Source organism: Neopsephotus bourkii, unplaced genomic scaffold (genome assembly GCF_033783945.1).
Source record: "Neopsephotus bourkii isolate Nb327-2 ecotype Australia unplaced genomic scaffold, CSIRO-AGI_Nbou_v1 NB_372, whole genome shotgun sequence".
Lineage (NCBI taxonomy): Eukaryota > Metazoa > Chordata > Aves > Psittaciformes > Psittacidae > Neopsephotus > Neopsephotus bourkii.
Window position 1 is genome coordinate 865,767 of NW_026900878.1, and position 288,358 is coordinate 1,154,124.

Sequence of the window (288,358 nt, forward strand, 5' to 3'; positions counted from 1 at the left end):
TCCTGACTGCTACTTAAGGCTTACCACTGGGACTGATGCCCAGCCTGACTGGAGCAGCAATCAGATTCTTCTGGGTAACTCCCCCAGTTTATATACTGGACACGACATGCTGTGGTTTGGAATACCCCTTTGACTAGTTTGGGTCAGGTGTCCTGTGTCTGCTCCCTCCTGCCTTCTTGTGACCCTCCCCACTGGCAGAGCATGAGAGACTGAAAAGTCCTTGACTAAGGCAAGCACTACTTAGCAGCAACTAAAACATTGGTGGGTTTTCAATGCTGTTCTCAGTCTAAAGCCAAAACACAGCTCTGTACCAGCTACTGGGAAGAAAATCAACTCTAACTCAGCTGAAAACAGGACACATAGCCTCGTTTAAAAATGGTGTTATCAAATCCAAGTGTCATGCACCTGTCTCAAAATAAATAGCTACATCTTTTCTGTTTGTCTCCAGTTTTGTCACTTTTGAAGTTAAAGTCGTAAAATATGGCCTAGATATAATCTGTCTGTTTTTTTCTCTATGAAATTTGAGATGTGCATGTTTTCCTCTTATTTGTAGTACCTGAGGCCTTCAGGAAAACAATAGTAATCATGAAACTAGTGAAAAAGTTTTCAACACCACAACAGTTTTGTGTTTTTCCATTCCTGTCAGGTTAATTCCTGTAGTAGTTGGACAACTACTCTGCATCCTCCCACCCTTTGCATTTGCAGAACAGAAAAAGCTAATTCAACCTTACACTAAACTGTTTTGTTATTTGTTGCTCTTTATGTAGAGATCCACTTTTGTACACGTGTTTCTACTAACTGCACAAGAAGTAGGTGTTAAATGAAGGAACGAAGAAATGCCTTAGGTTCTTTGGGATGGAGACATCAAATATTCCAGGTGCTGTGGCACTTAGATGTCCCTCAAGAACAAGACATAACTACAGATACACTATGAGGATAACCAAGAAGTGACTGAAGTCTGTTGATCTCCATCTCAAGGAGGGCAGTGGAAAGAATTTGCCAGCAGGCAGACTGCACTTACCAGCTTCTAAAGAGGCCACAAATTCTGCTCTCAGTTGAAGAGAGACTTCAGAGTGCAGGTCTTATTTCTAAAGTGATGATGGAATTTGTCAAGAAAACCTTGATAACTGGGCAGGCAAAATGACCCAAGACAGAAAATGACAAAACCTAGCTTATACAACAGCATTAGGAAAAATAAGGTAAATTTATAAATGGATTTTTTTTTTCTAACGGAACATTTTTAGCTTGTGTAAAATACTTGCCTCCAGGTGGAACTGGAAAATAGAATCAGTCTGGAAATGTCACTAAAAATTTTTCTTTAGTCCCTTTACATTTATGGGGAAGTTTAATGCAAGTTTATTTTCCTTTCCTCTGTCAGAAACAGAACTTGTGGAAGGCAGCATATGTCTGCCACAAGAACAGATAATAAAATACAAATACGTATTTATATTAAGTAATTTGTTCCCCCCATTTCACTGTTACTTTTTGATACAGATTCTCTTTCAGCTGTTTTCCTGTCACTTCCCTCAGCAAGTAAACCAGAGGGAACTCAGCACCTGGCTTGCATTTGGCAACCATGCAATTCCACCTCCTCTAGTGAGAGTATCTACTGTTAAAATACACACATTGAAAATGGGAACAGTACCCAAGACAAGCATGGCCCCTATGGGGACAAGCATTGGCCCCTATGGGGACAAAAAAAAAACATGCAAAAAAACCCCAGTAGCTGTATTCATTTAAAAGGATGTGGCAGTGAGACTCCTGTTTTTTCTGTAGAACCACATAGGAGAGAGTTAAAAATTGCCTGCCATTTGAACTACTAAAATCTAACTGCAAACAGGGAGAAAACTGAAGCAGCTAAAACTGTGGCAACAGCACTCATTAATTTAAATGCAGTTTTACCTCTCCCCTTTTCCTTGGCTTACTAAGCAGTTTCCTCAAGGACCTGCCTTGGGAGAGACATCTTCCAGTTAGGGGACAGAGCTATAAGGGCAAGGCAGCCATTCACAGCCCTTGAGCTGTCATTGGCATCGCCTTTGCACTGCCTCAGCACAAGCACAACTGCCCCAAGGCAGCAATCACATCTAACCGCTGCTATGTCTATTTATTGAATGAGAAGGTACTACTGCTGCATTGCTTTAGCTTTAAATCATCAGATCCTTTTTAGTTGTTAGATAATTTCTACTTTTACCTGTATCCGTTAGCCAACTGACATGTCAGATAATCACATTCAACTCTAAGCTGTGTTACAGATGGCTTTTATAGACTTGGGCAGATTTCCTAATTGAAGTTTTTTCCCTCCCTTACCTGCAAAATCCAAACAGTAAGAGTTTTCTACCAAGTTTTGCCTGCCCAGTTTGTGTGGATTATAAACCCTCTGAACATGTATCATAAAAAAATGAACATACTTATGATAAAATTCTTCTAAATTCTACTGTCCCTAAATGCTACCAGAGTGAAATAAGAATATTACAAGTCTTATTCCTGATAAAGGAACATTAGCAAAGTGACATGGTGTCTTAAACTCACGGTTTTTGTATAGCAACCACTATTCTATGCATTAGAAATCCAAGGCAAGCTTTAGTGTCTACGGGTGGGCTCACACATTTCATTACTATACACTGTCAATATATCTCCAAAGACAGGAATTTATACATTAGTGTTTTTAACTGTCTACAGGTGTATGACACAATAGCACTTCTACTTGTGACACAGCTTTAAGTACACAAACTGTTTCAGTCACGAAGCAGCTAATTACATCTCCTTACAACCCATCTATCTTGTGTTTACCCTATAATACACAAATAATAATTTCTGAGATAAATGTTTTGATACAACTGAGTGTCTCAGAGTTTTAGTCTGGGAAGCAACAGCTGTGGGACAGAATTTACTGCTTTAGCTTGTTAGAGTTTGCAATTACTAGCATGGAGGTCAGATGTAAAAACCCAAACGATGAAACCCATGTTTGAAAAGCACAGAACACAAGCAATTAACATGGGTACTATTGCAGATTTCATTTGCAATTTTAATTAAGAACACGTCACTGGATTACATTCCAACCTGTATTACATATGCCTGTGTTGGATATGTCTCATTCTACAGGGACGGGACCACCCTTTGGTTTCTTATGATCCCTTTCATTTTCTTCAGCGCGATATGTCCACATCAGTCCAGTTTTTCCCAAATGCAAAACTGGCAGGTATACTAGCTCCTTAGCTGAAGACGTATACAGTGCAAATTTTAAGGGAGACCATAAAAATGCATTTCTGAAAAAATTATTCACCAAAACAAAAGGAGATTTAATAATTTAATGGACTTCCGATAATCATGTTTTATACTTTGAGACCCTAAACTGCCTTTCATAAAGGGAAAGATGCAAGTGAATTGATAAAAAGCTCTTTTCCTACCATCGTGTTTCAGGCCTTTGATGAACATAACAATTACTGTAGCAGAGCACTCCCAGCAAGGTCATCATTGATTTACTAATATCCAGTTCCTCAACTGGAACTGAGAAAAGCCATGGCACTTCAGCCAAGAACATACAAGAGAAACTGGGCTAAAATTGTCCAAAATATATGTCACGTGGAAGTTGCTTGTTCCATTCAAAACATGGATGATCCTATTAGTATTAATGTTGTTACAACTGGCACATCTGGTGTTTGAGACTGCATCAACAGTAGACCTGTGTAAGAAGTCACTGCCTGTTTTCCTTTTGGTGTGATCATCAATGGGTGACAGAGTGCTGTTGTCTGCCTCTATCTTCCTAAAAATTGGAAAAGCTAAAGTTAAATAAGCATCTGACCACAGTGAATTATCCAGTAGTCAGTACATTATTAATACAGTCTTTTTTACTGACAGCTTTAAGAGGGTTACCAATAACTAACAACTTCTCTCTTTCCAGGTATTGAAGCAAAGGATTTAAAGAGGGAGGGAACTACAGAAAATTGTATCACCTGGGTATCAAAAGCAATGCATCCTTCAAATAATACCTGCAGATACAACATGCAGGACTAGCACATAAACCCATCTTGCAAAATTTCTAGCAGACAGAGCACCATCTGACTCACCCCTTTTTCTACAATATCCTCCAGCCCATAAATTTGTCTCTCTACATGGAAGATTGATGCATAACAAAGTAACTTCAATTAGCAGAAAAACTCTTAATGACATATTGAATTCCTTTCAATAATTCATTATACTTTATTGGGTTGGGTCTGTTTGGTTTTTTTTAAAAGTTGATTTTCATATCACTAAGCAGATTTCTGTCCTCCTTTCTGGGACACAGATCACAATAGCTCAGCCATAAGCTGCAATATCTTACAGCTTTGATATTATAATTCTCTCAGTTGTAAGTACCCTTACTTACGAGTAATTAGTTGTTTGTCCTGTAATACACATGTAATAATTTCAGGACTCTTTTTTCTTGCAACTGCTTTTTTTTTTTTTATATGTATATTTAAAAAAAAGGGGAGGGGGGCACCATATAAGTCCATTTTCACTCCTGTAAATCAGAACAAAAAAAAAACCCACGTTGCGCTGCTGAAATAAAGGTGACAAGACATTTTGAAATATTGACATGACATCACCCAGGCTTACAATGGCCAGAATATCAAAAGATTATTATTAACTTAGCATTTTGTTATCCTGTTTGTTATTCCCTGAAGCAGAACATGCCATTGCTTTGCCACAGAGAAATATATTTAGAACACTAAATTAAATTTTAACTTAATAACGATAGTTGAGGTGGAATATTCCACTCAATGTTTTCCACAGTAATTTTGATTCAAATCAAAATGGAGTTGTCCCAAGATTATGTTTAAAAGACACATTCAACTCACTTTGAAGATGCCTGCCATGACACTTCTCTGATATTGGTGCTTTGTGAATTCATACCCATTATTATATTTTTCACCAAATATTTTGCAACAGCAGTTCACATCACTGAACTGCTCCTTAGGTTGAATATGTGCACAACTTATTTGTATTGACAGGGAAGGCAACAATTTGGGAAAATTAACAAGGTTACTCCATTAGCTCTCTGCCTGTGCTGCACACCTATGAGCTAATCAGTTATCAGACACTCAGCCTTTATAGCCCCAGGTTGCCAGAAAAAGCCATCACTGATATTGGTTTGCTTACCTCTGGAGCTGTGAGCTGCAGCAGCTCCAGCTTAGGTGCCCATATCCAGCTAATACAACTGTTCTTAGTTATAAGAGGAGCTGATGTCTATGGCTTTCAAATTCACCATGGCCTTACCTAAGGCAAAGTCTACCAATTGTTGTGAAGACCTAGAACAATTTTTTGCAAACTACCTGGGGGAAAGAGTAAACCAAGAAGATCAACTGGGTAAATTCATTCAATCCCACCTTTCTGTTGCTACAGAAGAGGAACACAACCATCTCTCTCAAATGCACTCACAGAGTCATGAACTTCAAATGAAGTTCAGCTAAGCTGCTCTCTACTTCTCTAGACTTGTTTCCTTTCAAAAGGCTTTTCAAAGCAAATAATGAAATTATTTCACATAAGTGTATGCATCAGCTATTACAGTATTTTGCTGTTGAATTATTATATCCATCTTAAAATACATTTTTCTCTCAAGATTTAAAAGCATCTGTGCAACAGTGAGAAAGGCACACTTTTCAATCTCATGGGAAAGGTACAGGCAGAGCAGATGGTACAAGCACCTTGTGATGGATAAATACATGTCTTCTCAGCCCTGTATGTCTTCAGTTAAAAGTAAGTTATATAACAGTGCTTTCTTTCATACATCAGATTGCTGGTGCAAGGCAGGAGGAAGGAAGCATCCTTATGAAGCACCCATATAATGACCTGCATTTTATTTGTCACTAAGCAGAAGTTATTTTTCAGACGTTATTTGTCTCCCACTAATTAACATTCAAAAGTAGGAGGGTAAGTTAACTGTGGCAGAACTGATTACTACAGATATTTTCATTTGAACTGCAGCCACCTTTTGAACATCTCAGTCATAGCAGATGTTAATCTGAAATGTGTTTCTGACTAGTTGGCTGTAGTCTACAGCCAATGTATACTTGTAAACTAGCTTTCTGTCCCTTATTAATCATTCCCCCAAAGATAACTGGGCACACAATCGAGTAGATTTTTCTTTGCCATTGCCAACAGGCATTTATGTTACCAGCAAAGCCAAGCCTACACCTTCTGTCACTCTTTATGCGTCTAGGGGACATTTCTAAACTAATTCACAACATTTTACCCGTGTTAAATCCACAATCTTTTTAGAAACCGCAGCAACATTTAGAATGTTACAACAGGGAGGGGGGGGAAAAAAAAAGAAGAAATACCAAAATGTAAGAGGTTTAATGAATGTCTTGTAAGACCTGGAGTAGATTCAGAGAAGATCCCAGATTATCAGTGCAGTGCTTTAGCCTACCAAAAGGCCTTCTTTCTGGGAGATATTGTCCCTTTTTCTTGAACAATGGTGCTGTGGTTAGAAGAAATAAAAGAGGAGCAAGGGTGTTTCCCCCACATTTGTGAGGAGCCCATGCATTTGAGAACCTTCTGGGCCACCTCAGCACGTTTTCACTGAGAGATCATCAGTGGTGCAGCTCTTTCATGCCTGACAGTAGCACACATGGTCTCAGAGACTTTTAAAGTTCATCACGGCTGCCAAAGCAACCTGGGGATCCTAAGGTTCAAGTGAATGCAGAAGGAGAATCATAATAGTGTTCAGACAAATATCTTCATCTAGAAAATGAACTACTGTACACTCTGTTTTCAGAGCCCTCTCCCCTGCTGTTCAGTTTCACCTGTCTTGCACAGCAGAAGACACAAAAGCTATCAGCAACATATCACGAAAACCTTTATTAAAAAATAAGTGCATGACGATAATCATTAGGGTGGAAAAAAACCAAGATCACAGATACCAAAGTGGTGGGTGCAACGTAAGAGAACCCTACTACCCCCTACAGGAAACAAACTTCCTTTAACAATGCAGGATCAGGCTTGCGCAGTGCTCTTCCAGCAGCAAGTCCACCCCCCAGAGCTGACTTTTATTTGATTTTGTAGTTTATTTCTCTGCAGGGATTCTTACACCCTCTAAGGATACGAATGATTGCTGCAAAGAATTCAGGTCTCCAATTTGAGTAGAAAAGATTCCTTATTTCTTAAATAAGGGGGGGGGGGGGGGGGGGTAGACATCCAGACAAATGACATCAGTGTTCTAGGAAAGAATGGCGACACTTTAAAACATTACTTCTAAAGGCTTTTCTTACCTCTGCTGAAATGCTGATACTCTGATTAACATCTACCACTCATATTCAGGTCCTTTCCATGGCTTCCAAAAAGGCTTCCAGATACCTGTCATATATATTTTTGTCTAAATGTTTGTGTTTCCCTCAACACCTGGTACAAGTTATATTTTATTTTTGTCTTATAGAGAAGTCATTGTGCAAGATGACAAAATCTGAGTAGTTAGAGGAGATACTCATATTTTAATGATACCAAAAGGTCCTTGAAAAAGAGAATATTGCAGCCTTAGCAATTGTCAGGCCACATCTCTGTCATAGCTCCAAGCCTGGTAGAACAGACAGGAGCTAAAGTGGGAAATGCAGTATCTCAGAATACACTTATTTTCTACTTGAAAAAGAATGCTGAACAATTCACTTACAATACCTGTTACTCTGCATATTATAACAGAAATATGGATTTTTTTATTATTACCATTTTTTGTTTGTTTGTTTTTTGTTGTAAGCCAAGAGTGTAATTAAGCTAGTGAATACTCCACACTTTCCTCCTGGCATCTCAAACAATGAAACACGTGCTTTAGTACCACTGCCCTTAATTCCAGCATCATAAGCTAATGGAGGCACAGAACTCTAGAATCAGCTAAAAGTGTTTATAGGATGATTCATGATTTTAGATCAAATAGCCTACATCCTCTTCGTTGTTATAAAACTGAAAATATACCAAATGCCTTTGAAAGAGTCATGAATGCAGGACTGCAGGGGACATCCAAAGACCATCTAGGTCATCTTCTTTCCTCACAACCAACAACACATAGCTTTTCCTAAAAAGATGAAGACTTCCTATGAAAAATACATCAGTGTTTCACTCTCCTCAGTATTAGGATTTTTATAACATCCCATCTGGATTTTCCATGTTGTAATCTACGTCCATGATTTATTGATAGCTCAAAACTGGGAGAATCTCCCATGATTTCTTGTAACACCCTTTACATACCTAAGAGGCTTCTTTTCCTGGAACCAAAGAACTCAAATTCTTTCATTTCTCCTGTATAGGCCATTTCTTGTAGATCTCTCATTGTCCCTACGCTTGCCAGTTATTCTTTTGATCCACAATTTTCTTGAAATGAAGCACCCATCTTGACATTAGTCTGCTTTAAGATTTACCCCTCCCTGAATGATGAATAATTCTTTTGTATACGTCTTGCTAGATACATTTTCCTTAACAAAAAAATCCCAGGATATTCACGTGTTTTCATGCAATGTGGCTGTCTTATTTTTCTCTTGCGAATCACTATACTCTCTGCCTTCTATTTTTTCACATGGAGCTGGTTAGCTGGATGGGAATAGTTGGCTGACCAGCTGTAGCTCCCTATTATTGTCCTTGCTGAAGTGAAAAGGTGTGCTGCAATTCAGTTTTCATAAGGTGATTTGCTCCTTTCTTCCAACATGCTGAGTGGCCCTTTCCTATTCTGAAACAGGTTTTTTTTGTTGTTGTTTGGATTTAGTTGGTTTTGGTGTTTTTTTTTAAGGAAAATCCCACCCTCCACAGAGATGCCATATAGCATTGCACTCAGTGCTTTAGTAGCAGCTACACGTAGTAGTCCTGTATCCACTTACAATCCACCCCTTCAGAGCTGAAGTCCCTTTATTATCAGATGAAAGAAAAAGGAATAGACCCATACCCTGCCCTCATACAGACATGAGGCAAAGCAGGGAAGGAGTATACATATTAGCGTGCAGCAGGACCAACCCGAGAGAGACTCCAATTGGCATAATTATTCCTTCTAAGGGTACATTTCATACTACAGTTAAAAGGCCTCAAATTTTGAGGTCTGTAAAAATCCTAGAACAAATTACATCAAACAGCTTGGGCAGTTTTTGTTCCAATGAGATTTGTAAAGGAAATGTATAAAAAGACAAAATCATCTCCCCATTCATATCCTTCAAAATATCAGCAACATAATTCTGCAGTCACCTGGTCTTTATACAATTTGATTATAATTTTCTTGAACATATTTAAGTTTGCACATATTTGTCTCTTTGTAACTGTACCAAGATAATATACCTTATTTCTTAAATCAGGGAGGAGTGATCAAAAAGAAACTGGTGGAAGTAATGCAAAGTTGATAATCAATTTTTTTAAAGTGCAAAAAGTGAGCTTGATTTTTAAAAATACCAGATTTTTCACTTAGCAATTCATATGGATTAAATCCTGAGCAAAAGAGAACTTTATTTTTAAAACACAGTTACATGTTTTCCAAGGATGCGTTTGTATTTCTTCTCCAAGGGCATTTCCACTTAAAAATCTAATTTGGCAGAAAGTATGTAACATTTCAGTTTACACTGAATGAATGCTGCTGAATATCAAATTTACTGCTGTATACTGCCTTGTGTAAATATCAGAATTCTTTCCACAGCCCTCAAAAAAATCACTCGTTGATTGTAGAGGATGCCCTAGAGCTAAGCTGGGAAAGAGGAGAAAATGTTAGCATAGGATAGAAAAAGATGCTGTGGCTACTTTTCCCACTGAACTTTAGAAAGTTCTATCTGTTCTGGCTTGTGTCAACATCCTCAAGGAAGTGTAGATTACTCGGTTTCTCTGAAGTCTGTCTTGGAAAGAAAATGGCAGCTTTTAACAACAGGATTTCCAGCTCATCAGCATGGAAGTACCTGCCTAAAAATAATGAAAGACCTAATTTTCACTGATAATCTTTATCAGCACAGGTTTATGGAAAACTGATCTTTCTAAAAGAAGAGGCTTGGGAGGGAGGGTGCAAGTTTCTGGAAGGAACCCAAAAGCAGAGTTCTAGAAACTATTTAACCTGAGCAAGAACAGAGCAAGGATTAAATGTGACATGAAACAATAGGACAAAATTAAGACATAAAACCAGTAAACACTGAAGAATGCATTGCTCATACCAAGATTATGGCAGAGATGACTCACTAGTTGAAGGCTTTTGCTCTGGCAGCAGGGGGGTCTCAACAAGTTTATAGCCCAGTGCCAATCCTCTTCCTGCAGTTCAAACAAGAATACACTCTGTAGCCAAAAGCTGACCAAAACAAGAAAACAAAACAGGTGGACACTTCCACTGAGGTTTCTGAAGGGTAAAGCAATAGAACTCCAAAGTAAAAGGTCATTCACTACAACTATTGACTGTTACAGGTATAAAAACACAAGTTCAAAAAAACAATTATCATGGTCAGTTAGAATGAACCCGGATGATGCAGCAGAGGTTTAGTATCCAGCATTCATCGTCCCCCATGTCATACACAAGTAATCCTAATCAGACTTCTCTAGGAGTTCAAGAATATGAAAGTGTCACCTTACCCAGAAATAAAAATAACCTTCCCCTTCTCTGGTCTCACACAGTTTTGTTACAACCCAGCGGTCTTGTGTCCCTTTCCAGACCCTCAGCTAGAAGACAATAAATGCTTAGAATGAAGTCAGCCATGCTATTACAGGGACTATTATTACACACTGAGAAATCACAGGCATTCAGAAAAAGCAGAAAATGACTCACATATATTTCCAGTTGTAGCAGGAATTAACCTCTGCCAGTAACTTGTCTCTGTAAAATGTTAGAAAAAATTACATGTTTCTCATGTTCAAACTTTAGAGCTGGCTGGAGCTGCTATTGAATGTAGTTACTATGATCATCAAACCTTTGCTTTTCATGTCTTTAAAATGAGATTATTTGGATTTTGCTAAATTATGGTGGCCACATCTGTTTAATTTTCATTGCATTATTAACACATTGACTCAGAAAAGGTCTAAAGCATTTGTTCCTATGTTCCCTGCATACCAGACCAGCTTGTGTTTCAAGCTCTTGAGCCACTTGTCACCACCTTGCTGCCAAAAGCAAACTCCCTTTTCACTTTTCTGGTTCAAAATGTGCCCAGTCAAAGCTTCCATTTTGAACACTTGATTTCTGCACAAACCAGCAATATACTTGCAGGAGAGCGCTTTTGAATCCATTTTTAAATCCTCTACTGAATTGAAAGTGTTATAAAAGTCAAACCCATCCCTTCCCCTATAATTTGTGGTTTGTAGTAACACTTAGTAGGTGTGTGGATAAACTCAACATAATTAGCATGCATCACTTTGTGGGAAGTTGCATGGGGAAGAACCCCAATAGCACATTTGGTTCTGTAAATTCTCTCCATATGGAAAAGTTTTTCCTTTTACAAAAGGAAGTTGATAGGGTCACGAGTTATCATTTTCCCAGTAAGAGGCAACATGCTGTTTAAAGTAATATTAAAATAAAAAATTAAGTAGTTCACACTCAAAATCCCAAAGAAACTTACTCAGAGGCTAACCGTAATAGCTCCTGTGTGTAGTCAGTTTGTCTGGAACTGTAGCACTACTTAACATTTCAGCTCTTGATCGTGCCATTTAGATGCAGCTCTTAAGAAAGAGACAGTAAGAAAGAGGAGCTGCGTCCTTTCATCTCCGATAGATCAGTGCATGGCACTGCAGAGAAGTTCAGTAGATTGCACTGATCAGGAGTCAAATAGCATTACATTGTCCGCTTGTCAGCTTTCAGCATGCCTTCTAAGCCTCAGGAAAGAATAAATACTTTAATGCTAAGTAGCTTTTCCTCTTCCTCCAGAGGAAACATTAAATAGTTAAAAGCATTAACTATTGCATTTTGTAGCTGTTGCAGTGCTATTTAATTCTATGTAGTTGCAACAATTTCTGCTGATAGAAAATATGCTACCAAGAAAGTGGCAGAAAAATGCTATAAGGAGACAACAGTATATGCATACTGACCAGAGCAAAACAAAACAATCAAAATAAAGACATGTGGAAAGTTTTACAAAAGCAAGTTGCCAGCTATTTCACAGCGTATGCTACAAACCTATCAACAGCCATCAAAGTGCAGATAAACTTTTGCTGTCATATTTATTCCTAAACCTTCATTTCCCTTAAGTAAAGCATATACGGACCAGAATATCTGTAAAGACTGACTTGGGCATCTGCATGATCTTACACATCCATTGGACTGACTATGTGTCTAATGTCACTGTCCTCGAACAGGCAGGGGTCACCAGCATCGAGGCCATATTGCTGAAATTGCAGCTGCGCTGGGCAGGGCACGTCTCTAGAATGAAGGATCACCGCCTCCCCAAGATCGTGTTTTACGGTGAACTTGCCACCGGTAGCCGCAAGAGAGGTGCCCCAAAGAAGAGATATAAGGACTCCCTGAAACAATACCTTAGCCTTGGCCATACTGACTACCATCAGTGGTCCACCTTGGCCTCCAATCGGGAGACTTGGAGGCACACCATACATAATGCCGCTGACTCCTTTGAGAGTTCACGAAGAACTAGTCTCGAGGAGAAAAGACAACGCAGGAAGAATCGTGCCCCACCTGTTCCACCCAAGGAGACCTTCTGCTGTGCTTTTTGTAGCTGGATTTGCCTATCCCACATTGGCCTTCTTAGTCATCAGCGCACTTGTAGTAAGCGTGGGTAAAAGCCCTTCCCAAATCTTCGTTTGTGAAGTCAAGCCATGATGATGAATGGTAAATTTAACACACTGACTTGTTTCTGGAAGATTGCAGCTATTCTAAGTCCTTAAGTAACCTGGGAGCAATGATCATTGTTAGAACAGTCAAAAAGCTAAGCTATAGTTCACCATATCTAAGTCAGTAGGGCTTTCATATAAATTATACAAGACCAAGACTTAAAGAGAATATATTGATCCTGATGTATATGGCTGATTTTCACTGAAAATCCATTAGCTTTTTAAAATAAAAATAATAAAGAGAATGCAAAGGGTCCAATCACCACGGCACCCCAACTGGAATCACAGCAGTCTCTTTTGGCAGATTTTCACAGAAAACAGAAGGGAGTTTTGAGTTTGGGCAGGACTTGATCCACACTGACATTTAAGCATATGAAAAAAAAGACTCATCCTGCTACCTGAAGGGAAGTCATGCTATAAGACTCATAGGGGATGCAACTCTCTTCTCATCCTTCCCCTACAAAATTGCCAAATTCAGTGATGCTCCCTCCTGTGCCATGTTACCTCACCGTTACCCCAGTAATAGCCCAGCAAAGAGCACATCACACAGCTACCCTTTCTACCCTTGTATAGCACCTAATAATCAGTGCTATTGGCACAAACATTCTCACAGGTACAATCCTCATTAGCTATACATGGCTACTGTTGCACTTCATACTCATGCATCAAACAGACGATAGTTCCTGCATTTGTTTAATTATGTAATTAAGATGCAATGCGTTTGCATTACATCTCTTTTAGTAGAAATCGATCAATTAGTTAAAAAAAAAAAAAAAGACTAAAAATGAACCAACTGGCAACATTTCACCTGATAAACTCAGGAAGAGAACAGAATGCACTGGCAATTTTTAGCAAAGCTCAGTGCAACTGAGGCACATGGAGATTAAAAATATTCTTACTCTCCCATTGAAACTTATATAGTGTTGAACTACAACAGTTAATTTGGGGGTGTTCAATCCAAAGGCTATTATAAAAAGGAAATATGCTTAGCTGATGCAACATACATCTTAAGTCGTACACTTGCAGAGTTGGATACAGACAGCAGCACACATCCTTTGTGAAGTTATCTCAGTATACAGAGGAACTCATAAATCTTAGAACTTCCAATAAGAGCAAAAAAAGAATCTGATGATTTCAATGAGGAGCAGAAGCAAGTTTCCTTCCTGAATGGAGGAGCTTAATTTGTGGCACATCTGTAACACTGTTTACAGGAAGATTTCAGTAACTGTGAAGATAGGTGCACTGTCCAGTGCAGTTTGGATTTTTTGTTGTTTGGTTTTGGATTTTGTTTCATTTTGGTTTTTTAAATCTTTTCCCTTATGCCAGGTGCTTACAGTCAATCCTATTACAGTCAATACCAAGGGAAAAGGGGAAAAGTTTGATGCAAAACAGCAGAAAAGCAGCAACCTAAACCATAACAGACTGCAGCGCTGTATGTCAGAGCAGACAGTGGCACCCTCATGAAAGGCTTGATTAGACAGAGCTGTTTGAGAAGAAGGAAAGACGTGCATTCCTAATACTGTTGGGAAATACAGTGAAAAGCTGTAGAGTTGCCACTGAGTAGCAGAGATATGCCAAGCATTACCATGGGGATAAATCTAAATGGGATTACACTTCCAGCTCCTTGTGGAGGTTATAATCCCCTTCTTGGAGGTGTGGCCAAATTGTGATTAAAACTAGAGAAAGAAGGGCCAAGAGTTGCAGCCACAGTGACACTCCCTCCAATACTTTTGGAAGCACAGGTAAAAGTCACTACTTCCCTATTATACAGATTAACATTTTTTCATCCCAATAACACTGCCTGCTGCAGCATGAGCTGACCTATCACAGGTACAGAAAAGCAGAGTCCCTTGCTTGTTTTGTTCATTCCTTGGTCAGTAATCAGTGTCATGTCATCCAGTGTCATTTCCTTAGTCTCATCCAGTGCATATTCAACTTCTGGCTACCCAGTTGATGATAGCTTTACTGCTAAAAGAGCATCACAGTATCCAATGCTCACTGTGGTTTTCTGTGTGTACTTTCAAACAGATGGCTTGAGATTCACTCTGATACTTCCAAAGATGAATCTTGCCTGTTTCACAAAACTGACTGCATACCTCTATACCATGCATAAAGGATCCAGTTTTCAAACAAAAGGGGTTTTCCTCTGCTAAGTAAGCTGCAAATATTTCCATCAGCACTGTCTTTGCTTCTCTGTTGTTGTTCTGTGCATCTGTAGTCAACATTTTACTCTTTATAAGGCCTTTAAGAACTAAACCCATTATACAGTCCTTCAGTAGCTCATACACATTCTAAATTCTGATGAATTCAACACCCCCTTACAATAAGAAAAAGAAAATCCTAAAATTATTTAGTTGTAGGAAGGAAAACACATCTTTATGGATTATAGAAATAAGATTTTTAAATAAATGCAATTGATGTTGTTTTGAATGGCCAGAAACATGTGGAAGAAAAAATACTTTCTCATTCCAGAAAAAATCTGACCAAAATTGATAGTTGTTTAAACTAAAATACATGCCAAGCAGCTGAAGCTCAGTGATGATACAAAAACCTCACAGCTGATAGAAAACTATCCACATACAATTTATTTAGGAGGATCAGATTCAGTACAGAGCAAGGAAAAGAAAAATAATTAGTATCCTAGATAAAGTATCCCAGTTTCTTCAGTCACTGAATGTAATCAGTGAACTTTGGGAAAACACTGAGTTTCCAGGGGAAGTAGATACACAGACTTAGCTGCAAGAAAAGCTTCTTTTAGGAGCCTGACCAGCATGCACATACAAACAGACATACCTTAATAGTTGTTCTTCATCTGAGCATAGCTGCTTTCAGTTGCATGGTCAATAGTCTAAGCCACCCATTTACACAGGGACTCCTGCTCAAACAACTAATGCTCAGAATTGTAGATCACTGTCAAAAAGCCAAGGACTACTACCCTCTTCCAAACCTGGAAATGCAAAGACAGCTATAGCTTTGGCACTAGGGTGGGAAAGGGCAAGAAATTCTCAGAAAATGTGAGCAATTTATCAGTAAAATCATGGGGTAAGATTTTTTTCCCCCCAGAAAGTGCTAGAAACAACCCTGAGCAACTACCAAGGCAACGAATTATCCCATTATATTTAATTTTTACTCACTGTCTGTTGTCTTGAATAAATAGAGTCCAATCTTTATTTCCTAGAGCAGGAATGTTCTCATATAACCCAGTTCAAAGTGATTACAGCTTTCACAATTACAGGTAATGACTCTCAGCTGCAGGATCTTGCAGCCATCCAGACATGGTGAGATTATTGCCCTAAAACTATAAATGAAGAACCAATGGAGAGCAAAAGCCAAATATTTTCCATGCTCATGAGCAATCCTGGAAGCTGTTGTGTAAACACATGACTGTTTTATACACATAGTATGGCACATCAATATTTTAACTGGATTTGTGTTGTTTATCTCCCATATTCAAGTACCAGCAGTCTCAATACTGCATACGGTAGAAAAACGTTGCTTTTAAAATATAGTATGGGAGAAAATCCAGGAGCATGATGTCATTAACAGAGGGATGAGTCTGTTCTGTTCAGGGAGGGGCAGAAAACCAGAAGTTAGACTCATTCATACAACAGAGGGAGCTTGGCTGTTCCTGAAGACGTGTTGCACTGCAGTTACTTGTATCTGCTCAGTGGTGAATTTGCAGTCAAGGTATGTTTCTGCTTCTCTTTATTATGAAAAGGTCTCATTATTTAAATTCAGTATGCTTTCTTGCTTCTTGGAAATCACTTCTTAAATTCTTAATGTTTCTGGTTTAGTGACAAAAGAGCTGATGTTGTTAGTATTCCAGGGACACAGAGGAGTTAAATAATTACAGCTAATGGGGTTTTGTAACTTGCCAGGTTTTATAGAGCAGTAGCATTTACAGAAAAGTGCTTTATTTCAAAGTTCCCAACATATCAAAGCCACTGAGCTTTTCACCTGCCACAGGTGCTATCTGGTGTACGGACTACTGAAAGGTAATGATTCCTTCTGTTCAGAAGACATTTCATGGGCACATATTCTATCATCTCTTAAGAAAAAACAGAAAGTGTAAGCAGCTAACTTTGTTTTCAGCTGAGAAATTACCTATAAAATAGTGATAAGAAACCAGAGGCACTACTTTTCTGTACATACTGATAATTTTCTCGCTGTTTATTATTTTGATTATAAACTTTGTGTGGCAGGAACTGTGTATGTATGTGTACCTTACACTGCTTACCTGTTCGGTCTGAGCTGATTAAGTGACAAAGAATAAACATTTGAAGCTTTTTCTTACATTACAAAGAAGAAAAGTTTGGATGACTTTTAAACAGCATCATCAGTTCCTTTCTAACATTTGTATCCAAACAAAAAAATGCAGGAGGAGCATGATTTATAGAATGCTGATAAAAAGAAAGAAAACCTTAGAACTGAGGTTGTAATTAGGATCATACAATAAAAAGAACAAAGGTTGAAATGTATGCTATAAGTTTAGCTATTCCTATTCCATTACTCAAGATCCTAAGCAGCCATCTTAATCTAAAATAACAAAATAGTCATAAAGCTGAAAAAGTTCAAATAGTTTTTCCATTAGCATCCTAGTTTTATACACTGTACATACTCTTACTGGTACTCTTAAGGTAAGAGTATGCTTTCATCTTGAACAGCTGTATATATTTTCTTAAGGAAGCTAGAAGACAGCTAGGAAAAAAATCAGTTTTTACATCAAAGCCTCTAAGACTGAAGTATCAGGATATTGGGTAATATCAGTCATGTGTTTTATATCTTGTCTGCTGTTCTTTGAGAATGTGCAATCATTAAGAAGATAATTAAGAGAAGCACCTTTGCACTTCAGAATCATTCACAGACTTCTTGTTTTCAGCGTAAATAGTGAAAACACAAAGAGAAGAGGTAAATGTACCAAATTTAATAAAGATTTCAGAATAGTCAGAGCAGAGATAACTCCAGAAAATCTTTTTCAGGTTTTCCACTAGGTCCCATACATGCTAGAACAAGATTGAGTTAGTCAGAGTTACCTGAATATTTTGTACTGACAATCCAACAAAAAAACTGCCTTTCCTGCTTATTAGAGCTTCCTGAAATAAGGATCTCATTACTGCACTGGAACACAGTTTGAAATTCTCACGGCTATGTAATATTTTATATCTTTTCTCAGACAGAAAACAAGAGGAATTTGGGACAATTTTAGCACATGCATTATGAAGACCTTAAAATTCATTGCTTAAGAATACCCAGTGTTGTATAGTCTGCTTTTCATGGAAAGAAGGGAGTAAAAAGCTTTTAGAAACCCAAATCCCACTGTTTTGAAAGTCACAGTAGGAAAAAAAAAATCATATTGCAGGTCCAGGGTAATTCATCAGAGAACAGAGCTTTGCTTTCAAAATGAATTCCTTCCCAGTAACTACGTCAACAGCAAAGGCACACCTGCACTCATTAGCAATGCTAATCAATATAAAGTTTAAAAAAAACCCAACCCTGAGAATAAATGCCATTCAGCTAAAAAATCTGTTTTTCTTTAAAAATCACATAAGCCAGGCTTATTCTACTGTTACTCATGGGTTTTCTGAACTCTCTCTCAGAACTCCATGTACTTGAGTTTCCTCTACCTTATCTAAAGGTTTCTTTTCCTTCCTTCTTGCATTTAGCATACTTCATGCATCCAGCTATCTTTGTGCCTCTGCCTGGCCAACATGCAGCTGTAAAAAAACATAGTACTTTAACTGGAGTAACTCTGAGTGAATAGGTAGCTACTAAAGAATAACACCCTTTGTGAGCACCCTGTGGGTGCTGACTCACAAGCCCAGCCAGTGGCAGGCAGATGGCTGAGCCAGCTTCTCCCCTCTGGGTGCCCCTGACCAGGGATGGAGTCAGGAGAGGACACCCCTGTACCATGACAGCCCTGAGGTAGGTAGGCTTAACCACATTGGGAAAGAACAGAGGGTAAGAGCTCCACAGCAACATTAAATTTGGACTTTGCAGACTGCTGTCTTCATCTTCGCACAAAATTGAACCTCCTAATGATCACCACAGCGGTGATACATTTACTTAGAAGAGATGCTAGTGCACTGGGAGTGAGGAACCCTGGTCAAGGTCCAATGGCCCACTAAGTTAAATACTGGATAACAGGCACAAATTGGATACAGATCACCAAAAAACACAAGGACCAAAGTTGCCTGCTGAAAGCATGCTCACTTCAGTCTGATGATAATTAAGTCCAAAGCGTTCAGACGTTGTGGCAAAGCTGCTACATCAAACTTCAACAAAATGCCTCAGGACTCTTGATGCTCCCTGAAGGGGTGGATTTGGCTTACTTTTGCTGCCGTGCTAAGTTTACCTCCTCTACATGTTAACTCCTCAACAAAATTCAGCAAGATTGGGCTGGTTTCTGTGATCACTGCAAACAAATCTGATCATCCAGGTATGCAGATCTGGCATACTGAGGTATGCCAGAGTAATGACAGTGTTGCAAAAAAAGGCACACTTCAGCCTATGGCAAATTTGCATACAAAGGAGCTGTCAAAATGCAGAAATCTCTCTCTCCCATTCATGTTATCTGAGATTACAGGTAAACTCCACAGAAAAAGAAAGTGAGCTATGGTTAGAGGTCCAGGTCTTTTTAACATTAACAGGATTTATACATGTGTGCCTAGAGGCAAAATTGGCCGTAGAAGACTTTCCTTCTGCAGTGGTCCTTCTTTGGCAGAAGGGAGTATGCTGCAGGCATTCTCTTCAGGACCTGCACCCCTGTGTCTCCAGAGGTGCTCAGCCCCTTTGCCATGGTTATATAATTTCCTATCAGCTGTGTGACTGAAAGGCAGCTACTACGGAGTATGAAACAAAGGCACCAGGTTCCCCTCAAGAAGGGTGATGTGAGCCCTCTGCCCACACACACGGAGCAAAGCAATAACCCAGGCCACTATTCTGATAAGAAGGGTAAATGACCTGCAGACAGTGGGCAGGCCAGTAAACTGGAAGTGTACCAGCAGGTCACTTGAGTGTTTTCACAAGAAACAACTGTAAAGCCTTCCTAATTCGAAGGTGGGACCTGATCCTTGAACAAGTAAGTAGGAAGACAGAAATATTGCAGTATGTGTCACTAGGTTTTATGTTCACTAGATTTTATGTCACTAGGGTTAGTGCATCTCTCATCTCCTCCTCCAGCAGTCTTTCCATATAACAAACTATATTCTACATTATCTGTATTATATTTGGCTTCTGCTTAGATTATAAGATCCTCAAGGCAAAGCCTGTCCCTGTGTTTGCATGGCTATTGCACATTGATTATCATCGAAGCCTCCAGTCATAAGTATTACACAAGACAGTATGACAATATCTGCAGAGCTGTGCTCTGGGTCCTACCTGCTAGATCAGGACAAACAGCACACCAAGTAAACGAACAGATAAAAGGACATAAAAAGTGATACAATTAAGCACACAGGCTAGATCCTCAGCTGTACTGAATGCTCACAGTGCCATCCCCATCAGCAGAGTAATGACAGGTTGTAACAAATGATGTCTTAGATCTATTAGCAGAGATGAGCGATTTCTTCACCAGTAACCTGCTTACTAAACATGATAGCATAGCCACATCATTTTTCTGCCTTCTTTTTCCAGAACGAAAGATCTGTGCAAGGCTTTTTTTCCTAGCTGTTAAGTCAGGAGACAAGAAAAGAGAAGAAACTATGCAGTGGGTGTTCCCTTAACTACCACAACAGTTAAACTTTGCTATGGGACACAAAATATGCTCCAAGTCAAATTTCAGCCTTTGTAATTGTGCAGCTTCAGCTCAGTGCTGAACTTCAGCCAACGAATCTTACAACCAGTCTCGTGTCATCAGTTTATTTATTGCGATGGTTTCATCTCAGTCTGTGGTATCTCAGCTTAAGTATAGATCTCTTATTTCTTTATTTCATTTCTTTATTTCTTTAGACTGAGCCACCTAAATCAAACCTTCCAGACACTGTTTGCACTCTGCAGAGCCCACCCACATGCTCCTCGTACAGGAACTCGCTTTACCTGCCCAAGACCAGCTCACAGATGGCTGTTCTCCTTGGCATCACCCAGAAAGGTTTGCTGTGCCTGGTCCTTCCAGCACCAGGTGCTGGAAACCTACAAACCACTTTCTCCAAGAGAAAAGAGCAAAACAGCAGGCAAATGTTTGTGGCACTAAAGGTGACTAGGAAACGTTTGCTTTGTGGAAATTCTGTCTCCTCTGTATACAACACGTAGACATGTGCAGACACACACATATATACACCTACATATGGACAAACATAGAGATTTATTATCACCTTGTCAGAGAAATAAAACACGTGTTCCTCTGCATAATCATGTTATCCATGTCCTACCCTTTCCTAGGGAACAATCCTACAAGGAACCACTACCACTTTCTTCCTCATTCGCGGATTTTTACTTTGTACAAAATGATCAACAAATATTTTAATCAGATATTTCTGATGTGTCCCTCTATTAGGATCAAGACCATTGCATTTGTTTATTTCATCTTCTTTGCTTGGCCAAGATCTTTTGGGTTTCTCTAGTTAGTGCTAAAATTTCTAGGTCACAGTGATCTGGAACCATCCCTCATAGGCAGATCAAACAAGCAAAAGCAGTTATCTTCTCACAAGCCTTCATTCTGTGCAGACATTTACAGTAGGTAACAAAGTCAAATAATGAAGAATATGGGCTACCTTTTTACAAGACCAAGGGCACTTCATTTAAAACTTAAGAGCTTTCTCAAGAGCTCTGCTGTTTTTCATTTACCTCTGTGAGTTGCAAGTTAATTTTCAAAATGATACTATTCCAACCTGGTTAAAGCAGTCATAATGAATCAGACATTAATGCAATTCATGAATGGCTGGGATATTGTTCACAGAAGTTTCAATTTATATCATACTTCTTTAAGAGCACCATATACAGGCACGTCGCATAAGACAGGTGTGGGATCTGCCCTTCTTGCTTACACCATTCCTCTAAGAAACATCATTATCTTTTTTTATTAAGAGTCACCTTAGGCAAGAAATTCCAGCCAGCTGGCTCAGCAAAGGGACGTTTCCCAGAAGTAGAAGGAAGTAGAAGTAACAAAGCAGAGTCAGTTCTGTGTAGGTGTTTCCTGCAACATTCTGGAAACATTATTCTTGTTTGGAAATATAAAAAGACAGTAATTTGTTTCCTTCCACAGTAGGTGTAGTCTACAAATTGGCATTTGAATCATGATTACAGCTCTTAATTGTACATTATGAGACATCTGGAATTTCATTCTGCTACACTTTGCATCATGTATCACTATAAACAAGTTCACTGTGTAAGTAGTTTTCACTGCATATTTGTATGTTTTTTTAAAAAGGGTTAAATTGAACATATTAATAAAGTTTGACATAGGATAAATGGACTCTCATCAAACAACTTTAAAAAATCAAAATAAAAATGGACTTATACACAAGAATCAAACAATTCCAAATTTTGGAGTATTTTGCAATTAGGTAAAATAAGAATCCAGACTGTGTAAACTACCTAGGTTTTATAAGATTTTTAAACAAAAATCCCAGATAAAACTCTCTTAACTTTGGTATACACCTGACTCAGGCAGCAATCTTTATTCACTGTTTGCTTTGGAAACCTTTTCCCTCTTGAGAAATTAAATCCCAAGATTTAAATAATCCCCAAGATTAAATCTTTTTCTCCTTCCCTCCCTCCCTCCCTCTGGTCCTTCTGTCCTTCCTTTCTTCCTTCCCAGCAGCATCATTTCTCCTCTGCTTGTTTTCTATAACACCATTATGTTCTCTCCCAGAACTCATATCTGCTAATTTCCTCTTCACTTGTTCCTGCCCTGACATCCTGCCACGACACTTGCTGCCTGCTGCAGAAAACTGTCATGTGCAATTCTACGCAATACTTTATGTTCTGCAGCGACTGCAAAAGTGATGGTACACAAATTCAAATATGACATGATTAACTTAAATCAGAACATTTTTCAAAATTAACAAAGCTTGTCAGAATACAAAATTTATGTTTCACAGAAAAATTGGGAAGGACAGAAGGAAGAAGTGAAATTCCCATCTAGAATTAAAGAATCTTGTCTTTTTTTACAAAACCAAAGCACTGGGAATGGTTAGCATAGATTAGGGATTTTGAACAAGGCATGGACCTTCTTGAGCAAGTGCCTGGGTGATAGAATGTAGTTAGTTCACCTCTTTCATTGTCTCTTCTTCTAGAGCTGCTCCATTTTGTAAAGATAATAAAATCTAGTTGGCCAGACAGAGCAATGGTGAACCTGGATCTCCTTCTAAGCTGTTAGCAGTCAGTATGTCTCCTACTATGTTTAAGATGAGAAATGGCATCTTTAAAATATTTTATGTTAAATTCCCCAAATATGTTGTGAAAAATCTTTCTTTTAAAATCAGTTTCTCTAAAAACTGTCTGGTTTGATAGTCACTTTAATAGGAAAAGGTAATTCCCTTCCTCAAACATTTATTACATAGCTATAGCAGTACATGAATGTGAGGTGCCAGAAAGTGTGATCCATTAACTGTTGCCACTGTCCAGGCAGAAAAAGTTCTCCAAATTCGTGTCAGACTGCAGAGCCACCCTATGACAACCCGACACCATGCGACTGCCCAATCTCTGAAGGATATTTGGGTTTGTTAGTTTTAGGTACAATAGTTCTTTGAAGGAGCTGTGGAATCTGCTAAGATTTCATTAAAGTAATCTTTCTAATTAAATTCTCATCATGTATGTTTATGTCAGCTCTGACATTCTCGAAAGGGCAGATAGACATATCTTCTTGGTAACCAGGAGTGCCCAAACCCCATGTACACAGACTGAAAAACAAATTGTCTGCACCAGATTGCAGCAAGGCTCTGACATCTCCTGTTGCCGTCGAAGCGATGACAGTGAGGTGATACACAGTTTAATTCCAGAACACTGGCAAAGCATGAAAAGGCAAAAAAAAAAAACCAAAAAACCACCAAAAACAGACAAACAAAAAAAAAAAACCACCACCAAAAAAACTGTAATCCAAACACTGGCTCTTGTAAATCAGGGCTGCAAATCACAATGCTTCTCAGCTGGTGGAATGTCCTGAACCTTCCAGATCTCTTAGTGTTGAAAGCCACAGGCACGCTTGTGCAGTTTAATCACCACGTTGCTATCAACATGTATTTGAACACTTCTTTCTTGCTACAGAAATGCAGTGTACTCCCACTTAAGAATTGTTGTTATTAGAGTTTCCCTGGGTTTTCAGCAGAAAAACAGACAACATTTGGATGTATATCAAATTTTTATCTGCTGTGACTATTGAGGTAATCGCAGTACAGTCCGTAATTCACTATAGTTATTCTCTCACACACACCATTACCAATATGTACATCTGTTTTGAGCTTTTCTCTGTGATATACCAGCTGTGGTGATTTTTAACCATGATACCTGAAAACTGACCTCTTTCCAATTGCAAATGTTTTACGTAATGGCTATGTCAGGAGCAGATGCATGAAAATAATATGAAATGATTGTCGCAGCTGCTCAAGCAACAGCCTAGCAGGACATGTTTGACCTAGGAAGGACAAGGCAAAATGTCTTTCTGAAGTTTATCATTTAAGAAGTGAATCATGTTCCAGGCTAGACTTCTCCTTGAGAAGGGAATTCAGCAGTGCTAGCACTGCTGCACTCTGCTTTTAGGAGTTAAAAGAGTATGGGGAAAACAAAAGAAAGTAAAACAAAACAAAACAAAACAGAAACCCTACCTTTCTTTTAGTAAATACAACCTGCCATTTAGGCAGTTATATCATGTCATGCTTGTATTGCCCTCCATGACAGAAATCAGTGATGCTGGGGATCCTTCACTGGGATAGTCCATAAGAAAAGTTTTTCAGAATGTTGAAATCTAAGTTCATATTTTAATGTAGGTTTTGGGATAGCTCTGCAGCTGTTGTCAGAGGTTCTAAATTAAAGGGAGGCCTTCAGAAGGCCACATGATAGACACGCTAACTTGAACAACCTGAAGAAGTATCATACCCTCTGTGTTCTACCTGCTTGAAATTAAAGCTGTAATTTCATTTGAACATTATACAGTTAATCAAACTTTCTATCCCATTATGTTGTCAGAGCCCAACATGCTGTTTACTTAGCAAAGCCACCTCTGGTGGCATTAAGGGAACACAAGGTGCACTACATAAAGGACAGATTCTGCTTGCAATGTCCTCTGCACTAAGGACTCCTCTGCTTGCACAGTTCGCAGTGTATGGCTTAGCAACACAAAAAGTAGTAGTGACTGAAACATTTCCAGCTGTTTGTGGGGATGATTTTGTAGTTGCAGATGTGGTTTGAAGACATAATATGGCATTTTAGAACATTTACATTTTTGCAAAATGCAACAGAGATCTAATTAACTCCAGAGTAAAATAATCAGTTACCTGTATGATAAGAAATGAAGCAGGCAGCAGCTGTCAAAGAAATAGTTATTGGACTTTGGGACAGCAACCTTCTAATCTTTGCTATCAGAGACAGGCTTTTGTCAAAGGCTGTACTTGTGAAAGAATAATGAAATGTGCAAGAAATGCTGCATTATTGAAATATCCTTAACATTGTAAGCATGATAGAGATTGGAGGCACTGGAGGTGTCAAATCTTTGTCTTTTTTTTTTAATGGCTGTTACAATGTTCTTAAGGTGCTAAAAGCAAAGTGCTTTCAGGGTACAGAGCCAGTTCATCTGAAAGGCAAACCTCTCCATTAAGTATTTAGTGCACAAAGGGAGCAATATCTGCAAATATTTGGCCATTAGACCTTCACATTTTGTCTAGTCATCAGAACTTAGAGGAGCTACCCAGGGAAAACAGCATTTATTTTTCAAAAGAGCATTTTGGAAAAAAAAGCATTTTTTTTTCCAAAAGAGAGAAAATTCACCTATTTCTTTTCCAGCTTAGTGTTTTTGGCATGGTACTTGCAGTAGTTTTGATCTGTCTGGGTTTCAGGACAGTTTGTTTTCTAAAGCAGGAAATTCTTACTTTAACAAAGAAATATAATCTAGTTGTTCAAACTGCTTTTGATGAACTCAGTAGTATTTTATTTCATCATCACTGGATACAGGTTACCTTTGCTGTTCGCTGGGCTCGAGGTACATCTGCAACTTCATAGATGCATTTTACTGTTAGATACCATCAGACCTGCCATTTCACATGACATCCAACTCCTGCAATGGTTATTAAATTGGTTTCACAACATTAGTGCATTAAGGTCTTTGAATTTTGTAGCGGTGATGGGGTACAGCAATCTCTTACATAAAACGGAGAATTCCTGTGGTGCCTGCAGTGCTCAAAGGAGGGGATACAATCCCTTTGACCCTATTACAACCTGAGAAATTTACATATCGTATCATAAAACTCAGGAAGTTTATAGTTTCCTATCTGTCTTCATACTTCACTGAAACTGCATAAGTTGAGATCATTTAGCTTTGTAGACAAACACCATGCATACAGGAGGGTCAAGGGCCATGCAAGCTTTCAGTCCTGGGACAAGGATTAGGCTTTCCCAAGCAGCCACTCCCACCTGACAGGAAACCCAGTGTGGTTCCTGGTGCCAAAACATGTTACCCACGCTCCAAACAGCACCTTTGCTGTTTCTCTCCCTGTACAAATGTGCAGTTCAGTTTGCTCCCATCCATCACTATCTGCAAGTGCAACAGGGAAAATCAAGTTGGACAGTGAGCCAGCTAAGAACAGGGATAAATTATGTTAATAGATAGTCATCTTCCTAGCAACAGATCCAGTGCTAAGTGCAAACTCTACAGAGATGAAAACTGTGAGCAAAACATGATCTGATCATTGCCTCTATTGGCAGGAGGCTCTCAGCTAATGACAGAAACCAGTGAGGTTTGTGAGTCTAGGCAAATCAGACCACGCTTTGGGTTTATTTCACTCATACTACAAACCAAGTGTATTGCCCTTCTTTACTTATTTCTATATAGCAATAACCAGGGCTCCAGACAGCACTGTCTCCATCAGGTACATTTCTCTTCCCTTCCTCCTGTGTGTCTTGCAAATTTGCAAGAGCCTCTGACCTACATCTGCCACCTTCATCTCTCCATTTTCCTCAGCACCTCCTCTGCCTGTGCTTTGAGAAATGGAGCCACTCAGCCTGAAAGCTGAACTGAGAATCTTAAACCAGTGCATTTGGGGATGTGTCTTACCCTGGCATTATTCAAAATGCCTGCCTAGTGAAGTAGCAGTGTTCCTGCTCATGTTATTCATGTAAGGCAGTGCTTGCCCTCAAAGACACCAAAGAACTTAAGAGAAGGAATGGAAAATTTGATGCTACATGCAAAGTTTAACCCTCTACCCCCTACCTTCCTAAGAACAAAATACAAAACATCATTTTGCACACTGAGGGAATCTAAACAGGGGAAGTTTAGATTGGACATAAGGAGGAAGTTCTTTACTGTTAGGGCGGTGAGGCACTGGAATGGGTTGCCCAGGGAAGTTGTGAATGCTCCATCCCTGGCAGCATTCAAGGCCAAATTGGACAGAACCTTGGGTGACATGGTTTAGTGTGAGGTGTCCCTGGCCATGGCAGGGGGGTTGGAACTAGATGATCTTAAGGTCCTTTCCAACCCTAACTATTCTATGATTCTATGATTTTAGACCAATATGAAGATCAAATAAACAAAACCCAAAAGAATGAAAGTCAGACATGGCAGCATATGGACCCTAACCTCACATTTTATGTTTTCCTAAGGTGAAAGAATAAGATTCATGTCCCCACTTCAACAGTTATTTAAGTATTTATACTCATTTGAAATAGCTTCATAAAAAGAAAGAGTGTTATTCAATAAGCTTGTTGCCTCTTAGTATACAGGCATGTGTACCACCTGAGTTCTAGGTTTTGTTCCAAGCTAAACAGAATGGAGACTTGAAAATAGGTTTCATCTGTCCAATGACTAGAGACAAACGAATTATGCTTGGTCAACACTTAGATTTAAGAGCCTCATATACTTCATTTCTTTGTAGGCATGTTCTAAAAGCTGAGGATGAAGAAAAATTAACTCAGTAAATCAGAATAACTTAAAATTTCTTAGAAGTGTTTGAACAGCAGAAATTGAAGTGTGTACTGAGAAGGGGAGAAAGGCATTGGTTGTCTCCATTTTCAGAGTAATTTGATAGTATTTTTAATTCATCTCCTTTCTCCTCTTGTGAAATATAATGGTAAAAGTTGGTCAATAAGCACAGAAGTTTCTACTGTGTTTACCAATCCATTATGTAGAAAAGGGAAGGAAAAAGCTGCAGAACGTTAACATAGAAATCCCCAGGAAAACAAAAAGTTAAACCAGTTATTCAAGTTTGAATTTAACTTAGAGAATGACTGCTATGAGCACATCACTATGTACAGGTCTTGCATGTATAAAACTTTCAGTTCCTGATGGCCCCACAGTTGCAGACATCATTTACTCTTATTGCCAAACTCCTTCGAATATTGGCAGAAAGTGAAAAAAAAAACCAAACCAGCTGAGAAATTTGCCCTCATATTTCATTCATTTGTCTAAACTGCACATTGCTGTGATATGTCACAAAACAACCCTAGAATGGTATTCATGGGATTTGGCATTTTCTATTACTTATTTGTTTATATCTTTCACCTTTTAATTTATTGAAGCTGATGCAGTCTTTCTCTGTAAGACGAATGTTGTCACCCAGTGTATCACCAATATCAGTGCTTTACTGGGATACATTCTGAAATCCAGTATCTATGAAAGGATTCTGTACAAAACAAATTACACAGGTTACAAAGGTTGGTCTCTAGTCCAACCTCTTGCTCAAAGCTGGATCAGCAATGAGATCAAATCATGCAACTCTGGGCTTTATCCAGCTGGGCCTTCAACATTTCTGAGGCTGACAAGGTTGAAATTGAATAATTCACTGGGTGGAGAAACTTGAAGATCCTACTGTTATGATCCTGAAACAGCCTCCAATGTTAAAACAATTATTTCTTGTTTAAGATTAAATAGAGTTATTGTACTAAACCTGCTCTTTCAGAATTGTTGCAACATCAAGATGTGGTGACGTATGCAACATTTTGGGAAACACTGCTAGTAGAAAAGTTTCTAAAATATTGACAGCATTAAGTCAGAGGTCAAACATGGACAGTGACTCAAATACCATCACCAAATCTGGACTAAATCAAAACAGTGTTCATAATGAGATTGGACCTTTTCCATATACAAATGTCTTGTGTTCAGTACTTCAAACCAGTTCAGATTTTCCTCCTACTACCAGTTCTTACAGCATTCCAGCCATTCTGTTCTTCCCCAATTCAGTTATAATAATTATAGACACAGATAATACATTTTGTCAGAATCATCACAGTCACTGAATAGGGTACAGCACTGAAAAAAATAACATTTCAACTTATTTGGGGATAAAAAGTATGAGATTTTTTAGGACAAGTATAACACTGGAGAGTCTAAAGTGAGGACATTCAAGATTTCCCCCTGGAAAAAAAACCATGTTACACAAAATGCTTCATTGTACTTGATTGGGCTTGTGCTCTTTCCGCACCTTCCTTTAGTTGACTGTGATAGACAATATTGGAATTGAGTGGCTTCACCTCCCACCCAGGGGGGGAAGTGAATAGCCTCTTCTCACCTTAGATTCATTGTTATTAAAATTTAGCAGAACAAGTTTGGGGGTTTTTTTCCATTTTTCTTAACATAATTGATGTAAATGTCTTTAACAACAGCTGCAGAGTTGTTGGCTGTCCTGCTGTGTGCTTCAAGTTTACATGCCAAAGGGTCTCTAAAAATTCACTTTTTGGAGGTAGCTCCTCTGTATCTTTCCTTTATTGCCTTCATTTTCTGACAAAGTTACATTTTCTGCCAAGTTACTCAATCTGGCTTAACTCGAAGCCTCATGAACTGCAGGGGCAGCCATACCATGGAAAGGGACAGTGAAGGGTGAATAAAAAACAGGAAATGTTTAAGCTAACATTGCCATGAAAAGCTTCCACTGATTTATAACCTCAAATGTTCTAAAGCCCATTACCATTTCATTATAGGAAGGTTGAAAATTAAAAATTCAAGTCACAGGGTCAGTAAAAGCAGAATATTTTTGGAATGTTTCTGACACTTCCTCTATCTCTCCAAAACAACAAATGCCCCCTCAGTAAAAGAATTAAAGCATATTCTGTGTAACTTCCTGATCACATTTCAGAGATGTCACAAGAACCACATAATGCTACCTTTTGATATTCAGTCAAAGATGCAAATCAAACCTCTTCTAAGGTCAAAGAAAGGAGTACAAGCAGTCACACTGGACTTGCATTAGATGGAAACAAGAGACTCAGTGAAGTTGGGATAGATGACAAAGATTGTTTTTTGCAGTAGTACAGGTTTAAAGAAGAGCAGGTTGAAATAGAGTATTTGAAAATAAGCCTTATACATGAGGTATAGAATTTATAAGGAGGAGGTCTTGACTGCATTTGTGTAGGTAAGAGTTCATTACAGAAGATGACTTCAATCTCCCAGAACACCTTGGGTTCTTGCTGAGCAACTTATCTGCTTATGCTACCCCATATGTGTTTCAGGCCTGGTAGACCTGTAGGTGTAGAGCTAAAGGAGAAAATATGCTTTAAGATTATTTTGTTATAACCTCTTAACAAATAAAACCCCTTTTTGCCTCATAAACAAACATTGTCCTGGAACCAAATCCTCCAAAGTCGCTAAAATGAGACCCACCTCTCCTGTGATCATACCTGTCGGATGGTCACAAATGAGGCAGTTTAGGAGAAGTCTGAAAGCTTTTTAACAATGTTTGAGCCAATCAGGTTTACACTCCAGGCTTCTGAGAAAGCAGTAGCAGTACTTACATAGATTTAGCAGGACACAAGCTTCCTTGCATGCACCTCATGGTGGAGGACTGCCCTTACTATGGCAGCTTTTAAACTCCTGATATTTCTCATTTCAGTCCAGCAGGTCTGTCAGGCAGATACGTTTTTACTTCTCATGCCTCTGACAGCTCCTCTGTCACATTTGCTGTAGCTCTTGCACTAGCATGAAGCAGCAAGGCTGCCAGACTAACAGGCACCACCAGAGAACACTTGGCTGCCCAGGCCAGGCTCAGGAATGACCAGGACAAACCAACACACAAAAAAAATACATAGCATCAAAGCAGGCTTGGCTCTGACAGGAATAGCGGTTTGGAGGAGAGGATGTAGCAGACCTTGGGTGTTTTGCTGTTTCTTGCTGTGGCTGACTTGCCTTCTAGAAAAGGACCCTGTCAGAAGTGAGCCACTGCCCTTCTCAGTTTGCAGCTGCTCAGAACTGTGTTTGTCCTCCCAGCTTTTCCACCCCTCTGTGCCATTGAGACCTGGGTCTGTATGTATGGCATGTTGTATGCTTGTATGCGTGTATGTCTGTATGGTAAGCCAGCTATATGTATCTGACAAAACTGTTGGCCACTAGTAACACTTAAAACCAGGTAATTATAAAACACTCTTAAGGATGCTACAGACTGGGTGTCATACCTGTCCTTCACAAGGCACATCCCTTGTTAATACCCAAAATAAATAGAAAACTAAGCTGCTTTCTAGGCAGCCTTCATCATGAATGATCATAGGTCACAGAAACACCCCATTTTGAGTAGAAAACTAGGGAGAGCTCGGATCTGCAGTCCTTTATCTTTGCAGATTAGACTGTACAGCTTAACATTATGACAGTGTACCTACATTTTTTTAAAAATTCACTGTTTGCTCCACCAAACCACATTATAGGGGTTAACATTATAACAGCCTGAACATTTATTTCTTATAGGCTCCACCTCTTGTCCCTGAGGACTAAATTAGCAAGGTTAACATTCTGACAGCCTTGGTATATATTAATTACAGATTTCACACCTTGTTTCTGCATATAACCAAACATATAGCCAAAGTCACAACAGCTTAAGATATGCATTAAAAAGTCCCTCCCTTGCTTCCAGGGAGAAGATTGCTGGAGTTAACATTGCAATAATCTGAACACTTTACTACACATTTCAGGCCTTGTCCTTGGAAAACACCTAACTGATACCATTGTAACAGTTTTTCACTACATCTAAGCATACAAGCAAATGTTTAGCATAGTATGGGCAAAGATTAACACCACTAGTGATTATACTAATAGATTCATGAGTCCGGTAGCTGTAGGGGTGCATCCAGATTCAAAATGGGTTGTGAAAAATGTTCACTTGATGCAGCGTGGGCATTTCCCCATTTGGAAAGTAAAGCAATGAATGCATCAAATGGTTAGGTGTCCTGGAGCCAGCTCACATCCATTAGCAGCATTAACTGAGCTCTGACCTGGCTTTTTCCTCTGCCCTTCTATTCCTTAGCTCACAGCTTTTGATCCTTAAAGGGCTTTTTGTCCCTCTTCATCATATATAAGGAAGAAGTTATTTACTATGAGGGTGGTGAGGCACTGGAACAGGTTGCCCAAAAAAGTGGTGAATGCTCCATCCCTGGCAATATCGAAGGCCAGGTTGGATAGACTCTTAGGTGACATGGTGTAGTGTGAGGTGTCCCTGCCCATGGCAGGGATGTTGGAACTAGGTGATCTTAAAGTCCTTTCCAACCCAAACCATTCTAAGATTCTACAACATCCTGCTTCTTTTCTTCCAAGACAATTCATAGGCCACAGCAAGTATGGCTGTTGCATAGGGATTTTCCCTCCACACGACACTTATTCCAAGATTAACTACACCAATGGACTCTAGGCATTATCTTCAGCTTGCTGATAATCTCACATGTATTTTAAGGCACCCCATAGCCTCCCAATCTCTAAACCTTGCCATTTGTGCCCAATGCTATTAGCAAAAAATATTCTAGAACAATATGAGACAAAGACGGGCAATGTTTTTAGTGACTGTCAAGGAGGAGGTAACTGACAGTAGGATATGAACTGCAGCAGGGACAAATTCAGCCCCTACAGGAGTCCCTCATAATCAGTAATGATAGATAGCTTCAGCTGCGCAGTGTTTCAGTCAAAACTGTCAGATAAAAGTTTTTTGAAAGGTGTAGCTGAGACATTAGGCCTGTCTTGCATTGCACAGAAAGTATTTGTAGACAGTGTATGAAGATGTCACATCACATTTATTTTCACTGAACTGTGACAAGCAAATGGCAAATCATGCCCTTTTCAAAACTGTGGCTGTGTCGATCATAATTTATTCAAAAAGCACATATTTTTAATGAGTTACCTGTGCTATAGAAAATAGTACCAAGCACATCATTTTAATAGCATTTGTAAATAGACCATTAGCACATTTCACCTTATTCACTCCCACATTTCTACTAATGCCTTATGGAAGGGCTTGGACCAAGAACTAAGGACCAAGAAGGCAGGTCGGACCTGGTCACATCCTAACTAGCCTTTGCACACTGTTCCTAGACAATAGTAATGTGATTTAACTTATTTATTTTAGTATTATAGAGTTTTCTATCAGAGAATAGTTGTAGGGAAAACACTATAAATCAGTAGGAAGGTTTTGAGCTGCTACTTGCTGTAAACTAATTCATGTTTATTGTTTTTCTATTAGACATATAATGAGGTAAAGGCACAGAAATTGCCAACATAGCCTCTATGACCACTCTCTGAATTACTAATGAATATCTTTTAAAATATATGCATACAGATATGTATGCCTCAAAGCATATATAAAAATAATACACTTAGAATTCCTTTTACTGGTTCACAACCTGCTATTAGCAGAAGAAACAGCTTCTGCTAATTGCATCACCAAAATAGCTTCCCTGTTCTCAGATGACCTTTTGTTGATCATCCATTAGTATTTCAGTTCCCATGAGTTTTTACAGTGTAAAGTGCCAGCATATGCAGAAAGGGAGACTTGAAACCTCTGTCTGCAATTTGTTAGTGGCACCTTTCACAAAAGTTGGGCTTTGGGATATTTAAGTGTTTATAAATACCAGCACCTTGATGACAGGCTTCACTATAGGGAGATAAATTAGGTAACAGTATGGCTATCTAAGGTATCATTTAAGAACTCAGAACATCAAAAATACCAAAAATATCAGGACAAAAATTATTTGCAGTTAATAGGGGACATAAGCAACAGAAAATGTATCTATAAATACATCAAATGTAAAAGGATAATGGAGGAATGTTTATGCCTGTTACCAAAAGGAAAATTGAACCAGTAACTCAGAGAATGATGAAAAGTTCAATGAAGACTGTTTCAGTGCTCTCAGAAATAAAGATCATGATCTGATATGTAAGATGATTGATTAGAACAATTGGATTTGTGTGAATTAGGAAATAAAAAATTAAAAAATATATACAAAGTGGCAGGATTGTATATAACCCACCCTGTCATGGTTCAGGAATTTGGAGAGGAAATCTTTCTATCAGTTTTCATGTCTGTGAAACCAAGAATGGGGACATTTCAGAAGCCCACAGAGGGGAAAAGCGCAATACCTAACTTTAAAAGGCACAACTAGCAGCGATTTATGAACCTGCCACTTTCATTTAAATACCTAGAAAGCATTACAGCAAAACAGTAAATAGTCAGTATATTCACATATAGAGAACAAAAAGCTATAATGAAGTGAAAAAGAACTGCCAATGTAAATTTGCCAAGAATAGAATCGTGTTGCATTAATCCAATCTGGCCTAATGGATAAAGCACATGCAATAGATCAAGCACATCTGGATTTCAGTGAGGCTTTTGGTATTGTCCTATATTCCATTGTGCTTAAATATGAATAAAGTCACAAAGAAATGCACTATAGATGCAGGTGCTCTGCTATGCCAGGAAGCGTTCAAACAAAAATAATATTTCTAACCAAAGCATTTGCAACCTACAGTAGCTGCTTGCAGCTGGAAGATTAAAAGAGGACATAATCAGAATATTGGTAATGTTGCATAGCATGCACTGCAGATGGTGTTTGCTTTCAGTACAGAATAAATAAATCCATATCCACTACACATAAAAGCTCCAGATAACCAGTGTCACTAAAAGCATAGGTCACTGGATGGTTGTCTGCTACATTTAATGCTAAACAATAAAGAGGCTCCATCAACCCATTCTCCAAATGCTGGTTGAAAACAATCAGAAATCAGAAGGATACAGATGACTTAAGATCAAGGTTGATCTAATGATCAGGGCTAACAAAGAGGCCAAGGATAGAGGATGGAGATATGTTCCTGCAGTTAGCTATGGGCTTGAAAAGTTGAGATTTCAGAAGGATGAACTTGGAGGATGAGAATTTTTATGTTTTTACCCAGTTTCTGTAAATACTGTCCTTAGCTCAAGTTATGAAGGGCTGGAGGATTAGAAATATATGTTGTTGACATTTTAGTTTGTGCTCATTAGTCCAGTTTAGGTTGCCTGTCTTCCAAGGTTCTCAGTGCCACTTGCCTGTTTTATTCAGGTAACCTATCCTGCATGATGCCCCTGTTACAGGTTTTACAGGACAGTGAAAGTCTCCTCTGTTACTGTCTTTATAAAAATATGGTATTCTCTTTCCTCTTGATTCTTAAGTACTACAGTGCTTAATTAAAAGTAAGTACACAAAATATGACCACCATTTTTCAGTAATTCTGCATCCAACAGCCAAATGTCTATATGCATATTAAGCACTGACACTTAGAAATCTAGTAACCAGAGCACAAATGAGAATCCCATCCTTTCAGGAATTACAAATGTGCCCCCTTTTTACTTCAAAGTTACCAGCTGAACCAGACAAATGCCTTAATGAAAAATACCTCTGAAAATCTTCCAGTCAACCCAAATATAAACAGTGGTATTTTAAACACCTGGAAAAAGACAAACAGTATTTCTGTCACCTAGTCCAGAGAATTATATATACAGCTCTGGGAAGCCAATCTTGCATTTGAATACCTCCACATTCATTATCTGAGTACACAACAATAAAGCCACTGTTAACATTTTAACAGTACTGAGTGTTTGCTGCATGCTCAACTTCCATTTGGTTTCAGTAACATTTAAATACACATCTGATATTTATGCGCTTCCTTACAGGAAGCTATATTTAATAGTTTCCTCTCATACCCTGAGCTTTTTGACCTGTAGCATATTTACAGTACAGCACTTGGCTTTCAGATGGTTGTCTTGGACCCAAATTGGCTCAGTGAAGCCTGATTGCAGGCAGGTCCTGGCTTACATGATGACCACCGTCTTTGCCAAACTGCAGACCTATTAAAATCAAGGTCTCTTACAAAAGTGGTGCCATTTCTCTCTTCTGTGGCTTACTTGCAGAAAGAGAATGTAGCACAGAGACATGAATACATGGATGGGTGAATCCAGTGCGAAGTTGGGAAAGGCACAGTGCTTGCAAACACTGATCTTGCTCCTCGAGCTTTCAAAGTGCAAACTAAAGCTGCAAACTAAATGTGTGCTGTGACAGTCGTAACATTTGGGAAAAAATATGGTGTTGTCCGAGGAAGAAGCACCATTGGATTCCACCCAATTCTTGCTTTACAGGAGAGGGTGTAAAATGTTGAGGTACATGCCACAGAGCTAGCAGCTTAACAATGAGCAATAGGAGATTCACAAGGTACCATCTGTCCTTTAGGAGACTGGATACCGATACCCAAAGATAAGAAGAGAAAGTAATGCTGAACCTACCCGAAGAATTAAAAAAGACTTGCTACAGCTTGGTTCTAGTGAACAAAGGCTGGCAGATGTTCTTTTCAGTTAAAAAGTTGGTTACAATGTATGCTGTTTATCCCCTCTGTTTCGGTCACTTCAAGTGACTTCAGTCTATAGCAGTTTAGTATGTGAGACCCTCTGCAAGTATGTATGAGAAAGCAACACAGGGAATTGTAAGCCTGTTCAAAGCCATGCTTTTTAGGACAGTAATGAAAGCAGCGTCAGCTTTTCTTACTGTGACTTTTCCAGCAATGAGCTAGGTACAGCAATCTCATGTCACCTTTTTTCTCTTTCTCTGCACAGAAATGGTTTCCATCACAAATGAAAACACTACGGAACTTTACAACATCGTGGCCACTCAGGAGCTCACAGTCAGTCCAACAAATTGCAACAATAATTCAGGAGTTCATCAGCTGAATGAATACAAATGTATTGATTCATATGTATGGCAATGGCTACAGGACTTTCAGCCTGGCTTCCTCTGGTTTATATTTATTCTTGGAGCATTGGAAAATTCCTTTGTCCTCATCGTCCTGTGTTTCCACAAGAGTCGCTGCACAGTGGCTGAAATTTACCTAGCAAACATGGCACTTGCTGACTTAATGTTGGTCTGTGCTTTACCTTTCTGGGCCATTAATATTTCTAATGGGTTCCAATGGCCTTTTGGCCTGTTCCTCTGTAAAGCTGTCAATGTAATGAGTAACATGAACTTTTACTCTAGCATTTATTTCCTGACACTTGTGAGCATCGACCGCTACCTAGCCTTGGTGAAAACCATGTCTCTTGGACGGATGCGACGAACTGTCTGTGCCAAATGGAATAGCTTTGTCATCTGGACATGTGCATTGCTCATATGTTCACCTACAATGGTGTTCCGAAATTTACACTATTATGCAGAATACAACATCACAGCCTGCACTCTTGTTTACCCAGCCAGCTACTGGGAGCCTGCGAACAACTGCTTGTTGAATATTGTGGGCTTTGTGATCCCACTCTGTGTAATTACCTACTGTACAATGCAAATCATCAAAGCCTTACGAAGTAATGAGCTACAAAAAATTAAGTTAGTCCAGACAGAGAGGAAAGCCACCATGCTGGTCCTTGCTGTGCTTTTGCTGTTCATCATTTGCTGGCTTCCATTCCAAATCAGCACGTTCATTGACACAATCCGTTACCTTGCACCCACTCTTAAATGCCTGGAAGAAATCAACGACATAGTGACCCAGATAGGTACATACTGTGCCTTTTGCAACAGCTGCCTGAACCCAATCTTGTACGTAGTTGTAGGGAAACACTTCCAGAAGAAAGCTGTGGAATTCTACAAGGACTTGTTCCCCAAAAGGTGCAGAAAATCACAGTCTGTACAGATGGAAAACTCCCTGGACACTTTAAGAACTTCCATTTCGAATGAATATCCAAGGAAAAAGTCTGTTTTCCCATCACAGTGATAGCACAATTTGTTCACTACAGGAAAAAAAAGCCTTCTAACTTATCAGTCTCCACTAATATCCAACTACTACTAGTCAACAGAGTAAATGTGGTAGTATTCATCATTTGTGAGAAAGAAAGGGTTTGATCTTGATGGAAACTCCATACAGGGACCTGCTTCTAATGCTATTGAATACTTTTCATTATCAAATCGTCCTTTGTGGCATACTCACATATTCACAGCTGACTAATATTTGACACATTTAATATTTGCATTTCTAAAGTGTACATACATGTACAGACAGTACATACATGTACAGACAGTTGCCTGAATAGAGACCACTGTTCTGCCAGGATTGTGCAACTCCTTATGGTACCTATACAGTTTGTTGGACTAGACTTTTGATAGAAGGGGCTTGTAGTTGAGTAAGTTCTGGTAAATGAATCCTGTAGGATTATTATTCAAATGGGTTTTTAGGTGCAGCCATTTTTTTCAGTGTTCAGTAATCCAAAGCTCTTTTGATTATTTGATCGGCAAGCTCTGCCTTTTTGCGACTGCTCTGCCCCTTCTAGTTACAGGTTTACATCATCTTGTATGTATGGAAAGTAGCTCTAAAAAAAAGGCAAAGCAATACTTGAAGGAAGGCTGTAGCCAGCTGCATGAAGCTAGATGAGTTTTTTTTGTAGCAGGAGACTATTTTACCCCTTTTGCACTGGGTAAAGGCATTCACTTACTCCTTTTGAATGAGTGAATATTATTTATCCATACCTACACTTCAGCTCAGAGACTTAGTTTTCAATATTCACAAAGGATAATTAATATTGGTAATGTTAATTAATAGACATATAAAAGTTTAGCAGCATAAATGATGAAGTAGAAGAAACTGAGAACATGAAGGAGAACATTGCTTAACAGCCTTAGAAATCTAACTAAAGCTAACAGGAGTCTAGAAAGTTCAGAATATTCAGGAATGGCCTTTTCAGAGTCTAACAGTACCTACATTTTATTTGTAGAGTTAATCTGAGAGATATTAATATGAGGTATCTTTTCCCTAACTGGACTCAATTAACTAAAGGAGAGAGAATTCAGGCTGGACATGAGGAAAAAATGTTTACAATAAGGGTGGTAAAATACCAGAACAGGTTGCTCAAAGAGGTGGTGGATGTGCCATCTCTGGAGGCATTATATTCTTTGGAGCTTGAATGGCATTATAAAGTTACATTTAAGATGAGAAATATGTATTAAACCTTCAAATAATTAACCCCAAAAGTGCTTTAAAAGTGTGTGGATGTACTGTAAAAACTATAGGATTTAGATCACCTCAGATGACTTATAGACAATTTCTATAGGTTTTCTTTAACAATCCAATATAATCCTATCACAAATATTTCTATTGTTCGTTCCTTATACTGTCCAAGACACCTATGAGGAAACACTTCAAGGCTTTCTCTTATTTCCACTGTTGTCAATACTGTCTCATTCACAAGCATGCTGTTCACACAGTCATTAAATAAAAGGAAGTCCATACAGAGATTATTCATGCAATAGAGGAGATTTTTGAGTATTTGGTACTGAGAAATAAAATATAAATATGTTATTATATTAATATGACATTAATTTAAATCATGTAAATATATAGATGTTATTTTACTATGCAGTAAGCATGTATACCAGAAAATAAACTAAGAAAGAAGATTTGCTGGCATTTTATTCTCTAGCTCTTATCCTGTTAGTCAGCAGTGACTTGTCAGAAGTGCAACTGTTGCAGGTACTTTCTTTCACTTCCCGTTTTACCAAAGGAAAATGAGCTAAAACCGCAAAATTCTAGCTGCTTTCGAAGTTTTGGGTCAGCTTTCTTTTCAGGGCTCATTTCTGAGTGGTGCAGACCACCCTCGGACCCTTTGAAAACTAAAATATGAATCAAGGCAGCTAAGGATACCAAAATCTTTTCAGTAGTTTTTCTCTGCCTATGAAACTGCAGATACTGCTTTCCTTTGTGAGGACTTAGGGTACACAAAAGCCTACAGGTGCTGTTTGCAGGATGGACCTTCACCCTAAAGCTTTTACTCTTCCATCAAAGCACACAGACACCAACAGCAATGGAAAGCCCCTGTACCAGCTTCTGCAGACTGCACAATGTGAGCTCACAGACATTTGCGTTCTTGCCCACTTTCCAGCACAGTCACACATTATGCAGTAATGGCATGTACCACTTGTGCCAATAACCAAACTCCTAAAATGAAAAAGTGCTATGTCCAAGTCTTACATACTGGCAGTTTACAATCACATTCAGATGCCTGGCTCTGTCCTCACAGAAACAAGTCAAAGTTATAGACAGACAGGTACAGCCTCACGCTTGCAGGCCCTTGTTCTCGTGGGGCACTTCAACCACCCTGACATCTGTTGGAGTGATGGCATGGCCCAGCACAAGCAATCCAGGAGGTTCCTCGATTGTGTGGAAGACAACTTCCTTCTGCAAGTAATAGAGGAGCTGACAAGGAGAGGTGCCATGCTTGACCTCATGCTCACCATGACCATGCTCATTTCATTGGAAATGTGATGCTCCAGGGCAGCCTTGGATGCAGCAACCACGAGATGGTCGATTTAGAGATCCTCAGGGCAGTGAGAAGAGCATGCAGCAAGCTCACTGCCCTGGACTTCAACAGAGCAGACTTTGGCCTCTTCAGGAACCTGCTTAGTAAGGTTCCATGGGATATAGCCCTAGAGGGCAGGGGAGCCCAAGACTCTTGGTTGACATTCAAGGATCACCTGCTACAAGCTCAGGAGTGTTGTATCCCAGTTAGAAGGAAGTGCAGCAGGAGGGCTAGGAGACCTCATTGGATCGATAAGGAGCTGCAGAGGAAACTTCAAAGGAAAAAAGAGGCTTATAAAAGGTGGAAGCAAGGACACTAGGCCTGGGAAGAATACAGGGATGTTGTCCGGGAAGCTACGGACCAAGTTAGGAAAGTTAAGGCCCAGTTAGAATTAAACTTGGCTAAGGATGTTAAGGATAATAGGAAGGGATTCCGTAAGTACGCAGTGAATAAAAGACAGACTAGGGACAACGTAGGCCCCCCCTGGAAGCTATCAGGAGAACTGGCTACCCTGGATTTGGAGAAGGCTGAGGTTCTTAATGAATTCTTTGCCTCGGTCTTCACTGGCAAAGGCTCTGACCACACCACCCAAGTCTTGGAAGGCAGACACAGGGACTGTGAGAATAAGACCCTAGGACCACTGGAGGAGACGATCTGGTTTGAGACTGTCTTAAGAACCTCAACGTACACAATTCCATGGGACCTGATGAAATCCATCCGCGGGTCCTGAAGGAGCTGGCAAATGAAATTGCTAAGCCACTGTTCATCATATTTAAAAAATCATGGCAATCAGGTGAAGTTCCCAATGACTGAAAATAGGGAAATATAATCCCCATTTTCAAGAATGGGAAAATGGATGACCCAGGGAATTACAGACCAGTCAGTCTCACCTCTGTGCCTGGCAAAATCTTGGAGCAGATTCTCCTAGAAAGCATGCTAAGGCCCATGAAAAACAACAAGGTGCTTGGTGACAGCCAGCATGGCTTCACTAAGGGGAAATCCTGCCTGACCAATTTGGTGGCATGGTGACATGGACAGTGGAATTGCGTGCGTCCTCAGCAAGTTTGCCGATGACACCAAGCTGTGTGGTTTGGTTGGTACACATAAAAAAGACATGGAACTGTTGGAACAAGTCCAGAGGATGTCCACGACGATGATCAAGGGACAGGAGCACCTCCTGTATGAAAATAGTCTGAGAAAGTTGGGGCTGTTCAGCTTGGAGAAAAGAAGGCTGCGTGGAGACCTCATAGCAGCCTTCCGGTATCTTGAAGGGAGCCTATAGGGGTGCTGGGGACGGACTCTTCATTAGGGACTGTAGTGCCAGGACAAGGGGTAATGAGTTAAAACTTAAACAGGGGAAGTTTAGTTTGGATATAAGGAAGAAATTCTTTACTGTTAGGGTGGTGAGGCACTGGAATAGGTTGTCCAGGAAAGCTGTGAATGCTCCATCCCTGACAGTGTTCAAGGCCAGGTTGTAAAGAGCCTTCGGTGACATGGTTTAGTGGGAGGTGTCCCTGCCCATGGCAGGGGGATTGGAACTTGATGATCTTAAGGTCTTTTCCAACCCTAACTATTCTATGATTCTATGAGAATGGTTCTTGGTAAAATGAAGGGAGACTACCCTGAGCATTGCAGAGCTGCAGATGTCAAACTGTAATCACAACACCTTTTTATTCCTCTTTACCCCTCCCTTTTTCCCTTTTACCCAAGGCTGCCACTTCTTTCATAAATGCTTTGGCCTTGCAAATCTTGGACTCTGCATTCAGTCAGATGGAGGTGGCGAGGGACCACCGCCAGAGGAACCATCGCCAGAGGAAGGGCAAGGATATCAACAGACAGTTGATATTTCTGGCCTGCAAGTAGGTGCTGGCAGGAATAATTCTCATATTTTCACTGTCTGTTTTTTTTTTTTAGGTTGATTATTGGCCTCACTTGAAATGCAAAATTAATGATCTTAATAGCTTTTAGCAAAAACAGCTGGCATTTCTTGTGGATTGGACAAGGTTTCTCTTTTCTAGGCAGGGTTTATGTGGAGAAGTCAGGATCTCAGTTCAGGTCTTCCAAATCCCCAAACAGTACTTTGGCCATTGAATTGTCCTTTGACTCCAGTCTTCCGTCAGTACATTGTGGGGTTTCAGCCTATATTGGCTCCTTCTGTATTGTGCTGTTTCAGCCACTACAAACTGTAGTTAGTAGGGCTTGATTATTACTGTACTATGATGCTACCAGAATCACATATTAAGAACTGTAAATCACTGCATGAGAGTTTAAGCTCTCCTTAGTAATCACTGTCTATAGTATAGGTGCTTGAGTAAAGAAATCCAGCCAAGCTGAATGAAGAATTTTACATCACAAGGTCACATCAAAAACATTTCTCCTGTTCCAGAATAGATGAACAGCAACAGCAGCAGCAAACTGTGTTTATTTGCAGACATTTCAATAAAGAAAATCAAACCATAAATCATACTGTTCAAAAACATTAATTAGTTCAGATCATAAGTGCTCCAGCTATGTTAAGAGGAAGATTTTAATGGCTGAACTGTTGGACCAAGAGCCACAACTCTGGAGACCTTTTGGATTTCTGCCATTTGTCTACCACATAATTTGTGCAATAATTGAGAGGTCTCACCCCTGCCTTCATCAAGATACCTGTTTAGTCTTTCTGATCATAGCGGCCCAGTTAGCATTTGTAAATTCCTATGCAACTCTAGAGAATGTGTACTTTTTGCAGGAAAGTCAACATAGACAGAGTGGCTGAATATCATAGCAGAAACTAATGTGCTGTGAGTATCCCAAGTAGAAGACACCAATAGACAGTTAAGTTTTAATTATGTATACACCGCAAAAACCTTTGAACTGTTGACTCCTATATAAGCTGTTTTTAACTAACCCTTAAAATCCCTTTGATTTGTGGTGCATTACATCTGTGCAAACTGTAAAATGTTAACGAATTATTTATGCTTTCTACAGGTTGAAATGAAAACCCTAGTTGCAAAGAAATAATAAATTAAATCCCTTTTTTTATAAAGCTATAGCTTCTTACGTGAAGTTGTTCTAAGTTGTTTAGGGGCTGGAGCAACAGCAGTGCCTATCCCTTTCATTGTTTGCAGCAAATACGTAGACTCCCAGTTCTGAATCTCCCTCCACTACTAAAAAAAGTTCTAAAGATGACAATGAAAAACAACTGAAAATAAAAAACTTAAGTTTACAAAGAGAAGCTGGATTTGCAAATCAACAATTTGATCCCATTTTGAAGTGACGAGTTTTGTAAAACTGAGATGCAGCTGCAATTTTCATTCAGAGATCTGAGTAAATGTGGATGTTGGCAGCTCTTAGAGACTGATGTCCAAGCAAGGATGATTTCCAGACTCCTCATTATTGCTCAAATGTTCTTCTTTATGGAAAAAATAATTTAAACTCAGAAATGCAGTGGCGTAAGCAGAGAGGAAGTTTTGGAAAGTGTTTGATGAAGATCTCCTGTTGCATTGCACTTACCTTCATGAGTCAGCATGGGATGTGTTGTTTCAAGACTGATCTCCTGTAGGTTATTAGGGTTCCCTAGGCAACACGTAATTCAAAAGATGTCTTTCAGGTCTTCACCAAAATAAAAGTTTGGATCAAGATATTAAAAAATATCATTTTGTCAAAAATGAAGCAGATAGTTTTATTTGAGAGGTGTTTTTTTACAATGTTACAGTTGTTTAATAAAATAAGTAAATACTTAAGTAGGACGCTGTTTACAAAAAGTTATTTACACATTGCAACTTTTAAAATTAAATGTTGGATTCTTTACAGTTTTCTCCAGTGTGCTGCTGTTAAACAGAACAGCTTTTTTGTCAGTTTTACCAGTGTTTGCATAACTCTTTGTATCTTTTTAACAAATAAAAAGTTAGAACAAAACTATTTATCATGATGATAGGGGAGTTCATATTAAGATATCACTGTGCAGCCTCATATGGCTTTTCATTTTAACTCACTTACCAAACAAAGACACAGTTGAGTAAGAATTCATAGAGATGGCGCATGTGTTCAGTGGGTAGCCAATAGAATGTTTTCATATAAGTAAATTACATTCCATTCCCTTGCTAATTTGTCACTGTTATTTTAAAAGAAGTTGAAACCCCCACTGTTCATACAGATCTACTGGAGAGATTTGTATTTAAAATGAGGTGCATCATAGAATAATAGAATCATAGAATAGTTAGGGTTGGAAAGGACCCCAAGATCACCCAGTTCCAACCCCCCTGCCATGGGCAGGGACACCTCGCTCTAAACCATATTACCCAAGGCCTCGTCCAGCCTGGCCTTGAACACTGCCAGGGATAGAGCATTCACAACCTCCCTGGAAAACCTATTCCAGTGCCTCTCCACCCTAACAGGAAAGAATTTCCTCCTTATATCCAATCTAAACTTCCCCTGTTTAAGTTTTAACCCATTACTCCTTGTCCTACCACTACAGTCCCTAATGAAGAGTCCCTCCCCAGCATATGCCCCCTTCAGATACTGGAAGGCTGCTATGAGGTCTCCACGCAGCCTTCTCTTCTCCAGTCTGAACAGTCCCAACTTGCTCAGCCTATCTTCATTCGGGAGGTGCTCCAGTCCCCAGATCATCCTCGTGGCCCTCCTCTGGACTTGTTCCAACAGATCCATGTCCTTTTTATGTTGAGGACACCAGAACTGTACACAATACTCCAAGTGAGGTCTCACGAGAGCAGAATAAAGGGGCAGGATCACCTCCTTCGACCTGCTGGTCACGCTCCTTTTGATGCAGCCCAGGATACGGTTGGCTTTCTGGGCTGCAAGCGCACACTGAAGCCAGCTCATGTTCATTTCCTCATCGACCAGCACCCCCAAGTCCTTCTTCGCAGGGCTGCTCTGAATCCCTTCTCTGCCCAACCTGTAGCTGTGTCTGGGATCGCTCCGACCCAGGTGTAGGACCTTGCACTTGGCATGGCTAAACTTCATGAGGTTGGCATCAGCCTACCTCACAAGCGTGTGAAGGTCCCTCTGGATGGCATTCCTTCCCTCCAGCGTATCAACCGAATCACACAGCTTGGTGTCATCGGCAAACTTGCTGAGGGCACACTCAATCCCACTGTCCATGTCAGCTACGAAGATGTTAAACAAGACCGGTCCCAACACCGATCCCTGAGGGACACCACTCGTTAAAGGTCTCCAGCTGGACATTGAGCCATTGACCACAACTCTTTGCGTTCAGCCATCCAGCCAGTTCTTTATCCACCGAGTGGTCCATTCATCAAATTGATGTCTCTCCAATTTAAAGACAAGAATGTCGTGTGGGACAGGGTCGAACGCTTTACACAAATACAAATAGATGAGATCAACTGCTCTACCGCTGTCCATCAGTTCTGTAGCCCCATCATAGAAGGCCACCAAATTGGTCAGGTGTGAACTTTTTTAAAAAATTGCTCTAATCAGCAGACAGTCAAAATGAAAAAGATAAGAATAATTTATAAACAAGCAGCCTTAGCCTACAAGGTCCCAGCAGGGAATCACATAAAAAGATTATTTATGGGTGCAAGCCTGAGAAAATACAGCAGTTACCATGTGCTACTGAGAAGTGATGTTCACAGAGATTCATGCCCTAGACACCTACAGTGGGGTGCAAAAGACATTGCTTTTCAGAAACAGTGGAAACAGGATGTAGTGGGTCCATGTTTCAGCAGCCCTTCCCATATACCTCTTGTGCTCTAAACCCAGCTCCTTGGCGTCTTGCTCCCCCAGGCTGGCAGAGAAAGGAGCTCCCACCACAACAAAAACCTAGTTAAAAGTTTGTCTTTGGACGCGTCGGTACTGAGAGAGCTGTTCATGAGATTGTTTTTATTACAGACATAGTTAATCATACAAAGGAACTTTTATTTGACAAGGACCTGTACTTGAGAACCTTATTTAGTGGTCACAGGAGAACAGGCAACGCAGTATATGGCTTTTAAGATTTCACAATGAGAATGATATTTCACATGCCTTGGAAATTACTACAGCCAACATTTGGAGAAGTGAAAAAAAAGTTATATCCTGGGGCTTTCTTCCAAAATGTAACATCACACACACTGTACGTGGCCAGCAAACCACACAGACAACACCTCAGTCGTGCCTCAGGATGGATCTTTGAATTCTCTCAGTAACCTCTTCACTGTTCTTTACCAACTGCTCCTGAATTTAAAACTTTACTTAAATCACCAGGAAGCACAAGGATTAGGGGTGCCTATCTGGTTTTTATCTTACCTTTATTACAATCATTTTGTACACTTTTTATGTATAAAAAAATCTTTCATGCTCTCAGTTCTGATCTGTGCAGTCTACTAAGAGTTTCCCTTTCTTTTTTACTGTGAAACTAACTCTGAGAGTAAGGATTAGTTCTCTTTATACACAAAACCATGATCCATTTTATAAAATTTCTTTCCAGCCAAACATACTGATCTCTTTTCCTGGATTTTCACTTTCAGTGTAATCTACATTTAAGATTGTTCCCTAAGCTCAAACTGTATTTGTTTAGTGTTTCCAGAACACATGATCCTAGCTGGTTACTATGTATTAATAATAATAATGGTCATAGGTTCACTGTGTATTGAAATTAATCAGAAATGTGTTCAAAGCAATAAAATACATCATTATTCAAATAAAAGGTGACTGAAATGTGTTAAGTACATAAATTAGGAATTGTTCATGTGGCTAATTGCCTGTTAGCACTACATACTTAAAAATACCTACAGAAGAAAATTCCCTTTGAAGAGGAAATGAAATTATACAACTGAATACGAATCACATTTTCTGCCAAGAGGACATCTGGACCTCCAAGTTTATAAAAGGCATGTGGTAGTGCTCAGACACTAGCTAGCAGGCTCTGGAGAAATTTTTCCAGTGACTAACTCTACAGACGCTTCATGCACAATTGCTACCTGACCAGGAGGTCATAGTTAGCTGCAGCTAAAATCCAAGTTGCACTGGAAAGTAAATGTTCCTGAGGTTTTTTTTTAGTTTAGCTCATCATGAATGAGTCCATGGCTCCAGCCCAGAGATCATAAGCAAGGAAAATAAACCCTTCTTTTTCCTCTGTATTTAGTAAAAGCAATGATTCTGTTTACAAAAGGAAATATTTAACTGTTATATATCTTCTCCATTATTTTTTACATAGAACATTACAGATTTTCTTTCATTGCTCTTATATCTTAGCCAGAAACCTGCTACAAAAGGGTTAGATTCCTGCTGTCTTTTTGGTTTTAGATCCTCTCAAGTTGTCTTAGTTTGCACGAGACTCAGTGAAAGAGATAACATTCAGACTGTTGTGAGGGAAGATGTTCAAATTCAGAGAGCTGTGTTAACTTGAGTTGTAGCCCAGCTCCCTGACAAGACTGCCAGCTTGGGTGAGTTTATGAACTCAGCTAAAACTTTGCTGCTCTCTTAATTCCACAATGATAGAAAATGCTCTGTGCATTAGGTACCAAATTGTCTGATGTGGAATATTAGTACTTAACTAATGCCTAGAGGTATTACAGACAGAAATATTGCAAGTGGCTGAGGTACAGACATCACTAGGGTTGTACATATATGTAAGAGATGAATGATGCTTTCCTCAGAAACTCCATCCTTAGTTATCTCTGGGTGTAAAAATACAGAAACAGAGAGCAGAGTGAAATAGCTGTAGCAGAAAATTAACATTCAGGATGACTGCCTGCAAAATACTGATTTATTTTTTTTTTAATGCATTCTTCTTTATGACTGACATGCTCCACTTAAACATTCATTAAATACTGAAATGTTTGATGTTATCATAGTCTCAGCAATGTCTTGTCTACAATAATGGCTCTGAGACCAAATGCCTGAAAAAAACAAGATGCAGGCACTATTATTAAGCACACCACCACCAGGAGAACAGTCACCAGAGGAGGCAGCTCTGGCAACCCAGCAGATTTTCAATTGAAAATGACATTTTACGTACGTTCTCATTCCTGCACTACTTCACACAGACTTACCAGAGAGAAATAAAGGCACTACACTACTAATGCTACAAAAGACTAAATGCTTTGGAGGCTGCGGCTGCCTCCCTCCACCTGCACTCAAATGAAATTTTGAACTGGAGAGGAGTGTTGTGAATTTGGACCTGTAGAGACCCTCTCTCCAGCCAAGATCTTTAGCATAAGATCTTGGAGGAGTCAATGCTTTATTATTATAATTGCTGACATTTGAGGGTAATAAGCTGTCTAATCTAACAGCAATGCTGTTAACCCAAAGTTCAGGATGGGAGGAACTGAGAAGGGAGGAAAAGAATGAAAAGTTAAACAAATGAGTGATGCACACAGAGAGTAAGTAGCATTCCTGGTGTGGGGGAAATGGGTATCATCCTGCTAAATTTATACATAATACGGAAAATAAGAGTAAGAGAAAGGGCAGGGAAGGGAAGGGTGCACAGCTAGCTTTGTCACCAGTGTGATTCCTGCTGCTCTCAGGGAGCTGGAATTTGGCTATCTCTTTCTGCCATCAGTCTGGAGGAGACACAGAACTACTTACACTAAATCGGCATTTTTGTTCCTTTGTGTCACTTTAAACAATGGCAGCAAAAAGAGGAAATTTCGTAGGATTTAGAAGAAACTCAAAGCTTGCCAATATGCGAACATTTCTCACCATTGCACATACGAAGCATGGATTGATGTAGCCTGTAATAATCAGTGGACACTTCCAGAAGTTAAATGTTAGTTATACCACTGATGGAAGACCTTTAAATGTTATGCTTCTTTTTTTGAGGTCCCTTCCTCTCATTTCAAAGACATCTCCCATTCACTTCAGAAATTTTTTTAAAATGCCTGAAACTTCTCTACTGAGTGTTCCCTCCTCAAACCACAGTGCAACCAAGAGCAACTCAACTATTTGCCTGGACTTGAATGACTTGTGGGAAATAGTGTATTATATAGTACCCAAATATATCAAGACTATTATTGGAATGCTTGGAAATGCATTTGTTCTATTCACTTATTCACTGCACAAGGGTCCCCTGAAGATAGATGAAATCTACCTTATGAACCTAGCTGCTGCTGATTTTATCTTCCTCCCATGTCTCCCTTTCTGGGCAGAAAACATCAGGAATTAATTTAACTGGCCATTTGGCAGTTTCCTTTGCTGCAGCACCAACACATCCATCAGCCTGAACATGTACCCCAGCATCTACTTGCTGGTGGCAGTCAGTGTGGATCGCTATTTGACTTTTGTTCACACCTTGGACAACAGAGCGATACAGAGCAAAACTACAGCCAAAGGGATCTGCTTGCTTGCCTGGTTCTTTGGCAGCCTTCTCAGCATCCCAACCTTTATGTTTCCGACTGTGAACACTTTCCCCTGTGGAATATTTCAGCATGCACTTTAGACTTCCCTGCCCCATTGTGGGTAACAACTGAAAGGCTCATATTCAACATAGTGGGGTCTGTGTTGACATCTACAGCAGTTATCTCCTTTAATTTCTCTACCATACACTTCCTTAAAAAAAAGGCAAGGGAACGCAGAGCACTCGGAACAAAGAGTTGCAAGGAGAACAAAGGCACAAAGGTTACCAGGCTGATCTTCACAATGGTACTGATGTTTCTTCTGTGCTGGACTCCTTACCATTTTTTTGTATTCCTTGATACATTATACCAGACAGAAGTGCTCAAAGGGTGATTCTGGGGGGAAACTGCTCAACTTTGGTGAGCAGTTTGGTTACACCCTGGCTATCACCAACAGCTGAATTAACCCTGTGATTTATGTCTTTGCTGGGAAATACTTCAGGCAAAAGGCGTCAGTTTTTTCACAGTTTATTCCTTGTGGATTTCCTTTGAGTTTGGTATCATTCAAAGTCTTCATATTTCAACATGTTTCCAATCAGGCGTAATTTAACCTAATGGTTGTCAGTTTCATTTTCATTTTGCTATTACAACTTATTTCAAGTGGGATTAAAAATTATTATGAATTGCACTGGTCTTGCATTTACAGAGTAAGCTAATTATTTATTAAAGTAAATCACTTGGCTGCTTATTTGTCCTCAGTTTGATTTTCTTTTTCTATGATGTCCATCCAAATGTATAACAATATATAATTGGAATTTTATACCAAATGATCTGTCATCAGCTTTCAGTGACCTGAAAAAAAACCTCTTTGACAGACATCAGAACTCTCGTTTCTTTACAGAAAGCCATAAGCTGGCTAAACTTTTACTGCATTGATCTGTGATGACAAATACAATCCCACCGCTAATGTTATACATAAAATTATAATGTGCATTAAATAGAACATATGAGTTTAACCTTCAGCTGATAGCTGCATTTGAGCAATTATAGAATAGCTTCAATTATTTTTAACAATTTTTTAAGAAGCTTACACTTAAGTAACACATGGAAAATTGGAACAATTTTGTGTTTCTCAGATATATTGAGTACATAATACTGTACAAGACAATGTACCACAAAGAAAGTGTACATAAGCTGCAAAAAAGGGAAAGAAACCCAGCATCCTCTTTAAAATCTGACTTTTCCTTGATCCAAAAAACGTTACACAATTACTCATGAAATACCTAGGGATTCTTTTTATCTTTTATACGTGGAAATACCAGTGATGGCCATTAACACTGTATTATTTTGGAATATCTCTCAAATCCTTGGCTATGTATTTATATTTTTATGGAACAAAATGAACAAACTGCATAACATCCGATTTTACACCACCCTCTTGTTCATTCCTATATTTATTTTGTCTCTTTCCACGTTCCTTTGGGGAAGAGAAAAACTGTAATTGAAAATCAGCATATAAACTCTGGTGGCAGCAGTAGTGATAATGACATAAAAAGAATACACCAGACAGGAGATAAGGAAAAAGAAACTTCTTTTCCATCATGGCCACAACTGCAGAATAGACTCAAAACAACCGAGATATCTATTCCCATAACTCTAAAGGTATGTGTACATACAGACATGGAAGAAAACAGGAGATACACTTGTCGTGCAGCCTATTCAGCCAGAAAAATGTTGAGTGCAGAAAAGGGCATACAAGCACATCATTTGTAAACAGTTTATTTAATTTGTTACTATAAAGCCTGTTTGATCTTGTACTCACTGTAACAGTGCAGCATTTTCTGCAGTTCTTCTTAGGGTCACCATTTGAATATGGAACTAATCTCTTATTAATCATAGAAATCTGCCCACTCACCTTCACTGCAATAATTTTTGTGTTAATTTTTAATGATTCCCCCAAACCTTTTGAACCTAAACAGTGGAAGACTTCTGAAGAGTTAAAAGTCTATCTATCTTCCTGCAGTAATGGTTTAAGAATTAAGGGTGGATTAAGGGATGAGGGAGGAAGAATCATTCAGAGGTTTAATAGTTTCACTCCTCTAGGCTTTTTTTAAATAAATGTCAGGGTTAGACATTAGCAGTAACAACAGAATGGGAAGTCCACTGACTCATCCAAGATCAAAACCTTCATTCCAGTCTATTGTATACTGTTGCACACTGCTTTTATTTAGCACATCCCCTTTTGAATCCTTAAAAAAATTCTGAGCAGAGATATTTTCTGGGAAGAAAAGAAAAACAAAGCTGAAATAATGAAAACATTTCCCACTATAAAGAAGGACATTAAAAGGGAAAAAATATCTTGTCTTCTCTGACTAATGCTTGTCCATGTTATGCAATGTATACAAATAAAGGAAAAAACACACTTGAGTACTGGCGCATGTTTAGGGTATGAGCTAATAGATTTAAGATGAGTCTTTAATCTGAAATCAGTGGAAAGCCTCGCATTTACTTCAATGGGCAAGTGATAAAGGCTTTCCTGAAAATGCTGCTTCTATTTTACATGTGCACAGCTGTCAGGAAAAGCATCTGTAGCTTAAATACTACTTTAAACCACTTAATAGGGTCTTGAAAGTCAATGAATCAATGGATTACTCTCCAATGCATATGTATGTAAATAAAAGTATTTTTTATCCATTAAGTAAAAATTATCAGCTTCTCTCATTACTGATTCTGTGAGAAAAAGATGAAGAATACATGCAAACTACTCCATAGCAAATGCAAAATTCTATATGTAATCAGATATAATCCACTGCACAGATATAGGGTGAAGAGTGAGAGACTAACAGCAGTTCAGCAGAAAAGGATTCATAAATCAAAAGCTGAACATGACCTAGAAGTCCCATGCTGGTTTTGCCCTGAAGGTGTGTATGACAGCAGGTAATGAACTTAAACTGTAGCAGGGGAGGCTCAGAATAATCATTAATAAAAACCTTTTACTGGTAAAGCTTGTGATAGGCTGCTTTGGAAAGAACTCAGCATCATGGCAATGGAAGCCTCTGAGACTACTTTGGACAGCTGCTGTTGGGAATGATACATGCACAGTTCTGCCCCTGCACAGCGGAGCATTTTTGATGATGTACATCCCTCCACTGATTCTTTCTGTTGTGGTCAATAAGTAAAGTTTCCTTGTTTGCACTCTCAGGGCTTTTCATGTATCACCTTTCAATCAATACTGAATTCATAGAATGCCAAGTTGGAAGGGACCTCAAGTTTCATCTGGTCCAACCTTTATGTCAGCCCTGATTGATAGACACTCAACAAATACTTCCAGACTCCACTGCCCATGGGTTATTCTTTTGAATAAACACCCCTTTTACCTTCTCTCACATTACTTCTCATACTCCCAATAAACAATGCAAGGATTACTCATTAAAAAAATTCTGTGCTTCAATACCAGTCTTTTATAGACAAGATCCTAGCAGCCTAAGAGCTTGCAAGTATAATTTAACTTGTTCTCCTTATCCATCTACAGTGAATTAGCATATTTTATATTTTAATCATAATTTCTCTAGGTCAAGGACTACATTTTTGTTATCTGCTCAGGGCATGTTTCATGCCCAGTTTAGTCTTAATTTAAAACACAGACTGCTAGCACTACTGCAATGAAGTGACATTTAGGATTCACTGAAACCCATCTCAAGGAATACAGCTGATTCATTTCTAAAACTGAAGCTAGAAGAAAAGACATGGGTCACTAAAAATAAAGGCAGAAGTATTTTCAGAGATCAGTGGCCACATGGGCCTCTAGCCTGTCAGGAGTAATCTTCCTATAAAGAAAGCTGTTAGTTATCCCTGTGGAAATCATACCAAATCAAGTAAAAATGTTGACTCTTCCATGGAAGAAAGCTATATGCACATAGCACAGATGTGCTGGAACTTTTAGCAGCCAGATCCCATTCACACAGAGATGCTTAAAGCCTACACAGTTGCCTGTGACAGGATTTCACAAGACCTGGTGACAGAGCAATAGGACCCACTTCACTGCCTGTGGGTGGCTGTGGGCCAAGGGTGGAGGACATGAAGAAAGCTGCTTTCTCATGGCCCTAGTGAGCTTGTTGGTGCACTCCCAGCAGAAGGAAAGGAACAAGAAACAAAAGCTCTGCCAGACCACAGAACCAGAATCACACTGGGGAAACAGGGCTGTGGCTGGAGGTTAACAGTGAACAGAGGCATATCTGACCAGAGACTGGGAGTCAAGAAACAGAGGATCAGACTAGGGGGAAAGAAGAAAGCAACTACCGGTGTGTCTGTCAACCACTTCCCTATGCAGGAGTGTGTGGAGGAGCAGGTAGCTCACACTGGCTAAATGAAAGCATTGAGGGAGAAGATGAGAGGGGAACTGGCTGTACTAGGAGACATGGCAGGAATCAGTATGCCCATGAAGGGGAAATAGCTTTGACAAGGAACTGGGAAAGAGTTGGGACCAGCTGGGCCAAGAGGCCAGAGCAAAATATAAAACAAGGAAGAAGAGGCAGATGCAAAAAAACCCCAAAAAAATCAATCAATCAATCAATCAATCAATCAAACAAACAAAACCCCAACCCCAAATCCTGTCAAAATTAAAAACATTAGAAGAACATTGAGTTTACAAAATCAAGAATTAAGGGGCCAGGAAACATTTGACCTAAGGCTGCCCCTGGAATTTCAGTGTGGCTTCTCTCAGTGCACAAGTTCTAATACAGTCCTAGATGACTAAGCTTTGAATTTCCAGCATTGCAACTTAACCACTTCTGATTTAGCTATGTGTCACCCTGCCTTATGTGGGATAGAAACACACTTATATAAACCAAACAGTGTCCTCAAGAAACTAAATTATCCATACTGTGTATTAAAGAAAACCAGCAGTATTGATAATACACATCCTGCCTTGAATTTTACAGAAAGAAATCTTTGAAACAACATATAATTAAACTGAAAAAATTTGCTGCAGTGAGATGTTATAAAGACAAATGAGTCTAATGATATTATATAATAATAACTTAAATGTTTAGAAGAAATTCTGAAAGAAGAGCAATTAGAATACTCTCATCAGCACAGATGTAGGAGGGAACATCCCCTGTTCCTTGCAGTACGGTAGGATTCCTGACAAACAATACACACCACCCTTGGTCACTGGAAAGAAGGAGTGAAAACAACCTTATTACAGGAGAGTAAACAGGGCTTTGGGTCCAGCAAGAGGGAAGGAGGAGGGCAGAACTGGAGATTCAAAAAAATCCTGTTAACTCAGGGAACACGGACATTAGCTGGAAACACAGATCCCCTGGGCTGGACCATGCAAATGTAGCCCTACTTTAATTCTCCAGAACACACTGCATTTCAAATACCCATAATGCTGAGCAAGAGAAAGTATTAGCAAAGCTCTTTCCCAAAGGATAAGTGAACACCTTCTCCTCTCTTTCCTTTTTTGTTGCTGTTTCAAAAACCAGACAATCTTGCTGGATAAGTACACTCTGCAGGTGCTCACAAAGAACCAGGATTTGACCCATTCTCAAGTTTCACTTTGGTTATTAAGCATGGTTTGAACAGATCCAATTGCCTCTCAGGATCAATCCATAGGCAGCAATGCATCATACTACCTTGTGTGAATACCGAATAAGCCCGCTTTAGCACTGTGCTCCTCAGTTTCTGGCTGGAGAACCTTGTCCCAACAACCTACTTCTGCCATGCTGCTACCACAAGTACAGTAACTCTCTTGTGCCATCAAGCACTGGTCATGGAGAGTTATTAAATTACATGACACAGCAAAAAGTGATCAATGAATTCCAAACTTCCTACTTTTAAAGCATATGTGTGGCTACTTGAAGTGAATTCTACAGGAAAACATCTTAGGAAGAAAGATCTCTTCTGCCATCTTAATCTTGTACACTGCAGGTTTGTTCCAGCAAAATCTTCACTCTCTGCTAGTGATATTTTCTTTCAGGAGCCAAAACTTATTCTCCATCATAAGTCTAATCTACAGCTATAGCTGGGAGCGAGGTTCTCCTCTGCGAAGTAATTCACACACAGAAAATTTCACAATTGGTTTCCTGCATTGCTATTTCTCTATTTCAATTGGACAGCAAATCCTTAGCCACACATTAGGAATGAAAACAGGCACCATCATTTCCCTCAGGAAGAGATGGAGTAAGTCTCACATCCATCACACAAGACTAACTCAACAGATAACCTGCAAGGTCCAAATCCTAGAAAAACCTTTTAAATTGTACTAGTACCTTTATGATGTATGAACTAATGTACATGGCAGGTAAGTATGGAGTGAGAAATGCTCATCGTTCAGCACTGGGAGGGGAATAAGTAGAAATATTTTATTTGCAGCCTCAAATATTTCCTTATCTAAGCAACAGAACTTTTCAATGAATAACAAGTTAGAGCCCAAAACCTCACTTCATCTACTCCACAGTAAACTGAAATTAGTGGAGCTATACCTATTTGTACCACCCAAAGGGCTAATCCTAAACAGATAGTGACTTTGACTGCCTACCATTACACCATTTAAAAATTCCTATATTTTTTTTCAAAATTAAAAGAATTATATCAGTGTAAAAAACAAAGTCTCCTCTATTTTTCTCTAAGCTATGCCTCTTACCTATGAAGTTTCTGATAAAAGAATCTTTCACGGGACAAAACTGCTGGTGTGTACCCTGGAAGTTATTGGGGGATGGTGGGGCTTTGCCCTTTTGCAGGACAAAACATGAAGAGACATAACTTTCGATCAAACACTAATGACAAAGTGAAACTCTCATTAAGCTCAGTTTTGAAAAAGGTAAGTTGCAAAATAATGCCAAGACTTGATACTAAATTTAATAAATAAAAATGCAGCTAAAACATTTTCAGAAAGGGAAAAAGCCCAAGGCAATTTAAGGATCAGGCTGACTATTCTGCAAAACTTTAGTCAGTCTCTCAAGAATCACAAGAAGCACTGAGCCTCTGAGTGAGGCCTCTTGCCAATATTGCTTAACCCTTATCTGCTGTTTGCATGCCAGCTTCCTGGCGTGGATGCCGGTAATTCATAAGGCAAATCACACACAGCCAGAACACAAAGTCTCTCTGACGTGGCAAGTGGTACTCAGACAATGGGTGACTATATGTCTGATGGGATTTAACACCCTATAAATATCCTTATGGTTTAGGCATTATTCCAGATAAACAGAAATCTACCAGACTGGCCAAAATTATTTGTAAGAAGGTGTTATGACATTTAACACAGTTTTGTCTCCTGTCTTGCCTCAGACATTTGGATGTGAAGGGCTGCAAAGCTCCACTGGGTCAACTAAATAAAGGGTTCTCCAACTCTAAGAAAACTGCTTTGTGCAGCATCATCAAATACATACCCAGGCAAACTTACTTCTTCCCAGAGTATGGGCGAAAAGGAATACTCTACTTTGTTTAGAATCTATTTCAGAGCTGTTAAATAATAACTCATCATCACCGCGCTATCATTGAAATGTTATCATTGCCCTATTAACAGAAAAAGGAATTAATGATAGCAGAAGATTGGTGCAACAAACTGAATTAGACTCATGGAATCATAGAATAGTTAGGGTTGGAAAGGACCTTAAGATCATCTAGTTCCAATCCCCCTGCCATGGGCAGGGACACCTCCCACTAAACCATGTCACCCAAGGCTCTTTCCAACCTGGCCTTGAACACTGTCAGGGATGGAGCACTCACAACTTCCCTGGACAGCCTATTCCAGCGCCTCACCACTCTTACAGTAAAGAACTTCCTTATACCCAATCTAAACTTCCCCTGTGTAAGTTTTAACCCATTACCCCTTGTCCTACCACTGGACAGTCCCTAATGAAGAGTCCCTCCCCAGCATCGCTATAGACCTCCTTCAGATACTGGAAGGCTGCTATGAGGTCTCCATGCAGCCTTCTCTTCTCCAGGCTGAACAGCCCCAACTTTCTCAGCCTATCATCATACGGGAGGTGCTCCAGTCCCCTGGTCATCCTCGTGGCCCTCCTCTGGACTTGTTCCAACAGTTCCATGTCCTTTTTATGTGTATCAACCAAACCACACAGCTTGGAGTCATCGGCAAACTTGCTGAGGGCGCACTCAATCCCACTGTGCATGTCAGCGACAAAGATGTTAAACAAGATCGGTCCCAACACCAATCCCTGAGGAATACCACTTGTTACTGATCTCCAGCTGGACATTGAGCCATTGACCACAACTCTTTGCGTTCAGCCATCCAGCTAGTTCTTCATCCACTGAGTGGTCCACCTATCAAATTGATGTCTCTTCAATTTAGAGACAAGGATGTCGTGTGGGACAGGGTCGAACACTTTGCACAAATCCAGGTAGATGAGATCAACTGCTCTACCCCTGTCCATCAGTTCTGTAGCCCCATCATAGAAGGCCACCAAATTGGTCAGGCAGGATTTCCCCTTAGTGAAGCCATGCTGGCTGTCACCCGGCACCTTGTTGTTTTTCATGTGCCTTAGCATGCCTTCCAGGAGAATCTGCTCCAAGATTTTGCCAGGCACAGAGGTGGGACTGACTGGTCTGTAATTGCCTGGGTCATCCATTTTCCCCTTCTTGAAAATGGGGGAATGTAGGTGTACGGGAACATACGCAGACTGCCATTTGTCAGTCGTATCAAAATCTCTACAGCAAGGCCTGGGCTACTCTTAATGACTTGATAATAGAGGAGTAAATTCAAGCTAATGGAAAAATACCTACCAGAAGCAAGTTCCAGAAAAGAAAAAAAAGTATCAAAAGGCTTTTAGGTGTGCATACTACTGCAGCTTCACACATCCTAAATTTCAAGGCAATTCTTTGCTAAATTGTCACTGTAGATGAAGAGTAACATTCAGGGTCTCATGATGCATCAAAGACATAAACTTTCCTTCCAGATGTGGCCTTGTTCACACCAAGATTTAGTACCCTTTTTTAGGCCTACCCAATACATGCATTTTAATAGCCCAAGGGGAGAGGATAGCTGTCTAACTACCAATTTTACAAGTACCTCAACTTCCCAAAACCACGCAGCACAAGCTCTGACACCAGCTATATCTACTCAGCCCTTTGGATTTCTGCAGCAGCTGTATTAGCATCACTGAGCTGACCTTGAAGGCTTCCCTAGAGCAGTAAGACTGTGTCCGAAGATATTACAATGACTAAGGCACAAGTGTGTTTTCTGAGTAACAGTTTCAGTTCTCACCTCTGTTTTTTTCAATTTTTTTTTGTTTAATCTTGGAGAAATCCTTAATTTCCATTATTATTTCTGTAATAGCCTTCTAATCTGAACATCTAATTGCTCTGGTTTACAGAGATGTCAATAACTCATCTTACCTGCTGACGGCATGCTGCATTCATGCTGCTTAGAAATCCTATGTGCCCTGAGGCTCAGTGGGGCCAGAAGGTCTTCAAGGAGCCTGCAAGGAACAGCATCAGGCAGACAGTAAAGCCAAGCACTCACTGTGGGGACAGAAGGGGTAGATTGATAGCTGGGGATCTAATTGCAGCCTTGTAGGCTGCTGGAAGTAATACATGCAGCCGGGGTTTGCTCCTAAAATGTCACCTAAGGAATGAAACTCCTAGACTAAACAGTACAGCCAGAAATGTACTTGTGTGTTGAGGCTGCTGTGATCAGCCCTATACACAACAAGGTCAATGCCAGCAATGTGTTTCACGCTACCATCAACAGAATGAGGCTTACAGGTTTCACAGATGTCTTGTAACACCTAAAAATTTTATTTATATGATATTCAGATATTCTAATAACACAGGTTCTCAAGTACTTCATCTAGACTATAAAAGCCAAAACTCTACCTACTGTCTATGGTCATATAGCATTTACTGCTCTTGCCCAAAGCTTCCCCGTAATACGTCCTGCTGGTTGTTGCATCCTCAGAGGTGGCTGCACTGCTGTTTCCTCCCTATATGCAGGATGCAGAGTATTTTTAGGTTGATATTTACTAGTAAAATATAAGAAGAATTTTTATGTTTGAATGTGAAAATAACTAATTACTTGGAATAGCTGGACAAAAAACCTAGATCTGTTAGAGTTAATCATAACTCATTTTCCATGCTATAGTAAAATTCAAATATCCTTCAAGTATATGGCATGTTATCCAAATAATAAGTCTTCTAAACAGCACATGTCCATGAGAAACTACACAAAAGTACCATTTATTGATCACTTTATATGTATTAGCCCATAGAAAAATCACATAAACCAAGGGCGTAGTTTCAGTACTAAAAAAAAGTTGTGTGATGCTAGACCTCTATTGTTCTTCCTGCCCTGCTCAGCTTCACTTCCAGGCATTCTACACAATTCATCCTGTTTACTTGTGTGAGCTGTGAAGGGTCTGGCAGAGTTATTTTGGGAGACTGTGCCAGAATTTTGGGATACTGATGTGAAACACAATTCCCTTTATGCACTGGATTCTTTGTATCCTCTTTTTTCAAATTCTAGTTGATCAGACTAATATTAGTGAGTTACCTCCTGCCCTGACTTTAGTAAAACACTTCTTTATCCAGTTCATTATATGATTTTCTCATGCATTGCACAATACCAGTCCAGCCATATTGTAGGAGATGTTTGTGAAGTCCCTGGTCACTAGGGGAGACAGTGTGCAGAAGTAGATAATAGGAGATGACACCCTTCAGGACAGCTCCCAGTCCAGCCCCACAGACTCTCTCCCACCCCATCGCCAGGAACATCACACAAAGCCAGCCATGCTTAGCACATGCCATACTGGAGCAGGAGAGCCCCTGTAACTCTGCAATAAGGTACTGTCCAGTGGCAGAGAACTAGGGGACAGAAGCCAACAGTACAAGACAAATCTGATGAACTAATCAAACCACCTTCCCTTTCAGAAAGATCAGCAGTATCTTCCTAGATTTGCAAAGCATCTTCTTTCTCTCACACAAACCAATTGGGAAATACCTTTGTTTGCCCAAGGTTATTGCTATGTAAAGTGACATTTTCTGTACAACTTTCAGACGCAAACAAGACAGCAAGATGCACTCAGCTGTCTGAACTGAGATGCACTCAGTCCCTTGAATGTTCTCCTATGGTAGGAGAAAGACTCATACCATAGTATTATTTGGACTAATAGCTCTGATGTTATTTGTCCAACTTAGAGTAAGGTTAATACCACTTACTGAACATTAGTAACAAATTCATTCCATAAAACTGTGTTACAGGCAAAATATAAGCTATTTTGAGAAACAAGCGTATGTTATCAGAAGCCGTTAGCAAAAAAAAAAAACAAAAACACACACACACAAAAAAAAAACCAAAACAGTTCACCTTAGAAAAAGAGCATTAAAAATATGAGAACATCTTAGTCACTCCAGAGTGACTAAGTTTAATGAGTTTTGTACTCATTAAAAATTGTGGTGTGCCAATTCTAAAGTATAGATGCATATTCTGGTTTCACAGAATCATAATTTCTTACTGTCTTCTGCTGTTACTACTGAGTTACATGCTACACCTTAATAATGCACACTCTTAAGAGTTAGATAATGGCATTCCTTTCCTAGATGTTCTTTTATTTGTACAATTTTAAGTATTATTAATGTGAAGGCTATTTCTGAGAGATATATTTTAGTATTCAGCTTATCCAAGTTCATTTCACTTTCTTAGGTGACAGAAAATGCTATGTCATGAGAAAAAGTGGTACAAAGAGGAAATTAGACAACCAGCTACATCCAAAAATAAAGCAACAGTAAAGATACAGACATGTTAATGAAATTATCACATGCTACCAAAATCTGGGGATCTTATAAGCAAAGCACTTAGAAAGGTCGTATTTGGGAATAGAAACAAATATGGAGGACAATGAAACAGTTCAATGTTTGGTGTGTGTATCATGGAAGAGAAGGTTAAATGAGCCATAGCCTGGTTGCAAGAGTGGGGGCTGGTAGAGGTGGGCAAATCACTCCTGTCAATATGGGCTATTCCATCTGGCATTGGATGAGCAACTTTGTGTCCTTGGTGGAAGAAGCTAGGGAAGCAAACAGAAGAGTCGGAAAACTTTTCCCATCTCATAAGTCTAGGCACTGAAAGAGACAACAGAAAAAAGACTGTGTGGCAATAGTTAAGTACAGTCATGTAATCAGAAATTATCCTAACACAACACAAACCAGTTAAGGGGAGAGTAAATGAAGGTGGGGCAGACAATGGAGGTTGCTTTATTTGATTCCTTCCTGCCATCTGGCTTCTCAGTGTTATTTTCCATGTCATTTCTGTATGTATGCATGCATATGGAACTAAGACTACAATACTTTTTAGTTTTTAAGAACCCATTTTTTCTTCTGAAGGAAATATTGAGTGCTCTGCAAGGCAAATATTTTCTAATATATGAAGTCTAGAAAGTATCAGATTACTGTTTGCAATATTCTAGGACATTAACTCTTCGTCCCTCCACATACATATTACAATAAATACACTAAATTTCACTTTCAGTAAATTTGGTTTTAGTAACTTCTAACATAAGTGGCTGCAATTACCATCTGATGCTGTTATAGCAAGATTGACCAGTTTGATTAGAGATGGTGAACTGTTCCTAAACAGGAATTTTATTTGAAAAGTACAGTTACTTTTTTTCCTCACCAAATATTTACAGAATGAATGTCCTTTACATGTTTTAAATGCTTATTGTTTAAAGTTACGCAGCGGATGGTACATACTGCATCCTACTGAAGAATAATTAACCCTTTAATTTTGTTGCCAGTGGTTTCAGCTGCTGATTTTCAGTTCAGACAGCCATGCAAGGTGCTTACCTTAACTTATCCTGCATCCCCTGGAATATTTTCCAACCCACCAAGAGCTTCATGCACTTGATTGATAGGGGCACACTCCCACAGGAGTAATTGATTCACTCCATTCAAACAGGTTTGTGAACATAGTTTTGTTGCCAGAAATATTGGGGAGTTTGGGGAGGAATATGGGAAAGAAAAGGTGGCTCCTTCACTGAAGGCCAGGCTGCTCTGTCTCCGTTGTTCAGATGGACACTTCTGCTGGAACCTAGCCAGGTGTCTTCTGCTCAGACTCTTTGAAGGAACTTCTTTATCTCCACTGGGTCTACAGGCATGGACACAAAGTCATAGTTTAAGTCTGGTTTTGCAGCAGCACTTACCGAGCTGGAGGACAGCTTCCCAACAGACTAATGAAAAAAGTGTCAAGCTGCACAGTGCTGCGTTGTGCCCCAAAGCAACTTCACCGTAGTTTTACCGGGAGCTGCTAGCCTGAGCTATTAAAATATTGATATTGATTAGGGCTTTTGCTGAAAAGCTTCTCTCTTCGGTCTCAAGGAAAGGCCATATTTCATATTTTGCTTGCTGATATGCAGCTTACAGTGCTGTTTGCCAAGTGTCTCAAAAAGACTAATGACATTTATAGTGCTTCATACATATTTGGACACAATATTTTCATGGTAATCACATCTAGAATTCAGACCATCCTGTGAGATGGCCTTCTTTGTGCAGAAAAAGAAGTATATACTAGTGAAAATGATTGGTAAAGCAATATGGAGCTTCACAAATGGCTAATTTCTCTACACCTTTTAAAGTTGCAGTTGTAAGTTACAATTTCAATTTATGATACTTATAATAGAATTTCAAAATATGTCACAGCAGGTCTCTTGTTTTGGAGCCTAGACTATTGCTGCAGACCTCTGTGCAAGGAGCATTGACTCATGTCAGATTTTGACCTATATGAAATTACAAGCTAGAGACCTACTGCGTGCACAGCCACAGTGTGCATGCTCTTACTGTGAAGTCTGTGTGAGCTGTATCATGCCTCTCACTCCTGTCCTGTCCTCATAAACATTAGAACTGCCCAGCGCAGCATGTGTTCACTGAATTAGAGGGTGCTCACATAGCCTCATTGTCTGATCCCGATTCTTCTGCACACCTTCATATATATCACAATACACACTCTCACTGCAGCAACTCTGCCAGTTTAGATTAGATGCTACTAGTATAACACACAATAATGTCACAGGGCAAGCCAGGTCCCCAGCTACATATGCACTAAGGAAACCACCACCAGAACTGCCTATCTCAGCAGTGAAGACACCAAGAGATTGTATATGGAATATACCATTTAAGTTAATGCACCTGAAAGAAAAATAAAAGGAAGTCGCTCTTAAACAGCAAAATGGAGTGACCAGAAATGGGATTCAGTAATGGCCAGATGAAGCTGAAACTCTCTGACCCGTTATAAACATTAAACTACTTCACTCTCCTTGATGATCTGTGTTAGGTAAAAACACTGAAGAGTCATACAGCTCCCAGCATGACCTGCTTGGTTAGAAGGTCCTTGTCTCAGAGCTCCACTGACCTGTTTGGGGGGGGGGCCCCCCCCCCCCCATCTCATTTTGCTTGAAGGAGGACTGAAGGGCAAGGCAAAGAAGCTTTCCTGAAAGGTAAGAGTTAGAATTACAGAGACAGTTGCTGGGGACATGTATAAGCATGCTGGCAAAGTACGAAATCCCTAATTTTTTTTAAGAGTAATTGAAAATCCTTACTGCTCCTTCTCTTGGCTGTTACAATCCCTTTCTATTTATAATCTATTTTTGTTGCTTCAATTGTTCTGGAAGACTTGACCTAGTAGCCAGGCAGTAAACACCTGCACTCCACCTCTATCCTCTGAGAACACCAGTATTGCCCCCTTTAACTCTCTACTTCCTGAGAAACTTGTGGCTTGGTTACTTAGGCCCACAAATTCAGAGCTCTGTTAAAACACAGAAATTAAAATTCAAAGCAGAAGCTTGTGATTCAAAGCAAGGTATGCTATCTCACAGGTACTTATCAACCCTAGCCCTTTCAAAGACATGATAATGCTTTTACCTATCACATACTGTCTAGTAAACACTGACCTAAGGCTTGCGGAAATCAGGAGATCCTCAATATGCCTATTTCTTTCCACCAATTCCACAGTCAATGTAATATTGTTCTGTGTCACATGGTACTGGAATTCAAATAACCAGTGCAAGGTGGCTTGAGTGAACTCCAAGTGACTGAGGATATTGTTGCCTTCCCAAGGGAAAGCGACAAGTTGTCTCCTCAGAAAGGGAGGAATATGTATCATTCATCAGCAACATTTGAACTACTTCAGGGACAACATCAGTGTACCAAAAACAGCAGAGAAAAGTCTATATTTCATATGAAATGTCTCATGTGAAAGGTCTGAGATCTCATGAGGTGGACAGAGGAAAGTAGAAAGACTGAGCACATTAATGTACATGTGAGAGGAGCAGGGGGGTTAAGAACTATTAAGGATACATGCTAGTTCACGTGGTAACAGGAAAGGATTAATGTCCTTCCTGCACAAACACATTCAGAAACGCTGTTGCCAAGAGAGGTAGGAAGGTCTGTAAACAGCTGAAGAAGCTCCTAAGGACACTTAAGCAGAATTTTGTGGTAACCTAAACTGCTCTGCATAACTTCTGCTAAGTACATATTTTGTATGAGACACATACTTCAAATTGTTTGCTTTAACTGTTTTGAAGAATTTTCTCCCTGTTCACAGATAAAGATGAAGAAAGCATACTGCCAAATGCAATGCAATCTTCTGAGATCTCAGGATCCTGCTTTATAAATATTCTGTAACCAAAGACAAGCTGCTTCCAAGCAGCCTGCACCTAGGGCTGAAGTTGCCATGGCAGAATCATAAAATCATTTACCAGGAGGTCCATTCTGATGTCATCACCTACTCTGATCCCCCAGCACAACCAAGTCAGGTACCACAATCTGCTCAGGGCCCTGTAATCAGTTTTTTTATTTCCAGAGGAGGAGACACCACAATCCCTCTGGGCAATCTGTGCCAGTCTTGACCACCCTCACAGCAATAAAATGTTTTCTTGCATTCAGACGGAATTTCTTGCATCCTAATTTGTGCCCATTGCCTCTTGTCCTGTCAGCGGGCACCACTGAGAAGAATCTGGTGCTCTCTGCTTCATTTCCTCCTGTGGGCGCTTATAGATGTTAATAAGATCCCCCTTGAGCCTGCTGTTCTTCAGTTAAACAGTCCCAGACACCTCAGTCTTTCCTTATAAAAGAGACTCTCCTGTCCCTTAATCATCTTAGCAAACCTTCATCGGTCTCACTCCAGTAAGTCCATATTAAACATAACAGGAAGGGATTCTACAGGTACGTAGCAAATAAAAAACAGATTAGGGAGGACGTAGGGCACCTAAGGAAGCTCTCGTGTGAACTGGCTACCCTGGATTTGGAGAGGGGTGAAGTTCTGAATGACTTCTTTGCCTCAGTCTTCACTGGCAAATGCTCTGACCACACCACCCAGCTCTTGGAAGGCAGACACAGGGACTGTGAGAATGAAGACCTTGGGCCCACTGTAGGGGAGGAACTGGTTCGAGACCATCTTAAAAATCTGAACGTGCACAAGTCCATGGGACCTGATGAAATCCATCCGTGGGTCCTGAAGGAGCTGGCAAATGAAGTTGCTAAGACGCTGGCCATCATATTTAAAAAATCATGGCAGTCAGGTGAAGTTCCCAATGACTGGAAATAGGGAAATATAACCCCCATTTTCAAGAAGGGGAAAATGGAGGACCCAGGCAATTACAGACCAGTCAGTCTCACCTCTGTGCCTGGCAAAATCTTGGAGCAGATTCTCCTAGGAGGCATGCTAAGGCACATGAAAAACAACAAGGTGCTTGGTGACAGCCAGCATGGCTTCACTAGGGGGAAATCCTGCCAGACCAATTCGGTGGCCTTCTATGATGGGGCTATGGAATAGATGGACAGGGGTAGAGCAGTTGATCTCATCTATTTGTATTTGTGTAAAGCGTTCGACATTGTCCCACATGACATCCTTGTCTCTAAATTGGAGAGACATTAATTTGATGGATGGACCACTCGGTGGATAAAGAACTGGCTGGATGGCTGCACGGAAAGTGTTGTGGTCAATGGCTCAATGTCCAGCTGGAGACCTGTAACGAGTGGTGTCCCTCAGGGACTGGTGTTGGGACCGGTCTTGTTTAACATCTTTGTCAGCGACATGGACAGTGGGATTGAGTGCTTCCTCAGCAAGTTTGCTGATGACACCAAGCTGTGTGGTTTGGTTGATACGCCACTGGAGGGAAGGAATGCCATCCAGAGGGACCTTCACACGCTTGTGAGGTGGGCTGATGCCAACCTCATGAAGTTTAGCCATGCCAAGTGCAAGGTCCTACACCTGGGTCAGAGCAATCCCAGGCACAGCTACAGGTTGAGCAGAGAAGAGATTCAGAGCAGCCCTGCGGAGAAGGACTTGGGGGTTCTGGTCGATGAGAAAATGAACATGAGCCAGCAGTGTGCGCTTGCAGCCCAGAAAGCCAACGGTATCCTGGGCTGTATCAAAATGAGCGTGACCAGCAGGTCTAAGGAGGTGATCCTGCCCATTTATTCTGCTCTTGTGAGGCCTCCCTTGGAGTATTGTGTGCAATTCTGGTGTCTTCAACATAAAAAGGACATGGATCTGTTGGAACAAGTCCAGAGGAGGGCCACGAGGGTGATCAGATGATATATGAAGATAGGCTGAGCAAGTTGGGACTGTTCAGTCTGGAGAAGAGAAGGCTGCGTGGAGACCTCATAGCAGACTTCCAGTATGTGAAGGGGGCTTATAGGGATGCTGAGGAGGGACTCTTCATTACGGACTACAGTGATAGGACAAGGGGTAATGGGTTAAAACTTAAACAGGGGAAGTTTAGATTGGATATAAGGAGGAAATTCTTTCCTGTTAGGGTGGTGAGGCACTGAAATAGCCTGCCCAAGGAGGTTGTGAATGCTCCATCCTTGGTATTGTTCAAGGACAGGTTGGACGAGGCCTTGGGTGATATGGTTTAGTGTGAGGTGTCCCTGTCCATGGCAGGGGGTTTGGAACTCAATGATCTTAAGGTCCTTTCCAACCCTAACTATTCTATGATTCTATTATTCTATGATTTTCTTCCACTAGGGAGCCCAGAACTGTCTGCAGCACTCCAGATGCGATCTTGCCAGTTTTGAGAAGAAAGGGAGGATCACTTCCTTCAACCTAAGAATTTAAACAATCCTTATACATGTGTGGAGTCTCAAACGCAGAAGAGGTGAAAGAGGTAACTATAAAGGAACACATATGGCCTCATAACAAGGGGGCTGAGAGTCAGGAGTCCTTAGGGATTTCAGTTATAATGCAAAAAACCCAATAGTTTCAAGGCTGAGAAAGCCGCACTGCCAAACTCGAGTACAGGTTTTTGTTAGGGCGCTCTCCTGTAACCTGAACTGTGCTTAGGTCTCCACTCTATCTCAGGTGAAGGAGAAGACGTGAACGTTTGCCACATCTAACCCAAGAGCTAACTCTTAAAAAAGCCCTTTCTTTGGCTCTTGCACCCTCCTTTTTCTGGCTCTTTACTGTGAGATGTATGTGATCTGAACACATGCTTGCACTTAACGGTTTAGGTGGGGAACTCCTGATCTATGGCTCGCAGCAGAATTTAAAATCTGGTATCCACCCAAAAATTTGGATTGTCCAAGGTTTGTGTGACCCTGACAGTTCACTATCAGAATTGCAGGTGTCAATGGGACATTTAACAACAAAAACTTAAGGACATGTGCAATTAGATAGCAAAGCAGTATCAATGACAGTAGTGTATACACATTGATGTCATGAACCTAAATACCAAGTTATGCCTGTTAGTCTGTTTTCAAGCTAATACATCTGCTTTAGTCTTGTTTGCCTTTTCCCCCTCAGCAGTAAATAATGTACAGCCCATTTAATAAAATGGATCACACCTCAGGTGATGGCAAACAGCTTTTCTTAAGTCGCTTAAGTCATTTGCTTAACTGGAATGTGGTTTGCAACCTTGCAGGAGTTTTTTTTCTCAGTTATAAGAAGACCCTGGGGCTGGATGTGATTCCATTTTTAAAATTCTCTTGGCAGAAATACAGATTCCCCAAACAGCACAGCAATATCATAAAAAGACTTCTTACAAAACACTGTTGTCCATTAACTGCCTTCTTCAAAGGACAGTCTCCTACCCACTCATCTCTAACTACAGGCACTGCAAGAAGCATGGAGGACTACAAAGCTACAGAGGCAGACTCCAACAACATGGGTCCTTTATCTGCAATGAAGCAACTCGTTTACACTTCTGTGAGGATGCAGACAATGAATCATCCTGGAAGAATTCTTTCTGCTTGTCTTTTTGCAGACTACATTTTTAATACATATTATCTCTGTGGCTTGGTTACTCTCAAACCTTCTCTGAATGCAGTTTTTAAAAACACATTTATTGCCTTGCCTATTCAGTCTCTACTGAAAAAGAAGTGATCAAGGAAGTAGTGCTTGACAGCACAGAGCTGTTTCAAGCACCATGCAGAACTCATCAACCTGCTCATTGCTCCCCAAGCCCTTAGCTGCTGTATTTCCTATGTACGAACAGCTCTCATAGCAGAAATGACTCTGTCCTGCCTTAACTTGATCCAGAATTATTCCAAAGTCTGTCTGATGAGGGAAGACCAGTTATGCCTTTAAAATTACCAATGTTCATATGAATAGATACACAGACCATAAAGTAGGAGCTCTGGAATTAAACACCATGAAGCAGTGAGAGAACAACACTAACAACTGACTTTTCATTCCATTTCTGCTGTAGTTGCTGGCAAGTCCTGTAAATAGATATAGATATGATTCCAAACAACAATGTACAAAACTCAGAGCTACAAGATGGACATGAAACATGAATTTACTTGGTGTGAAACTGCTCTCAATAATCATTTTCACTCCCTGAGATGGAGGACGGTGGTAGCTATCTGACTGACTTTCATGTGAATCAGGTGGGCTCAGGAGAGGCCATCATCCCAGGTAATTTTCACATCCATACAACACTGTATGAACTGCAAGTCTTGATCTGAATGCTGACCCAGTACTCTTGGGTAGCCAGAAGCTGAGTTCCAGACTCGTGTTTTAACAAAGTTGAAAACTTTTACAGGTGACTTAGAGATCAAGGCATGGTTTGGAAATGGGGAAGAAAGCTGTTGTGAGACACAGCCTTAACCTCATCCCTGCAGCTGAAGGGAAGTGAGAGGTCTCAGGCTGGTGAAGAAGTGTATCTTTAACACACTTACAAAGTACGAGTTTATAGACAAAAGCATTGATTTTCTGCAGGAAACATTTGAGAGTAAAAGAACTGAAGCATAAGTTTCCGTATTTTGTGCTTAGTCTTGGCTCAAGTGGGAGCAATCACAGACAACAATAAACAGGAGTCTTGCAGGCAAAGAGCAATTCAGCCAGGAAGGAAAAGGCCCACAAGGTACAAAGAAAAAAGAAAACAAAACAGAGCAAATATAACGTAACGGTGCTATAGCTAAATAAGAGAATATGAAAGGATGAAAGCTCCATCCTTTTACTATTAAGTTAGAGGTTGATGCACATTCTATCTATCTTAAGAGTTTTGAAAGCAGAAGACCCAGATCCCCAGTGGTACAAATTGCATTTTTATTTTTTTTTCCACTTTCGTGTTCCTCTTGTTTGCATTCATTAAAGACAGTGACTGAACAGAACAATCTCTCTTATAACTCACGGAGTATGGACAACCAGGACTCCTCTACCTTACAAGCTTTGTCAGTGTAAATCAAGATTATCTCCTCTCAAAAGTGTGTTCATAAGTATAATATCTTGAGCAGTCAAACTTCTTCCTGCTGTGTGTGGATGAACAGCAACCACTAAACCTGCACATACTCAGAACCTGGGCTTGTTACTACCATTTTTTCCTGAAGTTTTAGCACCTCTGACTCCAGCAACCAGGATCCAGTTCCCTGCTCAGTCATAAATGTTGTCCACAGCCTTCACAAGACAGTCATCCTCAAAAACAGCTGTCATCACCCCCTCTGAACCAGTTTGCTTGCAGCAGTATGCCTCCTCTCCTGCGATCCAGATCCTGGGCACAGTGAGCTCCCATCACTGCTACTCGATGAAAGGACTCCCTCAGGGGGAGCACAAATCCACAGATCCAGATCTGAGTATCATCCAAGGACACAGCAGAGGTAAGCGTGACTGGGAACCAATACGTGCTGGGTACAGCTGCAGCAGAGTAGGACAAACTAGAGAGCTATGAGCCTGCTCTGAGCTGCAAGTGAAAACAATTTCACCAAATGACACAGGCTTTGTTCAGCAGGTGCCAAAAATCACTGCTGACATCCATCCCTTCCTCCTTCACTCTCCCAGTAAAGCCCACCATCTCTCTCTTTCATCTGCCCAGTCCTTCAGTAAATCCAGACCCCCACATGGCCTGCTTAGGAAACAGCTTTCCCAGTCTCCATTAGCCACCCAGAAGCTATATGTCCTGCTCCAGTTGACCAAACACACCAAAGGAAGCCACAGCTGGCTGCCTGGGACCATAAACCACAGAGTACCCAGAAGACACCATCCAAGGCAATTGTGCAAGAATAGCAAAATTATTGTGCCTTGAAGAGCACAGCTAGAACCCCTTTACCAAAGAAGTGGATGAAGATGATTTAACTCCACCTATGTGGTTCTTGGTGGCTGAGGAAACATGCTTACTTTGGTAGGAGCTGGCTGAAGTCATGTTCAACATCACTGAATGGCAAGTATCCAGACAGTTCAGCCAATATGGTCCAGGCTCTGGAGTGGCTGGCTGTTGAGGAGACTTTGGTTGCTTTGGAGCTCAACTGAAAGTGTCAGAGTGAAGGCTGTAAGCCAAGGAGTCTGCCTGACGCATTTCAAAGACTGCTATAACTGTCCAAGGCAGCTTTGCCTTCATTGTTTCGAGATTATGGTAAGCTCTGGTCCTTGGGTAGGATGGAATGGGAGAAGTTGGCATGGGACTTTTCTGAAGGACTGCAATACTGTGAATTGTCATAGTCTCTTCTTATCTGCCAAAACTGTAAGTCACTCATCAGTATAGTAAGAAGAGCCACAATGGTATGAAAAGTTTTTTATTACTGCCATATCGTTTAATAATAATAATAATGAAAATTATTACTTCATTACTGAGTTTTATTAAATGAAGCTGAGGTAGAGACATAAAGAACTAAACCCTTCAAGATCCTCAGGCCCATTGACACTACTGAGTGAAAGACTCTGGCTTATGACTGATATGCCAGAATATCATAAAAGGCTTGAGGAGAACTCAAGCACACACACACGCAAAAGGAAAAGGAGCCTTTCCAACAATTAGAGGGGCACAGAAAAATATCTGACAGCAGTAGAGCTGCAGCCCAGCTAGGTTTTACTTCTTGGCACGTCTGTATGGCCAAGAAACAGTTCCTGAGCAGCCTCTCCTGGTAGAAATGAATTACTGCTTTTCTAGAAAAATCTAGTTCCAGCTGCAAGTCACTGCAACAGAGTTTTTCTTTGTCACTTTCCGTGCTGTCAGTGAAAATTTGCATCGATTTACAAATACACGTCATCAAATCATCTGTTACACTGAATGACAGTTAAGATCCAGGAGTTTCTTTTCACAAAGTCAGTCATGCCTTGTGGATGCTTAAAAATTGGATTTTTTTTAACCACGTAGAAATAATTATAGCATATAAAATACACTGAGTTACATGTGGTGTAGGTAAAGAATGTTAAGGCCAGCTCTGTACAAATACTAATGTTATTTTAATGTTACTGAGTCTTTCCCAGAGTCCACAGAATCAGCTAGTAACAGTATCTGACATTTAGACCAGTTAAACTAGTATCACAGTTGGCATAAAAACTGAACCAGTATTCCATCACCAACATATTACAGTATTATTTATCCCAGCACAAATGGGATAAATACGGAATATGTTTGAAGATGCTATCAAGGGGTTATTCTACTAAATTAGTGTTAAAAAAACAAACAAACAAAAACAAACAAAAGGAAAAAAAACACAACAAGGAAAAGAGATGAAATCTTGCAACATTTTTGTCAAAGCAAATTCACATACTGTAACACATGGTAAGTTAACACATTATGCATATCAGTGTTGACTTCGTAAACCTCACAATTAGAGACCGGTGAGATAGTGAGAGCTCTTCCGCTACTTAAAAAGAGAAGGAAAGGAAGAAAAGAGATTTCTTACCTGTGTTTTAGTTATCAGAGAACATACTTCTGAGACTGAGTTTGATAAGCAGATATCAAAATGTGTTCTCAAAAGCAATAAGTCACATATATGACAGGCAACAACAGTTAGAAGTGCTCGTAGGCAGTGTGCTTGTGAAACTGCAAGTTCTCTGTAATTTCTCCCAGAGTGAATGAAGAGATAAAGGTAGCTCTGCTGAGACCACAGTTTCCCATAGATTTCTTTCAAGAACTCTAGTTTGCCATGCGCCAGCCAGATTTATCTTCCACTCCTTTGTTCTTTCTCCTTTAGCTGATTCAGAACAGCTGGATCTGTAGGTGTGTGATGAACTGAATCAGTGAAGTGATCCAGATTAAATAACAGCAAACCATTAATTATCCAGTTCCTATTCTAATTCACTATGTATCACAAAACCAAAACCAAGTATCTTGGCACATCTTAGGAAGCAGAGCAGGACACAGATGGAGTAGCTGCTGAAAAGAGACTATAATTTCATAAGAAATACATGCAAACAAGAAATTCCTTGTCCCATGACTCCTGCCTGTTTATTAGAAATCATAATTTTCTGGAAATAACCACTTTGTCATCAATGCCAAGCGCTTAAATACCTCATCGTTAACAGGGTTTTACAGGTTGTAGACATGGAGAACCACATTTGATTCCAGCAGAAAAGCAATACCTACAAAAATATCATACAAGTAAAAAAAAAACCACAAACAAACAAACGCAAAAAAACAAAACAAAACAAAACAAAACAAAACAAAACCCAAAAAACCACCACCACCATTTGTTCAATTGCTGGATAAAAATTAACTACAAAATTTTCAAAATCAAGAACTGAAAAAAAACTTAACAAACGAACAAAACAACCATAGAGAACATAAATTTCCTGTAATGTCTTTTTAGCAAAGGCATTTTAGTGCAAGGCTCAATTCTGACATGATTCTTTAGCTAGACTGCAATCTGGTAATGAGAAATATTTCCTCATTGCATTTCCATCATCTTCCCTCCATGGCTGGAACTGAATTTACTGAGGGAAAGCATATCCTGAACTGTCCAAATGGTACACAGGCTTTTTAGCAGCATTACACTGTATGAGTGGGAGTCATGCAGCTCCCACTCACGCATCATGTTGATGTGTTCCATTAACAGGCAGAATAATGTCTTCTAACATTACTATTGCACTATACTCTTATGATTCAAGTTATTTAACTGTAATATAATTTTTCCATTTTCAAATATTCTTAATGCAGTTTACAGAATCTTTTCATTCTAAACAATACATATAACTATTCATAACATTGCAATACAAAGCAATAATCACTGTCCTTTGGAAGGCCATTTAGATGTATTTTCTAAATAAGCCTTTAATTATCTTTTCTGTTGAAAGAGGAGCTAATGTATTGACTCGAGGAGCTGACTCACTGGGGGTGGAGCCAGGAGGCTCGGCGGCAGATTTAAACCGGACATCATCGACCATTCCCGGTCCGTTGCTGGCGTGAGTAGCTTGAGAGAGGACGCCTGCAACACCGGAGCGGAACGCAGCGAAGCGAGATCGGCGTCCAGGAGCCTCACCTCGGAGCAGCAACAGCCACCGAGGAGGGAGCCTCAAGTCCTCGACAGGACTTGCCCAGGAGCCGGCAGCCCAGCTCAGCTCAGCTCACCCGAGGAGCTGACTCACAGGGGGCGGAGCCAGGAGGCTCGGCGGCAGCTGTGAGTGGTTAAAAACCTGCCCTGGGAGCGCGGCGAGGCAGTTTGCGAGGGCAGGCGAGCGGGGTAAGTACCTCATCGAGAGGACTCGCCTGGAGCGCAGGAGGAGGCAAGGACTGCTTGCTTGTGCGGAGAGACGTAGACGGACCGATCGACCAGATAGATCATGGTCACAACATGATCAAAAGCTGTAGTGAGCAATGATGTGAGTACCCAGACTGAGCCTTCCTGCAGACAGGCGGCCGTGCAGGTCTCTGGCTGCAGTGAATGCCTGAGCCTGGCACTTGTATTGGAGGGAGCCAGTGACACTGCTTGTGTGCGGTGTGAGTGAATAAATGATCTGCTTAGGCAGGTGGTTGAACTGAGAGAGGAGGTAGAAAGGTTGAGAGCCATCAGAGAATGCAAAAGTGAAATAGATTGGTGGAGCCACACCCTAAGGCAAGGGCAGAGGGAAGTGGTTGAACAAGTGGTGGATCCCCTTCCCTCCTACCATCAGATAGAAGGAGTGAACTTAAGGGACAAGGAGGTACGGAGGGAGGTCCCTCCTCGGGGAGGTAAGTGAAAACCCTTGCAATCCCTTCCTTCCTCCCAGTTGCCCTTGAGTAACAGGGATGAGGTCTTGGAACTACAGGGCCAGGTAAATGGAGATGGAGGGGTAGATCTATCTAGTGAGTCACCTAGGGCTTGTCACTCACCCTCATGCATTAGAACTTCTTCAACCAAGAAGAAAAGAAGAGTAATTGTGGTGGGTGACTCCCTTCTGAGGGGAACAGAAGGGCCCATTTGTCAACCAGATCCATCCCACAGGGAAGTGTGCTGCCTAGCTGGGGCTCAGATTAGAGCTGTTAAAAGGAAACTCTCTGATCTGGTGCAGCCCTCTGACTACTATCTGCTGCTGGTTTCTCAGGTTGGCAGTGATGAAATTATTACATGGAGGGCAAGGGCAATGAAGAGAGACTTCAGGGCTGGTTAGAGGGTCTGGAGTGCAAGTGGTGTTTGCCTCCATACCTGTTACAAGCAAGGGTGAAGAGATAAATAGGAGGAGTCTGCAGGTTAATATATGGCTACGTGACTGGTGCCAAAGGCAGGGTTTTGGCTTTTTCAATCATGGGCTGCTATATGAGACATCTGGTTTGCTGGTGGCAGGTGGGATACACCAGTCCCAGAGGGGGAAAAGGTTTTTGGGGTAGGAGTTAGCAAGGCTCATTGACAGGGCTTTAAACTAGATATGAAGGAGGAAGGGGAGATAACTGGGCCTGTTGGGGACAAGCCCAAGAGAAACATGCTAGGGCTTAAAGGATGGCATACTAGGGAGGACTCTCAATCTATTGCCTCATTTGAGGGAAAGGATAGCTGGTTAGACCCTGTCCCACAGGGGAAAAAGGATATCAGGGCGAGAGTTAACAGAGCTTACTCACAGAGCTTTAGGTTAGACTCAAGGTGCGAGGGGGTTATAGCTGGATTTGAACTAGAGGGGCATTGTTCTAGTATTAATGAAGACCGTAAGGCCTCCCACCTCCCAAGGTTGCCACTAGTGTGCTCTGCTCGTTCCCTGAAATGCTTGTACACCGATGCATGCAGCATGGGGAATAAACAGGAGGAGTTAGAAACCTGTGTGCAGTCTAAAGGTTATGATCTGGTGGCAATTACAGAGACATGGTGGGACAGCCAACATGACTGGAATGTGGTCATGGATGGCTATGTCCTTTTTAGGAAAGATAGGTTAGCAAAGCAAAGTGGTGGAGTTGGTCTTTACGGTGGTCTCTATCTGTGATGCTGTCTCCTACAGCATCCTCATAGATAAGCTAAGGAAGTGTGGGCTTGATGATCAGGTAGTGAGGTGGATCAAGAGCTGGTTGAAGGGAAGAAGGCTGAGAGTTGTGGTCAATGGGGCAGAATCTAGCTGGAGGTCTGTGACTAGTGGAGTCCCTCAGGGGTCAGTGCTGGGACCAGTGCTGTTTAATATTTTCATCAATGCCCTGGATGAGGGAACTGCGTGTACCTTCAGCAAGTTCGCTGATGACACTAAAATGGGAGGAGTGGCTGACACCCCAGAAGGCTGTGCTGCCATTCAGTGAGACCTGGACAGGCTGGAGAGTTGGGCAGGGAGAAATTTGATGAAATTCAACAAGGGCAAGTGTAGAGTCTTGCATCTGGGGAAGAACAACCCCATGTACCAGCACAGGTTGGGGGTTGACCTCATGGAAAGTAGTGAAGGGGAAAGGGACCTGGGGGTCCTGGTGGATAGGGGGATGACCATGAGCCAGCAATGTGCCTTTGTGGCCAAGAAGGCCAATGGCATCCTAGGGTGTATTAGAAAGGGTGTGGTTAGTAGGTCAAGGGAGGTTCTCCTCCCCCTCTACTCTACCTTGGTGAGGCTGCATCTGGAATATTGTGTCCAGTTCTGGGCCCCTCAGTTCAAGAAGGACAGGGAATTGCTTGAAAGAGTCCAGAGCAGAGCCACAAAGATGATTAATGGAGTGGAACATCTCCCTCATGAGGAGATGCTGAGGGAACTAGGACTCTTTAGCTTGGAGGAGAGGAGACTGAGGGGTGACCTCATCAATGTTTACAAATATGTAAATGGTGAGTGTCAGGATGATGGAGCTAGGCTTTTTTTAGTGACGTGCAGTGACAGGACAAGGGGCAATGGGTGTAAACTGGAGCATAGGAGGTTCCATGTGAACATCAGGAAAAACTTCTTTACTGTGAGGCAGAGCTGCCCAGGGGGGTTGTGGAGTCTCCTACACTGGAGATATTGAAGGCCCTCCTGGACAAGTTCCTGTGTGATGTACTCTAGGTTACCCTGCTCTTGCAGGGGGGTTGGATTAGATGATCTTTTGAGGTCCCTTCCAACCCTTTGGATTCTGTGATTCTGTGATAGTAATTAAAGTGGCCTTAGTTATATTAAGATGCATCACTTCAGTTGTGGATGGCTTGCGAAACAGCACCACTTAATTTGCTGTGACTTTTCCTGGTCTCTGTAATATTAGCTATAGGCATTCAAGACAGTTTTCTTCTGCAGTATCGACTTTCTTGTTAGTACTTCTTGCCAGTATGATTCCTTTTTTACTGAAGGCTTAACCCCAGCATTTCATTCTGAACAACTAGAAACTTCTCCTCTGAAAGTGAGAAAATATGGCGAAATTATTGTTAAATCTTACAAAATATGTCTTTTAATTGCAGAAAGTGCAATGTCTATTGCTCTTTCACATATATCTTGACTTCCTGGACTATCATAGTCACAATTACAATCCATATAGGGATGTAATATTTTTCCAGGTAGAAACATAGAATAGTTAGGGTTGGAAAGGACCTTAAGATATCTAATTGCAACTCCCCTGCCATGGACAGGGACACCTCACACTAAACTATGACAACCAAGGCTCTGCTAACCTGGCCTTGAACACCTCCAGGGATGGAGAGTTCACAACCTCTCTGGGCAACCCATTCCAGTGCCTCACCACCCTAACAGGAAGGAATTTCTTCCTTATATCCAATCTAAACTTCCCCTAAGTTTTAACCCATTACCCCTCCTTGTCTTATCATTACAGTCCCTAATGAAGAGTCCCTCCCCAGCATCCCTATAGCCCCCCTTCAGATACTGGAAGGCTTCTATGAGGTCTCCACGCAGCCTTCTCTTCTCTAGGCTGAGCAGCCCCAACTTTCTCAGCCTATCTTCATGCAGGAGGTGCTCCAGTACCCAGATCATCCTCGTGGCCCTCCTCTGGACTTGATCCAGCAGTCCCATGTCCTTTTATGTTGAGGACACCAGAACTGCACACAATACTCCAAGTGAGGTCTCACAAGAGCAGAATAAAGGGGCAGGATCACCTCCTTCGACCTGTTGGTCACACTCCTTTTGATGCAGCCCAGGATATAGTTGGTTTTCTGAGCTGCAAGCGCACACTGCTGGCTCATGTTCATTTTCTCATCGACCAGCACCCCCAAGTACTTTTCTGCAGGGCTGCTCTGAATCTCTTCTCTGTCCAGCCTGTAGCTGTGCCTGGGATTGCCCTGACCCAGGTGTAGGAACTTGGACTTCGCATGGTTAAACTTCATGAGGTTGGCATCAGCCCACCTCACAAGCATGTCAAGGTCCCTCTGGATGGCATTCCTTCCCTCCAGCGTATCAACCGAATCACACAGCTTGGTGTTATTGGCAAACTTGCTGAGGAAGCACTCAATCCCACTGCCCATGTTGCTGACACAGATGTTAAACAAGACCAGTCCCAACACCAGTCCCTGAGGGACACCACTCATTACTGGTCTCCAGCTGGACATTGAGCCATTGACTACAACTCTTTCCATGCGGCCATCCAGCCAGTTCTTCATACACTGAGTGGTCCATCCATCAAATTAATGTCTCTCCAATTTAGAGACAAGGATGTCATGTGGGACAGTGTTGAACGCTTTACACAAGGCCAGGTAGAGGATATCAACTGCTCTACCCCTGTCCATCTATTCCATAGCCCCACCATAGAAGGCTACCAAATTGGTCAGGCAGGATTTCTCCTTAGTGAAGCCATGCTGGCTGTCACCAAGCACCTTATTGTTTTTCATGGGCCTTAGCATGCCTTCCAGGAGAATCTGCTCCAAGATTTTGCTAGGCACAGAGGTGAGACTGACTGGTCTGTAATTCCCTGGGTCATCCATTTTCCCCTTCTTGAAAATGGGGATTATATTTCCCTATTTCCAGTTGTTGGGAACTTTCACCTGACTGCCATGATTTTTCAAGTATGATGGCCAGCGGCTTAGCAACTTCATTTGCCAGCTCCTTCAGGACCCACGGATGGATTTCATCAGGTCCCATGGACTTGTGTACGTTCAGGTTTTTAAGATGGTCTCGAAACAGATCCTTTCTGACAGTGGGCCCAAGATTCTCACAGTCCCTGCGTCTGCCTTCCAGGACTTGGGTGGTGTGGTCAGAGCCTTTGCCAGCGAAGACCAAGACAAAGAAGTCATTCAGAACCTCAGCCTTCTCCAAATCCTGTGTAGCCAGTTCTCCTGATAGCTTCCAGAGGGGGCCTACGTTGTCCCTAGTCTGTCTTTTATTTGCTATGTACCTATAGGATCCCTTCCTGTTATCCTTAATATCCCTAGCCAGGTTTAATTCTAACTGGGCCTTAGCTTTCCTAACTTGGTCCCTAGCTTCCCTGACAACATCCCTGTATTCTTCCCAGGCCTCGTGTCCTTGCTTCCACCTTTTATAAGCCTCTTTTTTCCTTTGAATTTTCCTCTGCAGCTCCTTATCCATCCAAGGAGGTCTCCTGGCTCTCCTGCTGAACTTCCTTCTAGTTGGGATACAACACTCCTGAGCTTGTAGCAAGTGATCCTTGGAGACCAACCAAGAGTCTTGTGCTCCCCTGCCCTCTAGGGCTATATCCCATGGAACCTTACTAAGGCAGGTTCCTGAAGAGGCCAAAGTCTGCTCTGTTGAAGTCCAGGGCAGTGAACTTGCTGCACGCTCTTCTCACTGTCCTGAGGATCTCAAATTCGACCATCTCGTGGTTGCTGCATCCAAGGCTGCCCTGGAGCATCACATTTCCAATTAGCCCTTCCCTGATGGTGAGCATGACGTCAAGCATGGCACCTCTCCTTGTTGGCTCCTCTATTACTTGCAGAAGGAAGTTGTCTTCCACACAATCGAGGAACCTCCTGGATTGCTTGTGCTGGGCCATGCCATCACTCCAACAGATGTCAGGGTGGTTGAAGTCACCCATGAGAACAAGGGCCTGCAAGTGTGAGGCTGTGTCTATCTCCTCTAGAGTGCTTCATCAACAGATTCCTCTTGATCAGGTTGTCTGTAAGAGATCCCCACAGTAATGTGTTCCATCACTGTTCTCCCTTTAACCCTTACCCACAAACTCTCTGTTGAGTGTTCATCAGACAGAGTTCCACACCCTCCAGCCTATCCTAACATAAATAGCAACTCCCCCTCCCCATCTGCTGGGCCTGTCTTTTCTAGAGCCTGTAACCTTCTATTCCAACACTCGAGTCATAGGAGCCATCCCACCATGTTCATATGATGAAGTTCATATGATGACACATGAAACTACCATCAACCAGAGATCTCAGTGATGATCTGGCACCGTCTGTGTCCTGAGCCAACGAAGCTTATGTGCTGTCCTTTACACAGATCTTTTCCAACCCGCAATAGATACATAGCATGAAGTTTGATTTATAGGAGACAATATTAGTTGCCTTTTTTTTGTAAACAAGAGTTATTCTGAAAATACATTTCAATCTTTTTTTTTTTTTTTTGCATTATAGTGACAGCTGGCATTTCTGTAAACACTTTGTAGAGAAATTCAGGATTTTGAAATGCCTGAGGAATGTAAATTCTTGCTGCATGTAACCTAACAGACTGGACTTGATCTTAAACAGGAAAGTGATCTGAAGGAGGAAACAGCTTTCAGCAAACCAGACTCAGTCATGTGGAAGATCCCCTGGAGACTAAGAAAACTGTCAAATGCTCCCAGTTCTGTGCCTTACTCTAAGCAGGTCCTTCAATTTTCAAACAGTAAAGAATTTGAAGGAGTCTTCTCTTCCAGTTCTCCTCAAACTCTCACTTTACCCTTGCCATAAATAGACAGTGACACGATTTCATGTTTTTAGTTCTGCTATATGCTTTTAGAGGCTTTTCCAGCAGCTGAGAGCACAGGAAAAGGTACGAGCAGCCTTCTACCTGCCTCCATGGACAGCTGTGCAAAATCAAGAGTCCCAGCATCACAGCACCTTGCAGCAGGCTGAGCCCAGGGTGTTTATTTTCCTATGCAATGCAGAAGTCATGCAGGAGAAAACTAGATTTTATATATATATATATATTTATATTTAAATATATTCTTTATATATCATCATCATGGCTTGACTTCACGAAAAAAGATTTGGGAAGGGCTTTACCCACGCTTACTACAAGCGCGCTGATGATTAAAAAGGCCAATGTGGGATAGGCAAATCCAGCTGCAAAAAGCACAGCAAAAGGTCTCCTTGGGTGGTATAGGTGGGGCGTGATTTTTTTCTACGTCGTCTTTTCTCCTCGAGGCTAGTTCTGCGTGAGTTCTCAAAGGAGTCAATGGCATTATGTATGGTGTGCCTCCAAGTCTCCCGATTGGAGGCCAAGGTGGACCACTGATGGTAGTCAGTATGGCCAAGGGTAAGGTATTGTTTCAGGGAGTCCTTATATCTCTTCTTTGGGGCACTTCTCTTGCAGCGACAAGTGGCAAGCTCCCCATAAAACACCATCTTAGGGAGGCGGTGATCCTTCATCCTGGAGATGTGCCCTGCCCAGCACAGTTGCAGTTTCAGCAATATGGCCTCGATACTGGTGACCCCTGCCTGTTAAGCAAGAATAGAAAAGAACAGGAGAAAGCATTTCTCCAATTGGGATTTTACAGTAAGAACAAGGTGTACTGAGATGCTGTTTGCTTAGCTTTGACAGTTTAGATCTTCCCCAATTTACATCACAAATGGGCTGAAAAAATATCTCCTTAGAAAAGGAAAGGGAGTGATACCAGTACGTTACAGAAAGAAAGGAAACTGCTTGTCAGTCCCTGCACCTGGTGGCCCTGGCCTTAGACCTGTTGCGGGGAGCAGTCAGGGCTGGTATTCCCAAACACATGGGAAGCTCAGTAAGGCTCCGTTTTCCCATCAACAAGGGAAAGATACTGTCTGTGTTTCAGAAACAAACATCTCCATCCTTCTTCAGGAGCGCTGGGTGTTTATGCCCATAGCTTCGTCCTCAGCTCTGCAGTTTCTGTTTGGGCAGATGAACTCACTTTACTATCCTTCCCCTATATTAACTTCACTAGAGAGGTAAGCTTTGCAAGAGCAACAATTAGTACTTAGCAACATAAAGAGGGCTCCAGTGGACCTGTTTGGATAGCTACCCCTAAAATGAGTACTGGAAAAGAAAACCAAATGTTTTTCAAGTCTTTAATGTTAATCTACTTTTTCTTTCTTCTGTTCACATGGCAAGTTTAAACTCAAGTGATTGCCTCTGGGGTAGCAGTACTGATCAAGTAATTCAGACACAAAAGCACTTACCAGCAAAGCTCAGGGGTGGAAGAAATAAAAACACTGCTCATCTTCATTCATCATCCTTACTATCTTTTTCTGCACCTTCAGAAATATGTTAAAAACTATTCTCAGGGTTTCATGCATAATAGGAAGCAGCATAGTAAAAATTCAGGCTGAGGACAGCAAGTAAAGATGGTTATGATGAAAATTGCATTTGAAAACCTCCCAACATCAGTGTGGATCTTTGCATTAAATGATGTGAGAGGCTTTGGGCAATGACACAGAATTATTAATGGTAAATGTAGTGGGACACCCTCCTTTTTAATTGCCTCCTGTCACTGACAGGTCCCAGGTTACAATCACATGTCAACGGATGTTCTCAAACTTGGAAGGTTTTTTTCCTGCTGGAATGAATTGTGAAACTTGATTGAATTAATAAATTTATTCAGAAGCCTCACCTCTGGTCAGGAAAAGGAAAAAGGGGTATTAAGTTACAGCTCTTAAAAACAGTAAAGTAGAAAACCACGATCTGCGACAATACTTTTGGGTGGCATGAATTAAATTCAGTCATCAAGTAAGAGGGTTTGCATCCAATGGAATTAGTATAATTGGTCCCTCAAGCTGCACCAGGGAATGTTTAGACTGGTTACTGGGAAAAATTTCTTTACCGAGAAGGTGGTCAGGCATTGGAACAGGTTGCCAGGGAAGTGGTGGAATCAACATCCATGGAAGTGTTCAAAAACCATACAGATGAAGCCCAGTAACATGGTTTATTAGTGGACTTGGCAGTCCTGGGGTAACAGTTGGACTTGATCTTGAAGGTCTTTTCCACCCTAGCTGATTCTATGATTTCCATCTTCTGAGTTTGGCCTGTTGACTGTTCTGAGGAAAGCAAGCAGTCAGAGGCAAAAAAGATATGGAAAAGAACAAGAAGAGCAGGTAACATTACAGCAAGGTACTAAATAGCTCTGAAAGGCCAAGAGAAAACAGAACGCAAGAGTATCACTGAAAGTCTCTTGCTCAAAATAAGTACCTTTAGTGTCTAAGAGACACTGAGTAGAGGTACAGGCCATACTGATGGTGAAGCATTTTATTTTATTGAATAATTCCAGGAAACATTTCAGATCTGTTAAACACTACTGAAGAAATAAATGAGACCAGGCACTCTATTTCCTAAAAACTTGCATCTGTAATAAAAGAACTGTTTATCCATTTGAGCACTACTGTTTCCATCCACTTCTATCATACTTTACTTTCCTATTACCTACTCCTATTCCTAATTCCCACGCTACAGTCCTATAAACACTCTGACAGCACATCCTTCAGTTTTTCTTCTTTTGTGGTTCAGCACACCATGCCTGCATCTGCCACTTTTACAAAGAACAGCACAGTACTGTCAACCACCCTCAGGCACACAACTCCTTTCACCTCCAAACAGACATGAGCCTCCCTGTGTTGTACCCAGAGTAGGAAGTGTTCTCAAATTGGACAGCAGAGATGAAAGCAGGAAAATAATAAAGTCATTTTAGATTCTCAGAGCTGTCAGAGCCACCAGCAAATCTTCAGTACCAACAACTGCCAAGTGTTAAAAGTCTGTAGGTAAATGTTAAAGCTTTCTAATCATGATAGCCCTTACTTATTTTACATTTGTGCCCATAAGCTGCAATGGACCAAGCCCCATTTTACTGAGTTTTGTGCTGAGGCACAGGTAGTCCATATCCCCAAAACTAAAGTAACTTTTCTCCTGTTCATACAGGTACACATCTCTTCTCCCCCCTGGAGGCTTCCTTCCACTCCTGGACTGTAAGAGCCAAGTTTAACATAATGCTCCTAGTACAGTAAAGGTTGGACTTGATGATCTTAAAAAGTCTTTTCCAACCTAGTTTATCCTCACAGAATGAAATGAACAAGAGAGCAAGTAACCAGATACACAAATGAGAGCCTGAGACAGAATTATACTACCCATAACTATCTCTCAAACCCTCATGGCAAACATCTAGGGGAGCTTAACTGGGAGGCTGTAAATACTTCACTGCTGCATTTCAGTAAATTCTGCCTTCACCTAATCACTCTGCTTCAGAGCAAACCAGCCTGAAACCTCAGTTTACCAAAAGGCAGCTTTGTAAAGTCTTTTTAAATCTATGATAATACCAGATGGCTTAAAACACTATTTGCTAGGAATATGACAGAAAAAAAGAAAAAAAACCAAACAACCACCAACCAAAAAACAAACCAACCAACCTAATCTTCTAATATCACATTTAAAAGGTTGTTAAGTCTGTCTCTTCTGCTCCTGGGACAAACCTGGAGACATCAGGAGTACCCTTGTTACACCTTGTGTAGAGAAATGCTTTGGCACTTCCCTTGGGTTGTGATTCCAGCTTGTGCCATCCTGCATCATCTCCCTGGAGAAAATGAAGCCTGGTATTCTGGCCATGAAGATACAAACCTGACTTATGGCACTTAAAACGAGAGAACCACAAATGCATACTAGTAATTTTTATACAATTAATTCCTTACAAGTGACAGACGGGTCAAAAATCCAGGGAAGCACAAACTGCGTATCAGAGTTAACAATTTTATCTCTTTTGATCTATGAAAGGAAGCATTGGAAACAAGTGAAATAAATTCCTATTTCCTCATACTTTCCTGGGATGATCCCAGGAAATTCCAAGCTGTTCCTTATTTATCCTCTGTGGTCCACATTTCCCCTCAGCACAGCACAGTGTTCGTTTATGGATCCTCGATCATTTTTTATAAGCAATGTTCAGAAAAGCTGAGCAGCCACTTGTTCACCTTGCTTACAGACCAAAAAAAACCCACCCTCATTGTCTCTTATTCTGCTTATACAGAACTTACTCGGAGAGGGAAAAAAAAAAAAATACCAGCCTTTAAATAATACTGAGAGTTAACCCACAGGAGGTCTTGCTTAAGAAAGGGGGAGGGGGAGGGGGGGGGGGAGAGAGGAGGAGCTGCACAGGGTGGGTCAGTGAAGGGGTCCTGTTTGACAGAATACATATCCAGTCATTATACAGTGACTTTTTTTCTTCTTTTCTTAAGCTATAAGAACATTACAAAACACAGCAAAAAATTATTTACACTTGTCACATGTCTCATTATTTAGGGATATGCACTGCCACCAGTATTTAGTATTACAGAGTACTCAACCTTCTAAGATGTCTTTTCAGATTCTTGTAACTAAATGCCTGTGACGTGGACATCATACATACATCCTGAGAGAAATTAATTATTTTGCATTCTTCACAGGTCTTGGAAGCTAATAAACCTGTAATATCATCACTGAATATGGAGCTAAGTACATGCTCAGTAACTAAATGGGGCAATGGGGGAACATAATTGGGGAACACAGCATGCGACCATACAGCTAATGAGCATTTGGTTAATGCACAATAGAGGTGGGTTAAATCTGTAACAGCCACATTAATTTATTCCTTAGCTTCTGACCTCTGTGCAATTCTTTTTTTTCCCCTCAGTATAAAATGGATACAGCTGTATAGCCAGGTAGGTAAAAGGTTTTAACAGTGAACTCTGTTATTTTGGGAATCTGTTTTCTGTATTAGTTATATTCATTGGTAGAGAAAAACAAGGAAAAAATTAAGGTATTTATTTATGTATTGTTACAAATTTGTGGGTTTGTGGTTTTTTTTCATTAAACATATTTAACAGGACAACCTATTTGCACTCAGGCCTTTCAGCATTTAAAAAAGCTAAAATATACACTTTTGGTGCCATATGTATTATGGTCAAAAATAATCCTCAAAGACAGACTGAGGGGTCAAGAACTTTAAGCAAAAAACCCCTCAAGTTGAAATCAATTCCTTTCAACAGTAGTTTCTATTTTATGAGGTTATATTCTTTACACTAGCCAAGTATATACAAACAATACACAATACTATAAAAGCAAAAATGCAAAAAATACAAACATATACACAAATAGCTGTGTTTCTGTCTGAGCTACCTTACCATTAAGAAAACCAGTACAAATGCATTATTAGTATTTATGTACTTAATTTGTAGTATTGAATTTTTTAATTGTAAACAGGATTCAGCATATAGAGCAACTTAAAACAGTTGTCAGAAGCGTAATTCATGATGCCTGGAGACTGAGAGAACTATCCACACTAGGGAACCAAATTGACATAAATTCCCACACCTTTTCTGACAACACTTACACTGCTATGAGATTTGGGGTATTCAAAATGTTTAGAAGTATTTAATTACTCTAAACAAATTTCTGGATTCCACTGATTTACAAAATGCATACATTTCAATATTTAAAGTAGAATTAGTATTACATCTGCAGGTATATGCACCACGTTCAGTAAAAGTGTCTTATTCGTAACCATTTAACAATGCTTTGGTTTATTAATAAACTTTTCTTGGCAACTCAAAACAACTGGCAATGACAGCAAGCCATTTACGGTCACAGTCAACTACTTAATAAGAATACTAACCCAGACACATCCCTTAACCACACATGAACTCTACAGTGACTGACAAATGCTTATCATTAGGCAAGTATGCCAGGATACTCTTACTGCTAAAAGCCGCAGTATTTAGGGACTGTCAACAGATATTGGAAAGAAAATGGAAACTGCCTGCACATGGATGTGATGAGTGTTACTGTCAGTCAGTGCTAAGATTCTTGTACACCATAGGGTCTGTTCTGATTTTTCAAAAAGATGGCTGTCTTTCTTCAGCAACTTCCCTTAAGGCATTCATTAATGTATTATTTGAACTGCCAGGATACTTAAGAAAACCCAGGATAACAGTTCTGTCTATCAGTAAAGTACTGGAGTAAGTAGTAGTAGTAGCAGTAGTGTTAGTCGGTTCAACACTGGAGAATTTGAACTTAAACACAGACTCTGCCAGTTTATACCCACTACAAACATGAAAAATGCTAATACCTACAGCAACTGATTTCAGTGGAAAACTCAAGTACAATGATATTTTTGCAGATTTCCTCGTGCTCAGAGACAATACAGTAATGTATCCATAGGCTTCGATTTCCAGGAAATATGTTCAGAGTCAAATCTTATTTTGGGTATTTTTTAAGTGCTTGAAAACTCTTACAGTATTGAGCAGAGCATCTGATGAACCCCTTCTCACACGATATATACATTTTGATTTAAAACACAAGCCACTCCATACAAGACACATTTTGAAAACAAGTTCCTAAAACGTGAAGGGTAGTTTGGTAAGGTTTGGAGGCTTGGTTCTGGGGTTTTTTTAAACATTTCATACACTGCACGGTCATGTCACAACTCAAAAACAATGCAGAATATACATCAAAAAATTAAGAAACTGCTTGGAAAAATGTTGGGAAAAGTATAAATCAGTTTCACTGAAAAGGCTCAATAAAGTGCAAGCAGTAAATGCAAGTGTTTACATAGTGAAAAGTAAAGTTTAATTATTTTGTACAATATGTATTGCTGACAATGAGAGACACTCTATTAAAAATGTTTTACCTTGACAGCATGCCCTCATATAAAAAATATATTCCAACTGCATTGCAGTACAACCAGACCATGACAGAACTGAAAATGAAATTAACACTGAAATGCAACTGCCCCTTTTTAGCAAGGTAAAAAAGGAAGAAAGTATGCAGATTTTTACTATTACAGTATACTTCAATTAACTAGATAAACTGGACCAGCCAAAATTACACAGTACAGTAACTGCAAATGAAAATGATGCACTGATACTTACTTGCATTGACTCACAGCCATTTCTTGTGAAGGCATTCAGGAGGTGATAAACTGCAAACCTGGAACTTATTCCTGTGCAAAATGCTCAATACTGTGACCTCTCACGAATTCAGAGCTCTCTACTGGACAAAAGTATGAACTGCAGCAAGTATTTTTACATCAGAAAAATAATTTGTTCCATTAAATCAGCAGGTATTTGTCCTCTCAAAAGCACCTCCTTCTGCTTACAAGTTATTTAAGTTATCAAGTCCTCAAAGTTTACCACAACTTAGATGATTCCAGTAAATGAAAAAAAAAAAAAAAACAACCCAAAACAAAACAAAAAACGCTCTAATACCACTTGTCACCCAATGCAAGAATTTGTAACTGGAGTTTTGTTTTATAAAAAATAATCAAGCCAACTGAAGTTTTCCCAGCAGAGGGGACAATTTCAAATCATTTACCTTCCAGCTAGATTCTCTGGCATTCAGGAATAGTTCAGCATATCAGGATGATCAAGCAGTAACTATTTTCCTTCACAGACTCCCATTTGTCCTGTAAGTCCCAGCAGCAAAATTTCTGCTAGTGGCAGGTATTAAAAGAGGGAACTCCTTCCTCATCACCCATAGAAACTGAAGTCTGATCAAGAGCATCTGATATCTCTGTTAGTGGAGATTTTCCACGCAGCATTTATTTACAGAATCTCCATTTAAGACAAGCACAGGATTATGACAAAATCATCTGAAGTGTTAAGTTGCTGAAATTCAAAATTAGTATTTGTCTCTTCAAAACAGTCTTTACTTTTTATCCTCCAGTTTCTGCTAATACCAGGAAAAACAAAAAAAAAACCCCAAAAAACTTTACTCCTGCACAGCTAATGCTGAACCTTTTAACTGCTCAGAAATGGTGTAATGTCAAATGGCTTAATAAAGCTCTGTGGAGACACTGGTCACCTATTAAACTGTAAATAATGTCAGTATCAACCTCGATTTTAAAAGTTTGTGCCTTTTGTCAAATTAAATTACCCCAAATACTCCTTGTCAAATAATTCATGAAGCACAATTTAAATCAGCTTGTGAGAGCAACAACTTTGCAACAATACGAACTTTAAAAGCAGATTATTAAAATAAAGTCTGTGTAGAATTTTAACTATGAAATAATTTGGTTTTACTTTACTTAGGATTTCTCATTCTTACAAAGAACGGTTGGCCACAATAATATTTAACTGCTGCTTTCCTGAAGAATAGTTATTTTTAGCATTGTAATTAGTGTAACACAAAACAAGTGTTTTAACATGAATTTAAACAAATTTAAGACACTTTTCTGTAGGATCATCATCATATGATGCTCTTTTCAATAATTTTTATAAGCTTCTAAATCACATAAAGGATAATGCACATTACATTTTATTCACACTATAAAAAAAGCACAATATACAGGCCATATCATTTAAAGTGCAACACAACAGAACGTTTCTGCAACATTCAGGTTCTTCAAAGACCCACAAAAGTAGGCATTTAATATTCAGGAACAAATCCTGTTCATAGGTGTATCAACACTGCTGTAAGTGCCACGCTAAAAGCAATGCTTATGACCACTAAACAGTATTATCTGCTTCCATATTATATAGCCTTCACGTTTCATGTCCAAAATGAAAGCTTTTATCCTTTAGTCAGTAAAGAGCATCGAAGACAGTTCTTCGACTATGCTCAGAAATCACCTTTAAAATATATTTAGTTTCACCACATAGGCTGCTGCTTCAGATGTTAAATCTACCAAGAAAAATATGGTAAACGGAATAGAGCAAGCATGTGTCTGAGTTGGCAGCGCATGCTTCACTATGTTGGCACTATCTCCCAAATGTATTGGTAACACACAGTATAAGCAAGTACCAATTCACTTTCCACTTCATAAATATTTTTGGTTGGATGTTTTGCTAACAGTAGTTGAAAATCTCATTTGTTCCTGAGATGAGCATGACGAAACAAAGTGAGCTCCATCTAGTACTGCCAATAGGACAGTGTTCTGCATTTCCAGCTTTGCTGCCTGCTGAGCCAGATTTATAACCTCAATCCTCCCCAAGGCGCCACTTCTGAGACTCTTCTTGACGCACATCTGGCCTGATCTGGTTTCTCATTCCACCTAGAACATTTGAGGTTGCCTCTGTTGCAACAATGAAAGGCTTCACCACGGTTGGTGGAATTTGGCGGAGGACTCCTCCTACTGCTCCAGTTACTCCTCTGTTTTCATGCTCACGAGCAGCAGTTTCATAGATGGTTTGGGCTGTGTCTGTAATACCCTTTAAGAAATTAACAGAAATTATTTATACCGAAAAAGAAAACCACTCCTAATTTTGAGGGAAACTTAAAACTGCTCAGCGTTTATCTTCTTTGTATTTTAACTGTAGTGCAATTATACTAACACAAATATGATTTAGTTCTTCTAATGCGGCCTAAAATAACACTACTATGAATTATTATGAAAACATTTCATGTAACTTCTGGTGGCATTTCTTGTGCATTAAGTGAAGAAACTGTTGGGTACTGTGATCTATTAAAAAAATGACAATTCACTGAAACCCCCCCCCCCCACTTGAGACCCAACTTCCTAGACATGCTATTAAGTGCAACTACCTGAAATACAACACCAAAAGTACAATATAACCAGGTCGGCATTATAATTGTTATACACTGTAATAGTAAAAAGAGCCTTCTCTCGTTTGAAATCCAGAATTATGCTTACATTTCTTAACTCCAGAATTAACAGGGAAAGGGGAAGGGGAGAGAGGTAAGGGGGAAGGAAGGGGAGACAGATGACACGGGATGGGAAAACAGGTTTACATGTCTCGGAATAACTAAATCCTCACAACTGTAGAACAGTGAATTTATTTCTTCTTCTCTGAATTTTCCAGGCAAGGTTTCCGTTGGTTTAAGATTACTGATGAAGAGTCTTATTCAAAATTTAAATCCCCTTCTTCATTAACTGAACTTAAACCAATACCAATATTTTATTTGCTGTCTTAGAAAATAACTCTTCAGTTTGGTTAAGGAAAACTACTTTTGCACTCACCTCTTTTACTACACTATATGCTTTGGCTACACCTTCTCGCAGGTCTACTGGCTGATGAGCTAAACGGTGAGGATGGAATCGTTTGATCTTTTTTGCTTCAATAAAAGTAGGCCCTGGTGACACCATGTCATATGCAGTTTCTGCAGCTGCCTGAAGATGAGGAGCAAATGCAAAATATATAAATCTTATTGAATCAAATCACAAATTTGAACTACTAATAGGGTGACATAATTGGAATAAAAAGAGTTCTAATTCCACAAATAACATTAATTCACATCAGATTAAGGTTTCTAAAAGAACTTCTGCAATGGCTACAGCTGCAACTATACAAGTTCCATAATGAAAGAACGAATGTTGTAGGCTTTGATCAGTTTTTTTCCACCCCAACTGCTATTCCTTCAAAGGCATCTTCTACTCCGCACAAAATGCTCGACAGAAACTGAAATACTTGATCAACGGTATGTTTTCAAATAAACACACAAGCATACACTTAACTCCACTCATGTGAATAACACCACTGTTTTTTTTTACTGTAGATGTTCAGGCTTAGCCGCATATAACATTTTTGCAAAACTAGGTGATAAAAGCGTAATTTCATCATGTATTTTACATTAAGGAACATAAATTTCTTAACACTTTAATCCACGATTACTTTAAGGTTAAATCCAGAAAGCCTTACAGACTTCTGTGTACATTAACACAATCAATATTAGTTTTGAGACACTTTTTTTTGGTTGGCTGGTTTGGCATTTTTTAAATAAGCACAGATAAACTGATATTTTAAAAAAAGAATCTATTATTGGAAAATATGTGTGTGCGAAGAGCTCATCTTTCTCTGTATCAGTGACTTTTTTTAGTGCAGCTGAGTATTTTAGTATTAAACTGTACACTGCAATAAAGACATTAAGAAACATGTAACAACCTGGGTGTTCAGCAATATTTTAACACCATTTCTAACCCCTGATGCCATAGCTCTCACCTCACAGACTGCTGCAAGCTTTTCTATTTTCTTTTGTTTGAAAGATATGTTCCCAACCTTAAATATATAACATTAAGATACTATCTTCTCAGCTTATGTCTTAACTCCAGAAGCAACACACTATACCTGTATAGTCTGAACCATTCTGTTTGTTAGCTCCAGTGCTGCCATTGCAGTGGAAGTGCCAAAAGAAGCTGCTCCTCTTTGAAAGCCTCTTACAATACGGCCATCCTTTCGATACTGCTCTATTGGTAACCACACCAAGTCTTTCAGACCTTGGACTGAAAATGAAGACATAACAATATAGTTAGAAAGCTCTCTTAGACAATCAAATTGCCTTGAGAGGAAGCAAGAGAAGTCAAAACAAGGCTTAACACTGTATATGCTCCAGGTTTGTCATATTTTGTTTGGTTTTTACAGAAAATGCCATGTGTGTCTGAACAGAAATAAAAATTAACTTACCTAACTGCACTAGGGAATGCATGGGCCCTACTCCTCCCAAAATTCCTGGTAGCTGGTTTTTCTTTATATCATTAAGCCATTCACTGATGGCATAGGAGAACAATTTATCCACACCTAATAAACTGAAGTAAATAAAATTATTATACTTTTTAACATATGATTCCTAGTGAAATAAATGCATTATTCATTGAAGTAAACAACAACATTTTAACAAAAGAAAAGCTGTTTTCAAGTGTCATCTTCTGCTGTTGGCTAACCCAAGCATTTTGCATGTTATGTGCTTCACAGAAGTTCAAGACTGCATAATCACATCCAGTTCAATAAATATATGGCTAAAATTAAGTGTCTAGCACCAAGATTAGCACATACATTACTATCTTGAAAATGAATGACGTTCTTGAATGTTATCTATTTTATGAAAACTAGAATTAAGAAATATTTGTAAAGTCAGAAAGTGTCTTGGATTTTACAAGTCCATCTTATCACAGTTTGCCTTTTTCTTGCTGCGTTCAGTTCAATTTGCAGTCCCAATGTTAATCTATAATTCTATAAACTTACCCATGCCTGTAACAAAGTCTCTTCAGCTTTAATTCTGAACAGTTTAACTGAGCAAGCCCAATAAGAATCCCAGCTAGTGTGCCCTGTAAGTGAAATACTTCATTATTATACTAGTTTACTCATTCTGTACAATCTGTGAGAAATAATTCCAACATCTCAACTCTTACTGCAGGCATTTCTGTCTAAACTTATTCTACCCTAGTGCCCCAAATACTACTCATTACAGTGCTATGAAACTGTTACATGAACACTAGCAGAAGATGAAATCTAGCTATCCGGCTACTCTAAGAAAAACATCTGGATACAAGAGGGCTTCTTAAGAAATATTAAGATACAATAAACGATGTAAATGTAGCTCTGGCGTTAGTGTGTTCCAGGCATTCTAAAGCTGCTACTTCATGTTTTCATTTTATTCAGCAGAAGTGTAAATGCAAGAAGTTGCTCCTTTTACTGGTCCATATTACTTGCCATGACCAAATACAAATTGGTTGTGCATACAGGGTTTTTTGAGGTCTGCTCTGTAAACTTAGTATGATAACCAGTACATATTTTAAAGAGAACTATCAGCATTTTTTAATCAGTATTAAATTCTGCCATTGACACTAAAGCCCATACACTACTTGACTGCATGGGATGGAAACAGGGAGAAGATAAAGACTTTATTTTGGCATTACGTGTCGGAGAAAATAAAATGCACAATTCTGGCATCAGACAGCGGTACTACCCTTTGAGGGTCACCATAGCTTTGTCGAAAGATATCCAGCCAGCCAATGAGTTCATAAATGTGACTGAAAGTGTCATTCTGAGTTAATCATACCTGGAAGATCCACTCCCTAGTTTTCAAATTAAGAGTGAAACAAGGTTAAGCTTTATTGAAATTAAGTGGGGAGGGTGCAGGGGACTAGTTCCAGATTTCTCAAGATCACATCCATAATGAGTAGGGACACAAAAATATACCTCAGCTCACACAGGGGGTTGGGTGGGGGAACCAAAGCAAACAACATCTTTTTTTTTTTCTACAGCACACCAGCACTATACACAAACCTGATCCATTGATACATGTTTGCCATGGTAATCAAGCCGTATTGGAACTTCCGATGTAAAACGAAATTCTCTGGGATACACAAAGGAAATTTTTCAGTGAGAAACATGAAAGGAAATAAAATTATCCTTACAAAAAGAAACTGATGGCCTTCCCTTTTCTGAAAGCCAGAAATCCTCTAGTTACCGTGACAGTACTTCAGAGTAAGTGTACAAAGCACCAGTGGTAAATTCAGCTTACCTTGGCTTATTAACATCTAGTCAAAGTTAGCATTTATAATAAATTCAACAGTCCTGCAAAACTGCTACTAAGCCTGCAGGTGAACATCTTCCCTTAAATTTTCACAGCATGAATTTCAGTTACAAAACCAAAAGAAGGTATGGCTACTAATGGTTCTACGGGCAAAATTCAGCCCTGCAGCTGGAACCTATTAAAAAAATCTGTTGGTGATTATGTGATGAAATAGAACCACAGCCATTCTCTCATAATTTGGCTCTGCCGAGGTTACCAAAGCACGCATCTGAAGTTAGAGGCACTTATGATCTGAAAACATGAGAAAAAACTTCTCATAATAAGCTGCAATTTTCATTATCGCTTTCTAGTCAGGACTACACTAGAGTTTCTCTTGTGATATCTTAATCATGTACCTCTCCCATTATATCCTTCATATACTCTCATCTCCAATGATATCAGAACTAATGTACATTGTTAGCCATCAGAGTACAAAGACTGCTCTTTTTATTTCTTCATGAAACATCTCATTACTGGTTCTATGCATGGCAGAGCTTTAATTTTATTATCTTGTGCAAAGTAGTGTGCAGAAGTTAAAAATCATTAGTTACCTTTCAGTGTCAAAGCAAATATATTTAATTGCATAATCAGTCAATAAACAACCAAAAAAATGTACCTTGTCATAAGGTCTGAATAGTTTATCGCTTTTACTTTCTTAAAACACTCAACAGAACAGCCGTTGTGTCACTGGAAATCTTGTAAAGTTTACCTGAAAAATACTGGCTGATCACTGTATGACATCACTTCTTGTGGGAAATAATGATCTTCTCCATTAACAACATCCATAGAATCCATGCTAGCATTTTCATTTGCTTGTTTGTGTGATGAGAAAGAAATGACTGGACTTGGTTCCTTAAGGCTGCTGACATGCCTGGGCAAACTACATGTAACTTCAGCACCAGGAGACTTCTTAACTAAGAGAAGAAGTCACACACAGTAAACTGACTCATATTTTTCACAGTGATTACAAAAAGATTGTGTTTATACAATCACCATGTCCTCAGTAAGCTCTAATGCTTATTAAAAGGAATTACTAGCAGCATAGTATTCAGATTCTTTTAGTAGGATAATATCTTAGTTCTCAACAGAAATTGTTACAACAAGCTGAGATTTACACATCAGGGTAAATAATCCACCTAGCTTTAATTGCAGCATACTCTGCAGTATTGCAGAGTACTTCATTACCTATGCATTTCAGTATGATGTCTCAATAGGTAAATTACAGCTGCTAACAGATTTACAAATATAGTTAAAAGAGGAAATATGCTTCTCAGTGTATACTGGGTTTTGCATCAGATGGTGTAGTTAATTAGAAGTACTGCTTTAACTGTACACATACACTGCACTGCTTATTTACAAACTTGAAATCTGTTACACAACTTCAAGCTATTAGACAAACTCTTTTATGCACTAGGTATTAAATAATGTATTTAATAATAACTGCTAACATTGTACAAACAGATTCTGATTAAACATACTCCAATTTTGGTGAAATCTTTTATACAATTGAGATTCCAGATGTTGAAGACCTTTGTTGCTATTTATAAAACACAAAGTTAAAACACACAAGGTTTCTGTGTTCTAACAATTAGTTACAAATGTTGGGGTTTGGTCCTTAATGTAGGTTCTTCTACACAAACAAGATTCACATGTGAATTTACAGACATGTGAAGAAGCACTTTCATGTTAGATTTTTGAAAAGCGTACCTTCAGGATCTGGAGTAACTAAGAGTTCTACTTCTGCAGACAGGCTAGTGAAAAAATCTTTCAGGAAAAACAAAGCATCCTAATGTCAAAAATAAAATATAATCAGGTTAAAAAAATCATGTTAAAAAAACAAATGAGCCCACAGTTCTCTAAAAAATATTTTATATACTATTCTAGCTCTTAACATATGAATCAAAACACATTTCTTCTTTTTGACTCTTAACATGTGCAGAAGCCACACAGAAGCCTAGGACGGGAACCAAAAAGACCCTCTTAGTCACTCCCCCCTGCTATACATAATATGATTTCATACTCTATCTAGCTGTGTCTTAAACTCCAGAATTGTTTTCATCATATCTACTCTCATTTTGGAGACTGATCCAGAACCCGAGTGTTTTAATGGCTATAAACTTTTCTCTGATTTCCAATGAAAGTGTATTTAAGCATATTTTATATTCATCTCCAATACTGCCTATGTCAGACAAATTACTTCAGATCAGATCTTACCACTGCTTCATTGAAAGCCATTAATACCAGCTATTAATGTCTTATTAACATACTGAAGTTATTAGTTTTCTTTTTGGCAGATGCATCACACTGGTGCCTTGCTCATCCTATCATTCCTGATACCTGGACTTCTTTTGCTTTTTTGTTTCTAAGTGATACGCAGACAACTTAAGTAGTAATAAGAATTTCTCACATGACTGCATGCAGCCTGTGCTTCCAAGAAAGCTGTGGTTATTTTCCAGAAGTTGTAAAGGTGAACTTTGTTTACAGTACAGAAGATAAAAGACCTAGAAATGTTATCAAGAGGGAACGTATTTCCTCACTAGATGGCAGTATTTGCATGCTATTTTTCTCTATGAAATTTTTACAAACCATACAGAGTTCAATTTTTCTAACAGTAAATTGAAAACCTGGTTCTCATGTGTGTTAAGGAAAATGCAAAATAAACAAACAAATGAAAACCCAAAATTAACTCTTATTTCTCTGCAGATGACAAATTAAGCAAGAAATGCCTCAAAGAGCAACAACTACTCTTTGAATGTCTAAACTTATGTAGTTTTCTTAGCAGTATAGAGAAAAAAAAAAAACAACCAACAACTGTTTCTTAAGTATATGAAAAATATTTTGCTAAAGTAAGTAAAACAATTTCTCCCATTTCTGTTCTGCCACTGCAGTTGACAGTGAGACCAAAGCCTGCAGAGCATGGAAGCAGCCCTCAAGTATCAACTGTCCTTGACTGGAATGTTGTGAACAGGTTCTACATTAATGATTAACTTTTTTCCGTTTAAAACACCAAAGCCACTTTATGAACAAACAAAGCAAGATCATTCAAGAAAAACCATGATTTCAAAACCTTTGCTATCATTGGAAGTCTCAGGAGGTGAACTGGTATTATTGAGTAAACAGCCAGGTCTATAAATATTTTTAGTTTTTAAATTAAAACAAAAAAAGGCTAGTCTCTCTTAATAGCTGGAGCAGAAAACAAGTTATAACATGGATATAAACAAAGTGGCATAGCTCCAAAGATATGTATGACTGACCATAAAAAAAGGCGTCAACCAAGAAAACAATCCCATATAATGTGTACGATGGTTACAAATATCTGTTAAAAAAAACCCCACTATTATTATATAAATAAAAAATGGTTGCATTTTGGTTTTGCCTCATTGTTTGTGGGGGTTTTGTTTTGTTTTGGGGTGGGTTTGTTTTGTTGTTTTTTGGGGGTGGTGGTTTGTGTTTGTTTCCTTTTTTTTTTTTTTCTTGCATTTGCACAACTGACCTGGTCAATATTGAGGCGAAGCGGCATTAGTGAAACACGTAAACAACATTCCTGCGGGGATCTGCCAGATTCTGGACGGACATGTAATGCTTTAACTGTTAACTGAAAAGGAGCAAAAGAAGAAATAAAAGTAGTAGCATTCACAATTATTAAACTTCAGAACAGTAGCAGAGAAAATCTTTTACTGCAAAACCTCTGTACTAGTCCAATTCCACCTACCCATAATAAAACTACTATTGCATAAATATTATAAAAATGGAAAATAGTAACCCCCCAAAAAAACTAAATTCATAAATCCTTTATACAACCAGTAATACTAGACTATACTATAAAGCTACAACTCCGCATCTGTAGTGAAAGGTCTAATCATGCTTATGCAAGATGTTTGTTCAAAAACAGAACAGGAAAGCTACCAAAGTAGTCCTTCAAATCTACATTTTAAATGGACAGAATCTCAAAAACATTAATACATCACATACTAATATCCACAAGCAGTCAAGCAAATAACCATCAATAAGTTGTATTACTTCAATGTTCCATGACCTCATGTTCCTTCTTCTGCGAGATCAAAAAATTTATACAATGCCCACAACGACACAAATAACACATATAACATATAGTGAATTAACATATTCTGTAACTGTACCATGTTTGAATGTGCTTTTCTGGGCATCTCCTTACTGCAGTAGAGATAGAGAAATTTATTCATCTGTGATGTAGCTAAGCGATCTCTGATTTCGAGGTCTTGAACAATAAAAACCTGCCGTGACACTGGCTGCTCCAACAGACAGGATTCACCTTCTGAACCACCTGGAGGGTATACCTCATGCTGGAATTTCACCTTTTAGAAAGGAAAGAAAACCAGCATAATCAGCTTCAGTGAAAAATAATCATTAACAATAGAATACTAATTAAAAACCAACCAACCAACAACAAAAAAAAACCCCAAACAAACAAAACAACACATCACAAAAACCAAACATCACTCATAAGATCTTCAAAGCCTGTCTACTATTTTAAACTTACAGGAATAATATTACGATTTCTGAAAAGTATTCAGATTTTTGCATGGCTAGCAGTTGATATTTTCCAATTCCTAGCTTTGCACCTGTTCATATTCTAAGACATAAATTCCAAGCCAAAACAAAGAGCCAGCATAAGACAAAGAACACATTCTGCGTTTTAATATTGACTCCGCTCAACCCTGACATGTTTCTTACTGCATTTTGAAGCCTGTACCAGGCTATCTCGCAATTCTTGAGTCCTGCACATTCTAGACTTAAGAAAGTAAGGTTTCTTTCCTATGAACAGACTTTTCAAATAGATTCTTCCAGCCTCAGTTTCCTTTTTCTTTACTTACCTTAGTCTGCATAAATGTTAATCCATTACCTGTCATCAATTCTAAAGAATTCTGAATTCTCTCCTTCTCCTCATCTCTTGATATAGTTCTCATTTTCAGAGACCTGTGGTTACCTACAAATCATTCTCTGTCTCAGTAACCCCCACAGCATCCTGCACTCCAATGTAATGAAGCAGAGCACACATACAAACAGAACAGTGGCCTCTACTGGCCAGATACTGATGTTAAAAACCACGGTATTCAAGTGCCTTGTACTCAAGATACCATGTGAACTGGAACATTTGAAGTGTTGAAGAGAAAAATAGATGTTTATCATAATCACTGCTCAGAACCTTTATGTTTTCCACACTCTTTGCCTTAATTTCTTGTTAAACATCATCATTATAATTAAGCTTTATACCAAGGTGGGGAGAGTGGGGGGGAGAAGGACAGACATAAAACCAAAACAAAAACACACAGGGGAAAAAAAAAATAAAAATGTCAGAAGTCCTTTATGCCTCAGTACTAAAACCAACTCATTAAACACCTGCAAATTAAGACAGATTGTTACATTTCTACACTTTTTTCACACAGAATATGAAATGCTTATTTTTTTCCTTTTTTTATTGCAATGTCATGTGTTTTCTAGAAAAAATTAATATAAGCACCAAGCATTTAAGTTTGGAGTGCTAACTGGATGAATTTTAAGCTCTAGACATGCACATAGACTGTAAAAGGCATTCAGTTTTATGTAGTACCTTTCATGTTTACAGAAAGGTTTGGAAAGCTTTATTTTGAAAATGTTTTGTTATTGATCCATTTCACATTAAATTTGAATACTTCCTTGACTATGTTCTTCACAGTGTCAGAATCAAGAATCTAGTTTCTATGTTAAGAGCTAAGCACAAGCTTAAAAACAACAGTTATACACTTATGCCTTGAGGGTGCCAAATACATTAAAGGAAATATAGGGATGATACTGTCATATAACTGGATGCTATTTAATATCCAGTTACCAAACGATACACTCTCTCAAAAGATCTACATTCCAGTCATTTTGCTAGAACATTAGATTTAATAATAGGCGTATGAATTCAGAATAGAAGACAAAGAGAACAGTCCTTGTAAACCATGTTTATAATAAAATTTTAAGAATATTAAATATCCTTCATCATTAGAAACACGCTTATTCAGCAAGTAGGTAATACTACTCTAGAAGCACAAATACATTTTTTGTTAAACTCTAAATTAATCACCTTCAAAGTGCTTAGATGCAGATACTAATGGAAGAAATCCTGAAGAATTCTAATGGAAAGCTGTTATCAAACATACAACATGTTAAGATATTCACACACAAGCATCTCTGAAGCAGTTTCTTCACCTTGCTTAACTGTATTTCCATCAGGAAGTCTGGGTTTCTTCCTCTTCCCCCACATGCTGTGCTCCGTCCATGCCTCGTTGGTGTATGAGAAGGGGAACTATGGGGACTTCTGAGGAAATAAACAAGAAAAATACACTTTTGCAGATTAAACTCATGAGCTGTAATCTAACAGTAAAACCATATATATTTCACTGGATATAACTTAATAGTATTTAAATGGTTATGAGAGAAAAATACTAGAAATCACACACCAAAAAAAAAAAAAAAAACCACCCCAAAAAAACCCAAAGAATGGGAAAAAAAGAACTTGTGTTTCTCTTAACCAAATACTTTCTTTTTACTGTTCAAGAAATGCGTACCTAAGGAGAATGCAAGGTGCACGCATCCCACCAAATTAACATTCATGAAACATTTCCTTAATTTTGGCTCTGATAATATTAATTATTCATTAGCTTACATGACATCCTAAAGACTAGACTCCAGCTACTACAGTGAGTCTTTCATGCTCCTTAAGCCCTAAGCTCTCCAGGAAAACTTAACTTGTAATACAACCCTTAAAAGGAAAACCTATCCCTCCATCCCAAAAAAACGCACCAACCCAATGCCAATTTGTCCAGGTTAAGGCACAGGAAAAATACACTCTGGTTCATGGAGCTAAACTCTGTAAGAAGATTCTAGATGATCCCTGAGGTCCCTTCCAACTCAAACCATTCTATGATTGATTCCTTGTGAGAAGGGAGAAAAAAAGAAAGCAAGGAAGATTTGGGATTGAATAGTGAGATTAACCTCAAAGGGAAGTTTTTTTAAACGTTCTAATCCTCATAATTTTACCAAACACTTACACGAAACTTTTAGCTGGAGATGTTGGTGGTGCAGCCCCAAAATCCCTTCCGCCATAGAGATGCCAAACAAGAGAGATTTCCTTTACAACATAGCGTACCAGAGGAACAGGAAAATGAAGGGGAGCTTTGCTTGTATCTGTTTTTTTAATAGGTTGGCTGAAGTGATTTTCCTTTATGATAATTGCATCATCAACCAGAATTTTTATTACTGGCTCTTCCTCTTTTTCCTAATTGAAAAAAAAAAAAAGTATATAGCATGAGTAAGGGAAATCTGCTTTCCTACCTATTAAAAGAAACTGTTCTGTACTGTCTTCCAAAGCTTATATAAAAGAGGCTTTGTTTAGGAATTATTTAAAGACCAAAAAATGTAAAAATAAACCAGAAGCTGAGAAATGTTAACAAAACAAAACAATACAAAAAACCCAAACTACTTTATCCAAACTGTACACAAAACAAAACAAGAGCTGAAAACAAAACAAGAGCTGAAAACAAAGAAAAAACATGAAGAGCCCAGGTTACCATAATAGCACTTCTGGAAACAAACAAGCTCAAAGATAACTGGGCAAAACCAGCTTCTAGAGATTCAGAACTACTTCTATTATGAAGAATACAACCAGAGATACTATGAAAAACATGAACACAGGCTGTTTTCAAAGAGTTTGAGCGTAGTTTCCTAAATCTTTTAATGCAGTGGAGAGCAGTGTAAAGTGACACACAAGCTTTTCTCTGAGGTTTGGCAAGGATCTTCAGCCCATAAAAGCATTGCAAGCTTTGACTATAAGATAAATTAATAAAAGGAGATGTGCAAAGCTGCTATTTTGATAAATACTGTATTTTGCTTAAAATATTTTTTTCTCTAACTATGCCATCACTCTAAGTCAAATTGGTAATGATAAAACCTGACTAAAAATGTAGGAAAATAGAAAATATAAAGTAATATTCAGATCAGACAATTACTTACAGCTGAAATAAGGAAAAATCATGTATATTTGAAAATACTTGCATTCATTCCTCACAATAACAATACGTGAAGTCCTTAAAGATTATTTTTCTGCCACTCCACCCACTGATAAGATTGCCACCAAGCAATCATAAAAAGCTATGAACTCTAATTTACCCAGGTCTTACATAGGCTTTTCTGTAATTTATCTTATAAAGTAATTCTCAAAGCTTCTTACAGCAACAGCAACTTTCGGTGCAAAAAGAATGCAGAAATCATCACTTTCTGCGGGAATGTCTCCTATGGCCTCATTTATCAGGTGATGAGTGAATGAATCATAAGTGGGACTTGGCTCTTGTGAGATATTTCCACTTTCATCTGGAAACAAGAAGAGATCTGAGCAAGATGGTTCCTGAGTTTGACATCTGTCATCCAAAATTCCTAGGAATTGAATGAAGGTGGAGAAAAAACAGACTTCAGTGGAAAAACCTTTACGAAGTAGGAAAATAGACACCAAATTACCTAAAAGTTAAGTAAAATATGTTACTTCATCAAGTTACTTATTGTACCTTGAATCAATTTCTACTATAAACAAAAAACAATTAAAAAAAAATCTACTTTACAATTTGAAGTGATTACATTATAATCATGACCAGTTAACAGTAGATATGAATTGAGAAAATAGAGAAAAATGACTTGAAAAAGAACCCACAGATACAAACAAATAAAAAAACTCCAACAGCAAAATTTTGTGTTCAAGTTTCCCATTCTAGTAGTAAGATCACAGCATCAATAACTTTCAGTACTACACTGACTGCTCACCTGCCACCAAAAAGAGGACCAGACATCATGGAAATAGTGAAATTCTCTATTTCAGCCAATTTAAACCTGGATTTAACTCTAACCATGATAAAGTCTTTTTGCAGCAAAATGGTCAACAAGAAACTGAACATGAGCCAGCAGTGTGCACTCACAGCCCAGAAAGTCAACCATATCCTGGGCTGCATCAAAAGGAGCGTGGCCAACAGGTCAAAGAAGGTGATCCTGCCCCTCTACTCTGTTCTTGTAAGACCCCACTTGTGAGTATTGTGTGCAGTTCTGGTGTCCTCAAATAAGAAGGGCATGGAGCTGTTGGAGCAAGTCCAGAGAAGGGCCACAAGGATGATCAGGGGACTTGACCACCTCCCATATGAAGACAGGCTGAGAAAGTTGGGGCTGTTCAGCCTGGAGAAGAGAAGGCTGTGTGGAGACCTCATAGCAGCCTTCCAGTACCTGAAGGGGCCTACAGGGATGCCAGAGAGGGACTTTTCATTAGGGACTGTAGCTATAGGACAGGAGGTAATGGATTCAAAATTAAACAGGGGAAGCTGAGGTTAGATATAGAAAGAAGTTTACTGTAAGGGTGGTGAGGCACTGGGAACAGGCTGACCAACAGGCTTACCAAGTGGTAAATGCTCCATTCCAGACAGTATTCAAGGCCAAGCTGACAGAGCCTTGGGTGACATGGTCTAGTGTGAAGCTTCCCTGCCCATGCCAGGGCGATTGGAACCAGATGCTCTTAAGGTCCTTTCCAACCCAAAACATTCTATGATTCTATGATTCTATTCTATGAAAACTTTCAATACCACTCTCCTTCCAAAAAGGCTGTACTTCGTGTGTATTTATGCCTCCAGAGGATTCTTACCATTAGACTCTGGTTTTGCAGCAGAGGCAGTCTGTTGAGTCTCAATTTCCTCCATTGCATCACTCATCAAATCACGCAAAATCTGTTGCTCTGATTCAGCAAGGCCTGGTCCATGGGAAGATGGTTGGCTAAAGGTCTCTACCTGTAAGAGAGGCACTATACATAGTTACATCTTAAAGACAACTGTAACTGCATTCTGAATAAGATTTTGTTAGAATGGCTTGATATACATCTAAAAGTGTAAGAAGTAACACCTTAACTTTAATAATGTAGTGAGCTGAAACTCCAAGCTAGACGATTCATAAAGTAGGTTACAACATTATGGTTCAGGGTATTTAAACCATCAGAGCACTTGGACAGAATACGTATGTCCTGGAATTTCCTCCTTTAGATAAGAATAAAGTGGAGTAGGTAAACAGCACAAAATATTTTAAAATATTAAGTAGTGACCAAAGTAGAAAAAAAAGTCACCATTTTACTCTCAAATACATTTTAAGCTAGATAAATCTGTTAATTTCTTTACAAGAATTTTTATATTCTTTGGAAATAGACTAGGGACATCAAAATTAAAACATAAGTAATGTTTTAGTTACCAAGGAAACATCAAGATAAGTTGACAGATTTTGCTATTTTATACCTTCATTTTTGGCTTGCTAACTCCACGTTTAATCTCTGTTTTAGCAGGTGGATGTAAATCACCATAACTTGCAATATATTGTATTAGGTTCATTAGGGCAGCACACGAATCGGAGCAGGTACGAATATGGATTACATCACTGGAACAATGCAGCTCAAAACGTGGTTTAGTCTACATAACAAAAATAAAAATCTCAGAATACACTTCAGATCAACATAAGGTTCCATGAAAATAGCATTAATACACAGCTGGTTTTAAATTAATTTACTTGACTAGGTCAAAAAAGTTAAAAGAAATAGTACAAGTAAACTGAAAAACTTCCCTGATTCTAAGTATAATAAAGCAATTTTCAAATCACAATCTGTCACAGAAATTTTACATTTAATTTTATTTGTGATTTAATACTTACTCTTTCCTCATCAGAATCAGATTTTACTGCTGTAATGGTTAGTTCCAGCAGTCCCATATCCATAACACGAACATAATCTGAAAGACAATGAGTTATTAAAAAAAAAAAAAAAAGACTCAACAACAAACATGATCCATATCATGTATTTTTGGTTATTAAACCATTAGAAATAGCATGAACTTGAAAAGGGATCTTTTTTACCAAAACCTTTTCCATCTCTGATTTTCTTCTTTTATGAGGATTACTCTCAGAGTTCAAATTTCAGCTACTCAAACCTTTTTAATTCAATATATCACTCCCACTGCCACCATCTGTCTGCAGTATAATCTTTTAATGTATTTATCCTTATCCCATCTGTGTGGGTTAGAGAAAGACACACAGAGAAGATGGGTGACTAAACATCCTAGCAGTTTTTCAGTTTAAGCGAGAAAGGACATTTTCATATTTTGCTAATCTTTCAGTACCATGAATATGTTATTCCCCTTTTCCTTGTTATAAGAAAACGAGCGTATCTTTACTTTGTCCTTCACTTACAGATCTGTTAGTTAAGCTAAATACACACTTTCATGGGCACAGGATTTCATTATTTCTCCAAGTGATTTGTTAAATATTGGTTCAAGTTCCTCAGTCCTTGAAGGCTGTAACTATACGAAAGCAAATCAGTTGGTATCATTCTTTGCAGAACCTAGAACTCTGTGCCATATAACACCTTTCAATTTCAATGTTTTAGAATAGACAGCTCATAAAATGAGATCTCTTTCCTGTGAAGACTTCTTTTGGTGCCACCTGCAGATTTTTAAAAATATGCTTTTTTTCAAATGTCTATTATGGAACTGCAATAAGAAAATGAGAGACCTGCAAGTTGCTGTTCCCTGACATACTTCTGCATCCAAAAGTTCAAACTAGAGTACCCAGATTTTTATCAACACTGTATTATTCATTCATATTCAACTTGCTTCTCCTTGTCTCCTCAGACCTCATCTTCAAATGACCTTTATAAATGTTGAATATGCCTGTAACTTTAGTATTTTGTTTCTTTAGCCTCTCAATTCATTAGTCACATCTAAAACATACTTACCTCTGTGGAGGTTCACTGTAACAGTGTTGCATTTGTCAGACAGATGCAAAGTAGCTTCATCTAAAATTATCCTAAAAAATATTAAACATAGTAGAGAACTTACATGCAATTCACCAGACAAAATAAATTAGTATAGAAAAAAAATTAATACATCTAGCATATCTTAAATCCAACTCTTCAATTAAGCCTTTCATAATTTCCAAATCCCTTGGTAACTAACCACTTCAAGGTACTTTTGCCACCGCTAGTTGTATTTGCATTTCAGTTCATGTATTTGATCCTTCCTAGAATAAAAAGTAATGCTTTCAGCATACATAGCTAACACTTCTTATATCCTTTTTTGCCTTTATTTCTTTTTAAAAACAGACACATTTGTTTTCAAAGGTGATTTATAAAGCTTTATCAATAGTAACAAGCAACTCAATATTCAACTAAAGTTGTAAGAAAAGTTATTAAAAACTTACAGATATGTTCAGTAATCACTTTTTCCATAATTAATAAACTGTCTCCAAGTAACAAATCTTTAAGAAATCTTAAGGTGCCACTATTTGACAAAATAGGCGTAATTTCATTTCAGAACATCTTTAAATCCTTTGAAAAAATGCAGAATCACTAGCACCTAAAGAAAGCAATTCAACTTAGGGAAAAAAAATTAACCTAATAAACCAGAAGTATCACCTATGTAATTAATGTATTTCAAAAGATGCAAACCAGTGTAATCGTTTACACAACACAAATGTTTTCTGGGTTAAAAAAGCATTACAGGCATTACAAGTTTTACAGGAACTTCCATGTTTCACAATCACTTAAATTATACCTGAGAGTAGAAGAGGATTTATCCACTGCAACACTGCTGGAAATGCTGAAAGTTTCAACAGTAAGAAGAGATCTGACTGGCAAAAACAAGGGCCTAACAACAAAGAGCAAAAGAGAAAAATTAATACTCTGTACTTAGAAGTTCAATCAAAGCCTTATAGGCTACCTAACTAGATCTTCTCAGGCCTATTCAAATACATATCCTACTTTAAATTGCTTACAGTTTAAGTACTTCTAAGTTCTCTGAAGGACTTTTTCCAAACAAGCCTAAATACATACTACTCACAATATGCAAACTTGAATGTTGTGTATATATTTATTTCTAAAGAATAAATATATAGCTGCAGTGCCACTGACATACACTTGCTTTTTATTTACCTGTAATCAAGAGCACAACTCCAAAGATGTACATGAAAAGTTGTAATGGTAGCTGGAGGATTATATCCCAGAACAGGCTCATCAGAAATATTCAAAAAATACAAAATCTAAAAAATAACAAAACACAATAATACTTCAGTATCTGTTAAATTACTAAATGATCATACATTAAAAAAAAAAAAAATCTGCAACAGGTATGACAATAAAATGTTTGATCAGTAGAAGGAAAAAGGGGGGATTAGTGAGTAATCTCAGATATTTAAAGGTGCTTGTCCAGTATCTGAATACAGAAAAACATGGAACGTAAACATGGCAAAATATACAAAATCCAAACTACAGCCTCAAAGGTATGGAAAAGACCAATCCACAGATGCCTAAGTGGCTCCTTGTATAATGCTTCACAATCCATTTTTAAAGCGTTGCCCAAATACAGTCTTAATCAGCTTTATTTGAAGTTATTACAGTGTTAGTATTTAGTTTGTTCTGTTTATCTGAAAAGCCAATTTTTCTTGTAATACTGTACATCGTTAAAGTAATCCTCAAGTTATCTTTTTCTTTGGGGGGATGGGAAATATGCTCAGAATCAGAAATATGTACACATGCATTGTACACATTTATTTGTCATGTATTACTACATAAAATAAACTCCTAACCTCCTCTTTAAGGTCTGTCACAGTTCTCTCTCAAATCTGTTACACTATATTGTTTCAAGCCTGGGGCATATCGACACTGCTAGCCTTTTAACCATTTCCTCTATCTCTTTCTTTGGCCAATTTTTCCCCCTACCTCTCCAAAACAGATTCCCAAGTGCATTTCATGTAATGTAAATTGAGCAATAATTCACAGAGAAAATAAGCAACACTGTATAAAGCAGGCAACATGAACACATACAAATACCATGTTGAGAAGAAAGTGATGACACAGAACAGCCCAAAGCACTAAGTTCAGCTCCATATAGTTATACAATAAAAATGCAAGTAAAAATAAGCATACCATACATACAGGAGGATAAACAGGATAGGCCTGAATGACAGGGTTTACTATCTGTAACCCAGTATGATGTAAGTACATGAAACTATACTGCTATTGTACTACTGGCTCCCTAGCTACGTCTGCTATGCTATACTTTCACACCCACATGTATCAGTACAACAATTCTAATTCAGAGGCCTGCATTACAATCATTTGTGTAAACCGCTGTTCACTACTTCCCCAAAGTCTTCTTCTCCATTACTACTATTCAAATAACGTAAAACAAGAGAGACAAGGGAGAAACACGACTTTAGGAATTAGGTGAACAGAAGGGAAAAATACAGAAATGCTTTCAGTGCTGCAAGTAACATGTTTGTTTTGAGAGTGTTTTTTCACAACTGCTTGGGTAACACTGGACTACTGAGATTTTCCATCTGAATTTAAGAAAGGGAAGAAAAAAAACAATAAAGCCCAAACAAATCAAAACAAACCCAAAACATAGAAAACCACACACAAACAAAACCCCAAGCAAAAAACAACAAACAACAAAAAAGACCTCAAAAAAACCCCAGAACTTTCCTGACATGTTGAATGCAGAGATTTCACATGATGGGTGGAAGTGTAGCAAATGAATATACAAGAATTAAAGAGCACAACTAGACAGCTAAATGGTCTCAAAGAGAGACAAGAAAGAAAAGAATAACATTTTTAAGAGCAGAGTAAGATAAAAGACATAGCCTAACACAAAGATTTTCCATCAAGGTTTAGTTTGATACTTAAAGCATTTGTTAAAGGAGTGAGACTGAAACTGAAGATGTAGTCAAGAACTGTAGAAACCTGACCTGTTCATGCCAGCTTAAACCTGATGACAGTACTCTGTGCTGAAGGGTGGCTCCTCTTAGTCCAACAGCAACTAGAAATTCCTGCACAAGAAAGTTCCAGGAGTTAGTTTACAATAAATACATGTAACCGTTTGACACCTAGATTATGACACACAGTCATCCTATTGCCCCCGCAATCTCCAGGTGTTTAGAAAAGAAGAAAGGACTGGGACAGGATTAAATACTCAAAAAACCTGCTTCATTATACAGAAACCCTGACTAATACAGCGTATTACTTTTTGCAACAGGATCATTTAGAAATGACAGTTTTGTGGTGGTGATAGGAAGGAAGGATCCCTGTTCATTCATTCTGGGATTCACCAGGGATTACCAGGGGTACCAACTCAATGTAGTTCTTTCTTACGCTGTTTAAATCCAAGTCAATTGAGCCCCCACAACACTGTGCTGGTCTGCAGATTCCTTCTCTAGATCGCTCTGCAAACCTGTTTGTCATCATTTAGCCATGCTAATGAATGCTACTGTCAAAGACAAGCAATACCACTCATTTACGAGTGCCACTCCAAAATCAGTAAGCAAAAGCTGCCTATTAGATGAGACTGCTAGTAAGCTGAGCAGAAAACTTTTAAACTCTTTATATTTGCCCTTGCACCAGATTAAAACTCAGCCAAAAGAAAACAAAAAAAAAAGCTCAACTGGCCAAGAAATGCATTTAGTAGAAATAATAGAGTGTGAGCAGCAAAGTGAAGTATTGGAAGACCTAATAAATTAAGCTGATACTTAAATTTTACAATCCACCCAAAAGATTCTAACAAAAAATTACAGTTTGAGGATTAATGGCTCAGAATTATACGGTTCCTTCGTCTCTAACCCTTGTAAACTCACATCTAGGTGTTTCCGTATAAACTGAGATAACTCAGTTTACAAAAGAACAAATTTAAAAACACAAACCTTTGTATTGCTCTCTATTTTATCTGATTGTATTTTGACTGCAACAGTCAGCATACTTGGACATTCCACTCCTACACCATCTGAAGTAGTCCTACTAAGCCCATCTTCTTCAGAAAAACAAATAGTAGGTTCTAACCAATGGGGACGTATTGTGCTGGGCAGTCGCACTTCAGAGGAGGGGATAACACCATCTACCATACCTGCAAAGAAATTTTAGAATGAGTTACCTTGTGCTTCAAAGCTGTTACTGATGAAAAGGTAAGGAAAATCCTTTTTATGCTTAATACCTTTAGAATTATTTTAGTTACCAAAGTTAGTCACGCACACTGACAAAAATTGTGAAGAGGAGGTTACAAGTCATATAATATTTAAAACCCTGGTTTTAGATAAAATATTCAATGTGACTATAGGGCTTTTTTATTTGCCCCACAAAATGACAAAGTTGAAATAAAGGACAGAAATCTACGGATTACATGGAGAGATAGGAATATGTCTCTCCTCATGTTATGGTGCCAGGTTAACCTCTAGACACACGGTAATTAAGCCTTACACTGAAAAATACTTTAACTTGACTACCATTGATTCAGAGACATTCAAGGAGGAAATCTTAAGGCTTAACTACATGAGGGTTGCCAGCCATATAAACTACACAGTCAACTTAAAACTTTAAAACTCTTCACCTTCTAACTACAAGTAGGTACTCAGGAAACATACAGTAGCCACTGCTAACCTGTACCTTTTTAAAACTGAATAACCAGTAACATTTAGGAAGTGTTTACCTTCATAATAAGGAACAGACTGTGCAGCTAAGGTGCCAGAGAACCACAGTACCTCTAAAGACCAACAGCTGCCAAGGAGAATTTGTGCTAAACTGTAACCAAGTAAATACAGTTATCATGAAGATGTATTACTGCAGCATTTAGGAGCATTAAGTCATGAACTAGATCTATTGTGTCAAATGATACACTACCAGAGGGAGGAAAAAAAGGAAGAAAGCAAAGACAGCATTTCTCCTAAAAAACTTTAAACTCATCTTATTTCAAATCTAGTCCCAAAGCCATCTCATTCCCACCCCTACCTTGATGATATAAATTGAGGCTGCTAGAATGGAGGCAAACATAGTGTCTGTCCTCAAAGCCTTCATATTTAGTCACACTGAAAAGTGAACCACTGTTGAACTCCAACCAGAATTCACCATATTTTCCTTCCAGTGTACTTCGATCATCCTGCTGAAGGAAAAACAGAAATGATAACTGCTTGCTGAGTTTGCTGCAGTTAGACAGTCTAAACTAAAAACACTTGCTACCAATACATATTTTCCCACTTGCATTTTAGCTTCTTATGTAAAGCAAACACAATTGCTAAAATATTGTATTGCATTATTGTCTATAGTACAAAAAAATGAAGAATACAGAATTACTGTTAAGTACTCGCTCCTTCCAAAAATAGTACATATGACATGAAGGGATCCCATGATCAGAACAGACCAGATTTTTCAGCCCCAGTGTCTCACCTTTACGTCTGTGAATATTGATACTAATCCATGTGTCACATTTAGCAGAACAGACAGAAAGCTTTGTGAGTTCTTATTCTGAGAGTCAAGCTTTTTCCTTCTGCGTGAACGATAGTTTGGATCAACAGTGGAGTAATACTGTAGTGTTTCTTCCTCAGATCCACTCTCATCATCTAATAGATAAAATGAAAAACATCTAACTAGCTAGTACACATATTATGCCAATAACTCACTATTTTTCCATCAGTAATACGATTCATTTTCACACTTATTTTACTTGATTATACAGGATAGTTTTTTTTCTTTTTGGTTTAAGTAAATTCTTTCTTCTAAGTTTACAAATTCTTTCCACTGTCAGCTTCATCACTTCAGACAATTATGCTTTTGAATCACTATAGTTCTACATGATTTATTAAGTGTATTACCATAATGAACTGCAGATTTAAATTGACTAAAGCTGTCTTTACTGAAAGTGTTGATGAGCTGGCTGGCCACAGATAGTCCAACACCATAAGAAAGGTTTTCAAATGTTTCTACAGGAGATGGAGCTGTGGGTTCCCACAACAATAAATCATTGCTGATCCTAGGAAGAAATACATTATCATTATACAAAATATATTACTACATTCCCACTTAATATAAGGACAGTCAAGTAATATTTCCTTTGCAGACTTCAGATTTTATAAACAAGAAGGAAAAAATGCTCAAGACCAAGAGAAAGAATAATGTATTAATGAGTACAAGCTAAAAAGGAGCTTTTTTGCTGTACTTACATTATTCACATATCAAAGCCTACCATTTGACAGTGATACAAAAGCCACTATAAGTAGGTGTGAATTAGCTCACTAGGCTGAAGAAAGGGTGACAAAACCCCATTTTATCACATCAATTTTCAACCAAGTTGCAGGAAACAGTTCTCTTACTTCCAAGTGACTTTGTGTCTGTCAGGATTACAGACATAAGTGACATTCAGTGCATGAGTACACCAAGAGAATATTTAATGAAAGGTTCAGCTCTGACACTCATTTATAAATGAGACTTCAGAAAGATTAGAGCAAATTGAAACATTGAGAACAGAGATCTGAATAAAGTAGTCTCTGAAAGCTAATGACTAACTTTACCCTTTGCTCATAAAATCTGCCAAACATTTTTTAGCAGATGGCTGCTATGGCACTGATCAGGTATATGTCAGTGGTGTCTCTGATGTTAACTTGGAAGAATATTTACATAGCCTTTAATATTCTTAGAAAACTATACAAGGGAATTCCTGCTACAGCTGCTCATTCAGTTGCTTTTATCAACAATGAATACAGATCTAAAAGTACAGGTCATGCTAACCAAGCAAAACAATTATACTTGCCTATTGTACAGTTTTTCATAAAAGCTTTTGTTTGGTAATGTTAAATGAATGTTTGGTAACATGAGTTCCAGTACATAATGAGAATTGCTAATTGTTTTATCCTGAAACTCGGTCATTTCAACTACATCTCCTGGCATCACCATCTGAAAGAAAAAAAAGAAAATGCTCAAGTTAAAAAAAAAAACAACCAAAAAAAAAACCAACAACCCAAGAACAAACCAACAAACCAAAACTGGAAGCCAGAAGATGTGCATAAAGTAGTAAGAATATTAATTTTGTCTACCATAAGCATAAAAGCAGTAACAAAATTTTGTAGTACCTCTTCATTTTCAAACATGACCCTACGAGAAGAAAAAGGAGAAGGCTCTGGTCTTCTAATATCACAGACATCCTTCAAAGAATGAGACCCTCCTTCTTCTTCCTCTTGAAAGTTATTATCACCTTCTTCCTCCTCAGCTGCTATCCTTTCCAGAATAGAGTGCACAGCCAGAGGGTTTATTTTCAATACAATCCTGACATTGAAGAAGTTATGCAGAGTAAGCCATTAGAGATGCCTGGAATTTTTATACTGATGCACTGTCACATGTACCCCAGCTCTACTAGCTAGCCATTAAATACACATAGACTATATAGCTCAAAGACCAGGGATTTTTTTGTTAGACAATATGTAATTTATTGGACAGATTGATACCATTAAGAAAAACACCAAATTTACAGGCACAGAGAGATACGAAAAGAGTCATCAGCTTGAAAAGGTTAGTGTCTGCTTTTTTCAACTACCATCAGGTGGACCATTACATGACCTTTGAAAAACCTAGCACTCTCCCATAATAATGCTTGTATCAGAAGACCATCAATAGTTATTAATAAATGCTCTGCTACATGACATAGTGTATTACATGCACATACTGTTGTAAAAAAAAAATGTATTTGTACCATTATAAAAGAAAAACATGCAGAAAAAATGCCCAAACACATTGTCATAAAGGTACTAAATTTTGTGGCAAAAAAATAAATGTCACAGATTTTGCTGCAAATCTAAAATTGCCTCTTTAAACATCTTATTACATGCTATAGCTGTTAGGTCCTTCTGTTCACTAACTCCTGAAGTATTGTATTGCCTTACATGTGATCTAAGCTCCAACAATTCAGTCACAATATAATTATCCTTATTGTCACTATTAGCTGTGTATCAGCTGACATTAATATTTTGAAGTGAAATTCCACTTAAGTTTTATCTGCTTAGTATTCTGTCTTGAATGTAAAAGCAGCAGAAAACGTAAAGTGTCAGGAAAAAAAAAGGTAGGAGAAAGTTTCAAGTTTCTTAACTTTCAAGAAATTTAACTTTCACTGAAATTTACTCAATTCTATGCAGAAATCGCTATACATGAAAACAATCTTGGATTATCGTAAATGTACACTCTTAAAGATTAAAAAAAACAAAAACCCCTTGGGTTCTTTTCAATAGCTACATGTTCTTTCTTTGCAAATTATTTTAAAGCATTTACTACTAAATTAGAGAAGTAAGAGTGCTTCATAAAAATCCAAATAACCCACACCAGAGAATAACATTATTTTACCGAGGCCAGTCAAAATTGTCTGATGATGATGTTATATCTCCATCTATGCCACCAGACACTTGAAAAAATTTTATTGGTGCTTCTGCATTATCTTCTTCGAATGAACCTGAACAGAAAAGAATTTTTTTTTTTAAATTAACACAGGAATGACAACTGCTAGCTTTACGCTGCCCACTCCTCAGGTTAGAGGCCATCCAGGTACTTTGTCTATGCTATTATAATGGCACTTATGTAAATGCCATCTTTTCCTCCAAAAATAAAATACCAATTTTTAGAAACAAAAATTATTTCACATTATCTTCTAACCAGCAGCAGTTAGAAAACCAGATGCTTCCAATGCACAGATATCTGCATTTAAATTTATAGCATCACTACATTATGTCACAGCCTTGAAAAGTACACAGAATGACAAATCAGCTGAGAAGGTTGCAAATATAAACAAGTCTCACAGATTTATTAATCTGAAAGATATTAAAGGCATAAAAGTATTAAAGTTTCCTAATAACAGTTATTTAGGACATCTTTCACTTCTCTTTTAGACTAGACATGAGATTCCTAATTTGCGTAGCTATAGTAACCCTCTACAAATCTTCTAAAATCATGATAGATCCCAGAGATATACTAAATCGAAACAAAGTGGTACGACAATGTAACAGAAAGTAGCAGAAATACTAGATAGATATTAAAAAACTAGAATGCAAGCACTACACCTTACACACGTTAGCCTTAATTTTGCCTTGTACTGGTATTTAGTACACAACACTAAACTGCAGCAAATGTATCTGTTCCAAAATTCAGGTGGAAAGACACTCCTGTGTTGATCCATATGAGAGGGCTTTTGTCTCATCTATGTAGTATCCAGAAAAACAAAAAAGAATATTTGATATAATGTTAACATTCTTACCAGTTAGCTCTTTAAAGGTAAGCTCTAATTTAACTTGTTCTGGAGTTGACCCTCCAATAAACTCGGTTTTAAATTCCACATCTGTATATTCAAGGTGAAGAATCTCCTTCTGAAGTGATTTCTTAAACCACGGTCCTCTTTCCTGATCTGACCGTAGGTCAGGTATTGGGAAGCGAACAGACAGATTTAATGCTGGGGCAGTCACTTGAACTGAAACTCTACAGTTTGCAGGAGTATGTGAATCATCCAGAAAAACTTCAGTAAATGCTTTATGCTAAAAAAACAAAGTAAAGGGGAAAAGAAAATTAATTAGGAATATTGCACTAAAAGTGACTACGGGAAAAGCTTTGATGATGCAGTATCTAAAAATGAAAAATATTTTTTTCCACATATCACACGAAGCACAAATATCAGGACCAATTATTATTACTCTTAGGTTACTCTATTATTGGTGCTGCTAAGATTCTACTTAGTTAGAAATCAAGCACTTGTAGAGATCAGCAATCTCAAAAAATGGCTTTCTCTCTTAAATTAGAAAGTGAGAGAAACAAGTATCACAGTATCACAGTATGTTAGAGATTGGAAGGGACCTCAAAAGATCATCTAGTCCAATCCCCCTGCCGGAGCAGGAACACCTAGATAAGGTTACACAGGAACGTGTCCAGGTGGGCTTTGAATGTCTCCAAAGAAGGAGATTCCACAACCTCCCTGGGCAGCCTGTTCCAGTGTTCCGTCACCCTCACTGAGAAGAAGTTTCTTCTCAGGTTTAAGTGGAACCTCTTGTGTTCCAATTTATACCCATTTCCCCTTGTCCTTTCATTGTTTGCCACTGAGAAGAGCCTGGCTCCATCCTCGTGACACTCCCCCTTTATATATTTATATACACTAATAAGGTCACCCCTCAATCTCCTCTTCTCCAAACTATAGAGACCCAGCTCCCTCAGCCTCTCCTCATAAGGGAGATGCTCCACTCCCTTAATCATCTTAGTTGCCCTGTGCTGGACTCTCTCCAGCAGGTCCGTGTCCTTCTTAAACTGAGGGGCCCAGAACTGGACACAATATTCCAGATGAGGTCTCACCAGGGCTGAGTAGAGGGGAAGGAGAACCTCTCTCGACCTACTGACCACCCCCCTTCTAATACACCCCAGGATGCCGTTGGCCTTCTTGGCCACAAGGGCACAGTGTTGGCTCATGGTCATCCTGTCGTCCACTAGGACCCCCAGGTCCCTCTCCCCTACACTGCTCTCTAACAGGTCGTTCCCCAATCTATACTGGAACCTGGGGTTGTTCCTGCCCAGATGCAGGACTCTACACTTGCCCTTGTTATATTTCATCAACTTATTCCCCACCAAACCCTCCAGCCTGTCCAGGTCTCTCTGGATGGCAGCACAGCCTTCTGGCGTGTCGGCCACTCCTCCCAGCTTAGTGTCATCAGCAAACTTGCTGATAGTACACTCAATTCCCTCATCTAAATCGTTGATGAATATATTAAATAATACTGGTCCCAGTACCGACCCTTGAGGCACTCCACTAGATACAGGCCTCCAACTAGACTCCGCCCCATAGACTACAACTCTCTGGCTTCTCCCTTCAGCCAGTTCACAGTCCACCTCACTACCCGATTATCCAGACCACACTTCCTCAATTTAGCCGCAAGGATGCTGTGGGAGACCGTGTCAAACGCTTTGCTGAAGTCAAAGTAGACCACATCCACCGCTCGGCCATCATCCATCCACCGTGTTATTTCCTCATAAAAGGCTACGAGATTGGTCAAGCATGACTTCCCCTTGGTGAAGCCATGTTGACTGCCCCTCATAACCCTCTTATCCTTGATATGCCTTAAGATGGCACCAAGGATAAGGTGTTCCATCACTTTTCCAGGAATGGAGGTGAGGCTAACCGGTCTATAGTTACCCGGGTCCTCCTTCTTGCCCTTTTTGAAGACAGGAGTGACATTTGCTTTCCTCCAGTCCTCAGGCACCTCTCCCGTTTCCCAAGACTTGGTAAAGATGATGGAGAGCGGTCTAGCAATGACATCAGCCAGTTCCCTCAGCACCCGCGGGTGCAACCCATCTGGACCCATGGATTTATGGATGTCCAGATTGCTCAACTGGTCTTTAACCCATTCCTCATCGACTAAGGCAGACCGCTCCGTTGACCTGACTTCACCTGAGGTCTCAAAGTAATACTCAACTGCAGTTAGGAATACCAAGTCTCATGGATTATTTTGCTTGCTTTTCCAGATGTTACTGTTGAGAACCCAGGAACTACTATCCCTGATATTCCCCCTTTCACTAAGTCATGGCTTTCAAGCTCCCATCACTGACATGTCACTCAAAACCTTCCCAAGTGTAGCTTACTGCTGACCATCATTGAAAAGAATCAAACTTTCACAACATAACCCTATTGATAGAAATTATTGAAGTTTTACAAGTTTCTTAAATGAGGATTCTTTAAGATTTGAATACTAATTTTCTGTAATCAATCAAAGCAACAATAAAATTACATGAAGATATTTGTGCTGTGTAGAAAATCAGTTAATTGCATTAACCCTACCTCATGTATTCCAAAAAAGCCCTTCAGTTTAACGTTATTGTGCTAAATATACTAACACTTAAATCCCACTGACAACCTGAATCAAGACTAACAAGCTCCAACTTCTGCTGGTACTCAGCCACTAGGAACACAATGAATATGGTCCCCATCCTTTCTACTACCTGCTACAAAAGCGGGTAAGGCACAGCAGAGGCAACTGGGCTGTCTGTGACACCTAAAGATTTCAATATAGAAGTGGAACTGTCAACAATAGTTAATACAAACTGTTGCAAGATGGGATGGATTAGGGATTAGCAATCACTCAAGACTCTTCTTTTTTGCTCAGTTCTGCTTGCTGCAAGAAGCTGAGAACTTATGCAGTCTGTGAAGCTGTTACCATTGCTTTTAGGTCTGTTATCAAGCATGCAATCACTGAATCCAAAATCAGTACCTACATCAGATGGCTACTTCTCTGTATCAGAAGGGAACTCCTCCATGCCCAGCCCCCCCCAAACCAAACAAAAAATACCTCACACTATCAAAAAAACTGAAAACTAAAAAAACCCACAAAAAATCCCAACCAGACAACCAACACCACAAATAAACCATAAAAAACTAAAACCAAACAAAACAAAACCACCACCTCAGAATTAGCAACTTCAGGCAGAGTGCCATCCTGCCTTCCTCCTGAAAACAATCAGCAAGTTTATTAATCAATTTCATTTTCAACTTACCAGGCTTATGTGCTTGTTGTAAGAAGCATACATGTGAGATGCCATCATCTCCACTGTAGTTAGTTTCTGTGGTTGAAGCAAGGAGTTTAATCTGTCTACAATACTAATATCCAGCTCACAAAACACTGGACTTAACTTTATTTGTAACTCTGCTTTCTGTGGAACAGAACTGAGTCTCCCTTGACTACCCTGAAAGAAAACAGAAAAAGCACTAAAATCCTTAAAAACAATACAGTGAAATAAATCATAATAACTGGGAATTAAGGACTCAGTTTTACAAGAAAGATACCTTTCTGTTAAAATTAATTAGACAAAGATTGTTATCCAGAAACTTGGTCTCATCTTACCTGAGGTCCTCTATTATCTGAATGCTTATAATGAAGCTGAAGGCATGGCATAGCGTGCGAATCATTTCCTTTTTCAGAATGAAATGTCAGCAGCTACAGATAAAGAGAGTTAAAAACACTTAAGGAGAAAAGAGTTGCCACAGGAAAAGATACCTATGACGTTTCACCTAGAACAGACAGTAAACAACCCCGCATTCAAGTCCGTGAACAGAGCCCCAGCCCAACCATTTGTTCAGCCACTGTATTGGATGTCTCCGACCATTAAAATAGCTGGAAGAATAATCATCACCAAAAGAAACCTTCACATTGCTCAACTCCATCAGTTGGGTTTTGGAAAACATTTACTCTAACTCCCAAATTGCATTGAGCATATTTAAAAGAGAAGTAAACTAGTGGACTTTGGCTACTTAACACTATTCCTGCCAGGTATGACAGAAACCTGGTTCTCTATTTGTGATATTTTTTCTCTATTAAGTTACATTTTAAACCCGTAACATACTTAAAAAGAAAATTAAAAATTGCAATCATTTTAAAATCTAGCATTATCAGTTAAACAATTAACATTTCTTTTCTATGGAACTCCCTCCATTTTTTACATACCTCTGTATAGTGAGGCTGAATGGAATGAGAGTCAGTGGAAAAAAGGCATTCCAGGAATTCCATATTCCCAATGGATAAATCAGTACTAAAACTTCGAGAGGCAGTCCTTTGTCTTTGTTCATGGGACACTTTAATGCCAGTACCTATAAACCTGAATTATTAAAATTATGATTTATGAAAAGTAGCATAAAACAATTACGAAAAGTCAGGATTGAAATATGTAAATGATCACTACAATCCTTTTCAGAATAAAATTGACATAATTTCTTCAAAAAAAAGTAAAAGCTCTAATAGATTTGTAAAAGCTAGTTATAACATTTTATATAATTTTCTAATTATAACAGCTTTAGCAACAATGACAATGGAACTCGCTTATGTTACACATTCAACAATGCTCAGTGTAGCGATATTTGTAAAGAACACTTTAGATATGTAACCTAAGGTGAAAGTCACATAAAGTTGGGAATCTAACATCTTTATATAGACACTGAAAAAGTCAAATGCCTCAAACAGTCAAAATCACATGCATAAGGGAAGAAACTGTATATACAGCCTTAAATTTTACTTCATATACTGCACTGGGATGGTAAAAACTGGAAAAAAAACCCTGTTGACTAACTTTATGGTACTGCTTACACATACTTTTTATTGCTACTGATATACTACTTTGATTCAAGTAAAACCCTCAGCTCTTTCAAACAGAAAACCCTGTATTTGAATAAATATGATCCTGTAAAATATAGCTATTTCTAAATAAATAATTTACTTATGATTCTTGACTCTGCATTTCTGTGGTAGAAACTGTACCTAGTTTAATTCATATACTGTTGAAAAGGGATAGGTTGATTTTAATGCACTTGGGTTTCTATTTTAAAAAGTCTTGGACTACAGATGTCAAAATTCAAGGCTATTTTGAAATTAACGAAGTATTCAAATGCAATTCAAATATTAAGTGATACAGTTTCTATGTAAATAAACTTACTTTATTCAAATTTACTTAAAATATATTTTGTTAATTATATTTATTAATAAGCAAAGTTATACCTAAGGTGATCATGAGAACAAGCTTCTGCAAATACTTCTCGGAAGGACAGAAAATCTTCTGTTGAAAACTTAACTGGCTCAATCTTTTCTATTCGGGTAAAGAAATCCCGAGCCATTGGTGTCAATGGGTTAAGATTCAGTGAACTTTCAGGTGGGGGTAAAGGGTCAATATGAAGTACAGACACTGAGAAAGTTCCAACTGCCAGTCTAAAAAGAAGCTCAGGTCTGGATTCATCCACAGAAACAGATCTGGATGGAATAGCTGAAATACAAAATTAAGTTCACATAATTTTTCAGCAATAACACATTTATAAAATCATCTTACTTTTGTTTTTCACTTCTTTTTGCCAAGTTGCTGCATAACAATTCATTTCCAAAATTATCTAAGGAGCAGAATGCAAATCAACATTTTTACTTACATGTCCTTCTTAAGGAAGCCTGATGAACCATGTTGGCTGTCAGCGAAGAACCTCTTGGAGGTTGTAGTTCTTGTTTATTACGATCAAGAAAATCACCCCAAGTTGGCTGAAGCTAAAAGAAAAATATGTATGATCTTAAATCCAACAAGTAGATGTAAAACTTTAGACCAAACACAAATAATAAGTTAAAGGAATACAAAAGAAAATACATGCATAAACATTTCATGACATACTAGTGCTCTACTAAGTAACACAGATACTTACTTTGGGCTACACTTTCTAATTCTACGATTGTCTACACCCACATGTTTTTAAAGTAGCAGTTGCTCTCTCAATGACTACATAGTCTCCTGTTTCTCTGTAAAAAGCAGAACTTTCTCCAGGGCTTTCATTAACCAAAACATTAGAGTTGTAACAGATCTGGGAAAGATGGCAATATTGACAGCATAGTTTTTATGTTGTTTCAAAAATAATGTTATACAACAATTTTGTACTTTTTATTGTCATTGCCTGTGTAGTCCATATTAAAAGAAAGTCCAGATGGCAAACATGCGGTTATTAAAAAGAAAATAAACCATAAAGCAACCTATATAAGCTTGAAGGCATTTGAAAACAAATATGTTCCATTTCCTAGTAAACAAATACAACACTCATAACGGAAAAGAACTACTAAACATTTTCAGTTGTCCTAGAATTTTGCAATAGTTCTTGATATTGTAAAGAATATTTATGCAACAGTTTCAGACAAAATTGTTAATTTCAAAAATATTTTAAAGGTAGTTAATACTATACCACTGTAGTGCTCAGTGGAGAACCTGCTGGCGTAGTTGTGTATGTACTGGTTAAAGACAGGTCTAGATCCATGGTTGGAGGGTCTCCAAGAGGTGGAAGGGAGGAAAGGCTGTGAGACATGTCCATTTCAGCCATTGAGAAGAAAACTTCTTCTTCTAGTAAGAACCACAGATAGTAAAGTGTTATTTTCTAATGCAAAAAAAACCTTCACTTTTAACAGAAACGTATTCAGAAGTTCAGAAATCTAACTGCCAGGCAGATTAGGCAGCTAAATATATTATTTACTGAAGTTCCAAGTTCTCTTGACACTTCAACTAGTCATATCTATAGACAGAGATTATTAAAAAAAAAAAAATTATAAATACTAAACCAGCTAAATGTTCCGTTTTAATATTCAAGTAGGCATTATTTCTATAAATTCATACACTTGCCTTTTGACAAACTGGTTTGTATCTTCACATTAAAAGTAATCACAAAAAAATATTCAAATAAAAGTACAAATTTGAGGGCAATGCAAGTATTATTCTATATTTAATTTCCTCAATCTTGCATCTGAAATGATGTTACACGGCATGTGTATTTACTGTGTTAACACAGTAACATACACACTACTGCAGTTTTAATGAAATACTGAATCAAGTCTAGCCTGATACCTAAGCTAAGTATTAATTTTTTATTCAACAGTACAATTAAAGCGTACAATTATTCTACATCAAAGACCTTTTGATACTTAAATTCTTAAGATTAAAAGATGAACAGTTGATTTATTTAATCTTAACAACAGGTTATTCGCTATGCTGCACCATCTTTTATACTTGCCACGACTGGAAGGCGTTCTGGCACTCTCCGTCTCATAGAAGCTTTGCTCAGATGATGCCCCTGCTGACAAAGACTCTTTTCTTAAATAACGTTTCAACTCCATCTGAATCCGATACTCATCTTCCTGTTGCATTGGCCGGTTCTTCCTATCTTTACTTGATAATTCTATCCTGCTTAGGCTCTCTGAATTTAAAAAAAAAAAAAAAAAAAAAAAAGGGAGGACAGAACCCCACTGTAATTTCCTTAACAGCACCCCAAATAAAAAAAAAATATTGAAATTAACCAACTCCTGTTGCTGTATAGATATGCGCATGTATATCTATACCTATACTTATCTCTTGTATGTCAAATGTGGATATACATGCATTCTGCTGTTTTGAAGATTTGACTTGTCCAAAAGAGATTACTCTCTCCCTAGCATTCATTAATTTCAAATCTGAAGAAAATGTTTTAAGGTCATATATGCAAATATATTCACATACAACATCAATAGTATTTCCCTTCTCAGTCAGCACAATCTCTGAAAGATATGGCTATTAAGGAATTAATAAAATTTCAGTTTGAAGATGACACACACATGACCCTTTTCCAGTTATCAAAAAAGAATTAAAAAGTCTAGTACAAAAAAGATATCAGTATCATTATAGGAGTATTAAGCATTTACCCAGGACATGACAAATCTTCTCAAAAATATACTATCTACTTTCATCGAAGTGTTGCTACATTAGGAAGAGTCGGGGGACAGGGATCTGACACAAACCAAAACACCCACGTCCTGCTTCTGCAGTATTTGAAACACTACTATTACTTCGCAAATGCGGACAAATGAACACAATTACTATCTGTTCTACATACTTTTTGCCTTTCACTAAATCATAGGCCAGAGAAGGAACCAAACTTGTGAGACATAACTGTTTGAGCTGCTGATTTTCTCCACTTACTGTTTCCCCATTTCTTGTTCTATCGTATAGCCACTTGTCAAGCCATATTTGTTACCTGGATTTTCATTACCTGCATGTGCAATCTGCAATTTAAGTCAATAAATTGATCATAGTCTTACTCAAGAGGAGCTACAAAACTACTTTGCTAGTTTCAAATACAAATTAATGATCATCTACCAACACAAATATTTTTTTTACCTGAGGAAACCTGTTTATCTTGCAAAGTTTATTTTTCACCTACTGTAATACATATGTAACATTTACAGAATGTTCACTTACCTGGTCCAGCAATTGCTGCCACCATGTCCAACAAAAGATGTACCTGCCTTGGTGACAGAAACAGATGTACAGAGTCTATCTGTCCATCTACATCCAACTAAAAAAGAAAAAAAAAAAACAGAACAACCAAACACTTTCAAGAACACTTCAAGAATTTTTCTTTAAAACTTCTTAATCAAACTATTTTGATAGTAGATTTAGATGCTGTTAAGGATACACAGACATTCCAGCAGAGTTTTCCATCTTCTACAGCTGGAAACTTAATTGTGTATTGCTTCCAATCTGTAGCTTTGTAGGACAAACACAGGTGTGTCACTGACAGTTTCATAGAATCATAGAATAGTTAGGGTTGGAAAGGATCTTAAGATCATCTAGTTCCAACCCCCCTGCCATGGGCAGGGACACCTCACACTAAACCATCTCACCCAAGGCTTCATCCAACCTGGTCTTGAACACTGCCAGGGATGGAGCATTCACAACCTTTCTGGGCAACCTATTTCAGTGCCTCACCACCCTAACAGGAAAGAATGTCCTCCTTATATCCAACCTAAACTTCCTCTGTTTAAGTCTGAACCCGTTACCCCTTGTCCTGTCACCACAGTCCTAATGAAGAGTCCCTCCCTAGCATCCCTATAGGCCCCCTTCAGATACTGGAAGGCTGCTATGAGGTCTCCACACAGCCTTCTCTTCTCCAGGCTGAACAGCCCCAACTTTCTCAGCCTATCTTCATACGGGGGGTGCTCCAGTCCCCTGATCACCCTCGTGGCCCTTCTCTGGACTTGCTCCAACAGTTTCATGTCTTTTATGTTGAGGACACCAGAACTGCACACAATACTCCAGGTGAGGTCTCACGAGAGCAGAGTAGAGGGGCAGGATCACCTCCTTCAACCTGCTGGTCACGTTCTTTTTGATGCAGCCCAGGATACAGTTGGCTTTCTGGGCTGCAAGCGCACACTGCCGGCTCATGTTCATTTTCTCATTGACCAGCACCCCCAAGTCCTTCTCCACAGGGCTGCTCTGAATCTCTTCTCTGCCTAACCTGCAGCTGTGCCTGGCATTGCTCCGACCCATGTGTAGGACCTTGCACCTGTCATTTATTAGCTTAAAATAAATACACAATCACCTAATAGGAAAATTCAAGAATACCATTAATCTGCTAGTTGTTTTACTTTGAACTTTAGTAATTCTAGAAGTAACCAACAATATAAACTTAGTATTATGCATTAATTATAAAATACTGAAGTCAGCACCGCTAAAGTAGACCTTAAAAAACTGTGAACATTCTCTTCTGTACTCATATTCAGTATATGGTTGAATATATCAACATACTTTCTTCATAAAGAGTAGGAAGTTTATAGAAGTTAACTGGTTTGAGATGGCAGCCACTTATCTTTTGAGAACAGCTCAAGTTAAAATTATCTTAAGGACTCAAATCTAGAATCCTGTACTTCCAGACATTGGTCCATTTGTGTTTATTATTCACTGTATTGGGTGCAGGTGTAAAGGTGTTGGCAGCAGGCCATGGTGCAAATGCAGCCTCTGCACTAAGGCACCAGGGTCTGCCCTGTGCTAGGCAGAGCTGGCTCCAGCCAGCCCTGTAATGGACCCAACACAGGACACAGCTGAGCCCATCATCAAAGCTGGTGGTGCCTCTGTGAACACGTATTTAAGAAAGGGCAAAATGCTGCATGGGCAGTGAGCTAAAACCAGCAAGAGAAACAATCCCGCAATCACCAAGGTCAGGAAAGAAGTAGGGGGAGAAGGGTTCCAGGTGCCAAAGGAGATGTGCCCTGAAGGAACTTCTAGCTTGTGGAGACCCCACACAGGAGCAGGCTCCTGGAAGGTGCTGCAGTCCATGGAGGAAAAGCCTCACAGAAGCAGGTTCTCCTGTCAGGAACTGTGATTCATGGACACCTCATGCAGCAGCAGGTTTAACCCATGAAAAGGACGCACAGTTTGTGAAGGACCACAACACGAGGGACCCGCACCAGAGTACAGGAAAAGCACAAAGAGGAAGGAGCAGCAGAGAGGAACTGATATAAACTGGCTGCAATGCTTCAATTCTCCATCCTCCCTGTACTGCTCAAGCTGGTGAGGAAGTATAGAAGTTGGGAACATTGAAATGAAGCTGTGCCTGGGAAGAAAAACCAGTGAGCGGAAGGTAATTTAGTTTGTTTCTCATCATCCAACTTCATTCTAATTGGCAATAAATTCAATTTATTTTCCCTGAGTTGAGGCCGCTGTACCCATGACAGTAACTGCTAAATTATTATATTTATCTCAATCTCTGAGCTTTTCAGCACATTCTCTCCCACTGTCCTGTTGAGAAGTGTGAGTGAGAGCAGCTGGATGGGTATAAGGCAGCCAGCTGAGGTCAAGCCACCACAGTCATGGAGGGGAGGAGCGAAGGTATTCAACGGACTGAATTTATATGAAAATATACTTTTGCTCATAAAGACTGCAAGGGAATATTTACCTAAGTGGGGAAAATAAATGATCAAGTTCTGTATACTGTTTCCTACTATTTTTTCATCCTTTGCAAAGAGTTGGAAAAAAAATTAAATTACTGAAGTATGTCATGCTTGCCATGAGCTTATATTTTGTAGTTTACATGCTTGTAATGCCTACTCTAATAAATTTCTTCAACACAGTACCGTTTTCAGACTAAAAGTTTAACCTAGACTAAGCAATGTAGTTTACCTCTGCTCTTTCCAGTCTGAATGAATTCTATTCACTAAGACAAAAAAGAGGTCCTTCTTTAATTTTGTTACGTAACATTACATCCATTCACTAGTTCAGATGTTGCTGTTATTTAGTACAACAACAGTGTTTTGCCTGTACTCAAGCCCAACTTGCAGAGACCACCGCTCTGCATTCTATTATACTGAACATCTCCTATAGAACAAAAATTAGTCTCCATTTTGCACTTGATAGTTTCTTTTGGCTACTTAAAAAATACATATAATGACATTAAAATTGAAAAAAAAAATCTAATCTTTAGAAACATCTGGACATCAGTTAATTTAAAGGTGTTAACTGAATTAACCAGCCATACTTTTGAAATAGACAGCATTTTTCTATTTCACACCACATAAAATATGTTATTTCACTTTACAGAGGACTCAACTAAATAAACAAGAAAAGTTAAAGACTGACTAGAAATTGCTGGGCATAATAAACTTTTCTACTGTAATGAACAGTAGCAGAGCTTCATGAATACAAAACAACCTTCTAAAGAATTACTCCAATACATAAATTCAGTCTAACATAAAGGAATTCCACTTTACCAGATTTCAGTGTGCTCCTGACTTGTCTGGCCACTATAAAGATGTCTTATTAGACATATTTACTGGTTTCAAATGTAGAGAATCTACAACAAAAATAAGGGGATTCTTCCCCCTTGAGAATCTCACCATTGTCTGTATGCAGCAGGAAATAAAAAAAAGTTCCTATGTAACTATTAATTTAGTCAAAGACCAGGAAAGCATGACTAACCTTAGCTCCAGGAAGTACTTCATTTTGCTTTAATGTTAGACTCAGCTCCATTCTACCAATCAGCTTACTGATCTGGACAGGATCAGAAGGAGTAACTTCTGGCAAGTTTCGTGTTAATTGTGGATGTGGCTCATAAATGATTTTTGGATTCCAGCTAGGTGAAAGCTTTGGTTCAGTTGCCTTAAAACATTGCAGAGAAAGGAATAAGAATGTATTCCATTTCTTAAAAAAGAACAAACAAACAAAACCAACAAGCATTTCAAATAATCTTAAAACAAATGATCATTTTACACATATATAAATTTCATAATGACATTAGAAACATGTATACATCACTGTGAATGAAACAAGTAATGTGAAAGGTGAAATAGGCCTTTGCAAAAATTGGAGCAAGTTCCCACAGAAGGGACTTCTACACATTCAAGCTGCAACCAGATTCCAGTGCAACACATGATAAAATTTACTCAGTTCTAAAGTCTCCATTTCCTTTTCCCTCAAAATCAAACAGGAAGCAATTATGAAATTTATCGAACTCAGATTCAAGAAGTTGAATTTCTTTATCCTTCAGAATAAATATATACCTTTTATATATATAAAAAATATATAAAGTATATCCTTTATTAATTTACATTCTTATATAATGTATTTAATTTTACCAGCTGGGTGGCTGAACACACTGGGGAGGACTTTGCTGATGCAGGAAATTCATCCCAGAAGAAAGAGACGCCTGAGAGCTGCAGTAACTTATGAGCAAAAGCTGTGGGCTGATGCACATTAATTCCAGAGCACTCATCCGCAGTTTCATCACAGTACGTAGTTCTAGAGAATAAAAGAAAAGAAATAAAGATGGTAGGTGCATGTAAATTGTTACATTTATCATGCCATTTAGCCTCCAAGTTTGTACATGCTCTCTCTCTCTCTTCGGACTATCTACAAGGCCAGTAACTGTCCTGAAAGGAGAAACCACCACTCTGTTGGAATGGGTGGAAATCTTACCTTTTCTACAGGGCACCACAGAACAATTGTGACATGCTTCCGGTGTGAACATAACCTAGCACTTACGTCTAATCTGACCACAAAGTGAAGGAGTCTACCCAACACATCTATACACACATTTCCATTCTGACACACACAATTCTCACTTCAAAAATCTGTGGGGTTTTTTTTTTAATCTGCCATCTAAAATTTTTCCGTATAAAAGTACAAAAGAAGGGCTTGAAAGTTATATTGTCAAAATAAAAAGTGTAAATTGAGAGAGTAGGTGCCAGTCCTGTAAAATTTCAGTGAAATTAAATTTCTTACACTGCGATACTGAAATACAGAATAAACAGTAAACTACTAAAAAGATGCAAGTCTCCACAGAATAAAATTTACAGTAGAAAAATACACTTGCCTTTCTACAAAAAATAGTATCAAACATCAAACAACATGCTATTTAGCAGTTTCCTTCAATCCAGTTTTTAAAGAACAGAAAAGGAATTTTGTTCTGGCACTGGACTTCCATAAGAAAAATAATTACAGTTTTACTAACATCTCTCCAGAAAATAACAACCTTAAGTCTATAAATGTTTAAACACAAATATATTTAACTTGCATTTCTCAGTAAGAATCAATTTAATTTAGTAATGATTTTAATGCTTTGCAAGAAAGTATGATTACACTATCCCACAGCTCGAAAAAACCTACTTTAAGAATGCATTCAGTATTCAATTCGAAGTAAGTACAGAATACATGTGGGCTCTTCTCAAAGCTCACAGAGGACCTAAAATCTTCCAGGTTTTTTATTTTTTCAGGACTACCTTTGTCTCTGAAAAAATTTAGTGTCTTGCTCAAAAGGGTCAGTTCCTTTTGTGTATCAAAGAGATTGCCCAATCTGCCAAAAACATCCACTGGCGGTTGAACATCTGAGAAATTGTATTAATTTTGAAAGTAGTTATTATCTTTGGAAAATCCAGAACTCTGGTAATTCGATGGTTAAATACCTTTAGCTTACACATGTTAAGTGGAAGCTGAATGGAGAAAATGCTCACTGGCATTATAAAAAGAGGTAAGAGCTAGTGTCTAAGGACTAAGAATGTGTGTGCATGGGTAAAATATATTGCACAAGAAATAGTGAAAAGTGCCTTATGAAAAAAAAAAAGATACAAATTAGAAAAAATGTTTACCTTTCGATTCTGATTTCAAGTGCAGCTCCACTTTTAGAGTTTTCCGGCACATGTTCTATTCGCAGAACAGTATCTAAAAAGGTAACTTTCACTCTTCTTAGAACTTTAGTAACAAAACAAAAAGAAATCATGCAAGCATTTAAGTTACTCAACAACAACTTCTATGACCAAATTTAAAACTGTCTTCCATTTTGTTTAATTTTTCAGTATTTATTTCAGTGTGAAGAGAATTTAGTAATGGAACAAGACATCAAATGACAATGTAAACGCCTACTAAACGTCCAATATGTACACCCATACCTTGCAACAGACCTTTAAGGCATGGATATTTGAGCAAGTCACAACACAAGCCAAGTTTTTTTTATGGCTCAGTGTGGGCAATCCTCAAAAAAAGTTCCTGCTTCACTGGGCATTACATCTGAACTCCTAAACATTGCTTATAGCACCATGCTACTCTGGCTGAATAGTTCTATTTCTATATCTGGTTTAAAACACTTCTCTTAGCTCAGACATTTCAGCACCAGGTTTTCTACTGCAAAATGCAGTCATAACACCAGGAGTTCTCCATGGATGGATAAGGAGCTGCCGAGAAAACTCAGAAGGAAAAATGAGGTTAGAGAAGGTGGAAGCAAGGACAGGTGGCCTGGGTGGAATACAGGAAGTCCAGGAAGCTAGAGATCAGGTCAGGAAAGATAATGGCGCAGTCAGAAACAAGGCCAGCCAGGGATGTCGAAGAACAAGAAGGGCTTCTATAGGTATGTTGAAAACGAAACTAGGGATAATGTGGGTCCTCTCCAGCAGGAAATGGGAAAACTGGCTATACTGGATTTGGAGAAAGCTGAGGTTCTCAATTACTTCTTTGCCTCAATCTCCACCAGCAAGTGCTCTGATCACACCATTCAAGTCTTGGAAGAAAATGCAGGGACTGTCAGAATGAAGACCTCAGGCCCACTGTAGGAGAGGACTAGATTCAAGATCATCTTAGGAACCTGAATATGCACAAGTCCATATGACCTAATGAAATCCATCCGTGGGTCCTGAAGGAGCTGGCAAATGAAGTTGCTAAGCCACTGCCCATCGTATTTGAAAAATTATGGCTGTCAAGTGAACTTCCCAACAACTGAAAAAAAAGGGAAACATAATCCCCATTTCAAGAAGGGAAAAATGGAAGACCCAGGGAACTACAGACCAGTCAGTCTCACCTCTGTGCCTGGCAAAATCTTGGAGCAGGTTCTCCTGGAAACCATGCCAGGGCACATGAAAAACAACAAGGTGCTTGGTGACAGCCAACGTGGCTTCACTAAGGGCAAATCAATGCCTGGTCAATTTAGTGACCTTCTATGATGGGGCTCCAGAACTGACAGATAAGGGCAAAGCCGCTGATATCATCTACCTGGACTTTGCTGCAAAGTGTTCTACACAGTCCCACATGACATCCTCGTCTCTAAACTGTATTAACATAAATTCAATAGACGGACTACCGAATGGATAAGGAATTGGCTGGATGGCTGCACACAAAGAGCTACAATCAATGGCTCAGTGTCCAAGTGAAGATCGGTAATGAGTGGTGTCCCTCTGGGGTTGGGCTGGGACCGATACTGTTTAACATCTTTGCTGGCAACCTGGACAGTGGGATTGAGCGCACCCTCAGAAATTCTGCCAACACCACCAAGCTGCGTGGTTCAGTTGATATGCTTTAGGGAAGGAATGCCATCCAGAAGGTCCCTGACATGCTTGCGAGGTGGGCCAATGCCAAACTTATTAAGTTTAACCAAGCCAAGTGCGAGGTCCTACACCTGGGTGAGGCCAATCTCAGGCACAGCTACAGGCTGGGCAGAGAAGAGATTCAGAGCAGCCCTGCAGAGAAGGACTTGGGGGTGCTGGTCAATGAGAAAATGAACATGAGCCGGCAGTGTGCGCTTGCAGCCCAGAAAGCCAACTGTATCCTGGGCTGCACCAAAAGGAATGTGACCAGCAGGTCAAAGGAGGTGATCCTGCCCCTCTGCTCTCGGGAGACCTCACCTGGAGTATTGTGTGCAGATCTGGTGTCCTCAAAGTAAGAAGGACATGGAGCTGTTGGAGCAAGTCCAGAGGAGGGCCACAAGGATAATAAGGGCGCTCAAGCACCTCCCGAATAAAGACAGGCTGAGAAAGTTGGGGCTGTTCAGCCTGGAGAAGGCTGAATGGAGACCTCATAGCAGCCTTCCAGTATCTAGAGAGGGCCTATAAGGGTGCCAGAAGACATCAGGGCTGCAGCAATAGGACAAGGGATAATGGGTTTAAACTTAAAACAGCAAAAGTTTAGATACAATATAAGGAAGAAGCTCTTTACTGTGTGGGTGGTGAGGCACTAGAACAGGCTGCCCAAAGAAGTGGTGAATGCTCCATCCCTGGCAGTGTTCAAGGCCAGGATGGACAGAGTCTTGGTTGACATGGTCTAGGGTGAGACATCCCTCTGCCCATGGCAGGTGGGTTGGAACTAGATGATCAGCATGTTGTGATTATTGGGATACATATGTCATAACAGGTCAGCTTTGTGTAAAAATAAGTGAAAACCCATTCTTTGTTTCCCCCTCAACAGCATTACTCACAATCAAAATTTGTGTAATGAACTAATTGGCACCTCCAAAACTAATGGGACCTCTCCACTTCAGCACAGATTTAACTAGATTTGTTCTAGCTAGATTTGCTCTAGCTTGTTCTAGGTGTAAACAACTTCTGGATCTGAAGTAGGATTCATTCTGCCCACTGATGGAATTATACACATATTTTAGTAAATAAGTGGACATTTCTCCCCCACTTCAAAAGCACAATCAATTGTCCTGCGTTCCTGTTTATATTTACAAGTAATGCTAACAAGTGAAAATTCGTGAGACAAGTTATGGCAAATGAGATGCCATTTTGTAAAACAGAGACACAACAAATTCATTTAATCTCAAATGTTCATTCAGATCTCAATTATTTCGTACCTGTTTCAATAGTTTCTGCAAATTTCTCAAGTCCTTCAAAAGGCTGGGACCCTTCTCCTTGTTCATCTGTCAATTTTTGGCTAAGACATTCTTTTGCAAGCTGCATACTACTGGTCATAAAACTTGACCAATACATAGGCTCAGACCCAGATGCTGCAGAGTAAAAGAAATCTTAAAAAATCTGCACAATTTTGAAACAGTAAGCAAGAAGAAAAAAAAACCCCAACAAAAAAAACAACAAACAACAAAACAACCAAAAACATTTGGCATATCCAAAAAAGAATTTCAGCGGTTTAGTAAGAAACTTTAAAATAAATTTACTTACAATTTCTCTTTATACACTGTACTACTATAAAATTACTTTAATATATTTAATTTTATTTCTTAGCTTCTCATATTTGAAAACTCAATATAAACAAGATAAACCAAGGACTTAGTGTAACCAATCTTTTGCACTGGTTTAAGTGAATACCTTCTGAAGTACTTTTATTATATTGGCATGATTTTACAGGCATAATTGACAAAAAGAAATCAAAGAATTTACACCACCACCACTACCCCCCCAAAGAATTCTTTTAAAGTTTCTTATTCCAGTTGAAACATACCCTAGGTGGAAAAGACTACACAAGGTTCAAGTTATTATCTTAGCATACTAAAACGCTTTTTAAATATCTAACACAGACCTGACATAAGTAGATCACAACAAAATGTGAGAGCGCATCACATAATAAGCTGCAAGTGTTTTAGCAGTCAGATTAACTAAACTGACAGTGCATTCCTACCAGTTAACGCCAAGCCCATTGTGAGCAAATACTGTATAATACTGGATTAGAAAAGTTAACTGATTCAACTGCAACATTCTAGTATAGGCAAATAAACATAAAACTAGCACATATACTAATATGTTAAACAGGCAAAACATTCCAGTTTAGCATCCAGGTCTGGAAACATCCATGTGGCTATAGAAGTGTGATAAACTCAGCACTGTAGGTTTTGCTTACTGTATTACAAAGCCTTGCACATCAAAGAGGACTAAATGGGTGTAAGTAAAGCTTCTTCCTAATACTAACATTCTTTCAGAGCAATAATCTTACATCAAAGAGTAAGATAGCTCAAAATATAATTCCAGTTAAACAAACAAGAATGAAATGCAGAATAAATATAAGCAAGTTATTTAAGGTAACTTGCAAAAGATGGAAATTAGAGTTTATGCATTTTTTTCCTCTTCTTTATGATCCATTTAAGAAGTGTTTTCTTCCATCTTCTCTATACTAAAGGAAAACAAAATCCTTCAGACATTCAATAAAAATTTTCTACACACTATAATTGTACTAAATGTTCTACACACGTTGTAACAACACATCTTAACAGAATTTATGGAGGCTTGATAGTCGATGAATTTATCACCAGGCCAATCTAAACTAGATCAGTTAGACTCATACTGATGCAGACAAGCTAGAAGAGTTCAGCCAATCCTCTAAGCATTATAATCAAAGACAGTATTTAGAGTACTTAAAAGTCATTATTTCAGACTGTGATAGACAAATAGTATTAGTTGTTCCCCAAATATAGATGATGCATCTTTTACCCTAAAGTTGCCAAAGAAAGACAGAATCTCACTGTTACCCCCCTCCATCCTCTTTCACTACTGTGCTATGTTACTGCCATCAAACAGCCAGCTATTGATGTTGACCAACAGCAACTGGCATACAATTCCCAAAAATCCTAGCTAACAAAAACTGCCACACAGTATTATTTTTATTTCAGTATGTTTGAACAGTTTGGGAGAAGAGATACAACAGTAAGAACATTATAAACATTTGAGAAACACTTGACAAGCAACTGCCTGACAACACCTGAAAGTCTTTTTTTAATATATTCTCTATCATTAATTTGTGTAAATTAAATGGCATTTTAAATAAGGCTAAGAACTGACTAAAGCAAGTGTAGCATTTTGCCTCTGAAAAAAAATGTAAAGAATCTCCTTTTTGAAAATTAAAAAATAAGCCTACCAAGCCTTGGTCTTGGCCTGAAGACCATCTCTAATCCTTTTACTTCTAATGCACAGTTATCCTGTAGCAATGACCCCCATGGAACAGATAAAGAAATTGATTGGATAAATCCATCTGTGACTTCCAGAGGTGCATCTGCAGACTCCAGGATCTCATTAAGACACTAGAATAAGATGATAATAATAATAATAATAATATACACATCCATAGCTTTGCATGCAACAAGTAAAATATATTGAGGCTACAAAAACAAATGGTAGTCAGAAAGACAATAAATTAGCCATTTTCAAGTATTTTGATTCCATCATCATTTATTTTGCATTTATGACTTGACTTTCAGCATAATACAGATTTCTCTGTGGTAGCTCTCTGTATAAGATGTATTTTTGTCCCATACAAAAAAATAAACTTACAAAAAAAACCACACCAAAAAAACCAACCCTGCTATCTTACTGTTACAAATACTATGGTACTGACATAGTTAATCTATTGTTCCTCTAGCAATACTTGAGGAAAGCTGAATAGACTGACAGCAAAAACATAAAAAGCATCTGATTTCTGTGGCAAGAATAACTTGCTAGAATGTAATTTCAATATAATATTCATGGTACATTTTTTCCTGGCACTGGAACAGAACCATTTATTCACATCTTGCTGTATAACATACTTTCCATTTCTAAACCATAGTTTAATGTGTTCAATGTTGAGCACTAATTTAAAAATCAAAGCTCAGTGAACAGACCAATATTCTACGCAGACTGTTCGGTTCATCCAGTCCTTAACAGTGACATTAGAAATAAAATTACAAGCAAATTGCCCTCAGTGTAATACAGATTAAGTGAAATTTATTACAGAAGTTTTCTCACTATCCTCAGAAAAGACACACATTACATAGATTTCATAACATCCACAGAGAGGAAACATATTCTTCACATTTATGTTGGGGGAAAAAAAAAAAGCAAACCCCTGAAACCTGTTTGTGCCCCAATTCAAAAATGTAGTTAGAACTGAAATTACTGAACAACAACTACCTAGGCTGCTTTCAGATAAAACAACCTAAATTACATACTAAATTTGTTCAGTGGAAGCTTCTAATACAACCGTCCTGTGTTGGACAGGGCCACAGATTTTACCTAAGAAAATGCATATATTTGACATTGCAAGTTGGGGGGGGGGAGGGGGGGGCGGGAAGAAAAAGTCATCCATTTTAATTATATTGAAAATGTTGTTCTAATTATATAGAATAGTTTACAAATAAAAATTGCCAAAAAATGTTTTCAGAAAACATTTTTCATTCCTATGTCTCCAGGTGCAACTTTCTCATTATGTTAACTTGTTGCTCTGCTTATGCTCTTAATAACTTCACTGTTAGAATTTTGTTTGCTTCCATGTTCAGTTTTTCTAGTTTCTGTTCCAAAGTCCACTCAAGCAGCAGAAAAAGACACCAACTTTAAAGAAACAGAACCAAAAGCAGTTCTGCTAGGAAACAGAAGGATCAATAATTGAGATTCAGTTTCATTAAACCTAGTTTTGAGCTAAATATAGGAATTAAAGGTGCAGTAACAGCATAAGGCAAAAAAAAAATATTTCGCATGAAACCTGCATCTGAAAATATCAGACATTCATTTAAATTACTTGAACCTTTACAAAATAATTTTTAAAGGTTCCTACAGCAAGAAATAAGCCAGTTACCCTATTTTGAATAAATCTGATATGTCTTTTTGCTACTAACATATGTGGCAATAAAAATGAATGTATTTTAATCCACTGATTTTTAATAGAAATTTACTATCTAAAAGCAAAAATCAAGTATTCTTTTAGCTAAATTACTTTATAAACAAGCCAGTTGTTCCTTGAAAGCAGCAATTAGAGCATTCCAAATGAAATTTTAAAACTGAACACAATACTCATGTCAGGACTTGTTCCCACACTACTGACTGAAAGTCTCCAGGTGGAAATCAGGACAATGCTAGTAACAAAAGCACTATTCAATGTGTATTAAAATTCAGCCACAAACGACATGGGTTACATTTTGATTTTTCTAGACAGCCCAGGTCCCAAGAAGCAAAGAGGTTGCAGTAATAATCCCAGGTATTCCTACATATCTCTAGAATCTATAAACACATACAACATTGGCTAAAATACCTGCAATGTTAAGATGAACATTAGTATTGACAAAAATATACAATAAAATGTGTACAAATACAGTCATCCTAGTGATTCATAGAGAACAAGCTCACAGTGACTAGTGGGGTGGGTGAGGGGAGGGTGAAAGAGCTGTAGCACTTCCCTGACATCTGTTTTTGCAATCTGTCATACATGAGAAAGTCACATGCAGAGAACCTCAAACATGTCATTGTTTACAAGCGAAAAATTATGATCTACGAATGGGGAAGATAACCTGAACATTACTGCATACACATTTAATCACCATCACTGTTTAATCGCATAATTAACTGTTCATTTAGTACTGGTCCATAACTGGTACTGTTCCAAAGTATTCACATTTTAAACGCTGTCACTTCGGCTATGAAGAGTGGGGCGATACCCACTAGAGGGCACAATAATGCAATTAAAGCAAGACAGCCTTACTGCCTGCCTCGGAAAACAAGTTACACACACAGCCAGCAAAGAAACGAGGAAAACAAACAAGCAAACAACGAAAAAAACACCACACTAAACTACTAGCAATATTGAGCATTTCTGCCTGTCTCCTGCCACTTTCACACATATTTTTGCATCATCAACTGGAAAAGCATTATTTGAAAATATCACATTCTCCCGAGTATGTTAAAAATGTACCAGCATGGCCTAATACCAGAACATAGTATAGTAAAAACGTGTTTTGAAAGTACTCTCTAAAGCAGTAAGCCTGTGTACCCAGTTCATCATCTGTGCTACCCTCGAAGTCAATGACTGACTCACAGCACCGCTTAGGGCTCCTCATGATAGTCACTTGACTGGCAGGTAGAATTCAGTAACATCGGTAATTAACCCAAGAAATTCCATGAAATATTACAAACAGGGTCACTGACCTTTGGATTACTATAGTAGGCTGAAAGTATGCAGAAGTGTGTGTGCACAGACGCACACACATACATAGATATAAAAACATACACATCAGGACTGAAAAAAAGTTTCAGCTGGTTCAAAGCATGACAGCCCATCTGCTAATCAAACTCCAGCTAAAAACAGTTTTCCATTTGTCAGCAAGTATTTTCACCATTGAAAGACTAGGTACAATTTTTAAGATATCTACGTGGACTAAGCTCAGTATAACACTGCCAATAAGAATCAAGATCCCTCCAAGATGAAGACAAAGCAGAGACAGAACAAGATTACTTCATGTTATCATCATCGTATGTAGTCAGTAATCATACTCCTCAATAACTACAGCAGCAGTTTCTGGTAGTCTGTGCTACAGTAGCTCCTTCTCCCCAGAGTATCAGCAGCTACTGCTATTATTATTTTTTTTAGTTTTAGTTTTTGTTTCCTTGCTTATACTTTAAAATAACAAAAAGTGTGACTTGAAAAACATGTCCGCAGTAAATGCCTAGATTTCTCCCCCTCCCCCTTTCTTTAAAAAAGCTAGGATAACAGAGAACAATTATGGACGAAATGCTAATTATGGTTCTAACTTTTTACATAAAGGAGGCTGGGTACTGAAAATAAAGTGGGTGGTAGCGGGGGGCAGGGAATCAGCTGGTCCCTCAGACGCAGGAGGAACCGAGGGGGTGAGGCGACAGCATTTCTTACCCACTTATCCAAAGGGACCTGCGTCAAGGAGCCGGTGCCTTGATAGAGATCCAGACTAAGCTGCTCTAGGCTGAGCTTTTCCTGCAAGAAGTGGCCCAGGTACCTCTGCAGCAGGTACCTGCAGGCCCTCTTCTTGATGGACTCCGAGAAAGGCCACGGCATGGCGGCTGAGCTCTGGGGGCCGTGGGGCCAGGCAGCGGGCCGGGGCTGGGGCTGAGGCTGACCCCTCCGGAGGGCGGACAGAAACAGGTGAGCAGGAGCCACCAGGCCCAGCCTCGCCCCTCCAGCGCGAGTCACCCCAGGAGCTTCCTGCTGCCAGGCGGCGCCCGCGGCCCCCCCCGCCGACCCTCACACCACCGGCGGGGCGGCACTGCCTCCCCTCAGGGCGAAGAGGCGCTGACAGGTAGCTCCATCCTCACTCGGACACCGTCGCCGCCATCTTCCCGGCAGCCCGAGAATGCGGAGGGGGCCGCCGCGGCCACGCTCTACGCAACGAGACGCTGCGCTGTCGGGAAAGGGGCTAGTGAAAGGGCAGACCCACCCCCAGACCGCGTCAGCTCTACACCGCCGGCGAGGACGGCCGAGCTGAGCCGCGCTAGGCTGTTTGTCTCCTTCCTCTCCGTGTACCCCCCCACTCCCACCGAACCCCGTCACCGACACCGTGACGTCCGCACGGAAATGGCGTTGCCGAGAGGAGGAGGCGGGGGAGGAAGTGAGCGCAGGCGGTGGGGAGGGGTCGGTGTTGCATCGGAGTGGTCTCCGCTGCGGGGTGTCGCCGGGAGCGCTCTGTTGACCGGTGGTAGCTGGGGCTGCCTCTCTGGTGAGCGGCCGTGAGGAAAGCGGCGGGGCGGGCTGCTCTCCGCCGGCAGCGCAGCTCAGGGCGGAGCGGAGCCTTTTGGCGTCGGGCGGCAGTGCCTCGATTGCCTGCCGCCAGGGCTGGTAGGTGTGCTCCCGGGACGCGGCGCTCTTGGCCGCGCTCCTCGGGGCAGTGGTGCAGGTGTGATCTATGGCTGTTCTGCTGTCAGTGAATCGGAGTGATTCGGTGCTAATGAGAAACTCCGGAGATCTGTGGCTGGCTCCCCTGTTGCCTTCAGTGTTCGGAATATGTGTGTAGATCCAAGGTGGTATTTGTTAGGGAATGATAAATCTCATGCAGGGAACGTCTTGGGTGTTGCAGATCAGTTCTAGCCGGCTCACTTTCTATCCTGGAAGCAGCTACCAGAGCACTCGGGGCCGCGTCCCAAGGGGCTTTCCCCAGTGCTGGGGCAGGCTTCCCTGCGGGGTAGGTTGGCCACACTGGTACCTGAGAAGCCTAATGCTGGGTTCGCTGTGGTCACCCCCAAAGAGTCTGTCCCTTCTTAGTAACAACAGCCCCTTACAAAGGCGAAATGTATTGATAGTTGTGCATAAAAGCTGAATAGAATTGTGACTGTAAGCAGAAAGCTGGTGTTTACAAGTCTGTACTCTCTGAGAACCCATTTAGTTCACAGAATTAGTTCTAAGTTTTTCTAAAATTCACCAATAGGTTTTTATTTTCTACAGCTGGTGATTTTAGTTTTTCTAGGCTAATGTCATCCTGCTGCATTCTGGATCAGCAAAATGCAGAATTAATTACTGCTGAATCATAACAGTCTTATACAACAGAATGTGAGTTAGTTGCATAAGAAGCAACTTCAGCAATACTGATACTGCTTCTACATGCTAATGTAACTTTCTTTAGCACTTGTTCTCAGCTTGTTCATCTTGGGTTTGAGTTCTCTGGACTGTCATGAGTTCTAGAAGTCACCGTGTCTCATATTTTATTTTTTTGGACAGTGTTAAATATATCTGTTTAAGATATGTCTCTTTGTTTTACAGTGTTAATATATATTGAGTATATTGGTACAATAAATCTAAAATAAATGTTTCCATATGCAGAATGGAGACCAATTGCAGTCCTATGGAGTTGCCCAATAACACAGAGTTTGAAGAGGATTCTGATTATAGAGACTTTGAAGGAACAGATGTGAAAGATATGAGACTAGAAGCTGAAGCTGTTGTGAATGACGTTCTGTTTGCTGTCAGCAACATGTTTGTCTCAAAAACCCTTCCTTGTGCTGAGGATGTGGCATATATCAATGTGGAAACCAGGGAAAGGAACAGATACTGCCTGGAGCTCACCGAAGCAGGACTCAGGGTAAACTAATTTGTTTAAAATATCTTAAGCTTCTCTGTTTTGAACAATGATTGTGTTCAAAAGATGCCTAGAAAAATACATCAGCATACGTATTCCTCTTGTACTTTTGTTACAGCCTATTCTACGTGTTTTCTTCTAGCAAATAGAACTTTAATTAGTTAACTTACCACAAAGCAAGAGGGAAACTCATGAAAACTCAGGCATTTATTTGGGACACAAAAATTTAATTTGTTACAGGCGCATGTCAGTCTTTGGGTTTCTCGGGTACCCAGTTAAGTTGGTAATACAGCATGTATACGACTCTTTTTGTATCATTTGTATTTTTTATGCCATCATGTAGATGAACAACTTCTCTTCAAAGGTCATAACGATAAATGTTAATAATATTCTGAGTTTTGGACAAAAGATATCTGAAACTGTCTAAATACTGTGTTGCCACTATGCCACATCGTAGAAGGCTCAGATTGCGATCTGAATCCAGTATTATTCTTTTTTTTTACGTTACTGTACTACCCTGACTAGCAAAATTAAATGTTGTGGTACCTATTTCCCATGGCAAGGGAATCCTAACCACAGAAATTTAACCAATTATTTCTTTGTCGCAGGTGGTAGCTTATGATTTTGATCAGGCTGATGACAGATTGCAAACTCCATACCATGAAACTGTCTACTCCTTATTGGACTCTCTCAGCCCTGCATATCGAGAGGTGTTTGGGAATGCATTACTACAAAGACTAGAAGCTTTGAAGAAAGACAGTCAGTTGTGATTTACCCACATGCAAGGAAGTTTTCATCTAGAAAGAATTGTTAATACGAGGCTCCAAGATCTTTCTTACAAACATAATCACAAGCATCTTAAGCTTCATTTTTTGCATTAATATCCAATTATGCTAGTACTACTCTATAACGTTTTGCTACAATGGTTTTGCATATATCACAATGCTATTAAAAGCCACTTTGATAAATAACAAGCATTTCTTAATTCTACTTTTTTGTTGTATGTGAGCAAGTTGCTTCTTACAACCTTCAAAAAATTTGGTCTCTTCAGAGTTATTATCCAAACTTAAAAAAAAAAAAAAAGAGACTGAATGTTAAATATACAAGTATTAATTTTTGTGTTTGTGCTTACTGATAGTTTTTCATATCTGCCCTTTAAAATAGAAGCTAACTACTTGCTCTACCCAAATAATGAAAAATAATTGGGAAAACTACTGTTCTGCAAAGAACAGAATTTCAGCTTAATTTGCTGCACATTTGTTAACAATAAAGATGATTCTTCAACAAACACTGCCTATATAGTGACAGTATCTGAGTTAAAAGCAAGCTTCAGTTTTATTTGATCAATCCTCATCTATAGCAACCAGCAATCTCCAAATAATAAATGAGATGTACTGCTAATATATGAATGTATTGTCTGAATTGCAAGAGTTAAGCACAGAGTTTGGATGTAATGGTCTACATTTCCTAAATATGATGTTATATATGCTATATATATGTATGTTATATTGTAACTGTATGGGAGGCTTGAAAGACATTTTAGCCTGTTTACTACTCTGAATGTGTGTTTACATGATGTACAGGATATACCGAAGAGTATTTTTGCTTCAGCCTTTACTTTCTATAATACAGTACTTTGGTACTCCTGTTTTTCACATTTTATCTTTCAATTGTACAGCTTCCTCTCCTAATGAATGCAAAGTAAGCACTGTAATTTTAATTGCATTGTATTGGTTTCAAACCAAAGGCAGTATGAAATTTACTAAGACTAATACAAACTGGAAGAGATAACTTGTATTTTCTACTTGAAAACTGGTACAAATCTCTTTATGAATCTATTGTTCTGCTGTAACTTTTCAAGTATGTACTGAATGATACACTTTTTAAAATTACAGTTGGTTAGAAATGCCAGTACTGTTGAACTAACATTCTGTGATTATCATACTTTTTGTATTCTTGTATTATTCAGTATTTGTGCATATTTATTTAAATAATCCAGCCATGCTTTTGTGACAAGTAGATGCAGTAGCTTTTTTGGGGCCACACTTAGGGATACATCAGTTTTCATGAAGTCACAGATTCCAGTGACTTCAGTAGAGCTATATTGTCTTCTACCTGCTAAGGGTTATTCCTGTTAATTGGAGAAACTTTGTAGCGTTTTTGTAGTAGCTTTGGGGTAGTGATGTACAGCTGTGACTGAAAAGACAACTGTAGTTAGTGCTTCTGTTTTCCAGAGCTTGTTATTTTAGTTTGAAACTCGTGATATCAATCCTCTGCCCTAGGGTATACTTCCATGCTCTAAAAATTTTTCATAGGCTCTCTTTTGCACACAGGTCTGTGGTATGCGTTAGTCCTCTGTGAGGAGAATGTACTTTACCAAATTTATATTTGAATATTTTTCCGTGCAGCTGATTTACTCAATGAATTTCAGTAACTAAAGCATTAAATAAGTAAACTGGTGTGTTGTAGTTTTCTTGGGGGGAGCCACTGAAAAGGGGGATAAAGAACAACAAAGTCATCATGCCCATTACAAAAAAAAAAAAACCCAAAAAAAAAACCCAAACAAATATTTAACAAGTATTTGAAAACCTTTGTGTCTGCTGAAACTTAGTCATGGAAAAACAAGGCAGGTGGTTGTAAAGAGGGACTTGGAAAGGAAGTGTTAGAAATACAAGTGGAAAAATGCCAAATTCAGTGTTACATTGCTAGGAAACTTTGCTGCCTTGACAACTTTAAAATACTTTTGTTATTTTGTGTGCTTATTATAAACGTAAGCTAAGAAATTCTTTAGAAACAGGTGTTTTGTAGGTGTTACCAGAAAGAAACTTGTTTAGTATAATGTCCTGCAGTGTTAAGAATGGGAAAGTTATGTCACTTCTCTGCGTCTGGGGTACTGAGCCTGAAAGAAAATGCTCCCTATCCCGATTGTTGCCTGCATGAAGGGAGCTTCTCTGCAGCCCTGGCAATGGAGAATTTAAATAGGTCTCTGGCTCTCGGTTGTTTTCATTATCCAAACCCCTGAATGAGTCCTGATTGCCCTAATGTAGCTGTTAATCTATGAATTACCAACAAAGCCTCAAAGTCTGCCTCCTACCTGAAAGGTACATTTTGTCCTGTTCGGCGTCGTCGGGAAATTGGGAAAAAAAGTCTCCAATTTACTGACTACCGCTATCGCTGTTTGCCGGACAAAATTAGGAACAAAAAGGGAGCGCACGCATGCCTCTAGCGCCTGACCCGCGCTGGCGCCGGCCCTCGTCCGCAGAGCAGGCGGCAGCGCCCCGCGCCGGCAGCACGGCAGGCCGCAGTGCCCGGTACCGCCACTGCTCACACTGCGCAGCCGCCGTTGGTCGCGCAGCAACGGTCCGCGTCCCCGGCACAGGTTGTGGCGATGTCGGAGGAGTCAGCGGAGGAGCCGGCGCAGGGCCGGCGGGTCTTCCTCAACCATCTCGACTCTTACTGCGGCGGCAGCATCGGGGAGGTGACCGCGGGGGGCGGTTTCTCCCTCAGCAGTCGCTGCCTGACGCACCACCGACCTCCTGCCTGCCCCAGCCCTTCGCGGGGAGCGCCCGCCTGTCCCTCGGCTGGTAGCGCAGCAGGAAGCTGTGGTTCGCCTCCAGGGTGGCTGGGATCACCTAAAATAGCTGCTAAGGAGATGGGCTGGGGGCAAGAAAGGATTAAAAGGAGGAGAAAAAAAAAAAAAAAAAGTTTGGGGCAGGAGGTGTGGATAAAGCAGGTGGGGAGACCTCAGGCACCAGCTGGTCGCTGTGGAGAGAACAAATCTCTGAGATAACACCAGCCTGAGAGGAGTCAGGCTGTGAAGAAGAGACATCCAGGGACTCCTTTGAATTTGAGGTGTAGGACATAAGTCATTACATATGGCATTGAGGAGTCCTGGATGTTTTCCTGCTCAGTGGAAAGTTGTGTTACCTACAACAGGATCAGGGCTAGTTGGTACCTTCCCAAGATCATGAGAAGCTGTGTAGGGTTCCATATATATATATGCATATAAGTGTGTGTCTTATATAATTGCAGTATTTATCCACATGTGTTGTTGGGGCATCACTTGAAAGCATAGAAGATGAGGAGGAGGAAGAGGAAGATAATTCGGCTGCTGAAGTTTCTAGTAGGCCAAAGGAGGGAGTCTACCGAATAGTGGGTACCCTTTCTAAACCAGAGAGTACTAAACCAAGTTTTGCAGAGGAAATGTATTCAGTAAGTGTTTTACTTCAGATAGCTATTAGACAATATTAGAAATATTGACATGAAATAGATCACGTAAAACAGCCTGCATTAATAAACCGGTATTTTGTTGCTGCTGGCAGCTGTACACATGTATTATGTTTCTTCTGCTTCCTCCATGCTGTTGTCTTCTCTCTGATAGGTCTGATACAGCAAATTGTAAAAGGAGGGAACTCAGACTCAAAGTAGACTTTTTAGAAAAGATGGTTACGGACAGGACATCATCTATCCTCATGATCTGCAGATCTGCTTTCTTTTTTCCCTCAGACCACACACTTCGAGTATCTCTTGTCTCTTCTGTGTCTTTTATCACCATTTTAAATGTAGTGGTGCTGGAATCAAACTTAGTGTCCCCCTTCTTAATTCTTCACTGAAATCAGCTTTCACTAGCAGCTAATTGTTCTGAATACTTAGATCTTTTTATAAAGATATGTCCAGAGTTTAGTTAACTGAGATTTGCTTTTAAGAATGTCATTTCTTATTGCTTGATTTAGTTTTCTGAAACTAAACTTGCCTCTGTCTCAAATTGAACATCCAGAATCTCTTCAAAGATTTGAAAAATATTAGTGTAAACCTCTATATAGAGCTGTTCAATCATTAATTTATGACTGGTGGAATTTAATCTTAATCATTGCTCTTACCCAAAGTGTTTGTTGAACTTGCTCAAGTGATGCAAGGAATACAACAAAAACAACAGGACGCGATTTTGCAAGTAAATGGACTTTTTTTTTTTTTTTTATGTCTTCTCCATTCTGCCACCTTGTTTAGAATGACTATAAAGGTTATTTTTTTGATAATCACAATTGCACTGAAAATATGAATCCTGAAATAGCAGTAAAAAATGTACATCTTTTTGAACTATACTATTGTGTACTGTAAATTAGAAGTTTCAGCATTTGATTTACATTTCATCACTTTATTTGTAAAATTTGATATGTGTCTTATTATTATAACATCCTACTGTTAGAAAAATACATTCTACCAGTAAATTGAACAGAAAGAAGGAAATTTTGGATTTTTTTTCTCCTCCTTTTTTTTTTTTTTACTTAATCACAGATAATAACAATCTTTTTCTCCAGGTGTCTTCTCGAGAAGAGCTCTTAAGTCACTTGCTTGAGTGTGAGATTGTTTTGTATAATATCACTGAGGATGCAAACCAAATAGAGGAAGCAATATGGGCTGCTTCTGGTTAGTATAGCTATCAACTATAACAGAAACTTGTTGCTATACAGTCATTCAAAATTTACCATAAATGTATAATGAAATTCTTTCAGATTTAGAGTTTACTGTAATATGAAACTGGGTTCCTTGATGAAGAAATGCCACGGGAATTGTTCTGTTAGTTAGCAAGGAACCATGGAATTCACACTAGCATTCATAAGGTAGAAAAGCTGTCATGGTATGCTCCAACAAATAGCGTATCTGTGTAGGCAGTTATTTCCCTAAATAACTATCAACCATTATCTTATCTATTTATACTGGGAGGTGGGTAGAATATTTGCTCCTGTAATATTCAAATAATGTTTCAATATTTTATGTAGTTATTTAAAAAATATTTTTACTTAGAAGTCCAATAAAAAGTACTGCTAATGGTCTGAGTCTTTCTCCTGATTGTTAGATCCAATTTCTAATCATTGTCTGGAACCTTCTTATGGTGACAGCACAATATTGTTCTTTATATGATAATTAAGCTAAATGATGCTTTCCTGTTTGTAGCATAAATACTTGGATATCATCATAAGTTACATAACCCACATTTAATTATTTTGCTTTAAATTAAAATAAGGAAATTTAATTCTGTAGTTTTTATATTTCAGTCATGAAAAAACCCACACTTTTATTTTCTTTCAGTACCTTAGTAGTCAATAAACATTAATAGTTCATTTCTTCCCCTAATCCCACACTGAATATGTATTTTTTTTGTAGGTTATGTTTATTTACAGTAATTTGATTCTTTATTACCACTATTTTTCAATTTTTTTATTTCCTGATTATTTTATACCAACCCAAATAAAGAGTACTTGCTTAAAAATACATATCCCACTGAATATTACAGTATAAATGTCTATGCATGACCTTTATGTAAAAGCAAAAATACAGTTAGAGAAATACAGGTCAAAATAAATTAAAAACTTTTCTTTCATTTAACAGCCCTACATATGGAAATAGAGCATTTTGCAACACAAAAGTTATTTATCCTCATTTCAACAATAATGAGCTGGGCAAAAAGCAAACCACCTGACCCCGTAAGTAATATGAAAACGTGATTTATTTTTTTTTAACTGAATATTTCCATTGAATAGAAAATATTCATTACATTACATTAAAGAAAATATTTTAGTATGTAGTTCAACAATAGCAAATGAAGCTAGTGTCAGCAAGTGTGCTTTTTCTCATGATCCTTTTGCTCTGAACTTACTGCCAAAATTGTTAAATTTATTCTGTTGGACAATTTAAATTGGTAAATTTATTTTGTCTCTGGTAAGGCACTGGAATGAGTTGCTCAGCGAAGTTGTGAATGCTCCATCCCCAGCGGTGTTCAAGGCCAGGTTGGACAGAGCCTTGGGTGACATAGTTTAGTGTGAGGTGTCCCTGCCCATGGCAGGGGGGTTGGAACTAGATGATCTTAAGGTCCTTTCCAACCTGAACTATTCTATGATTCTAAGAAGGCTATGAAGATATAGGCAGGCATTAGGAACTGCTCGGACAAGACATTAAAGCTATGTTTACCACAATATGCTGTGTCTTTCAGTCATGAAAAAATCCCATATTTACTACATATTTGATGAAATACATATTTAAATTAGTGTATGGAGAGATAAACAGATACATCTTTATATATGGTATCATCAGGAACCATGGGGGATGCTTTGTAGTATGCTGTTGCCATTCTCAAATTCACTGTTACAGAAATAGTTTTTCAAGCTTCTGTAATGCTATATATATAATTAAAAATCACATTTCTTAAAATATAAAAAGTAGTTTAAAATCTTACTGTGAATATTGAACTATTGAAGCTTTCAAAATAATGAACTTCAAATATCAGAATCAGAAATTTTAAGAATTTAAATTAAACCAAAGTTAAAACAGATTTTAAAACTATTTTGAAGAACTTATTTTAACCATTTAGTCCTTTAAAAATTGTCCTACGACATGTATAGCAGCTACATTTTTTCCTTTGCAGGAAGATCCTGAGATTGCTTTTACTGATGAAGATTATCGCAGGAGAAAAGCTCATCCGAACTTTACAGATCATATAAATGCTGAAAAACTCATTCTCAAACTTGGGAAGACTGTATGTAAAAATTGTTTTTATAAAAATAGGTTGGTTGGTTTTCTTACAGTGAGCATTAGCTTAGTAAAGGAGATTATCAACAACTTGTATATTTAAGAGTGTTTTATTCTTTTATATGGATATCATCAATATCAGTAACATCAATTATTAATAAAATATCAAGTACAGAGAATACTATAATGTCATTTGAAACATAAGTGTATCCATAATACAAATACCAAATTCTGTCTTTATTCTTTAGGTAATAAGTAAATCATGCTAATTTCATTTAAAAAATATATTGTCTCATTGGTTGTATCAGAGAGAAAGCTGAGGCCTATCGGGGGAAAGACTTGAGGATGAAAGAATGTAGAGGGAAGGGATATTAGTGTAGTTTCAAAGGAAAGCAGCATCTTAAATATGAGCAAGTTATGTTAATATTATGTTTCATCTGAATACTTGGAAGATGTTCTGGCCACACCTAGCATGTTCTTGGATAGTTTGTGCTCTTGGATCAGAAGCCTTGTTGACTTTTAATCCACCCTATAATTCACTTTAAATTCATGGCTATAGAGCTGACTTGGAGTATCTAGAATATATGTTATTACTTCTTACGTGTTTTAAAATCACTTCCTTTAGCTTCATTTGTTTCAACCAGATTAGACTCTTAAGCCTGCCAGAGAACAGACCATGCCTCTCTTTGTATTTAAGAGCTATTATTAAATACATACCTCAGACTGTGGTTGGTTCACAACTCAGGAAAAGTGATGCTGTTGCTATTACCAATGGAGTGTTGTGGAGGTTAGGAAAGAAAACTGGAAGACAATGAAATGCATTGTATGATGAAGGTGTCATTTGGTCATTCTCTTTGTGGAGTAGCAGTCTCCCAAAATAAATACAATTTAGTATCCATTGTGGAAATTTAGCAGGCTAATTATAGAAGAGTGAAAAACCCTTTAGTCGGATTTGATTACACACTTGTCATCTTATGCCCTGCTGAGAAAATAGCACTAGAAATTGTATTTTATTCTAACATGGATTTAATAGTACAGGATGTCAGTAAAATTTGGTAGTTTTACAGTGCTAACTTGAACTTTTAAGCCTACAGAATAACCTTCATACTTGTAGTATTAAAAACATGAAGATTATAAACAACCTCCGCCAAACCTCTCAATAACTTCTGTCACCAGTAACACCCAGATGAACCACTGACTCAGTTTTTATGACAAGTCCAAAGCACTGAGTCACTAGTAACAAAGTTATTAAAGTAATTAGCTTCTAAATGTTTGCCAGGCTGGAATGTCTGTTGAGAAGACACTGGAACGATATACAACAATTTGAATATTTTCACTACATACCTCTTGTCATCCTTTCAAAGGAGCCCTTTTCCTCCAGAACTCCAGGGACAGCATCAATAGGTATCATTGCCTCTGTTTAGTTTCCCTCAGCATTTTGGAACAGGAGGGCTCCAAAGCATGTGTTCTTCCTAGCAGAACAACATTAGCTTCCTGTGATGGCTGGTGACTTTTGAATGATGATTCTCACACATTTTTAAGTTCAGTGGCATCTGAGGAATGTGCCATGTGTTAAACAAATGACAGTGTCCCTGCAAAGAGCTCAACAGGGTTCAGCAGCCTTCTTAGCCATGTGGAGAAGATCTTGCTCTTCTTGCCAGAAGAGTTTCTTAGCCCTGGTATCTGTTTAGAGTGCAATTCAAAGGCTGTTGTTGCTTAAAGCAAGATTTCACCCCTCTGAGTTAGTGTATCTCCCACAGATTTTGCTCAAAAATCAGCAAGAATTATGAGCTAGAAGTCTTTGCTTTGTACCACTAGCAATTCTTTACCTTTGTGGCAGAGCATTCAGGCTATGTAGCTTTCCTCTGAACTCACTGACTGCGGTCATGCAAAATTGAGAATCCTTGGAGAAACATCTGCCTACCACAGACAGAAGAGCTCTTCATTTCCCAGCTCTGTTCTCAGTGCAACCACAGTTCCTGTATCCATTAATTTACACCTGTTTCCCTCTTCAAACGTTTTATTTGAATAAAACAAACGTGAAGCAACCAAAGCCTAGAAAGGATTATGATAGCTAGAATGTGACATCTGGTGGCTTTAATGATTATTACACAGGAACTTGAACTCATGACTAAACATGCTGCGTGTAACTGGACCTTGCCTAGTAATTGGCTTATTTTTTAAATTCCATATATCCAAGTCATCTTAAGTAGTACCTTCTCGTGTGTGGCTTGTGACCCTAAATAAATACTTTTAGAGGAACTGAACCTGTTTCAGAACTTTGTATTTCAGTGAAGTATAGCACTCAGCGCCAAACTGTGGTTTGTCTCCAGAACTGGCTACTGCAGAAGCTCCTGCGAGATAAGTAGAATAAACTCCTTTGTGTTACATTCTTCTTAAGGGAGATGAGGAATAGTACTTCCTGTGCTTTCACAAGAGGCAGACTTCCTGTTGGAAGAGCGAAATTCTCCGGGGGCATGTTTGCATTCTGCCCAGAGCAATCGTGGGAGCTACTGCTCTTTGGGCATAAACTGTCATGGTACTACCCAAGCAAACTAAGTGTGGGAGCTCGTATGCAATCTGTAATGTTTTCTAATTTTAATGTTTCTTATGATTGGTAACAACCTGTTAAGAGGTTAACAACTGTGTTAAGGTAGTTTTTATTACAGTTTTATTTTTGAGTAGGGAGATAAAAACACACAGGCAGATACAATATACTGATTTTTAACTTGTCTTCCCTTTATATGATTCTTTGCTTACATAAAGATTGACTGACACTGTTCTTAGTTTTATGTTTCTGAACCAGTATAAAATGATAACAAAAGATGCTTCTTTTTTTTTTTTTTTTTAATTTTTTTTTTCCCCACTGAAAAAAAAAGTAGGTCTCAAATCTGGACATTTGTTCCCTCTCCTGGTAAATACAGATTCTTTTACAGAGTTATGTAGATACACAATGTCTAGGACCTTCACAACATGAGAATTATTTAATAATTTTGTTTCACCTTTAAAATTTTGAAGTGACTAGTCCTAATTTAAAGTATTTTCTTGAAAATTTTTCTCCTTAAGATGATTTTAATTTCCACACCACCCCCCCCCTTGTATAACCATCCTTAACACTGATCCAAGCAGTAACCTTATATGTAAACAGGCAGGACAGGCAAATTTATTACATTATGCAACAATGTTCAGCAAAAAGTGTGTGGGTTGATCATGGTGTGTGGCTAGGAAAACACTTAGTTCATGGATTTCAGGTTTGTTTTTAATTGCATATAAAACTGAAAGCAAAACAATTGTAAAATCATCATTCCAGCATTTCCTATGTCTTTAGGCAGTCAAAGGCCAATATAATGCAATTAGAAAAATACCTTCAGTGAATTTCAGAATTATTTTTCTTGGAAACAGGAAGTAGAAGCATGAGTTATCCTGTTCACTTTATTGATTTATTTTCAACTTTTTTAGCATAATAGTTTTTTAGAATTTCAGTTCAAACACAGATCAATTCTGATCGGGCAATGCTTGTTTTTTGAAGGAAACCTTAGCAATATGACTTACAAAACTACAGGATATGCAACAGTTGACTGAGCTACAAATTTTAAGTGATACAATTTACACACTCTGAATTCTCATTACACAAGTATTCTTGTTTCAGGGTAAGCCAGTATCCCATTTGCAGCACCATATTTTTTATTAAAACTTCCTCATTGATTTTACTTCACAGAACAAACGTAAATTTTCAACTTACATCGTTGCCTCAGGACATCAATATGGAGCTGGCGAAGGAGTCTTGCACTACTTTTTTAAGGTAGGCATCCCTCCATTTTTGAAGGTTCATTTAATTTCTAGGGGATAAACCACACTGGATTAATTCATTTTTAGTAGCTTAGGTATCATAAGCTTAATACTTTTGTAAACAAAACTGATGATTTGATCCACTTGAAGTGTTTTATCTACAGTAGAAGTATTTTCCACTTTTTTGGGTCTATATTACAATTTTTTAGTTTTTTCTAGTTTTTTTAATAGTATCTCCATATGTACTTTACAGTGAGAATGTATCTGTCATATTAAAGGAATCAAAAAAATTTATTTCTTTTCAACATTTTATTATATTTTTTCCAAGTATTTCTTTTATTTGGGATACAAAATAAAATGTGTCAAGGTCAAAGAATATTTGAATAAAAGCAAATATTTTATATTCTATTGTAAAAAAAAAGTTTATTGTTTTTAGTAGGCTGCCAGTCTGTATTTCTCAAGAATTCTTTCCCTACTGCAGTTCCATTAATAATTCAAGAAACTGAACTTAAAATCCTGAATATACAGATTTGCCTAGTAAATAAATGCTCCTTTTTCTACCTGTAGTTAAAAGTAACCTCTTTCTCCACACGTTGCTCTCTATTTTTATTTTCAGAGAGGCTGGCTTAGTGAGACGCCTGCAATACCCATTTTTGGGGATGGAAACAATTTTATTCCAACCATTCATATTCTTGATTTAGCAGCGTAAGTAAAAAAAAAATAAAAGAAAAAAAAATCCCCTGGATGATAACTAATACACAGCTAGATGACAAATCCAAAGCTACTATAGAGTACTGTTGCTTTTATGCAGTGGGTATAAGAGCATTCTTTGGCCTTTCTGACTGAGCCAGAGACTTAAGTTTCTTTAGTACTTGACCTGCTACTAGGCACAGAGTTATGGAAACCTTATCTGACTGTTGCACTAGTACTAAGGTTTTAAGAAATAACTAGCAGTAGTCCATTCAGACTGTGATACCAGTTAACTAGCACAGAACTGGAAATAGATCATGGGCTCTACAACAGGCTAAGTTAGTATCTTCTGCAGATGTTGCTTTTTATCCTTTAAACTTCTTTCCAAATTCCAATTAAATATCCAGCTGTGCTTCTTTATTAAGGAAAATACATGCTCTGAAAAGTTCTGCAAGACTTTACAAATTCTTTGTACTGTTTTTGAAAAATATTCAACAGCAAAAGCCCAGTATCCTGCTCCAACTGCTGGCCCTGTTTGCTGTGTTTCAGGGTGTTACAAAATGTAGCAGACCACAGGCCCAAGTCTCACTATATCCTTGCAGTAGATGGATCTATGCACACTCTACAAGAATTAGTGAAGGTAAGAGTTTTGATTTTTTTTTTTTTTATATCTTCAAGGTTTTTAAAAATACACATTTTACTAAAGTAGTGGTTCCTAGGTCTTCCTGAATTACCTTGTGTAATGACATAAAAAATATTTTTTAATCCTCTGAGACTTCTGTCCTTTGAACAAAATACATTATTTGAACCTGAATTTGCAGAATTAACTTTTGCAGTATTATTGTTAGCCTAAGTAGAAATTTTACATAAGAAAGCTATGGGATTCACAGTACTGTAATTAGATACTGCAAGTCTTTAAGATTTTTTTTATTATAATAAATGAAAGAACACCCAGATACATACGATCTATTTGGGAGCAGTCTGTGTGAATTTTGTAAAATACTTTCCAAGAAATACTTTCCAAAAAGTACTTTGAAATACTTTGGAAACTTCCTGAAGTTCTTTAATGTGGATAGCAAATAAGGATTACGGCAAACAAGCTGATGTAGTCTTCCCAAAGACTTTCGAAGTAGTCTTTCACCAAAAGCTGTTGAGAAGCAGCTAGGCACCCTAAGAAAAGCAGTTGGGTGCTTTCATGGATATGCCATTGTTTACAAACGGGAAATAGAGGGCAGGAGTCGATGGACAGTTCTTGTTGAGACAGGAAATGTCCAGTAGAGGGAGAGCTGCAGAGAGCTACCTTGGCAGGAACCAGCCAAGGTACATGGGAGAGAAATACCTTGAGAAATTACTTAAATACACAGTAGCTATTTACAGTTTAGGAAGTCTCTGAGCTGAAAATAGTTAAAGGTTAGAAGAGTATCTGGAAGGAGCATCCTATCTGCTTTTCCTAAAAAAGTGGTAAATGCTCCCTCCCTGGCAGTGTTCAAAGGCCAAGTTGGACAGAGGCTTGGTGACATGGTCTGGGGTGAGGCGTCTCTGCCCATGGAAGAGGGGGTTGGAACTAGATGATCTTAAGATCCAGTACAACCCTAACCATCCTATGAATCTATGGTTCTTACTTTTGTTCACTAATGTCTTCTAATTGACATCGTTTGAGACAGAATGCTGGACTGTATGTAGATTTGATCTGTTGCTCTATATCAATTTGTACAATTTTATGGAACCTTTTGGACTGCGGTTTCCGTCTGTGGGTTTTTTGTTGTTTGTTGAGTTTTGTTTTGTTTTGTTTAATTACAAGTACTAAAAAGGAAGTGGTATATAGCAAAACAAAGCTGTTTAAACCTACATTGAAGTTAATATACTGTTCTTTGATCTATTTCAAATCAGTATACTGATTTTTCAGGTATTAGTGTAACACAAAATTTAAAGCACATTTTATACACAGAAATACCATTCGATTTTTTTCTAAGAATTTGATTTGATAACTGTATTTTTCTTTTCCTGATAGTGTATCAGTAAAAATGTTGGAACAGGAAGAACTGAGAAGATTCCAACAGAAGATGCATTCCTGAGCAAAGACTTAACAGTCAGTACTTTTTATTACTTAAGGATAAGTATAATAACATGAAACATTGATTGTTTTTTTATTTCACCAGAAAAATTAAACTCTAAAACATGTCTAAAAATATATAAAGTGAGTTTAACTCATATCTTAACCATCATAGAAGAAATTATTTTGAGGATTTACAGCCTGATTTAGAAAAGCACTGAGCATACTAGAGCATTCTAACAAAACCTACACAAAATTATAAAAATAACAAAAAAAAAAAGATTTAATATTGAGGTGCCACTAAGGTTGATGAACACAGCATACATAAATTATCTTGTATTTATCTAGTTACCTGGAATAAACTGTTCATAGGAGAAATAAACAAATTAGAACCTGGGTAGTTTGAAGATGGTACTTAGTAAATTTATGAAAGAGGTTATTCCCTGCAATTATATGAAAACTTTGCATTGTACAGAATGGTTGTTTGATGTTCCAATAGTTCATGAGAATATTTAAATACTAATATATATGGAAAATGTTCATATTTTTAAAAAGCTTAGAATGTCTGTTTTGCTTTGTGCATAAAACTTTTTTCCTTATGCTTTAATTCTTTCCATTCTCACCCCTCCATTTTGGTCTTTAGTTTAAGCTGTGTTTTTTTTACAGGCATAGCTTGAGCCTGTAAATAAATGTATCTTTGCTCCCTCAGCAAATGCATTTGGATATGTTGCTTGTCAACCTGAGAATGGAATCTGGGCTTGTGAAAGAGTCTTTCAACATTAAGTGGGTTGCTCAGGAGGGACTGGTGGACAACATTGAGCAAATTGTCAAGGAATACAAGCAAAGCCGAGGATTACTGGTAATGGTTTGGTGTATGCTATTTCAAAGTGCATCTTTCTTTTTTTTCTTCAACAGAAATGTCTATATAAAATGGTTATATAAACACAAGCTTTAACTTCTTTAAGTAAAAATACATGGAAGACTGATATAGCTCAGTGAACATAAAACCTGGAAATTTAATGAACTAGTTAAAAAAAAAGATAATATTCATTAAAACAATAATCCTTAAATTTTATGCCTAAAACTGAAACCCTGTAAATGCAAATAAGCTTCCTGATGGAGGAAATGCTGTTGTGAAACCAGTTTCTGCATGCAATATATGGCATCCCTGCTATATTTTTCTCCAAGAGCACAATAAGTGTATCTTTTATTTAGACTTTTTTATAATAGTCAGTGGTTAGGTATTTTGTGTCCTTCATTATATTTAGTGAGCCAGGATATTCAACTGCAATGCATTTTATCCTGCTCTGTTGCATAATGTTCTGAGCAACTTTGCCATTTCCTGTATTAGCTTGACATTTAGAATTTCCCCATTCAAATGCATAGGGAAGGTTATTGAAAGGTCCAGAAAAAGGCTGGCATACCTGCACATGTTGATATGATCAAGCTGTTCAGCATGTATAAATCGTGTTCAAACTTTGAGCAGAAGTTCAGGAGGTGTAAAACAAAATACTACTCCAATTGCTCACTGTTATTCATTAAAAGTGCTTGTTTATAAACCTCTGGAAGGAATATCAGGTCAGTGGCTGGGTTAAACTGCTCCATCTGACTACATATGCATCTAATTAAAGAAAAGAATCAGTACAAAATATAGACATACAAGTGGATCTGAAATTTGTGAGGTCAAAATAACCATTGTAATGACAGCAACTCCATCTCAGCTGGGAAACACAGCTATGGCATGTGTATAATAGAGTGTCTGCCACCTCATTCCAGAATTCACTGGGTCCTATTTATAGGGTTGTGTTTCATCTCTCTTGATCATACAAACACTAATAGTGCCACCACAAAACAGTCTGTGAGTCTACTAAATAGAAGCATACTTTTTCTCCAATGGTAACATCATACATTTAAATTGTGTTCCTCAAAGCCTGTGGATGATGCAGGAGATATTCAGTGAGAAATATGCAAATTATTAAAATGAAAATATATTTTATGTTTTAATTATAATTGTTATTTCCCCTTAGTTATAGTAAAAAAAGATTGTTCTTTTACATAAAAACATCCCTGTTGTTTGAATGATGTTATACCTTTATCCTTTATTTCCAGTCTCTCAAAATTTTCGTTCATGGTCCTCCTGGGGTTGGCAAATCTACCATTGCTGAAGAACTCTGCAAACACTACAAGCTACATCACATTAAATCAAAAGACGTTATTTCTGAAGCAATAGCAAATCTGGTGTGTTGCTGTTTTCTAGTATTACTAGTATTTCAATTTCTATGATTTAAAATTGTATGGCATAATTTTAAAATTAGTTTTAATTCCATTATTTTAGAATGGAAATATATTTTGACATGCTGATCATCTCTGGAGAGACTGAAGGTTGTTCAGTGTCTCACTGTCCAGGAGCTTACATAAAATGAATTGTTTAATTTTTTTTCTTTTACTACATCTTTGTATAAAAGAAATTTGGGTATGGAATTTCTGAGGCTATTCTTATTTCTGTTCTTGTTGTCAGGAAGAAATTGTGGCTCCTAAAGAACTAGACACTGACAATGTGGGAGAGGAGGCAAAGGGAGATGATGGTGAGGAAGAGAAGCTGGGTGAAAATGTAGAAGAGGCACAGGAGTTATTAGATGCAGTAGAAGAAAACATGGAGCAGAATGCAGGTAGGAAGCACAAAGTACTAAGATGGGATTTAGGTAGCTAGTGCAACCCTAGCCAATGGAAAATTAATCAGGAAATAAACTTGTGCTTTAGAACTTTTACTTCCTATTATAAGCAAGAATCATGCCCTGTCCATTTGTATGTATCTGTACCCTATTTAAAAATCAAATACGTTATAATCACACTATGTAAATTGTACATTAAAAGTGGTATGTTTTTAAAACACTGTGGTGTTTTTTTAATTGTAGAACTTCCATCTTTCTACTTTTTTATAAATTTTATATAATTATTTTGAGCCTATAACCTGATATATAAGTAACAAAGATATACTCAGAAGCATAAAATTCTTGGCTGCATTTTAACAACATGTTTTCTTCTTGAAACAAGGAACATAATTTATATAAAAGTTGGTGAATAATATCTTTATTGAATTTGCAAATAAGTATTCTAGTAAGAAAAATAATTAGTTCACTGTCATACGAGATTGCGGTGGGTTTTCAGTACCTTAAACCTCATTTTGGCCATCTCTACAGTGTAATTAGTATTTTGTGAATCCTGTAAACAATTTTAAAGCCTGCAGATTGTAAACGGTCTAAGAAAATTGCCATTACTGGAAAGTACTAATTCTCCTCTATATATGAATAAAATCATGTAGGTTTGGACTTAGTGCTTAACATTTTCCATGTGTTATAAAGTGATCCCCCTTAAAAACGCATTCTACTACTGAAGATTTACCTCATTTGGATCTTGTGTAGTTCTAAAGCAATGAATTTGTAACACACCCAGAAGTTTCAGTAATGAGATCTATGGCAGCATCAGCTCTGCATGTCTTGATTTGTTGTTAAAAGTAATAATGCCCCTTTTAAAATAATAAAATACTGTTATGATCACAAGGGTTTATAAATAAGACTTATAAAAGCCAAAGCAAAACAAAGTAGAAAACTGGAGTCAATGGTTTCAAAAGGAGAAAAAATCAGAGAGAAAAAAAAACAACTTTTTACTCCCACATATTTGTGCAAAAATGTAAGCCAAGTTAATCGACCACTTCAGATCTCATCTATTCATCTGAAAATGAAACTTGTAAAACCTATTTCATGCTTGTTTTGCAGGACTGTCTTTAAGTTAGTGTTAATTGTAAACAGAAATTATTTTTTTTGGTCTCAGTTTCTTTTTCCCTTTTTTTTTTTTTTGCTGCTTCCATTAAAATCTGATGGTATTATTTTAAAAACAAATAGACAAAGAAGAAAAAAACCCACAACAAAACCAAAAATGCTATTGTCATGTTTAGTATCTTAAAAGTTTTAATATTTATCACCTTGTAAACACAAATGTAATTTTATTTTGCAACTACACTTTTATATTCCATAGATTGCTGACAACATGTAATATACAAACAGTAATGCAAATTACTTTTTTTTTTTTTTTTGAGGGGGGGTCTAAATAGAAGTTTCTTCAATAAATGAATTAAAATGTTGGTAAAATAATTTCAGATATCTCTTTGCTATAAACTAAGTACCTATTAACCTACTTTGTGCCTTAGGTCAACTAGATGATGAGTATATTACTAAATTTATGAAGGACAAGCTCAAATCAATGCCTTGTAGGAATCAGGGATATGTTTTAGATGGGTTCCCAGAAACATATGAACAGGCAAATGACCTTTTTAATTGTAAGTACTGCTGCCTTTTTTTTTTTTTTACTGCTACCTTGTTTTTTTATTGCTGCTAATATTGTCATCATTATTGTTCTCAGTGCCATATTAGTTGAAGTGCAGCAGCATTGCAGTGACTGCAACACAGGACACAAAACAAAACTGTTTTCGTATGACGCTTAAAATGTAAGAAGGATTATAAAGCACCTTATTTAAATTAAGCACAACACAGTTTTCAAACTTTCATGATAAAGTGCTAAGTAAATGCACAGATGTGATGATACTTTCTTGTTTTGCGAAAACATTAGTTCTACTCAAGCAAACTCTGAAGCAGAATTTCTTCATAATATTTAAAGGGCTGCTTAATGAGAGGATCCAGCCAGGGCAGCAATATATGTTTTATCAGCCAGGTTAGGGTGGCTGTGTTAGATCAGCTACAGTAGACAATGACTTCAGAGGAGCTCTGTGACATACATTTCTAATTGTGAGCAACCACTGTCCATGCATTAGGACCAAGAATTATCTCCATGTGTAAATTACATTGCGAGATTTGCAGGAAAACAGAAAACAATCTTATTCAGTTTAATCTGTTGGGCTGTAAATTATCATGCTCAGCTGATTCTCTTCAGGCAGTTTACTGAGTATTCAGAACAGCAGCCACTCAGTGGCAGAAACCATTTTAACCATAATACTGTAAAATATTTCTACTCACTGTTCTGTGCCTTGTCTCCATTTGTGTCAGAATGATGTACTTCTCAAGGAGGAGAGGCCACGGTCAGGACAGCAGTTTTAAAGTTGGACACATTTTAAAATTATGTATGCATGTGCATACTTCCGCTGTATAGGCAAACAATTATCAGTGTCCCAGGGTAGAATTCTGTGGTGGCTGGCAGCATGAATTACATACTGAATCCTCTCTATGGTTTCCAGGACAGATTGATTTCCAACAATTAGTATTATTTGAATATGGACAAACCTGTGCTTGTACTGGGCACATTATAGCAATAGTGTTGCTTCAAATTAAAATGTCAGTCATTTCTTACTTTTGTTTTAGTGGAAAGTGAAGATGAACAAGGAGCAAAAAGCAAAATATCTAAATATGATACATTAATCACACCTGGTAAGTTTGATAGATTTCTTTTTAAATAAACTGAGGAGTTTTCAAATGCTGCTGCCACCAACAAGGAGTCTAAAATACACTCCATCTGTTCATATTTAACACAGAATAAATATCTAATTCATGTAATGCTACTGCCCTTTATTCGAAAGTGAACAATTAACCAGAAGGAAGGTTTGGGTTCAGTTTGTGGGTATTTTATTCTTTTTGGTTGGTTTGTTGGCGTTTGGTTTTGTTTTTTTTTTTTTTTTCTGTGAAAATGCCATCAACTGTTGGCTCACAAAAAATAAAAGTTATTTTTTCTGAGATTAAAAATTAAAAAAATATTAATTGTGAGAATAAAAATCAAAATACAGAGTGACAACTTTTGGTGACTTGACAAGTGAGTTGTTAAATTTTCCAGTGTTACTTGCTGCATTCATAATATTATCTTTTTTTTTTTTTCCCTCCTATACTTATTACATGTATTGGTTGTATGACAGCTTTCTCAGAAAATGTGGACACCACTGCATTGCTGTTCTTCAGGTTTTTGTGCTGCTTACTGGAGGATTAGTCTTGTTGACAGTGCTAAGAACCAATTTGGTGAAACTGGACTATGTAGCTTCTTTACAGATGTGTCTCTTAGTATTGCTAGATTGCTGTAACTGGAGAAGTGGAATATAAGCATTTGATAATTAAATTCTCTATAAGGATAAACAGGCCACATTAATTTATGTTGGATTATGTTTTAACATTTATTATTAAAATACATAAGAAAGATGAAAGGCAATAAAAATCTGTAGGCACTGATAATGTGTTCTTCTTCACAGAATTTGTTATTTCATTGACTGCATCTGATGAATTCCTTATAAACAGAATAATAAATCTGCCAGAGAGCATTGTTGCTGGAACTCATTACACCCAGGACCGGTTCCTGCAAGCTTTGAATGTTTTCAGAGAGTTAAACACAGATGATAAGACTGTTCTCAACTATTTTGATGAAATTGAAATACATCCTCGGTTTATAGGTATGAAATAATAAAATTAGTAGATTAAGTATGCAACTGTACATATATAAACAATATTTTAATTATCATTTCAGTGTACATATATACTTAATTATATACCTGCAAAAATATCTGTAGTACTCATAAGGATTCTAAATTGTTTTCTTACAGTTAACTTGTTTTGTTTGTTTTTGTTTTTGTTTTTTTTTAAAGGGGTTTAATTGTTAATTTTTGTAGGTTAAATAATTTTCAAAATAATTTTCTGATTTAGGATCTGGCATCCTTTCAGACTGGAGCAATAGACTTATGGACTTTCAGTATTATTGTTGCTTATATTTTTTCTTTAGACATATCCTCAGATGCCATGACAATATATGGTTAATCTGTAAATAATGAAGCATGAAAGAAAATGATTGGAAATTAAAGGTAGAAGGCTAGGACTGGATCTGTTTTGCACTATACCTGTGTGTGAGAAAATTTGTCTTCTCTACACACTATCTAGAAAATTTTGATCTCTGGGAAATCTTGAGGAGACTACTAACATCTGATTATTCAAATCCAGCAAGATCAGGATGACAGCATTCTTAAGGAAAATTGTGGTGGCAGGGTTTTTTTTGAGTGGGAGATGAAAAGGGAAGCAAGTAAAGAGCAAAGGGAAGACCCCACATCTAAAATCAAACTGCTGATATTTGGAATGTCCATCTGAGATTACTTATGACAAGATAATCGTTGAATAACCTCAAGCATAATTAATTTCCTAAGTTTTCTTATTTAATGTCAGTAATGGAAATTATCTTGAGAATAATGCATGTTAGCAAGTGCAGAGGTGCAAAAAAGAAATGTGTTTGTATAATCATTTTAGAACGATTTAGTAATTATGCCAAAGAAAGTAAATGTAAGAAATGGTAAATATCAAGGCTTGATGCCATCAACTGGTCATATTACTACCTCACGCACTTCTAGATATGCAAGTAGTAGCACTGTTGAAGACTGTCTTTTATTTTGGTGGGGACTATAAAGTGTATACTCTGTGATAGAATGTTGCAGTGTTTTCTGCTAAGAATTACACCAGAAATTGCCCTTAAACTCTAGTCTATTCCAAATAAGGAAACACACTGGCCTACTAATTTTAATTACTGAGGTATCACAACCATGCTGTTCAGTGACTTCCAGATTATTTTCACATTCAGTTTATAGTGTTAATTCTCATCTTCAAAGAAGCATTGTCTTTAGGTCCTGCTTATCTCAGGAACTCCCTCTTTACCTCTCTATTCATATCACCAATTTCTACTCTCTTAAATATGCAAGCATATAGCTTTCTGTCATAAAATGGTAACAACAGATTACAAAGATAACTTCAGTGAGGAACCTTAAGCTCTGCTAATACCTGTCCATTCTAGCTGATGTTCCAGTTGGTTTATCATCAGATCCATAAAATTAAGTACAACCAGATTTAAGCAGAAAGCCACCTGCTTTCTCAGTCATATTTTGAAGGAACTTAGTGGGAAGTGGTTAAAGAAATTTTGCCTGTTTTTTTAAATATTGACTAAAAATAATCAAAATTTTCTTCTACCTTAATTTTAGAAAATTGTAACATATGGCTTTATGGATTACTTTTATGACTATTATTTTTCCTGAGTCTGAAATATGATTAGTACAAAGGAGTGGGCTTCAAGATTCTGGAAATCCTACTTTGCTACAGTGACTCACTGCATAAAGTCTCCAAGGCAGTTATCTTGTGTCATGTTTTTCTCATCTGGGGATGGTGATACAGGCATATTAGATCACCTACAAAAAAACATGTTAAATTTTTAAAAGCAATTTCCTTTGAAGACCTTAATTTCTGACCTCGTTTATTAGTGACCTTTTCTCTCAATTAGCATCAATGCTAAACTAATTTTTTGTGTATGTATATGTATGCGTATATATATATTTCTGAGGATACATGTAGTTAATTAAGATTGCTGTAATATTTTCATTGTAACCTTGCTTGGCCATCTAAGAAAAAAATGCAGTCCTTGAGACCTCAAATCCAATGCTGATAGCATTCTTAGCAATACTTTAAATGACTAGAAAAGTGGTTTGCTCTCCAATTTGTATATCCAGATGAAGCTAAAATTGCAGAAACAATGGACTACTTGACGTAGAAAATGTATTATTCATTCAATTTAGAATACTTCAGGAAGGAGGTGATCCTGCCCCTCTGCTCTCTTGAGACAGTATTTAGAGTACTATGTGCAGTTCTGGTGTCCTCAACATAAAAAGGACATGGAGCTGTTGGAGAAAGTCCAGAGGAGGGCCACGAGTATGATAAGGGTGCTCAAGCACCTCCTGTATGAAGACAGGCTGAGAAAGTTGGGGCTGTTCAGCCTGGAGAAGAGAAGGCTGCATGGAGACCTCATTGCAGCCTTCCAGAATGTGAAGGGGGCCCACTGGGGTGCTAAGGGTAACTCTTTCAGCCGGACTGTAGTGATAGGACAAGGGGCAATGAGTTCAAAGTAAAACAGAGGAATTTCAGGTTACCTATAAGGAGGAAGTTCTTTACTATGAAAGTGATGAGGCACTGGAGCAGGTTGCCCAAGGAAGCTGTGAACGCTCCATCTCTGGCAGTGTTCAAGACCAGGCTGGACAGAGCCTTGGGCAGCACAGTCTAGTGTGAGGTGTCCCTGCCCATGGCAGGGAGAGTGTAACTAGGTGATCTTAAAGTCATTTCCAAGCCTAACCATTCAATGATTCCATAATTCAATCTTATTAGTGAATTTTTAAAAGAAAAAGCTGTAAAAGAAATTTTACCATGTAGAATTATGTTAGCTTTCTCCTCAATCTGTTAGCACAGTTTGGACTTAAGGTCCAGATCACAAACACTTAAACTCTTGGCATAATGGTGTTAGTATTGGACAGCTTAGTCCAATAAATAACTAACTCTTGGTGTTAGTCTTCTCTCTGAACTGATGGTTAGAAAGAAAGTGGAAGCATGCTTTGCCAACAGCTTTCAAAATAACTTCATAAAGCAGAGGACTGTGGACTAGGGACTATTAGATTCTCATCTAAATTCTGGTTTCTAGCTGTTCTGGTTTTGCCTCTTTCTCTGCTTGCTCTCCTTACCCATTTCTGTCCCTTTGGATCTCCAGTCCCTTACCACTGAATCAGACCTTTATTTCTGTTTTCTCTGGATACCTGAAATGCCCTCTTCCATGTACATTTCTATACCATTTCTGCCAGATGCCTCTCCACACTGAATGCATACAGAGCCCAGAAAGCACTGGAACCACCCCCATTTTTCTGTTGGTTTGGGGTTTTTCCTTTTTTTCCAGTTTAATATGCAAGTAGCTTCCAGCAATTAAAAGGCAGGAGGAATAAAATGAAAGAGCAGGTCTATGCTCCTACATGAAGTTACAGGTTTGTTCTGTAGCTATAACACAGGAAAGACTCAGCTAGAGATAGGTCTCTGTATTTGTAAATCCATATGAGTGAAAACTTCGGAGTTTGTTGCCAAATCTTAACAACCTATTGTGTAACCTGAGGGGGAGATTAGGTCAAGAGCTGGTGGTTTTATGCACCTGGATAAGTTGATGTAAGATTGGTGACAGAAACATCTCTGATAATCGAATGACCTCATTTTCAAGTTTCAAAATTTAGCCAAGGTGCAACTGATAAACACAACAGTTATAAATATTACTTTAAACTATTTCTACCTTACTTCATATTGAAAAGACAAACTATTTTAGTTGAAACTAGTAAAGAAAATCAGATGTAGAAAACATAAATTAAAAACTTAATTATGTATAGCAAAAAAATGACATCTATAAGAAACTGAAAACATCTTATACCTGAAAATTTAAACAACATGAACACTATATATTTTTAGGTCTTGCAGTTATTTACTGATGTTCACTGATAACTTACGAAATCCTTGACAAATTCTCTTGTATAATTTAAAAGATGTAGCCAAACTTGAAGACCCTGAGAACAGGTTTATTGTAAAAGAGATCATCAAAGAAATCGGGGAACCTCGCAATTATGGTTTGACAGATGAAGAAAAGGAAGAATTAGAACGCCAAGCAGCAGAGAAATGCCTTGTCAAAGAAGCTCAAGAAAAAGCTGAACAAGAGCGTAAAGAAGCTGAGGAAAGGGCTGAAAGGATGGCAAACTGGGAAGAGTGGGTAAGTTAATACATATTTTGGGGGAAACCATTATTATTTATGTGTATTAGATTGCTTCCAGTGATATCAGAACTTAAAGGTTAACATTAAGTTAGCTAAACTGCTTGGTGGACTTGTTCAAATTCTAACAATTGGTAGCAATCTATCTCTGCCTCAGATGGTGACCATAGAAGTGAACAATGGTTTGTCTGCGCAACAGCCTGTGAAGTACTGTTTAGAGTTGCCAAAAACAGATGAAACTGGGGGAAAGGTAATTCTGGCAGGGAGAGATCACAACCACCAACTCATAGACCACCTACCCCAAAAGATTATCCTGCTCAAAAGATTAGGGAAGTGGAAATCTTAAAAGTTGTATTGACATATTAACCTACTTGTTAGGCAAGTTTTAGCTAATCATAGAATAATGATACATATGTATTAGAAGATTGACTATGTCAATATTTGGTGTATACTTAATTGTGATTTGAGAATCATTGGTGTGCTGGCTTTGTGGAATTATCACCTAGCACCCATCTCTGCAGACACAAATACCTTGACCCTGTGTCTTTATTGGCTTCTTGACACCTGGTGAAAAAACCCAGATTTGGGAGACACCAACAATTTGTTAATGTAAATACATTTGGAAAGCTTGACATAAATTCTATAGTTCCTAATTTCATACTTTAGATATGGTTTAAGACTCTCTTCACAGTGCATTTTGAGGCCCAGTCTAGAGAGTATAGTCTCTTTTTGATTACAAGCATAGCATTTTTTTGCAAGTTGGTATCAGCATGCCTTTAAAATACTTTCATGAAAATGTTACAGATTATCTTAAGTTTTACTGAATCTTTCTGTATTTTGTGCTTGTGAAACAGCTATAAGAACATCTTGATTTAAGAAGTTAGGCTTGATGCTGACATTATGTTAGCATTTATTAACCAATGATGTATGGGTTGCTGTGCTGCTTGAAATCCAATGCTGCGTTGCTTGAAGTCCCTATTCTCTGGCTCATGGTAGCCTTAGTCCTTATTCTGTAGACCGTAACCAGAGCACCTAGAGGCTATTGTACATCGGGTGAGTTATTTGACAACCTGGCAAGGTAGAAATCTAGCTAGCAAACTTGGCAACAAAACTTAATTTTAAGGTGTTCTGAAGTGAACTGCCTTCACTATAATACTAAAAAACACACCCACAGATCGAGAAGACCCTTGCCCAGAGGAACACCCTTCCTCTGTGCAAGCTTAGTAACAGAAGAGAATGGCACAGCAAATATTATAATTATATGCAAATCACTAACCAGTAATTGTAACTGGGAGTGTACTACCTTGTAATTTTTGTGTATAAATGTAACGACGAAATCAGCATGGGGTGTGCTCGATTTGTGGAAATTCCACCTAGCACCCAGGGTTGCAATAAAGAAGTGCCTGCTTATTTGCTTCGTGTAGTTGAGTTCCCTAACAATACCTCGTTGCTGTGCTGTAGCTCTTCTATTTTACCATTTTAAAATATCTACTGTAATCAATAGTGATTTTCCATAGCCAGTTTTCTAGGACTGCATCTGCTCACCTTACGTCTAAGCAGCTGCCCAAGTCTTAATTATCATGCCTTCCAAACTAGATTTTTAACTCAACACTGATCAGTATTCCAGTCTGCAATGCAGAAAGGTTTCTCATCCTGGGACAGGAACACCTTTGAGAGCTGAGTCATCAGTTCAGGAGGACTACCTGATACAGTCTGAAGAATGCCTTTTGTTTGCTAATACTTTACTAAGTACTTGGTATTTAGGCTACTTGACCTCACAGGATTTTCACATGATGCTGTGTCCTTATTTACTTTGCCACACCTAAGGACATTTTAGGTAAATAATGTAAAATGCATACTCTAAGAATGTTCTTGTTCACACCTGAAATCAGATTGTTTCACCAGAAAGGTAGTTCTTCTGTTGCCATCATTTAGAGCTATTTAAAAACAAACTGATCATTCCACATGGAAATCCTTTTCTTATGTTTGAATGCCCATGCACACCTATAGGGAAATAATGACCTGCTGATGTTGGCTTGTAAATAAGTTTTATTTGTTACCTCTACCCTTATTTACAGCTCATTCAACACTAAAAGCATTTTTACTCTCTTGTGAACTTGCCTAAAATAGTAATAAGGGCAGTTAACACATTTTTAGATATGTTCAATCCAAAGCCATCTAACTTTCAAAAGATGTTAGATGTTTATTCAAAGCTAAAGTAGGTATTTAAATGCATGCTTAGGCTTATCCTTTCAAATAGGTAGATGCTCAGGAAATCTAAGCAACTTTTCATTTGCCCTCTAATAGACTGTAGATTAGCTGCTGTCTCTGAGTAGTGGCCAAAGGCCACTTGCAGGATTTATTTAGTAGCACTCCTGGATTGAGTGAGGTAAATATATTTTCCAGACATTGGTATATCAATTTTAACTGAACATTGCTTTTGTGTTATGCCTTGAGTATAGAAAAGCAGACTTCAAAGTATCATTTGCTTGCTGTATGTATAGATGACTCAAGCTACTGATGAATAAAATGAGTGAAGAGTGGACAATAAAAATGGTTTTGAGTAATCTTCTGGACACAACTACTGCGAGTATGCATACTATCAAGTACTATTAAATGGAAGAAACAAAATCTCCCAGCAGTTTCATTGCCCCACCCCTCCTGCTTTTTGAGTGTAGTCAGTGTATTTGACTAAACCTGAATTTAGAAATAAATTTAGCTGATGTGAACAGATGTAATTCACTGTGATTTTGGTCTATTTAACTCTCCCCCCACCTTAAAAACTGACATAAATGAAATAAAACCAAAATAAAGCAAAGAAACCAAAACCAAAACAAGCAAACAACCCAGCAAAATTTACAGTTATTTAGTCAGGGCTCTTTTCTGAGCAAAAATATTCTCCTCCCCCTTCCATTCAAAGACCCCTAAATAAACGCTCTGCATTTGTAAAAGTATAGTGTATTCCAACCATTTTGCCAAATACCTTACAGAAACAGGATCACAGGGAGACTTCAGAATAAACTCCTTTTAAGTGTTATAGAGAGAAATGTAAAATAATTTCACTAAGGAGATTATTTCAGTTTTCATTTTGTTTAATTCTTTGTCCTCAGTGTGCCATGTGGTCTAAATTTAATAAACAGTTCATAGTTTATTCTGCCAAGTAGTACATTTTAAAGTTCTATCACAGCCTCTAACACTATTTTTATCTCTAGCCCACCATTATTATTTACTCAAGTGCTGTTTTTAAGATGTTATAAACCTTATTCTTTACTATTTTGTTCACTATTTGAAGAATAAACATCTGGAGGAAGTGAAAAGACAAGAACAAGAGTTACTGGAAGCCCAGTCTGTTCCCCTACGAAACTATTTAATGAGGAATGTCATGCCAATGCTTATGCAAGGGATAAATGAATGCTGTAGGATCAGGCCAGATGATCCAGTTGATTTTCTGGTAAGGAGATTACATCATATTTCTTACATATATTTGAATATTCATAGAGACCCAAAGAATCTCTGTTAACATAAGGACTGAAAATCTTTTTCCCCCCAGTCATGATAAAAATTAATTAAGGGTTTGGATCTGCAGTTCTGGTGAGCAGTAATTACTGTGAAAATTGAAAAAAAAACAGAAACTATTCTTTATGGGATCAGTTGATACTGCGTATCAAGGACACAATCCAGCTTTGCTGAACAGTGACAGGACAAGAATCACTACCAGAATCTTTGGCATGTGTACTCTGCATCTTGCAGGGACTCTGCCAGTTCTGCTGTGACATAGACACCAGAAAGCAGGATATTACTTTCTATCCACCCACAACAGAACACATTACTGTAATAATAAATTAAAGCCCTTTGGTAGTTCCCTTTACAATACACAGATAACTTAATGAGTAAATCCTAGAAGATATCTACTGAAATCTACTGAATGATTCCAGTTGCAAAGGACCTCTAGAGGTTACCTAGTTCAGGTCTCGCCAGAAAGCAGGGTGGGTCAGAATTGCATTCAGACAAGAATTCAGATGTTGCAAAGTTATTGCTGTACCGCTGTTCTTCCTGCACATCCTAAGAAAGCTCTCACTGTTTTGATGAAATGTTTTATTAACCAAGCAAAAGCTTAAAATGAAAAGCTGTGTGCCACTTCAGGCAATAAGGAATGTTCAGTTGTTTTCACATTTTTGCTTACTGATGAGTACCAACTACCTGTAGCTCTAGGAGCATGAGATCTACCTTACCAAATGCGTAACTTTTCAAGATCAAGTATCATCTACTTTCCTGTGTCCAGAAATCAGGCCCTTGAGTACTCTCTTGGATTTTCCTTGGAGTGACAAACACTGTCGTAAAGGGCTCACTTCCTTCTCTTGCTCACAATAGAGATGGGGTGACTGCTACTAGGAGGGACAAGGAGGTGGATGGTATTTTTGGGGTGTGAGGTTTCTTGCATATGTCTGACAGAAATTACATTTTAGAGCCATTTAATACTTTCTGCAGTGTTGTGTAAAGTGATTTTATCCACTATATTTTTGTTATGTTGCATGAATTTTAGAATTGGAGACTTGAAAATAACTTGGAAACTCTTCTGTTTCTAGGCAGAATATCTCTTCAAGAACAGCCCTGATATTTAATGAGATGAATGTTCACTCTTGCCAGATGTAAAAATCGTGAAATAGAAAAGAGAACATTCGTAATGCATTTTATGTAAAATTACTTAGTTTCTGAAAGTCCTTTTGTTTAGGTTTATTATGTAATCTCCATTTTTATTTCTCATACTTTATTACTAAGTTGTATTGGGTTTTTAATATTCGTTCTATAAAAGTACCATTTACTGCACATATTAATAGATATACACTTCTACATTTCATGTCTACTTGAAACTGAGAACCGTAATAATCTGTTCTCTCCAAAATTTTCTTCCTTGGTTTTTTCAGTTACACAGTCTATTTAAGCAATTTATTACCCTGATCCATAGGGAATGCAGGCAGCTAGACTGAGAAAACCTTTTCTTAGAAAAAAGGGAAAAAAAGGCATTTTCACTGAAAACTGTAAAGAATAGAAACAAGAAACAACAAGCTTTCCTATTTCCCCTCCCAACTACCAAGAGACAAAAAGTCATGACCTGCAGTAAGCAGTTTCCAAGCACAGGTAGTTTATAAATCCTGGGGTTTTCTTTGGTATCAAAAATGGGTGTAGTGCTGATTTCAATCTTCTTGTCATTCAATATTTGATACATGTTTTTTATAGATTATTGGAGAATCTAGACTTTCCAGCATGTGGCTGGCATCCCATTTTTTGCTGACTTCACATACCTCTCATAGAAACTGTCAATATCTCTGCAGACACAACTGAAACTGGCAGCATATTTGATGCAAAATACAGGATTTTGTAAAAAAAGAAAGCAGGGACTATTGGGGGAGAGAAGGAAAACCTGAAAGAATGACTATACAGAAACATTTTCAACTCATGTATTACTTTAAACATTAGCATTTTAGATGCATTAATGCCCAACATTCTTATTCAAAATATTTTTACAGAGAAAGGCTTTTTTCATTTGTTTTCAGAGTCACAGAGTTAGGTCAGTGACAGTAGCCAGGAACAGAGTTCAGAACCATCATCTCCAGCTCTAAAGAGATAGATTTCTTTGGGATCCGAATTTCTTTTATGCTGCCAGTTCAATTACCATTTGTCACGAGGCAGTCAAACATTAAGTAATCGGTAACTTTGGAGAAATTTAGTTTGGATATCCTATTTTTCAGAGTAACGATGAAAATAGAACACACAAAAAAAAAAAACCCACCAAAGATTCGGGTTTGCTTGTGTAGAGTTGCAGTAATACCTTTACTTCTCTAAGAATAAAGTTTTGAGATAATCCGTAAAGAGTGGTGTTTGGATTTTTTTTTAATACTTTCTGACATTTACGCAACCCTAGCAGAGCTTAAAAAAAAAAAAAAAACAACCAAACCAACAAACAAAAAAAAGCCAAAAAAACCCCTAGAGAAGGATCTCGTTGTTTTGTGTGGGGCATGAAGGCCAAAGGAAGCCCAAAGAAAGCCCGTTGCAGGTAACGAGAGACGCGCACACCCCCTGGTTTGAACCGAAACTCTCCGCTTCTCAGGGACACGGAGCGCGGAGTCCAGCGGGCTGCGCTCGGCCGAAATGAGGCGATTACGGACTCCGCCGGAGAGCAGCGCCCCCCCCCCCCCCGCTCCCCAGAGGCTTCCCACATGCACCAAGCGGGACGATCCCAATCCCAAGCCCAAGTTCTAGGTGCCACGCGCTGGCCGTCTCGCCGCCTCAGTTCCCGAGGCGATTACAGTCCGCTCCTCCCGTTGCTCTGCCCCCCGGTGCCTAAGCACACCAACACTTGCACCGACCACAACCCCGCGGAGCTGCAGCCCTAAGCCACATTCCCCCTCCCCGGCCATACCACCCCCAGTCGCCCCAGGCCTCGCCCGGCGTGAACTGGCAGCGTGGGACACAAATACCGCTTCACCGCGCACGCGCCGCCCCGCGGCCGTTGGCGCTTTGTTTTCAAACTGAAGCTTGACCCTCACCGGAACTGCAACCCCCAGTATGCACTTCGGCCTCGCGGCCGTCTGAGCATGCGCGGGCAAGCTAGTGTGCGTGATATGCGGGGGTGGCCGTGGCGCTGCGTCAGATTCCCCCCGGTCTAGAATGTAGCTGTGGTAGCGTCTGGGCGCCATGTTAGAAGGCCGGAGGGGAAGAGGAAAGTGAAGCGGCGGCGGCTGGGCCTACCGAACGGCTTTCTCTCCCCGAGGCCTGACCCCGGCGTGTATCATGGTCACGATTCCTGTTTCCCAGCTGGACGAGTGACTGGTCCGGAGGCGGCAGTGGTGGGGGAAAACGAAGAGGAGGAGGGAGAAGGGGACGACGCGGTGGTGGTGGTGGTGGCGGCGGCGGCGGCGACGGAGGAGGAGGAGGAGGAGGGGCTGGAGAGACGATGCCGTTGTAAGTTAGAAAGCTCTCGGAGTGTCTTGAAGGCCTGTGGTTTGAGGACCTTTACTTAGTGCTTTCCTCGTAGCTGCCCGTGCTCTCTGCCCGCTCGGGCCCTTTTTGCTCCCTCTTGCCCTTCCCGTTCTCGCCTGTCCGTCTCCGGGCCTGGGTTCTTCCGGTGCCGCAGTATGTGGGGCTTGTGGATCCGCTGCTCTCCACCCAGCCCGTCAGGACCTGCGGGCTTTCTTGTCGTGTCCCTCGCTATCGTTATGAGTCCCGAAGGAGATGCTGATGTGGCTTTTACGTTGTTACCGTCGTCCGCTCCTTCGTGATCTTATAGTGGCAGGCATGAGGGGCTGAGGAGCCACGGGGCAGGAGGCTGCTGTGGGGCCCTTCGGACCGCTGTTAAGTCATACGAAGTGCCGCACGTTTATGTTTTTCTCGTCCCGGTTGCGAAAGATGAGGCTTTATTCTCTCCGGAGTCCTGACAAAGCCTCTCCACCGGTGGCCACGCTAGCAATTTTGCTTCGTTCCGGGGGCAGGGGAGACACAGGCGTCAGTTCGAACAGGCGACCCGAGCTGAGCTCGCTGTCCTTGCAACCCCCCCCGGTCCTCGGTGGCTCCGGTGCGAGGCCGCCGCCGGGACCTCGGTGCCGGTCGTGGGGGCAGCGCCCCCGACTGGCGGTAGCCGTAGTGGACAGTAGCACGTCGCCCCGCCATTCCGGGAGCCGGGGGGCTTGCTCGCTGAAAAAGTAGGCCTTAAGCTTCGGACCGTAACCCTCCTGGTAGTCATGAGTAACGAAGTGGGAGAGAATTTCATTTCATCCCAGTTTCTTCGCAAGTTTCCTTCGCCCTTCCTCTTCCTTCTTTCCACTCCTCCACCCCCCCTGCCCTGTTTTCTTTTTTTCTTATTTTTTTCCCCCCTCACCGGCTTTTTCACGGTCCCGGGTTGAGCGACAGAACTTCCTGCTCCTCAGTTCTGTAGTCCATAATGTTCGTATTTTATAGTACTGTATAATTCGAGGGGACCAGCGATGGGTAGGTAGTCAAGTGGGTTTTAAGAATAAGGCACGTTTATATGCTAGGTTCGGATTTGTTTTTTTTTTTTTTTTTGTTGTGGGGTTTTGTTTGTGTGTCGCGTTATAATTTTGTTTTTTTTCATTGAAGGAGAAATGTAAAGTATTTTGTATTTTGTTTTGCTACAGTTATTTTGGATTATTCAGTATTATTTTATTGTTATTAATGGGGTTTATTTACTATTGTTTTAAATGTGAATTCTTCACTTTGCGTGAAGAATAAGCGTACTTGCCTGTTGTGCTTGTTTTATTCAGTCTAAAATACTGGTAAATTAGTCGTGGGTTAGATAACATGAGGGGAACTTAGATGAGAGAGTTTATGGCAGGAAAAACCCAGTGGGTGCATGCAGAAAAGAAGATGCTTGTGCCAAGTAGCTTTTGATGCTTGTATAATGAAGCTACAATGTCTTTATAGATAAGTTTTGCACATGTTCATTATGGCAGTGAAAAATTACCAGAAACCAGCTTTGAAGTTGGCTGGGCTTTTTGGCCTCAGGAAAGTAGGAGGGTATTTACTCTGCCTGCTTTCATTCTTAGTTTATTTTGTTGTGATTGCATAAATTCTGGATGCTTAATAACATCTTAAAGTTTGGAGTTGTAGTAGTAGTGATTTTAAACTTTGACAAATTTGGACTGACTCAGTCATTTTTCTTAATGTAGGTGTTTATGATACTTCAGCTAGGAACTTTTAAATAACATTGCATAGTTAAATTTACACTAATATGTTTCTATATTCAGTATAAACGTTACTTGACAACCTCCGTAGAACAGGACATTTATTTGAGTGAAGAAAAGCAAAGCTTTCTCAGATTATGCATTAGTTCTGTCATTTGGAATGATTGACTTTGTATTATTCAGTCAAGGCTTCAAAATGGTCATTGTAATGCTGATAAGTTGCAATGCTGGTAATGTTAATCCTGGAGTTTATGAAGTGATACCTCTGACTTAAGTTTAAAGGAAAAGGGGGGGCAAGCTTAGAATGTCTCTTTTTTGCTTAATTCTTTCCAGCTGATATTTTCATACATTTGAGTGATAGTCTGTTTGAGTGAGTAGAACATCTGTGTCACTCCAAAACTTTCAAGATGACAAACAAAATACATGTTTTTGTCCTGGCCTGTCAGGAAATCCTTTGAACTTTGTCCTTTTTTCTTTTAAGGAGGTGTTTACAGTTGACAGGCCTAGTCAGAGCTGATCTCCCATACAGATTGTCATCACTCTGCCTTAAAAATGTTAGTTCAGAGTTCTCAAGAGGTGTACAGTGTTGTTGATATTGCGCTGTGTGTACATGTGCATATTTCTCTTAGCAGTATGGTGCAACACTATAGAGCCAAGCAAATTTTATGTACAAGGCACTTCAGTAGTTGGGAAGCTAACTTGGGTTCTGCTGATGCCGATAGCCAGCATTTGCAAAAGCCTTTTAATATTAAAAAAAAAAAACCCCAACCTAAATTTATACTAGGAACTTGCGTGACTTTTTGTTATCGTTCTCATTAATCTCGAGTGAGGAGATAGCAGCTGCATAAGTGAAGACTCTCAAACTTTCAGTTTTTCTAAAAACTGGTTAGCAATGAAGGTGAATATTTCCCCTATTATAAAAACAGGTACATTTTAGTGAACTGTTAGGTACAGAATGTTCCTATGCATTATCTGAAACATGAGATGGTAGGAAGACATGAAGCTCACTGAGTTTCAGTTAGGGCTGAGCTTTACACAGAAAGGCTAATAACTCTGAAGCAGCTGACATGTTTTTGTGGATTGATGCAGCCTTGGCCCTTCTGACCCTCCCAATAGAGAAATGGCACCCTGAATCTGTTCCTGGTTAAGCCAGCAATACTATTGCACTTAAAGCTTCTTTGCTGAACTTCCATGTCTGCTGAAATCATTACAAGAGTCTTTATTGATTTTTATTATTATTAACCAGAAATGGAAAAGTGCATTGATTCATATATCCAAACACTCAGAAGTGTCATAAACTTAACTATTGTTGGTACTGGTAACTTTTGTATTAGATTGCTGGAACATAATTAGTTTTTTCAGTCTTTATTGTTTAAAGTCAAGCTTATTCTCACTTCTGAAGTAAGCCTCCATGTATTTTCTTTCATTGAACATTGCTTTAGACATGTGATGTCATTGTTTTCTTGACTTCTAATTAGTGAGTGTTAACTTGTATGCCAAAAGTACAACGCTATATTTAAAATGGCTTACACTGATGAGGAGTGTTTCTGAACAGAGAGCACTCAGGTTTTTATGGACTGTTATGGAGGGGATTCTTTCCAACTCTGCCAAGCACAGGGCCACCTTCAGAAGAATTTCCATGAAGAGATAGCTTTATTAATCAAGAAATACAAACATCGGTATGAGAAGTTATTTGTTTGACATGGTACAGAGGAACTGGATAGCAAGTATATATGGGTTTGCAATAGTTCCCAGTCTTATGTCACTCCAAAAAGTCTGCATGTATACCTTTTAACATGGAGGTAGCCCACAGAACTTAGAAACCCAGTTATTTTGGGCTGAGCAGGTTTCACTGCTGAGACAAGTTAATCTGTTGCAGTGAAGTGCTTTATGGGATTCCTAGCTCTTCATTTGATACTTGTATCTTTTGATTCAACCTTACTGAATTTCTTAAATTGTGACATCTGGAGGTTTATTTTTATTTTCCATAATAATAATAAACCTCATTTTTGGCCCAAGTGTTGCCTATAGAATTCAGTAGAAATTCATTTTCTTTAAACTTGAGAAACTTCTGAAACTATTTAGTAAGAATCTTCTGGGTGGGTATGTGTTTGGACATGCTGCCTTCACTGTTCTGTGTAAATGGAAGAGCCAGAGAACTCAGTCTGTGAGAATTCAGGCTTGAGTCAAAGGTTATCAGAATGTGTATGAATATTTGCGCTTCTACCAGGTGAGTCTCTCCATAGGTGCATTGCTTGTCCTTTCACCAATACCCACGCTCAAATCTCATACTGAGAGCTGAAAACTTACTTCATGGTGTAAATACAGTATCTTTTTTTTTTTTTTTTTTTTTGCTGGAGACTAAAACTTTCAGGAAGGACAGATGGATTATTTTAGCCTTCTAAAATGTAAGTTCCCCAGTAACAGATTTGAACAGGCTTCATTAAGGTTTCTGGCCTAGATGTCTGAAGTTTTGTGTGGAGTGGTATTGTTGTCAATTTCAGATTAAAGTTTCTGGCTTGAAGTAGTCCTGCTGGTGGAATCTTTAGAACAACAAACAAACAAAACCCCTCAAAGTACTTCCTCTGAAACCTGACTCAGTAGAGCTTGAGCTTTGTGAATTTAGCTTCAACTGACAAGATGGTGTGATGACCAGTATTTAGGAATCTGACTTGGGTGTGTCTTACATCGGTAAATGAGAACGGAGGTAATGAGTAGAGGCAAAAAGAGAGGAGAGGGTTGTCACTGAGGTTCCTGCAGCTGTGTACGTTGTTTTGGTATCTGGAGGTAAGACTGAATGAGCTGATAAAGTTAAGGTTATGTGGGTTGTTGACACTGTTCTAAGACGTTTAACAGTTCATGGTTTTTCTTGCTTCACCAGTGATGGCCTTATTGTTCATGTCTGCCTGGGCAAACTTAATCCTCAGCTGAGGATAGTGACATATGAAAGGGTTTATATGACTTGTAGCAAAGGCTTGATGGCTGAAAGCCGGAAGGGGTTTTTGCTTGCACTTGGTACACATTAGATCTTGGGTGGTTAAGATTTATTTCAGGGTGGGTTAGAGATGAGTTTAAAAGTTATGTGGGATTCAAACTGTTACAATTTGTTAAGTATTATGGCATCTGTTTTTAAGATTTCTGTTTATGTTCGTTTTTGTGAAGCATACTAAAATTCAGGAGTATAATGTTTAGATGATGCAGTGCTGATTTCAGCTGTATTTTGTTTGTAATAAGGAGCATAAACACTTAAATAACACAATATATATATTACCAGTAGAACCGAGGTAGAATACTGGGAGGAAAAAGTGCTTAGAAAGATGGGGTTTTAAGTTGGGGGGAAGGGAGAGGATAAAATACAAAGTATACCTGAAAAAGAAGTTTGTGATGGGATTCTTGTTTATTCTGAGCCGGACTAAGGTTTTAGTGTTGTAAAAGAGAACAACAGTACAGTACTTAATGTAACTCTTAGTTATGTACTTGTATTTGCTCTTTCCCTGTTTATGTGGATGTGTGTTCAGTGTGTAACCTGATCTTAAAACATCGATTGGCAAGTGTTACCTTTAACTCACAGTCTTCCCCCTCTACCTTTGAGTAATGTGTAGTCATTTCCATTTGAAGGAGTTTAAAGCTGTACACTTTGGAAACTGTAAAGCCTCTTAGCTTTAGGTGTTGTGTTTGTGTTTTGTTGGGGTTTATTTTTTTTTGTTTGTTTTCCTTTCCTTCCACTGCCACACACTGCTGTGAAATGGTTTTAGCAATGGCAGCATTATCAGGGTCTGTTCTTTTTTTAATTTAAGTTATTGGTAACAATATAAGAATATGCTGCCTACCAAAACTTTAGGTTCTGGAGGAAAAAAAGGTCATTTGGCTGTACTGTTGTCAGTTTAGTGCAGACTAGAACTTTGTGTGTGTTTGTGTTTTTCTACAGGGGAAAAAATGCATGTAGGTTTATCTGACATGAGATTAATTCGTACTTGAAATTGGATCGTAACAGTAGAATTAAATGACTGTAGCTGTTGCCCAATTTGCAGATGGTCTAAACTCAGCATATGCTCTTTAAAAAAATCAGGTCAAACCAGAGCTACAACAATAGTATGTTATATTTAACTCTACATCATTTTCTGCAACTTATATTTGATGTTTGTGTGATTAGCAGGTAGCTCATACAGCAGAGAGGGAGCAAGATTTTCATGTGTGTATGTGGTTGGCTGGAAACAAACAAAAAAAGCCCCAAACTGCATCTTAAATTTCTTGGTGATGTTAAAAAGGTTTGTCTCTTTCAAAACAATCCCTAAACATGTCATTAGGAGCCTCATCTACACAATTTTTGAATACTTCCAGGGACAGTGATTATGGGGGGGGGGGGGATGGGGGGGATGGGGATGATGATCACTATATTCATTGCTTCATTGTATCTTCATTGTAAGCTTTGTTGTATCTTCTGGCATGGTAAGTCTATTAGGAGCATCTATGCTGAGAATTGTTAGGTACCATCCCAGTGAAAGTGTTAACTTCTCAACCTTCAAACACAGATGAAACATTTGTGTGGGAAGGTCCTGTGCTGTTGGAAACCTTGTTATTTTATTACTATAAAATATATAAATATAAGAGCAGTAAGCGTAAAAAGTGTAACTGTTTTTGCGAAACAGTTCCCAAAAATGTATTATTAGGTGATGGATTTAATTGGTTGTGTAAAGATGACGTTTTAGTGAACAGTTTCAAAGCTTATTTTGTGCCCTGTGACTATCAGAGGGCCATGTAGGGGTTGGAGGTAAAACATGGTTTAAATCATGTCAATGTGGTATTCTGTGAAGACAGACCTGTTCATTGCACCACCAGGATTATGCTGTAAACCAGATTAGGGAAGCGATCTAATGTTTGGTTGGGTTTTGAGTGTTATAATTCTGGAGCAAGGCAAAGGATTATTTTTCAGTTGGTAGTTCTCAGATTGGTGAAGCATGGCTTTCACAAGTGGGGGAGGGCTCTGTCCGCGTTCCTGACTTCAGGAGTCTGCTTCGTGGAGTCTGGGTCTGAGTTACATTGAATCTTTTATTTTTTAATACTTAGCAGCAGTGTCTGTCAGCCTGTGTTTTGCCATCCCTCCCGATGATGTCTAGCTGTTGAATTGGATACAGTTTCTAGTTACAGATGGGTGAAAATCACATCGGGCCATCAGGAAATTTTTACACAACTAAACTACTGATTGCTTTGTATTACTGCTTTGAAGATCTGTAAAAGTAACTTGCAGAATCTTAAAGAGCAAATCTGTTTGTTTTTTTTTTTTTTCCCCCCAAGATAACAGCTGATAAAAAGGGGAGAAATTGTAGTGAAAATTTAATTACGTTATGGTGTAAGTAAAAATATTCCTACTACCCAAAGGATGTTTATGTATCAGACTTTCTTTTTCCCCTGACTTATTTAGTAGCAACTAAGTGGCTGTAGTTATTATTTGTGTTGACATTCTATTACTGATTTTCTTTGAAAAACAGAAAATATTTTAGTGGCTTTCTTTGTACTTAATTTGAACTACTGTTCTGTATAATTCACCTGGACAGTTTTTAAAAATGTTTTCATTCACACAAGTCCTCAGGTCTGTATGGTTTGTTCAGCTGTTACCAAATACTTGACTAGGTGATTAAAACCCTTTAGCAGAGGAAGCAATACCAAATAACGTTCCCAGACATGATTATGTGGGGGTTGATATATTTATTTTTTTTAAATGTACAGTTTTTTAGTTATTTTCCCTTTTTTGCTAAAAAGTGAAGGGATGAATGTGCAGAACCTGCTTTGTGGGAAACTTCATTGAGACTAAATTATTGATTTCAAACATAGTATAGTGCTTAGAATAATTTTAAAATGGGTTTAACTTGTGGAGAATTAAGTTTTGTTGATTCCTGCCGATGTTAAGATGCTGTTCCTTTTCAGTACTTAGTCCTCATGGAAATAAAGAGTGAAATCATGAGGAGATAATGACAACAGATTATGGAAGTTAAAGTGAAATTGTACCGTAGTTTTTTCCCCATGCAGTATCTGGTTAGCCTGAAATTTTTTTGTTTCATAAGATAGAAATAGCATATAAAATCTATAAATATGAAGGACTGATAATACAGCAGTGTACAGGGAAATGTTAAGCTTGCAAAGAAGGGGACTTTCACATAAGCTGTTAGCTTGACTTTTTTGATGTGGGAAATTCTCTTAAGACTTTATGAAAGTTGAGGGAGATCATATTGACGGTAAAGCTTTTGCTCTAGTGGAATGAATAAATGATTAGAAAAAAAGTTAATTAAAAATGAATTAAATATATTAGTTATACATTTGGTATTAAACAAAACACTATGTCTTTGAGGGGGAGTAATCTGATATAGTAAGAAATACTGCAGATATGACAGTTGTACACAAGCATTGCCTTAACTTTCAGGTAATACTTGCTTTAATTGTTGGCAAGACTTTTAAATAGCTGCTGATGTAATACCTGCGTTTCCTGAAATCTGTGTTTTGATGAGAGATCATAATGTTTTTGTTTGATCTCTGGAAGGTTGATTAATTTAAATAACAAGTTTGTTTCAGAAAAGCAGCTTTTTAGTATACTTAACTACTGTGATTTGTCATTTACAAAATCAAAGGCGGAGTAATGTTTATTATTTAGAGGAAAGGTTACCTGTATATCAATATGAAACATTTAATACTGAAAGTAACTTTTAGAGCTTTTGAAATACAGGTTTAAGTAGTGTATTCTTATTTTTAAACCTGTGAAGTATATAATGAGCAAGACTAGATATTCTTAAAATGTGGCTATCTTGAATGTTAAAATATATAATTTATTCTACAATACTGAATGTTTAAGATTTTTTTTTAATTGCTACCTGTTCTTGCTACTATCTGTTAAAAAAGTTTTAACTATATGGGTATAGCATGCAGTAATCACCGAACCCAGACATTTGTATGTTTAGACAGGCCCAAGTTTAGTTTTGAAACCCTTAGAATTATTACCCATACAGCTCAAACTTTTCTCAAAAAAAGGCTGTTTTAAAAAGTAAACATGGCAAATATATGCCCATTATGAAAAACTGCATGACTGTTTTTCGTCCAGAAGGCTCACCTAGTTCTCACAATATCATGGTAACTTTGATTTTGTGTTTCTTCTGAAGTTCTTTTGCATGGTGGTCTCTCTTGTGATGTTGAAATATAGGGGGTTGACTTTTGCTTGAGGTTTGCCTCCATGTCTATCTGGGTTGCTTGAAAAATTCAAGGCAAGGGTGCTCTGAGGGCTTTTGATTTCACTGTTGTCCCTCAGTCAGCCACGCAGCCGCTCTCTCACTTCCCCCTCTTCCTGCCTCTGGTTCCTGGAGGGCTGGGGAGGAGAATCCACAGAAAGTAACTCACACAGGTTGAGATAAGGACAGTCCAGTAACTAAGGTATAACACAAACCACTACTGCTACCACCAATAATAAGAGAACAAGGGAAGAGAATACAGCTGCTTGCCACTTGCTGACCAATACCCAGCCTTACTGAGCAGTGATCTAACCGTTCTGGGTAACTGCCCACACTTTATATAGTGGGCATGATGTGCTGTGGTACCTCTTTGGCTAGTTTGGGTCAGGCGTCCTGTCTCTGCTTCCTCCCGGCTTCCCCTCCTCCCTTGGCAGGGCATAAGACTCAAAGTTCTTGGTCAGAGTAGACGTTACTGAGTAGCAACTAAAAACATCGGTGTTATCAGCGCTGTTCCCAGGCTGAAAATCAGAAACACAGCACTGCACCAGGTACTAAGAAGGAGAAAAAATGACTGGTGCTGATAAACCCAGGACAACTGTTTACTAGTGAGCTAAGTCCTTGCAGTTTTAACCGTTGTGGTTTGTTAGTTTTACTTGAGACGTATGTAAGTATTTAGTGAAATACTTATATGAAGTGTCATGTTAATGAGATATGAGTGATGTGGAGAGAGTATTGCTTACATCCTTGGTACTTGAGCTAGGCAAAGTCTAGCACAAACCTAATAATCTCTCCACACCTACCTCGTGAAGCAAGGCCAGTGTTGCATGTAATATTGCCAACATAAATTGAGCTGACACCATTCATCTACTCAACACGGTTATGCTAGCCAGCAGAGAAGTCAGCTTAAAGCTAACTGTATGTTGCTAACGGACTCAAAATACGTTAGAACCTCATATACATGTGAGTGTTCTTAGTGCGTGAAAGCAGCTGATGTAAAAAATCATGCTTCATAGCAACTTGTACCCCTGCAATCAATAGAGAAAGGTAATTTCTTTGTAATGCTGTTGTCCGTAATACCACAGATTTAATACAAACTGATCTGTGATGTAAAAACTAACAATAGGCTTAACTTTCTGTTTTCCTTGTATGTGCCTCTTGTCTGTTTCGCTGAGAAAAAGTAATTTTAAAATGATTTTGTTTTGTTTGGTTCTGTCAGTAACTTTATCTAATTGCCTTTATTAGTCCCGTTACAACCCAGGGATCACAAACACAGCAACTACAGAAGCATTACGGCATTACCTCGCCTATCAGTTTAGCTGCCCCCAAGGAGTTTGACTGCATACTTACCCAGAAATTAATTGAAACCTTAAAACCTTATGGTGTATTTGAAGAGGAAGAAGAATTGCAGCGCAGGTGAGTAAATGCTTACTTTAGCAGTGGTTTTCTCCTGTCTTGAGTTTCATGTAGTTGAACCTCAACTACTCAAACATGTTTTATGTTCTTTCAAATGCTTTCTTAAAAGCTTAGTAGAATATTAAGCTTAATTTTTTCTTATCTTAAAAGTAATACCTCAGAACAGATAAATGAGTGAAAATGACCTTTAAATTTTGGAGGCTGATTTGCCTTTTTTCTTCTTTATAACAGTTTTGTTGTAGTGATTTTTCTACTTTTATTCCTTATTAAGCTTTCTATTTTTTTTTTCTCTCAGTACTGCGTCTTACTGTTTTTAGGTGCACGTGTTTTATGAATGAAGGTTTTATTTTGGAAGTGAGCAAAATGTATGTAAAATGTGTGTAGGCTTTGCATGCTGGCATTTTTTCTCAGTTTAAATCACTTGAAGATCTTCAATGGGGAAAAGACAGTGGGAATGTTGTGAGACTGAGTGTGTGTGTGTGTGTGTGTGTGTGTGTGTGTGTGTATAAAGCAATATCTGTAATTAGTTCTGTGGTGTTCCAGTAGTTGAATGACTGTGTGTACTGATGATCAGGGTCTCAAAAAATTTTTTTGAGACTTTTTTTTTGTCTAAGTTCATGACCTGTGATTCTGCTGTTTTATCAACAGGATTCTAATTTTGGGAAAATTAAATAACCTGGTAAAGGAATGGATACGGGAAATCAGTGAAAGCAAGGTACGGATGTAGTTACATGGAACCTGCTCATACTAAGACTGCTGTAGGAAGACAATTCCAAAATATGTTCCCACTCTAAATGAGATGAATTTTAGATTTGGGCATCTAGTTTAATAAAAATGGAAAAATAAATAATATCTGTGTGTAGCTGCTTTAGTTTCCAGACAGTGTTCGCCTTCAAAGTAGAATGTTGTCAAAGAAAGAAACTGATAAACACTGGAAAAAATCATTGTAGTTGTAATAATAATGCTCAGTTGTTCCCTCATCTCCCTCGATAGAAATGCAGCTTAACTTTTTGTCAAAACATATATGTATAAATTATTTAATTACATGCTTAGATTATTTGGCTTTGTGAAGCAGTGCTATATCATAAAATGGACTTCTTGCAGATTTATGATCTGCAGTCTTTAGTGTTAGTCCTGTAATGTTACTTTTGTAGACTCTTAACAATGATAGTAGTGGTTTTGCCAGACTGTAGTCCTCCACACTCCTACACATGCCTTTTTTTGAATGATTATAGACTTGCAAAAGTTGTAAAGATGGAGGTGATGCTTTTAGGGGTAAACCCCTAATTTTTTAAGCTATTATGCTTTAAATATATTTAGGATTGTATTTCTTCTGTACACTTATGAAATGGAAATTTATATATGAACAAGATTATGGGTTGGGACAATCCTTGAAAGCAGAATAATGACAGTATCTTAACTGGTGTAAGACAGGAAACTACTTAAGTTAAATATACGTTGCAAAATAATTATTTTTTATTATGTTTTGTTGTATAACCATTAATGTAGGGCTTTAGATTGTAACATTGCATCCTGTTATGAAGGAGTGACTGTCTTTACCCACAGCACTGTGGATTTAAGAGTTTTTTTGAAGCTGCAAATTTAGGAACTTTAGTAGATGTACCAAACAATTTTAACATAAAATAAGTACCTCTCCCAGCTCCAAACTTCTATATAGTATGGGTGTCTCTGCAAGTAATTGAATAAACATGGATATTGAAAATGGTAATATGTTTTTCCCCTCTAAGTTGCAAGTAATCATAAGTTTCTAAGTCAGTCTTAAAAAGTCTGTGTGTTAAGCAAAATGTATTCAAAGTCCTCAATATTGTAAAGCTGTTGCACTTGAAGTGTAGGACTGCTGAACGGTTATCAAGTTTGAGGCAGTAATGTGTAATGTCGTTGAAATATTACAGATAGTTCCCAAGCGGTAAACATAACTTCCATCTTTTCTGTAAATGTGAAGATTATTAATTCAGTAATAACTATACCTTAAAACAACGTAATTTTGTGCAATATTTTTCCTTTTGTTTGAAAATAAATTGTTTGTTTGTTAAAACTTTTTAAGGTAAAATAACAAATTTTGTTTGCTCCATTTAGAATCTTCCACAATCTGTAATAGAAAATGTTGGAGGAAAAATTTTTACATTTGGATCCTATAGATTAGGGGTTCATACAAAAGGTAACATTTACTTTTATTATAAAAACTTGTGTTTGAGCTAATGACATAGCTGTAAATGCCACCACCCTTAAGTAACAAAACTTTTTGTGTTTTGAGGTGGTGTTAGATTTTTAAATTTGTCAGCCATTTTTACTTTTTATTATAAATAAAAGAAATATGCTTCTATATTATGCTTTTGTGATGGGTTGGGAAAGAGATAATAAAGTTGGAAAGTATTTAAAGCTCAAGTAGTATACTTGGAGTCTCACGGTTTTCTCTTTAAAAATTACTACAAATGTTCAACAACTGCAAGAAAAATGTATGTATGTATTCAGTATGCTCCATGGCCATGAACTTTTGTGTGTGATTTGACCTAGTATTCCTGAAGAAAAGCTGTTCTACAATAAATTATTTTTGCCTGGTTTTAAAAAGAAAAAAGTTTGGCTAATGCTGCAACTGTGAAGTGCGAATAACTTGTGCTAATAAACAATTTCAGGTGCTGATATTGATGCCCTCTGTGTTGCACCAAGACATGTGGAAAGAAGTGACTTTTTCACATCATTTTATGAAAAACTGAAACAACAAGAAGAAGTAAAAGATCTGAGGGTATGTGAAGTATCTGATACAGCTAGCTGAACTGATGATGCTGCTGAAAAGTTAGTGAAAGATGATGCAGTAAATAACTAAATAGAACTTTACTGTTAAAGGCTTGCAGTGGATTTTTAGGTAACCTGCAGCAAAGCCTACCACCATAATTGAAATAGAGATTCTTCTGGTTTTTCTGTTTCCACTTAACAGACAGAGTAATTTTAAGAAATCTGCATGGCAGAATAATGTCCTAGAATGTGTGCTGGAATTGCAAAATTTCTGCTTGCTATTTAGCTGCAGACAAATGCAGATGTGTTAGCTTGGAACAGATAAGGACCAAAAGTGTCTTATTGAAGTTTTGAAGTATCCGGTTATGATGATGTTTGTATAATTTTGTGCTTTGTATGGACAATGACAGTGGTTCCTATTAACGAAGCATTCTATACTGTCTGTCAGCTCTCCACTTGAAATTGGAAATTACATTTTTAGTGTGTCCAATTATTAGATGCTTCGTAAGACTTTCAGGATGGTAAGATGATTTCCCTTGTAGGAATATAAGACACACTGGTGTACAGTATTTCATTTCTATTATACATAAATGACAAGCCTCCCTAGGTCAACTGGTAGAGCTTTCATCTTAATGCTGGTTTGGGAAAACTTAATTTTCTCTGCTGCAGGTTGTTTTTTTTGTTTGTTTGTTTGTTAGGTTTTTTTTGGGTTTTGTTTTTTTTTTTTTTTAATAAAGGGAGTTGCTGGTAAGTCTGAAACTTTGCTTTAGTTGTGCTTCCATAGAATAAATGAAAGTCTCTGCAGTATTCTTCCACCCTTTGCATCCTGTAGTTGGTAACTACCAGGGCAGTACAAACACCTGGTGGTAATACTGTTATTGAAACAATTGTTTTGAATGCATTATTATCTGAGCACTTCTAATAATCTTAAATACACAATCCAGAATTAAGATTATTCTGATTTGCAGGTTTCTGATTAACTTTGCTGTAAACTGTGACTTAAGATGAAGTTGGTTTAGCAGCAAGGTGGGTCAGTATACACTCTTCAGTGTAGCCCTGCAGTGATACAAATAACCTTTTAGGTCAGGGTGCCAGAACACTTTAGATCATTCAGGCTAAACTGAATAAAGTTTGTGTACACCTTTGTGTAACTTAGGCTTTCTTAATGATTGCTCTAGTGGATGACTCTGAGACACTTGTGAATATTGTATTTTGCTTAGGATCCATTCTAACATCCAGTAACATTAAGGTAACCTTAACTAAGGTTAGGTGCAGAGGGTGGTGTTGTCTCCTCTTGTTAAACTCTTAAAACCACATGAAGTCCCTGCAGTTCCTAAATTACTTATTAGGATATATGCAGTGTTCTTTGCTTTTATGAAAGTGGTGCTCTGCAGGTCTGCATTTAGTTTGGATGCTCAGTTCAGGAAGTTTGTGGCAGACTAGGCATCAAGTTCCATTGTTTCATTATGGGTATGGTTTGTCAAAAGTACCTCGTTAATGACCACATTTATAAAAGATGCTCAAGCTCTGAAGACTGGTGACTTGCAACTGGTTTAGGTGATGTTAGACTATGTAGTTAGACAGTTGTCTCCTTGTCACTTTTCATAAGATACTGACTGGAAAAAACATAGAAGGGAGAGGCCTCTTGGAGTAAGACTTCTCCCTAGGTTAGCTTTAGAGATTATGTGAGGAGTAAAACATTTGATCATGTCCTACATATAGTGAGAAGAGAGTTGGACCTTCAGGTAACATCATCAGAGCTGGTTAGTATGAGTTTGGATTATAATTAACATTGAGACAGCTGTAGGATGTAGCAGATCAGGTCTTACTGCATAAGTCCTCAGTGGTGGAGGAGACATTAGTGACAAAAATCAACCTGAAAACAAAAAAGCATCTGTATAATTAGCATGTCAGCGTGGTTGTTTAGACCTGCTTGTAAACGTTCTCTGTGCTTGAAAATAAAATGTAACTTTTTCCCCTCCAGGCTGTTGAAGAAGCTTTTGTCCCAGTTATTAAACTTTGTTTTGACGGAATAGAGGTAAATATCTTTTATTTTGTTTTGGTAGAGCATTATTAAAATGAAGTTTTCAAGATATCTGTAATTTGTGTAGTATTCATTAATGAGTGCTGTTAAAATGACTTTCCTAAATTATGACAGTAGTCCTTAGTTGTGTAACTTAAAGTGGGGCTTTAAGACTAAAACAAGTCTTTCTTTGTGTATTTAGATCTTTGTATAGGAGATCTCCCTGTTCTTTTAGGCACTGCTACTTGCTAGTACTGATTAGTGTACTGATCTGTAGAGTACTAGTATTGGCATTATTAAGACTTAATAGAAATTACATTAACGTGGTTTCAGTAACTTTTTTTGGCTGCTAATAATTAGCTGTCAGAACCTTAAATTCAGATTTATTTCAGTGTCTTTAGTATAGGAAATGTGGTTTTTCATCTGTTTCAGAAATGTACGACTGAAGGCAGACAGGGTATCCCCTTAGTCCTGATCTCTTCAGATGTCTGTAAACACGTGACCAAAGCAGTTGTTTTGGTGTCTGTAGCCTGATGGATCAGCTGTCTTGGAGTGATCATCTCATTTAACTTGATTTTTACTGTTTTGGGTGAAGTTGCTGAGCATACAGGAATATTGCTTTCAAAAGATACTCTGTTCATCTTTCTCAGCTTGGTTTATAGTTAACCTGTTATCTTGGTGACAAGACAAAAACATATAAACTGTTCATACACACAATTCCTCAGACTTGTAGCTAGATTACGTCAAGCAGCAACTGGGGGTGGTATAAGAAGGGTACTTTACAGTGGGGAGAAAATTCCATGTTAGCTGTCTGACACATGACATGACTTGAAGAGCTGTAGTATTGTATACAAGACTGGGCACTTCTGTGTCTATTTTAGTAAAGTCTTGGCCTTGCATTTATAATGGTCATTAGTTAGGGTCCTGGCAATTTTTGAGTCTCAGGAAGATGAATCGCCTCCTCTGCCCTCATCTGTCTGACTTTACTTATTTGCACTTTCACCAATGTGTCAGTTGATGCTTAGGCAAAGAGATGCATTTTCTCCAAATGAGAGAGATGTGCAGAGAAATGTGATACTGTGCAGTAAGGTAGCCAGTGACTCATCTGTGTCAGCAATTTTATTACTTTCCATATGCAATTGGGTATTGGGAACATTTTTCAGGAGAATATGTTTTCTGTTTGCATAGCTTAGGTATTAAATACTGAAACTTTCCATAGGCATTCTCTGGCTATCTTTTTTGGTTGGTTGGTTTGTTGATTTTTTTTTTTTTTTCTTTGTGGGGGGGAGGGTTTTTTTTCATGTGGTTGGTGCTTGTTTGTTTTTTTATTTGCATTTAAGTCAGTGTTGTCTCTCTGTTTCAGAAATAAAAATCAAAATACAAGCATAAATAGGCTAATAAAAAGGGTTGTCTGCTATAAGAGTAGTAGTATCTTGCTTCAAAATAGTAATTTATGATGGATTCTGATTAGTGATATGTCTGAGATTTATCCCGTGTTGCTGACAGCAGATGAGAGTTCTCTAGCCTTGAATGCTAACTTGCAAGCACTGTTTTTGTATATACGCAAGTGTTGGGTCACAGTTTCTTATGATTGTGTTTAAGCCCAGAATGTTAATATCGGAACATTTTAATTTCATTTTTCTTTTCCTAATCCAGACAAAAGGTGTCTGTGAAGAAAACCTTAGAACTGAGGGAAAGAAGTTTAGTTCTGTGGTGATCCTGTCAGTTAAACTTCAGATGTTTCTGCCAATAGTAGTTTTTATATACGCCTTTTATGTTCTTGCTTAAAATAAACAAGAAACTTCTTGTTTCTTTTTAATTTGTTCTTGTGTAGAAAAATTACTTACACAGAAAGACATAGGTCAGGCTGTTAATTTATTTATTTGAAAAATGCTTTTACTTTCAAGAACTTTGAATCTTCAGAGGTCCAGAGATAATAGAGCTTTAATCTGAAGTTAATTTTGAACTTGTTTTACATAGGGAAGTCTTACTACTTGATAAAAATAGGTTAAAGAATTCTACAGAAGAACAGTTTTGTAATGTCTTATCTCTCTTTTGTTTTGCTTTTTTTTTCTTTCCCAGATTGATATTTTGTTCGCAAGGTTAGCACTGCAAACTATTCCTGAGGACTTAGACCTACGAGACGATAGCCTACTTAAAAATTTAGACATTAGATGCATACGAAGTCTTAATGGTATGTTATATGTACAGTTTTACATATAAATTTCTCATCTTTTAATAAGTATCCTAGGTTGTTTGGTACAATAATTCAGTTGTGGACTTGTCTCAAAATGTACCAACTCCATACCTGGAAATGAGGTCATAGCCAGTTTTATTTAACTTTGGAAAGAAAGCTTCTTATTGACCAGATCTCTATAAAATCTTTGTCTTTAATTTGGGTGGTAAGTGGTGCTGTGTAGACATTAATGGGATTTGCAAGACTCTGGTTTGGATCAATATCTCTGTAAATAAAGATATGTAAGGGTTGGAGTTTTTCTTGTTTTTTTATTTATTTTGTGGTTGTTTTTTTGTGTTGGGTTTTACTATTTTCTAATGTGTTTTAATATGCATGAACATCATCAAATTGCTTCACTGATAAATGTGGGATATCAAAATACTGTGAATTTGAGAGCAGATCTTTTGTAGTTTACCAGCTTGTGTAATGCTTAACTTTCCTATAGTACTGCAGTTTAAAAAATGCTTTATGTCCAGGATGGCAGGAGCTTCAGCCTGGGTTCAATTTGGTGGGAAAGAGGAGCATGTTAGGTAGCACTGATTTCTGTTATGAGCTGAAAATTATTTGAGATTACCACAGCAACTTGGACTGTTCTGTGAGATTCACATTTGTGCTGTCCCTAGAATTCATGCTGCTTCCTTCCTATGAAAGGAATTCCTAGTATTAGATAACATTGTTTTCTTGGAGCCAGTTCTCTCTAACTGTTTAGTAAGAATGAGCAACTACTTATTCCTGATTAAAAAAAAAAAACCCAAAACTAATCTGTTAATATTGTCATATGTAATGTTACTCTCAAGCCTGAAAATTTCCCATTAAAGTAATGATTCTTGTATGTTTAAAAACTATGCTTTTTAGCCTGTTCTTATAAATTCAAACAAAGCTTTGACCTGTGACTTTAGGTTTTCTGTAGGTCTATGAAGGACGCATGTTTTCTTAATTTTTCTGCGTGTCCTAGGATATGCTGCATGTAATCCTATATTTAAAACTTGTTAAACAGCTTGTGCATTTCATTAGTAACAGAAAATCAAGTTGCAGATCAAAACCATAACTATGCATGCAGTCTACAGTGCTGCTAAATAACAGTAAGCTTTCTAATTCAATCAGAAGTGATAATCAAAATACAAAATGTGTTTCTAGCATGCTGATCTAAGGTTAGGTAGCTTTTAAAGTGAGGGAGGGTAAGCAAGCAAAAAACTTCGGAATCAGCAAGTGTAACGGATTCTTTCTTTTGGCAGGTTGCCGGGTAACTGATGAAATTCTGCATCTAGTACCAAACATTGACAACTTCAGGTTAACACTGAGAGCTATCAAACTGTGGGCAAAACGTAAGCAGTTTTATTCAAAAAATTGTAAAGTTTCTTTTAACTCTTGTAGTTACTGATACCTTTCTTCTTTTGTCTCTTTCCTTTTCAATCCACAGGCCACAACATCTATTCCAATATACTAGGCTTCCTTGGCGGTGTTTCCTGGGCTATGCTTGTAGCAAGAACTTGCCAGCTTTATCCAAATGCAATAGCATCAACTCTTGTACATAAATTTTTCTTGGTATTTTCTAAATGGTATGTTTTTTGTTTTGGTTTGGTGGGGGTTTTTTGGTGTTCTTTTTGTTGTTTGTTTGTTTTTTAATATTTAGATTACACTAAAATAAAATTGTTTGTAGACACTAAATTTTAGTCCTGTTTTTATGGTATCATTTTCAGGTGTTACCAGATTAAGATGTAGTTATAAGCATTGTTCTTACTGACAGAAAATTGTTAGCTTTTTCAATAAGTAATCCAACATACTGTGTTTTTAAAGTATCTACCCAGTTTCTGATAAAAATTTTCCTAGGTATTGTAACTCAACATTACTCATACTTACATAGTGCAGAATAAGAGCAGACACCCCAAAATTTAAAGTCTTTTAATATTCAGGTACTGGGATAATGGAAGAGAGGAGGTGTGTCAAGTATCTGGTTTAGGCATGTAGATTAAACGCAGTTTTTGAGAACCAGTGGCAAAAGCGTGGGTTGTATTTTTTATCTTGCCAGTGGGGAGAGGTAAGTGTTTTGCAGTTACATATGGTTTCCTACTCATGAGATAGCTACCTCAGGAAGATTATTAGAATAACTGGTGCGAACAATGGTAACATTCCAAGTAAATTTAGAATGAATAGGATGAGAGCACACTTTGCAGATAACAAATGAATACTGGCTTTTTTTGAAAGGACATGTCTCTACCTACAGTCTTCATGAGACATTGACATATTTTAAGGGTCATTGTACAAAATTGTTGCTTTACTTCAAATATAGTGTGTTTCCTTCTTAACATGAAGGTAATTTCCTTAGTTTCTTGAACCCATAGGCTTTATATCCTTTTTGGGGTACCTAGTATTTAGTAGTATCTTGCCACACAAAGCTAGTAGTGGAAAACTGGTTGCAAAATTTGTTCACTGTGTTCCTTACGCTGCTGTTCTGTTTTATATGTGCGTAGCATAGGAGCATTAATGTACAAATACCAAGAGATTAACTGACTTCTACTTCTTTATAAGAAGATAACTTATCGGAGTAGAGATGACTTGAAGAACAGAAGTGTTGCCTCTCTTTTTAGTGTTTCATTCAGCATGGATTCTTTTTTTACTTGATTGGATTTTTTTTTTTATTTTTTTTTTTAAATACATACGCCTTGTAATGAGGCTTGTGGTGCTGTAACCATGCTGGCTGTTTCTTCTGTAGTTTGTCCATGAAACGGCTAGGTTGAAGATGGACCCAATGTTAATCTTCATGGTGGAATTTCTCTTTGCTAGGTGTATTTCAAGAAGAAATTAGAAGAGTTCTAGTTCCATAAACCAGTTGTTACGAAACTCCCAAGACTACAAAAAAATTGTTCAAATGGCCTGGAGAGGCTAATTACAGATGTATTGTAGCTCAGTAATACAGCTTATGTAAAGAACTCCAGTTAGACCAGCTTAGTCTTACAGAAATTATGCTTTACCTTGAGACCAGAGTTAAGAAGGATTGCGTTCAAAAATATTGTTTGTTGAACATGGTTGTATCCAATAGTCTTATTCAGTGCTACAATCTTTTTGAACAGGGAATGGCCAAATCCAGTGCTATTGAAACAGCCAGAAGAATGCAATCTTAATTTGCCTGTATGGGACCCAAGGGTTAGTGTATTATTTTTTCCCCTATAAGTCACACTGTGCAATAAATTCAGTTGCTTAAAGAGTCCTAGGTGATCTTCATTTTAGGTTTATTAAATGTAATATTTTGGTATTATGTCTCCTTTATAATTAACCTGTAGTTCTTCTGAATGTGGATCAAAGCTTATCTTTCTAAACAGCCACTCGAAGCACACCTGCTGAACAATGTACTTTTTTACTCCCAACTTTTGCAATAAGTGATCTTAATAAATACTTGGCCTAATTAGATATGCGCCTTAAAGCAATTAATTTTTAAAAAGCTGCCTTTCTTAAAATAGCTTGCTTTTAACTGAAAACCTGTTACTTTTACAAGTCTATTGAATTCACTTCAGTGCAGTCACAGCTAGATATGTTCAGCTCCATGCTGTTGTAGTAATATGTCTTTTCATCTTGAACCAAAGAAGATCATAACTTAAAGACTTCAAGTTGCTTTGTGTATTATTTATAGTATTTGATCTCCGTATTTGTAGCACTTGCATTAAAGGCAATGGACGTTAATGTCCTTCAGGCAGTCAGTGAAACAGCTTGCAGCACAACTCATGTTCTGAGGTTTCAGTAGGGTTTAGTGTGAATGTGTTTGCTGTTTTGTGAATTTTAGAATGGTTGCTCTTCAACTAATCTTTTTTTGGTGAATAAAGTAAGCACCAAAGTTTGAAGTTTATGCCCTGTTGTACTTCAGATCTTTTTTTTCTGGTTGACAAAAGTCCACGTTTAAATAATGTGTGACAGTTAAAGTGTTCTCTAGTCTTGCTGTTGCTCTTGCCATGGAGTTTTGAGGTCAGTGTGATGGGAACTGTTTCTGTTGTAGTAGCTAATAAGAAAAGTGGGGTAAGTTAATGTCAGGATTTTATGTTTAATTTATTACCTACAAGAATGCTACCATAATGCTATTTAAAGTGTATTTTGCATGTGTGTATTTTGTCACTTTTTTTCCCTCTGTGTGCTGTTTAATAAAAGATACACTAATGCAAGTGATGCTTCTGTCAGGTTGCCTAGAGCTTTTTGTCTTAAGTTAGCTCTTTGTTTTCAGTAGCATTACAGAAATGAAGTATAAGATATTTTTTGCAAGGTCTGAAGATAGTTGTTCTTCTGAAGGTGCTCATGTGGTGATAAGGTATCCTTGTTTTGATGTGCTGCCAAGCTAATTTCTGTTAAAGAGAGAAATTGTTCTGTTCAGTGGCATTTCTGGGCTTGGAAATGCCTGCAAGTTGATCTTGATGTGCCAACAGATTACAGCCCTCCCCACATCACTGTTTCAGAATGATGTCCTTTGAAAACATTATTTTTGTTTTCTAAACTTTCTCTGAACTGCTGGTAAATTTAATGAGGTCTGCGAACTAAAGTCTCTTAGAATTTAAGACTCAGTTGTAGTAAAGGGAGAAATCCAAATTTGTTAACTCATGTGTATGCTTGAAGAAAACTGATTGGCTGTTGTTATGTATAGGTAAACCCCAGTGATAGGTACCATCTTATGCCTATAATTACACCAGCATACCCACAGCAGAACTCTACCTACAATGTGTCCGTTTCCACACGGATGGTCATGGTTGAGGAATTTAAACAAGGTAAGTATTATCTTATGTCTCTATATAAATGTTTTCAAATGGCTTTAAAGCAGTCCCATTGTGGGCATGGGTTGTTGGGGGGGAGGTGGGAGGATGTTCAATAGTGTCTTGGTGTGAGACTGTCTTTGAGGGAGGTAGAACTTGCCCTGTTACACTTCTGTGGCTTGAAGTTCCAAATTCACTAAAGACTTCTGCAGACCTGGCCTTCACTCTTAGAAACTGAGGGTAATTAATTAGAATGCCTTGTTTATTTTAGTGGCTTTAGATTGTGTCATGTCCCAATGTAGTGTAGTAATCCAATCATGGCCATTTTTTGGTCTAATATAAGACGTATACTTGCTTAGAGGTGAGTCCTGTAGATTTTTCCTAGTAATATGCTTGGAAAATTGCAGTAAATAAGGGTCAGTGTTATCAAAGCAGGAAGCAGACTTGATGAAGAGAGCAACTACCAGTAGGTATCTCAGAAAGAGCAGTAGCTTATTGTCTTACTGTTTCTTTGCCTTTTAGAAGAGATGATTCAAGTACTGTAAGGAAAAAGATCTCTTATATTCTTTGAATTGAGTACTTACTGTGGCATACATGGAAGATTGAACTGAGCAGTGTTACACTGCAGAGCAAAAATGTATGAAGTTTTCAGTCTGATCAACTACCATACATTTCTAATCACATTTTGAGGTTCTTAATAATATGATTTATATAAATAATGACCACTTCAGGTATGACTGCAGTATAAAGCTTGATAAATTCCTTTGAATTTTGAGGGGGTAAAATAATTCTAGTAACTTTTTGCTAAGTTAATAAGCTATTTTTACTCTGGATACTAAACTGTAATTTAAAAAAAAGTTTAAATATTATTTTTTTTTATAATTTAGGTCTTGCTATCACAGATGAAATTTTGCTGAGTAAGGCAGAGTGGTCCAAACTTTTTGAAGCTCCAAACTTCTTTCAAAAGTACAAGTATGTATTTTATGGCATGGCAGAATATTTTAAGCTTTATCAGTTAAAATATATTATGATGCTCTGTAGCACAGGATCTTAAATTATACATACATTAGAGTTCCAGAACGTGTTAGGCTTTTTCTGTACAGAGGGGGAGTGAATGCACTGATATCCTTTCTCTCAGAAAATTAATAATTTCCTCAGATCTTTTTTTTTCTTTTTGTCTTTAGCATGTATTTCAGAAACTGTTAGTCTCTGACCAGATACTCAAAATGTCACCACTTAAGTATACAATTGGTATGCTACCAGTGAAATTGAAGACATATCAGCTGGTTTGACTAACAGAAATGTTCATTACTGGTGTCAGTAAGCATTCTAAAATTCAGTCTTGCCTCTCAGGAAACAAGATATTTAAAGAGCTAATTCTGAAAGTCAGTATTTAAGATGAATACATGCTTGAAACTGTTTGTCTTCTTCTGTCAACATAGTCAACAGTTCATTCTGATAATAAAAGATATTTTTGCAATTGTGTTGACTAACTGCCAGATGTGCTAGGTTTCACTGAACTTTTTTCATTAAAGCTTAAGGCTTTTGGCTCTTTATTAATACTCTTTCATGCCTAGTTTCTCTAGTTTTGTAATGTCTAAAGGAAATATTGAAGTTTACACTTCAATTCTTAGGGTTTCTAGTAATATGCTTGTGGGGCAGAAGGTTGTTAAATGTATATGGACTTGCTGAAAGTTGTATTTTTATAATAAATGTGGATTATTAAAATATGGACTACATCTTCTTTGCCCTCAGTTGAAATTGGAGACCCATTCTTGCTGAATCAAGATCAGATACCTTTTACACTTGTTTCTGTGTTGGGTGGTTGGTTGGTTATGTACTAATCTAAACAAGACTGAAATATACAGTTCCCCCATTAAAAGAGACTGATGACCTTCATAATGTGTCTGTGTTTTGTTTCTATACCTTTTGCATGATAAAAGCTTTAAAACATTTGGATGGCTTTTATGTTGTACCTTGGAGATGTAAGTTTCAAAACACTTAGAAAAGCAAAGTTACATTATTTTTTTCAAGTTAAGATGAGCTGCAGACAAATCAGCTTCTGCTCAAGAGTTAGTAAGTTCCCCAGTAAGTTTTCTGTTTCTTTCAAAACTAGGAAAAATGGGAAACATTAAGTGTCATTTGAAATAATCTAAATTTATAAATGTTTGTCTACTGGCTTTAGCCATTTTATCATTTTTTAGCAATAAAAATTTCTATTGCTAACATTAAGTGTTCAGGGTTTGTATGCTTTGCACAAAATGTCTTTGCTTATTTTTATTTTTTAAATTGTGGAATGATCATATGGAGCAGTTTAAATTACCCAAGATTTTTCTGGCTAACTAAAAATTTTGGTTAGTAAGCTCTTACATATTCTTTATATACAGTCATCCGTATGTAGTAAATGTGGCTCTGTTGCTCAAATCTCCATCTGAAAGCTAGATGTTTGTCTTTTTTTTTTTTTTTTTTTTTTTTCCTTCCTCCCTCCCTCTTCACACTTTCCTCCTGTCTAAGTTGTAGTTGCCTTGAGTTGTCCCTGCTGAAATTCAAAGTAGCATGTAGTGCTCTGTCAGGTAAGACAAGGTCTGGTCCTTGCTCTGAGACGCAGTTTTAAAAACACTTCTCTGATTGTTTTAGTAATCTGTAGCACTCCTGATGACAATTGGTTGCTAAACTATATTGATCATAAACATTTTTTACTTGTTAGCAGTGTTTAAAATAAACTTTGTGACTAAGGAGGCTACTGCATACCTACATGGCAGGAGCAGATTAGAAATTGGGAAAATGGGGACATCTGGTTTTATGTGTGTATTTTTCCTGTTTTGTATGAAATGTCAACAGTTACTTGGAATTTAGGTAGTTACATGTGTTACCTGCTCTTCATGAATTTTTTTAAATTTTCAGGGGGGAAACAAAAGACATACACTTGGTTGGATATGGTATTTTGCAGTGAAATTACAAAAATAATTTCAAATGGGTATTAGATCAGGATGAAGTGATACTCAAGAATGAAATTATTAGAGCTTAAAACAAAGAGGGAAGTACAGTAGTGAGAGAAATAACACTCACTTAATGAGCTCTAGCATGTTTTTTTTTTTTTCCTGTTATAAGGATATCCTGCTAAATAAGTGGAATGTAAAGACACGTTTTAAAGAGGTGCTTTGAGCACTTCCTTTGATAAGGCCTCTATCTTAAAAGGACTGGATAATTTAAAGTGTAAATCCTGGACAGCTTAATAAAAATTGAAATGAACATGTTCAGGTGTTCCCACTTTTTTCAGAAAGTAGCATGACTTAAAAATCCTTCATTTTTTTGTAGGTATGGGTGTTAATGCTGTATGACAGTTCTGTAATATCTACATAAGGTTTTTTTTATAAAAACAATACTAATAGGGAGATGATAGGATAGAAATAGCAGTTGTTTCAACAATCAGCCACCCCAGACCGAAACCACATGAGAAAAAGGCCAAACCCACGTACTTCAAACAATATCCTCTGTCTAAAAATCACCATTGAGAGGTAGAAGCTTACCTTCAGGGTTTTTTTGGTTGGTTGGTTGCTTTTTTCCCTTTATCATGAAGTAATGGATACTTTTGGATTAGAAATATTCTTTGTAATAAAATAAAAAATGAAGAACTGATAATACATCTTGTCTTTAAAATTGAGTAGTGAGATCTTTGACTCTAAAATCAAGTACATCTTAGTTTTTAACAGTTTGTGCTATTCAACTTTTGGTGAAACTGCCAGTAGCAGATTTCCCTCTTTACACTGTTTTAACAGTTGGGTATGGAGGAAGAAATTGCATCTTCCCCTGTTCTTTCTTTTTCAGCTAGCACTACCTGAGCAGAAATAGCTAATCATTATATTTTAATAAAAAAACCTTAAGGTGGTTTTTTTTTTTTTCATAGGTACTCACCACTTAGCTGAGGTTTTAAGACACAGCCAAGTTGGTTTTGTGGTGTTTTTTTTTTTTGGGGGGGGGGTTTTAATTATTCAGAAATTTGTTTCAAAGACCTGCTTTTAATAAGTAACTGGAAATTAGTTTTTTCAAATACTTGATCTTTTTCAGTTCATACATGGTTAAAAACAACAAAAAGCTTAAGTTGGCTTTCCTGCTAAATTAAACGTTCTCCAAGCTTGTGTGGTATGTATGATGTAGGAATGTTATGAATGATAGTTGCGTATTTAGTGCTCATTAGTGAAAATTGATACCAGAAGTTAGGAGCTTCCCATATGGAATTCGAATAAAGAACCCTTACTATTTCTTAATGCCAAAATGGAAAAAATATTAGATAAAACCGACTCAGAATGGGTTAAAATTGAGATTTTTATCAGATTAAATTACTCAATCCATTCAGAAAGGGGAAAAAGTTTGTCCAAATCTCTTTTCAGTCCTCTAGTGTCACTGACATCCTCTGACTGATTTCAAAGGACTGTAGCATTTAGGTTTTTTCCTCTTGCCACTTAAATTCGTAATTATGTACTTACTAATTTGATCTATTATTTTTTTTTTAATTTACCATTATGATTTGAAGGCCTATAGCTTCATAGGACTTCTTGCACCATAGTTTTTCACCATCATTGACCTTGTGTTCTTATTTCCATGAGGTATATATACTAGGATCCCATCCCTTATATTAATTATGTTCTTTAAATCCTGCTCTGAATATACCTAAACATAACATATCATTATGGAGTAATGCCAAGTTGGATGACTTTGGATGTTAAAATAGATTTTTCAGCTAAACTTCTGAAAAACCTGGCTGTAAACATGTAAGGTTCACTCACCTCCCTCATTATGAACTCAAGTTAAAAGTTATTGTCTTCCATTGCACTCTCCTTGGGCTGCTTTGTTTACACCACCATTCTTGTTTTGTGTTCTGTTTATTTGAAATTTACTTACTGTGTGTATACACTGATTGTCCTGGAATATAATTGAGAGCTTAAGAATTACTGTCAGAGGAAACATTCCTCATGAAGTTTCAGATAAGTGTTTTCAGACAGTTCTTAACTGCAGATACTGTTTTTTTTAAACAACACTTGTTAGTGTCATTTTTTACTTTGAAGAAATGCATTTTTTTTGTTAACTGTTCTTCTAAACAGAAATGTGACTAAGCTAGCATATGTATAGATGGCTGTGAACAGTTTTCACTTGCAAGGAATCTCTAGTAGTTATTTCAATCCCTGATGTCATGTCATATTGAAATATCTGTACTGTTTTCCAACTAGTGCAACATTCCTAGGCTTTTATTAAGGTTACTGGTGTTAATTAAAGTATAAATGCAATTCCTTAAAATCTGAAATGGTTTTTGGGAAGTCCATTGTCACATGATTGGGGGACATAAAAATGGGTAATTATATTGATGAGTATATATACCTAAGCTAATAATCTGTAGTTTGCAATGTAGAATTTGCTACAGAGTTTTAATGTTAAGGTTTGATGTCTTTCTTTAGAAGTATAAATAGAATAGCATATTGTCTTTATCTCCAAAGGCATTATATTGTACTTCTAGCAAGTGCACCGACAGAAAAACAGCGACTAGAATGGTGAGTATAATGCTTGCTATTGAAAAGGAAAAAACCCCAAGAGCCCAACACAAAAAAAACTTAAAACAATCCTATCAACCTTGGATGTAAGAGAGATCTAGTCATTCTAATATCTTTTTAGTGGAACAAAGTGGCATTTCAGTGTTTCAAAATTAAATGGATGAAGACAACATGTTTCTGAAAAACAGTAAAAGTGAAGAACCAAGGAATGAAGGCTGTTGCTTGCATTTTGCTTTCTTACAGCACAGTCAGGTGCACTGGAAAATCTTGGTTTCTTAAGCTTTATGCATGTTTTTAATAAGCAGTGCGAGGAGTATGTTTATCTCTTGAAATAATGTTTTTCAAAAAAAAGTCTCTTTCCCTTGTTTCTGCCCTCTTGTTACAAAAGTTTTAAGATGGTCATGTGTTGAGGATTTATTCAACCTAAAAATGTATCATCTAACGCCAAAAGGATGTTGGAGAAATGTTAGTTTTTTGCTGTCTGCCTTTTACTTGATGTGAAATGTCTTGCTATTTAATTTGATTTGTAAAATCTGGCCATAATGAGAGCTTCAGGCACTCTTAAGCTTCTCTTGCATTAGTTTTCAGAAAATATTCGCTTGGTTTGTTGATCTGAATTAGTCTGTCATCTGTAGTGCACTAGTTAATTTGCAGACTCAACTATGGGTATAAGGAGGATGTTGAGGATTTTGTCCTGATACATGATATTAAATACTTCTATTTCATATTAATGAGAACTTGCTAATAAATGGCATTTATGCAGGGTGGGCTTGGTGGAATCAAAAATTCGTATTCTAGTTGGAAATCTGGAGAAGAATGAATTCATTACGCTGGCTCATGTGAATCCGCAGTCATTCCCAGCACCCAAGGAGAATCCTGACAAGTAAGCAACAGTTTTTTTAATGTAATGGTGAGGAACTAACTTAATTAAAAGCCAATTCATTAATAAATACACTAGCATTTTTATAGACTCTTAAATGGATTAATTACATCATGTAAAGGCATATAATTTTGAGCTCTTATGTACTATTTGTAAAAGTAGATACTCCGTTCTGTATAAGAACATTTCTAAGCTGAAAATTATATTAATTGCTTATTTTCTTGCCAATAATCTGCTGTTACTTAGATGCTTAGCTGCTGTTTGAGCAGCTAGCATCAGATAAGACAGTTTTAGTTAGGAGGCAGCACTGACAATCAGGAAGAGCATCAGACACAGAACTGAAATCTTAAGTGACTAAGTACATTTAATGTTGTTATCAGTTAAGATGCATGTCATTGAAACTTGGTAATGGCTGATGTTAGAATTCCTTGGGATGTGTGAACAGTTGAGAGGATACCAAGTGCTTCAAATTGTTTGGCATACATTTTCAACTATTTTCATGCTTTGTCACCCCACCCAAAACAACTATAGTAGGTTAAAAACTCTTTAATACTTAAACTTATTTCTAGATAGCATTATAATTGTAAGGAATCATTTTTGTGAGAAAGTGGAGAAAATTTTTGTCTTCACCGGGGGTGTGTGAAAAGCCTTGTTTGCTTACCTTCCACATGACCTATCTCAGACATCATCTGCTTCAAGTGACAGTATGGTGCTACTGGGTTGTTTGTTTTTTTTTTTTTTTTTTTTAAGTTACATACATAAATTACACAAGTGTTCTAAGTAAAATTGGACAAAAGCAGGCAATACTTTTTCAGCACCACATTAGTGGGTAAATACAGCTACAGCTGCCTCTTGATTGGAAGACAATGTTCTTCTGAAATAGTCCTATGGGCAAAGACATTTGAATTAAAACATCACATGTCTTTAGCTGTTACAGAACTGTTATGCTATATTCTGTAATAAACTATAATAATCTTCCATGTATGTTATGTGAAGGTGTGCTACCAAAGGGAGGCTTTTCTTGCCCAAAAACTGTACCTTGTCTAGTCACGGTTAAGAAATGGGAGAGTTAAAGAGAAGCTTAGGTGCCAAAATAGGAGTCGGTTAGTTAGGGAATAGATTTTAACTACTTTCAGGGCCAGGTGCTGAAAATCTGTTTTCTCCTTTCAAATCTCTCCTTTACAGCTGTGATGGCTAGTTGAAATTCCTGTTGAGAGAGTCTGTACAGAAGCACAGTTGAATGAAGTAATTACTGATGATATTTGTTCCATTAAGTTCGCTGGGGATAAATGTGTTAGTTTTTCATAACTTTTCCCAAATGAAAGGGGAATGTCATTGTCAGCTTTGGGTTTTGCCTTTCTATGGCTAGCTCCCCATTGCTAGTGGAGCTAAAAAATGTACAACTGCTGTCTGTTTTAGTAGTTTAGATTATTCTTCTGTCAGTATTATATGATTGTTTTGTATAATATTTTCCAGAGAAGAATATCGTACAATGTGGGTGATTGGGTTGGTGTTTAAGAAAACAGAGAATTCTGAGAATTTAAGTGTTGACCTTACCTATGACATTCAGTCTTTTACAGACACAGGTAAGTTGGTTTCTAGATGTTCTGGTATTAATACAATCATTGAAGCTATTGTCTTTGTTCATAATGTAGTCTCTTTCAGTAGCAGAACTCTGTCTAGACATCAGAGAGGAAAGATTCAGCTAAGGAGTTGAGGTTATTTAATGAAGTACAGTTTTAATGAGTTTTAATGCTGCTAGACACTTAGTAATAATTTTCAGTTTTTTCATTAAAAATTATGAAAATGATGGATGCATCTTTTGGATCTCACTAAAAAAGTTGCATTATACTGTGAACTTTGTTAAACAGGCATATTGGTTACATGCTTGCTACCTAGCATAACCTCATGTTTAAAATGTATATAATTTAAATATTTTCATTGCTCGATGAGATTGAATTTATTGTTGGATTATAGCCAAGTAACTAGTAGACTTCAGAACAAAATGCCTTTTATTCCATGGCATTTCATACTATCTAGTTGGTTCAGTAACTTACTTTCATGTAACACCCAGTGCAAGAAATGTTTTCGATTTTTTTCTGGTGTTTACTTTTTGATTCATGAAAATAGTTTAGCACATGCATAAGAAATTTGTAAGCAAAGAATGGGTAACAGCTGAAAAGTGTGCATCTCCAGAGTCTAGGACTAAGATTTTTTTCCTTTAACAAACGATGGTTAAGGCTCAAGTATTACATTTTTACAGAGTTACAGGAATAGGTTCAGGTGTTACCTAATGCAGCCATGATCTCTGAATTTCTACAACTCAGTCTGGAAGTGAGGAAACTGTACATACACACACACACACACACTCTCTCACAAATAGACACTCCCACACTCCCAAACAGTGTGGGTGAGTGAATGTTAATAAATACGTATATTTATAAGTAAATTACGCCAAGGTATTGAAGTTATTTTTTGTCATATAAAGCTACACTGGGGGCAAGGGTTTTTTTATTGAGGTGGAATATTCATTTTAAGTGGTGAAGGTAAAACTGTTGACACATCATTGTAATTTTTCAGAATTTAGAAACGGCATAATAGCTTGACTGCTGCTTTGAAAGAGTGAAGGGATCTATGAATTAGAGTGTCTTTTTGTGTTTTATAAATGATACTTCAGTAGTGTACTTGTCAGATTTTTGGTATGAAAATACTAAACGTTGCACTTAATGAGTCTGATTTACTTGCATTACTTGCATCTGAAATTTGGCTACATGCAATTTTAAGTTAAATAGTATTTCATCAAAAACATAGACTGCAGTGTATAGTTTTCCATTCAATTTGTAAATATTGTAAAAAGTATCAAACTAACAAACAATTTCTGTTTGTGTGTTATGGGTTTCTTTGTCATCTCAAATTAATGTGGGTCTGTTTTCAGTGTTTTTAATCCATCCTGAAAACATGCTTGCCCTGTCTTTTGGAATAGATCATAAGATTTTTATCAGAACTACCAAGGCATTTTCAAGAATGAAATTATGGAATAGTCTACTTTTTAGAGCAGGGAGAGGAAGAAAGCCATGAAGAGTGGGCTAGGTTTTCCTTGTATTGAAACTTTGGTAAGACCTAATGTTAGGAATATGGAATGTTTTAACCGTGTCTGGCTTTCCTGTGTGTGCCCCTGCCTTAACTGTAACCTGTATAATCTTCACACAGAGGCTTTATGAGCTTCAATGCTACAAGTTAGTGTAGTGGGCTCTTTAATATGCAGATTTCATTGAGCTATTTGTGTGTCTGACTCTTAATAAAATTCTAATTACATACTGCCTAATCAATTCCTTAATGAGATTCCTTAATGTTGGTAGAATAGACAGTGAATAAGGGAGATAATACAACTTAAAAGGTGAAGATCTACAGAAATTTTTTTTGTATTCATACACTTGCTATGGCTTTGTTTAATGTAATCTAGAAAATTGATGTGAAAAAACATATTTTTCATTTTTACCACTTTCACCTGGCTTTACTGGAACACAAGGGTTGGAAAGGACCTTAAGATCATCTAGTTCCAATCCCCCTGCCATGGGCAGGGACACCTCACACTAAACCCTGCCACCCAAGGCTCTGTCCAAACAGGCCTTGAATACTGCCAGCGATGGAGCATTCACAACCTCCCTGGGCAACCCATTCCAGTGTCTCACCACCCTAATAATAATGAATTTCTTTCTTATATCCAATCTAAACTTCCCCTGTTTAAGTCTTACCCTGTTACTCCTTGTCCTGTCGCTACAGTCCCTAATGAATAGTCCCTCACCAGCATCCCTATAGCCCCCCTTGTTGGGTTGCAGTGTTAGTTCTTTTACTAGCTCTATGTAGACTCACTAGAAGTACATGTTCTGAGGCAAAGAACATTTTAGAACGTTATAGTAGACACAAAAAATAGGGCAAGCAAAAAACAAAACCAGACACCACCACCACCAGCCCCCCCAGACTACAACAACAAAAATGTAGTGTGGTATCCGAGTTGCCAGAATGATTTGTAATATATTAGTTGGCAGGTCAGTATTCAACTCCTGAATTAGAAACAGTTTGTTATAGGAGCTACTTAAATGAAAATTCAATCAACTCTGAAGAAAGTATTTTTATGTAAATAATGTAATTCTCATAAGGGATATCTTGTTTCTATCTTTTGTCCCTTTGAGATGGAATGAAGAAGTCACTTCACAGCTGTTACTGTTAAAATTTGTTAACAATATAGTTTAGAGAACTCTGTGCTTGCAGGCTATTTTTCTAGAAAAGCAGAAAAGTTACCTCTTTCCAAAGTAACATTTTAGTGTTTGCACTATCAGTGGTGGTGTAGTAGGCAGTTCCCTTTCTGCGTCCAGAATAAGGAAACACTGTGCTTGTTCTTGAAGGTAGTGTTATGAAATGCAATTTTTTTTCTGCCTGGGCAAGTAAGTGGATGTTGCAAAATGCTTCAATATGTCTGAATGTTATTCTAATTGTGTAGTTTATAGGCAAGCAATAAACAGCAAGATGTTTGAGATGGATATGAAGATTGCTGCAAGGCATGTGAAACGTAAGCAACTTCACCAACTGCTACCTAATCACGTGCTTCAGAAAAAGAAAAAGGTAAACTTGACTATATTTGAGCAATAAAAACACCACTGGGAAATGATTTCTCAGCTTTATAGACTTACTAATCAAAGAACTAAAAACACATTTTGAAAGTGTAGTTTTATCTGTATAAGCAGTGTGATCTCAATTGACTGTATCAGTTTTACTAGATGCACTAAATATGATACCAGATTTCCCACAACATCAACAATGTCTTCAGTTCTGGCTGAAATACTTTATTTTGTTGGCCTTCCTAAACTAAATGGTGTAATAATAAAGTTTTAAAGCATTCTTGCTATTTTAACATGCAGATCACGTAAAGGAAGCATCTGTAACATTTCTGCTGACTATAAGTTCAAATCAGTCTCTCAATTCTTTGTATTAATTGTGGTTTTAGTGTACATCAGTATCACTTGGAAGTTAATGAAAGCATTATTTATAAGCCAGAGAAACTTGAAATAAAGCTGAAAATACAATCACTAAATAGATTAGTTCATCTTGTGCTTTTGAACATTGTTGATTCAGACAAATCTGCACCTGAATTGTGAATGTGAAAATGTAAATGCTTGTAGTGACAGGATGGTGTATTATTTACACATAAAAGGATTTTAAGTTTGTCCACTTTTTTTGTGTTTTTTAAATGCTATATTTTGGCACCAGGTTTTGACACTGTTTTTTGTTTGGTTTTTTTTTTTCTCCTTAAAATGTAACTGCATTTGAGGCATGCATACAAACTTAGTTTATGGTGGAAGCTCATCGCTGTTAAATCATCTTTTGTTTATTTTTTCTTCACAAATGTAACAGCTAATATTTTGCATTATGGAAATATTGCATCATTTGAATCTTTGCTGATATTTAAGCCCTTAATAGGACTAATGATTTTCTGTTGTCTTCTGGATTGCAGCATTCAACAGAAGGGATCAGGTTGACAACTCTGAATGACAGCAGCCTAGACTTGTCTATGGACAGTGATAACAGCACGTCTGTGCCTTCGCCTACTAGTGCTATGAAGACGAGTCCATTGAACAGTTCTGGAAGTTCTCAGGGGTAATGAAGACTTTCAGACTTCTTGCTGCTTTCTGTTTCTGAAGTACTTGCATGAGAAACAGTAGATATTGCATATGTGAGATATGATTATCAAGGTGTGAATGGTCCAGATTGGAGCTTGTAGACACTCCTATGTCAAGTTTGAGCACTAGAGCAGGACTGAATTTGGAGTTAGGCATTATGGGATTGGATTTCAGATAAGGAATTCAGTTGGGTCAATATACTTAGAACAAGGTAATATTAAAAACTTAGGGCACTGCAGTAGGAGGCTGTAAATGGTAGTTAGCAGGAAATGCCTTATTTTTTGCCTTTTTTTTTTTTTTTTTTTAATTTCAGCTTCTTACTGGTCTAAAAACTGTCTCTGAAGTCATTCAGGTCAAATAGTTGAAATAGCTTCCTTTACTCAAGTTTGATGGTAGATTGCCAGTGCTCATTTCTGTCTTCCTACTGTGACAATGTACTGCAAGTTCTGGTCTGTAACTTAGGTAAAGTCCTATTAGCTGTGGTTACTGGCCATTCATATGATGTGATGAAAGGCAGATCGTATAGCACCGTAACTTTATGTAATGCTTAGCATCTCGTCATTTCTCTCTTTTTAGCAGAACCAGTCCTGCGCCAGCTGTAACAGCAGCATCTGTGACCAACATACAGGCTTCTGAAGTCACTGTGCCACAAATAAATTCCAGTGAAAGCTCAGGGGGTAAGGAAAATGGCTTAATGTGCTGGTCTGTTGGTACTGGGGGTTTTGGTTTTTTTTTTTGGTAACACTTAAAGGCTTTTTTCTTCCAGTTTGGGCTTTTTACTTAACGCATACTGTAACATGTTCTCTTTGTATACAGATTTAACTAATTACTTTAGGACTCTGGAAAGCATAGCGGAGGATTTTGTGATGTTTGTTTGTTCTTTTGTTCTTAAGGATTTTTATTTGCCATTCACAATAGCAGTAGTTTTCTGATGTCCTGATGCAGGTCTGTAGCTCAGTTTGTCAAATGAGGAAAAATTATTTAAAGCTGGAAGAGCAATTTTTGTTTTTATTTTTAATCCATTTTATAGTTAAACCCAAGATGGGGTTCTGTACTGTTTGTAATCTGTGCTCCCATGTTCCTGCTCCTTGTCCTTCATGGAAATTTAGTCTAGGAGTGAAAAAGACACAGATGTAAGCAGAACACGTGCTTCTTATTGATGTCTTTTCAGCTATGTCTCACTTGGTGTGCAGGCTTTATCTGTATTTTCTACAAGAAAAGATACACTTCACTCAGTAATATTTTTTCTTTTTAAAGTATTTTTTAGTGAAAGAGCAAAGGCATCTGATGAAATTGTTCACTTAGAGTCAGCTGCTTCTCTTTTTTTGATGAACGTTAGCTGTATACAAGGAACAAGTCAGAAATAGATGGGAAAGGTGACCAACTGGCTTGCCTTTGAAGATGAGATTTCTCTTATTTCACTCTGACGTGTGAGACGGTGGAGCTTTACTGTTCACTGATTTTTTTTTTAATTGTAAGTCACAGGTGCATCAGAGTGAGTAGGTTTGTCCATGAGCACTAAATGGAGCTTAAATGGTGTGACATTTTTGGATTTGGAAGCATATCAGAAGTTGCTCATTCTTGTGCTTTAGTTAAAGCAGTCACCTGATAGTTACTAGTGAAAAATGTCAGAAGTGTAATGTTTCTCTTACTTGAGCATCTCCCTGTGTGTGCTCATTGGTTTTAGGTAGGCAATAGGTGAGCTAGAGCTTTGTCATATGCAGCCTTTTTCAAAAGGATGCATGGAATGTCAGATTTCTGTCTACTTTTCTGTGTCTTAGTCTGTCACTGCATACTCCAGGCATGAGAAATGATAAACTTCACATTTAAGTGACAACAGGAGTACCAGATTGCTCTTGAATTTGATTTAAGGCACTCCTTGGCAATGCATATATATATATATGGCCAAGTACAGAAACAGTAAAAATTTTGGGTACCAAGAATAATATATTAGCACAGAGTTCTGTCTGGGCTAATATACCCTGCTGTTAAGCAGGGTTAATTAGACCAAGCAGCATGTTGCTGATGTATCTACCCTGTATCTGGTACACACAGTATCTCAGAATTAACTTGAGATTAAACTCTGTGTATGCACACCTGCTGTTCCAAATATGGTGCTTATACAACTACCTGCCACTTCTTTGGTGCCTACTTGACACCAGTGATTTTTAGTAGAGACCAAGAATACCAGTGATCGACCCAAAATGGTTGTATCAACTCATCTTGCTGAAGCTTTTAAAATTATTTATCCATAGGTACTTCAAATGAAAGCATTCCTCAAACTGCCACACAACCAGCCATTTCTCCACCACCAAAGCCTACCATCTCTAGAATTGTTTCCTCAGCGTGTCTATTAAATCCATCACCAAGAACTTCAGGAAATGTTGCAACAAAAATGCCTAGCCCTGTCACAGCAGTGAAAAGGACATCATCTCCCCATAAGGAAGAGTCTCCCAAGAAAATAAAAATTGAAGAGGTATTTGAGATTTTTGAGATTATACCATAGCAATGTTCAAAACTTTACATTCAGATATTCATATCAGCTGCACAGTGTTGATTATAATATTCCCAGTTATAATTATTTTGTTAAATGGGATATTTAGTATATTTCCTACTCTGACTGCATTGCTGCTTTATGTATGCAGCTTGTTTAGGTGTTAGTGGTTTTTCAACGTGCTGATACTCATCACATGATGTGCTGGATTAGCACAAATGCATAGATTTTAAGTTCTTATCTTAAAAGCTACTTTTTGTTAGGATATAAGCATGTTAAGTTTTACAGCTAATTTTGTCTTGAAAAACACTTTGTGACCTTGTTGATTATTTTAAAATGTTTTTATGATTTTTAATATTTTCTGGGTTTGTTTGCATTTCAGCAGGATGAAATAAGCGAAGATACAAGCTGTATAGATTTCAATGAACATGAAAAAATGGACATTAAGGTATCTATGCCTAACCCATACAGTTTTTGTATATTAATTGTGACTCTTCCTTGTGAAGCTTACTGTGCTCTCCTGTAGGAATGATTAAAAATGTTTGCAGATATAGTATAGACACTCCAGTGAAGATACCAAACTGATACATTGTTTTTTCAATATATGTGTCAGCATTAATGAATTGCAATGTTACTTGCTGCAGTTTAAGCTGAATCTGAGTTTATGTTCGCATAGGAGAGTGATTTCTTTGCTGGTGATTCACACAGACTCGTGCATAGCAAAAAAAAATAATGATGATATTTGTATTTAAAATTCTTAAATCAGATAAGGACTGTGTCTGTATACCTTGCTTTGCCTGCATCCCAAGCACAATGTTACTTAGTTTAAGAACAGTTGTCTATTGGCTTTTTTTGCATGTGGGGTTGCGAATCCCAATGCCAGGTGCAAACTTGTTCACTTTCTAGATTAAAAAAAAAACCCAGCCAAGCAACAAGAAATGATTGTAAGTAGATTTATTCTGATAGTGAAATTACTGTATGAAGTTATAGCGTAACTCCTAAGGACTTGCAGAGATTCACTCCAGTATCTTGTAATTTAGCAGACAATTTCTGCTTATTGGTGAATAGAAAGGGTGAAAGTCTGTCTTTAGCTTTATGATAGCAGCTATCCACTTGGGCATGCACAGCATATTTTGTTGCTTTTGGAATGCTCTGGAAATGTTCAAGAAATTAAAATATCTATTAGAATGTTTAAGTGCTTTTATAGTCTTCACACCCTCAGATGAGGAATTGTATCTTATTATGTAGTCGCCCTGAAATCTTTTTCAAACTCGGGGTGGGTGAAGGCTGAAATGCATATAAGCTTGTAATTCTAACATTGAAAATAGATCCTGTGGATAACAGATCATTATTTAGCTTTTTACTATTAGTCTCCTCTAAATATTATGTGCTTAATGTTCAGGGAAGAAATGGAGGAATCAACTTCTTTAATATAATATGTTGATACTTTTGGGGTTTTTTTTAGGAGCAACTTGAGACAGAAGTGAATGTTAATTCTCAAACAGAAACTCTTCAGACAACTTCTCTGCAAGCTCCTCAGGTACTGTTTTTTAAAAATAACACCTCTCTGTACATGTGTGTGATAATCTGTGGTGAAAGTATTGAAATTAAAATTAGTCCAGATGTTAAAACTAAATGTATAATTTTTAATTAATTCCATTGTGTGGAAAGCTGGTTATTGTTACTGTCACAATTTTTGTGTTTTAGATGGTCATTGATCTTAATGAATGTGCATTGTAGCTAAACATGTATGGCTTGCCATACAAACTGACTGAAGCTGGATTCGCTCTTCTGAATTGTGCCTTCAAAGTAAGGGCCTCAGTTTATTCCTTTGTGGTTTGCACATCACAGAATAATCCTTTCTAACAAGGAAACAAATGCTTTAAACAGCTGCTGCTCAAAGGTATCCTTGTAGAGGTTGAAAATGTTTGAAATGTAACTTTAGGCTCTGAAATTCGATATGAGAGAATTTATTGTAATTTTGTAATTCCTTAGCCAGCTGTGTTTCTTCACTGCAGGTATTGTAAGTGTAAGGAGCATTGGAAAAATAGACATAAAATTATGAAGTCTGTGGCATTCACATAAATTTTTGTTCCTAATGTTGTAACAACTTTTAGAGAACACATCTTTGTCTTTTCTAGCATTTTTAAGCTTCTTAGTGCTCTACTGATTGAAGTTTCACTATTGCGAAGCATTTTATGCAGAATTATTAAATGATGTCTAGTAAATGTTTTGATTGAAAATAGGGATACGTTGCAATAGTGTTTGTGGCATTTGTTAGTGGACTTTTTGAGCTCTGAGCAATACTGAATAAAAGTACCAAATTGGCAAAAATTCTAGATGTTACATGGTTGAACTAAGCTGTTTCAGGGGAATTTTTAGATCAGTTAGTACACCAAGTTTGTCTTGCCTATTGTTGAGGGATGATTATAGGAAGCTTTGTAGCTTTTCCTAATTGTGTAGTTATTACTTTAGCAAATGTAATTTGCAAATTAATTGCAAAAGAATGGTGGGCCTCTTCTCATTTTTGAATAGTATTGTTGGCTTTGGTTGAAGCGCTGGTCATGTGGCAGAAAATAGAGACATGGTAAACCACAGATCAGCACCAGCCAGAGTGGGCTGCTGGGAGCAAGAGAGAGGCAAATGGTCAGAGCTGTTCTGCCCCAAGTCCTGGTTGTATTGCTGCTATATCAGTTAGTGTTAACTCAATAAAACAACAATTAAGAGCAGTCATTTTACTGCATTTTTTCCCCATTTATCAAACGTACCTCATTAATTTTCAATGCTTATAATGTAAGATGAACTTTATGATAAATCATTATGGGAAGTAATGCATAATAACTGGGTTATTGGAATGGCAACTGATCTGCCACAGTGGAAGAGAAATACTTAGATTACCCCCACTTCTATGTACCACACCTCTACTCCCACCCTCCCCCCCCCAAAGAAAAAAAAACCACCACAACAAAACAAACCAACCCACCAGCCAGAAATAAAGAAGCGTGTGAGAAATTAATGAATCACACTGAATATTGGGTGTGTTCCTTTGCTATGTTTTCCTTCATTTGGTTGTAGATGTTATTTTGTTGAATGGGATTTAAGTCTTGTAGGTGAGTGAAAGAAAGTGTTCAGAGTATTTCCAAGGTGGAATTCTTAACCCAGCCATATAGCGGTATTCATTGTACTTTTTCTATGTAAATCTAAATGGATAAGAAAAGTTGGAAATTTGGCTGTAAGAGCTTCCTCACAGTCTGAAATGGAATGTGTGAAGACACACACTTTGCACTGGAGACAGTTCTTCGTCATTCACCTGCAAAGGGCTGAAGCTTAACACTGAAATGTTCAAAGGAATTTTTAAATGCTAAACATGTAGATCAGATACTAGGTGTCACCTACCAAGCACCCTAATTCTGTGGATATTATGTTTTGTTATAATACAGGTTATTAGTAGGCTCAGACATATCTGCACTTCCTAATTTCTTGCAGTCGTCGAGAAAGGAAATGCATGTTATGGAAAAGACTGGTACAAATTTTCCTTAATGACTATGTAGGCAAAGGAAATACCTGCTTCTGTATTTATAATTGGTAATGATTCTTATCCTGGTATATTTTTAAAAAACTCTTGTAAAGATCTTGTTTTTCAAAGTTAATGCCAGTTACTACAGTATTTTTCTTTTGATACTGACAAAGTTAAAATGCTTCATTTCTTTTCTTTCCAGAAAACACCCAGTACAGACCTTTCAGATATCCCTGCTCTCCCCGCAAATCCTATTCCTGTTATCAAGAATTCAATAAAATTGAGATTGAATCGGTAAAAACAACCTCAGGGGTCCATAAACAATATCTGCCAACTCAACCTGTTGTCTTCTAATGCTAGAAAAAAAGGAGAATGGAGGGTGCAAGACTAGAACATAATCGCAAATGGATTTAGGTATATTTTGTGCACTTCCCTTTCTGGGCTAAAATCACCACTTGATTGGAAGTCCAGGTTAGTATGTGAAGCCAGGAGTACAATTAATGTGTTAGCAACAGTTGCATTAAGTATTTCGAAGGATTACTGCCTTTAAAAACATGAACACTATTTGTAGCCATATTTGACATTCGGATTAAATTTGTTTGATGCATTGTTTCAAAATTGAGATAAAACTGGCATAAGAATCCCTTAAATGCACTTTTATGTACTTTTTTTCTATTGGAGTATGACTAATTTTAGACCTTAGCTCTGATACTTTCATTTTATCGAAGAATATCTTCAGTAGTGCAAATCGGATGATGTTCTACAATATACTATGCATTGAAAACAAGTGTGTAGTATATCCAGTTCAACTGCCATCAAGCAGCAGTAAGCCTTTAGAATGAAATGTCAAATGTTGAGGTTATAAGAGAAGTTGAGGGAGTAATTGGGAAGTTTTGGTATTGGTGGGACTGGGACATGATTAAGATGTGGTCTACTTTTTATTTATAGGATTGTTTTAAGGTGCATACAGATCAGCAGTGAAAACAGCAAATAAACTTTCCTTTGAGCTAATCAAACTCTTTATTACCTTTTTTGATCCCTTTATTTCTTGGGAAAAGCTTTTGCGTTTAATGGTGGGTGGGTTTTTTTTGTTGTTGGTGTCCTTTTTTTTTTTTTCCCCTTTTTTCCTCTCCAGCTTGTATGCACCATGTATGACAATGGTTATTTATACAAGAAAAACCAAACCAAGCCATGTATTCATTTGGATTCCCTCCTGCTCCTTACCTTGTCGTAATACCTTGTGGCCTGTAGGCACCAATTCAAAACTTTGTCTCATGACTGAAGTGTTTAAGTAAATATTGCGTGCCTGTGAAGTATAACACCCATCTTGATGGCCTTTGAATCACTAAATATAAGGTGATTTTTGTACACTCCATGAAAGTCCTGTATGCATTAAAAAGCTTCAAATTTTAAATAAAGGTAAAAAGATTTTTCCCGAAGAATTTTAACCTTTTTATTTTTAGATGGCTCATCAAAAATAGTTTTACGTACTGAACAACACTGAATTTTTAAGAATCATATTTCTAGCAAGCACTTGACATCTAGTAAGCTCTAGACTCCTGTTTTTTGTTATTTTAGTCCTATCAATAAAGTAACAACTTTTTCTTTTGGAAAGAACTAAATCTCTCATGGCAAAGGAACATGAGGGATACCAACAGTAATACCAGATGTAGATAACAAACTTCATTTTACTGTTACTTAAGTCTGGAATGTGGGATGTCAAATCATACTTCCCATACTTTGATTAGCATGTTTTATGAACTTCCTTCTCCCTTTGTGCTCCATCCTATTACATGTGCATCTTTCATGTTAAAATTGAATTACTTAACACTCTTCCCCTTATCCTTCTAAATTAATTCTCCGAAGTCAGAGTGTAGCTTATCTTTTACTTAGGCTGTGCAGTAACTGAAGGGGTTTTTTTGCCATTTGTCTAAGATATCTAGTATACAATATTTCTCTTTTCCTTGCCCTGTGCAGCCTGCTGTCGTCCACCCCCAAAGAAGGTTATATTAACAGTTGAAGTGTACAAGGTGTCTGTGTATTTTGTGTAGCTATGGAGTTTAGATCGAAATTGCCAGGCACAAATTTAGTCTTGTCATTTTGTTTACACATCAGAAAATCTTTTTCATTTTATTAAACGTTTCATGTAACTGCACCCAAGTTTTGCCAAGCTGGAAACTTGGAACCTTTCTGTATAGTGACTTTTTAATTCTAGTTTTCATAACCTGGAGATCAGACTGTTGCTTTCGCATGATGTACGTAGTGTCTCATGACTGGAGTTTGCTTTGTTTTATAGTATCTGTACTCCTTGTATTTTTCAAGAGCTATTTTGTAAACAGATGATGTATTTCTCCATTGAAAACACAATAAAAAACAGCACAATCCCATAGTTGCGTGATTTTTCTGAATGTACTCCCAATTCATATTTAGCTCCTAAGTTTTCTGCTAAGGCAAAAACACAGTGTGGCATAAAAGAGTACATAAATAAACGTTCTCTAAAGAAGTGTGATGTTACAGGAAGTGGAAGTAATGCTCGGCAGAATGTTGATTTCCAGTCTGTAGAAGGGAAAGGTCGTGGATTGTGTAGTGGCTTGGCGTGGACAGAGTTTAGTGCCAAAAAATACCCCATTTTAAGAGCATCCATTCCTTGTATACTGATTAGGAGTCCCTCTCAAAAGTCTTATATGTTTAAAAGCTAAAAGAAAAAATAGTTTGATATTACAAGTGTGAAGTACTATATATTTAAAAAGTTTGAAGCTCATTTCTCAAAAACATAGCTGTAACTGTTTTGGCATCTTACACTTGCTTTTCTTGTGACTGTTCCTTATGTCAGCAGATGGCACTATTTCTCTTCTTGTCAAATAGTTTAAGCTTGCCCTGAAATAAAAGTAAAAATGAGAAGTAGCTGTGCATCACTTGATTGATCTTTGTATCAGCATGAGCCCAATCCTCCAAATGCTTCATGTGAGTAACTTTTAAGTACCTTCCTTTTGACTAAAATTTCTTTAACTGCTAAAACCACTGATAGTTTTGGTGTTCATATTATAATTACCCTGCCTAAAACAATAAACCTTTGTGATGTATATGTTTTTCACAGCATGCAATTGCTTGTCTTGTTTAGAACAGATTCATCATCTTTATCTTGCCCACCCCATCTCCCTTTTATCACAGTTGATGTTATTTATGACTTTAATTCCTCTTTTATTTTCTTCAACCAATAAAAATCTGCTAGTAGATATACAAATTTCTGTTCAGTGTTTCTGGATCTACTGGTGGTAGGCTTCAGTAGACTTGTTTTTTCTGAGTTACCTGTCATGAACCCCCAGAAGTAAGTTCATGGACTCATAAGGATCTGCAAACAAGAAGCTGAAAATTACTGTTGGAGCCAAAATAATTAACTTTAATAAGCCATGGTTCTAACAGATGGCTTCAGACATACTGATTGGAATCAGACATTTGAGTTGATGAGTTCTAGCTAAACTTGTCCTTCTTGCTGTAGGTAGTGTGTGTGCGTGCCATTTTTTTTTTTTTTTTACTGCAAAACCTTTCAAATATGTAGTAACTGAGTAGTAATGAATACCAATTGATAGGAAATGCACCTTAATAAAAGAACTGATTTTAATTGACAATAAAAGTTAAAATGTGAGTACTTCAGCTTCTAGAATAACTAAAAATAATTCATTATAATTATTACTGAGCCAGAATCTGCACGCAAGGCAAAATACATATTTTCTCATAATATGTAGTCTTTGGAAGTTGTGTGTATTTGTGCAAAAAGCATTTCTCATGTTGAAGTAATCCTGGTGTCATTTATGTGACTTCCTAAACACACCAGTCAGCTAGCTTTGCTGTGCTTTATTTCTCTTTGGCATCGTTTTGGCTGAACGATACTTACCAGAGATTTTGTGACTTAAAATCATGCAGGCCTTAGGATAGTACTTCCATGAATGTCTGTATAGACATATATTAGCTGAGTACTTGGTAGGTTCACTTTTTTTTTAAAGATCTAATGTTTGTATTGGAAAAACATCAGTAATAAAGCATTTTTGGGTTACTTCAGTAATCTTAGTAGAAGGATCTGTTCAAAAGGAGGAAACCATCTTGGGATTTGTTGATAGAGGCAGATGCAGTTCGATGCTCTACGGAGTTCAAGCTAGTAATTTGAAGCATCTACAAACATCAAATATCTGCTGCCGTCATCACCAAAAGAATGCGAACTTTGCTATGAAACTTCAGAGGCCATTTTTTGTTATGAAAAAGGTAATACAATGAACCACTGCTGGATGTCCCATCTGCTTTTTTTTTTTTTTTTTTAATTAAGCTTAAGCATATTTGTATTGTTCTGATTAAATTTTAGAATGCTATATTTAGGTAACATTTTTTTCCCTTCCTGTCACACTTAATGAATTAAGCAGATCCCTGTTTATAATGCAGTATGTCATTTTCTTTTTCCCCTCCAATTACCTCAGTATTTTTATGACCTCTATACCAGTGGAATGTTTAAAATAAACTAATAATGATGATGTCCTATACACTTTCTTAAATTTTTACCTCCTCACCACCAAAGATAACTGAATTTAGGAGAAAGTCAAATTGAACAGCATACTAATGGTTGAAAGAAAAACATTTAATGGTACATGCAGATATTATGAAGCTTGGTTTTGGCTGTAAATTACTGTCTTACAATAAGAGCCAGAATCCAGGCATGTAATAGGAAAGTATAAAGAGGAAAATTACTGTTGATGTAAAATGATAAAAACTCCAACTTGTTGTGTAAGGAAAGCAGCATTTATTTATTTAAGAAAATAGCCAATGCATTTAAACTGCCCCATAATAACTGTGGCCCACACAGGTACTGGAGGACTTACAACACCAAATGTCTTTTTGTCTCTCTTATTTGTGAGCTAGCACATCTACTTTATGTGTGCATTTTATATTTGTATTTTTAGAAGTAAATATTCTCAATACTGCTACTTAAGGAGATGTTTTACATGCTTAAAATGTACACATCAATTCAAACTGTTCATCTAAGATTATTTCTGTGCTGTTTCCTTCCATTACAGTAATAGGCTAGCCTAGAGCAGGTACAGTTATTAAAACTGAAAAGAGCAGAAGCTTGATTCTAAGTAAACATAATAAACATGATAGTTCCTAAGATGGCAGGTAAGTGTTTTGCACTACAGCTTCTGCTCCAGCTTTCCTGAAACCTTGCCCTGTCTGGTGTCTGATGCTGTGTGCCTTCCAGAAATCTGGCATGCGCACTGTCCTTGTTTGCGTTCTCAGTCTGCAGTGGAGCTGTTAATAAAGAGATTGATGATAAAGTTGTTGAAAAGAGACAGTTGGACAGGACTGCTCGCCATGAGTGACAGAGGGCATGCTTTTCCTTCACAGCCAAGAACGTTGCCCCCAGCAGAGAGCTGGCCATGCCTGGACGCTGTGCCAAGCCTGCTCAGAGTGGGGGGAGAGGAGTCTGTGACTTCCACAAAGTATTTCTATCAGATTTTTTCTCAGCTTCCTTTCTTAAAGTGAAAGTTCCTTTAGGATCAGTGTACAGCTTTTCAATAACTTTATGGGCTCTTGAGAACAAATGCAGTTTCAGCAGCAATCTGAAGGCTAATGTAGATCTGATTTTTTTTGTGAATAATCTGCTAGGACTTCTAAAATATTTTGTTGTGGTCTAGTTCAGTGAAGTGAAATAGAGATCCCTTGTTCTTAAAATTAACATTTTTTTGCTTTTATGGAGAATAAATGCATTATTCATGTACTCAGTCTAGATACTAGCTTCTGTATGAATCTTCCCTGCCAAGATGTCATAAACTTGATTCAACTCTGTCACATGGTTGGAATAAGAGAAGCCCAAAATGATGGATGGAAGCATTCATTGTCTCAGCCACAGTTTATAATGTATAATTTTTATCCATCACAATGTGAAAAACAGTAAGACTGATAAAACATTTGATAGTTCAGGCCATCTGTTAGTGCAGTATATTAGAATTATTAGTGATTATTCCTACTGTTTCGTTTCTTCATCCAGAACAGTGTGTGAATTTTCTATACAGTAATGATCGCTCTGACCACTAAATGCTGTATCTCGTCTAGGAGTACTTGTTATTTATTTCTCTCTTGTAGTGTCTAGTCCTTGTAGGTTGTGAGATAAAAAGTTCCTCTCAACCCTAATAAAGAACAATGACTTAAAAAGCAGTTTCAATAGCCCATGCTTCAATGCGTTGTTTTCGAATGTGTTTATGGGAGGAGGAGCAATCCTTTTAGTCTGATTGCATTTTAAGTAGTGGTGGGTCTTTTTTTTGTGGACAAATTGTACAAATGCTAGCGTAGACTTTTTCCAGGGTTATTTCCTGCGGGACACTGTGGTGGGTTTGGTTGGGGGTTTTTTCAATTTCTTTTGGGGGGCTGTTGTTGTGTTTTGTTGTGTTTTGTTTTATGGATTGAAATATGTAAGTTTACCAGTGAATTAAATTTATTCTTTACCTATGTAGTCATTCTAACTCTTAAAGAACCACCACCACACTAAGAAAAATGCTTCTGTTCTATGAGCCTTTGACCTGGATAGGGATGAAGTCTTGTTTTGTAGTAGCTGTTGTGAATAAAAAAATATTGAGCTGATGTAATAATGTTTTTCTGGTAGCTGACACAGATGCAAGTAATTTCTTCTCAACTTTTAGATTTTGCATCTTGAGTGAGGCTACTTAAAAAAAAAGTAAAATAAAATTTGAAGTTTCTCTTATGAAGATGTAAGTTTAATTCCAGAGACCCTCAAGTCTGTGACTTGATTGGCTGTGATTATAGTAACCTAATCAGCTTTTTTTTTTTTTTTATTGTAGGATTATAAGCAAGCTCATTCTTGCATTTGTTTGTTTTGCTTTTGAAGGTGTAGGGATTTAGTTCATAGTCTCAGTAGTGTTGCTCTGAACAGGACATGTGTAGCCAGAAGCACACCAGATGTTCTGTCTCCACAAATGAAGTCAGAATGGCAGGTTTAATTTAATACCATTAGGATTGTTTGTTTGTTTTTAGCTTAAAGAATATATTTGCTTCACTGTAGGCTGTGTTTTAAAAAATGTATGGGAGTCACACTTTGAGTTGTCTTGATCATCGTGACTTGTTGATTTTTCCTGTTTGGCCCATTAATAATAACATTTGCTCTGGAAGTATGCTTCTTGTTTTGTTTAGAATAGGGGATATCTTTACTTTCTATTATTACTTAATGTTCTAGGATGTTATATTTTTAGATTACCTCAAATTACTCATTTTCAGCACTCACTGTTATGCATCAAACCGGATGCAGCCTTACCTGACAGCAGACAAAATTTTTCTAAGTATTTGGCAATGAGTTGTCCATTCCTGTGCATTCCACCAGCATCACGTGTCAGCAGTGCTGCCTTCAGCTGTAACAGCTCGTTTTGGTGCCATAGGATGTTTCCTGTTATAATCCTAGAGTTTTAGTTGCCTCAAAATGAGAGGGGTCATAGTCATGTTATTTCAAAGATGCTTTTATGTGGTTATATGAGGAAAAATAATATATAATGTATAAGCAAAGAAACAAACTCCAAGCAGTTTGTTAGGAAAACTGACTAAACGGGAAAGCCAAACCTGAATTCTAATCCTGACTTGTGTGTATGTGACTTTGACAGGGCTATTGGCTCTTTGCTTCAACCTTCTTGCATATGAAATGAGATTAGTAATTATCAGACATTTCATAAATAATGACTGTTGAGAATGTCTTGGAATTTTCATATAGAAGATGCTTTAAAATTACTCCATTGGATAGTACTGTAAGCATGAATCACACACCACTTGAAACTCTTATGCTAGTTTTCCAATTTCTGTTTTGTATCGGATACATCATCTTTATATCCTGCTGTAAATTAGTTCTAAGGGCATTATATGAAAGAGGAAAGGTTACTGTACATGCTTTTAGAACAGTCTTGCGGTAGAGGAAAACAGCAAAATTGGGCAACTTGATTTTGTTTTTGTTTGGAGTCATACTGCGTTCTAGTTTGCCTTTAGGAAAAAAAATATATAAGTACAGACCTATATATCATGTTTTTTTTCCACAGGAAAAATACAGAGGTTTTAGGGATCTAAACCCATATACCTGTTTGCTATTCTGATTGTCAGTTATTTAATCCTGTCATCTTTCCATTTGCTCATGTATGGTCTGCAAGCTTTGTAGCTCACTGTTATTTTGGTACAATGCATATTAAGCATAACATATCTGAAATTAAATTCTGGCCATACAACATTCCACCTTCTGACAGTAGAAACTAGTCTAACTCACCCTGTAAACAAAACCAGTGAAGGTGGCAAGGGCTTTACTGGAAGACTGGCATCTCTTTTTTATTTGCAACTTAGGAATTTTTCTAGTTGTCCAGGCTCCAGTTATTTTCATATGGAAGCTTCTCTGAAAATTGGGGGAGACATTATTGTATTGAGTGTTCATAGTTTGCATTTAGGTAGTTCACAGTAGTCAAGTCTAAAGGGGTTCTATTTTTTAAAAGGAAAACTTAATTTTGAAGTGTATTTTCCATAGAAGTGTTATTTCATTTACTGTTTTTCTGTTCCTTTCCATTGTAGTATGTCTGAGAGCTTTAGATGAAAGAAAGGCACATTGTTTTTACAAAACGCAGAACGCTGTGCATTGCTACTCCAGCACCCATAGTATTGCACAGAAACACTACCTTGGTTATAAAGAAGTTAGTCTAAGCAAATAATGGAAGTTGAAGTTTAGCACCTTTTGTGGGTCAGCCTGTGCTGCACTGGAATAAAAGCTGGAACTAACATGGACCACCATAACTCATTTAGACAGCTACTTCTAGGCTCACTGGCTTGATTCAAAACTAAGTGTCTGCAGTCCTATAATGGTGACTAGGATGTCCTCCATGGTGACCCCATTTTCCCTCAGATCTCAACATCCTCTGTTTTTTTGTTCTTTACTTCCAGCAATCTTCTAAGTACTCCCGGTATTTTGAAATAGCACCCCCTACTTTATTCTAAGTGGAGGCAGCAAAACCTAAGCCTGACTGGGTGTTACATTAATGACTGCTGCACTGAACACTTATTAATCATGCCTTGATTGCTAGCCACATCTCTTACCTCTTGTTATCTGAGCCTGTCTCTGTCAAAGGCCCCTCAAAGTATCTAAAGCTTGGCCTCATGTCTGCTGCTTTACATGTGTTTTTGCTGGACAGCTCAATACAACAGTTTCCCTTCCTACACAAGGCCACTTAAAACCTTTGTTTCTGGGACATCGGCTGCAATTAAAAACCATGAATACAAAAGGCATGCTAGGCTTTAGGGTGGGTGAGGAAGTGATATGCCATGGTATCAAGCAGACCCACCCCCAGCTGTCCTGGTCCTGCCTGAAGCTGGATAGTGTTGCGGTATCTTAGATCACTTTTGTAAGAAAGCCTACTTATCACCAGGTTAGAAGGAAAATTATGAAAACAGTGTTTTCTGGTGGGGTTCCAGTCAGCCAAGGAATAGTTTATTTGGGATCTTGGAGTTATTTCTAATTCTTTAAGGAAGAAGTTAATAGCAGTGACCTAAATGCTATAGCATTGGGATCCTTGAGGAGAGGGATTTTCTTACTAACACTGGTTATGTACTTGCAGATACTTAGTTCAAGCTCTTCCTTGTAAAACAATCAAGGAAAAATGCTTCCCAGTGTCCATTGATCAAAAACCTACAGTGTATAAAAATGTTAAATCAAGCTCCATGTAATGCTGCTAATTGCCATTGGGAATTCTATAGAGTGTAGAACCTTTCTGAAAAAAGGACTTCTTTTGCGTTGGAATCAAAGCATAATACGCATCTTCCCAAGAGTTCGTCTACAGCCTTCTAACTGTTTTCAGATCTACAAACTGTGGCAAATGGTTCTGTACGCAATGGAACATGCGTGACACTTTATTTAAACAGCCAAGTATATTTCCTCTGATAAAATAGAAACTGAAATATGGACACTACTGATAGGGGAAGCCGTTTGTCCAATTGACTCTCTTGGCACCTATCCATTTTTTTCTCATTGACTTTATAATATTTTCGACTTGTAGTAGCACCCTTCATCTGACAATCTCAAAGCTTTTTGCAAACATTAATTAAGCCTCTTGATGCCCCTGTGAGCTACAATAGGTGCAGTTTAGATAGGTAAACGAAGATACAGAGTAGTTGTCTTGCCCAAGGTCACCTAGTAATTCAGCAGTGGAGCTAAGAGATAGAAAACTAGCTGCCTAACTCCCCTCTGATCACTAGGTTTAAGTCAGATTCTCCCAGATAAATGCAAGTGGCAACCAAACTTTCACCCTGGGAAAGACGGTAATTATTGCATTATGACATTATTGCAGTTTGTTTCTGACAATGACCAGAGCTTTTCTACACCTCTGAATTGTTACTAGTTTTTGTAAAAATGATGATCTGCTTCATGTAACCAGCCCAGTGAAAGAATTCATTAAAAAAAGAAGTTGCAAATCAAAACTCTAGCTCTGTTTGTTTAATATTTAATATTCCCTGATTTTACCTCATGTCTCAAGACACATAAACCACATCTCTTCATGATTTACTTATCGGCGTCTAAGAAGAGGCTATCCAATACTTTACAAATATCCTATATCAGGAATGGGATTAGCCAGCAATATGAAATAGAAATGAGGAAATAACGAAAAATGGAGATAGATCTCAGAGGGTCTTAAGCTTAGTATTTTGATAGGATTTTATTTCTCATCAGAACTGTATTGGATTTACCTTGTTGTCTGAATACAGAAGATGCATACCTCCTTTGCTGCCTGGTTAAAAAATGGGGAAATCTGTCTTGCTGTTTGAGTATATAAAGTGTGTGTTCAAAATGCAGCCTGTGAGAGCATTGCCTTCATGCAGGACATTGGTTGGACATTTTTTCTCATAATTCTTTTAGTGCATGAAATATTTTGGAGTCATCGAACCAGAATAGTTTGGGTTGGAGTCCTTTTGATGATGTGACAGTGTCAAACTCATTGCTTCTGGCGTTGATTCTTCTTGCTACTATTAAAATTTTTAATGCTGCTAGTTAATTCAACAATAACTTCACTATAGACAAGGTCTTGCATTCTACATCAAATACCTTTGTTAGGCTAACAACTAGCTAACAATCTCTCCTATTCTGCTGTGTTTCTGAGCAGACTGCTGCAGATGCTCTGTTGCTAAACTCACTTCTTGCAGTGCAAACTGCATTTTTCAGAGTGAGATTTTCAAGAAGTTTTGAGCTAACTTCTGTAGGAAGACATATTTATATGCAGTATGCTGGTCCAGGAATAAACACCTCTAATCGTTCCGATACTTAATGAAAGTGGCAAGCATTTTGTAGGCTGCTGCAGAGAGCTGGACGACAAAAGTAAAAGACTGAACATAGCTCAGTTGAACTGCTGTGTTTTCCACTTAATTCTCCTGTGTTTTGGTTAGTCCTATGCCTGATGCAGGAATAAGGACATAGCTTAAGTCTGGAGCTGGGAAATGGAATAAGGATTATTACTTTTTGAAGAACTGAACACAAATACAGTTCTATCTTCATATATTTCTTGAAGGTTTGGTTAGGAGATTTGATGTAATATTATACACATGCTTGTTCTGTCTATATCATGTTCATTACTTTTCAGTTTCTTTCCCCATTTGACAAAATATGTAGGTTGATACCCAGTGAAATACAGCCATTTCTCATCTGGCAATCAAATGGTACATGAAATGCAGCACAGTGATGATGGAAAGCTCAATAACATCCTGATCAGACTCAGGCTGATTTGACCTTACAGTACCTTGCTTACCTCAGAAGTGCACAGCAAGATGATTGTGGTGCCCTTGTTTAGTCAGGAGAAAGAATTAATCCAAATCAGCACCAGAAAGCACATTGCATGAACAATCTTGCAGACTGTAGAAAAGGTAAATAAATTTAATGTAGGAAGATTGCAATTTATTATTTTTTTTACCATGGCCACATAATGAATATAGCATCAGTCCAACTTCAAAAATTCACATTTGAAGTTCTAAGTATCTGCACTGTCTATAAAATTCATTTAATGATTCTTGCCCATATCTCATTTTCTCTTAAGTATGTTTAATCAACTCTGAATTAAAGTATTTTTCTATCAAGCTGTTTCATGTATGTTATCCTGATTTTTTTTTTTTTTTTTGGGTAATCCTGAGAGATGAGTTTTGCATCATGATCCGAAGTTCAACACACAGACCCTGTCAGATTTGGATGGTAGACAAAGCAACTTTTTAAGATGAGGAGTCATTTCAACAGCCTACGTTTTAAACCACTGTGATACAGAGCTGTCATCATTACTATTTCTTTATTAAGATATCTCACCACATACAAGTGGTTAGGTTACCTTTAATTAGATTGCCTAGTGCCCTGGCGGCCACTGAGCCTGAGCTCCGAGAACCCCCAGGTATAGGAAGACATTTGGCTAGCGTGACTACAGCAATGCTACAAGGACTGGACGATGTATACAATTTATATAGTGGATAGGACCAGGATGTGTGCAATGCCTGGGAGCACATACACTGCTGTAAAAGCTCCGTACACAGTTAGTGTTGATGTGCACTCCTTCCTTCAGTGTGTTGCATCTCATTAGCAGTCTCTTTCTGTGGAGTGTAAGAAACTCCTTTTGACCAGGGCATGTTGTTTACTTCCAAACCTGTGTTACAGCTGGCATAAATCCCTCCAGGCTGTGGTCAGAGCTGGAAGTTGGCCATTAATACAGGCTGCTTCTTTGTCATGGTATAGACTTAAAGAAAAGAAAGCAGGTGCCCTCCTGGCATTTTATAAAGAGTCATTCATGAATATAAGATACCGCATTTTGCATATTAGTGTGAGTGCCAATATAAACCCAGCTGTGTGCAAAATAAAGTGAAATATGTATTTCAAAAACTAGGCCACAGCTTTTCTATGGTGCAATCTGAAAGCATTTGAATCAAGTTTGCATATGCATAGCCTTTTCTTCTAAAATTGTATTTTCCTTGGGTTTTTTTTATCTTCTCTTTTCCTTTTTCCCTTTTCCTTTTCCCTCTCCTCTCCTCTTTCCCTTTCCTTTTTCTTTTCTGTTTTCTCACATTTCTCCCAAGCTAATAAGACAATAACAGGAGCACAATGTGAGGAATGCATAACGAGATGCCACAAAATGGACCTCTGTGGCAACTTTTCATCCTCTTCTCTGGTCTCATACTGGAGCCCTCCTCTTTGAACTGGGATACACATGCAACTGTTTCTGAGAAGGTGGTCAACAATTTTGCTCGGGATTTTCTTATATTTTAAATCAACCTCTACAAACCTAAAAGTTCTTTAATGCTACTTCTTTTTTTTTTTCAACCTAGTGGTTGAAAAAGTGGATTTTTAGGGTCTCTGGTATACAGTTGGTACTGGGGGATCTTCATGCTGAAGGCGTGAGAAATAAGAGGGGAAAGGGAGTGCAGGTGAGTAGAAGAGAACCTTCTGGACTATGCTGGAGTTAACCACCATAGCAGGCAACATTCACCAGGCAGGTAACATCAGGAGTCACCTTTTTTTGTGGGCCTGAGTGTAAGTTGTCCCTTCTTGATCCCTGTATACTTTCTTGCTTTTATGTCTTTGTAGATGGTCAACTATTTTAAGAAACACTTGCGTGGAAATAAGAGATGTGTCCAGGGTTTGGGTTTTTTTTGTCAGGTAATTATTAACTGCAAAATGCGTTTGGTGCCTGCAGTGCAGACGATGTTTGTTTCCCAGTAGTTACAGGTAGTATGTGGTTGTGAGATGCTACAACCTATTCCTTGCACCAGGTTTCAGCACTTTTTTTCCAAAGAAAACTGAAACTGACTTCTCCTTGCTGTGGTTCTGTGTTACCCTGCTCCAATGCAAATAAAAAGAGGTGAAAGGAAGAATATAGGGAAGGAAATTTTATCCCTTGGCCTGTTAGGTAGAGGGTGTTTGCCTGTAAATTGTTAAATGGTTATTTGTATAGTAAATTTGGGTCTCCACTGCCCAGCCCATGCTGGAACCACAGTGTCAGGACTGCTTTAACTTGCACATTCTCTGAGGATTCACCTGAAAGGCTGCCCTAGTCCTGGGAGGTAAATGGGAAGGCAGTGACCTGCTGCTGAGCCTCTTGCAGGGACCTGTGCCAGGGACAGCTGAGGGGTATGTTCCCATTTGCCCAAAACATCCCCTGCCTTCTCCTCTGCGTTGTCCAGGAATGGGAGGGATCACTGATGAGGAGCTGATGGGTCAGGCCTGAGAGTCTGGCTGTGAATGAAGGTGAAAATGCTCTCATTCCATATATGAAGATACTCAGGTGCTGTATCCAGCTGCATCCCAGGGTCACAGAGAGAGCTGGTGATGCAGCAGGAACCTCTTCTGTGCCATCAGCTGTTTCCAGGATCTGTAATCCAGCCACCAGATGACACCACCTTCTTTTTTTTTTTTTTGTGTGTGTGTGCACTTCTCTTAAATCCCATAATGGATCCAGCTGCATTCATATGCAATCAGAAAGTCTGATCTGGTGACAACTCATTTCTCTGCAGTGAATTGTGACTGACAGAGCGTGGCGCTAACAAAACCAGAGGAGTTTAAGACTGCTTGTGTGCACTTGTGAAATGATAATGTGGGGGGTTCAAGATGCACTGATAATAGAAATGAATCTGTGTAAAACTATATCTGATTTATTTTGATCTATGGTTAGCCATGTTTTGTTTTAGTAGGATTCTTTGGGTTTTGCTAGCAGGTGCTTGGCTTTCACATCCTTTCACTGTTTGGTTCTGGTAGATTTAATAGCATAGTTGCCAAATTGAGTTTAGATGACTTATCCTGTATATATTTAGAGATAAGAAGTTAATTTAGGGATTAGGGAATGCTGCTTATATATGCACCATTAAGCAGAGTGTATCCGCTACTGAACTAGCAATCAGCAGAATATTGACAAAAGTTTTAAAGAAATCCTTTTGTTCTGTGAGCACGTTTATGCGTGAGGTTCTATATGTCCACATGACAAAAGGAGTACCTCCAAGAGCTGTAAATGAAATCCGGATTCGTAGTGTATTTAGGCGAAACACAAGTACCAATCTTGGTTAGAAACTTGTAGTTGAAGTGAATTAAGAGAATTGGTGATAAAAAAATCATCTTACAGCAAAGTAAGTTTTATGATTTACTTGCAGTTTCTGCTTCTAAAAGAGAACAAGGAGCTTGTTTCCTAGTATATAGGAGGAAGCTGAATATACAGTAGTTAGGATAATAATGAAAAAGTGGTATGTAGACTTTCACATCTTATTTGACTGAACTGGAGAGTCAGGCCTCTAAAAGTTACCTTCAGAGCAGTAATCAAAGCACAACACTGGTTTTGTTAAAAAAAGCCCCAAACCCGAAACTCAAAGTGCTTTATATAATGGGGAAAAGTGAAAACTCCTGGACTGTCTGAGGGAAAAGGAGAACAGAGTGACCACATTACTGACACTCAGCAGCTGGTAACCAAGAACAAGGAGAGAGCAGTTAAAAGGGAGGGGATTCATCAAATCCTCGAGTTATCTCGTCTTTATTCATATCAAATGTAATGCTTTATATTGCAATTAACAGAAAAGTGATTAAATCTTTGAAACGTGGAGATGAGCCTTTCAGACATGCAGGTGGTTCTTCTGAAATGCCTGCTTGTGGAAGAGAGATCTGTGTGTATGTATATGCATGGGCAGCTCTATTCCCACCAAGCAGCTCAAGGAAGCTTTTCTGGGCTATTTATATACTTTATGGCAGGCTGTTTGCTTTGTAAGAGGAAAAGCTGATTCATGCTGGTGTAGAAGTTGATTGTGCTGCCAATGGGAGAGGCAAATTTGAGGTACCCGAGGATAATTATGCAGGAGATATATATGATTCAAACATACGGACACATTTTTCTAAACGAGTTGTTTGCGTTAGTGCGCAGTGCTCACTGCAGGTGTCACTGTTAGATCTAAAATGACGGTGCGCTCTTCCAATACTGCTGTCACAATAGACTTTTTTTTTCCCTACCAAAGTCACAGTTGTGATAGTAATGTAAAATCTAGAAAACGTGTAGCAAACTGTACTCAATTCGAGCTCCATGTGAGTGTGCCTGTGTGCATACGTGTGCATACGTGTGCTTGTACAGGTCATGATGGTGTTATCTATTCTCTAGGTGTGTATCTGTGCATGTTTACACCCCATCAAGAGCTATCGCAGCATCTTTACAATAAACTCAAACATCTCTATGAATAAGACTTACAAGTTTTAGTCTGAAGACTCTGCAATCCTCCCATGCTTTAGGATGGATGTTTAAGTCCCACTGAGCCTCAGCAAAGTGATGACGAAATCTTTAGTATAGCTGTAGAATGTATAAGCAGTAATATGGGGATTTGATAACGGGCACCTGAAATTGTTTACATCAACTTGCAGTAGCTCAGTAATTCCTTCCAATCTCTGCAAATGGATTTGCTTGGATTTGTTTCTAGGTTGGTTTGGGGTTTTTTGTTTGGTTGATCGGGGGGGGGGGCGGGTTGGTTGTTTTAAATAGTCTCTGATTTTGTTTTATTTTGTGTTTTTTTCTTTTTTTTTTTAACCCAGTAAACAGCACTTTTTCACCTTTTTCTCTCCCTCCCGCCCCCCCCTTGCTTTTTTTTAATGAAAAAAGGGGGAATGAGCAAGAACTGAAAAAAGGGGATTTAAAAAATCTTAGCGCAGTCTTCCCCTGCGCCTGATTTGAAAGTACAACATTCTGTTTAGACAGTGAACAAAAAACACGATTCTGAAGGTATTTTGGAGTGGCTCCCCAACGGCTTTTTAAACAAGAAATTTAAAGAGAAATGCAATGTTCTCATTAAGTAGCAATCTCCACAGCCTGTTCCTCCCCACCTGGATAGCCTGCCTTCAAAGCTGGTAGTCTGGTACATGACACTGATTAGCTCCCTGTATTAACGTTTATGATGCTTTGTTGTTTTGTTCATGGTGGTAGCAACTCCTAAGTGTTTATTCAATCTTATAAGTATACCCCTAATCTAGATCACTTTATTTCTACCACTTCATTCCTGATTTTCACTTTTTAAAATGCTGTTTTACGCACCTCTGTGGGATTTTTTTTGTTTCTTCTCAAATCCTGCCAAATGCTTTTGGTAAAGCAAATGTGTTTGTGAGACTGAAAAATAGTCTTTCCTCAAATCAGACAATGGAATTTTTCACTTGCACAAATAAATGTATATATCCCTGAATAATCTCACTCTAATTGAATCCTGAAGGTTCTGGAGGGATTTAGCCTTCCCTTTTTAGTTTTTCTCAAAACAAAACCTAGAAATGAGAAAATATTTTGAGGTGGGAAGGAAAGGGAGGGGGAATAGAAAAATAAAGCAAATAAATTTTTGAATAAGAATGACCCATGTACTGTGACCAGAGGGCAAATGCAAATGCCTGTTTTCAAACACAGACTCGTGAATTCTTATTAGGGGTTCGTGACTGTGCCTCCAAGCACATCATTACATATTCATAAGTGTGAAGAAAATAGACTTCTTCCACATTCAGGTGTGTTCAACTAAATGCTGCCCCTTTAATCTTAAAGAACAGCTCATTTGGTCTACTTTCTTCAGTTCACAAAGTGTTAAGGGAATATGAGATAAAAGATGCACACACACAAAAAGAAAAAGAAGCAGCAATATTCCACAAAGATCTTTTTAGTGTCAACTTAAATGCACACAAATAGCAGATGATGATCTCTTTTATTGGACTAACATTTATCCACTAATATCCACACACTTTTAAAACCATTGAGACCTCCTCTTCAGGTGTTCATTTGAATAGAAATAGCTGAATGAGTGTTTTTATAATTGATCCCCTGAGTACTGAATGTCTAGTGCTGCATAACCAACATTTTCCCATTGCTGATTTTTTTTTCCAAATTGCTACTCTGCAAAATTAGGATTTTGTATAGTTTTGATAAGAAAATTAACCTTCCAAATGCCATATCCCCTTAATGTTACTTACGAAATGGTGTGAAGGTACAACTGGAACTCCTGTTCTCAAATCCGTTATTTCCAGTATGTGAGGGGAAAAAATAGTATTTTCTTCCATAAAATTACACAGAAACAAGAGCTCTCTCCCCACCCCCCCTAAAAAAAAAGATTGAAAGGTGTTTGTTTTGGTTGTGTTTCTTATCCCTGTCCCTTAGATAAGAAGCTGTCATCTGAATGAAATAGTTTTGTTTTCAACAGCACCACAGAAACTTCCCAGTACTTGTTTGCTATTGTTTGGCTTTTACACTGGATGAAAAAATTGATATATTTACAACTTTTCGTTTTATCTTTAAAGTCACCTTTAGAAGGTTTTTCTTGCAATATGTATTGTGTGTCATAAGAACTAAAGTTTCCAGACACACAGCCAGGTAGAGTGTATATTTATTTTTTTTCTTTTCTTTTTTTAATTTATTTCCCCCCCCCCTTTTTTTTTTTAGTGAGGTTTTTTGGTTTTCCTTTTATTGTTGTTTGTTTGTTTATTTTTAGTATGACAACTCTGTAGGTAATGCTGCTTGCAATTTTGGACATGGATTTTATAGAAACTCATCATGTGAAGACACAGAACAGCTGAAGTTTAACAGTCTGCATTACAGATGGTTGCTCCTTCAGTAGCCCCTTGAAGGAAATGGAATTCCTAATTGATATGAAATCATACTGTAGCAGCAACACCTGAGTAGTAGAGAGAAAGGGAAGAAGATATGATAATGACTGTATGATAAAACCGGTTAACATCTGTGTGCCATAGTAAACACTCATGAGTATAAAGAAAACAGTAGCTAGCCACTAGAGATATCCACTTATGTTCGTGATACAACCACTACAAACTTAGTTCTATCAAACTAGCATAAAGCACAAGATTCATCTTTAATTAATTTAATCCTGTAGAGCTGAGACTCATTTTATTTGTGACTGTGCAGAGAGAAATTACACATCCATTCTTGCCTTGAACTTCAACCTTTTCCTTTCCTATCAGTCATATTGAACAACACAATAGCACATGCTCTGAAATTCATGTCCTCTTTTTTTTCTTTTTTTCTTTTTTTTTTTTTCATCCCAAAGATTATTCAGATCTTCCCACATGTGGCTCACTCAATAAAAAGCACAGAAAATGCCTCCCCCCACTCCTCCTTCTTTAGGAGAGCGATTTCTTTGCAGAGGGGAAACAGCTTATTAAATCAAAAGTCATTCTCATAATGAGTGAGAAGAACGGTAATTCTAGAATAAGGCAGAAAGATTTTTTTTCCTGTCCTTGACACAGGAAGAAACAAACCAAAACCATACCCCACTGACGGCAATATGTAATGCACATAAGATAGTGTATTTTGCCTCTTTCCTGCCCTTTAAAAATGTGGTTTGTGGAAACTGCATATTCTGCATGGCTACTTTCTGTATCAGTAACCCACTCCAGATGCTATGTAGGTGTCACAGTACAGCATGTGACCAAAACCACAATTGTGCTCAGTTCTGGGATCGGCCCAGCAGTGAGGGTGCCGAAGTGCTCCTCAAGATGGATTAATTACCTGAGTTCAACTCTTACAAGGAACAGTACGAAAGTTCTTATTTTTTTTCTTTTTGGAGAGAAACAAGGGCAGAACTCTGTCCCAGGCAGTGCAAGTGCTTCATGAACCTTTTAAATAGCACATTTCTAGGGCAGGAGTGCTGCTGCTCACCCTGGACAACCAGACTCAGTGTGAAGTTGTGGTATTGCTGCATAAGGCATGTGTCAAAGTTTGTAGCATTTCTGATAAGGTCATGAGAATATGTGGTTTGGAAAAAACACTGTGTGCATCTTGGTAGCACATATTTAAGGTGACAAAAACTCCAGCTTTCACGCAAGCCTCTAATTGTAGGCCCTAGCTGTGGCTCTTCTCACATACAGGGATGCAGGAAGGAGAGTTCATCACATGCCATTTAAAAACAAAACAGTCTCTCTCACTTTTCCTTACAAAAGACAGGAAAAGCTACGGGAGTGCAAGAGCTAAATTCTAAGATCTAAAGGAAAAAAATGCTGGGCTTGCCTTTGCCAGCAGGTTGCTGAAAGGCTGTATGTGTCTTTGGTCCAAACCAGGCCTTTTGCTGTCGGATCTACCCCAGCAAAAAGTTTGCCTTCTTCCAAATTCTCAGGTCAGCCCCGTGTACAGGAAGAAGAGTGGTGAGAAATAGTTTGTATATGTCAATGAAATGCACAGAAAATATTCTCTGTGAAAGAAAAAAAAAAGCTTTTTTGGATTTTTTTTTTTTCAACCACTCACTTGTAAGTTTGAGAATCTCTATGTTTTAAAAAAATATGACTGTTAATTTGCAGGCATCCAATAATGTTGTAATTACACGTAAAGTTAAAGTCATGTTAAACTTGCAACTCTCGTTTACTGGCAGGGAAGTACAGAGAATAATATAGGCAACCTCTTCAAATTCACCAAGCAATTTTGTTTCTTAAACTGCCAAAATTAGACTGATCTCAGACAAAATTTCTGTGCATTGCACAGTTCTGTTATTTCCAGCTGAATCTGTGCACTCACTGACTTGTGAAAGGCAAGGCCTTCAGTGCAAGACACAGAAGTCACAACAACTCTCGAATAGTTTGATCCATATGAACTCCTACCTTCTTTGGAAGATTACCGTTATGCCTGCTTCCTATTTTTTTTCCCTTCAATATTTTGTTCTCTCTTGCACATAAAAGGAGAGAATAAGAGAATTAAATGTCATGAATTATCTCATTTTAATATGTGGGTTTTCTGTGATTTGAGCCTGCTGCCAGTCTACCGTTCAGCATAGCCAAATTCCTGTGTTTTATCACTAGCTGTATCAACAAGGCCTTTTCTAATTCTTCACCGTCCACAAATACAGTCATATTATTATTTCTCTACTCAAATACAGTCCAATTCTGTTCTGTTCTAGCTTAAAAAAGCACTGCTTTGGCATTAGGTTTCAGCATCTTATTGCCCTTCGCCATACTTAGCTTGCATTAACTCATTCTGCTGCCTTTTGACTCACCTTGTTTTCCTTTTATGAATTTTACTCCACTGACTGAGTTCCCATCTCACCTTTTGTGACTTTTACTCTGGTGTGGGAAAAGAATGGATCTCCTGTATGAATATTTCCTGTGCCAGGCCATCTTCCTCTGATAATGGAATTGCCCCTTGCTGTGACTGAACAAGGGAGTTATTTTCCACCCTCCTCCCCATTACAAAGTCAGTTCCGACACTTAATTCCACCTTCCTCTTCTTCTATCATGAATTTATCTTTTTTATGGGCTAATAATAATAATCCTTACCTGCCTCTCGGGAGCGTTGTGAAGATTAATTAGTTAATGAGCTCTAAAGATGAAAAGTGCTGCATCATTGCTAAATATTATTGTTGTTCTTATCCTGTATAGATTGAACTCATCAATATCAGTATTTCAATTATAAATCTCACTCTATCATTTTTCAATTTGGCCCACTAGATCACATTATCCATCACTCACTCTACCTTCTTGTTCCTCTGGCTTATTTCTACCTTTCTGCTTTTGAGAATAGACACATAATGACCATATGTTCCTGTAAATAAAGGATTCACCTTTTGCTTTAGAATGCCCCTATCTTCTTTTAATACTAAAAATCGGAGTCCACAGTGGACTCTGAGCAAGATGATGATAGTTCCTGCTCCTTTATTTGAAACAAAATCTCTTTTAAAGTCTGTTGCATTACCCACTGAAAACAGTACCCTGAGCAGAAGGTCTGTACTCAGTCACATAACCAACTGATCTCCAGTGCCTCTCTCCTGTTGGATTATCATCATGAGCTATGTTTTTTGCCTTCTTTTAGCAGTTATCTTTGAGTCCACAAAACCTTCCCTTGTCTCTGTGGATTGCAGTGGATCTGCTGAGTGAAACAAGGCCCCTTAGCTCATCCACAAACTCTTCTTTCAGAGCTGCTGCCATGGAAGTTAAGAAGTACCATGCCTTGTTATTTCTTCAGCTGAACTGGAGATATGCCTGACTGTACTCTTTGAGCTGTCAACACCACTGGTTTTTTTTGTGTGTGTTTATCTTTTCCCCTTTTCACTCATGGTACATATTCTGTCTTTAGATACTGCTCAGTCGCTTATTCTCTAAAACATGCTGAGAAGATATCTGTGGAATGCAGATTTGCCTGGGACTCTGTCTCACCTAGCCTATCTTTTCATCTATTGCTGTCTCTGATCTACACTACCTTGTTTCAGAAAACATGATGACATAAAAAAAATATCCTCAGCCTAAACTCCTACAAGTTCCCTCAGTACAGACAGCAGAACACCTAAACCAAGGGCTGCAGTGCTATAAACATGGCAGGAAAGCCGAGATGCTCTGGTTTGGGCACAGGGGCACCTTTACTGCAGTGTGTGGTTTCCGGTGCAGCAGGCAAAGATTGCTCAGGCGTGACTCCAAGATTTTGATTTCTGCATTAAGCCAAGTCTGAACTGCGCTTGAAATCTGTAAAAGCAAAATCATTCCTGACACCCTGCTTGCACATGTGGGAGGGGACACAAATTTGGAGCAATCTGAGGCACACGGCCTATTTAAATCCAAGGCAAATGCCCTCATCTCAGGACTACAGTCATTCTCAGTCACCCCCTCTCACTCTCCTTGGAGCTGTTCCACTTTGTTCAAATCACTAAATAGTCATTGGGCCTGAGATGGAGGTATCTACAACACTGCTTGCAGTAAGGGAAGAACATGATCAGCCCAAACAGCTTGCAAAGGAGCTACTAAACTCAACAAACCCTGCCAGATATCTTAACTCTTCTGCCTCATGTCTAGACCTTGGGAAGCATAATCTTTCTTTGGAGAGGCATTGTCAGATCAAGCAGAAATAATGCTGGCGGAGCTTAAACAACAACCATATTTGATATTTTCTGCTGATTGAGCTGTCCAGTTGACTGGAAAGGGCTGACAGCAGAGAGAGCCCTGGTCTGAGCAGAGCAGTTCCCAGGCCAGCTGGCGAGGGAATGGGTCTGCGCCAGGTAATTATTGCCTAGTGCAGAGGTCGAAAGCCTCAGAGAGAATGATGTACTAATGAAACACAAATGGGACATCTGTGCTCAGGAGTTCAGTAAAGCACAGAAAACAGAGCTTTGCCAGGAATATATGTACTACAGAAAGAAAACTCACTTTCTTGAGCTAGGGGAAACCCACTGAAGAATAAAGGCACAAGACAGCTTTTGCATTGGATTTCTTTTTGGTTTTGCAACAACTTAAATGTTTCTAGTGATTGCTGTAGACACTGCAATATCACAGAGGGAAATGGGCTGATTTGAATAGCACTCGTGATGCAAGGTCACATGTGGATTCTAAGGAAGGTTGAGAGACATAGCGAAAGAAAAGTCAAGGTAAATGAGGTTACTGGGAGTCTTTACTGAGATAAAAATCCAGTATGGTACTGGGTGGGCAGGTTGTTGCTTCTAAATGTCTGTAGTTACAAATGTTAGCATATGAATTCAGGGTCTGATTTTTGTGCCTCATACAGCCATGTCATTAGAACTGTGTTTCAAAAGTTTCTCTGTTTAACATTGGGACAAAGTGGACATATTAGATATATAAACAAATATACACACACACATACTAGTAGAAGTTTGAGAGAACACTGTCTGCAAAATAACTGCCAGAAGGCTCAGGGCACTGACATTCCTGAAATAACACTGCTATAGTCACGTCTGAGTGGAGACTTAGAGCATGTATCAGGTAAAAGTATTTCGAGTTAAGGCCTGCATGTCAAGAACAGCATCTCAGACTGGCCAGGGCTGACGATCAGTTCCTTAGGGCATCCCTATCAACTCAACTTCACTTGCATTAGTGGATGTTAGCTACCCGTTCTGGGGGTGCAGGATAGTTGGGTGGAGGACAGGTTGTGAGGCAGCAAGCTGAACTTCACCTTTCTGACAGGGAAAAAGTTTAATTGCAATATCCTTCAAGTGTCTGCAAGTTTCACCAGTGTGGCGAGAGAACTGAGGTGTGCTGAGGTCTGTGCAGGCACATCTGTATGCAGCCAGAGGCATGTGAGTACCTGTCCTGCTACTCCCAGCAGAGCACAGGCTGAGTGGGATGCACTAGGGCCTAGGGCAAGTCTGTGCTGGCTACCACAAAGCTTGAGAGGTGAAGGGCCTCAGGTGCTGCTCAGCCACACCAGTAGCTGGGCTTCAAGGGAAGGAAACCAGCTGGGCTTCACTCACTGGTCCCTGTGTAAGCACCTGGTCAACAGGGAGGGAAAACCAGGCTTACCTTTGCCTTTCCCAGCTTTGTTCTTTTCCACTAAGCAATGAGGAAAGAAAAAAAATCAATTTAGTTGGAGATGCTGTACGTTGTGCTCTCAGAACACCAGGACTTGGAGTTAAGTGTCCCTTTCTGCAGACAGAAAGTCAGTATTTCTGATGCTTGGAGGAAGTTTAGTATGTCCTCAGATTGTCCCTGTGAAGGTTAGTACAGCACTTCTCTTTCTTTGCAGCGTCAGTGCTGGGTGTGAGCTGATACCTGATGCAAGATGACTCTAGGACCTTTTGATTTGGAGGCGAGAGTGTGAATGCTGGCATAGAGGTCTTGACTATGAAATGTCATGAATGAACTTTGCTCAAAAGTGGTCTCTAAAAATAAGTAACAGTAAGAATAGCATAGGGTTGGGGTATTTTTTTTTTTTACACTTTCTTGTTAGCTGACTTTGAACATTTTCATTTTGCCCATAAGCTATTTGATGACTCATTATAGAATTAATACTTCCAAATATGAAGAATGTATGCATATTTCCTCCATGCTATAAAGAGTATAATCAAGAATGGCAGGCCAAAGCATTTGCAGTACAGGAAATCTGAGCTGGAATTGGTTGGTGCTGTGCACTGGTTCAGGTTGTGACCTGGTCACATCCCTGTAGCCAGGCAGGAGGACCCCAGGGAAAATATGTGCTGGTTTTGGTGCTTAACCAGGGCATTCTTCCCACCCATAAGCTGCTAATTCTCCCCCATCACAGAAGGGACTCTGGCTGGCTTCTGGCAGAGGTATAGCCAGTGTCTTCAACACTGACATCTTCTGGTATTCTTGTAAGAATGGAAGCATTTGCTGTGTCCTCCTACTAGCCACCAATTTCTCCTGCTTCCCTAACTGCATGTAGTATTCATAGAATCATAGAATAGTTAGGGTTGGAAAGAACCTTAAGATCAAGTTCCAACACCCTTGCCATGGGCAGGGACACCTCACACTAAACTATATCACCCAAGGCTCTGTCCAACCTGACCTTGAACACCGCCAGGGATGGCACATTCACAACCTCCCTGGGCAACCCATTCCAGTGCCTCACCACCCTAACAGGAAAGAATTTCCTCCTTATATCCAATCTAAACTTCTCCTGTTTAAGTTTTAACCCGTTACCCCTTGTCCTGTCACTACAGTCCCCAATGAAGAGTCCCTCCCCAGCATCCCTATAGCCCCCCTTCAGATACTGGAAGGCTGCTATGAGGTCTCCATGCAGCCTTCTCTTCTCCAGGCAAAGGCATTCCTTGTCTTCTGTCAAATGAGTATATATCATATTCATTTGCTTTATTTGCAGGTTGCAGATTTTCAATGGCATTAGCAACCTCAATTCAGTGATGGGTGAATCATTTAAAATTAAACATCAGTTTACTGACCATGGTTTGGGATCCTTGACTAAAGGTACAATTTTTATGTCATCTGTTCTTGTAAAAAAACCTACCAATCTACACTTGGACAATGTAATGAGGCAGGTAATGCAATGTTGCACTCTGCCACTGCTTTTGGACTCTTCTATTTATTTTCTATGATTCTTGTATCACTGGTTGTTGTCATTCAAGACTTCAGGATTCAAGACTTATGCTTAGTGATGTATTTGGATCAGCTGCCCTAGCCTGCTTCTTGCACACTGTTAATGCTGTAACCAAGAGCAGGCTTTTGGTTACTACTTCTATGTCTATTTGCAGATAGGTATGACTCGTCTGGAGAGGCAGCTTGCTACTGATGAGCCAGTGGCTACAGGCTCAACTGGGACCTTATGCAAGTGAATACAGGATTAATTGCTAAACCTGAGAAAAAAGCATTTTGGAGAAGTGTAAGTGCACTCTTTTCTTGATGAGAATCAGCTTCTTTATTGCTTCTGGCTCTAGAGTAAACTTGCAGGAGTAAATACATAAAATACACTTGTCTATTGCTGTCATTAAATCTTAATCTACTTGTTTGAATTACCTGTGTGAAAAAAGAAGTGGCTTCTTTTTTAGATTTGTTCCAGTCTTGGTGAAGGATGCCTGTCCTTTGTGGTAATAAGAAAGAGGAATGTAGGCTCGGCAGCCCTAAGAAATAAAGCCCTAGGTGAGAGAGGGAGCCAGGAGTGCAGCATTATGTAGCAGAGCCACCACTGGAAATAAAATCCAACTGAACTACTTTAAAACAAATTCCTCTAGAAAAGCATGAAATAGTCAGTGTAGCCGAGAAAAAAGGACACATGGTCTTTTGTTTCACTACTTTATTAGCAGAATGAAAGGTTGGAAGCTGAAAAATGAGCTGAGTTCAACTTCTTTAGCATTATTTGTAAGTGCTATCCTGTAGCTCAAGGAATGAGACTAGACAATTATTTTTGTTCAGATACTATTCCTCATGTTCTGTCTTCTGCCTTCTCACTGATGATGTTGGCTTCTGGTTACCTGACATTAAACCAAATTCCAGACACAGCCAGGACAGTCTGTGCCAAAACACACGTACAAACAGCTACTATCTAGATATTAACTCCTCCTGTTAATATATGTGGGGCTTTGTGGAAACAAGCAAAAGGAAAACAAAGTGTGCTGCAGTGAGGGACTGTGCTGGTCATTTTGCCAAGGCAGAGATTGGTTGAACAGAGCCAAGGGAATTAGTATACTGAAGCCCTGGAAAAGGTTGTTGCATCAAGTACACTAGTGTAACAGGAGACCTCATCTCTTGAGATTGATTGTGCTTTTCTTTGCACTGCTCATGGCTGTTAGAAATGTGGGAATTTGAAGTCTGCTATCCACTGAGCATTGTTGAGTGTACTACCCACTTAGCTGAGGTTAATGCTGTTAACTGTTCTCTTAGAGCTATGTCCAAAGAAGGTGTAGAGAGGAGCAAGTAGAAGCTATTCTCTGTCTGTTGCCCTTCCCTCTGTGTAATATATCTAAAGTCAGTTTTCTTACATTTTCTAACACTCTCTTTTCCTATACTTGGAGAGAAAAGGAAACATCCCAGCCGGCTCTTGGGAGGAAGAATTATCTTAATTCAGTTAATCCAGGTCTCAGTCCAAATCCTTGTGAATTATTTTCCAGAAATGGTTGGCCTGAGAAACCTGGAATACTGCACAGTATATCCAGCTGGGTGGCTTTGTTTAATCTATTCAGTGACTCCACAACACACAAATTAGCTCATTTAATATGAGAGAATGTAGACGAAGCTGGAATCATTTGTTCTAACAGCTTTGGGGAAGATTATCAAAAGGAGCTAGAACTGGAGCCTAGAGAGAAGAGAGGGGAAATCTGTCCAAGTTCTCCAGACTGTAACTGTCAGTGGAGATTACTGATAGTGGTAACTGGATTACCTTTATAAAACTGTGTAGGAAAAAAGGGTTGAGAAGTGGTGTCCCTTCTTTGGACCATCGCTCCAAGTACAGTTCCTGCTGTGCTCGAAAAATGGAGATGGGTTATGGAACAAAATCTACTGCCTGGCAAGGAAAAAAAAAGAAAGCCTGTAACGCCACTAGAAAAAGGCAGCTTGGAGGTGTGAGAGGGCAGCTTGGAGAAGAGGGTGACTTTTCACTGGCTCACCAGTGGGTGAGGAGGATTCAGTCCAGTCTTGTCCTGTCCTCATCACTCAACTGTTTAGTGTCCCGTTGTGCATTACCTAAGAAAATCCCAATCTGCATTCCTGAGAAAAGGACAATAGCTGATTTGGCAGCCACCAAAATCCACTGTGGCTTGTGTCCTTGGACCGTTCTCACAAAGGCTTCTGTTTTGGGCTCACAGGCAGTTTGTCAAAGGCTTTTCTTTCAGTTCCCTGTACTATGTGGAGGCTCTATCCACACCCCAGAGGACAAAATGCAGGGGACAACCATGTTGTAAGGTCAGCTGTAAATGGCCTTCCAAGTGGGCCTCTCCCTCCATTATCTCCGCATGTCTATCAGAGATGAAATTGCCCAGCTGTCTCCACAAAGAGGCAAATCCTCACTTCCAGGAGGTGCTTGCTCTCCTCTGGTGACCATTTAGCTTCCTAGTGTTTACTTCTCAGAGCCCAGTCCCTCCACCACATGCTGGCTCTGTAATTTCCTGGGCTCTGTGGAGCGTGATCCAAGCAGCTCCAAATTGAACAGCTTTATTTTCATCCTCACTGGGGGTATGTGGACACTCCTACTCCCACCCTTGCCTGTGGGCTTGCGTTCGCCGCTCCTGGGCAGGGACTGGGATGTCCTCCTTGGGCGTGTGGAGCATTGCAGGTGCTACACCCCTGGCCATGCTACTGGGCAGTGGGGCCCGTCAAGGTCAACACAGAGCTTTGCTGGTTGAGGCACATCTTGATGCCCCTCTGGAGGGCCACACATGGCTGGGAACAACTGCTGTTGAAAGTGATGAGTGACAAAGGACTGTCAGTTGTGCTTCCCTTTAAGGTCAGCTGCCCCAGGTCCAGCAGAGGCCCAGCAGAGCCCTTAGAGGGCATGGTCAGTCTGTCTTTTTCTGGTTTAGTTTGCTTTTTTGAGGCTTTTTTGAGGTGCTGTGTGGAGCACACAGGCCTTGACCACACCTCAGGTAAGGACAGCCAGGAAATAACTCTTTGAGGAGGAGGAAGTGGGTTTCAGTGGTTTGGGCACAAGGCTGGTGCTCCAATACACAGACTCCTGACTTTGCTGCTGGGCTGGTGAAGCATTTGTCCCATCAAGTCACAACACATTTTCTATTCTGCCTGGAAAACGGAGATAACAACAGTGTCACTTACAAAATCCTGCAGTCTATGGGTGAGAAATGCTATAGTCAGGTATTAATGGAGGGGTCCTTGTTTCTCTCCTGATTTGTTTCTGTTCACAGGTTTGCTGCACGTTAGTTGTGTAATGATGGTCTTCAGCTTTGCTTCTGGCTTACACTGAGTATTGATAGAGCAGAGAGGAAATTGTTGCCCTTTGGCCAGATTCCTAAATAATGCTCTCAGCCTGTTCAGGTGCCATGAGATCTTGGGTACCCGTGTCAATAAGTGACAGACTGAAGAAAGGCCATTTTGGTATCAGAAGCATCTTTCCTCCGTAGGTGCCACCTTCCCTCCCTTTGCTTTTCTCCATAGGGCTTCCCAAGTCACCAAACATGCAAAATGACAGAAAAGGGAACAACCCCTAACCTGGGGGGCAAGGAGGGGCAGCTCCATCCTGCAGTTAGTGCAAAGCAGGCCATATCCCTGGGACTACCTGAGCTCTTCAGGGATCAGGCTGCTCTCTCACTGGGCTCTCCTCAGTGCTGGTGACAGACACAGCACTACCCTGGAAGTTTTCAAGACCCAACCTGGGTCTGAACAACTTGGGCTGGGCTCAAGGTTGACCTTGCTTTGAGCACAGGATTGAGCTAGAGCCCTCCTGAGGTCCCTGTCGGCCTGACTTATCCTGTTATCCAAAGGTATCAGACAAATTGGTGAGTCTCTGCTTTCCTTGGCTGGAGATGATGGTGGTGGCAGCTGGCAGAGCCCCAGTGTACTTCCTTGGTGGCATTGTGGAAGCTGTCCAGACTGTGCTCATGCCTTTCAGAGGTTCAGGATGTGACAGAATTTTCGGGTTTCCTAGAGAAAAGAGCCAGTGGAAGTACCAAAGATATTAACAGCCGCAGACCTGTTTCGTAAATGCCTGTAGATTTAGGCATGATTGGATTATTCAAAGTGATCCACTTGACTGAGTCATCAAGGGGAAGATCTCATTTTGGTACTAAGATGGGAGGTGCTGAGCTCCTTTAAAACTCTGGTTGAAAACATGGCTGTGGGAAAAGCAGGACTCCCACTGCTCTCAGAAACCTAAGCCTGAAGTGTGTAAGTGGGACCTGAATGCTGCTGAAAGAAAGTCTAGTGTGGCATTGGGTGCCAAGACCTTGAAAATGTGACTCAGAGCTGTGAAAATGGGTATGAAAGGACACTGCCCTGTCTGAGCTGTCTCTCACACTCCCATCACGCTGGTATGAGTGATCATTTAAAATGGAGCACAAGGGAGAGGTGAGCGATGCCACATGAGAACAACCAGGGGTCAGGGTGAGTGCTGACAGAGATGTTGAGAGCACTAAGGATAAAGGGAACACTTCCTGAGCCCAGTTTCGTGCTCTGAGTGGATAGTACTATACAGAAAAGGCAAAACCCCCATGCTCTAGTCTTCAAATAAATACTATGCTTTCACTTAAAAGAGAAGCAGAAAACACAAACAAACAAAAAAAATCACCAAATAGGCTTTTAATCTTCATAAATGCAGATGATCTGTACATTCCACAAAAAAGAGACATAGAAAACACACACACACACCTTTTAACTAGTGAGCAATTTAAAGACTAATAGGATTCATCCATAATTACATAGTTAAGTAAAATTTATGTATGAAGGAATTAGCTGATTTCCCTGAGGGCAATATAAACCATAGAGACAGTGCTCTCATTTAAAAGTACCATCTCAATGTTAAAATACTTTGTCATTCTTCTGTAGAGATGGTTAGGTGCTGTGAGAGCCACATGGAAGTTTATTTACTGATCCACAGACAACTGATAACAGATCTCTGCTTTGTTTGGAATAGAAAACTTGAACAGCTTGTCTGCACCTCTCCACTCGGACATTAAATCAACATGGCTCTATTAGTGGCCCTAGGATGCCAGCTGAGCCATCTCTAAGCCTGTCACTGTGATGTCTTCATCTGTAACCAGAGCAGACGTGAGCTCCTGGCAGCTTCGGGAGGTGACAACAAATCCAATTAGCTCCTCTCCATGGCGCCACAATACTACTGTGAAACGGCCTGACAGGGAGGGTGGCTGCAATACCCGGCACAGTGGGCCATATCCTTTGGATTAAAAAAAATAGTGAAAAAAAAAACCCTACCAACACTTAATTGCTGGAGTTACTTTGCAGGCGGCTGCTGGAACCTTGTGCACAATCTGGTCAGAAATGTGAGCTGTCCTGGAGGGCTGGATCGCGCACAGCTTGGGGAGGGCTCTGCAAAAGTGTAAAATGCTCCAAGAGGATAACTGTGCCAGCACTGTCATCCCCCTCCCTCGCAAGGAAAATTCGGTCTTGAAATCATGCAAAAGCCAGACTCAGCCTGCTCCAGTCCCATGCTGCAGAGAGATGGGGACTTTGGTGCCCAGAGGTTGTATGTGCTCTGTCTCCTTTGAGTATGGTATAAGCCAAAAGATGGAAACAAAGTCTCTGCTCCAGACTTTGTCTGCAGGAAGGAAAACGGGGGGCTGTTCAGTGTCAGCAAAGTAGGATTTGGAAGAAGACAATCTAGTGAAATTATTTGAGCACTGAATGGGAAAGGGTTGGTAACACAGCTCAGAAGTTGAAGCTGGGCTGGCTGAACTTGGACAGTTGTATTTAAATCCACCTTCTGTCCTCCCAAACTACTTAGCTAGTGCCAAGACATACTTCACATACTGATTAAAAGTTGCTGATATCCCATGAGGTGTAACACATTAAGCCATTTAATTCTTTTAGGCTCTTGTTAATGTAATATTTTTACATTTTCTGACCCACTCTTGTATCTAACAGTGCAAAGTGAAGTAAGCTCGGGAAAAATAGAGACTGAATATATAGGGTCCCCCTGAGTGAGGAACTAAATCTAGTTTCTTCTATTTTATTCTCAAGGTCGTAGAGGCTATCAGCAAAACCTGAGCATCCCTGCTGCTGAAACATAGCATACTTGGGATGCAGAAATGCTTCCCAGTATTTGTGTTCAGGTGCTCTCCAACCCCATCTGTGTAGGTAAATTCTGTTTTTTTCCAATATTGGAGGCTATTAGGGATCATTGTAACCATAAGCTGCTTTCAGAGAAAGGGTTAGGTTAGTAACTAGCCTGATTTGTCTGCTTTTAGTGAAGTGAGCCTGGAGTTACATCAGGCTGTCATATGCAGTCTCGTGACTGTGGTCACTAGACTAAATCAGACAGCTCTAATAATATAAATTCTGCTTTCCAAGTTAGAGATTATGCGTCTTGCTGCACATCATGGGTTTGTGTTAATTTGTAATGTTAACAGAACTGGTTTATAGGTTTTAAAGACTGAACTCATGGGAAGGAAGTGTCCATGTCCAGCAAAGCAACAGTAAAATGGTTACATTTCTGCATGTCTGCAAATTTGTTTGAATGAGGAATCTTTAGTCCTCCAAAGAGAGTATGTCTTAAACCCAGACAGAAGACAACATTCATCTGAAGCATGGCTTTCCCTTGTCTGTGTGGTTACTGGTGATGAGGGTTTAATGCAGAGAAAAACAACTCAAAAAATGGCAAAAATAGTGTTGGGAGGAAGCACATCATTATTACTTTCCGCAATTTAAATGCATATTTTTAACTGGTTCCCCTGATATTCAACTTCCATGCTTCAGAAGTGCAGTGAGATCTGGGAACGTTTCACCAGTAGTCATGATTCCTGAGGAGGGATTTCTCCAGGGAGAGCATACTGCAGCAGTGCTTGCCTCCCAGAGCCAAGAACACACTCCAGTCAATGGGTAGCAGTTGGCAGGCCACCTCTCCCTTGTCAAGAAGCCAGTTGTTCTGTTGTCTCCTGCCACATCGCTAAGGAATACCTGTGGGCACTGGCAGCCACACAGCTGATGAAAGAAAGGGGAAAAAGGGAAAAAAGGAAAAAAGGTGTAATTGGGACAAAAAACCCAATTTTTTTTTATCAGAAGCAGCTTGTTGTAAATATACTTTGTTAAATCAAACTCATTCCAGATTAATTGGGCACAATAGCTGGGCATGTGGCTGGTTTACAGAGCAACCAAACACTCAGTGAGCCTTGGAACTAATGGACTGGTTTTGGAAACCAATTGAGTACTGCCAGGACCAATTATTTTCAGCAATACCTTTCTGTTACCAAAACGTGGCACTGTGGACTTTGGCCTGCTTGATATGAGCTGCTATGCTAGCCCACTGATGAGCACAATCCAGACTGCAGAAACGAGCCTGCAAAGCATGGAGAAAAGGATGCCTTGGTCAACAGAACAAGGCTTTGTCTTAACCACCAATTAGCAGTGGTAATGGTTAAGCCTGAGTTGTATTTTAAGATAATTACACCTATGTTGTGTGCAACAGTGTAGGAGGCATTTGAAGGAAAGCCTTGCATTCTTCAGGATGAGAATGCAAACAGGTGATGGGAGTTAAGGTCTTAGTTACCCCAGCTGTGGATGCACATGGACTTGCATCCATATAGCAAATAGAAAATTTCAGGGAGAAATATTTATAGAGATCTAGAGAAAGGTGTGATACCACAGGGATGATTTGTTGGGATGAATATTCCCAGCACAGATGACATCACAGGCTGCTCAGCTGATCTTATCTGATCACAAACTTCACAGTCAGGCCAGGTCCACCAAGACAGTAGTGGCTGATGTACACTTTGCAGTGAGTGTGATTGATGCAGTTCATGAGTCAGCTGAGAATTTGCATTATTATGTGGCTTTAAGGCAAGAATTTTTGTGGCTTTACTGGTGGCAACTGAATTTTGCATTGCCATTATAGGGAGACTGAAGGGATGGCTACAAAACAAAGCTTGATGATTGTTACTTCTGTTCTGGGCATCACAGAAGCTTTTAATGAACCTCCATCCTCTACCCCTCTCAAAGTTGCGCATTCCTAATGTGCTTACAGGTAACAGTACTCTGAGGATGATGATTTGGCACCCCAGCATGCAAGGAGAGCTTGCTGTGATGCATTGACATTGAGGAATAGAACATGATTTTCTGTTGAGCTGTTAGTCTATCATCTCCTAAAATTCAGCTTTTATGATGACTGCAAAAAAAAAAAGCTGGGCATAAACCACTGAGTCTTACTAAGGTGACTGGATACTGCAAATGGCACTGAGATTGCAGAGGTTTGAAATACAGGAATAAGAGGAAGTCTATATAGTCTATCTTGAAATCTGAGAGAAGAACAGAAGACCTTGGTAGTGACAGCAGAAGGGTTTACAGAACAGGAAAGAAGTGGAGAAGTTATTTGAGTGGGATAGGAATGAAAAAGATGTCTTATTTGAGAGCTAAAGGTGATAAAGGCACAAGAGGAAGAGGGGAAGGAGGAAGTATGAGAACATGTGCTTCTAAGGCACGTGCATCAGGGAAGCACGAAGGTGTTTTATGTCCTGGAGGTTTTGTGCCAGGAATAATAACATGAGCTATATGGAGCCCACCAGTACTTACTTCTCTAGCAGATCATCCCAAAGTGAATACACATACTAAAACCTCTAACTTTTTGCTGTTCTCTAATGAACAGTAAATACTGGCTACAGTTATGTTTCCTGCCAAATCTTTTATTTTGATAGAATCTGTATCAAAGCAAAACATATGGCTTCAGTTATTGGGAAGCTTGGGGTAAATTAGCTGCCTGGATTATCACAGGCATTGACAAACAACTTGTGAAACATACTCTCTAAAAGGAAATTTGTATAAGAAATCATGCTCTTTATTTGAGGACTGAAGGTCTTCTCTGCTCTGGAGGTCTCTGTGATACTGTTCTACAAAGATTTGACAGTAAACCTGCAGGTTTTTCTTGGAAAACCTTCATCAGCTGTCATCTATTCAAGACAAGATGTGCCATGTCTTGAAGGAGGAGTTCCTAGGAAATCATTCCCTTCCCCTTTGTGGCATGTGGCCAGCTGTGACTGAGACTTTCAGTTGAAATCAGAGACACATGCTGTGGATGATGGTGTTTATGTCAAGCTTCAGTTGTGATTTCAAAGCTACTAATCAGAATAGTATGTCTTCTGAGCATTCCTGACACATTTAAAGGTTGGAGAGCATCTCACAAGAGCTGGCATTAGTCAAACAGCTCCCTCAGCAGACAGAGGGTCTGTTCTGATATCCTGAGGGAGTCTATAGCTTAAATCAAATATATTCTGTTGACTTATTTCCTTTGCACAGAGTCTTTAAATATGTCAGAGGTATTGGCCTCTGTTGGAAGCAGAGGGTGGTTTACAGAGTTTTGTCACCAGTCCTCCATTCTACTATATGGTTTCTTTAACTGGAAGAGAAATCAACAGTTAGAAGCTGTAGTTTTACAGTCTCTTGGGCTCTCTTGCAGCTTTGGCTCCTCGTAACACTGGAATTCAATAAGAGACCCATTCTGAAATGGGACTCTTGGAAAAGTATAGTGTTGTTATGAAGAATATAGCTAGCAATGATGGGGGCACAGCCAAGACAATTTCCCCTTTGTTATTGGTCAAACCCTCTGGTGCTTATGTAGATGCCATCTGCCTCTTTCCTCTGGTATTGCAACTCCTCATAGGCTTCAGGGGTCCTTCAGGCAAAGAAAAACAACTGCACCAAAAATCATTCTTCAAACCACAATGCTAAGTTTCACTTGGGACAGCAACTTAAAGAAATACTACTTTTTCCTTCTCTCTTCTACTCAGGCTTGTTTTTATCTACTAAATGCTACCTTTCCCAGGCTTGTAATACTGCTGTGCTGAGTACTTGCATTACTCTAGTGTCCAGGAGTCCCAGTCATAGACTTAACCATTTCAGGGGCTAATCACAACATTAAGGCTAGTTTTCCTTAGCCAGCTAGTGAACAGAGCCTGGTGCCATGAGGCAATGCAGCTTAATGCCATGTGGTGACACCAGCTCCTGTTGCCCACGGAAAAAACATCATAACATCATGGTCATATGGCAGCATTGCATGTGAGGTAAAAAGCACTGTACATTTTCTAGAGTAATGGGACCTTCTCCATCTTCTAGAATTAGGGAGTATTCACAGTGATTGATGAGGAAGGGGTTTTTGTCTTGCTTTTACACATTTTCAGGAAGAAACTGAGTATCAAAACCCTGTTAGTTGGGTTCAGAGAGCCCTTCTTCCCACCCTGGAGGCTTTGCAGCTTCCGGCAACTTTGGAAACAATCTCAATTGGGATTCAGACTCAGGCTTCTCACCTGGGGCTACACAACATTGCTTCCTGACCAATGAGCCGTTTTGTAGGTGACTTCGAAACATGCAAAGAAAATGAAACAATTTCTTCGAATATCCTTAGCCAGAAGAACGGCTCAGAGGGTTATTGAGTTTTTTTTCTTTTTGAGTGCACAGTTCTTGTTTACTTGAATTCTCCATCAAAGCTCAGAGAAAAGGCCACTGTGACTTTGATTGGACTAGAATTTGCAGCACCAGCACTGGCCAAATGCAGTCCATCCTCTTGCAGGCTCTTGCATGTGATGCAATGGGGAATGGGGGAGGGGGAAAATCTGACAGACAAGCAAACAGATCAAACACAGCACATCAAAGAAAAAATGCAAGAGTGAAGCAATCCATCTCTACAGTCCCTCAATGCTATGAAACAAAGCAGACAACCCTCTACACATGGCCATTCCTGCCATCCAGAGACTGAGGCTGTATACACGAGATCTTACCAAAAGCACTAGGGAGTGTTCTCTAGTGACTACATGACCAGTTATTGCACTATCCGTGCTCAGACACTCTGAGGGGCTAATTAGTGCTTTTAATATGTAAATCAGAGCCTGAACTGATTAAATCTAGGGAAAAAAATAACCCAGCTGGTGAATATGTTGTTTTAATTATTGCTCTAAAGAAAATATGGACATGACTGAAGATGATGATAGAGAAGAACCTTTAATAGTGCCTTATAGAAGCTGTCCTTGTTCATAGAAAACTAGTAGGAGAAGTCTGATGCTGAGTTGGAGCAGAGGAGGATCGGCAGGAGCATATGCAGGGCCACCAGAACCCTGCCGGCTGCATGCTCCCTCCGACTGGAGGATCTGAGATCCTTCAGTCCAGCCAATGGAGTTTTCAAAATCATATTAGTATGCGTGCTAAGTGTGCGTATGACCAAAGGCTCTCTCATGATTTCATCTTGCTGGTTGCTGTTGAAACATGGAGGAAGAATTATTCCTTGCCCCATATAGAGATTTGGGGGAGACGGGTAGAGGGATTAATACTAATGTTACACTGTAGAGATGAAAGTCTGTAATCCATTCACCTCCAGATGCATCTGAAACCTTTGTGTTACAAGGGGGCAGAGCTTGGAAAGGAATAAATATTTCATTTTCCCAGGCTGATTTGTCTGAAGGCAGAGGAGAAGAAAATTTAGCTAGAATGGACAGGAAAGAGACTAAGATGAACTGAAAGAGGGAAGGGACAGATTGGATGATTACTTGTGTTTGATATAAAAAGCTGTAAGAAGGAAAGAGGCTATTAACTTTTGTTGAGCTGTCTCCACTGATACTGGAATGAAATAATTTGCACAGCAAGCCTGGACTGCAATCCTTTCTGCCAAGCATGAGCTGAGAGGAGGAGGTTTGCTTTCCAAGAAAAACTTTTCAGAAAGGAGGGCATCTGTATGCCTCAAAGGCCTCTTGTGTTATTCAAGTCAGACCTGCCTTCCAACCTGCCTGAAGGAATTCAGAACAACTTTCCTCTGCGTCTGTTGCTGAGGCTCTTTTGCAGCCTCTAGTGAAGTGAACATTTTTCTGTGGATCAATTTTTAGCTTCTGTCAGTATTGAAAATCTGAACTTTTTTCCATAGAGCAAGGGAATAGCAGGTAATTATGTTTCCTTTGAACATACATGCCCTTTTATCTGTGCCCTTCTGCCTACCTGTCTGCCTGCCTCCTTATTTATCTGTGTATTATAATTAAGGCTTGGGAGTTGCAGCAGAGACAAGTTCCTTTTCCTATTCTTTTTCTATCTTTCCCTCAATTTGCTAGCACCTGGTATAGATGAATAGCTTGAAACAGACGATTAAAAATGTCTTTTCTTGTTCTTCCAATATAAGTATAAAGATACATGCACACATATGTCTCTATGTACTTAGCCATAAGAGTCTACACAACTGCATCTGTTAAGTCATGTAAGAGACTCCTTCAGTATAAAATTTCATCAAATTCTCCTCATCAACTACAAGAATTAGGTTGACTGACCTGGATTGCCTGGGATGTCAATACCCCTTCATGATATTTTTGGTAATGCTGTTTTAATAGAGCACAATTTACTCTTTTTTAACTTCAGTCTTTTCTCCTGTTCTTTCCATCCTCTCCTCCCTGCTGGTACACTGTGGGTGACCTAGAAGGCAAACGTGCTTCTCTAAAAGCTCTTTTCCTTTAACCTAGATAACACTGTGACTGTGGGATATGATCTTCTCAGTGTTACCTCCTTCTTTTTAAGTCAAGAATCCCTTCAATGGAGCAAATCTGCATGCGTGTAACCCCACATTAACCTGTCTGGTTAAACTCTTGAACTCCTTCGAGGGACAGAGGAATAGGTAGGATAGACACAGGATGAGAATTTAGGAAAACTGTGTCTGCCACTCTTGCTTTGTCACTTATTTCCCCCATGACCTTGGATTAATCTTTTCAGTCATGTCAATGCTGTGCAATGACACATGATGCTGGTATCTCCAGGCATGCTTCTATATCCACATTTTTAAATGCAGTACCTTTCAGAAGTTCTACCTCTACCAGAACTGTGCCACTGAGAACTAATTAGATCAGGCACTGGTGCCATTGATGGGGGAGCTTCTGAGCAAGCATGAGTCACAAGCATGGTGTAGGCATGTCTACAGTGTTAACGCTTCCACTGTAAACGTACCTTTGGTTTCTGTGTGCTACTAGTGGCTAAAAATCCAGTGACTTCTGTTGATTTTAAGACCAGATGCCTCAGTACACAGACACTTCCACTTAGTGTGGACTTTGGACTTTCAGGACATATATATTTATAAAATAATTTTCCTCTTCTAGGAAAAAAGATGAGTGCTAGAAATTGAAATACTGTGTTTGATAGTGTTTTTACTGTCCCTTTAGCCCTGATACAGACCTCTTCATGTGTGTCCAGCACTTCCTAGAAACCATAGACAACCTGGCTATCCTAAGGAGATTTTGCTCTACAGCTGAGAACACGTAGTGACAAAACACCAGCCAAACCAGGGACTTAAAGGTGGCCTCTTGTTCCCTCAATGAGATTGTCACATTTTTAGGATTACTAACATTTACTCTGTCATAAATACAGGTGCATTGCTGGGGGAAGAGGAAAGCAGACAGCATATATCAGCCTTGAAAGCAGATTTTCTTTCTGGTGCAGATAGTGTGAATGTCAAGGAATGGGCATGAATGGGAGAAGTGGAAGAAATGGGCTGGATAAATGTGGCAGCAGTGCTTCTGTGTAGCTGCTGCTGACAGTCACTGCAGTCATGTCCAGGCAGTGAGAGCTTGCAATATGGAGGCTTTGCTGGTTCCAAGCAATTAGAAATAAAGGCTGAAGTGGATCCTAGAAAAATAGTTATTTTGATATGTATTTAAACAACTCTTTGGCTAGACTCTGCATGCAGAAAGCAGGGTGCCTCACATTGCCATTACTCGCCAAAGAGATGTGGAATTCTGGATGCATGAATGCTTGATACCATGACTTACCATCCTGCAGCAGAAAATTTCCTTCATATGCAGTCTGTGCACTTTGCACTCCCACTAACTTTCACCTTTCACCTTTTCTATAGAGGGATGAATACAGTGCAATTAATCGTATGAGGAATTTTAAAGTGGATTTTAGCAACACAGGTGGTTGTCCAAATGTCTTTGTCACTGTGCTCTGTAGTCTTGAAGCAGAGCTTCCTATTGTGGGGACTACTTCCACATTTCCAATGAAAGCAAAACCATTTATGTTTTCTTTTGGTGACTTTTCCAGCAAAGATAATTCTTTTGTCTGAGCTCTAGGAATCATCTGTTAAAGGTGCTTGCTTCAGCTCCTGCACAAGACTGGAGGTCTTCCTGTTCCTACAAATGAAGGCTTCTATTTTGGGTGTTCAGTAATGGTTAAACCGAGGGAAAAAAAAAAAATAACCCCAACAAAAAAATCTCGCTTCCATGGACTGAGTAAGGTACATGCTCAAGTCACCACAAGGGCTGTGTGTGTCTTTCTCTTAATTTAAAACTTGGATAATAGCATGAGATCTTATTGTTACCTTGCCTGGGAAGCTACCAATATGGGTGACCCTTTAGTTAGCATTACTCTCCCACACATCAATATTCTGATACTCCCAGTTCACTGTAAGTCCTATCAAATGCTGTGTAGACTCTTATTTGTCTTGAGCTGAATGTTACCAAGGGATCTCAGTGCCCACGCTTGCAGTCCAGGAGTACTGTGTTATCACCAAATCCTGTCCTTTCTTCAAGGAGACCTAGTTATACTGATGAAAATGGCTCCTTATCTTAGAATCATAAAATAGTTAAGGTTGGAGAGGACCTTAAGATCACCTAATTCCAAGGGCTGGAACTAGTCTTGGGCTGAACATGTTGGGACTTCAGAGTGAGAGCTGCCATGTCATGAGTCTAAGGTGTAACTTTGGGAAATTGCTGGAAGTAACTTCTCTGGCTGAAGCTACAGCCTTAGAAATCCCATCTCTTCAGTGTTGCTCTTAGTATAGTGATTGATTATCTCCACATGAGCCTACTTTGAACTTTTGATAGTGTGCTCCTTCTAGCAAAATCAACATCTCTGTTGTTTTGCTTGCTAGGTCTTGCAGATTGGGACAGTTCCTAATTTTTTGAACTGTTAAACAAAATGGAGATTTCCCGTCAGCTCGTTATTTTGCATTTTCCAGCAACAACAGGCCAGACCAGAATGATGCAGATGTATGCACTGCAGCTGATTTTTGTCAGGTTTTTTGAGTCCAAGTGGAGAATTGGTCAGTACAGGAAGGGGAATGTCATGAAAGAAATATCAATTTTTTTTTTGTTAGATTTTTGCATTCTTGTAATTAATAGATAGATACAAGCTGCTGAAGCCTATCATTTACCTATAGCTAAAAATAATTGTTAGAAGTGATATTTTGCTGATATTTCGAATCCACAAATGCAACTGAATTAATTTGCCCTAGACATTTTCCATTTTTTTGTCTATATACACATATATAAAATATAACCACATCCATATTTATAAGTATGAAAATGAATATATTTTGTACCTAGAAATATTCCCATGTACCTCTTGACTTGTCATTGGGAAATACACACAGGACTCAACAGTAAGTAATAAAAGCAGCAGAGGTGATATCCTAGGGTTTGCTATCCCACAGATTCATTATGTGGTGGAGGAGAGCCCTGACAGGGTGAATGTCCTTGACTATTGCAGCTCAGGGGTTTTTTTTTTGGCTGTGCTAAGGAGTGGTTCTGTTCCATCTCCCGAACAAATTCATGAGTTACATAAGGATGCTAGTCCCCATCCCACATGACAAGGGTGATCTGAACCCATAACCAGAGTTGGGCTTTAGTCTGATAAGCTGTTTAACTCTCAGCATTGGATCACATAAAAATAATTAAGCATGGGCTTAACTTTAAGCACATAAGTCTCATTGTCTCAAAGCCATATTGCCAGCATCTGACCACGTGGTCTGGACATGCTTGCCCTCTCAGCAGTTGATGGTGCACCTCCTTTTCTCCTTCTGGAGAAAGGTACACCTCTCTGTTTGCCAGCTAGAATTATACCCAAATAACTGAAAGTGTCGTCTGTTGAAAGCTAGGGACATTTTGGCAAATAATACTATCATAGAAAAATTGTGTCTAAGCACTTGCTTTCTTCCTTAAAATATTTTCACTACAAAGCGAGTCATTTCATTATATAAAAACATAATTTTAATGAATGAGCAAATGCATTCAACTGTCTGGAGCAATGCAATCTGTATCTATATATTTGGATAAACCTATGCACACACACAGTCACTGATAAAATGTGTCTTTTTCTCTTACACTGAGGGATACTTCCTTGGAATTGTACTTTTTTCCCATGTATTACAGAAATATAGAAAGCGTTACTGTATCTCTGAGAACTATTTCATGCTCTAGCATAGCCAAGTGTCTGCAGGCAGAGATAAGCTATGGTTTTCCATTTTCCTCTGCAAAATTAGTGATCTAAAAGCTCAATAAAACCATCACCTTGTGTCACCACTGGGGATAGCGGAAAGCATTAAGTTAAATAAAAAATAATATAACAGGTATTAATGGGGAAAAATTGAATAATGGGGGATGTGTGTTTGTGTGTCTCCAGAGTTTGTTTTTTTGCACTTTTTTTTTTTACTTGAAAATATTTTTGCAAAGAAAGATAGATTTCTGAAATTACATGGACTTTAGGGAAAAAAGGGATGGCCAGTAGCCAGCAACAACTCAAATTTGATATTTGTAACAAAACTGAATAAAAGGAAATGTAGTTTAGGGGGATCTTTCTGGTCCTTTTCATTCCAGAAAAAATGCCCTCAGTAACAGAACTCTTTCACAAGTGATAATTTCCAGAGGTTCTCTTGGTGCTATTTTTCTGTTAAACTGTTTTTAAGGCAAAAGCACACCCAGTTAAGCAGTTATCTTTTTTTTCGCAAATTTTAATACTTGTTTTTTTAAAGCTTGGAACAAAACTGATTTTCTCCCCTGCTGGTGAGTTTTGCAGAATAATTAGGGGGAAAAATACCCTTCCACCAACACAGAACATTGGCTTTGAGGAGGTAAATGTGGGGCTCCCCCCACTTCTTCTGAGCTTTTGAGAGTCTCAATATGCTCCTAACTTTGCACAAAGCCCGGCTTGAGGAACAAAGCCTGCAGATCACCACCGGGAAGTAGTATTAGCCCTTTCTGCAGCCTTCCCACTGTGGATGCATGCTCAATTCCTGGATAAATGCACCTTTTAAACTATATTAATGTAAAAGTTTTATTTGAAAGATGCCAGCTGTGGTCCTAGCCCAGGTTTATTCATGTGGGACATTTACTGGGTCAACTTAATACTTGACTACTGCTTATTATCCCATCAGTCTTCGGGGACAACCCATGATCTAATTGCCCAGCATTTATGTTGCCCTGGCAACTATAAATACAGAGTAATAATCCTTAAAGGGGCAGTGTAGAATTTCATGCCCCTGCAGTGAACTACACTTCATTTCCCAGAGCACACTGTGTATTTTAATTCAGTGAATAAAAATGTGTAATGAATAATTAATTATGTGCTTGGAGGCACAATAGCTGCCTACTTTTGAATATTCATCAGTGACATTATTAATTCACTAGAAATCCCAAGGAGCAGTGGGATAGGCTTTTAGCCTAGCTGGAGGACTTACAGATAATACTCTGCAACATGAACAAACTTTTTCAAGCAGACTTTTCTTTTTCAGAGTTTTTTAAATTTCATTTACATCTTAATAAAATAATAATAAAAAAACTTCTGTACTGGATATAACCAAGTAGCAGTGAGTAATAGCTCACTGCAGTAAGAAACTCGCAGTCTGGAGTCTGTTCCTCCCTGACCCACTGCCATGCCTGACCTCTGCTTTAGGACCTGGTGTGAATCACTGCAGAGAAGATAAACCTTAGGAGGTCTGAGTAAGACTGTAGGGGAAAGGCAGCTGGCCAGTCATAATTTCTGGTAATGTGTCAGGTTCTCTGATGAAAAAATATCTTATTTACCTGTCAAAAATGAAACATCAAAAAACCTGCCTACACTAAATAACTTGTTGTCAGGCTACAAAGAGGATTATTTTAACCCTTGAATAAACCTGTAAGTCTTTTTTCCGGAGATAGGAGGGTGACTTTCTATGTCATCAAGTTAGTTTAACGGTGCCGTTCCATTTAAAGCAGGAGATTTATTCCAGGTGAAGGCTGATGCTGAAAGAGCAGAGACAAACCCTACCAGTTTCTTGGCAGAGAAGAAATGGTATGATTCAAAAGAAATCTAAGGTCTTTTTGTGAAGTTTTCCTTCTTTCCCCATCTGATTTGCAATGCCAATGCAGTTGCAATGCAGTCTCTTTTCACCACTGATACCTAAGGCCAGATTCTGTGCTGATACTATTTCTTTGACTTGAGAGAAAATTTGATCTTCAGTGCTTTGGGCCAAACCTTGCAAGAGCCCTCTTCTCACAGACAGCCCACCTTAGGGTCTTGTTGGCAATTTTTCTTCTGAAGAATTTTTAGATGAAAATGTTGTTTCTGCATAGATCAAGATTCGTGGTTACAGTCACCTAAACTCCTGTGAGGCAGAGCACTATCAGAAAAAAAATGTAGTTTAATCCTTGAGCCAGTCCAACAAACCTAGAATATCTGTTAAAATCTTTCTTTTTCTCTAGGGTTTGTTATAAACTATAATTCTTATTGGAATATTTGCAGGCCTAGCTCTTTATTCATAAAGGAATAAAACTTTTAAATCCTTCAAAAGGCAATTGGACTGCTAAATCAGAGGCACGTTTTAAAAAATGAGACCTTTAATCCACAGAGGTTCTTAATGGGAAGAAACCATTATGCCTAATTAAATTGAAAATAGCTCAATTTGTATAAAGCTGGCAAAAATGGATCTTTCTTGAAGCATATGCTTGTAATAAGTTGTATTTAAACTACCTATGGTGTGATAAGGCTTTCTTTATATAGGGCTGAAACCTAACATTTAATTATTTTCTTGCATTTGTCTTTGACTTTCTCCTGGCATGTGATGAGCTGTGTCTGTCCTTCTGCCCTGATGCTCAGTGGCTCCCTCATCTGTCTGTCTTTTATTCCAGCTAAGACCTGCAGCAATAGCAACCAAAACAGTGCACCAAGGTTTGATCAATCTTGATTCCCTGCTGCAGAACTTAACAACATAGTGATGGAAAACATCAATTGCATACATTGGCTAGTGCAATGTAAAACTGTTCAGCAATTTTAGCTGCTTGTTTTCCTGTAGGAAAAAAACAGATCTTTTTCTTCCCCCCTTTTTTTTCTTTCTCTCTCTTTTTCTTTTTTTCTTTTTTTCTTTTTTTTTTTCTTTTTTAAAGCAGAAACAGTATTTAACAACAGTTTCAGGTATCTAAAATGTTTGGGTTTATTTCCTGTAGAGTCATAGTGTGTACTCCTTTAACAATAGTACTGATAGCATCCAGCTTGGTCACAGGTTAAACAATAGTCATTTTGCTCAGCAATTCAAACTTTCATTACAATTTGTAATGCAGTAGAGCACTTGGGCTATGTAGTCATTTATTGCAGTGATTTGCATTAAAGAGAGTGTCATTGTATTGCCTCTTAGCTTTGGTTGAGATTAGGAGTAATATCTACATTTATCTTTCACTCCTAGGAGTATAAAATTGTTCTAATAATAACAATAATAAAGCTAGTTCCTAAAAGCAAGTGAACTCTACACAGCTTTTTTCCTTTTTTTTTTTTTCATCTGCTCAAGTAAGGGAGTAGAAGAATCATGAATAATAAATATGGAGATAAGAGAACTAAAACTGGGAAATCAATTTACTGCAAAATATTTGCATATTTTATTAAAAGAAACTGTGCATAAACCCCACAACAGGGTGGAATGATTTATATTTTGATTTTATTTGTATACATTACACCTCTGGGAGAACTGATACAACTTACTCATCCCTGCAGGACTTTTTTGGGGTAGGGTTTTGTTGTTGTTGTTGATGTTGTTTTCTTACAAATATCTTAGACAAGGGCACAGTAAAAATTTTAAGTCAGTTTGATGCTATGTGTTACTTTTGGAATCTCATGTGTCTAAGTGTCCAGGACTGTTCCTAGCAAATACCCAAGTCCATTTGAGGTCTGTCTGTATCCAGATGAACCCCAGGGTTTCTCCAAAACCGTGGCCTAGGTCAGAAGGCTTTCAGCTCTAGCTTTGTAAGAAAGCTACCTCAATCAACCCAGGCAGTATTCACTGTCTGTTATTAGAAATCATTAACGTAAGGGAGAGTGTTTATACTCTTCTACATAGTAGCAGTTATATTTCCTCTACGTATATTAGCAATATGCTGTCTAATACCACAATATCTCACTGCTCAACCCATGTTCAAGGTGTCCTGTTAGGAGTGTGTTGGGTATGAAAGCAAGTTATGGGTGTCAGAACAGCTATGCAGTTTTGGGTGCTGTAATTTCTGCTAAGCAGGAGGCCTGAAAACTGGCAAGTTCACCAATCACAAACATATTCGGTTTTACACAACATATTTTTTTTTCTTTAATTTTGTGAGAATTCACAGGAAGAGTTGTGAAAACTGGCCTTGCTTTTTGTGCTGGTTTTGGCTGGATTAGAGTTAATTTTCTTCATATTAGCTAGCATGGGGCTATGCTTTGGATTTGTGCTGGAAACTGTTGATCCTGCAGTTACTTACTGTATGAGCTGTGTTTACATGGAGTCAAGGTCTTTTCTGTTTTTGTCACACAAACCCACCAGTGAGCAGGCTGGGAGAGCACAAGAAGTTAGGAGGGGGCACAGCCAGTACTGACCCAAACTGACCAAAGGGATATTCCATACCATATGGTGCCATGCTCAACAACAAAAGTAGTGGGAAGGTTGACCAAGAGGCCACTGACTGGGGACTGGCGACGCATCAGTCAGTTGGTAATGAGCAACTGTTTTCATTTTCATGACTTGTTTTTCTTGGGATTTATTTCACTCTGTTATTTTCCTTCTCAATAAAATTTATTGTAAAATATACAAATTATTATAATTATATTTCAATTATTAAACTGCTCTTATTTCAACCCAAAAGTTCTCTCACTTTTATCCTTCCAATTCTCTTTGCTCGTCCCGCTGGAGGTGGAGTGAGTGAGCGGCTGTGTGGTGCTTAGTTGACAGCCGGGGTTAAACCACAACATTTTTCTAGAAACAAAATATTGCCCACATTTGGTTACATGTCAGGTATATGCTTCAGACATAATAGTGCCCATCTGCTTATTCCGATCTGCAAGTATTAAACATTTGCGATTAGACAACACAGAAGGTTTCCACCAAGCATGGAAACCCAATGTTACAATTGCCTTTCCCACAATAATGCTGGCAGTACAATATACTTTCAAGGGTTGAAATTTGACCTGAGGGGTATGGAAGAATAGGGAAAGCTGCTGTTCCATCCCATTTTCTGCCCAGGGAAAACATCTGTACATTTTCTTAGAAATGCTGCATCCTGCATAAACTGATATATTTTATGTGGGCATTTCAGCATTTGATGAAGACAGAAAAGTATCACCATGTTGAACTTTTAAATAAAAAAGCAAAATTTTCCACTACTAATTGAGATATATACTTATACATACATATACATGTATATGTGTTGTTTTTCAAATCTTTCTCAGATTTAGAAATTTCAAAAAGCAGTTTAAACACACATGGGGAAATTCCATTCATGCCCATGAAGTCAGGAAGTTCACATCAGGAAATCAGAAGTAATATTTCAAGAGCAGCTTGAGGTATTCTCATGTTTTAATACTTGCAGTGACAATATTTCTAACAGTTTCCAGGGGGTCAGAATTGAGACCAGTGAGAACATGAAAATAATTCCAGGCTAATTTTTACTCTTTATTGCTCTGGCTTTGCTCTTTATGGGGCTGCCTAAGGTTTGTATATGTGCTCTTAGAAGTTTTTTAACTGCATATTGGATGTTTTACTCTTGGAGATCAGAAGAGCTTCTGTGTGCTTATGGTGCCAGTGAAATGTGATGTATTCTTTGTCAAATATGAAAAAATGCTTTGTCAGACATCTCATGGGTGCATGAGCAGTGAAATTCAGAAAAGCTCCATAACTGATCCTTGCTATATATCCAGGTTTTCAGCTTACTTCAGCTGGCTCCTGAGCATAATTTGTATTTTCTGAAAGCTGTGCCCATTTGTGAAGCACCTCTGCAAACAGGCATTGATGATTTGCTAAGGGGCATTTCATAAGTACAGAATATAATCATCACCATCACTGTATACTTGAAAAAGAAGTGATATGCATGTATGTTTGGTAAAAGTGTGTAATTCATTATTTTCCTCAACCGTGATGCATTCTATAGCACCCTTGTTTCTGTGGAACCTTTAAAGGTTAATATAGTCCTCTCCCCTGCCTTGCAATAGGATTAATTTAATGATTTGCTAATCCACTCATCCAAATGACTTCCAATCTATAGTCATCTCTATATTTTCAGATTTTGCTATCTTTACCTGCTTCATCATCATTCCATGTATAAATTAGAGGGAAGTATCTAAGGCCCTGGGCAGTAGAAGGGGGATGCTTTAATGAGATCAGCTCACCCAACATAAGTATTGAGCATGCTAGCCATATGACACCATGGTGTAATCCAAACAGCAAGGTGAACCCATACATACATGGAAGTAGCAAGTATATGTCCCCTGGTGAGTAAAGCATCCTGTTATGTCATGTTGGCATATATATGGGACTGGAGCGTGACCATTGGGCAAGTGAGCAAGGGACTAGGCCAGAGATGTATTAACGATAACCAAGCCTGGGATAAAGGTTTCATCTGGGTTTTTGTTGGTTTTAATGTTTTCAGAGTTGTCGGTGAAGCATGACACAAAGGGATTTGTGCAGGGTATGATTATGCTGTGTTCAAAGCAAGGTATCATTTGCTTGTACTTGTTTTTTTGTTGTGACTTCATAGATGAATAGTCTCTTCACTATCTTTCCCAGTGTCTAGAAACTGCTCTTCCATTTCCCTTTCACTCTCTAAGTAAGGTCAAATTCCTTAACTTTTCGTCACAAAAGTTGGTTGCCAAATCCTGTGCTATTTTTTCATTTTTGTTTTCTCTATGCTTTCAGTTTGTTTCAGTTTTTTAAAAGGTAGTAGATAGCCCTGTTCTCATGCTAAATTAAGATACTATTTTTACTTAGGTTTCCTTCTGTCATCTATGGTATATGCATCTTTAACTTAAATCCGGAAAAGAAAAAGGAAACCCAGAAAATTCACACAATTCCTTTGCATGGCTGTGTAGGTTTACAGGCAGTGCGTGGCCAAATTCCTGCACTGTGCTGTAGTAAGTGTCCTGTATAAGTGTTGAACCTCACCAGTTGGCAGTCAGCTCTGGTGACTATTTATACATTTGAAAAATTCCCTATAAATTCAAGAAGCCTAGAAACATCTGGTTGACAAATGCCACACAATTCAGAGGTAGCAGAAGTTGAATGCTGCTGTCCTGGCCCCATGTTTTCAACTTGGATTGTCCCACGCTAATGAGATATAAGCTTTGACTGCAACTTCTCCACCAATTACATTTGAAGTATCTCTAACTGATTTGGATTTGCTTGTGTCTAATGATGCTAGTGAGATCAGTTTGTATTCTTTTCCATAATAGGGCACTCTCCACAAAACTCACTGGAAGTTAGTATATTTGACAGGGTCTATTAGTTAATTTTGTTTGAAACTGGCCACTGAGTTTTGATGTTACAAGGAGAAATGAGCACACACAGAAATTTGGAGAACATCATAACTCTAATTTCTTTGTCAAACTTACAATACCATGATCCCAGAGCTGGAGTTAAGCTGGGGTTTAATAACAGTGCATCAACAAAATCAGGAAATATACATAGCCTTATCAGGGCCTGTCTGAGATTTCTAGTACTTGCTATGCAAAGTCATTGGAGGCAGTCATATGGTTTCTTTGAATTACTTTAGCATTTCAAAATCTATTCTGAAAGCAAAGAACAATGAAAGTCAGTAGGAATTAAAAATGAAGTACTGGACATTTTCTCTTTTGGGTTAATTAATTTAAATGCATCTGAGGTTTGGAAGGCACAATTCCTTAATCCTGTTACGTCTGCTTTCAATATAATACAGGAGAGGAAGCAGCACAGAGGACAGTTCATAACCTTAAATGTAGTAGGATCCACGTCTACACATTTGAGCTTTGTTTTACATTCCCAGCTGTATGGATGAAAAACCCTGTGGTTCAGAAAATACATAACTCTCTTGTTAAGTCAGCATGCTCAAGTGAAAGATACACTGCTCCTCTCAGCTAATGTTCATGTGAACTGACTAGTCTGGATGGGTGCGTCATTCACACTATGTGGTCAGTGTGGACTTTGGCTTATATTTGGCCGCTTGGACTGAGTGGGATGAAGTCTAGTCTGTCTAAATGTCTCTAGCTGCATCATAGAATCCTAAGTCCTCTTTTTGCACAAACTCAGATCTGTGAACCAAAATTTAATGAAAAGCCAGCTTTTTCTGCAGACAGAAGACAAAGCAAATTTTTACTTTCACTTTGCAAACAGCCCTCATCAATAGGGACTGTATATGAGCAGGAGAAGGACAGTTCTTTACCCCTAAGACTGTTTTGAACATCCAGGTTCAAACTTGCGACAGCATTCACTTCAAATGGCTTTTGACATCTAGTGAAACTCATGAGGTACATTGATATGAATGCTCTGGTGGACAGGGTTGGACTCCTGCTATGTTTCTGAGCAGTGAGGTTCAGATACTAATGGGTCAGTTGGGTTTCAATTTTCTTCCTAGTAGTACAAAAATTTTATGGAACCTTGGATATTTGAGGCATTCTTTCAGACTTAACATGGGAATGGTGGTTTCAATCCTCACTACCCACAGACATTTACTGCAAAACTGCTTTTCTTTTGTGCCTATGCAGCTACTCTTTCCTGCAGAGAATGTCAGGCCCTGCTCTGCTGGTTAAAGAACATTTTGCTGCCTCTGTTACTTGGTCCTTTCAGCAGCTATTGTGGACTGAAGTCTCAGCTCCTTCCACAGAGAAGTTGTGATGCCAGAGTTCATGGTTCCCAGGGCGGCATGGATGAGAGCAGCGGGTTTCTTTTTTGTGGCCTGAGTTTGGCTAATATGCCCTTATTTCAGTAACAGTTATATCTGATGCATCCAGGGCAATGCAGGAAGTGAGTAACTTGGGAAATGATGGTGAAATTGAGAGAAATGAGAGTCAGGAAAATGATCCTGAAAAGTTAGGATAACTCTGTTGCCAAAATGTATTTGAACATAACAGCTGTACCCTTTAGCTGCTTAATCTGTCTCAAAGACCAACAGTTTTGGGTATAAGGAGTCTGAGTTTCAGCTTTAAGATGAAGTTAGAGCACTGGTGACAGCAGCTTGGAAATATTCTAACATTTAGAATTTGTTCTTGAAGTCACAGTAACAAGTTCCATATATTTACTTCTGATTTGGTGCCTTGCAGCATCACATCCATTTTCTGCTATTAATGAGTTGACGGCTTGAAAACTTACTCTCAGCTGCAGTGCAGCCTTTGATTTCACAAAACTCCTCCAAATGCCTCCAGCTAATTGTGTTTTCAATAATAAATTGTAGAAGAAATCTTGGCTTAGCTGAACTTACTTCAATTTTATTTAATTAATGTGTTTAAAGCCCACTATCCTGAGCAGCTTGGACTACTGGATTACTTGTGTTATTTGCAGGACACTGCAGATAGGACTGACCCAGAATTTACAGCCTTCTTTCACACCATCTATTACATTGCAATGCCACCATTTAAAATAATGGCATCTTCCTGCCTTCATACAAAATGATTTCTGCAGCTGTGAAGACTCTGACTAATAGGGATTTTTTTATCATATAAAAAGCAGAACTCAACTTCAGTGGCATGTTTGCAAACTAGACTGATTAACAGAGGCCAGCCTCTATTAACAGGTGGATTACAAAGCTCCAGAGCTGGCTCTCCTTTTTTTCAGTCATGGTAATCTTTAAGGTGATTTGTACCAATATTACCTACTTACTGTATTCTTATCTTCTGCATTGTCTCATGTTTACACTCCTGGAATTTACCCATTCTTGCTTTTGCCATTGGGAATCCTGATGCCATCACAGCCAATCTTTTTTGCCTTCCGCAACTCAGCGATTCCACACCAAGTAATTTTGGTAAGACCTAAAATAGAGATTCAGGTTTTATGATCAATTATGTATGGCCTGTTATTCTCTACTAGAGCTGCAAGGAACAAAGATGTCATAACACAGAATTCGCAGATTGGCGTTAAATGATAAAGTATGTGATCTGCTGGACGTGGCATCACACTTTAGAGACATGGAATTTGCTGCTAGGAGTAAAAAAGCTTTTGGTCTGGGGCATGGAGCTATTCTTTATAGCCTAATTTTGAACTGTTGTCAGTTTTCTGAAGTACCAAGAGTTGCAGACATCTTAGCAAAACAGTCTTTCTAAGACTACTCAGATGTTTGATAGTAAACAAACATCCGTTTGAATAGAAGATATCTCACTCCCCTCTGCAACTCCTCTTTAACATACCAGAGAATGGCTGGAAAGAACTGTCACAGCTATAGTTTTATTTAGTTCTCTGAGCACTGCTGTCCATAGTGTCAAAACCACACCAAAAAATAACCCTTAGAAAGGTTAATAGTGGCCTTTCCAGTGTCATATTCTACACTTTATGTGTTGTGGTAATTATTATCATTATAGCTGTAAGGATGTCTAGTTATCTTTCTTAATCACATACTATAAAAAGTGCTTCTGAACACATATCTATTATTTAATCAAAATTTCACAGTTATTGGCATTTATGCTCTGGAAGGGCTGTGTTTATTTTCTATTTGCAAAGGGGAACAGTGCCTCCCAGAAGAAAGGGAGACCTCTATCCATGCCCACTTTAATCACTGTCATATCATGTGACAATCTGTACTATTAATATCAGAGACTGCTAATACATGTTATTATGTCCTGTTGCCTTATACTTCTTTCACCCTAGGAAAGCACTTTCATTAACAGACTAAAAAAAGACTGTGTGAGAACTGAACTGTCTTCCCCAGGATGAGCCAAGTACAAGAGCTCTCCTGCCTGGAACTGCCTGAGATGGTTTCAGGAATATCTGTATCTAAGAGGATCAGCCATACATGTCAAATGGTGTCTATTCCACTGCTGCATTTTTTCCCTGGCCCTCTACAATAGAGTGCTGAATCAGTTCTCCAGATCCCTTGTCAGGGCCCAACACTGAGTCTATTTAGAGGACTCAGTTGCTACTGCTATCTCTAAACTCTGTTAGGTCACTCTCAGTTATTGCCTCTTGCCTCCACACTACCAGTTTGGCTTTGGCAAAGAAGACCTGAAAGGCCATCATTCTCCTACCCCAAATATCATCTCAGACTTCAGGATAACATCACACCCATAGCCTGCTCTGCCACAGCACTGATGGGGCACAGCTTCACGTGATGCTCCTGTACAAGTGCTTCCTGGCTTTCAGCCTAATCGCATGGGTCACTATTCACTCCTTACTCTCATGTGTCGCTCTCCATGGTCTGAGTACTCATGTCAGCCATGTTAGATGTGTGTACATGAGGTTCTGTCATCTGAGCATCTCTGTTCCTTGAGAAATATGTCCTCAGGTGTCTTAGAACTCTTATGAATAGCCCTTAAATTCCATGTTGTAATAAATCCTCCACCTCCCCCCACAAAAAAAAAAAACCACCACCCCACAACCCACTAATCTGTTGCTGTTTTTCTGTTGTCATATGCAAACAGCAAGATAGAGAGGCTGCTGTCAAGGAGCAAACCCTGAAGTCTAGTCCATATTTCCTAAGAAAACTTACCACAAAGCTGAAAAAAGAGAAAGCAGTGATGTACAGAATATCAACGGCCACTTGCATCTTATATTAGACATAGGTCTGACACACATCAAGAGACACACATCAAGAAAGACCTTGCTTGCTAGGCCCATTGGGAACCCTCCTGCCTATTCATGTGAAAATGTAACTAGGAGTCCTTCTAGGACTCTTCCTTGGGCTAGCTGCCCAAAATGACCAGACAGGACGTGTTCTTGCCTAGCCTCCAAGGCAATTTAGACACAAAAGCCAGGCTGCTAAATGTGTGGATCCATGGAATCCAGGTCCAGAGACCTGCTTTGTAATAGGGTACTTGAAGTGATATAAACTATGTGCCTGTGCAGTGGGCTCAGCATGTCCGGCTTAAGGACCACTTTCACACTGGTCTTTGGATATGGGTGTTGTGAACTCTGTCTTAGGACATGTGAGTGCCTGGCATGTGAGTTGTGTTATCCATTTCCTGGACATCAAAGACTTGCAGATCTCAGAGAGAGATGCTGTGCATAGCCTAAGGGGTTGCTGGGCCGGTTACAAGACATGATGGTGTGGCCATTCTTCATAGCCACTTTACTGCCACAGACTGGTAGAGTTTTGAAGCAGAATCTGAGAAGCACATATTAATTCTGTGTATTACATTTCCATGGTAAACTTTAACCGTTATTAACAAGCAGCAATTGATAGGATTGTTTTATTCTTTATCCTTTAATCTGAATAATTTCATCTAAGTCTTTAATCATTAAAGCAAACTTGCACATTTGAACCTATGGTAGAATATGTCGAGTTAGTCACAACACATGTTTGTCTGGTAAAAAATAGCATGAAATTCCTGATTTTCTGATTCAGTTGTTATGGTTTACTTACAATAACCCCAGAGTCAAGAATTACTTCTGACCAGGGAGATTTTTTCTTCTATTAGGTCTCATAGAAATGCATATGCTTGTGAGTCACTTTAGTGTATTTAAAGAAAACACAACAGCAAAGAAAAATACTTTCTAATGCAAAACCCAATAGCAGTGTATGTGACACATCAGTGCTGTTATCAATTCAATTTTGCTTAATATATCTCACCGTGTGATTATTCTTAATTTGAAAATATCCATCCAGTATATATTTCTGCAATGAAAATGCACTTGCACCTTGTAGATATGCTAATAAATTTAACACAGTGGTGCAGCCATTGATTATTCAACAACAAGATGAGCATATCTGCTGTAAAATATATTTTTAAAGTTAATCTCTAATAGCCATTTCATAGCAGCTAGGCTTTGAGCTAATATGCTTGTCTAATGTCCCATTTAGATTCTTATATCCCAAATTACTGATAAATCATGGGTGGAAATTTGTATTTTATATTCCTAAAGCATCAAAATAAAGTGTGACTTCAGCTGTGTAGGACTAGAAATTAGTAATGCTGGTTACAGGAAACACTTGTGCAGGTATCTTGGGAGAGGGTCTGTCTTTCTCCATAAACCTTTAGCAGAAGTGTCCATCTTTTATGGGGGTTGGTAAAAGGATTGTGAGCACTATTTAACTCAAACCAAGACAAAAGCATGTTTAACACTAGTTTTAAATTAATGGGCTAGAGTTAGCTCTGAGCAAGGCTAGAATAGCATTGAAACCTTCCTGAAGACGCGCAGACACTGATGCACTTAGAGAGCCTTGCTTCTACTGTGAGCTGGGAAGGGGGCATGGAAGTCTGACATCTGCACCTAAACCAGCTGTTCTCAACATAGGGCCCTTCATCCTCTGATACAGAAGATAAGGGTGCACCAGTAAACTTTTTATTGATATATTTTGAGTACTAGATATAACATTATATCATTATAGTCAGTGCAGTTGTGGAGCCTAGGATTTTTAGCCTGTTGCTGTTGCTGTCCCTTCCTTGTCATGTAGAAGACTTTAGAGGTAGGTTAGGTAAGAAGTTCCTACTCACCAGGATATTTGGAAAATAGATAGAAAGAAAGATGAAGAAACACACACCAAAAAAAAAAAAAAGAAGCATGAAAGTAGGTTCTGCATGACATGCCCTGGGAACCCAGGAGAGTTGTTCATGCTTCCTCCAGAAGTTGTGTTTGGCACTCGAATTTTCCTTTACGTGTTTATAGAATTAAACTATTGCATTCATGTTTGTAAAATAACTAAGGAATGAAAACTTTCCTGCCACACTTGACTTCCTTCAGGGTTTTCAAGAATAGTTTCCTGGATAGATACTCAGGTTCCAGCACTGTTTTCTAAAGCCAGTCTGTTAACAACAGCTACTGAGTCTTAAGGCAAAAAAAGCCAGGAGGGACTGGGTGGCATAAGGGTCTGCCCACTGCTACATGAGCACCTCATTCATCCTCCTTTGGCTGTCATCTCAACATTCCAGTTTTCACCACAAATCCACTGGGAAAAGGAGGGTTACAGAATAAGGGATTAAAGAGGAATATGTCTGAATAGAAAGTACTCATTTGTTCTGTCATAAATGAAAGTTGGGTATTCTCAACACTTACAAGGCCACCTCATGCTGTGGCAAAAGGCAGTGGTGTAAATATCCTGGTTAACAGAGAGTATAATGCAGAAGTAATCAGAATCAGCAGAGCAACACCAGTGCAAACAAACTGAGATTCAGAATAACCAAGTTCCTAGAAACACCACAATTTCCAGAGAAGTCAGACGTGGCTCCCCAGCTAGCCACATGCACTTCTAGCTTGTCTAAAATGTGAAAAGAGATCATCAGTAATCAGTTTCAAATGGGTATGGTGCCCTTCTTTCTGACTACAAAAAGGGAGGAATAAGAAAGCTGGAGAGCAGTTTCCCCCCCCTCAGCTTCAATGATCAGGGAGGAAAACAGAAAAGCTACTTCATATATCCATGCCATCGGTTTCCTCCATTGTTCCCCCAGCCAGTCTTGGCACAAGAGAAAGCACTCAGCCCTCTGATTGCTTTACACACTTCTCTCAAGCCTGTCTCTTTCCTGCTCTTCTCCCAGTGTTTCAAGCTATGCTTCCCAACTGTCAACATTTAAAATTGTTAATGATGCAACCTGAGGTTACTATGGCAACTAATGTCATTGCCTAGGTGGTGGTGATCATATAATGTGCATTGCCATTGAAATTTAAAATTATTTTCCATAAACCTATGAAGGCCATGCAGAGGGTTGCACTCTACCCCCTTCCAGCCCCTTAAAAAGACACAGCCCTAGCGGGCATTACAGAGGAAGTTATCACAGCCTTTTGAAACACAGATTTGTACCTCATTAACATATGGAATTAAACTTTCGGTGCTGAATAGGGTGATATTTTAGATATTTATTTAGTGTGATTAATATACTTCTGAGCAGCATAATTTTTTTTCCATCTGATGTAACCATAAACTCTTGACTACTTTCAGTTCAGCATAGGCATATTTACTTTCAAAGGCAAATGATCCTCTATTCACATAAAAATACAGTTTTGTTCTCTACATTAATCAGTAGAAGAGCCACCAAATTCTAATCATGTCACTCAGGTTTTCCTCAGGCAAACATCCTGGTAAACTGCTGGCACCTTTTGGAGTGCCTGTTGAAAGTCAGTATTTTTGGTGGTTTCTAGCTTGCAACTCAGTTACCAAAGTGTGTAGATAACCTTGTGATGGGCATAGCATTTAAAGCTGGATACACAGGGCTTAAACTGTTAATTAAATTTCAATCCAATACATAATCTAATAAATCAATACATTTCAATAGCAGGCATTCTAAGAACAGCTTTTACTCACAGAGACAGTAATTAAAACAGAAGTGAAAGCACAGTGGTCTTTTTTTTTTTTTTTTTTTCTTCCTAAGGTGTTTTCTTTCTGGCTCACATCTCAGCAATAACAAAGATTTTGCAACCACTGTTTGATAAAGAAAAGCAGATCTGAACCAGCTAACTTTCTGAGCCTTGGGTTGGCTCTGCTATCTAAGCAGAAACAAACCTAATTGCAAATTAAGATACAGCACCGGAAGGGACCCTGCAGGTCATCAGCAGGCCCCCAGTCACAAGCAGTGAAGCTGTATAATCCTCTTTGTGTATATATCAAGCTTCATTAGAAAACTAATTGCCTGGAGGTTTTGCCCATGATGCTTATACTGTAGTTATTCTAGAGCTGGTAGCTAGAAGTCACTGTAAGCAGTTACTTTTGTATGCTCTATACATACATGTGGGGTTTTTTTTAATCATTGCCAGTGTAAATCTAGCCTTTTTCTTGATTTATCAAGGAGGATGGTTTTATATACAAAGCCAGAATGGATATTTCTCTTATATCTAATGTTGATACCTTCAGTCTATTCTCTGTCAATGCCAGGTTTATATGGAAGCTACAAACATGGGGATGGTTATAGAAAATCAGCCATTACTAGGAAGACACATGGAGATTGGTGAAAGAAACAGATGCAAGGATTTTGTGTCACCTTGTAGATATGTCTTGTAAAAATATTTCTTGTTGCTGGATATAACACAAACTCTCTTTCTAGGGATTTTATATTGTCATTGTTCTCCCTATTTCTGAGTGATTTGCAAACAACATGAAATACAATAAGGGCTCTTACAGGCTCTGACAAGTCTCTGGCTGCAAGTTTGTGAACAGATGAAAATTTCAATGCCAGGAAGAGGGTCTTTGGCCAAGTAAAATTTTCAAGCCTTTCTGAATGGATTTGTCCATTCTTTGTTTTGCTCCCTAGCCAGATCCTCATGCTTATGCACATTCTGTCTTCTGCTGTCACAGACTTTATCTTGCTATGGAGTTACAAACATGCAATTCACAGGTTAAAATTTGGTCTTTAATGTATCTTGGCAGTTTGACTCACTATTGGGTCATTTATGTGGTATGATTTTTGTTTGTTTATTTGTTGTTTCCTCTGGTACTGGATATTGAAATACTAAATTACTGTGATATTTCAAGTTCTTTTTGCAGGCTTCAGTGGCCAGCTCAAGACAGCAGCTATCAGGAATCGTATGAGTGTTTAGTACAAGATTACTAATCAGGTTTTATGTAAGCTGATAATTAAGCATCCACCCTGTATCCAAGAAGCCGTTGAAGTTCAGCCACTGCTATCTCCATAATGCTTTATCTTTCCTTCATTTACTGAAGGGTGGTGTAAAAAAATAAGCACTGAGAGTCAGTGTACGGGTGGTTTTTTCCCTTTCCCTTTCAGCCTTTTCAGTCCCAAACCCCAAGATGATGTATCAAATTTTCCCTGAGGTAAAGAATCAGCTTAAATTGAAAGAGAATGTATATCCATTCATTTTGAGTGTGAGCTCTCCAGTTCTTTCATATTAGGCATCCATAATGCCTGCAGACAATAAACACAATTGCGGGAGTCTATGTAGTATCAAAGCGAGAGGCAAAGTTATTTACAGCATGTCAAGGTCTTTCTGTCACAGTGTAAGAACACTTCGATAATAATAATATAGCACTTAGAAGTAATGATGTACTTATAAGTATAGATGAAGCACCTTTAATTTATTTGATAAAGTGAAAACTGAAGAGGGCAGCTTCATAGAAGCGTACACCTCTGGTCCTCACTTGCACTGAGTGTTTACTCTAAGAGTATGTGAACCCCCGCTGAAGCTTTTTCATTAACAAAAGAACTTTATAAATGCAGAAAATACTAAGATATAAAAGATTTTTTTCCAAATAGGGAAAACCTGTTCATGGGCAAATACAATATGAATGTCACCTGTGGGCGAAGTTTCTAGCACCCAGAGGTCAGCTCTCGCATTCTGGCACAAAGGATGAGTCTCGTCTTAGAAAAATGTCTAATCAGTTTCTTTCACTTAAGAGACAATCAGGATATCATAGAATCATAGAATAGAATAGAATAGAATCATAGAATCATTTAGGTTGGAAAAGACCTTTAAATCATCAAGTCCAACTGTTAACCTAACCATGCCAAGTCCACCACTAAAATACGTCCCTTAGCACTGCATCTACATGTCTTTTAGATACCTCCAGGGATGGTTATACAACCACTTCACTCGGCAGCCTGTTCCAATCCTTGACATCCTTTGAATGAAGGAATTTTTCCTAATCTCCAATCTAAAGCTTCCCTGGCACAACTTGAGGCCACTTCCTCTTGTCCTATCACTTGTTACTTGAGAGAAGAGACCGACCTCTGCCCTCACTACAACCTCCTTTCATCTACCTGTATAGAGGGATAAGATCTCCCCTGAGCCTCCTTTTCTCCAGACTAAACAATTCCAGTTCCCTCAGCTGCTCCTCATAAGACTTGTGCTCCAGACCCATCTGTAGTTTTGCTGACCTTTTTTGGACACTCTCCAGAACACCAGTGTCTCTCTTGTAGCAAGGGGTTTCTGTTAATAGAATCAGACCACATGTGTATTCAGAGCCAATGAAGACACATCTAAGAATGACAATATTAAAAGTGGGATGAGAGAGAATGGAACTCACTGGTGACTTGAAAGCCTTGCTGAAATCTGTAGGGGATATAATTGGCAAGGTTTGAGCTCTCAGCCATATGCTAAGCCAGTTCATTTAGTCCTGGAGGCCCCTTTTCATAGTCTCTGGGGTGTCTGTCCAGGAATCAGCTACTGAAACAGAAAAATTGGAAAATGCAAGCAACTGTTTGGCCTCCCAGTACAGGGTGGAAGAATCTAGGTGAGAATGTGAGGTGAGCCATGGAAAAGGCTGCAAGGATCCCAGGATGTATAAAAGACTGAAGTTACATGTATGTACTAGGAATAAATTTTATATGGGGAAGCAGAAGAGGAAAGGGTATGAATGTTACAGAATACTAAGTCAGCTTTAAATGTGTTGTTTTACATTTATAGAATAAAAAAAATAGCTTTAGGCCCTGATGGCCCAATTTAGAGATGCAGATATGAAATAGTTCTTCACAGCATTCATCTCAGTGAAACAAAATCAAGACTGAAATGTACTTGCAAAAAGGGAAGCTTACAGTAATTAGTATCAAAAGAAATGTCCTTCTTTGGGTCATTCATCAACAGAACTAAAGGATACATTTAATCAAGACATACTCAGAATGAACAGTTAGTTCAGTTCCAACTTGTATATTTTACAGTGTTCCTTGAAAGGCAGACAATTTAAAGATGTAACATATTCTTTCCAGGCTGATTTTTCCAGACTAATCTAGTCTGCTGTGCATAAGTGAACCTTATAAAACAAGCAAACTGTGGAGAAATCTGTAAATCATAATGTTTGCTTTTTGGTTTGTGGTGTTTTTTTTTTTCTTATTCAGAGCAAATCAAAGCACGCAATCTGCTGATAATTGTATCTGCACTTTCTTAGAAGTCTAGTAATTTCCACAATGTTTCTCTTCCTAAAAAATACCCAACCCCAAACAAAAAGAAACATCTAATTGTGGTAGCTGCAATAAGAACCTTACAAATTTAACTCAGCAAACCTCTCTATGCTTTCAAGTGTCTAAGCCCAAACTCAGAACTGAATCACTGTTCTGCTGACAGGAAGGGTACGCTACAAAATGACCACACATAATATTCACAGTTTATTAAACAAGGACACTAGAGCGAATTGTGTATATATCTCTATATATACAGTAAATAAGTAAATTAAGCAAATCTGAAATTATATATATATAGAGTACAGCAGAAAATTAGCAATGCATCAAATTACAGTATAGAGAGAACAGAGACCAAGAACAAATACATCACCAGTTACCACCAAATCATTATCCAGGCCCACACTTCAAGCTGGGAAGCCCCTTTGCAGCCAGTGCCAGGAGTTTCAGGTAACTGGGAAAATTCCTACATGGTGTGTCCACCCATGGGTGAGGCTTTGGATCTGGCCACAAGAGGGTCCTGCTTTTATACCCTTAGAAAAACAATGGGGTTTAAGCCATCTCTGTGATTGTTTACTCGTGGGGCCATGCAGTTTCTCATAATCTCACTGTCATCCACTCCAAGAGCACTGGCCAGATGCCCTGGTGTGGCCAAGTATGAAGGTCAGAGAACAGATGCACACCTATGCTCTCCTGCTTCTTTCTGACAAACAGTCACAATGAACATAAACATATATACTCTACTGAATACGCTTTGACAAAAACCTGTTATGTCTCTTGGCCAGGAGAGGGAATCAACTCTCAGCTAGGCTCCTATCCATTGCAATCCCGTATGCATTTAATCCAAATTTGTTCCCTTTAAACTCATGCTGATAAAGTCATACTGATGTTTTCCTTTTCCTGCCCCTTTCCCACACAGCCCACATCTTCCGTTACATGTCCTTTCTGAACAAGGAGACAGTCAGGTATGTACTGTGCATGCTCCTACAGAAAATTTTCTCAAGGTTAGCCAGGAGGTTTTAGCAAGAGAACATTGCCCCATGCAATGCTTCACAATTTCAGTCCTCACCCACTGGTGTGCAGCAGGACTTGGCTGGACAATTGGTCATGGGGTTGAGGAAGGGAAGCAGGCTGCTAACAAAAGCATGTGAAGGTCTCAATGACAGGTCTCAATGTGGCAACACCTGGCAGAGCTGAAATGCCTAGTTATCTGCATGCCTCCAGCTATGGCCCAGCCTTCCTATCTACCGCAGGTACGGCTGCATAGGAGGAAAAGTTGATGGAACTCTTGTGGCTACTGCTTTGACCCCTCCTGCCTTCTTTCCTCTTTCCACAACTTCAAATAAACACCTGGAAAAGTGGGTGAGCACCACCCCTCCAGGACTTTGAGGCAAGACCATCCTAACTCACACTTATTTTGGGACAGCGTTATTTCCATCTTTGTCTAACCCAGATTAGGTTTCTTGCAGTGCATTGAACAGTGGGTTTCCCTAGACTACAGTGGACAGATGGATCAGATGGATGTCTGGTTTCAGAGAACAGGACAAACTCTCTTCCTCTTCTCTTTCTGTGCCTCCTGCTAAGGTCAGACTAACATAGCACTTTGATGGAGGAAGAACAAAAAGAGGCATAGAGGATTGAAATAGGATCTGTAAGAGACAAAGCCAGAATGCTAAGGGAAGCAGGAAATGAAGACTATCCCCAAAAGCCCTAGCCTCCTGCTGCTTTCCTTCAACATGTTTTCAAACTATCAGAGGATTTTTCTATTCTATGTGCTCATCTCATTGTCTTTTGTTAACATCCTGTCCCCTCTTGACTGACCCAGCATCCCAGATGCCCATGACTTTTTTCTGCTGCTAATTAGTCTGAAGAAGAGGTATCAATTGCCCCACATTTTCTGCTAAAGTTTAAGGCAACTGAAGAACTTACTCCTTGGTGAAAAAATTCGTTCATTAAGCCATGCTAATATAGTGAGTTCTAACCAGTTCTGTCTAGGACAAACATGTCTGTTTATGAAATTAGAAATACTAACCAGCATTATTCCACAAATCTCTCTCAAATCCTTCTTTCACTTCTGCTGCTACATATACTTCTTTTTTTTTTTTTTCCAGCCCAATGTGCTGATCTTTGCAGAGACTTTTAATACCCCTTGAAGTTCTAAAGTTGGTAGTATCATTTTATTTCAGATCCTTTGATTGAGTCAACTAGGTCAGCCCAAGTCATATGGACCATCGCCCACATGTACCTGAACATGCTGAGTCAGTGGTAGAAGGTTGTACCTCACAACACGACTCCATTGTTATTCTAATTTTCTCGTTCCACAAGTGCTCTCCCACCATTTCCCTCCCACTGCAAGGAGCTTTGCTACAGAATGAGCACAACTAACAGCGCACAGGGCTGCTATACAAAGGAAAAGAAAAGCTGGTGGAAATTGCTACAGCCTCTCATGTCTGTGGCAACTTTATTATACCACTTGACACAGCTTGAAGGAAAACTAGAGATTTCACAAAAGGCAATATTTAAAAAGAAGTTCCTTTTTTTTTTTTTTGGTGTCAATTAAATCTAAGTATTTTAAAAAACTCAGCTCTGACAAGGTTTGTTTTTCTCTTCCCCACCCCTCTTTTAAAGGGAACTTTGAACAACACGTTTTCTTCTAAGTTATACACATTTCATGCACTCTAGTACAGAAAACATAGAAAATGACTTGGTCCAACCATGTCCTAAATTGTCTGATTACTCTGAAAAGCAGACAGCTGCAGCAGTACAAAACACTTTTGAGTGGGCAATCTGAGAGACTAGAATAGGACTGGATATAATTCCAGAAGTTCCTTTTATCCAAGTAACTCTCATTCGGATGACACCCTATACCAAATACTCTCCTTGGTTAGACTTTTAGTGCCTTTGTCCCTGCCCCTTCCAAGATGGCTAAGCACTGCTCAGACAAATGTCTCATAACCTGAACTTGCTTATCATTCAAGCCTCTTCAAAACCAATTAACTTAACAAGAAAAGAGTATTAAAAGTTCAAATATAGAGACTCTGAAGTTCTGGAATTGCCTAATGCTGAACCTGCAAGATTTTTTTTCTACTTACTCCAAATCATTATCCAGATCACAGGACCAGATCCTCTCCTACTTCACATCACTGGAGGGCCACAAAAGGGTATTCATATGATAGTTGCTCTCTTGACAGCAGCTGCTACTTCACCTTTTACACTTCAGAATGTCAGTCAACAGAGCCACAGTGAGCACAGATAGTTGAGCAGAAATTTAACAGAAGCCTTTGGACTCATAGTCCAAAACTGTCTAGAAACATCTACATGTAGATATAGAAGTGAAGAGAGTAAGAGGTTCCAGGTCAATTCAGGATCCTGAAGGGTCCCTTTCTAGAAGAGACCCAGCACCTATGGGTCCTAAATTAGTTTGATTCACAAATGGCATTTTCACTTGTTTGTTAAAGATAGTTGGAAAGTCTTTCTCCAAATGTGTTGGGAGAGGATATGATAATAAAATGGCTTTCCATGCTCCCAGTACTTCAAGATATCCTCTTGGTGGGATTCTGGGAGTATTAGACAACACAAAACAAGCAGGCAGTTACTAGGAATCAAGTTCATGCATGGTTGTGATACCCCAGATTTGTAAACCCATGCTATGGTTTTTGTCTACTGTGAGCTAAATGGCTGGTGGAGATTGATGACAGGTAGGAAGGGATTGTCATTGATTGCAGAACTTAAAAAAATGAACTTCCTGACCTTCATATTTTAAAAATTTGAATTCAGCATTGACAGAGAACTTTGATGCATACCAGTGTTTTCTTTTTAGAACCGGAGTGGTTTTTTTAGTTTAATTGTTATATATGCATGAGCTTAACTTTGCTTTAAGAAAGATTATTTTACTGAGGATGTAAGATCATTATCACTCCCATTACATCCTGTGTAAATTACTTAATAAGTCTATGGTGCATGTCATTCAGCATCTTGAAAAAAATAAAAATTTTACGGCATGCTGCAGGCTTGAATAAAAACAGATTTGTCATTTTTGCAATAGAACACTTTTGGGTTTTTTTTTTTTTTTTCCCACACGATATATTCTTCCTTTTAAATAAGAGACCGAGGCAGAATTGTCAGTTTATACAAAGCTTTTCTATAGCGATGACCTTTTCTGACCCTCTATGAAAGTTAAGCATTCACTAACAGCCAATAGAGATGGCATCTAAAATTAAAGATCTGCATAGAAAGAATTTTAACCCTGGGTACACATTTGGGTTAAAAAGGATATTTTTAAGGGACACTTCATGACAGCATAAGAAGAATCCACTACAGATGAAAATAATAGATTTGTGTTGTTGTAATGCTCCATTCATAGTTTACAATAAATGGATTATTCATCACAAATGACAATGAGGTCATTTGGTTTATTTGAGAAGGTGGGAAATTTAGCACCAGTAAGACTCACACTGTTGTTCCCAGCTCTGCGGCTGGCCTTGACAGTGAACTGGGGCAAGTTAGCTTGCCCTTTGGTGTCTCTGTTTCACCATCCATAAAGCTTTATGCGAGATGAATACAGTTCCTTTGTAAGGCACTCAGAGATCTGATGAAATGTGCTGTCTTAGAGCCAGGTGTTATTGCTGCTGATTTAAAAGGATTAAAACTCCTGTCTACATGCGGTGTCTGTATTTAGTTGTAGGATTGCTGTGGTACTGTGTGCTAATTGGGTCACTGGGTAAGAAGCTTGGTCTGTCTTTTGAACTACTTGGTTACCTGGAAAAACATGATGACTCTTTCTAGAATCATGCATGTGCTAAGGCTTCCATCTTTACATCAAAGATTTCTTGGGAGCAAAAAAGTGCTTATGCCACACCATTGAGTTCAACGTTTCTGAGAGATGGTTTACTTCTTTAGTGCATGACTGACAAGTATACCTCTGGCCAGCCCATGGAATTTTTGCATAAATGGAAAAAAAATCCTCAAACATAGTGTGTCTGAACTATGGACATACTATGAACAAAAAAATAAAAACTCTCCCAAATCTCTGCAAATCCAAATAGTCACAAAGATGAAGAATTTGGAGTGCTCTGGAGTTCATTCTTTCCCTGCCTTGCATAGGAATAGAGTGACTGCATCAGCAGTCAAGGGAAGAGCTACTTCTAGGTCCCTTCCAACCCAGGCTATTCTAAGACTCTATAAAATTCCTCCTGGAAACAGACCCCACGTGCCTGTCATAATGTGTCTGTGACTCAGCAAAGCCCCTCCTGTGCTAGAATGACCAATATGTGTGTGTTTCACTCCAGCTGCTTGCTCCCACCCCACTGTACCATCTCCTCAGCTGTATGTAAGTGAAAAATTAGTGTTTTCAACTCAAATCAGTTCATTGAGTAGCTGAAGGTGAAAGGTGGGGCAAACCAAGACTGTCACCCAGAAAAAAAAGAGCTGTGAATCTGTACAACTAGAGATGTCTGAACTGACATGTAAGAATAACAGTAAAGAGTAAAAAGCCTTCTTCCATCTCTGTGTGAGCTATCCAGATCAGGGTACAGGGGAAACTTTTTGGAGGTCCCTAGAAATCTTTAATTGGAAGAAAAAGTGTTTCAGAAAAGTTAGAGGGGTTTTTAGTACGTGGTGTCACTTTTGACAAAGCTTTGCACCTAAACTAATGTTTTCAGTTACTTTTTCTTCTCATAGGACTTTCAGTGTTGTGGAAAAAAATAAATAATTGAAACATATTGTCACTTTGTTAAGACAGGGTGATTCCTTGCTAATTCTGATACATTAACTTAATGATAGCTGAAACATTCTGTTCCTTTATTTTATACTGTGTTTTGCTCTATTTTATTTTTAAATCATTTAAGGCAGCTGGTATATAATACATATTTAAATATTTGTTTTCTATATCAAAATGACACCACTTTGTGTTGAAAAAAAAGTTTTACATTAACTTATTCCCTTGCTGAAAGTGTGAACCCATTTAATTTCAATGCAAACAGGAGACACATTCAAAACAAAATATAAGCAGATTGTCAGGCAATGTCACTGCCATCCAATGAAGGCACATATTCATCTGGAAAAGACAATATTTCAAATTGTACTGTGTAGTAGTTAGACTTAATTATTTTTACAGTAAGCTAAAACTAATAAACCATAAAATAAATTATGTTAATATTTTAACAATTGCATCGTGTCATGACAGAATACAGCATAACACAGCTTTGAACTGTATAAATCATATTATGTATTTCTAGTTCTGGCATAAAATAAAATATTATGATAGTCTAAGCAGGTACATTTCAGAATTTTTTGAAACATAAATATGCTCAAAATATCTCCTTACAAAATAAAAACAAATTAAAAACACAGGAAATGGAAAATGAAGGCATCAAATTGATCTGCAAAAGATCCCATTTTTCTCCCTCAAATGGTGGGGATGGGAAAAATAAAGCTTGAGGTCTGCTCCCCAATATGCAGGACAGCACAAATAGAGTTGCCAAAAAGCCATCACAGTTAGCATATGTCAGAAGCAAACAGCTATATCCTTCCCTGTCCCAGGGATCCACAACAAGAGATGTAGCATGTGAGCATTCAACAGACACATGTGCAATGTGCCTAGTGGGTGTCTGTGCCTTAAAGACATGAACAGAGAAAATGGATGAGAAAGAATAATTTGGCTCTTAACTGGAATGCATCTTATCAAGATTTATGTTTACTGGGAGGTGTCTCAGGTAACTGATTTAATCTAACGACAGTGAATACTAATGACTGCCACTTCTTAGTGCAAATTTGGCTTAATGAAGAGGCATTCAGCAGGTGCCAAGTAACTGCATGGTCAGTTGACTCTGTCAGGTCAAATTAGACTCAAATTATAGGTTCCATAAAAAAAGAAGTGTTTTCTTATGCTAAGGGCATCAGAAATGTTTTATTTTATATTATTTTTTTTTTAGTCAAAAGCAAAAAAATATATTAAAAAATCAGATCAAAACAGTCTGCAATCACAACATTTGCTTTGCTAAGAATAAGGTAACTTAGGTTTTGACCACTTGAGAAGGTCAGCAGGATGGTGTGAATGTTCTTTCCATACAGCACAATGGCACAAGCTCATTTCCATGCCCACAGTTAATGTGATATCACTGCTTTCACTGCTGTTCTAGCAACCATGAATGTCTCCAAAAGAGGCTGGGAGTTGGTCAGCAGGATAGTGTGAATGTTCTTTCCATACAGCACAATGGCACAAGCTCATTTCCATGCCCACAGTTAATGTGATATCACTGCTTTCACTGCTGTTCTAGCAACCATGAATGTCTCCAAAAGAGGCTGGGAGTTGGGCATCAGGCAAACAAACTACACTGGTCTCTTGTTTTATATCAGTTGCAAACTATGAAGATAAAGCAGTCCAGAAATGCTGTACAGTCTGGGATTTTTTTAATGGCCTTTATAAGCAGGTAGCCAAATATGGCATATGTGGGCATTGACTCATCTCAGTCCTTTGTCTTTCTTTCTGGCTGTGCTTTACCCCAGTGTATGTGCAAAAGCAGACTGATGAACAGTTTTTCTGGTTACAAGAACAAGTTTGACTCAGTCCCAGATGCTGCAGTTCTGGGCCCACCTGAGTATTGCTTGGATATAAGAAAGTCAGTAACTATCCTCAAGTGGTCGTGTTTATTGTCAGGCACTTTCAGATCAATGAGGAGGCTATTTAAGAGCTCAGGTAAGTAGGTAGCTCAAGTTCTTTATATGAATTTCTGTTTTGTTTGGGGGTTTTTTGGTAGCTGAAGAGCACTCAATATTTTGCAAGCACTGTATCTTATTGGTGGACATGCTGTTTGGAAGACATTTTTCCCCTAACCAGTTCAAACTTGCAAAGGGAGTCCTGAGCTCATCTGAAATTGATGATCCTTCCCAAGCAATTCGAAGGCAGGCATGGTGCAAGCTCAAAAGCTAGCAGCAGCTCCACCATCACTGGTGGTATTTCAGCAGCAAGGTAGGTACTGACAGAGCATAAGAGGCTCTCTAGCTTTAATAATTCAGCAATTAGAATTGAAGTAGATGAGACTGAGAGAGTGTTTTGTCAAGAGTATGAATGTTATCCTTGACCAATACCACAAAGATTTAAGCTATTTCTGCTCATAGTTAATAATCTTTAAAAATGTGAAGCTCATAGTGTGTGTTCATACTAGGGCAGGGAAGAATTTAAGAGGAAGGAAATGAAAGATGAAGATGGAAGAAGAAAGGGGAACACAAAAAGGACAAAACATTTTTTAATTTATTACAGTTTTGTGTACAGAAATAAGCCTTTCCAGAAACAGAATAGTTTGAACCCTCATTTGCCGAAGTATTCATCAAGAAGTAGAGAATCTTCAATTTAATCTCTTTCAGTATAAATCGAAACACTTATTAGTAAAGGTACTAACATAAATGGCTATTTTACAGTAGCTCTAAAATCTGTGGATCAAATTTTACGCTTACCTACCCCACATAGATTGAGTCCACCTGCTGGGATAAATTCTTCATGAAAAGATACTTGAAGGATAATAAATCCTCTTTCTTCTTCAGTGATGCATTAGGTGTATGGCTATAATTTCTCTTTTTAAGGAAAAAAAAAGAAGAATTCCTGCTCAAAGAAGAATTCCTGCTTCCAGAAAGGTATAAACAAAAGTGTCAGAAAAATTAGACCAAAGCATGAAAAAAGATGCAATCGTAACAACAATGTATATTTTTCTATTATTCTGATTGTTCTTGAGAGGAAGAGTGGGAGAGCAAAAGAAAAGCAAATACAACTGCTAGCCTCCAAAACTTACAGAAAATTAATAACAGCATCTGTGGGGTTTTTTTATACTAGTGAAATTTTCCCTGCTGTTCTGAAAATAAGATAAGACAAGCATAAAGTGACAGAACATCAGCTGGTGTAAATCATCACAGCTCCGTTTAAAAGATGAATTTTTCCCAGTAAGTTGAATAGGAGAAAAACATATTTACATTGATCTAGTGCTGGACAATAATTGGAATGTACACACAATACATATTTTGATGTTTTGTTTTTACTGCCATTTCTGCCACATCAATCACTGTAATCTTTGAGTGAAGAACTCAGAAATCTTTCTTGTCTAACTAGATGCCATGAACGACTGGGGCAATGTTTTGCAGTCCTTGGTGCCCGAACACCCACTGAGGGTAATCAAGCGGGAGCTGAGCACCTTACAGGGTTTTGAAAGCAGTATTTGTTAACGCTTACCTTGTTTGCAGTTCCACTGACATAAGAGGACAATGTCAATAGTACTGTTTTGGGGGCTGGAAGCCAAAATCAGTTTTCAGAGGCCTTGCTATGCTCTAGGATTTCTCTAGTTTCTCACACAGCCACAGTGGATGGAGCCTGGCCAGGTAAGAGTGACAGAGCAGTAGTGCTGAACATACCTGGCCAGCATCTCTACCTCCCAGGAGCAGCAACTGAAGAAGTGCAGAACTTCCACTGATGCAGGGTCCTTTGCAATAAGGACATTTGGAAGCTCCTCCTTTCTGCCCTTCCCTCCCTTTCCTACACAAATATGAGAGAAATAGGAGCAAAATTGATGATGGTCAAAAGCAAGAAAAGAAGGAAGACTTAGGGCATCAAGGATGGAGAAGGTAGAGTGGAAATGGCTGGGAAAGCAGAGAATTTAACAGGCACTCAGTTTTGGGCAGATATTTAGGAGACTGGGATGAAGCTGAAGGTGCCACATGATGGGTGGATACTGTTGCACTGTACACAGTGAAACAGGCAAAAGATGATGAAAAGGTAACCTAAATTTCTGGTGGGGTCTCCAAGCCCCCAGCTTGCAGCACGATGGTGTGCAGTGACACAGAGCCATGCCTGTTGCAGACATCAGCCTGCAGGCCCCCAGGAGGTGCAGAGGCAGAGGGGACACCTGTATGCCTGGCAGAGTGGCACGTGTCAACTTCAACAGCCCTTGGTGTTGGGCTAGTCAGTGCTCACTGCCCCTTTGAACCACAGGGATTCTTCTTGCTAATGACTGCCAGGGCTCCTGCCTGAACAAATCTGTATAGATAAGCAGATTCAACATCAAATATAGCTGCAAATTTTTTTTTTCCTAACTGCCTAAACAAAGGACAAGGCAAGGAAACAGATCAGTAGCACTCTTGTTTATAGCTCTGCCACAGTTTTTGCTATTAGGAGAATTGTCACTCATGGCAGCAGACACATCCCCATCTCTGACATCCTGAGCTGCTTCATCCAGCTCTACTCTCACACAGCAAATGTTTCCACCCACTGCCTTTACACCTTGCTTTCCAAACTGTGGGCTTCCAAAAGGCTGTCTAGCAGTGTCCCAGTTTTTAATTTTCCCCAGCCTTTTTCAGCCATTGAGATAAATTCAGACTGAAAGATGCAAAGAAAGAATGAGTAACCATTATCATGCTCAAGGCTTGATAGAAAAATCATAGCTAGAAAGGCCATAAATTCCGTATTTACAATGCCAGCCACTCACAGCATGGCTCTATTTAATCACTGCATGTGTGCTTTTAAAGCCCCAGACTTCTAGAAGAACATTATTTGCATGAATCACAGGTTTCAGTATGAGCTGGTTGCTACCTCTTGTTCACTTGCAATTGTGTTTTCTCAGTGGGTGGGAAAATGCTGGAAAAATCATCAACAAACCTCCAATTGTCCACCTGACCTAAAGAAAGCAGAGGGTGTGTTTTTGAAAGGTTTTCTTTTTAAATGCTGAGATAAGGGAGAATATGGCCAGTTATAGCAGCTAGATGGGACCTTCGTGCTAGATATGAAGCCAGGATGGTGCTGGACTGAAGTGGCTTGGGATGCAGATTTCCTAGGAAGAGGGATGGAAAATAAGGGGCCTTTTATGGGAATGAAAGGACCTCCAGAGAGAGGTGAGCCAAAGCTGAATGATCCTTCTACCTTTCTAATTCCATATCAGTGGTTTGGATGTGCTTGTATTATTTTCATGGGTTAACTTTGGCGCAATGCTCCTGAATTGAAAAGTTTCTTAAGAAAAGAATAAGGCAGATGTGCTCCTTGAAATAGGTGTTCCTGTCAATATGTGGGATTAAATCTGAATTTAACTATCTAATGCCTTATTTCTGACTCTTTCCTTAAGTCCCTGCACTGGTTTATTATTTTGTTGATCTTTGTTGTCCTAATGTTGTTGTTATTTTACCAAGTATCCAAAATATTTTTGAGAATATGTAATTGAAGTTGATTTAAAAAAAAATCTTAATTTTCTCTATGTGAATTCATTGTATAGGGGGATTTCAACATGTAAGAGCTATACTTGAGAAGCTGTTACATATGCGATAACATAAATCCAGGGAATTTTGAAGCACAGAGACAGAGACAGAGTTGCTGGGCTTCACAATGGCCCCAGTCTTACAAACGGCATTGCACAGGAAAATTCTTCAACTGAAATTAAGACTTCAGTGAGCCTTCATGGACATTAAGGAGCTTGCCTAAGTGGTTGCAGGATCATGGTAGCTGCTTGAAAAAAGGGTGATCTGGGATAAGTCTGTAAAGACATTGAACCAAGTGGTTCCCTCAGCCACTCCTCTGTACTCTACTCGAATTCAATAGGATCTAAATGTGTGGCCTTCATTTTATAGTCAAGGAAATCACTATTTCAGGCATGGTTGAGAATGATGATTGTCAGCACAACACAAAATGATTTTCTTCTCAGACTTCAGCTTCAAAAAATTAAAGTAAAATAACCTGCATTTACTTACAGCAATATATGAAGAGATAAAAATGTTTTTATTAGATTTTTAAAAGACTACATCTTTCATTATTTATTTATCAAGAATAGCTCAAGTTATTTCAAATTTACTTAGGGTTAGAAATAAATAGAGAAGTTTTGGTAAGAAAGAAAAAGCAACAGAAAGTGTACAAGACCAGGAATTGTACTGAACAGAGTGAGCTGTTACTGAGGGTGATGAATCAAGAGTGATAATACTCCACGCGGGGAGGAAATGCTGAGTAGAAAGATAAAACCTGAAAATGGTGTCACAAGGTCAGGGTTATTCAACAAAATCAGGAAGCTTCTGTATGTCTTAATAGCACAAACATATAAATATTTATCTGTATTCAAGCAGTGTTAAACTTCCTGGAATTCTAACTCAAGTGCCCAGTAAAACCTTAGTTTACTTCAATCTAAAATTGACCAAATGAAAATTCTGCCAATACAGTGCAGATGCCAAAACAGTTCAAGTAAACCTCATCCGCATACATTAAACTCCCTCCCTAAGGCACAAAGCCTTGAGCTGGTCTCTGAATTTACATGTCTCTGAGGTACATACGTAGTTGTCAAGGGCACCCTAAGTACCAAGTGGAGACAGACACACCCTTCTAGAGGGTGGCTGAGATTTTAATAGATGAATCATGTTCTGGGATTTGTCTCTCCCCATCCATTGACTACTTGGAATGAGGCATTAGTAGCAGCCTTAGCTTAGGCTCCTTTGTTAAAGTTAGATGGTTTCAATGTGCCGTATGGTGCCTCCTCTTCCCTGGAATCTCATCTGAGATGAATCTTGTTCAACAGTCAGGAAGATCTGCATATTTATTTTAAATTACTTTTTGTATTTCTGCTTATCTTGGATTAATGTCTAGTCAGGAAAAACTAGTAATTTAAGATGAGTTTTAGTCAGAGAGTGGTCAGAATTGTAAAATTCCAATTGAGGTAGGAATTACTTGCAGTTTATAACCTTTTCTGTACATGTATCCTCACCTTATCACCAACCACAGTGTTATTAGCCTAATTGGAAAGAGTGGTACAATAATGAGTTCAAATCACCATCAGACACTCCATTGTCTCATGGTATGACTTTATGGCTTTCTTCCAGTAAGAACTGGCACTATACCTGGTCCCGATTATTGGTGTGAAGTTTACATATTGTAGGACAGGTTGTAAGGTTTGGGGCGAGGGCTATACTAGAGACAGGAGACAAGTCTAATCCCAAAATATTCATAATTGTCTCTGATCAGAGGCTAAATTCTGTAAGTGGTAAACAGTCTTCTGGAGATGTATTCACAAAATCAAATGAAACCTTGGCTTGCAGAAAACTAAGAAACAATTCTCTTGCAATGCGAAGTCACCATCTGGGCTAGTAGTGGGAAAACAAACTGGTTCAAATGTGTGGAGAAACTGAATACACTGGGTGAATGATGCCATCAATCTCATAGTTCCAGATGGAAAGTAGATGCAGAGTTTGTACCAAAGAAGAAATGAGCGTAAGGAGGCAAATATCTGACTTCTCCTGCAATGTTTAAGGGGTGGCACGGACAAAGGCTAAGTTAATTTCGGAGAGGTAGTGTCATTGCTTTTTAGGGGAATACTGATGAGGCAAAGGCTTAGTTTCATTTCTTGACCTCATTGCATTACTCTGTTCAGCAGTATCTAATCCCTTAATGATTTATCTCCTTATCCCAGTCCTACAGAATTTTGTTTTTAAATTTGCACTTATTAAATGTTTGCTCTTTTCTAACTCAGTGAAAAATGTGCTGCAACTTAATCCTTTTGCCTAGAAGACAGTCCCATGGTGTCTGGGGTTTATACTATCAAGTTCAACCATGCAAGTGGCAGGTGGAGCTTTGTATGGATTTCTCTGGAGATTGTATTGCACGGGCCACAGATGCAGGTATGCTCCCATGACTTGTGAATGAGTTCCAGGGCTACATTTTTAGGTAAAATAATTTTCATTTCCATCAAGAACACATTTTCAGAAGGCTGTAAAGCCTTATTAGAAAGTTGCATTAAATTTAATTGTCCTAAGACAAGGATTATTGTTACGTGGACTTCTTTGGGGAAACATTCAGTGGAACAGCATAAGTGCCTTTCACCAAGTAGCACATGCCAGCAGAAGACTAACCTGCTAAAATCCCTCTTTTGCTACCAGTAGACTCAGTATAGCTGCTAAAATCCACTCTGTTCCTGGCAAAATAAATTCTACTTGGCAGAATGCAGGAGAGACGAGTAGTCATCCAGGCTCTGAGAGGCACTTCTAGTGGTTACTAGAAAACTGTCAGAAGTGAGACATGTCCTACTTTAACCAGAGAGCTGATTCCAGGAATTAGTTGTGGGCTTTGCCTGTTGTATTCATTTCTTCAATGGAGCCAACATCCATGTGAATAGACACTGCACTGCCTGCTTAGGAAGAACATCCCATGGTCAGGAGAGGACATCCTTTTTTTTTGCAATCCTGGGTAAACATGCTCTTTGGAATGGTTCTCAGTTTAATGTGGACCCTGAATTAATTAGGCTTGCGAGGCAAGTCATCACAACTGTAGTTGCATGTGTTGTAACCTCAGTATTGCCTGGTTTCCATTTTACAGGATTTATCAGAGGTTTGTATCTGGAATGTTTAGTATGAATATTCATTGCCTTTTAAAACTTGTTTTTCTTCTCCTCAACTGCTAATGTGCTCTACAGCAAAGGCTTATAATAGGGCATGATAACCAGAGACTTCATACTGAAAACAAATAAATTATCTATACAGAAAAGCATTCTACCTATCCATATATATACCTTACATTTGCTATTTAGTGGTTTTGGTGTTAAATCTTATTTGAGGACTGGAAGCCATTATATGTCCATAAGTCTGCTATTTAACCCCTGAGTGATTCCCCCCAACAGTCTCCCTCCCTTCCCCCTCCTTTTTCCTTTATGCAACAAAAACAATGTCTTTGCATTAAGATTGATCACAGGCTATTTTAACATGCCTCACCAGCCACTGTCTCTCCCCTTTACTTCCTGCCATGTATCCATTCCTACTCGTGTGAAACAATCATACCTCTCATTTACAAAACGTGGCAGCAATATGTAAGAAATTAATATAATAATTAAAAGAAATATTGCAAAATCTAAAGAAATATAAATCTCACATTTAAAATGTTCAGTCCAGTTAAAAAATTGCCATCAAGCATTGTGCAGGTTCCTCAGAGAGGGTC

General features: G+C 38.5%; 6 protein-coding genes and 1 long non-coding RNA gene across 21 annotated transcripts; 5 read left to right on the top strand and 2 right to left on the bottom strand.

Moving 5' to 3' along the window:
• The first annotated feature begins 16,218 nt into the window (after positions 1 to 16,218).
• BDKRB2 (bradykinin receptor B2) lies at positions 16,219 to 40,165 on the top strand. Its single transcript, XM_061348875.1, has 2 exons — positions 16,219 to 16,437; positions 36,717 to 40,165. The coding sequence occupies exon 2, from the start codon at positions 36,719 to 36,721 to the stop codon at positions 37,859 to 37,861; it is 1,143 nt and encodes a 380-aa protein (XP_061204859.1). The 5' UTR covers positions 16,219 to 16,437; positions 36,717 to 36,718; the 3' UTR covers positions 37,862 to 40,165.
• Positions 40,166 to 48,926: 8,761 nt separating this feature from the next.
• BDKRB1 (bradykinin receptor B1) lies at positions 48,927 to 50,800 on the top strand. The gene is given in 4 exon segments (XM_061348863.1): positions 48,927 to 49,774; positions 49,777 to 50,111; positions 50,113 to 50,276; positions 50,278 to 50,800. Coding segments are annotated over 4 exon segments (1,140 nt in total). The 5' UTR covers positions 48,927 to 49,182; the 3' UTR covers positions 50,327 to 50,800.
• A 38,804-nt stretch (positions 50,801 to 89,604) lies between these two features.
• ATG2B (autophagy related 2B) lies at positions 89,605 to 139,292 on the bottom strand. 2 transcript variants are annotated; one of them, XM_061348877.1, is made up of 42 exons: positions 138,646 to 139,292; positions 134,890 to 135,052; positions 132,878 to 133,030; positions 129,909 to 130,011; positions 128,400 to 128,562; positions 127,744 to 127,923; positions 124,249 to 124,345; positions 123,029 to 123,211; positions 122,210 to 122,364; positions 121,418 to 121,529; positions 120,999 to 121,260; positions 119,955 to 120,105; positions 119,355 to 119,447; positions 119,008 to 119,196; positions 115,739 to 116,012; positions 114,835 to 114,940; positions 113,574 to 113,766; positions 113,255 to 113,397; positions 112,320 to 112,477; positions 111,895 to 112,067; positions 111,460 to 111,607; positions 110,382 to 110,581; positions 109,434 to 109,514; positions 107,620 to 107,726; positions 107,243 to 107,335; positions 106,426 to 106,496; positions 105,348 to 105,424; positions 104,939 to 105,109; positions 104,302 to 104,443; positions 102,856 to 103,058; positions 101,678 to 101,904; positions 100,836 to 100,944; positions 98,762 to 98,956; positions 98,116 to 98,217; positions 96,330 to 96,408; positions 95,332 to 95,536; positions 94,334 to 94,403; positions 93,290 to 93,372; positions 92,732 to 92,853; positions 92,396 to 92,550; positions 91,291 to 91,440; positions 89,605 to 90,520 (listed from the first exon to the last, which is right to left on the bottom strand). In XM_061348877.1, exons 1-42 carry the CDS (start codon positions 138,805 to 138,807, stop codon positions 90,290 to 90,292), a joined length of 6,234 nt encoding a protein of 2,077 aa, XP_061204861.1. In that variant the 5' UTR covers positions 138,808 to 139,292; the 3' UTR covers positions 89,605 to 90,289. The 2 variants fall into 2 exon arrangements, with proteins under 2 accessions (XP_061204861.1, XP_061204860.1); XM_061348876.1 differs by having other exon boundaries at positions 111,460 to 111,610.
• On the top strand, positions 138,603 to 143,273 carry GSKIP (GSK3B interacting protein). Of its 4 annotated transcripts, none has more exons than XM_061348892.1 (3): positions 138,603 to 138,744; positions 140,563 to 140,821; positions 141,427 to 143,273. In XM_061348892.1, exons 2-3 carry the CDS (start codon positions 140,564 to 140,566, stop codon positions 141,586 to 141,588), a joined length of 420 nt encoding a protein of 139 aa, XP_061204876.1. In that variant the 5' UTR covers positions 138,603 to 138,744; position 140,563; the 3' UTR covers positions 141,589 to 143,273. The 4 variants fall into 4 exon arrangements, with proteins under 4 accessions (XP_061204876.1, XP_061204875.1, XP_061204874.1 ...); XM_061348891.1 differs by having other exon boundaries at positions 138,626 to 138,759; XM_061348890.1 differs by lacking the exon at positions 138,603 to 138,744 and adding an exon at positions 139,391 to 139,584.
• Positions 143,274 to 144,097: 824 nt separating this feature from the next.
• AK7 (adenylate kinase 7) lies at positions 144,098 to 170,150 on the top strand. 4 transcript variants are annotated; one of them, XM_061348903.1, is made up of 18 exons: positions 144,098 to 144,296; positions 144,851 to 145,030; positions 146,137 to 146,245; positions 147,209 to 147,303; positions 148,242 to 148,352; positions 152,064 to 152,147; positions 152,751 to 152,839; positions 153,374 to 153,464; positions 154,836 to 154,913; positions 155,587 to 155,736; positions 156,987 to 157,115; positions 157,396 to 157,546; positions 159,085 to 159,217; positions 160,257 to 160,315; positions 161,122 to 161,319; positions 165,241 to 165,461; positions 168,754 to 168,912; positions 170,048 to 170,150. In XM_061348903.1, the coding sequence occupies exons 1-18, from the start codon at positions 144,207 to 144,209 to the stop codon at positions 170,081 to 170,083; spliced, it is 2,163 nt and encodes a 720-aa protein (XP_061204887.1). In that variant the 5' UTR covers positions 144,098 to 144,206; the 3' UTR covers positions 170,084 to 170,150. The 4 variants fall into 4 exon arrangements, with proteins under 4 accessions (XP_061204887.1, XP_061204889.1, XP_061204888.1 ...); XM_061348902.1 differs by having other exon boundaries at positions 144,099 to 144,296; positions 159,085 to 159,213; positions 160,250 to 160,315; XM_061348905.1 differs by lacking the exon at positions 155,587 to 155,736 and having other exon boundaries at positions 159,085 to 159,213; positions 160,250 to 160,315.
• A 1,871-nt stretch (positions 170,151 to 172,021) lies between these two features.
• On the top strand, positions 172,022 to 215,032 carry PAPOLA (poly(A) polymerase alpha). 8 transcript variants are annotated; one of them, XR_009724811.1, is made up of 23 exons: positions 172,027 to 172,424; positions 182,617 to 182,787; positions 183,436 to 183,502; positions 184,885 to 184,966; positions 185,442 to 185,551; positions 187,526 to 187,579; positions 189,647 to 189,758; positions 191,036 to 191,125; positions 191,221 to 191,359; positions 192,872 to 192,944; positions 194,425 to 194,545; positions 195,418 to 195,502; positions 200,023 to 200,076; positions 200,840 to 200,959; positions 202,433 to 202,542; positions 205,458 to 205,579; positions 206,469 to 206,611; positions 207,211 to 207,311; positions 208,890 to 209,110; positions 209,511 to 209,576; positions 210,594 to 210,668; positions 210,836 to 210,937; positions 212,848 to 215,032. XR_009724811.1 is itself a non-coding variant. In XM_061348910.1 (22 exons), the coding sequence occupies exons 1-22, from the start codon at positions 172,417 to 172,419 to the stop codon at positions 212,941 to 212,943; spliced, it is 2,214 nt and encodes a 737-aa protein (XP_061204894.1). In that variant the 5' UTR covers positions 172,022 to 172,416; the 3' UTR covers positions 212,944 to 215,032. The 8 variants fall into 8 exon arrangements, 7 of the variants coding, with proteins under 7 accessions (XP_061204894.1, XP_061204891.1, XP_061204893.1 ...); XM_061348910.1 differs by lacking the exon at positions 210,836 to 210,937 and having other exon boundaries at positions 172,022 to 172,424; positions 207,214 to 207,311; positions 209,514 to 209,576; XM_061348907.1 differs by lacking the exon at positions 210,836 to 210,937 and having other exon boundaries at positions 172,026 to 172,424; positions 209,514 to 209,576.
• Positions 215,033 to 239,559: 24,527 nt separating this feature from the next.
• On the bottom strand, positions 239,560 to 247,833 carry LOC133209941 (uncharacterized). The gene is made up of 3 exons (XR_009724810.1): positions 245,925 to 247,833; positions 245,203 to 245,460; positions 239,560 to 241,590 (listed from the first exon to the last, which is right to left on the bottom strand). It is a non-coding gene; the product is annotated as an uncharacterized LOC133209941 (long non-coding RNA).
• Positions 247,834 to 288,358: the final 40,525 nt, after the last annotated feature.

Coding starts and splice junctions, on each gene's coding strand:
- PAPOLA (XM_061348913.1), top strand. CDS start 173,830: ATGCAGAAAAGAAGATGCTTGTGCCAAGTAGCTTTTGATGCTTGTATA. Junction 191,360..192,871: donor TTCTTGGTATTTTCTAAATG/GTATGTTTTTTG, acceptor CTTTTTGAACAG/GGAATGGCCAAATCCAGTGC. Junction 200,960..202,432: donor CCCAAGGAGAATCCTGACAA/GTAAGCAACAGT, acceptor AATATTTTCCAG/AGAAGAATATCGTACAATGT.
- BDKRB2 (XM_061348875.1), top strand. CDS start 36,719: ATGGTTTCCATCACAAATGAAAACACTACGGAACTTTACAACATCGTG.
- GSKIP (XM_061348892.1), top strand. CDS start 140,564: ATGGAGACCAATTGCAGTCCTATGGAGTTGCCCAATAACACAGAGTTT. Junction 140,822..141,426: donor TCACCGAAGCAGGACTCAGG/GTAAACTAATTT, acceptor TCTTTGTCGCAG/GTGGTAGCTTATGATTTTGA.
- ATG2B (XM_061348876.1), bottom strand. CDS start 138,807: ATGCCGTGGCCTTTCTCGGAGTCCATCAAGAAGAGGGCCTGCAGGTAC. Junction 112,068..112,319: donor TAAATCTGCAGTTCATTATG/GTAATACACTTA, acceptor TTTATCTATTAG/ATGATGAGAGTGGATCTGAG. Junction 105,425..106,425: donor TACAGTGAACCTCCACAGAG/GTAAGTATGTTT, acceptor ATTGTCTTTCAG/ATTATGTTCGTGTTATGGAT.
- AK7 (XM_061348902.1), top strand. CDS start 144,207: ATGTCGGAGGAGTCAGCGGAGGAGCCGGCGCAGGGCCGGCGGGTCTTC. Junction 157,547..159,084: donor AAACATGGAGCAGAATGCAG/GTAGGAAGCACA, acceptor TTTGTGCCTTAG/GTCAACTAGATGATGAGTAT. Junction 168,913..170,047: donor ATGATCCAGTTGATTTTCTG/GTAAGGAGATTA, acceptor TTCTGTTTCTAG/GCAGAATATCTCTTCAAGAA.